The 288,358-nt window shown below is 43.1% G+C and overlaps 3 protein-coding genes across 4 annotated transcripts; 2 read left to right on the forward strand and 1 right to left on the reverse strand.

The window, feature by feature from the left end:
• The first annotated feature begins 18,432 nt into the window (after window positions 1–18,432).
• PPM1M (protein phosphatase, Mg2+/Mn2+ dependent 1M) lies at window positions 18,433–61,730 on the forward strand. 2 transcript variants are annotated; one of them, XM_060239971.1, is made up of 10 exons: window positions 18,433–18,814; window positions 28,733–28,856; window positions 30,386–30,640; window positions 31,142–31,254; window positions 33,527–33,611; window positions 33,925–34,043; window positions 37,436–37,499; window positions 38,524–38,631; window positions 50,742–50,890; window positions 61,097–61,730. In XM_060239971.1, exons 1-10 carry the CDS (start codon window positions 18,582–18,584, stop codon window positions 61,239–61,241), a joined length of 1,395 nt encoding a protein of 464 aa, XP_060095954.1. In that variant the 5' UTR covers window positions 18,433–18,581; the 3' UTR covers window positions 61,242–61,730. The 2 variants fall into 2 exon arrangements, with proteins under 2 accessions (XP_060095954.1, XP_060095955.1); XM_060239972.1 differs by lacking the exon at window positions 38,524–38,631 and having other exon boundaries at window positions 18,483–18,814.
• An 8,919-nt stretch (window positions 61,731–70,649) lies between these two features.
• Window positions 70,650–107,986, reverse strand: WDR82 (WD repeat domain 82). Its single transcript, XM_060239973.1, has 9 exons — window positions 107,522–107,986; window positions 93,876–93,973; window positions 82,339–82,405; window positions 82,018–82,117; window positions 80,992–81,108; window positions 77,486–77,641; window positions 77,043–77,112; window positions 75,500–75,642; window positions 70,650–74,751 (listed from the first exon to the last, which is right to left on the reverse strand). Exons 1-9 carry the CDS (start codon window positions 107,680–107,682, stop codon window positions 74,722–74,724), a joined length of 942 nt encoding a protein of 313 aa, XP_060095956.1. The 5' UTR covers window positions 107,683–107,986; the 3' UTR covers window positions 70,650–74,721.
• A 27-nt stretch (window positions 107,987–108,013) lies between these two features.
• GLYCTK (glycerate kinase) lies at window positions 108,014–136,211 on the forward strand. Its single transcript, XM_060239970.1, has 8 exons — window positions 108,014–108,231; window positions 112,246–112,328; window positions 115,521–115,582; window positions 123,185–123,292; window positions 123,788–124,194; window positions 125,612–125,763; window positions 132,655–132,830; window positions 134,326–136,211. Exons 5-8 carry the CDS (start codon window positions 123,908–123,910, stop codon window positions 135,223–135,225), a joined length of 1,515 nt encoding a protein of 504 aa, XP_060095953.1. The 5' UTR covers window positions 108,014–108,231; window positions 112,246–112,328; window positions 115,521–115,582; window positions 123,185–123,292; window positions 123,788–123,907; the 3' UTR covers window positions 135,226–136,211.
• The last annotated feature ends 152,147 nt before the right edge of the window (window positions 136,212–288,358 follow it).

Genomic DNA, 288,358 nt, shown 5'->3' on the forward strand with positions numbered 1-288,358 from the left:
ACCCCAATGGGACAATGCATCCAGACTGAAGTGTTTTGGGAGATTTCATACAACATTGTTCCCAATTGTTCACCTCCAAGGTTTCATCTGCTTTTATGTTGCCTTTCTCTTCAAACTTGGTTTGATCCATTTTTTTTAAAGACCACAGTCAAACTGTTTCTGCATGCAGTATGGTTAAGGAAGTGCAGAATTTTGAAGGTTCTGCCCATCTTGGCAGTATTTTCTTTGCCCCAGACCCCTATGACTGTCATTTTTTTCCTCCACCAGAGTGCTGTTTTGATTTAAAAAAAAAATACTAGTAGTCATATTGCTGTAGCAGAATAACATTACAACTGTTGCCATGATCTATCAGTTCCTCTGGGTTTCCAGCTTCTATTATTTTTTAAACAAATTCTTCAGTCCTTTTCATTGCCTTCCAATGGTGCAGGGTAAAGTGTAGGGAAAGTGTTAAAGTAAGTGTAGGAAAAATTGCCACTGGATGCTTGGTTGCCAACACAAATGCTTGTGCAATTGCAGCAACCACATGGAGAACTATTCCCATGAGCAAGCAGCTTCAGTCAGATGCAACAAAAAATGTATATTGTGGTATTCATATTAAATGAAGGCAAAATACATGTAACAAGCCAATATAATGTCAATGGACTGCTATCTAGTATTGTAGGAAGCTCAGTGTGCACTCCTACTAAAGGAAAAACTGTTGATTTTATACTCCACATTTTGCTACCCAAAGGAGTCTCGGAGCCACTTATAATCACCTTCCCTTTCTCTCCCAACAACAGACACCCTGTGAGGTAGGTGGGGCTGAGAGAGCTCTGAGAACTGTGACTGACCCAAAGTCATTTAGCTGACTTCACATGGAGGAGTGGGGAATAAAAGTCCATTCTCCAGATTAAAGTTTGTTGCTCTTAACCACTACATCTCAGAAGCACGGTCCTTTACTGCAAGGATCCTTAATTCTGTTGAGCCGGTGGGCAATTTAGAATTTTGAGACATGTTAGTGGGCACCACCACAAATTGGCTGCCATGGGGAGAATCTCAATACTTTATTTAAACATTTATATCCCACTTTTCTGTTAGTTTAAGGTGGATACTGTTTATTTGAAGGTGGTGGGGATCTATCATTTAAATATACCCGAGCTTATATTTCTTATTTATCCAGTTAAAATAAATCAGCTACCATCTGCAGGGGCAGGAGGATCTTATTGAAGCAAATAGTGGGAGTCCATAAGCCTGTGCACAGTGCATTTTATTTGATACATGTGTGTTTGTAGGTTATTCAGGATCCAGTAACTGCTAAGCTGTGCCTCTTCTGCCTTTTGTTTCTAATGTTGGAGGAGCTGTGTGGTGATGATGAAGCTCTAAGTGAATTCATGCCCCAAAATAAGATAAATGGATTCAGACTACAAACTCAGAGAGGTTTGCTATCCTTAAGCTGCAGCTGCCACACAGAATTCATAGGAGGCATCTGGGACTTAGCCCCACCCTGTCATTCCATCACCACCCCTGCAGCCTTTCCATCCTTGCATCACCTTTTGCATACTTCAAAGCTGGATGCAGAAAACAAAACAACCCCTGGGGTCATGCCATGTTGAAGGTCACTAGATTTCTGGAAAACACTCAGTTCACTGTCCTGCTCTCTTGCTGGTAAAGAAAAAAACAACCCGCCACAAATATTTTCCTTGTTAGAAGGGCAAAATGCAGTCTGTCAGGAATGGGATTTGAACCCACGTCTCATTTTAGAGACGAGATCATTGGAGCAAAGCTGTTACTTTAAGTCTGACACCTTAGACCACTCAGCCATCTTGAGAGAGATATCTGAGGCACTTTTCCTCTGATCTTTTGCAGTTAGAATGGAGCCAAACCTTGCCTTTACCCAGCATTGTATACGCTTTGCATCTTTCTACTCACACATACAATTCTCTGAGCAATGATCAACCCCACCCCTTTCTCCTGATGTGGAGAGTCCAATGGCATGTTCCCAAAACAAGCCCCAAAGTGCCGTGGTGGCAGCTGATGCAGCTCCACCCCTTTCTATCCTCAGATATGGAGGGGAGGGGGATTCAAGCCTCCTCCTGCTGCTGGGATGCTTCCTGTCCTTTCTGATCTCTCTGCAGCAGCCTGACAATGAGAGCAGCAGTCTCAAAATTAACTCCTCTTTGGCCAGGAGTTTCTGGGGCTTAAATAGCTGAGTCTTGTCTCTCTTGGCTCACCACCCCCCATCCATTTCTCTATCATGAGGGCTCTAGACCTCACAAGTTTTTCCTCCCTCTCTTAGGCTTAGGTGGGGCAGGGTCTTCTGGCACCCCTTGGAGGCCCAAAAAGCCATGGGCTCTGGGAAGCCCATGAGGACTGCCTGAGAGCTGGTGGAGCATGGGCCCACCAGCCAGCTGATTGGCACAGCCAATCTAGTACATTCTGGGTATGCACCCAACATCTTCATGGTTGGTGTCAGCATGTGTGGGTGACTGGTTGGTCGACTGACCCCTTGGTGGGCACAGCAGCAAGACTGGCCTCCATTAGCAGGGTGAGTGTCATTCACAGGATAGAAACCAGAATGGGATGGGGGACAATTACCAAACACCTGAAGCAATCGCTTGCCAGGAATCCGAGATGGAAGTCTCAGCAAAGGAGATAAAGTTGCCACTGCTGGTAATAGGATTTGGAACCACATACATTCTCAGGAGGAACCAGAACATCTGGGCAGCAGCAGCTTACATTGGTGCTTTAAATCACTCAGCCATCCTGATAGGGGAGCCCTACCCAACTGCTGGCCACCAGCAACTGGAGAAATGTTCCCTTCCCTAAGACTGTCAACAAAAGCATTTTTGCTATGAAAGGGACAGTATGTAAGCTGCCAAAAGTGGGAGCTGAATTTTTGGAGACAAAAATGCTTCTGCGGAGCAAAGCCCCTGTCTTGTGCCTGTTGACCATCACAACAAACATCTATATAGCAGTGCCAAGGTCCCAATAAAAGCCAGAAGAATTCAGAGAAACCCCATTTTTTCCAAGGACTCCCCCCCTCCCGCAATATTTCCAGTAGAAACATTAGAACTGTGACAAAAACCATAACACCTTATTAAGGTTTAGTTGCCATCTAAGTTCTTTTAAGACAATGATTAAGATTACACTCTGTTTTTTGTATTCAAATTAAAAATCTCCGTCCTGAAGAATAATAGGAAAAGATTTTCCATGTTGCAAGAATGGACTGTCTCTTTTCTTTAAACATCTAGGATAGGTACTGCTATCGATATACTGGTTTTAGTTACTTTGCTTTTAATTCTGGGATACCAGTGCAATATCCTGTTCATTGTACCACCTTTCACTCATTTGAGGTGAATATCAATAACTGAGTGAGTTGGCAAAGCATATTGGCTATTACATTATATACTACATTATATACAAGTGCGTTAATTCTCCAGTTTCTCTCACCTGCATGAATGATGATGTTCAGTCATCAGCAATGTTCCCTCTAAGCTGCAGAGTCTTGCAAGCAAAAATTCTACCTTGTGAGCTACTGGTATTCAAGTTGTAAGCTACTGGCATTAAAGTTGTGAACTACTGTATAAATTATCAAAGATTTCAGGTTTATAAATTATAAACTGTATAAATTATTGTTCTCTGGGGCCATTTTTCCTGAGCTAAGACAAAAATGTGTGAACTGGAGGCTAAAAATCTGTGAGCTAGCTCAGGCTAACTCAGCTTAGAGGGAACACTGGTCACCAGTTGTTAAAATATGCTTCTTCAGTTTCATGGACTTCAGCAATATACAGCCTAGGCTGAGATTACCTTGGTATTCTGCTGCCATCTGGTGGATTCATCAAAGTATGTTTGTCTCTCTGTCCTATGATTGTAACAGCAATGTAAACATCTATCCATTACACAGTATTGGAATTAGTGTTCCCTCTTCTTTTGAAGTAAACTTTCTGATAAGCAGAGGGAAATATTTGTCCCTCAGCTCTGTTTTAGCCTAAAAGACTGATAATTCCAGAGGGTAGTCATGTTAGTCTATTGTAGCAAAAAATAAAAAAGTCCAGTGGCACATTTATTCCAGGATGAGCTTTTGTGAGTCCGAGCTCACTTCCTTAGAACCAGTATATAGTCCAAAGATAATCAGTGGGATAGAAAGAACAGGACAGCACTGTTGACCCACTATTCAGTACAGTGCCAGAGAGTAATAAAAGCACACAGTTCACAAAAATGACAGAATCTTGTGTTGGAAAGATGCTCACTGGTCATTGTTTAAAACTGCCATCCCCTAACTTTCTTAGGCCACCACCCCCCTTGGTTCTGTAAACTCATTCCCAATGCTCACTATCCTATCCTATTAAGAACATTACTTAGAACAGCTGTTAGCACAACTCGCTATGGAAGATAATGATAAAATTCAAAACAGTATTTGCACATTTATTCAAAATCCAATCAAAATTTCTTTAGCCTAATCTATTGAACAAAACTGATGAACTTGATCCAGTGATACCAGTTTTTCAAAGTCTGATAGTCATTTAGCAAGACTTTTAGATACCACATTTAGTAACTACTTCACTGGTTCAGTAAATTCTTAATGCAATGGATAGGCTTCATGGTTATACCAGTTTCCCAACATCTAGTTTAAAATCGCTTAGCAAAAGTCTTAAATCACCCTGTTAAGTAATCTGGAGTTGATTTCTTTTCATGGAGAGAAGTTGGATGACCAGTAAAAGCACATTCTACCAAATACGATGTTGCAAATACAAGAAGCTTCTTACCCACTGTCCATAGTGCAGGATAGCAAACAGAAATTTCCTTCTGTAACCAAAACTTAGTGGGATTTCTTAAACTATGGATTCAGCACTTTATAGCTCAGCTAGTTCTTCCTCTACTACCCAAAGATCCTTAAATTGCTCAGATGTATCTTCATGCATTGTATCCAAATGCTCACACAAAAAAAACTTTACATAAAAATTATACCAGAATTTTACTATCACATATGTTAAATACAGGTAGGTAGTTCACCAGGTAAAGTCCAGATCCACTGTCACATAAGTACAGGTAGGTAGTTCAACAAAGAAAATCCAAATCCATCAGCAGCAACAATGTCAGCAAAGCAACCATCCTGAATAGGGTATCTCTAAATAAAGTAGTTTGACTCAGAATCACTCCTAGCGGACTCCTCCAGTGTGGAAGAAAGTGTCCAAGCTTGATGACTGTAGTTTGGGGGGTGTAGTTCCCTTTATCAAGAGCCTGGTATCTTAGTCACATAATAGTGAATAGGTGCATCAATTTCAAAATGGAACAGCAAGCCTTCTCTGCAGAAGTCATAACATAGAAAAAAGTTGTAAACAGCAGGGACAAAGGGCTATGAAATACAGGAAATACAGGTGAGATGTAGGCTGCAGGCCTAAAATCATTTTACTATAAGTCAGGACTGGTCTTAAGAGATTCTGGGGCCCTGGCAGAACTCAAGGAAGAGGTCCCAGAATCATCTGGGAAGAGCTGCCCAAAGGGAGGGAGAAAGGCCAGCAGCCCCTCAGCCTGCTTGTCCAGCAGGGCTGGGTGCCTTCATTGCAGCGCACCTTGAAGCTTGGCCACCTTGGCAGTGCCCCCTCCCTATATTATAATAATAGTAATAATAATAAATTTTATTTATATCCCGCCCTCCCCGCCTGGGCGGCTAACAACAATTCAACATTAACATAAATAGATAAAACATTGAATTTAACAATTAAAATTAAACATATAAAAACCAGTTAGTTAAGTTAAAATACATAGTTTAAGTTACATTATATATATCTGGCAGCAATAAAACTGTTCTGGCGCTGGTTCTGCCAGTTTAGATAATATTATAGATGGCGGTTCTTTGTTCCTAGCAGCTCAGCAGTCGATATTGTTATAAGCTTGTCTAAAAAGGGCGGTCTTGCAGGCCCTGCGGAACTGGTCGAGGCTCCGCAGGGCCCGCACTTCCTCCGGGAGCTGGTTCCACAGTGCAGGAGCCGCAACTGTGCAGTGCAGGAGCCGCAACTATTGTACAAAGCTTGGCTGATTGGGCACCTCTGCCCCACAGAGCTGGTGTGAGCAGGCGTCTCATCCAATGTGAGGCCCATTCAAGGACCTGTGTAGGAAGGAAGAAGAAGAAGAAGATATTGGATTTATATCCCGCCCGCCACTCCAAAGAGTCTCAGAGTGGCTCACAATCTCCTTTACCTTCCTCCCCCACAACAGATACCCTGTGAGGTGGGTGGGGCTGAGAAGGCCCTCACAGCAGCTGCCCTTTCAAGGACAACCTCTGCCAGAGCTATGGCTGACCCAAGGCCATTCCAGCAGGTGCAAGTGGAGGAGTGGAGAATCAAACCCGGTACTCCCAGATAAGAGTCCATGCACTTAACCACTACACCAAACTGGCTCTCCAAGCAAGTGCTTCCTTCCCATCAGGCTCAGGGTGACCAAACACCACCCCACAGCTGCTCATTTCTCCACACACACACTTCCTAAGTCTCAGGCAGTGAGGTGGAATGTCATCTGCCACCTGATTCAGCCACTGGCACAGCAACTTTACAGTATATGGGATTTTGGGGCAGCTGTAGGGTGGTGGCCCTTACCCCGCCCCCTTGCATGAGCCTAGGATAGCTACCCCGCATGCCCCATACCTAAAGAATGCCTCTGCTGGGTGTTAAGTCCCATTGGGTAAAAATGGGAGTTATTTCTTAGTATACCTGATTAGGATTCTTCCCATGGTTAAGAGAAAATTCAAATGTACTCAAGAAAAGTACATTCACCAAATAGTATTAACTGGTAATCTTCCTAATTTTTATAAACTAGTTAATGCCTGTAATGGCAGAGGAATTTTTTTTTAAATGTATGCTAGAATAAAAACCCCTTGTTCACCTTTGAGGTGCCACAGAATTCCTGTTTATTTTTGTCATTTTCTACACTGGGCAAAAGACCCAGTAATACTACCCTTTCAGATGGTTCAATCCACACTGAAAACTGGCCTCACGACTGTCTTGCTCCGGAGTTTTCGCTACCATATACACTTGAAATCCTGGAACAGGAGTGAAGCTGCATTAGCCTCGGTGTTGCTGCTTACTTTCCAAGACCAGAGATCCAGCGGATTTTTAGTGGATTTTATTCTTTCTGTAGCTTTTCTTCATTACCACCAGCAGGTGGCGTTTTCTGCAGCAATCCTCATTGGTCGGTCCTATGTGACGTCCTATGTTATCTGATTGGACTACCAGGAACAATGGGCGGAGGGGGAGGCTAAAGGAAAGGAAAACTCCTGCTGTGAGAGCTGTTAAACATATCAATGGATGGCCAAATTGACACCTAGGCGACAGGTCTACACAAAAAAGCTACTTGGCTTTCAGGTGAAGATGCATTTTTTTTCTTCTGGCACCATCCGAGGGACAAAGGTTTAGGCAGTCTTCGCTTGAAATGAAATTGAGAAGGCAATCCGTTTCTCAGTTCTGCTACCCAAGAATCATGAAGGAAGAATGGTCTCTGAGCCTATGCAGAGTTCCACACTCATGGCATAAGGCATTCCTTTTAGCAAGTACTAGCTCAAGCACTCCCACATGAGGAAGCCCCAGTCCTTTTCCCCAGAAATGTTCTGTCCTTAGCTCATCGCATTTGGGGAACTTGAAAGCCATAATTCTGGGGAACTTCAGAGAATGGCATTCCCTCATGAGCAGGCTTTGTCTGTGAGCCTCCCCTCCCCCCAAGGGAAATCTAACTTTAAAACCTGAATGTCTCCTAGAATAGAGAAACCTTGTTTTGTAAGGTTAACTGGTAACAGAGGCATCTTTTCCCTCAAGTAAATACAGAAAAAGAGAAATAACATTAGACAAGGGCAGTTGTCTCTTGGCTGGAGATCCCCTGGAATCCCAGCAAGGTTTCCAGCCTTTAGTTTTTTCTGCAGGGTGAAGGGAGCTTGATGTAATATCTTTATTTTAACCCTTTAAAATGGCAGAATCAAGAACCTGAGAAAAAGAGGTTGAAAAAGGTTTTGTTAATTCCATACCATACCAAACCTTTAATGGCATAATAGATTCAGATAAAAATACACAGAATATAAAAATTTAAACATTGGAGATAAAATCAAAATAAAACCGAGCTTACAGATACATTCAAACATGGTCAGAATTAAATTTAAGGATGTCAGCCAGAAATTTTGCCACAGCCTCACTAACCACCCCCTCAGTATCACTCAATAAATAATAACAGGGTGGCAGAATAGACAAATCTGGAGAAAAAGAAAGCTTGCCAAATAAATCTTTACGGAGGTTATGGTAAAAAGAACAATCAAGCAATATATGCTGGATTGAGTCAGGGGTATTCGCTCCACAGGAGCAAAGTCTGTCGGCTAAAGGGACTCGCTGATATCTCCCTTGTAAAACTTTGGAGGGAAACGCGTTTAGTCTGGCCAACATAAATGCCCTGCGATGACTTGGAGTGGTTAGGTCTGATAGATAATTGGGCATTTTGCCACAAAAAGCATAAAGACCTAAGGAAGCTGGAGAGCAAGTATAAGGGAGAGTTGGCCGTAATTTCGTTTCCTCCAATTCCCACAGTCTCAGTTTAATACATCTGAAGATATATGACTCTTCAGAGGTAGAAAAATCATCTACCTCTAACCCCAATTGATTGAGTTTAGACAGAAGCACTGCTGTCCAGGACGAAATATATGGGTCTCTTTTCATACAATCAAGAAGGCTGTTGGGATCTGTTCTAAAATGAATTTTGAGCCAGAATTTAAACACTGCAATCCAGGCTTTTGTCTCCACCAAAGACTGACCCACTTCAGAGCAGAGAGCAAAGTAGGACACGCATTTTGGCAAACCAAGAATTTGTCTAAAGAATGAGGCCTGAATGCCCTCCACTTTCCTGGTAAAAGCTGAGATCCATATAGGGATACCATAGAGGATTTGGGCAAGCGTTTTGGCTTTGAATACTTTAATAGCTGCTGGAACTAATTGGTTGCCCCTTGCAAAGAAAAACTGTTTAATTTGAGCAGCTGAACACTTAGCCAAGTTGATGGTGTTGTTACGATGTGAAACCCAGCTTAACTTGTGGTTAAAAGTGATCCCCAAGTATTTAAAATTTTTTGTTTGCTCGATTGTTGAATTGCCAATAAACCATCTCTGTGGGCCCCAGCAATTTGAAAAGACAACTACTTTAGATTTGGTATAATTGATAGTAAGTGAATTACAATTACAGTAGTCATAAAAGGCGTTCAAATACCTTTGCAGGCCCACTCTTGTACAAGAGAGGATGGTAGTGTCATCGGCATAAAGTAATAAGGGGACCGCTCGGCCTGCAAGTTTAGGCGGATGACCATTGATAGGGGTCAAAAATTGTGCCAGGTCAGTTAAAAATAAATTAAAAAGATGTGGGGCCAGCACACAACCTTGTTTTACCCCCTTTAACACTGGGATTTTACTAGTCAAGTCACCGCTAGAAGAAAATTTCACTTGGCAAAAGGTATTAGAATGAAGTTTCCTCAAGAGAAACAGCAAACGAGGGTCCATTCCCAGGTAACCTAGCTTGATCCATAGTTGGGCTCTATCTATTGAATCAAAAGCACCCTTCAAATCGATGAAGGCAGCATATAATTTTTTTGACCCGGTATGCATATATTTTTCAGCAAGGAAGGCCAGAGTGCAGCAGTGATCCATAGCAGATTTGCCTTTGGAGAAGCCAATCTGTTCAGGACCTATGATGTTGCCTAGGCGCATCCAGTCAGTTAATCGGAGTTCTAAATGTTTTGCATACAATTTGCCCACTATAGATAATAAACTAATGGGGCGGAAGTTTTCTGGTAACTCCAACCCCCCCTTTTTGTATATTGGGATAATTATAGAGTCAAGCCAAGAGTCAGGGATGGAGCCATGCAGATCGATAAAAGAGAACAATTTTGCAAGGGGCAAGAGCCACCAATCGGCAAACTTTGTGAATACCTCAGCGGGAAGGCCATCAAGGCCAGGTGCTTTACCCGCTTTTAAATCCTTCAATAACTCACTGATTTCCTCTAGAGTTACTGGAGGCCAGACCGGCATATCAGTAACTGAGGGGTTTGCTAAGATAGGAGGGGATACACATGGGGCAGCAAAAATGTTAGAGAAGTAATCAACCCATGTTTGCTCAGAGATATTTGGGTCAGTAACAGAATTGTTTTTTAGATTACCTGAAATGATTCTCCAGAAGGCCTTATTATCGTTAGATTTTATCGAGTGGTAAAGTTGGTCCCATTTATTCTGAAAGAAAGCTTTCTTTTTGGATGTAGTAAGCTCCAGGTAGGCTGTCTTGTAAGCAATGTAGGCCTTAATTTTTGATTGGTCTTTGGAGTGACAAGCCTCTTTTTTTGTTAATTCAAAACATTCAGGGCAAATGGTTAGGAAATGACCATTTCAACTTTCAAATTGGCTGAATGTAAATCTTTGAAACTCCCAAGCTCATCTTTCTCTGCCACTTATAAAATCGGAAAATATTCATTGCCTCAGCTCTAAGAATTTTACAGTGGTATAGCCTCTGAGCTTGTATGGAGTGCCTAAAGACTAGCCCAAATAAAGCTGGCTAAAGTATTGCAAATGCTCAGCACTCGTGCTCCTCCTCCATCAGGAAGAAATGCTAATCATCCCCCCTCTTGCTCACAAAAGCCCACAGTCGATCTCGGTAGGCTAGATATATGTTTTATTTAAGGGCCAAGTATTAACCTGGGTGCACCTCCTAATTTAAGGTTTGAACAGCTAAGCTAATAGTACTGGGCCAAAGGCTACTTTCTTCAGCACGACCGATGTGAAGGTGACTGACATATTTGTTCATCATGCAGTGTCCCTGAAGGGTCTGGGTAAAAGTCGGATCTACATGGATCTTCATGAATTCATATGATTTCTACATTGAAATGAAATCAAACCACTTTAATTCTATACATCCTGTCTTAGACAATAGGCAGGACTACAGAAATCATGCCTCCACGAATTCGTGGCGCCTCAGGAGTACAAAAACTGAGTTGCAAAGCACGAATCCTCATGAATTCATATGATTTTTATGGTGAAATGAAATCAAACCACCATCATGTTGTAGATCCTCTCTTAGACCATAGGCAGCACCAGAAAAATCATGCCTCCACGAATTCGTGGCACCACAGCACTGAAAAAACATGTTTCCAAACCACGGATCCTCATGGATCCTCATGTTTTTTGCTTTGGGCCACTCCAAGATTACCAGCCAATCACATATCCTGTCCATGGGAAGAGTTTGCACCACAGAAATCATGGATCCACGGCTTCATGGCAGTGCCAGGGACCAAAAACTTGATTTTGGACCATGGATCCTCATGGATCCACATGATTTCTGCTTCGGATCCCCCCAAGCCCTCCATCCAGTCACTTATTACGTCCATGGGTAGAATTTGCACCACAGAAATCGTGGATCCACGGCTTCGTGGCAGCGCCAGGGATCAAAAACTTGCTTTTGGACCACGGATCCTCATGGATCCACGTGATTTCTGCTTCGGATTCCCCCAAGCCCTCCATCCAGTCACTTATCATGTCCATGGGTAGAGTTTCCACCACAGAAATCGTGGATCAACGGCTTCTTGGAAGCGCCAGGGACCAAAAACTACGTTTTGGACCACAGTTCCTCATGGATCCACGTGATTTTTGCTTTGGATCCCCCCAAGCCCTCCATCCAGCCACATATCATGTCCATGGGCAGAGTTTAAAGCACAGAAATCATGGATCCACGGCTTCATGGCAGCCCCCAGGATCAAAAACTTGGTTTTGGACCACGGATCCTCATGGATCCACATGATTTTTGCTTTGAATCCCCCCAAGCTCACCATCCAGTAACATATCCTGTCCATGGGCAGAGTTTCCACCACAGAAATCGTTGCTCCACGGCTTCGTGGCAGCGCCAATGACCAAAAACTTGCTTTTGGACCACGGATCCTCATGGATCCACATGATTTTTGCCTTGGATTCCCCCAAGCTCACCATCCAGTCACATATCATGTCCATGGGCAGAGTTTGCACCCCAGAAATTGTGGAGCCACAGCTTCATGGCAGCACCATGGAACAAAAACTTGATTTTGGACCACGGATCCACATGGATCCACATGATTTTTGCCTTGGATCCCCCCAAACTCACTATCCATCACGTATCATGTCCATGGGTAGAGCTTGCACCACAGAAATCATAGATACACAGCTTCATGGCAGTGCCAGAGACCAAAAACTTGATATTGGACCACGGATCCTCATGAATTTTGCCTCGGATCCCCCCAACCTCACTATCCAATTGCATATCATGTCCATGGGCAGAGCTTCCACCACAAAAATCATGGATCCACGGCTTCATGGCAGCACCATGGAAGAAGAAATTGGTTTTGCACCATGAATCCTCATGAGTTTACACCCAGAAATCATGGATCCTGGGCATCGTGGCAACATCATGGAGCGAAAACATGGCTTTGAAGCACATATCCTCATGGATCCTCATGATATCTGCATTGGATCATCCCAAGCTCACCATCCAATCTCATGTTGCGTCCATGGAAAGAGCTTGCACCACAGATATAACGGATCCATGGCTTCGTGGCAGCACCATGGATCCAAAACATGTTTTTGAGGCACGGATCCTCATGGTTCCTCTTATGAGAAGATAGGAGTCTTGGAAAACAATTTCACAGTAGACCTTTATTCCTGGTTTAGCGGTGTCCCCAAACTGACATTCTACACCAGGGGTGGCCAATGGTAGCTCTCCAGATGTTTTTTTTGCCTACAACTGCCTTCAGCCCCAGCCAGCATGGCTGATGGCTGGGGCTGATGGGAGTTGTAGGCAAAAAACTTCTGGAGAGCTACCGTTGGCCACCCCTGTTCTACACTAAAATCATAGAATTGTATAGAATCATAGAGTTGGAAGGGACCTCCAGGGTCATCTAGTCCAACTCCCTGCACAATGCAGGAAACTCACAAACACCTCCCCCAAAATTCACAGGATCTTCATTGCTGTCAGATGCCCATTTAGCCTCTGTTTAAAAACCTCCAGGGAAGGAGATCCCACCACCTCCCGAGGAAGCCTGTTCCACTGAGGAACCGCTCTAACGGTCAGGAAGTTCTTCCTAATGTTGAGCTGGAAACTCTTTTCATTTAATATCAACCCATTGGTTCTGATCCCACCTTCTGGGGCCACAAAAAACAATTCCACACCATCCGCTATATGACAGCCCTTCTAGTATTGAGGATGGTGATCATATCACCTCTCAGCCGCCTCCTCTCCAGGCTAAACATCCCCAGCTCCTTCAACCTTTCCTCATAGGACTTGGTCTCCATATCCCTCATCATCTCCATTGCCCTCCTCTGGGCATGTTTCCTTATTAACCTTTGGTGCCTCAAACTAAACACAGCAGTCTAGGAGGGTCCTAACCACAGCAGAGTAAAATGACACAATCACTGAACATGATGTGGACACTTGGTTTTTGGTGATACAGCCCAAAATTGTGTTTGCCTTTTGGGCCGCCACATCACACAGCTGACTCATGTTCAGCGTGTGGTCCACGAAGCCCCCTAGATTAGTTTCATACATAGTGCTGCAAAGATAAGTCTCCCCCATGCTATAATGCATATGCAACTAGGTTCAGAAAAAAAATCCTGCAGTTGTTTGAGACTTCGAAAATAAAACCCGGAACTATAAATAGGCCAGCAGTCCACAAAACTGCTTTTATGTAAAACTGTAGCATGATCCTTATATTCTGCCCCCACTTACATCCAGAGAGCTCACGCAAGAGCAGCTGTCATTTCTGTACACTAAAAGCACCAAATCAAAGAATAGGTAGCTGTACTCCAGTCTGAATATCTGTAAGGAAAAGTATGGTCATTTGGTAACATCATCCAATCCTGGTTCAGCTAATGGGAGAGAGATGGATTCATCAGAATATCACACAACAGAGCAGGCCTTGAAATTTCTAGTCTCATTTCAGAAACTGACCTATGAAGCTCTTTTGCCCTCAAGCATAGAAGGCGGAGTGCACAGCTTGCTCTCTCATGGGAAAACCACAGATTATGCAAAATCACTATGTTTTTATTGTAATTAAAAGAAGACTCAATCAGTTTTAATTCTAAGCAGATAAGTGATGTATGGAAAAAAGTCAACCCTTTGCCACTGACCCTGTTTCATTCTCAAGGTGTCCCATCAAGACACATATCACATATGTATGGCAACACTTCTGTCCTCAGTCATATTCGATGAGGGAAAAGGCCCAGCCACACCCCATATTTCACATGTATATGGGAGGACTCGAGGATGGGTTCTCCTTTTGCATCTCATTCCATTAGTCTCCAAAACTACCTTTGTTTGCTGGCTTCGTGTATGTATCACTTTTCTCCCCAATGAAAGCAAAGGGGCTGACATCATTCTCCTGTCCTCCACTTTTATGCTCACAGAAACCCTGCAAGGTGGGTTAGGCAGAGAGTGCATGACTGTCCTGAGGTCACACAGCAAGCTTCCATGGCAGTCAGGATTTGAACCTAGGTTTACTAGATCCTAATGTAATATTCCAACCACTACAACATATTGGCTTTGCATGACCTGGTGAGCCAAGAGTACAGCATGAAGAACAAGGGTGTACGACTTCCCTAAGCCTTTCTGCATCTTTGGAATCATGACACAGCATGGTGGCTGCAACCAATAAAGCAGAAATCACGTGGATCCATAAGGATCCGTGGTCCAAAAGCAATGAGAGCAATGCCGCCACCTTGTGGATAAAGTGAATCAATACAGCCCTTGTGTTGATCACACCCAGACAGTGTGGATTGTTCGAGGATACTCCGGATTTATATAAGCCAGCTTCAGTCCACAGAAAAACTGGCTTAAACATCAATGCAGAATCGGCCACAACAGTGTAACATACTTCCTTCTCTGTGGCTATTCACATGAAGTCATGGGTTTTTTTCAGTTGTCTAATATGCTCCTGAATGTTTCATGTTTACTTAGAAGTAAGCTTTTACTATACCCACTGAATTCAATGGGGTTTACTCCCAAATAAATCTGTATTGGATTATTTTTGTCTACTTTTTTCTTCTTGTGGTTTTGGCTACTGTGACTTCCTTTTTGCTAATAGCAGGTTTCACTACCCAGTTCTTTCTCTCTCAACTGTTATTTTAAGATGATCAAAAAGATGCACATCTGTCCTACAGGAAACAGAAGACAGATTTTCTATTTTAATGGACTAGCAGTATTTTAAGGATTAGAGAAGCTTTAGTGATGCACCAAACTTGCTATCAAGCAAAACTAGCATTTATACTGGCAAGCTGTGGAATCAGTTTGCACCCAGATAGTGCTGCAGAAAGCATTTCTTTGCAAGCAAAATATGTGACAGAAGATCAGCATCTGATCTTTGCACAGCAGGGTGTGGCCAAGGCACAAAACCTGTCTGGGAGATTTAGGAGGAGGCCTTGAGATAGAGCCTTGACTTTCATGCAGAAGGTGTCAGGCCCAATCCCCAGCATTTCCAGTTAAAAGGATTAGGTAGTAGGTACTGTGAGATACCTCAAACCTGAGGCCCTCGAGAACCAGTGCTATTCGGAGTAGACACTACTGACCTTGATAAACCCAAGGTCTGACTCAGTATAAGCAGCTTCCTATGACTTCTATTTCCTCAAGTCTTTCCTTAAATTACTCAAGTGCAGTCAGCAGATAGTACATATAATTGGAAATGAAGAACTTGCGCTGACTCAGACATCAGAGAGGAGCTGAAGGCATCTAGAGGGACAGACCTGAGCAACATCCACACCTTTCTACTGCTCTGGTGCTGTTCCTTTGATGTGTATATTGCTCCTCTCAGGGAACCTTCTTTCCTGCCAAAACCTTACCTCTCTTTCCATCCTCACATTTAGGAATCATGAGAACAAGACATGATTTCCTATATCTCCATCTATCCCAGTTTAGCTACTTAGATCAGAATGCTATCTCTTCTCTATCCTGTCTAGGATGGAGTTCTTTATAATATAGGACTCATATTGGTTTACTAAGATAAAGGCTCCCTGTAAACTTTATTCCCTCAGTAGCAACCTGTGCAAATTCTGATGGGTCATATGCACTCTAAAATTCTATCACCGATGGCCTATGGATGGCTAAACTGTTGTATGGGCACTGTAGTTTTTGGCACTCATGAATAAGAGCCAGAGCACTCACTGACCTGGCTATGGCATAGATCAGAGGTGGCCAAACTGTGGTTCAGGAACCACATGTGGCTCTTTCACACATATTGTGTGGCTCTTAAAGTCACCAATGGCTTGGAGAAGGCATTTCTCTCTTTAAATCACTTCTCCAAACCAAGTCAGCTGGCAGTTTGGAGAATGCATTTAAAGTTAAAGTTGCTTTCTTTCCACCGCTCTTCATCCCCCGATCTATTTTCCTTCCTTCCCTTGTGGCTTATATTAAGCAAGTTTGGCCACCCCTGGCATAGATTATGAAGAAAAAGTTGATATATATATACTATAACAAAAAGCCTGCCAAGAAAACGTGATGGGATGTCATCCCATGGGTCAGTAATGACTCAGTGCTTGCACATTTACCTTCTTTTTCTCTACCCCAAGGATTCTCAAAGTGCCTTACAATTGCCTTCCCTTTCTCTCCCCACAACAGTCACTTTGTGAGGTAGGTGGGCCTGAGAGATCTCTAAAAGAACTGGCCCAAGGTCACCCAGCTGGCTTCAGGGGAGAAGTGAGGAATCAAACCTGGTTCACCAGATCAGAGTCCACCATTCTTAACCACTATATCACACTGCATTCCAAGGCACAGAGGAGCCGCATAAGTGCCAGAACGTAGTTTCAAATGGCAGCATCTCCTTTTTGGATATTGCTTGTGGTGTGGCACAAATGCCTAAAAAGTTTGCCTGCCACTATTATAGCCCATATGAACAACTCAAATCACTTGAGGCTCAAATCACTTTTTAATTCAGAGGGTTCCACCACCGTGCGATCCTTAGCAGGTCTACCTAGAATCCTACTGGCGTCCGTTCACTGGGGCTAACTCTAAGAAAAGTGTTTTTAGGATAGTCCTGTGGCATTTTGTATTCATGCATATTTGTATAAATTAAAAATGCACTGATGCCCGAAAGCTTTCATTTATCACTGTAATAAGTTAAATAATTTACTGATTGGGCCAGGTCACATACAAACCCTTCACTAAGGTGAATAAAAAAAAATTCTCTCTCATGCACACACAGTTTTCTCCCCTTACAGGTCTTACTGCACTTCTGTCTCCAAACTTACCAACACACTCTCTCTGTGCCTCTTGCTTCCACACATTACAGGTTTCTACTGATTCTTTGCAGTCATCCATTACCTCCAGCTTTCTCTACATACCCCAGAGTCCACAGCAGATCCCTTGCTATAACCAACCTGTTGGTGCCAGGCAGGCACAAACAGGTTGCAAATACCCAAACAGCCTGTTGATTAATTGACTGTCTGATTGGAAGTCATGGCCAGAACCAGCAGGTATTTAACAACCTCATACAACACTGAATCAAATCATACTGAAACAGCAGCATCCTTTTCTGTGTATCTTCAAGAGAGAGGGAGATGCTTATGAACAGATGGTATAATCTATCTATAGAAGATGGTGGATAATTAATCCTAATGAAAGAAACCAAGTGTGTAAGAGCATAACCAAATCAGAGTCCACCAGTCTGTTTTCAAAAGTGACCAGTCAGCTAACTTGGGCAAAAAAGCAAATACATCCACTTGTGAATATAGCTAGCTGTGGATGTCCGTCTGAAATTCTAAAAAAAATATTTTCACTACTGTACCAGCCAATGCCAAAGCCTGTGGTAGTGGATTCTGCACGCTAACAAGGTGTGTAAAAGGATATGTGCCTTCGGCATGGGTATCTTGCACCCCAAATTAGTTGTAACATAAGTCACACTAGCCCTGTTCACAAGTTACAGTAAATGCCTGTACAAATGTACAGTATACACTTAGGAGGGGGGTCGTGCATGCCTTGAGTAGTCTTCATGTTACATTCAGAATGTATAGACAACGGAACGTGGGATAGAAACCCCGCATTCATCTGGATACGGCCCCTTCAGTTTCATCAGTAAAGTGGAGGCAAATTGACTCTTTCTTACATGTCTATGCGTTCCTTGTAAGACTGTAAAGACACGGCACAGAAACAGACAGTTCTTCGGAAAGAGGAAGGCCCTTAAGGAGTAGTAATTACAGAAGCACGATTGGGCCAAGGTCTTCCTTAAAATGCAACCCCGCAAAGGGCACCGCTTCTACGAAAGCCTTGTACCCGCTTCTTGTTCCTCCTTCGGTACCAGAAATCAAACGTCTTGTTCTGGTGCCTTGCCAGAAATCAAACTTGAGCGTCTTCTGGGTTTACCAACAGGACGTGCGTAAGAAGAAGCTTGGTCCCAGCAGCGTGCTAATAAGTCACTGGCTCTGCAGTCATTGGTTGTCAGAATTCCTCGATTTGCATCCGCTCTTCTTCGCCCCTCCCACTGGGCTGCTAGTTTCTATAGCTCTGTGCCGGGCTCCTCAGTTGACAGACTGGGAGGGAAGTGCAAGTAGCGAGGCTGGCTTCTGTCTTTCTCTTGACTTCGTTTCATGTCTTCAGACTGGTTTAAAAGGCGTTTCTTGAGCAACAGGAACCCTACAAAGAGAGGGCAAGACGCAGCCCAGGAGCCGCAATGGCAGCAGCGGCTCCCTCAGCTGCCGTACCGGCGCCCCAAATTCTTGCGGGGAGTTTCTTGCAGCGAAGAGAGGCAGTGTGGCAGCAAGAGACCCGTCCGCTCTTCGTCCCGGGACAGGCCTCTCCAGTGGAACACGGGCTATGCTGAGTGAGTGGAGGGTGGGGAGCAGGGGCGGCCTAGCGAGGAGGTTCGTGTCTGCAACTGGGGCAGAGCTGGGGGTGGCCAAACTGGAAGCGCCAGTCCGCTCTGCTGCCTCGCTACTTTGGCTGCTGTCCTTATAGGCGGCTTCTACATGTTGTTGTCGTCATCCTTTCAGAAGCTGCACGTGCTGGAACAAGCAGGTGTCTGGTAGAATCTCGAAACAGGTGTGGGGGGGGGGCGGTTCTTCCAGCATATGCTTTAGTTTACAGGACTGAATCGCACTTCCTCAGGAGCATTATGTGGATTCTCAGTTTGACGTTTGGCAGGCATAGTGTCCTGAACAGAAGTTGAGAATAATAGAGTTAAAAGGCCATTAAATATGGGAGAGCCCTCTGTCTGAAATTATTATGTAAAATTTGTAATGAGATAAAAATGAATTTATAATAGCAGTAATGGGTGACAATCTTCCTGATTTTGATGAGTTAACTGACACATGACCTTCAAGCTCTGAAAAGTGCACTGTTGCTGTTTTTCAGTATCAGGAGAGCTTTTGGACTGAGCCAGGAAACCCATGTTGAAAGCAGAATATAAGTATCTATACAAATAATACTGTCAAAAGAAATGACACCTATACATCTCTTTGTAAATCAACCCTTGGGCCCACAGAAATCGGTGGGATTGACTTCTGAATAACTTGCAACATGATTGGGCTTTGCCCATCTGTAGCTTGAATATAAAACCAGTGGTGGTTAGCTGTGTTTTGCCATTTTTTAAAAAAAAGGTTTCATTCAGCTTGCTGTTCCGTGAACAACATTCACACATGAACAGGCAAAGAGGGACTGAAAGAAGCTCTTAGTACAAACGGAAAAGACACATCATTAGCAAATGCAGACTATTCAGCAAGAAAAACTATTGGCAGGCAACTAGGCTGTGACACCCCATTACTGCCTGGTGCTTTGGATCTCATGTTAGAAATATGATGATGTCTAAGAATTTCTTAGTATAGTTTGAATTGCTGATCTGAAGGTCTGGCTTAAGTTCTTCCTCTGCCCTAATTTATCCAGATGGGTTGCTTTGGTTCATTTCACACACCCCCCCCCCTTTTTGTAACAGATTTAGAACATTATGATGAATTATTAAAATGGGTTGCATTTCAAGAGGATATTTTGTAGCAGTTTTAGTTATTGTTGGGTAAAGTAGGAACATATGTCAAGTATCCCATATAGGCCACAATGGTGTTGAGGACAGCAGATGCTGTGACTCCATTGGCAGTGCCCTAGGCTGCAGTCCTTGGAATGTTAATAGGATTTTCTTCTGAGTAGAACTGCTTAGAATTTGTCTCTAGGAACAGTTAGCAATAAACTAGACAGTTATATATGTGTTGCATTTTAGGGATATATGAGGTATGCATCCTTGTATACAAGAATTCCTGTATACAAGAAGATACTGCAGGGGAAATAAAAGATTTCCTTGTATACAAGAAGATATTGTAGGAGAAACTGTGTACAAGATATTGTAGGGGGAATTTCATGAAGTCACATTATTGATTTTCTGCCTTTTAGTGCTCAGAAGTTGCTTAGTCCTGAACTGAAGAAAACATCCTTGCTTTTAATAGAATCATGGCAGGGAAATGCGGGACAGACAGTTGTGGTTTGCCCTGTTGGCAGTGGTCTTGCGATGACAGAAGCTGTTGGGTAGGGCCTTTAATAGAGAACTAAAACATTATAAACATAGCCATTCCTTGGAACTTCAGTTCCATGTGAATCTAGCCAGAGAATTGAGCATTAATTTTGTTACGTGTTAGAGCACATAGGAAGTCAAGCAAATATATATTTTAGGATGAAGTCTGTCCTGGACACTGGGTAAGCCTCTGTGTATGTTCAATGCTGTCCATTCCTGATCATCTGGCAAGCCTACAATTGTGACCATTATTTGCATGACAAAAAGTGCTTGCATCTGGGTACTGGTGGTGCAGGAGTAGAACTAGTAAGGCGCTTTTACACAACTAGTCATGCTTATTTGTCCTGGGTAATAAATGTTACCCTCCCCTCGGCAGGGAGGGCGGGATATAAATAAAAAAAGCTTAAAATACTGGTCAAGAACAAGTGCTGGTAGTTATGGATTTATTTATTTATAGACTGCCTTTCTCAGTGAGACTTAAGGCAGATATTGGCAGATGTAAATCAGTGCAGTCAATAGAACAAGACCTCTGTTAAGTGAAGTAATAGGACTGGGATTACAGAAATCTGAAAACAAAGCATGAATATTAGATGTGGTATGTTAACAATGCCAAAAACGGAAATACATAGATTAGATTGATAGCGAGAGCAAGGTGATATATACGGCAAACGGGTAATGTATGCTAACCTGATCTTGCTCAATCTTAGAAGTTAAGCAGAGTCAAGCATGGTTAGTGCTTGGATGGGAGACCACCAAGGAAATCCAAGGTTGCTACATGGAGGTAGGCAGTGGCAAGCCACTTATGTTTGGCTCTTGCCTTGAAACACCTACTGGGTTACCGTAAATTGGTATAACTTGATGGCGCTTTCCTCCACTACACACAGTAGTGTAGCCCACAGTTCTGTTCCCTTTAATAAATTGCCTTCTTGACTCATTGCATCATACTCTTGCCCGGTTGCCTAAATATGCTCTCTTGAACAATTCTGTTTTATATAGTTTATGGAATGCCACATAAGTGGGGCTTTCCTGACCTTCTCTGGGAGGCCATTCCACAAGTAAGGCCAAAATAGAGAATGCACTTAAAAATAGTTGATCTTGCACATTTTCAGACCAGTGTCTGCAGAAGGCTGTGCTCAGATGAGCAAAGCTGTCATGGAGGAGCATGGAGGGAGAAGCAGTCCCTCTAATATGAGGGCCAAGGGCCAATACTTTGAGTTGAACCCAGTAACTGATGGACAGCTAATTAAGTGACTGCAGAATGAGTGTAATATGCATGATCCACCTAGCTCCCAATAGTAGCTGATCTGTGGCATTTTCTTCAAGTCTCCAAGTTGTTTTCAAGGGTACACCTATGTAGAAGAAGAAGAATAAGATATTGGATTTATATCCCGCCCTCCACTCCGAAGAGTCTCAGAGCGGCTCACAATCTCCTTTACCTTCCTCCCCCACAACAGACACCCTGTGAGGTGGGTGGGGCTGGAGAGGGCTCCCACAGCAGCTGCCCTTTCAAGGACAACCTCTGCCAGAGCTATGGCTGACCCAAGGCCATCTCAGCAGGTGCAAGTGGAGGAGTGGGGAATCAAACCCGGTTCTCCCAGATAAGAGTCCGCACACATAACCACTACACCAAACTGGCTCTCCACACCAAACTGGTGTAGAATATATTACAGAGGTCAAGTCTTGATGTTACCATGGAGTTCCCAACTAAGGTGGCAATCAGACAGGCAGCTTATCCTGCTGGTGCCAGGAAAGTTAGGGGTAAGGAAGAGAGTCTGATGGCTGCAGCTCACACACTTTAAATCAGGGCAGGAAGAGCCACCACCACCACCACCAGATCAAAGTGCCCATCTGATTGCAACCTGTGTAATTGCTTTTGAGGTTAGAGCCTCAATGGAAAAGAGCAATGTGATTAGCACCCATTCCTTGTGGTGTTTGATTATGCATAATATTTGTGATAATTAAGCTTTCTTGGTAGGACAGCAAATAAGCAGTGTTGTTTCTTTGTCCAGAAGTGTTACAAAATTCCTTTGATTATGGAAATGCTCTCCTTTGTACCAGAGGAATAATCAGTTCACAGATACTGGTGATTCTTATGCTGTTTGATGTTTGCTGTGAGAGCCAGTAATATCAGTGGCATGCCTACAGGATTATAACTGTGTTCCAAACTGACATAATGTGTGAGACCTGTGGGTTATTGATTCTGTAGCCTGTGATTGAGCTACACCAACTGAAGTGGCCTAAATGGAGCCCTGTAAATGTATTGAATATTATGGACTGAATCAAAAGTTTTTGTTCTGCTGTGTATGTGTATGTGGGATGGGAGTGGTGATTTTCCTTATTTTCCTCTCCTCCTTTAGATCCCCAACTTCACCCCTCATGCTGTTTTCTGGGGTCTGTTGTCCCCCGGAGCTGTGTAAGTTGCAGTAGAAGGTGGTAGGGGATAGAAAAGTTGTTTCTCTGGCAGAAGGGGAGGAAATCAGAGGGCATTACTAAGAGAGCATTACTAATAATTTAAAAAATATCCCATGTGATGCTTGTCATATTGCATTCTCTCCTCTTCTGTTTTTAGTATTAAACTCAGAATGTCACGTTAACTCAAAAGAAAGTAGCAATCTCTACTCTATCCAAAATTAGTAATGATGTATAACTGATTTTTTTTTCCAAAGAAGATCCTGCCTTGAATCTAGATATATTGGATTGAAGTTGTCATCCATCCATAGAAAAGGCACTTCCAAAAGCAAAAGAGGGGGTGGCAGTTTTAATCCGTTTTCCAAATTCCACTGGAAATTCCCATGTAATATCCCATGTGATTCCTCAGGTTCCCCTAGGAGTAGTATTTTGGGAGTTTGGTGGTCTGCATTGGAAATAGAAGGCAGGAAAGACCCATTCTGCCAGCAGAGCTGTGCTTGTGGTCTGTTGGATCTGGCCCATGTTAAACAGAAAAAGTCTGAGATAAAGAAAAATAAATAACATATTTAAGGGTACTTATAAAATCTGGAACTCTAGGTGAGATGGAGTAAGGATGTGGTACCCATGTAGTGCCAAACAGTGTTTACTCAGTTTCTTGTAAAGTTTCAGTTGAAAATAATCACGATCTTTCTCCAGAATGCTTGGCAAAGCAATACCTCTTGCTTTCCTCTGATTAGGCCTATTATGTAATAGTGCTTGCCAGTTTGGCAAAGCATCACCAATTTCGTCATAGAGTTAGAAAACTTTTGCTGAGGCAGACTTCCTGCAAAGACCTTAAGAAAAGCTTTAAAAATGTTTGAATTGCAGAAGTGACAGCATGTCCATAACAACAACAGCTTATTACAAAGCCTGTTGCAAGATTTTTGTACTGTGTTTAAAGCAGCTAAGAACTAGAGAGAACAGCATAGCCTGTTTATGGGAAAAATCATAAAGGAACAACATTTCTGTTTCACCCTTTCATGTGAATCGCAACAGTGCCTAGCAAGAGAAATGTCCTATGTTGCTTCATTGTTGAATGAATTTGCATAGATAATTTATAAAGCACCACCAAACTGCCTTTGATATCAGGTCATCTGGCTGCTGCTTAGGTGCTATAGTGCAGTTGTAGTCAAGTGTTGAATTAAGCAAGATTGGAGATACAGCATCTACAGTGCTGACATTCTGTTCTTTTAAGGCCAAACGGCAGAGAATTTTGCTTGAAAGTTACATTTTTGGTGATGATAAAGAAAATGCACATCTATGGAGTGGACTCTTTGGGTGTCATACTAAATACACAAGGCTGTGTCTACACATTTTGCATTCCCACTCTTCCAGCAGGTGTTCAGTGCCCAAGCAAACACCTGCTAAATGAGATGTATTGACACATTCTTTGGCTAAAATCCCTTGCAGGTGGAAACTGTTTTTAATGGTCTGGCTAAAACAGAAAGATTAAACCATTGTCTTGATGTTTTATTTGCTTTAGGAGGTGTATTACAGGAAGTTTTCCCCCTCCCCTGCTGATAACTTAAACCACCCCCAGAATGAAGTAGTCAGCTGAATTAGGAACTCTTGAGCTGTGACTGGGCCGTTAAAACTGGCTAAGCTACTGAAATAAAACAAGTTGGGCCTTGCCAGGCTTATTATAGTTTGTTTATTCATATTTTAGAGAGGGAACAAAAGCTTCCTTGTTCAGGCAACTTGGGACAAATCAAAGGACTAAATTTTCTGGCCCATTCATCTCCCAGAAGTCTCTCCCTGCAACTGATGTTTAGAACAAACTCTTGTGCATTTCTTTTCCCAGTTGTTAAATATAAAATGGAATTTGGAGAATTCTTAGTGTAAATCAGGGCTGCAAGAATGATCAGGTCTTGTGGGTTGTCAAGAGGCAACAGAATCTTATTCCTTCCCTTGCAGACCAGATAGATAGTCCATGATAGTCTTTGAAGCTAACAAGACTTTTCATATACAAAATCCATTGACAACACAGTCTAATCACTTGTCAAAGGACTCATTCAGAGCACTCCCCTTAGGATCCCATTCATGCTAATCCAAACATAAACATAGGATGTTTACCTATATGTTGACTGGTTTCTCTGAGATTGACTCTGCATTAGCCTTTGTCCTGGTCTCGTACTTGGCTGTTGAGATTGTGCGGGGCAGAGAGCAAGCAGGGAACATGCTGCCCTGCTCCAGAAATGCCAATGCAGACTCCGGGAAAAAGAGCCGCCATGAGGAGCCCCATACAGAAGGGAGCTGAATACTAAGTGCAGAATGGGAGTAAACCAACTGAATAAAGTGGGGCTTACTTCTAAGCAGACCTGCTAAGAATTGCTTCCTTAATTCACAATAATTCAATTAAATTACTTTCTAAAGTCAGTTAGAAAATGCCGTCACCACTGAAATAGCACCAAACTAATATTCTGTTTTTAACTGTTTTAACTACTGAATATTTTGTTTTATTGTTGGATGTGTAATTTTAATACTTATTAATTTTAACTGTCAGTTGGGATTTTATGCTGTGAGCCGCCCTGAGCCTGCTTCGGCGGGGTGGGACATAAATAAAATAAATAAATACTAAGATCCCCAAGGTCTCTTGCATTTAGAGATTACATCCTTGTGTATTGCTAGTTCTCTTGCATTTAGAGAGTTCATCCTTGTGTATTGCTATAAAATGTGTTTTTGTTGTATAATATTTCTTATTAGCTGCCTAACAGGGAAATTCATGCACACAAAAACAAAATCTGTGTTATTAGATGTCAAAGCTCTAAGTCAACCCGGAGAGCTGTGTGCAGATTAAATTTGTGTCAGTCACCCTCCTCTGCCAAGGCGTTCTGTTTAATTCAGTGACCCCTACCATTACCTCACTGTTATGGGTACCCTGCATAACTAGACTGCTCTTTGATGGTTGAAGGTTAACCTAATCTGCGAGACAGCATGCATTTCAAAAGAAGGCCTCCTTTTTGAAGAGGAAAGGCTTAGAACAGGGGTGGCCAACGGTAGCTCTCCAGATGTTTTTTGCCTACAACTCCCATCAGCCCTAGCCATTGGCCATGCTGGCTGGAGCTGATGGGAGTTGTAGGCAAAAACATCTGGAGAGCTACCATTGGCCACCCCTGGTTTAGAACATCAGTCATTTCCTGTGTTCACAGAAGTGACTGAGTCAGTGGAGAAAACGACTCACAGGAAATCTGGGTCTAAACTGTCCTCTTTTGATGTCCTGGTGTAGCAGACTGAACTTTGGACCATTTGGCAGAGACATAAAGGAAGATGTTAAAAACACACACTCAATACAGCGCCTATCCAGAAATGTGAGGTTCCTAGAACCTACTTTGGGGCAGGTTGGCTAAAAACCTATATATATATATATATATATATATATATATATATATATATATATATATATATATATATATATATATATTTTTCATTTTGATTACATTTTAGTGAAATGTTTCATTTTAAAATACAGTTGGTTTAAACAGAAAGCTTAAAGCAAATATGTTACAGCTATGAATTATATCTATATATATCAAACACTCTGTTTGCCTTCTGAGGGCATGTATTATAAATGGCACTGTGAGACATTAACAATATGGATTATTGTGGCCAGTAGGTATACTGCAACCCAAGAATTAGGAAGTCACTACAGATGCTACTGCCCAGGAAGTTCCACACTCTTATCTCCCCAGTATCATCCACAGAATCTATGTAGATGACTTTGTAATGTTTTATGCCCTCTGAGTACTTAGATAGTTCTGGCTAGGCCAATCTCATCAGATCTTGGAAACTAAGCAGGGTTGGTCCTAGTTAGTACTTGAATAGGAAACCACCAGGGCAGTTCAGGCTTGCTATGCAATGGCAAACCTCTGTTTGTCTCTAGTCTTGAAAAACCCAGAGGATTAGGGTCACCATAAGCTAGCTGTGACTTGATGATGCTTTACACACACAAGTTCCTAGACTAGACTGGAACATTTTTAGCCCATATGTGATTGGTTACAACAAACTGATACTGTGGTTCCTGCAATCCTCCACAGTAACGGACTGTATTGGATTTTGGTTCAATGTACCACTAGTTTGTTCCAGTAGTGCTTTTCTTATGTTCTTATGATTATGCCTTTTTCTTGCTCTTTGGACTTTTATTTTCATTTTTCCTCCTGCTTCATGAACTGCTAACAACTTTATCCTGAGTTTTGTTCTGAGCAGAGGCAGGTGTGCACAGACTTTAAAGTTAACAGAATATGTGCTGTAGAATATTAGTGTAGGTAGTAGGGTGACATGACTTTTGTGGGCTCTAGACACGTTTGCCTTTGTGGGCCCCTCCTACCATAATAATATCAATATTAAAACTATTTTGATGTAATTTTAAATACTTCATTATATTTTTTCTGTTTTTTTTCCAAAATTAAATAGATTTTTGTGAGCCATACTATTTTTCCCTCTTGATTTTAAAAGAAATTAAAACATTTTTGTGGGCCTCTAAAAGTATCGTGGGCCCTGGGCACTGTGCCTACTCTGCCTATTCATGGATAAGTCATCCCTAGTAGGTAGGCCTGAGAACCTGTCCTTGTTTTTGTGCAAAATTGCACAGTGCTTTTTTTTCTGACTTTTCTACTAATTCAGAGTTTTACCCTTGAAAGACTGAATTCACACACTGGCAAAAAAAACCCTGGTTCCATTGTTCTTTGTTAAATTTTAGTGTGCCAATGAATAAATTGCATCATGCTCAGAACAACTGCAGAACAAATAGAATTGGGTTTGCCCAGGCAAGCCCAATATCATCAGATCTTGGAAGCTAAGCAGGGTCAGTTGTGGCTAGTACTTGTATGGGAAACTGTCCTTGAAATACCCAGTCGGAATGCGGAGTCAGGATTATTCAGCCACCTCCCCGAATATCCTCTAGGTCCCCAGTAGGGAGTCACTCACCAGAGGTCAACATGACCTCCAGGTGCACACACACAAATGCATACAAAATACAAAAATACCAGAAAAATTAAAAAGAAAATATAATTGTACACTTGCAGTACCTTGCATCAAACCTTTAGAATGTGCAAATCAAATGGTTTAATAAAGTCATATGTGGCTCATGTAATTGTGCCTGTATACACTATCCATACACTGTTATCCTCAACATTTTCAGACCTGGATTTCTTATCTTTTTTACAAAGGCTCTGGCAAGAATATTAGAATGTGCAATTTGTTTTAAATTAGGTAGAATTTGAACGCTTTGACATATGCTAGTGTTTTCTATACATGTGTGATTCTTCTCAATCATTTCAGGGGTGATGATTAGATTAATCTTTAATAAAGTTATATTGTGTGATTCTTGGATGGGATACAAGGCTTTCATCAGACACTTGGAATAAATAAGCTTTTGTACTCCCTGGTCAGAAGACTGGTGGTTGTTAAAGAGTGATGGTCATTGTACATACTGTACAGTGGAGTAGTGAGACGCTGTCTCAAACAATGGGAGACTTTTTGTTTCCAGGTGAATGTTTTGAAGTAATACTCCCCCTCCTCTGCCATGAGTTGAGTACTACTCCATCGTACCTAAGCTCTGCAGTGCGTTCAGTTCTCAAATTATGAATACTAATAACTCTGCTAACCAGGTCCAACTCTGAGTGATGAGGGAACAACTGTGCAATGGCATCAAGTGGGGCTTCTCACTAGCCTCCTTCTTTCCTGCCTTCCACAGAGAATGCAAGTAGCAAACTCATTGGACCTAGAGTAATGGGCAGTGTTTCAGTTATATCCTTTATCCCAGTGCTTTGTTCTAACCAGAGCTTCTTGTGCCATCAGAACTATCAATGCACAAAAATCAGAATTCAATGAAGACCAAGCAACATGCTGTCAGATTTCCATCAGGAAGAAGAACTATGACAAAGAAGAGGATCAGGAATGGCTGATTCTGTGCTCTACTGAGGTAAGTTTGGACCTGGTCTCTCAGCCTGTTGATGGCAGGGATTAATTGGAGGCAGGCCTCTGCCTATGAACAAGCCTATTTTGGGTGTCAGATACCTATCTATATTTTGAATCGATAGCTGAGTGCTTTTGCACATGGGCAGAATGAATGTCCCTGACGGGGTCAAGTAAACATCAGAGATTCTGGCTTAGAGGGTGAAGGCAGGGTGACTCTCTATTTACAGACAAGACTGTTCCTGCAGTGGGGTATGTGAGGGGGGTGTAGAGGTAAGAGGACAGGACACACTTTTATTTGCGGTTTCAAATTGCAGGTTATGGGAGGCAAACCAGGCTCCAACACTCTCACAAGAAAGGGCAGTTTCCCCCCTCAAACAGCAAGAGGCAGAGAAAGTGTGGTTCTCCAAAGTGTAGCTTTACTAAGCTACTGACAGCAGCTATCTATGCATGCTTCCCTGGGAGTATGGCACTACAATATTACATTAGTACTCCTTGCTAGCTCTGAAGTCCTCTTCTTAATTGGTTTTCAAAAACTGATACAAATTCTTTTTACCACTGTTGGCATCCCCCCTCCCCCCCGCCATGGGGCTGTTAATTTCTTCATGGTACTCGTGTTGGAGTACAATTCAGGGTCAGTACAAGCTAATCACACAAATAATCAGTGCTTCTTCCTACTATTCTTGTTATATAACTACACATCAATGGCTGAGTTTATTCTAGTAGCATATGCTGACTCTCCCATGAAATGTATTTATGTGAATCATTTTAGATAGCTGTAAGTAAAACAAGAAGGTTCAGAATAAACTTCGAAGTGTGGGGAGGTTTGTACGTCAGATGGTAGGCAGCTGATGCCTTTGTGAACCCAATGCAAGTCCTACATTCACATTCTGCACTGTATTTTGGTCTCTTTGTCAACTTATGTTAATAGGAAAAATGCCTGCCTTTGTTGCGTGAAGGAAATGCTATTAGAAGGTTGTAATAATTTTTTTTTAAATGACTGCACAGTGTAGAATGGCAAAGCCCATTGCTTCCCTGGAAGGACTGCCCAAATCCGGTTTCAGCTTGGGTAGACTTCATATGGGTTTAGAGGTGCCTGTCCCCAGTTCTCCCTTTGCTTTGATGTAACATCTAAACATGGCATTTGCTTTATGTGCCACTTTTTTCTTTGAAAATTGCTCACGGGCAAAAGATTTATCAGGGTGTATGCATGTTTTCTGTCTCTAGAGAATATGGCAGTTCTGTGGGACATGCAGGCCCTGCCCTTCTTTCTGTGTGTTGTGTTGACAGACTTAGCCAAAAATGTATGTAGACACTTGGAAGAATTGCCCTTTACCAATTGAGGTGGCAGAAGTGCACAGAAAGGCCTTGCAGTTTTTAGTTTGGCCACTTTTCCATGGCCATAAGTTGAGCTTCACACCAGAGCAGAAATTTGAAGCTGGATTTCTCATACTATCTGCTGTACCGCAAAATGTCAGTGGGGTATCAAGAAGGAAAGCCCCATATAATGGTAACTCTTTCTGTTTTGCCTTTCAGTATCTGACTGGCTATTACTGGGCACTGTTTGATGGTCATGGTGGTCCAGAAGCAGCAATTATGGCTTCTAACTACCTGCACTATTGCATCAAGCAGAAACTAGAGGATGTGGTGGGAGGCATTACTGAAGACCATCCCCCAATGCACCTCAATGGACAGCGTGTTTGCCAAAGTGACCCACACTTTGTAGAAGAAAAGCAAATCTGGCAGGAAGATATTGTCATTGGGGCATTGGAGCAAGCCTTTCAGGAATGTGTGAGTGACCTCATTTCATTGTTTTCCCAAAGAACATGATGTGCTCAAGATACAATCAATCATGAGCCACATATATGTGTCCAGGCATTATCTGTGTTCATGTACCTGTGAAAAAATAGTGTAGTCCTCTGCCAAGTTGTGTGTGTATTCATGATTCAGCCCATTTTCTCTGCAGTTAAGTGCTGGATGCAAAATTCAGGAATTCATGTTTCCTCTTTACGTATGTATAGTTGTCTTGATCACTACAATATTTGTGTCTATCTTCTCATAATCCACCAGTTCACACTGAAGTTTCTTCATGTGATTGCATATCGAAAACACAGATGTATGAAGAAATGTGAATGGTACTTATTTGTGTAAACCAGCTCTAAGTGTATTGATGACAAGTAACCATCTGACTTGACTGATAATTAAGATTTCTAATGACATTAGTGAAATTAAGCATCACCTTTGCTGAGAAATCTGTCAGCTGCCTTTGATAATCAGATATTTTACCAACAGGATGAAATAATTGGTCAGGAGATGGAAGCTGCCAACCAATCAGGAGGCTGCACAGCCCTAACTGTACTTTATCTTCAGGGAAAGCTTTATGTGGCAAATGCAGGTGACAGCAGGTTAGTCAAAGGTCCATCATTTTGGTTTTAGCAAGACTCTCAAACATCTGTTTGGCAAAAACAAATCAGATACTCAGTTGAAGTCAGAGGGATTTTGCATAGAAGTGATTAATTTTTGTTAATGATTAAAATATTGCATTATACCTCAACAAGCTGTAGTTATGCTACTGATTAAGAGTCCCATATCATGAAAGCAATATTTTGGACTGGGGGGGGTAGTCCTGCTATGCAGATGGAAATGCCTCCCATTCATAGAGATGTCACAGGATCCAAGCACTGTGTATATAATGGAGACATGCATACTAAAATTGTGGATAGGCATGATGAAATGCTCATCTGAAGCTACTTTGTCTTTTTGTTGTATGTGCCTGCACACACAAGTCTAATACTTTCATTTTCATTTCATGTTGGTTTCTAAAATGTCATTTGTGTTCATTTAATGGGTTGTTCATTGGCTTCAATGGTGAAAACGTTTCTGACATAACTTCATTTTCTATCTAAATGGGATGAATTTTTCAGGGATTATTAATGCCATCCAAATGGAGTTGCATTATTCTAAGGCCAGTGACTTCAAAGGAAAAAAGGGCGTAGCCCTGCTTATGATGCACTGTATATCTCTCAGCCAAGAGGTCATCCCTTTCAGGGAGATGGTACAGCCTCAATTTTATAGGCAATTAAAGTCTCACTCACAGAGTAGGTAGGGACAGACATTCTTCACCCTAGAAGACAGTAGCTATTATATAGGTAGCATGGCAGAGAGCTCACAGAAACTCTTCTTTGCCCTGGGTTCTGACTTGGGGCTGCTGTGGCACCTCAGTACACTTATTCAGCTTTTTTTCTCCCTCACCAAAAAGCCAACACTTACTTTTGGCGGTAGACTGCTGCAAAAAGGCCCCTATGACCTATCTCTCTGTCTTCACTGGGCTGAAAGGACTACCAGCCCTGCGCTGCTCATAGACACAACTACCTGTTCTTTGCTTACTATTCAAACCACTAGTTGAAGTATTTGGTAGAGAACAAACAGTGGAGGGAAATGCTCAATGGAAATCAGTTTGAGTGTGTATGCAATGCAGTGAGAAGGAGACCCAGAAAAACTGATTAGTAATGTGTATACCTTTGGACAGTATGAATAGTACAAGAAATATATTTCTGTGGGTTCCATATAACAGTAATGCACAAGATACAGTGGCACAGACTACAGACTTATAAAGCAGAACCAAGACTACAGGGAGAGAAATGCTACACTTTGACATAGTAAGTAGTTGCATAGTAAGCAGATGCTCAGTTGGCAAAGCATCAGAATCTGTAAGTGTGCAGTCTGTATGAGAACAAAGTAAATATTTAGGGTGAGCTGCTGCATATACAGAATCCAGAAAGTCTTTTCTCACTAGCAGCAGCAGCTAGTGTTAACTATAGAAAGGAAGCTCTCTGAGGGCAGGACACAAAACAAACCCCCTCTTCTGTACTGAGATGTTCTGTCTGTCCTAATAGCATTTCATCTCATGTTCATCTGACTTTCTCCTGCTCCCTCTGATTTTAAACTTGCAGCTAGGCAACCGAGTACCAGAAAAATCAGTAGCAACATTATTAGTTTTCATCTGAAACTGACTTCGGCAAATTTGGGAAAAACCTAAGTGAAAAGGGAAAAAAGTGGTGGAGGCCCCAAAGCAACATCTACATGTTTACTGATGTGGGGGGAGAGGCTATGGCTCAGCAGAGCGTCTGCTTGGCATGCAGAAAGTCCTAGGTTCTATCCCCAGCATCTCCAGTTAAAAATATCAGACAGGAGGTGATGTGGAAGACCTCAGTCTGAGTCCCTGGAGAGTTGCTGCTGGTCTGAGATGACAATGCTGACTTTGATGAACCAAGGGTCTGATTCAGTATAAGACATCTTCATGTGTTCGTAAGAAGATGAGAGGTGGCAATAAAGGAGATTTTGTGGGGGGCACAAGGAGGAGAAACAGAGAGTTCTTGATTGGGGTGACAAAACAGTAAGCACATAGGATAGCAGTCAGAGAGAAGGAAGACCAGACCAGGTGGGCAAGGATGGACAGGACTGGAGATCAGAGGGGATGGAGGTCTCCTTGTTTTTGTTTTTCATTAGTTAATAAAGACATCCCTGTGTAACATGACAATGTTCTTGGACTGGCCAAAGAAGCCCCGCCCCGCAGCCAGTGTACATCCACATGTTGCATACTATACCTATTCCCATATCTGAAAAATATGCTGATAGAAGCCCACCTGAAAATAACATCAGTTCTTTTTGGCTCAGGGCGCTTCTTGTTAGAAAACACAGCATTGTTCCTTTAAGTACTGAATTCACTCCTGAGACAGAGAGGCAAAGGATCCAGCACCTGGTAAGAGAATTTTCTGTTTATTTTGTAATGGTTCTTCCCATTCTTTTGCATTTTTCTTATGCATGTTTTCTTATGAGTAGTTATAGGATTTACTTGTATCTTAATTTGTGTATTTCTCCTGATATGTTTTCCAAGTAGATTTTTTGTTTTTATCATAGTTGGGTGGTGGGTTTCCCCTTCTCCTTTGTGCTGTTTTACTCCCCATGCTTAATCATTAGCAGAAACTCTTTTAGTACCATGGAGTACATCAATGACAAAATATTGCCACTTCATTTATGTTATGCAGACCTTACATTTTTCTTTTCGTTCTCAGGCTTTTATATACCCAAAGCTACTAGCTGATGAATTCACCCGGTTTGAGTTTCCGAGGAGACTGAAAGGAGATGATGTGGGTCAGAAAGTTTTGTACCGGGATTACTGTATGCAAGGCTGGTGAGTAAACTGAACCTCCTGATCTTGGTCTAGGGCTGCCTCAGATCAAGAATATTTCAGCATTATTTCAACTGCAAAGCAATTATCTCTCTTGGTTTCAAGTTGTTCCATGTTTTTCCTCAGGAAGTCCCCCACTTTTCCTTGCCTTATTTGCTGCTCCCCATCTACACTGGAAACCATTGTCTTTATTTATTTATTTATTGGATTTATATTCCACCCTCCTCATCGAATCAGGCTCAGGGTGGCTCACAGCAAATAAACCAAAACAATAAAACAACAGATAAACACTAGGGTTTAACGATTAGGACAGATTAAGTAATAGCAAATAAAATAATTTAAAATAATTTTAAAACAGTTCTGGTGCTAATATAGTAGTTCCAATATGTTCAGCAACGTTGGGCATCCTCTTATACTGTTCTTCAGTTGAAGGCGAGTTGAAAGAGTGCTGTTTTACAGGCCTTGCGGAACTGAACAAGGTCCCGCAAGGCCCTTCCAGGAGTTGGTTCCGCCAGTAGGGGGCCGCAATAGAGAAGGCCCTCTCTCTAGTCGATTTCAATCTCGCCTCCCTCAGCCCGGGGATTGACAGTAAATTCTGCGTCCTCTAACCCAGACATATTGTTAGGATGGGAGTTCTGTTGGAGGGGGGCTTAGTGTATTTCTAAGTGCTTGTGCTTTTCTCTGCGCCTCTAGCTATGGGCCTGGTGAAAAGAGCATCTAGAATTCAGGAAGCACTGATAGTAGCTTCTGGGGCATATGGTGGCTGGCTTTGTGCTGTCATCCCTTCTGACTTTCCGCAATATGTATACCACCCAGAGCAAAACTCCATTATGTCAGTCTAAGAAAACAAGTAGCATGTATGTTTCAGTATTATCTGCTTCCACAGGAAAAACAAAGTGTTGGTTCCTAAAGCAAGAAGACTTTTGGCCTTCTTCAGACCTGTTTTAAGACACAGGGCTGTGATGATGTCTGTTGATGAATGAAAGTAGACAAGGCCTCCACAGGTTACATATTTAGGTGTGTTATGTAATGTTTTGGCTTCCATAGGTATCCTTTTTGTGAATGGTGGAGTAGTAGGCACCTGTGTTAGTCGTGTCACAGGAATAATAAACAGGACTGTTAGAACAGTTTAAAGACTAGCAGTTTTTTTATTCTAGCACAATCATACATTGGATGAAGAGGACTCTAGTACACAAAAACCTACACTTGAATAAAAATTTGCTGTCCCTTAAGATGTTAAAAACTCCTGTTTGTTTTTGTGAATGTTTTCTTACCCAGAGAAGTGAATGTGGTTATGCTTTAAAGCAGTGCTGTGTAAAATATCTCTGAGACAAAGACTATGGTCATGATCTCACATAGTTTTATTTTTATTAAAATATTTATTTCTGTTCTGCTTTTCTATTTGATCTAAATAAAAAACATGGCTAGCAGAAAATAAGTGGGGGAGGGGAGATTGCACCAACTGAAACTGACAAAATATAAGAGTTGAAGTGAGGCAGAGCCAATCAGCAAATAACAAGCCTTAGAAACACTGAGAAGATGGCAGCAGCAGATAGACCAAACTTGAACTTACAGAAAAGTCTCTTAAAGAGTATGACCTTAATTTGATGCCTAAACTCTTGCCTAGAAAGAGCAAATGAATTTCTCTTGGAGGAATTTCCAACTCATTAGCACCACTGTTGAAAAGGTGCTTTCACCACTCAGTGAAAATCCAACACTTTATTGAGGATTGGGCATACAGAGAAATATGTTTGAGGAAGATCGTAATGTGTGAATAGATTCAGGTGGGAGCAAATGGTCCTTTTTATCTTGAATCTAGGCCATGATGGACTTCAGTTTAAAGGTTAAAAACAGGCATTTTAAATTGATAAATTTGCAGCTAATGAAATTACAATCAAAATAGATTAATATCCCTGTCACTGGTCCTAGTTAACAGTAGTCTAATCTGGTTGGGGTTAAAGCATGAATTACTAGGTTCAGGCCCATAGCTACAGTGGGGCCCGGGGGGGTCCAGGCCCCACCAATCAACCCCCTGTGTAACTTTTCTGGCCCCACCAGTCAGCCCCCTGTCACTCGTCGACACTCCATTCAAGCAGCACCTGCTGTCACTGCTTTCTCACACTTTGAGTCACTGCCGAATTTTACTGCAATTGAGAGGCCCTCTTCTCCCTGCCCTGGACTTGCTCCTGGAGAGAAAAAGCCCAGGCGGGGGGAGGCAGCCGTGGACCTTGGACAGCAAGTGGTAGCCTTGCCTGTTGCAGCTCAGCTGCCTGTGAGGATGGGCAACCAGCCTGGGCGATCCATGGAGCTGGAGCCAGGTCTGTGGCAGGCAGTGAGGGGGTACTGGGCTAAGCTTGCCAAGCAGATGTCTTGGAGGAGAGGGGCAGATATGAAAGGAGCAGGGGGGAGCAGAGCTGCTGTGACTGCCCAGGAAGGAAAGGAAAGGTCTCCTGTGCAAGCACCAGTCATTTCTGACTCTGGTGCTTTCACAATGTTTTCACGGCAGACTTTTTACGGGGTGGTTTGCCATTGCCTTCCGCAGTCATCTACACTTCCCCCCGCCCAGCAAGCTAGGTACTCATTTTACCAACCTTGGAAGGATGGAAGGCTGAGTCAACCTCGAGCCGGCTACCTGAAAACCCAGCTTCTGCCGGGAATCGAACTCAGGTCGTGACAGAGTTTAGGATTGCAGTACTGCAGCTTTAACACTCTGCGCCACAAGGCCCTTCATGCCCAAGAAGGACAGAGCCCCTTTCTCCAGCGTTTGGGGAGAATGTATTACTTTTGAAAAACATGGCTATTACTATCATGGCTATCATGCTTTACTTGAGAAGCAGAAAAAGTGTTTAGGGCCAAACCAGGTGGCCCCCTGGCCATCCCTCCAACAAAACAAATCCTGCTGTGGGCCCCACCAAACTTTAAATCCTGGCCCCAGCTAGATTGTTGGTCTCCAGGAAAGGGTACAAGTAATGAACCCACCTAATCTGGTAAAATACATTCCTGACCATAGAGGGACAATCCAAGAATATATCCATTCTCTGAGCCTGGGTTTTAAGAGAGTCCAAGCCCCATCTAACACAGACTGTATAGCTATCCACAAATCAACCGTGTTCCCAATCAACAGTATTTCTGGCTTGTACAAACTTCAATTTGCTAAACTAATTCCAGTCCATTACTGATCTTGGATACTCAGTTAGAACCTTCAGAGTCTCCCCAGAATTGTATAGAAAAGAGGTGGGGCTAGATATTGCCAGCATAGTGATGACCATATCCAGAAACTATGTAAGTCAATTTAAACAAATAAACTTAAGTATTCCTGTCTGTGTACTGAACTGTGGCCATCCAGTGACAGAATGACCCACTGGAATGAAGACTCCATGCCCTTTCTGTTTCAGGGGATACAAGACAGTAGAGAAGGAGGATCTTAAGTATCCTCTTATTCATGGACATGGAAAACAGGTAGGTGAACACTCTACAGGCATATATTTACAGTCGCTTGAACCTTGCCATTTTAATCAGCAACACTTGAAACCTTCCTTCAACTTAAGTGGTTCTTCCTTTGAAGAAAGGCTCCTTAGGCTGGTGAAAGGTGTCAAACTTTACTGGGTTTAGTGGTAAGGTACAGACTATTGATTTCTGTAGTGTAGGATTTGTTCTTCTCTGGCCTTCAAAGCACCTTCACAGTTGCAGTTGGACACAAAGCTATCAAACACCTCTCCTCCCCTATTCATAAAAGCAAGCTTTACCACAAATCTGGTATGTTTGTAATGGATAGTGTGGTCAGTGGTCTTGTTCATGTAAGGATTTGCTTATGAAATTCTCTTCATATCTAAATGTTCAAATGTGGGTCTTTCTAGGAATGGTCTTTTCTAAGCAAGTGAACGTATCTTACAGAATTACTGTTCTAGCAATAAGCCACTTGTAAATCTTTTTAGATTTTGAAGACCTACTGCAGGGGAGTCAAACATGCAGTCCATGAAATGGAACTGGCCCACATAGGTCTCAAATCCATCCCAGCAACTGAATGTTGTGGTTTCTAATGTCAGACTTGCATTCAATTATTCTTCATCCTCCTGGATGGAATTGAGACCTAAGTTTCCTGTTTCATTATCAGTGTTGGTATCTCCACACCTACTATCCCTCTGCATATCACCCCTTATTCAATCAAGCCTTCTATTGTAATTCACCTGTTATTGCCATTTGACATCTGGAATCACCTTTATAATGTTTATATCTCCAGTACCTCGTGCTACATTTTATGGCACACATGGCCCAGCCCAACAAAGTGACATTTACGTCAGATCTGTCCCTCATAACAAATGAGTTTGACACCTCTGACCTACTGGGTAATGAGTTTCATTTTGCTGGGGAGGGCAAAAATAGCCATGTAAGTAACAAGCAGCACTGTTTTTACTGGCAGCTTTGAAGTTTGATCCCAATGGTTCAGCTTTTCATATCATATCCTTTTCCCTATTGGTTTTAGGCTCGGTTGCTTGGCACACTGGCTGTGTCACGAGGCCTGGGAGATCATCAATTGAAAGTCATTGAAACAGATGTTGAAGTGAAGCCTTTCCTCTCCTGTATTCCCAAGGTAGGAAATCAGTAGAAGGTAGAGGCTGCTGGATTGGAGTTCAGCTGGGTCACTATTCAAGCATATTGAGTCTGAGCCAAAGAAAAAGTACCTGTTAAGAACAGTTGGATGAGTTAGCTATACAACTGCTGAGTGCTGCTGGAATTAATGCAAGATTGAATATTTGAGGATGCTATATACTAGGTTGGGCATGAGGGGACATCTAATCTGCTCTGGTTGGCAGGAACTTTCTGGGGTCTCAGGTAACAGTCATTCCTAGACCCTGCAATCTGGGATCCCTTGGCAGTAGATATATTAGGGACTGGACCCTGGGATGTTTGGCATACAAAGCTTGTGCTATGTGATTATAACTCCTCAAACTTTCTAGTTTTGGATCCATTGTATATTCTATAGTCAAATATATGGGCCAGTATATTTCTATCCGTATTTTGTGCTCAAAATAAATCATTGCAAATTAATAAATGTGCTCAATTTGTGCATTTATTCAGAGCTTCACATTGATTTGCAGAATTTATCTCCCCTCCCAGCCCTGGCACTGGTATATGAACTGCAGGGTGGTATTTGTGAGTATAGAGTCTGACTGGGTCATGAAGATGGACTAGTAGCCTTACATAATAGAGAAATTTTGTTCCCTCAAGTATTTCTGGAAGACGTTGCCTTCATGTCTGTATTACTTCAAAGACCAAATGCTTCTGAAATGCATTCCATGAATATCCTGAATCTGCCTGGGAAAGTATTCCACTAATGGTGCACCAGCATAGGGTGAAGGCCTCTGATATAACTCTCAGTATTTGGGCAAGTTCATATAGAAGTAATCCTTTCAGAGCCTTGATCCCAAACCATCAAGAGCAGGGGTGTCAAACATGCAGCCCATGGGCTACATCTGGCCTGTGCGTCTGGCGGTATTTGTGAATTTCCTGCAGGGGGTTGGACTAGATGGCCCTGGAGGTCCCTTCCAACTCTATGATTCTATGTGCAGGCTTCCTCTCCATTCCTTGAGCAACTGGCTGATTACTGTTTCCTTCGCCAGTTCAGCTTCTGCTGTATTGTAGCTTGCTTTGCCATACTCTTAATTGCACAGGAGAGATGGATAGCCAAGCTTCTGTTCTCTGCATTGGCTGAACCTCCTCCTGTCTTCCTCCCAGGGGGAATGGGGAATGAGCCAGAGCTTTCTTTCTGGCCCTCAGTCACACAGGAGACAAAGGCAAACCTTTCTTCCCTTCTGTTGGCTGCCCCCTTTGCTTGGCTGCCTCAATTGCCCAGGAGAAATACATAGCACCTTTACGACTAACACAGTTTTATTCAAGGTATGAGTTTCTGTGTGCCTTGCTACAGTGTGTGTGTATTTTGTTGTGCTCATTATGTTGTGAGTGCATGTTTTGTTCTCATTATGCTGTGACTGTCCTGGATGCAACTGGGTTTGCCTCCCCTTTTTCATTGTATTCATGCCCTCATGATCCAGTTTTTCTCAGTAGGAAAACCATGTTTAGATGAGGAATAACAACAGGCCAGTGGCTGTGATAACATACAGTAAATAATGCACTTTCAGTGAACTTTCCAACTGGATTTTGCCAATTCACACAGTAAAATCCAGTTGGAAGGTGCATTGACAGTGGATTGAAAGTGCATTGTGTAGTGTGTGATTGCAGCCAGTGTGTGTCCAGACCAAGGTCACCTGGAACATTTCCTTTGTAGACTGGGAATTTTGAACCTAGACATCTCAGATACTGATACTGACCACTATATATGGCTGTCTTTCTATTCTTGCACTGCCTCATAGGAGCTACAGCTATTTTTCTGGGAAGACTATCGTTTTGTAGACAAATACATAGCCCTCACTCTGTGTCATGAACTATGTTCCCTCTAAGCTGCAGAGTCTTGTGAGCAAAAATTCTATTTTGTGAGCTACTGGCATTAAAGTTTTGAGCTACTGCATAAATTAGTGTGCTCTGGGGTCATTCTTCCTGAGCTAAAACAAAAATCTGTGAGCTGGAGGCTAACAATCTGTGAGCTAGCTCACGCTAACTCAAATTAGAGCAGTGGTGTCAAACATGCAGCCCAGGGGCCAAATCAGGCCCCCAGAGGGCTCCTATCAGGCCCTCGAGCAACTGGCTCTTGTCTGCTTCCTTCTCCCTCTGTCTTGCTTCTTTCTGCATCTCAGCTTGCTTTGCAAGGCTTGCTCAATCGCACAGGAGCTACAAAGCAAAACCTCTGTTTTCTCCATTGGTTGAGGCTCCTCCCCCTTCTATTCCCCTGAGGAGGGAGAGAAAGAGCCAGAGTTTCCTTTGCCCAGTTCCCTGGATCCCATGAGAGAAATACAAAGAAAGCACATTTAAGACCGACGAGTTGCTAATGTTTTAAGCATGTTTTATTTATTTATTTATTTTTAAATTAGTCATGTTTGTCCGTGTCCTTTAAAAAGTTTATATCTTTGCTGCCTAATCTTAAGTAGATATACACATGGCCTTGCCCAACCTGACATGGCCCGGCTCGACAAGGTCTCATGTCAGATTCGGCCCTCATAACAAATTAGTTTGACACCCCTGGCTTAGAGGGAACACTGGTCATAAAGCCTTCACATGTTCTTGATCAGCACACAAAGGAATTTATGTACAAAAGCTTGCAATGCCCAGCCATTTCATGTTTTCCCCTGGGTCAGGCTCAGAGCACTGAGCATGAGATTTCTGTAATTAATCTCAGTAAATCATAAGTATATTTGCAACTTACAGATACACACCTAAACAAGATTGCTACAGCACAGACATTTTGATACAATAACTTAGAGCAAGAAGTGTCAGTTATCAGAGACTGCTAAATAAACAAAATCTTGGAAGAGTGCTGATGTTTTAAGGATGTTTTATTTTAAGTTTTAGAAAATCTTTAATTGTGTTTGTGTATAAAGTTTATATCTCCACTACCTGGCATTACATTTTATGACACACATGGCCTGGCAAAGTCTCATTTAAGTCAGATCTGGCCCTCATAACAAATGACTGTGACACCCCGATCTAGGGCTTTAAATATCAAAAACTAGAACACTTCATTGTTTTGGAATGTACTGATGCTGAGTGGAGATCTCTTAATGCTTCCAATATTAATCTAGTTTCAGAGGGTAGCTGTGCTGATCTGCAGTGGAACTGCTAGATTTGAGTCTAGGTGCACCTTAAAGACCAATAAGATTTATGTGCTTTTGAGAGTCAAAGCTCTCTCTTAAAGGGATATTTGACTCTCAAAAACTCGCACCCCCAAACCCTTGTTAGTCTCTAAAATATAAACCTAGCTTCCATATTTTGAACTAGTGAGTTTCTGAACCAATCTCATTTTGGCATAATATTAACTTCATGGAATTTTTTAAAAAATATCCCACTGTGGTACCCAAAGCAGTTTACAACATCATGGCTTGGAGGCAGGGTACATGAAGACCACCTCCTCCCAAACTGTCCAGCCTGCCAGTTAATAGCTGTATCATAAGCCCTTTTCTCTGTGCCCCTAAGTTCAGGGGTGAGATGTGTGGCAATCAGAGATAGGGCTTGTCCTGTGGTGTCACCTCACCTTTGGAACACCCTTGCCTTTTGAGTCTTGTCTGGTGCCTACGCTGTTCATTATCTACCAGGCCAGAATGTCTGTTTACTCAGGCTTTTAATTGATTGATCTTTGAACATCCTATATATATAAAAGTGCTTTTGTGGTGGCAAAATGGAGCACCCTAATTGGTTGGGACTGTGCTGCATCAACCTTTGGCCTTTCAAGCCATCAAGGTCTGTTGCATTCCATTGACTGAGGGTGAGAGGAGGAGGGAAACAGCCATAGAAAGGCTTATCCCAATTGGCTGAGGGCTCCTAGGTCTTCCTGGTGAGTGTGTAAAAGGAAGAGAAGCAAGCAGAGCCCCTCTGTTTGTTTGGAGCTGCTCTGCTTTTATTTTCCTGTTAGTCTTAAGAAGTTGGTTGAAATGGTTACATTCAGCAGGTGGTTACATTCAGCAGTTTTTGTGAATAAATTGCTGCAGTGAGTAACTTGCCATAGTGAAATCACAAAGGTTTGTGCTTGCAGTTGTGTTTATTTGTCTGCTTTGTGTGTGAGAGAGTGTGTTTCTGTGTTCACTTTCATTTAGTGGAAGTGCAGTCAACTGCTGGGGGCTAAAGAAATTAAGACTATATTCAGGGAAATGCTGTTGTATTTTTATTTGGGAGGGAAGGGAAAGTCTCCTGGCTCCAGCCCCAAAGTCCTCAGGTATTTTCTGAGTTGGACCTGGCAACCCTACAGCCAAGCTTGGTTCTGTCAGCAAAAGGCTGGGGGAGGAGGCCCATTTCAGCTGTTGAGGGGAACTCATTGGGGCTAGTCCTGACAAAGACTGCCAGTTCCAGGTTGGTGGCAAATTCCTGAAGATTTTGTGGTGGCGTCTACGAAAGCCAAACTTTGGGGAGGGGAAAGGCCTCAGCTAAAGATAATTCCATAGAGTCCACTCTCCAACGTAGTTATTTTCTCCAGGGGGAAAGAGAACTGTTGTCTGGAGTTCAGTTGTGATACCAGGAAATCTTCAGCCTCCTCCTGGAGATTTCCTACTCTAGTCCTGGCAGCACCCTCTGGGTGACTTGATGTCACCTAACTGGCATGACTTAACTAGGCAACCCCCCCCCCCCTTTACCACTTTGAAAGAACAGGCTCCATATGGATACCAGCATGCCCGAAGAAAAAGATAAGGACACAGCAAAAATAAGAACACTGCACTTTATAGGCATCAGCTCTTTAAAATCATCGCACTTTACTCAACTGTTTACATCCCCCTGTCCTGATCCCTCACCCCAGCAGATCTAAACTGCCAATTTAATGATAATATTGGTTGTGGTTTTATAGGCTATTTAAATTAGAGGTTGATTATTGGCTAAAGTGAAAGTTTGATTAGTGGCAAGTTAATTAGGGAAGAATTTATTGGGAGGGTTTTTTATAATTAATGAGCTTTTGGAATTAAAAATTGATTGGTGGCAAATTAATTAAGGAAGGATATTTATTGGGAGGGTTTTATAATTAATGAGCTTTTAGATTAAATTAATTTAAATTTTAGCTAATAATTGGGGAAATTTAGATGGGAGTTAATTAAATAGCTATTTAGTAAATTGGCAGATTAGTTTATTTAAATAGATAGATTGGCTGGAAGGAGGGGGGTGGAGGAGAGGGTAGCTTCAACGGTTCCATCGGACTAGGTGGACACTAACAAGAGATGACTGGCCTGGGGATTCCAGTACTCCTGGGGAGGGGAAGATATGACGGTGGGACGAGGCAGAATTACAAGGGAAGGAGATCGAGACATAATAGTGCTCGACCCCCTTCCAGCCTTCGTCCCATCCCGACGGTGACAGGTAGTAGGGCCAGGTTGAATTACTCGCCTCCGTCACTGGTGTTATGCAATGCCAGGTCCATCAATAATAAGACCTCTGTCCTGCGGGAGTTTCTGTCCGAACAGGACATGGACCTGGCTTGCGTGACCGAGACCTGGGTGCGTGAGGGGGAGACGGTAGCTCTCTCCCAGACCATTCCCCCGGGATACTCGGTCTTCCACCAGTCACGGACTAGCGGGCGGGGGGGAGGGGTGGCACTCCTCACACGAGAGGCTTACTCCTTTAGGGCTCTTCCGGCTCCAGAGTTTCCAGGCATAGAATGTGTTGGCCTGATGTGGGATGTTGGGGAGGGGTTGGCGATCTGGCTGGTGTACAGACCGCCTAACGCACCGGCCGGCGCCTTACCATCCCTGGTGGAGGCCGCGGCGGGCTGGGCGTTGGAGCACCCAAGGCTTTTGGTCTTGGGTGACTTCAATGTCCATGCCGATGACGCGGCCTCCAGCCAGGCGATGGACCTGGTGTCATCCATGGCGACACTGGGACTCTCCCAGGTTGTTACAACGCCCACTCATCAGGCGGGACACGTTAGACCTGGTCTTTGCGGCCGGAATATCAGTGACTGATATTGCAATGGAAGCAGTGCCATGGTCAGATCACTTTGCCCTTAAGGCTCTTATGGAGGTGTCACCCAAATCCTGTTTAGGCGGAGAGCGTATTTTAGCTCACCCGCGGAGCCTGATGGACCCGGAACGGTTCCTAACGGCTCTACGGGACACCTGGCCCACTGGCGATTCCCTGGATGATCTGGTAGAGTCCTGGAATGATAGGCTCTCCAGGGCCATCGAGGAGATCGCACCCAAGCACCCTCTGTGCCCCCGCTCGAAGCCGTCGCTTTGGTTTAACCGGGAGCTGCGGCAACAAAAGCGGGGACTCAGACGACTGGAGAGGCAATGGCGGCATACTCGAGACGAAGTGACCCGAACATCTTATAGAGAGAGTTTGAAGGCCTATGAGATGGCAATCAAATCCGCAAAGAAAGCATTCTTTGCGGCTAAGATTGCGTCTGCAACTTCGCGCCCGGCACAACTGTTCGACATAATTAGAGGACTTACTACGCTGCCGCAAGGCAGACCAAATTCTATTGAATTGGAAATAGGCTGTGAGGCTTTCGCGAAATTTTTTGCGGATAAAATCGCGTCACTCCGCCCCGACCCCCCTGCCAGTTTTGAGACAGTTAGCGAAACCGAGGCCCCAAGCCTGTCTTCGGATTATACTCTGGATGGCTTTAGCCCCCTCAGCCTGGAGGAAGTTGACAGGATTCTCTTATCGGCTCGCCCAACAACTTGTAAATTGGACCCATGCCCTTCCTGGCTTATTAAATCCTGTCAGGGGGATCTCAGATATCCTGTACGGGATATCATAAATAGATCCCTGACGGAAGGGCATTTTCCAACGCTGCTCAAAGAGGCTGTGGTCCATCCCCTCCTAAAAAAACCATCTTTAGATCCAGCCCAATTAGCACATTATCGGCCGGTCTCAAATCTGCCCTTTTTGGGCAAACTTATTGAGAGGGCAGTGGCGATGCAGTTACAGACTTTCCTGGAGGACGCTTCCATCCTTGACCCATTTCAGTCCGGCTTTCGCCCGGGACATGGGACGGAGACGGTGTTGGTTGCCCTAGTGGATGACCTTCAACGGCATCTGGATCGGGGTGGCTCGGCGGTGCTGATGCTTTTAGACTGTCGGCTGCGTTCGACACGGTCGACCATCGGCTACTGACGTGTCGCCTCGCCGACGTGGGGATTCAGGGGTTGGCCTTACAGTGGCTTTCCTCTTTCCTGGAAGGTCGGGGACAAAGGGTCGCAATTGTGGGGGAGCTATCCGGTAGGTGCACACTCGATTGTGGTGTGCCCCAGGGGGCGGTTCTCTCCCCGATGTTATTTAACATCTATATGCGGCCTCTTGCCCAGATTGCCCGAAGGTATGGGCTAGGGTGTCACCAGTACGCTGATGACACCCAGCTCTATCTACTGATGGACGGCCAGCCAGTCTGCGCCCCGGAAAACCTAGATCGGGCACTACATGCCGTGGCTGAGTGGCTCAGACTGAGTGGGCTGAGGCTAAATCCTGCGAAGACAGAGGTCCTTTGCTTGGGTCGCCGCGGCCCGGGAGGGGGAATCCCCCTACCAGTTTTTGACGGTGCGCCGCTGACAGCGGCGGACAGGGTCAGGAGCTTGGGGGTGCTATTGGAGCCTTCTCTAAAGATGGAGGCTCAGATAGCAGCCGCTGCCAAGTCCGCGTTTTTTCACCTTAGGCGGGCAAGGCAGCTGGCCCCCTTCCTGAAGCGCGACGACCTAGCAACAGTGATCCATGCTACGGTCACCTCGAGGTTGGACTACTGTAATGCCCTCTACATGGGGCTGCCCCTGTCCCGAACTCGGAAATTGCAGCTGGTGCAGAATGCCGCGGCTTGGCTGTTACTGGGTCTCCCAAAGTGGGGACACATTCGGCCAGGTCTTCGGACCCTGCACTGGCTTCCAGTGATATACCGAGTCCGGTACAAGGTGCTGGTTATTACCTTTAAAGCCCTATATGGCCTGGGACCTGTCTACCTGAAGGACCGTCTCTCCCCACATGTTCCCCAGAGAGTACTGAGGTCGGGAACACAAAATCTCCTTACTATCCCTGGGCCAAAAGAAGCCCGCTTGAAATCCACCAGAGAAAGGGCTTTCTCTGTTATGGCCCCTACATGGTGGAATCAGCTGCCGGAGGTGGTGAGAGCCCTGCGGGACCTTGTTCAGTTCCGCAGGGCCTGTAAGACGACCCTCTTCCGGCTAGGTTACACCTAGCTAAGATGAGAACTCAATGTAGCTTGCCAGACTTCTGTTTTATATATATTTGGATTGTTTATTAGTTTTTAAGGTTTTATCTGTTTTAAATGTTTAACTGTTTACATATTTAAATATTGTTCAATTTTTATGTTCGACTAATTGTTGGAAGCCGCCCTGAGCCACTCATGGGAAGGGCGGGATATAAATCCTAAATAAATAAATAAATTTTTTTAAAAAGGCCTGGCTGCTTGCTCCTGTTCAGAAAATACAGAAAACCCCAAACACTATGATATACTGGCTAACAGCATTTAGTGAAGTATTTTTAAAAGTAATATAAATCCTTTTAAACACATTATAAAGAAGTTCAACTTTACAAGATTGCAAAGAAAAGTCCATCCAATGAGCACCTGGATGTAGGCTCATTTCATCAAAAGTCTTCCTCAGGAGTATTTCTATTTTCTTCAAAGTTATCAGCTTCTTATTACAGTTCAGTGGTAATATTGGGAGTCAGTCAGGCCTTAACATCTTCTGTAAACAGATGCAAAAGACTTCTGAATTTGGCTGGCAAAATGCTCTCTGCAACCTCTTTATTTTCTTCAGAATTTCTCATCCTGGAATAAACCATGGTGATTATAGCGAAATACAGCACAAAGCTGGATGGCAGTGGATAATTTTTAAATGAATAATTAAAAAAATAAATTCTTGATTATTATCAAGAATTTACCTCTCAATCCCACTTAAGTGTTTTATTTCTACTAGGAGCAAGCCGGTCCTAAATTTCTTCCCTAACCAGATGCAAATGCTTTTGCATTATATTTATATTAGAAGCCAGCCATTCCAGAACCAATTTTTCTAACCAGATGCAAAAGCCTTCCGAATTGATGGCAAAATGCTCTTAATGTCACTTAAGTGTTTAATTTAGGAGCAAGCCAGTCCTGAACCGCTTCTCTAACTAGATGCAAAAGCCTTATCAATTTTACTGACAAAATGCTTTCTCTAAAAAGCTTGAAAACTAACTCTACTTAAAGAAAACTATTCTAAGTAACTCCATGCAGCTATGTCTTGGGTATCTCTTTCTTAAAGGTATAAGACATAGTGATACAATAAAGATTCATAAATGGTGTTCCATTAGATCAGGGGTGTCAAACATGCAGCCTACAGGCCCACCAGCAACTGGCCCTCATCTGCTTCTTTCCTCCTTGCCTGCTTCCTTGTCACTATGTTGTGTTTCTCCCCTGTGATCAGCCAGCAAACAAAACAGTCTCTCTTACTCTTTCCTTCTACCCCCTCTTTTCCCAAAGGGAAGAGGAGCCTCAGCCAATGCAGAAGCTTGGCTGTATAGCTCTGCTGGGTGATTAAGTTTGCCAGGTTCAATCAATCACATTGCAGAGCTACTGAGGCAAGCCTCTTTTCTTTCAAGTGGCTGAAGCTCCTCCCCCTCCTTATCTCCTGGGGAAGGATGGAAATAACCAGAGCTTCCTTTGCCCAGTCCCTACCATTGGGAGAAATACAAAGAGCACTTCTAAGACTATTGACGTTTTATTGAAGGTATGAGCTTTTTGCCTTGCTACAGAGAAGAGAGAGAGCATTTTGTTGAGCTTGTTATGGGTGCAACTGGGTTCCCCTCCTCTTTTTCACTGTATTCATGCCCTTCAGTCTTTCTCAACAGGAAAACATGTGAACTATTTAGAAAAGCAATAAAAAGCCAGGATTATACTCAGAGTGTGTGTCCAGCCCAGGTTTACTCAGCAAATTTTCCTGGATTTTTCTTTCACATTTTCCTTTGATTGGTGATCTTGAACTTAGACTTCCCAAATAGCAGGCTGATACTGACCACTGTACATGGCTGTCTATCTGTTCTTGCACTGCTACATAGGAGCTGTAGTTATTTTTCTGGGGAAGACTATAGTTTTGTAGACAAGCACATAGCCCTCAATCTGTGCTGTGGTGCCTTCTCATATTCTTGACCAGCACATGAAGCAACTTATGTACAAAAGCTTACAATGCCCAGCTGCTTCATGTTTTCCTTTGAGTCTTAGGCTCAAAGCATTGGCCATGAGATCTCTGTAATTAATGTCAATAAATCAAAACTAGGGTTGCAGCTTACAGATGTGCACACCTGAAGAACATCTGAACATCATATTCAAGAATGGTACAGCACAGATATTGTCTGCAGTTTTGATGCAATAATTCATAGCAAGAGATGACACTTATCAGAAACCGTAAAACAAAATATTGCAAGTATGCTAATATTTTAAGCATGTTTTATTTTAAGTAAAAAAAAATCTTTAATTGTGTTTGTCTGTGTCCTTTCTAAAGTTTATATGTCTACTACCTGGAGTTACATGTTATGACACACATTGCCTGGCCTGACAAGTCTCATTTATGTCAAATCTGGCTCTCACAGCAAATGAGTTTGATACCCCTGCATTAGATCCTCAAGAAAATAATAAGTTTCTGGTATAATTTAAAATGTTTTAAGTACTTTTAAAATGTTTTAAATATTTCATTTATGTATCATCAGAGCTTTTTTTTGAGCAGGAACACATAGGAGCGCAGTTCTGGCTGGCTTGGTGTCAGGGGTGTGGCCTAACATGCAAATGAGTTCCTGGGGCTTTTTCTACAAAAATGCTATTTGAAACAATGGTGTCAGGGGTGTGGCCTGATAGGCAAATGAGTCTCTGCTGGGTTTTTCTACAAAAAAAGCCCTGTGTATCATTGAAGAGGATGGTGCTGCAGTTATTTAGTAAATGTAAGAAACAGAGCCCAGTTCATCTCTTAAATAAAGTGGAAGTATTAGATATGGTTTCAGCCCACAATAACTTTGACAGCCACTGTGATGTCAGTATTTTGGGGGGTATTTGGGTATAATCAATATTTTGGGGGTATTTTCTCAGCAGAATACAGACATGAGTCTATTTTTGGTTATTTGATGTAGCTGTTCTCAGATAATCCTGAAAATATTTTTTTTCAGCTTGGACGCTGCCAAGTCTGGCATTATCCAGGATAGCCACAGTTAAAGGGCTCTCAGTCCCTTTAAACATCTTTGGATTTAACTCATAGCTTGGAGAAGACTTTTAAAGGGACCATGATCCCTTTATATACCTTTCCTCCCTCCATTGGAAACAATGGAGGATTGGGCTAGTTTGTTGTAGTGGTTAAGTGTGTGGACTCTTATCTGGAAGAACTGGGTTTGATTCCCCACTCCTCCACTTACAGCTGCTGGAATGGCCTTGAGTTAGCCATAGCTATCGCAGGAGGTGTCCTTGAAAGGGCAGCTGCTGTGAGAGCCCTCGGCCCCACCTACCTCACAGGGTGTCTATTGCGGGGGAAGATATAGGAGATTGTAAGCTGCTCTGAATCTCTGATTCAGAGAGAAGGGCGGGGTATAAATCTGCAGTTGTCATCTTCTTCTTCTTCTTTGGGGGCTCATAGAATTCGACCCCCTGGTCCAATCTTTTTGAAACTTGGGGGTTCTTTTGAGGAGCAGCAATAGCAGCTATGCATTAACTTTGGTGCCTCTACCTCATAAAACAGACCCTCTGATTCTTCATTATACCCTATGGGGACCATTGACTATAATAGTCCTCATAGGGTATGGGGGGTAGAAATCAGGATTCCCAAAAAATCCTGAATTCCAATACCATACTGGTATTGGGATTCAGGAATATTGGGACATTCCAATATTTTTCAGGTCAAATACACTCAAACCCAAAAAATCCCCCCAATTTTTTTTTGCACACCCCCTACTGCTGGGTTTGGCCCTATTGGAAAAAGAATGCTGGTGCAGGCGGTCCTTGTGGCCCGATCCAGCATGGCTCATCTTATTGTGGGAGACGCATTCTAAAAGTTTCTTGCCTTTAAACCCCCTATAGAAATTGCAAACACCTGATTTGGGAAGGATGATTAAGAAAAACTCATGTCTATCTGTATTTCTGACTAGGTGGAAAAGTATGACTTGACTGCACAAAATGTTGAGGAAGATGATGTCATCATTATGGCAACTGATGGACTTTGGGATGTTCTGTCCAATGAAGATGTAGCTCAAGTGGCTAGGAGTTTTCTTGAAGACAACAAAACTGACCCACACAGGTATAGCCGCCTTGAGCCCAACTGGGGAGGGGGGGGTATAAATGCAAATAATAATTAAATAAAAATAGTTAGCAGTTCCACTGAATACAGAGAGCAGAGGCTCAGGTCTCTTTTGCACAGTAGACTATGCTAGTTATTGTCCTTATATCACTGTGATGATAAAGTGGAACTAGTTTGCATATTCCAAAAGATAACTTGTAATCCCTACATTCTAACCCATTGGTACTCTTTTCTGTGCCCCCTCTTACTGTGTGTAGAATAATAATAATAATAATAAAATTTTATTTATACCCCACCCTCCCCACCGAGGCAGGCTCAGGGCAGCTTACAGAGTGTGGCAAAAGCCATATTAAACAATTAAACAATTGTACATTTCTGTACCATTTAAAATTTACCATTAAATTTACATAATAAAAATCTAAAATCAATCTAAAATAATCTTATCTTATTGCTAACTCGGTTGTTGATGTTATTGATGGCATGATGTTCATTTCAGGTTTCATCTTGGAAGGCTAGCTGGAAGAGGGCGGTTTTGCACGCCCCACGGAATTGGCTAATGTCCCGTAGGGCCCGCACCTCTTCCGGCAGCTGGTTCCACCACTGGGGTGCTTTTACAGAGAAGGCCTGTTCTCTGGTTATTTTTAGTTTGGCCTCCTTTGGCCCAGGTACTTCCAGAAGATTTTGTGAGCTGGATCGCAGTGCTCTCTGGGGAACATATGGAGAGAGGCGGTCCCTAAGGTAAACAGGTCCTCGGCCATATAGGGCTTTAAAAGTAATAACCAGCACCTTGTAACGAACTCGGTAAATAACTGGCAGCTAATGCAGCTCCCGCAGCCCAGCCCGCACATGTTCCCACCGAGGTAGGCCCAATAGCAGTCTGGCTGCTGCATTCTGCACTAGCTGCAGCTTCCGGGTTCGGCACAGGGGCAGCCCCATGTAGAGGGCATTACAGTAGTCTAGCCTCGAGGTGACCGTTGCATGGATCACTGTTGCCAGGTCATTGCGCTCCAGGAAGGGAGCCAACTGCCTCGCCCGCCTAAGTTGGAAAAAGGCGGATTTGGCAGTGGCTGCTATCTGGGCCTCCATTGTCAAGGAAGACTCCAGTAGCACTCCCAGGCTCCTGACCCTGCGCACTGGTATCAGTGACGCACCGTCAAAAGCTGGAAGGGAGATCCCTCCCTCCGGACCACCACGCCCTAGACAAAGGACCTCTGTCTTCGCTGGATTCAGTTTCAGCCCACTCAACCTGATCCAGTCTGCCACGGCTTGCAGCGCCCGGTCCAGGTTTATAGGAACATCGGCAGCCCGGCCGTCCATCAATAGATAGAGCTGGGTGTCATCCGCGTACTGGTGACAACCCAGCCCATATCTCCGGGCAATCTGGGCAAGGGGGCGCATGTAGATGTTAAATAACATCGGGGAGAGAACTGCTCCCTGAGGCACCCCACAGTTGAGTGAGTGTCTCTGGGACAGCTCCCCCCCAATTGCCACCCTTTGTCCCCGACCCTCCAGGAAAGAGGAAAGCCATTGCAAGGCTAGCCCCTGAATCCCTGCGTCGGCGAGGCGGCGGGCCAGCAGCCGGTGGTCGACCATATCAAACGCGGCCGAAAGGTCTAAAAACAGGTTTCCTACCTGTAACTGATGATCTTCGAGTGGTCATCTGTGCAGTCACACTTGTGGGATTAGGCGCCTGCGCCGATCTCGATCGGTAAACTTCAAAGCTGTGGATTTCCGCGGGTCCGACCCAGCGCGCATGCCCAGGCGCCCTACTGCGCATGCCCACCGGGACGGCCGCGGACATCCCGCCAGTTCCTTCTGGCCGCCGCGTCAGCCCCACGGCGGGACCGGCTGCAGCGGGGAAGGTGGGCGGGTAGTGTGACTGCACAGATGACCACTCGAAGATCATCAGTTACAGGTAGGAAACCTGTTTATCTTCTTCGTGGTCTCTGTGCATCACACTTGTGGGAGATTAGCAAGCTCAAGCCTACCTGGTGGAGGGTCTGCCGGTCCATCACACTGAAACAGACTGCAACACTGCGCGGCCCACCGAGGAAGCTTGTCTGCGTCACAGGTCCAGGGCGTAGTGCGTCACGAAGGTGTGCGCCGAGGACCACGTGGCTGCCCTACAGATGTCCTGCAGGGGAACTCCCTTCATGAAAGCCTCAGAGGTAGCTACTGCTCTTGTTGAGTGGGCACGGAGCGGACCTGGAAGAGGCTGCTTCCGGAGAAGGTAACACAAACGAATTGTCCCTGTAATCCATTTGGACAGACGCTGAGACGAAATGCGCTGCCCTAGAGAGGGCTCCGCATATGACACGAACAACCTAACATCCTTCCTAGAAGGGCCCGTGCGATGTAGGTAAAAGGAGAGCGCCCTCTTAACATCAAGGGCGTGTAACACCCGCTCATAGTCATTGGCTGGAGAGGGAAAGTAGACTGGCAAGTGAATATCAGAATTGAGATGAAACGCAGACACCACCTTGGGAAGGAAGGTGACGTCTGGACGTAACGTAGCCCCTTCGGCTGAGAACACCAAGTAGGGGGAATCGCACCTGAGAGCTGCCAGTTCCCCGACCCGCCTTGCCGAAGTGATTGCCACAAGGAAGGCCATCTTCCACGCCAGGAGGTGGGACGAGCACGTCGCCATCGGCTCGAACGGTTTCCCTGTCAGTGCCTTGAGAACCAAGGGAAGGTCCCAAGCAGGCGCGGGGGCCCTAACCGTAGGGTACAGCCTTGCCATGCCCTTCAGAAAACGCTTAGTGTCCGGGTGTGAGAAAGGTGAATGGCCGTCTATCGGCCCGTGTTCAGCGGAGATTGCAGCTAGGTAGACCCTTACCGAGGAGGGCGCCAAGCCACCGTCCAACAGCGAAACTAGAAAGTCCAGTATCAATGATAAGTCCGCCCTATCGGGCGCCACGGAACGGTCTGCAGCAAATTTGGCAAACCTAGCCCATTTGGTCGCATATGACCGCCTCGTGGAAGATTTCCTGCAGTTCATGATGACGAACTGGGTCCTGTCTGAGAATCTAGGACCAGACGCCAGGCCGTTAGGCGCAGATGGGGAATATCGTGATGCAGGACCTGCCCTCGGTGAGAGAGCAGGAGATCCCGCACCTGAGGAAAACGATGGTACGTCCCCCCCGACAGCCGAAGGACCACAGGGAACCAGGACTGGCGGGGCCACCACGGTGTCACCAGAATCCCTCTCGGGCGTTCCCTCAGGATCTTCTGAACTACCTTGGTGAGGAGCGGTATAGGAGGAAACAGGTAGATTATGTGATGCCTCCATGGCACCAGGAGCCCGTCCCCCAGTGCTAAGGGGTCCGCACCTCCCCTGCAGCAGAACAGGTCGCATTTTGCGTTTTGCCTGGTAGCGAAAACGTCCAGCTCTGGAGTCCCCCAAAGGCGAAAGACTGGGCGCAGGAACTCCCAATTCAGCTCCCACTCGTGCAGTAGAGCTCCGCCCCGACTCAGAAAGTCCGCCTGTGAGTTCATATCTCCCGGGAGGTGGGTTGCCCGCAGAAACACTCCCCGAGAGATGCACAGCTCCCAGACCCGGAGGGCCAGCTGACAGAGCCTCTGGGACACTGTGCCCCCCTGCCGATTGATGTAAGCCATCGCAGTGGTATTGTCCGTCATCACTGCTACTGACCTGCCCTCCAGGAGCGGTAGAAAGGAGCGAAGGGCGTGAAATATGGCCAGCAACTCGAGGAAGTTTATGTGTTGACTGGCGTGGTGGCCCGGCCAGCGGTCCCCCACACACATACCCCCCATGTGGGCACCCCAACCCCACAGGGAGGCATCCGTGGTGAGGGTGCGAGTCGGCTCCGGCTTGTGGAAAGGAGCCCCTTCCGTCAGGCGACTCTTCAAGCCCCACCAAGCCAGGGACGACAGGATCTCTGGCGGAACCGTGAGCAACCGGGAAGGGTGATCCATGTTGCACCTGAAGCTCCGCAGGAACCAGAGCTGTAGGGGCCTCATCCGAAGCCTCGCGAACAAAAGGACAGAGGTCGTCGCCGCCATAAGTCCCAAAAGTCTTTGGAGTGTCCGCGCTGGGACAGTCGGATTCAGACGGATGGAGGACACCAGCTTCACTATGGCGTCCGCCCTGTCTGAGGGGAGGAACGCCCTGCATACGCGCGTATCCAGGATCGCCCCGATGAATTGCACCTTCTGAGAAGGCGTCAGATGAGACTTTTTAAAATTTATCTGGAGCCCCAATTCGTCCACCAAGGTCAAGGTGATAGTGATGTGTCGCAGCAACTGCTCCCTCGACACCGCCACCAGGAGCCAGTCGTCGATGTAAGGAAAAAGCGTCACACCTTGAAGCCGTAGGTGAGCGGCAATGACCACCATGGTCTTGGTGAAAACCCTTGGGGCTGTACAAAGGCCGAATGGTAGGGCTCGGTACTGGAAATGGTCGTCTCCGACCGTGAAGCGTAGATACTTCCGATGCCGAGGGTGGATGGAGATGTGGAAGTATGCGTCTTTCAGATCGAGAGTCGCCATCCAGTCCCCGTCGCTCAGGAGGGGGAGGATGTACGGCAGGGATGTCATTCGGAACTTGTCGCACCTTATGAAGGCGTTCAGGGCCCGCAGGTCCATGATCGGTCGGAGGCCCCCATCCCGCTTGGGGACCACAAAGTAGCGGGAGTAGAACCCCTGACCTTTCTGGTCCCTGGGAACCTTCTGGATGGCATGCTTCTGACAGAGCAACCTGACTTCCTCGCAGAGGGTCGGAGAAGGAGCTGTAGAGACAAACCTCGGGGTATACGGGCGGCGGCAAAATTCTATGCAGTAACCCAGTTTGATTATCGACAAAACCCACCGGTCCGAGGTAACACGGGACCAGGCAGGGAAAAAATTGGCAAGACGGATAGAGTCCAAGTCCTGTGGGCCGGAAACGACTGGAGGAAAGTCAAAGGCCCTGCTTGCCCTGCTTCGCGTCCTTCTGGCGGGCAGGTTGGGTGGAGGATGGGGAGTACTTATGCTTCGACTGGAAAGAAGGTCGAGTGAAAGAGGCCGATTTTGAGCGCCACTGTCTGTCGGGTGACTTGGAATATGGCTTCTTTTGTCAAGTTTTAGGCCACTGACGCCTGGGTGGAGGGCGCTGCCCGGACACCCCCAGGTTTCTGGATGTTTTGATACTTTTATCTAGCTCCTGGAGAACCGAGTCCGTCGTGGAGCTGAACAGTCCTGCCCCATCAAAGGGAAGGTCCTCGACGTACGCCTGTGTGTCGGGTTGAAGTGCCGTGGATCTCAGCCATGCATGTCTGTGCAGGGAGATAGCCGATGTAAGGGCTTTTGCGCACGTGTCTCCTGAGTGTCTGGCAGAGTTTAGCTGCTGCTTTGCCAGTGCCATACCCTCCTTCTGCAGCTTCCGTAATGCGTTACGGCTCTGCTCAGGATGGGATCCCAAGATGGTGGAGACTTGGTCCCAGAGGGCGTATTGGTAACGGCCATAGCATGCAGCGTAGTTGGCTATTTTAACCCCCAGGGAGCCGGCAGAGTATAATCTTCTCCCCATAGCGTCCAGTTTCCTGCCCTCCTTATCTGTCTTTCGCGCCTTGGAAGACGACGATACGACCACGAATTGGGTCTAGGGTGGACGTAAAGGAATTCCGCTGACGCTTCCTGGATCCTGTACATATGATCCAGCCTGCGAGAGGAGACAGGTGTGGAGGAGGGTTTGTCCCAGGAAGCCTTGGCTGTCTGCAGCATGATGTTCGTGAGCGGCAAGGCAATCGCTGTCGAAGTGTCCTGCTGCACTATATCAAAAACCGTGTCAGTCACTGTAGGTTGAGGCTGAACGGTAGAGAGGGAGAGGGTCTGGGCCATTCTCCTTATAAGATCCCTGTAAGATTTAAGGTCTTCAGACGGAGATATGGGCTGCTCCTCCGAAGTCTTTGCAGGCGGTGAGGCTTCACCATCAGAGGTTCCCGATGAGTCTTCCACTGATCTGGAAGATGGCTCGGGGGAGTCGGAAGGTTCAGATCGGTGCCGAGGAGGTTCCTGGAGAACTGGTGTAGACTCCTTGGCTGGTGGAGAACGCTTGGGTTCCTTCTGGACCGGCCTGTCGAGCTCAGGGGGCTTCGATACTGATGCCGACGGCTCGTTGCGTTGCGTCCTATGAGACATTCGAGATCGATATGAAGTCTCAGAGGCTTGGTCCCAGTCCTTCTGTGGTTGTTGGAGCCACGGAAAGGGGTGTTGCATGGAGTAAGCCCCATACAGGTACTGCCATTGTCTCTGGTCCCAGGGGACCTTGGTCAGCAGACGATGTGGTGAGGGATCGTCACTTCTACGGCGAGGGGAACGGCTGCTGGACGATCGGTCCCGACGGGGAGATCGGTGCCGAGCAGGAGAGCTGTCCCGCCGTGGAGATCGGTGTCGAGCGGGAGAGCGGTCCCGACGGGGAGATCGGTGTCGAGCAGGAGAACCTCGGGGCTGGGAGACCGATCCGTCGATTGGACTATTCCTGGTACCGATGCGTTGCGCCGATTCGATCTCCGACTCCGAATCGGAGATGATAAGTTGAGTCGACATCGACGCCAGCTGAGAGCTCGGGCGCTTGACCGGTGACGCGAAGAGCTTCAGCGGCGGAACTATCGGCGCGGTCAGATCGACCGGGGATGCTGGAGAGGACTGAGACTCCGATCGCTTTGACTTCTTAAGCTTCTTTTTCTCCGAGGGCATCCCTTTGTCCTCCTTAGGCCTCTTTATCGGCACCAAGGACTCCGAAGCGGCTACCGAACCGGATCGCTTCCGGGGTTGGTCGGTAACGATGGGCCGCTCAGGATCGACCGGGGTCGATGACGACTGATCCGTCTGGCCGAGCGCGGATTCAGTCTGGTCCGCTCGCGGGGAAAGCGCTCGCTCCATCAGGGCAGCTGCAAGTCGGGCCGCTCTGTTCTTGCGCGTCTGTTTCGAAAATTTTGCACAGTGCGGGCAGGAATCAGGCCTGTGCCGTTCCCCTAAGCACAGCAAACAAAGCGAATGGCCGTCTGGTGGGGCAATCTTGCTCCCACACTCGGAGCAGCGGCGAAAAAATCCCCACCTCCTTTCCATATGAGGGAGGGAATCGAGATGAAGAGAGCGAGAGGGGGGGGTGTCCCTTCCCCGAAGGGCAGGAAAACGAAAAGAAGCCCGCTCTCTCGATAGAAATAAAGGAAAAACCTACGCTATCTAAACTATCTAACTACTATACTAACTATATACAGCTAACTAGAAAAATCCGAAAAAGGATAAAGTTCACCGACCGTAGCAGAGAGATCAACCGATCAGCGCGGCGGTCAGAAGAGAACTGGCGGGATGTCCGCGGCCGTCCCGGTGGGCATGCGCAGTAGGGTGCCTGGGCATGCGCGCTGGGTCGGACCTGCGGAAATCCACAGCTTTGAAGTTTACCGATCGAGATCGGCGCAGGCGCCTAATCCCACAAGTGTGATGCACAGAGACCACGAAGAAGATCAACAGCAATACTGCCGTACCGCCTCGGTCCAGGTGTTGCCGGAGATCATCCATGAGGGCGACCAGAACCGTCTCTGTCCCATGGCCCGGACGGAAGCCGGACTGGAATGGATCCAAAGTGGAAGCATCATCCAGGAAGCTCTGTAACTGCAACGCCACAGCCCTCTCTATAACCTTGCCCAAAAAGGGCAAGTTTGAGACTGGCTGGTAATGAGCCAATTTGGCCGGGTCTGATGTAGCTTTTTTCAAGAGGGGGCGGACCACTGCCTCTTTCAGAGGGGTTGGAAAAGAATCCTCCCAAAGAGATCTATTTATGATGTCCCGTATAGGACATCTCAGCTCCTCCTGGCAAGCTTTAATTAGCCAGGAGGGGCATGGGTCCAGATCACAAGGTGTTGGGCATGCAGTAGAGAGGATCCTGTCAACCTCCTCTAGGTCGAGCGGGTCGAAATGGTCCAGGATCAAACCAGAAGACAGGCACGGAGCCTCAAGTTCACATACTGTATCTAATATGGCGGGGCAGTCATGGCGGAACGACTGGACTTTGTCTGCAAAAAATTTCGCGAATGCCTCACAGCCTATCTCTAATTCCTTAACATTTGGTTTGCCTTGTGGCAATGTAGTAAGGTTCCGAATTATCTTAAATAATTGTGCCGGGCGCGAATTTGCAGACGCAATCTTAGCCGCAAAGTATGTTTTCTTTGTGGCTTTGACTGCCATCTCATATGACCTCATAAACTATAAGATGCTCTAGCCGCTTCATCATGAGTACGCCGCCATTGCCTCTCTAGCCGTCTGAGGCCTTGTTTCAGCTGGCGTAGTTCCGGGGTATACCACGGCGCCAGCCTAGTCCGGGGTCGCAGAGGACGCCGAGGTGCAATCTCGTCAATGGCTGTGGAAAGCCGGCTATGCCAGGTCTCGACCAGGTCATTGAGGGAATCGCCAGAGGGCCAGGGATCCCGCAGAGCCATTTGGAACCATTCCGGGTCCATCTGGCTTCGCGGGCGAGCCATAATGCGCTCGTCGCCTAGACGGGTTTGGCATGGAGCGTCCACACGAGCCCTAAGGGCGAGGTGGTCCGACCATGGCACCGCTTTTGCGATTATATCGTCCACCATAACCCCGGCCGCAAAGATCAGGTCTAACATGTGCCCGGCCTGATGCGTGGGAGATGAACCAGTGAAAAACCTTATCCATTGATAATGATGGTGCTGATTTCCATCTGATGCTACTTGTCCAGTGTTCCCTCTAAGCGGAGCAAATGTGAGCTAGCTCACAGTTTTTTTAGCCCCCAGCTCACACATTTTTGTCTTTGCCCAGAAAAATGGCCTCAGAGAAAACTAATTTATGCAGTAGCTCACAAAGTAGATTTTTTTGCTCACAAGACTCCACAGCTTAGAGGGAACATTGTGGGTAAGAAAAAGATTAACGGCAAAGGTGCCTGAGTTGGATTTTAGCTAAAGCTCAGTTCAGGATCCCAGTGTTGATCTGACTGCTCTACTGGAAATATTCTTATGTAGCTTTTGTAATCACTTTTAAAAGGTTTAGAAAAGGGCTCAGATGAAGGGAGGGAAGGTATGCTAAGGGCTGTACATCTAACCAGCTGAAGGGTTTGGCTTTCTTGACTGTCCTTTGGAGGTTATAACAAACCTGTGAATCGAAAGCCGAATGGGACTCTCAGTGTGAGAGACTGTAAAGAGAGAACAAACTGTCAGGAATGTAGAAGTTTCATATGTAATAAAAATATTGTTTGCCTAAGTATCTTAATTCTGTAAATATTGTATATAAATATTAGTATTTCACATCAACTTCTCCGAAACGTTGGCAGTGGCAGCTTCCTTATTAGTGTGCTTGCAGGCGCTATAAATCAGAATTTAAAAAGAGAGTACTTAGAACTGTTAATTGAGAAGTTCTAAATTATAAAACATCTCAATATTCTAATTGGATACAAATTACAAAAAAACTTATCCACAAATAATAACTAGTCCAAGTGCTGTATAATAGAATACTCTCACATGAATAATTCTCTAAGAGTCTTTAACGAAGTTAGAGTTTCCTCCAAGTTGCAGTAGTTGGACTTATTCCACAGGTTATTCAAAAGTTTGAAATAAACAATAATTTGAGGAAAGATTTGTTGATGGGACCAAAGACTCCCAACAAAGAACGAAGTTCCCCAAAAAGAATATATTCAAACAAGAATGACACATGCTTCCCAGGTAAAGTCTTGTTTGGAGTAGCTTCTTCAAGTCATAAACAATTTCTCAAGGAACCCAAATTATTCATGCGAGTATTCTGTTACACAGCACTTGGACTTTAAATATTTGTGGATTTTTTTTTGTAATTTGTTTGTATCCAGTTGGAATATTAATATGATGTAGTTTAGAACTTCTCTATTAACAGTTCTATGTACTGTCTCTTTAAATCTTGATTTATAGTGCATGCAAGCATGCTAATACAGAAGCTGCCACTGCCAGTTTTCATGAGTGGATGTGAAATACTAATATTTATATACAAAGTTTACAGAATGAAGTTACTTAGGAAAACACATTTGTATTGCATATCAAAATTTTACACTCTTTGTGGTTTCTTCTCAGCATTTGCTCTTTTTACAAACCTATGAATTGAACATCAATGCTTAGCTTTGCACTACTCACTGAGGTCAAACTTCATCTCTCTGTTTTAAGAATTGCGTCATTGTTTTAACATGATAAAAGAGTCATTAATGTCTTGTTTCTGTAGGTTTTCAGAACTGGCCAACTGTTTGGTGTGGAAAGCAAGGGGAAGGAAAGATGGATATTATTGGACTCTGGCCAACAACACTTCTGCTTCCTATGATGATATTTCAGTGTTTGTAATTCCACTGCATAACAAGGATGAAAACTAGGATCTGTTGTTTCTAAGCAAAAAGGACTGCACTGCATTTTGGACAATATAGCTGTTGCTGAGATGGTATTCATAGGTATACAGCACCCAGAAAAACTCACCTTCAAGCAAAGAGGGCAGCACTGGGAAGCGTCATGGACAGTTTCAGATGCCACAACTCATGGCAGCCATCAAGTTTCATCACCTAAAAAACTTTAGTAACAGAAGGCTGTGCTTGAGACGCCACGCCAGTTTTTTTCTGTTGTTGGTTCTGTGTGTCACACAGAAGACAGGACATTTTGATATAATGGCCTGTCATGTAGGTTATGAAAAGGGTACTAATTGTAGTGGAGAATCATGTATATGACTAATGTTCTCCTTAAATCATTTGAAATATTTGCAACTTTCCTCTTCCTTTATTTGCTTGTTATATCCTGCCTTTCTTCTCTCTGGGGAGATAAAGCAGCTTAAAATTTATAATTAAATTTTAAAAAGTTAAAACCTCAGAAAATGCTTACAGCTCAAATCCTATTAATTGCTCTAGGAAAATAAAATGGTTTTACAACAGTGGTGCACTTCTCCAGGAAAGGAATGGGCTTTACTAGATGTCAGGTGAGCTATCTCAGCAGGTGCAACCAGAGGGACCCATGGAGACTGTCCTTCAGCTATACAAGTCCCTGAGCCCTTGACCATAAAATGAACTTGAAGTTACTCTAGAAGCCAATATACTTGTTTTAAAGTATTATTCTCAGCTAGCCTCTGGTGACTTGTGCAATTGCATTCTGAACCAGTTGATGTTTCTGGGTTGTCTTCAATAGCAGTCCAGCCACGTGGCTACAAAAGCAGAAAGGGAACCTCCATGTCCAGAGACAATAAACCTCTGAAAACCAGGTGCTAGGAGGGCTTTTTAGCACCCAAAATGTCAAATTCCTTCCCCAGGGACATTTCTTTGTCACAGTCTTATGTCCACTAGTGAAGTTTTAAAAAATTCTTATCTTTACATCCTGTTTGGGCAACTGTATCCACAGTACTAGGATGCTAGACAAGATAACTCTTAGAGCTAGCTAGGTCAGCAGTCTAAAAAAGGAAAGTTGGTGAATGAAGACGCTTTTGACCACTATATCAACCTGCTTGTCAAATAATAAGGCTGAGGTAATAAGCACAGGCTCTTTTTTTAACTGAAGGTTCTAACTAGCGATGTGCAAAAAAAAAAAAAAAAATCAGAAGTACACGGATTCGGAAGTATATGGGGGAAAGAAATACGGAATCCCGTATATTTCTGAATTCCGTAGTCGGAATAGCCGCATATATGGTAGATGCGTGGCTATTTCCGAATATACGGCCCTATTATACCCTATGGGCCACTGAAATCAATGGCAAATAGGGTATATTTGAAGCTGCCTGCAGGGGACTCTCCCCTACAAACCCTCCAAGTCCCAAAAAGATTGGGCCACGGGGTCCCATTCCAGGGGCACCCAAAGAGGGTACCCCTATTCCACCATTATATCCTATGAGCCATTGAAATCAATGGCAACATAGGGCATAATTAGAGGCTACTGGGGGGCAGGGGGTTTGAGGGAGAGCCCCTAAAACTGCAGGGAACCCGTAGGGGACTCTCCCCTACAAAACCCCCAAGTCCCAAAAAGATTGGGCCAGGGGGTCCCTGTCTTTGGGCTCTCCAAAAGGCCCATTGCCAACAATGCTGGGGAAAGCCCAATTAGCCACTTCCTCCACTATAATTGGGGAAAGTGGCTCTGGCCAGAGAGGAGTTTGAGGGAGAGGCCCCAAAACTGCAGGGCAGCTTCAGGGGACTCCCCAGCATGAAACCCCCCTGGCCCAAAAAGACTGCACCCATCTGTGGGCACCCCAAAAGGAACACTGCTCCCAATGGTGCTTCCAGTGACCCACTTCCTCACTGTAATTGTCGTGGGAAAAGTGGCTCTGGGGAGCAGGAGGTTTTGAGGAGAGCCCCCCCAAACTGCTGTGCAGCTTCAGGGCACTGTCCCACATAAAACCCACAAGGCCAAAAAAAAAAATTGGACCAGGGGGTCCAATTCCTGGGGCACCCAAAGCCAAACCTAACTTCACACCAGATAATCTCTATAGGACCCAAATGTACTACATCCCTCTATCTACTCTATGAACCCTGCAGGCCTGGAACCAATATAAACCCAGTTGCCAATGTCACTGCCACACAAAACACAATCTGCTCAAGGTCTGCTCTGCAGACCTGGCTGCAGCAAACCCAGATGCCAGCTCTCCAGCTCTGCCCCAAACAACACGGGGAGAGCTGGCCAAGCACAACAAGCCTGCTGGTTCTGGGTCTCTCACCCAGGTGCCAGCTTCCCCCCCCAAAAAAAACCAGAAGCAGGAAAAGGGACAACAGGAGAAGGCCAAGAAACTCAACTGTTTAAAAAGTGGCCTTTTAAACAATGAAAATTAGGCCAAACAGCAACCCCCCTCAAGAACCAGAAGAGAAAAGGAACAGCAGCACAACACAGCAGCAACAAATCAAACACAGAATCCTTTTAAAACAGTAAAAAAACCCTTAACTTTTAACAATACAGGAACTTTACTAACCCCTCCCCCCCCCAAAAAAAACCCTTCACCCTAACCCCAAGAAATCCAAGCCACCCAAATCAGGAAAAGTAAAAGGACACTGCACTTTTAAAAGTCCTCTCACTAAAGTAAGATATGGGCAAATTGGCAAAAAAAACCCCCACCCCAGCAGAACCCCTAATCCCAAATAAGCTAGTACCCACCACCCAAATCTGGACAAGTAAAGGGACTCTGAGTCTTAAAAAGTCCTTTTACCAACTAAAATAAAAACAAGAACCCCAAGACTGTCTTACCTTTTAGACGTCTTCTCTACGCCAGGCAAGTCTGGTAAGGCTGAGCAGCAGCAGCTGCCTGAGGCCAAGGGCCAGCACAGCACAATCTCTCTCACACACCAACACAGCAGCAATGGAGGAGTCCAGCCAGGCAGAATCCCTAAAAAGGTTCTTGGCCCTATAGAGAGCAGTTTCAAAAAATAGCACTGCTCTTTGGCCAGACAAAAGAAAAACATTGTTGCTGATGGCTGGAGGATCAGCTACACAAAAGCCCTTCAAAGCATGCATTTGCAATGCATTTTGATCCCAGGGAGGCTATGGGAGAGGCAAGGCTACCAAAGGCGGGAAAGGAGGCAAGCAGCTCCCCTGAGGCTGCAGAAGCCCCTTTCCCGCCTTTTGCATTGACTTCCGTATACTTCTGAATATTTATACGGAAGTATACGGGGAGCTATACTCGACTCCCGCATAATTGGCCCCAATTAGAATCGGCTGTATGCGATTCCGTATACAGCCGAATCAGGGGTGATTTGGCGGTTGATTCGGTTCGGCCGAACTGAATGCACACCCCTAGTTCTAACCCCTTTTCCCAGCACTGTTTTAAAAGCCACAGATCAAGAATGCAAATTGTCAGCATCCACTGGCAAAAATCAGTCAATTAAAAAGATGTCAATGTTTCTGGCACCTTCAGGTGGTACTGTATCTACTCTCAACTTGGGTTTTCAAATCAGCGTGGTCCAGATTTTATCACCAAGTAATCTCTCTAAAACATTCTTAACAAGGTCAAACTGATCAAGTCCCAAACATCAAACTATTGTGCAGGATAAGATTCAAATGATGTGGCTGTAGCAGAGATAAAATGCTTGTCACCACCACTACAATTGTCATTGGCCTGCAAAGGGGTGCTGTAGCACATTAATTCATCTAGAATCATCTTCTAATCCTCTTCGTAGCTTTATAATGATCTAAGGCAGTGGTCCCCAACCTTTTCGGCCCCAGGGCCAGCAGGGTGGGGGCTCCCAATTCAGCCTCCCCCCACCTCCCATGGTGCCGCCTCCTCCATTATCCTCCCCCCTCATTCACCCACCCGCGAAACCTCGCCATCTCTCAAACGTGCAACTTCTCCTAATTTGTTCTACTGCTTCAGACCAACACGGCTGCCCACTTGGATCTATCTTCCTCCCCTCGTTTTCCTCCCCATTTCCTCTGCCCTCCTTCACCCACCCTGCGCAGCCTCTCCCCCCCCCCCGCCCCATTTTCACCATTCTAAGGCCAGGGAAGGGGCTGTGAAAAGCCTCCCAGTCCTACACCCCCCCCCCCGATCAAGGACAGCGTAACTCGCGGCTGCTGCGGTGGTTTTCCCGGCCGATCAGTGGGAGGGGGGTCAGCCTGGGAGGCACTTCACAGCCCCTTCCCTGGCCTTAAAATGGTGAAAACGGGGGGGGGGAGGCAGCACTGCATGTGGGGCAGCGAGGCTGTGTGGCCTATTACAAACAGGCCACGGCCTGGTACCAGTCCCTGGCTTGGGGCTTGGGAACCCCTGATCTAAGGAACTGGAAGGGATAGAGCATAAGGATAGGGCACTAGAAAGTAACCCTAGGGCAGGGGTGGCCAGCGGTAGCTCTCCAGATGTTTGGGTTAAAATTGGGGTTTGGTTTAGGGTTGGGTATGATGTATTTTTAATATCACACTGAATGGTATACTCTTGATGGGGAAAAATTTTGGATGTTTTTCCGTTCTCCATTATAGCCTATGAGATTCATTAGAGTGAATGGGCCTATGGGGTTAGGGTTAGAGTTCAGGACACACTTATGTACGGGTTAAAATTGGTGTTTGGTTTAGGGTTGGGTAAGATGTATTTTTAATATCACACTGAATGGTATACTCTTGATGGGGAAAAATTTTGGATGTTTTTCCCTTCTCCATTATAGCCTATGAGATTCATTAGAGTGAATGGGCCCATAGGGTTAGGGTTAGAGTTCAGGACACACTTATGTACGGGTTAAAATTGGTGTTTGGTTTAGGGTTGGGTAAGATGTATTTTTAATATCACACTGAATGGTATACTCTTGACGGGGAAAAATTTTGGATGTTTTTCCTTTCTCCATTATAGCCTATGAGATTCATTAGAGTGAATGGGCTCATAGGGTAAGGGTTAGGGTTAGGTTTAGAGTTCAGGACACAGTTATGTACGGATTAAAATTGGGGTTTGGTTTAGGGTTGGGTAAGATGTATTTTTAACATCACACTGAATGGTATACTCTTGATGGGGAAGAATTTTGGATGTTTTTCCATTCTCGATAATAGCCTATGAGATTCATAAGAGAGAATGGGCCCATAGGGTTAGGGTTAGAGTTCAGGACACACTTATGTTCGGGTTAAAATTGGGGTTTGGTTTAGGGTTTTGTAAGATGTATTTTTAATATCACACTGAATGGTATACTCTTGATGGGGAAAAATTTTGGATGTTTTTCCTTTCTCCATTATAGCCTATGAGATTCATTAGTGAATGGGCCCATAGGGTAAGGGTTAGGGTTAGGTTTAGAGTTCAGGACACACTTATGTTCGGGTTAAAATTGGGGTTTGGTTTACGGTTGGGTAAGATGTATTTTTAATATCACACTGAATGGTATACTCTTGAAAAGGAAATATTTTGGATGTTTTTCCTTTCTCCATTATAGCCTATGAGATTCATTGGATTGAATGGGCCCATAGGGTTAGGGTTAGAGTTCAGGACACACTTATGTTCGGGTTAAAATTGGGGTTTGGTTTAGGGTTGGGTAAGATGTATTTTTAATATCACACTGAATGGTATACTCTTGATGGGGAAGAATTTTGGATGTTTTTCCATTCCCCATTATAGCCTATGAGATTCATTAGAATGAATGGGCCCATAGGGTAAGAGTTAGTGTTAGGGTTAGAGTTCAGGACACACTTATGTTCCGGTGAAAATTGGGGTTGGGTTTAGGGTTGGGTAAGATGTATTTTTAACATCACACTGAATGGTATACTCTTGATGGGGAAGAATTTTGGATGTTTTTCCACTCTCGATAATAGCCTATGAGATTCATAAGAGAGAATGGGCCCATAGGGTTAGGGTTAGAGTTCAGGACACACTTATGTTCGGGTTAAAATTGGGGTTTGGTTTAGGGTTGGGTAAGATGTATTTTTAATATCACACTGAATGGTATACTCTTGATGGCGAAAAATTTTGGATGTTTTTCCTTTCTCCATTATAGCGTATGAGATTTATTAGAGTGAATGGGCCCATAGGGTAAGAGTTAGTGTTAGGGTTAGAGTTCAGGACACACTTATGTTCCGGTGAAAATTGGGGTTGGGTTTAGGGTTGGGTAAGATGTATTTTTAACATCACACTGAATGGTATACTCTTGATGGGGAAGAATTTTGGATGTTTTTCCATTCTCGATAATAGCCTATGAGATTCATAAGAGAGAATGGGCCCATAGGGTTAGGGTTAGAGTTCAGGACACACTTATGTTCGGGTTAAAATTGGGGTTTGGTTTACGGTTGGGTAAGATGTATTTTTAATATCACACTGAATGGTATACTCTTGAAAAGGAAATATTTTGGATGTTTTTCCTTTCTCCATTATAGTGTATGAGATTTATTAGAGTGAATGGGCCCATAGGGTAAGAGTTAGTGTTAGGGTTAGAGTTCAGGACACACTTATGTTCCGGTGAAAATTGGGGTTTGGTTTAGGGTTGGGTAAGATGTATTTTTAATATCACACTGAATGTTATACTCTTGATGGGGAAAAATTTTGGATGTTTTTCCATTCTCCATTATAGCCTATGAGATTCATTAGAGTGAATGGGCCCATAGGGTAAGGGTTAGAGTTCAGGACACACTTATGTTCAGGTGAAAATTGGGGTTGGGTTTAGGGTTGGGTAAGATGTGTTTTTAATATCACACTGAATGGTATACTCTTGATGGGGAAAAATTTTGGATGTTTTTCCTTTATACATTATAGTCTATGAGATTCATTAGAGTGAATGGGCCCATAGGGTTACGTTTAGGGTTAGATATCAGGACACACTTATGTTCGGGTGAAAGTTGGGGTTGGGTTTAGGGTTGAGTAAGATGTATTTTTAATATCACATTGAATGGTATAGTCTTGATGGGGAATAATTTTGGATATTTTTCCGTTCTCCATTATAGCCTATGAGATTCATTAGAGAGAATGGGCCCATAGAGTTAGGGTTAGGTTTAGAGTTAAAGTTCAGGACACAGTTATGTTCCGGAGAAAATTGTGGTCTTTTTTAGGGTTGGGTAAGATGCATTTTTAATATCTCACTGAAGGGAATATTCTCGATGGGGAATAATTTTGGATGTTTTTCCATTCTCCATTATAGTCTATGAAATTCATTAGAGTGAATGGGTCCATAGGGTTAGGGTTAGAGTTCAGGACACACTTATGTTCAGGTTAATATTGGGGTTTGGTTTAGGGTTGGGAAAGATGTATTTTTCATATCACACTGAATGGTATACTCTTCATGGGGAAAAAATTTGGATTGGATTATAGTGAAAGGCAGCCCACGGCTATGGGGATGGAGTGCCTCCTGTGCTCCAAAGGACCGAAGCAATAAAACGGTCTCCATTAATCCGGCGTTTAAGGGTTAAGTAACCCTGAAGGGTAACTTAACCCTTAAAACGTTGGATCTAAGGAGAAAATTGTAATCCACTCCTTTGAGCGTTTTTGGCACACCCGGGAAAGGCAGCCCACCCCTGCGGTCTTGAGGGCCCTTCTGTGATGCCCACAATCGAAGGAATGCGACGGTCTGCAAAATGCTGTCATTTTCTGTGTTGAGTAATCCTGAAGGTTTCCTACTGAAAGGTATACTGTCGATAGGGAAACATTTTGAAAGTCTCTCCATTCTCCATTATACCCTATGAGATTCATGAGAGTGAATGGGCCCATAGGGTTAGGGTTTATGTCATTGATAGGTTTTGGTTAAAGATTGGGTTAGGTTTAGGTTTGGGTGAGAAGTACCTTTCATATCATAGTGAAAGGTATAATCTTGAGGGGGAGAATTTTTGGGATTTTTTCCCATTCTCTATTATAGCGTATGGTGTTCATTACAGTGAATGGGCTCATAGGGTTAGGGTTAGAGTTCAGGACACAGTTATGTTCGGGTTAGTATTGGGGTTTGGTTTAGGTTTGGGAAAGATGTATTTTTCATATCACACTGAATGGTATACTCTTCATGGGGGAAAAATTTGGATGTTCTTCCATTCTCCATTATAACCTATGGGAATCATTACAGTGAAAGGCAGGCCACGGGTACGGGGATGGAGTGCCTCCTGTGCTCCGAAGGACCGAAGCAATAAAACGGTCTCCAATAATCCGGCGTTTTAAGGGTTAAGTAACCCTGAAGTGTAACTTAACCCTTAAAACGTTGGATCTAAGGAGAAAATTGGAATCCACTCCTTTGAGCGTTTTTGGCACACCCGGAAAAGGCAGCCCACCCCTGCAGTCATGAGGGCCCTTCTGCGACACCCACGATAGAAGGAAAGCGACGTTACCCTGAAGGGTAACTTAACCCTTAAAACGTTGGATTGCAGGAGAAAATTGGAATCCACTGCTTAGAGCGTTTTTGGCACACCCGGGGAAACGCAGCCCATCCCTGCGGTCATGAGGGCCCTTCTGCCATGCCCACGATCGAAGCAATGCGACATTCTGCAAAATGCTGTCATTTTCTGTTGAGTAATCCTGAAAGTTTCGTACTGAAAGGTATACTGTCGATAGGGGAAAATTTTGAAAGTCTCTCCATTCTCCATTATAGCCTATGAGATTCATGAGAGTGAATGGGCCCATAGGGTTCGTGTTAGGGTTTGAGTCATATATATGTGTTGGTTAAAGATTGGGTTAAGTTTAGGTTTGGGTGAGAAGTACCTTTCATATCATAGTGAATGGTATAATCTTGAGGGTGATAATTTTGGGGGGGTTTTCCCATTCTCTTTTATAGCGTATGGTGTTCATTACAGTGAATGGGTGCATAGGGTTAGAGTTAGATTTCAGGACACACTTATGTTTGGGTTAAAATTGGGGTTTGGTTTAGGGTTGGGTGAGAAGTACCTTTCATATCATAGTGAAAGGTGTAATCTTGAGGGGAGAATTTTTGGGATTTTTTCACATACTCTATTATAGCGTATGGTGTTCATTACAGTGAATGGGCCCATAGGGTTAGGGTTAGAGTTCAGGACACACTTATGTTCGGGTTAAAATTGGGGTTTGGTTTAGGGTTGGGAAAGATGTACTTTTCATATCACAGTGAAAGGTATACTCATCATGGGGAAAAAATTTGGATGTTTTTCCATTCTCCATTATAACCTATGGGAATCATTACAGTGAAAGGCAGCCCACGGCTACAGGGATGGAGTGCCTCCTGTGCTCCGAAGGGCCGAAGCAATAAAACTTTGGTTTTAGAGTAGAGAGCCTCCTATAAGCTCTCTACCTACAGGAAATCCATTCCATCCACCCCCTTTAAGGAATATATTTAAAATGAGTACATCTTGGAATATAAAGCAAAATCCCAACCAAAGCTTTTCCCAGAAAAAAAATGAAAGACTTGACACAGACATTTTACTCCACTGCATGGTTAAGAGATTTCAATTTTATATAAAAGCAAGTTATACACACACATTTGAAAAAATTGCTAAGCATAAAAAGGAACAGCTAAGACAAAGTTAAATACTTTAATACCCCATTGATTTCAACAAGGTTAGGTAAGTTTAAATTTCTAAGTACTATGTTATTTATTGACTGTAGGAAATTAATAGGTCATAAGAACATTTGCTGTAATCTGAAAATAAGCTGTATTTTAAGCCTGATCACAGCTTCCGATATAGTCGTCTTTCCCCTCGACCTACTGATAAGTAGAGATAGGCACAGACCTTGTCACAAACCTAAATTTGTCATGAAAATTGCCAGTTTGTCAGTCAAGGGTTGTGCCATCGTGCTGCAACAAACCTCCATGATTTTTATGGGGTTTTTTTTGCAGTTCATATGGCAGACATGCTGGAGCCAATCAATTATCAAAGCAACAGGGTGGGATGGACTTCAGCAGACCTAGAAATACCAAGTTATCCTCCAAAACTTGACAGGCACTGGTTGTACCCAAGCTCACACACATCTGTCACTTTGCAGCAGGCAGAAAGGAAAGGGAACTGGAAGTCATTCCTCAAGTGTAAAAACAGTGGGATTGGGAGTGTTTGGTGCTTACTCAAGGCTCTGAGGCACCTGTCCTGTTCAAACCAAACAGAGGGGCTTAGCTACTGGGTTCCTTGGCTGAGGACCCACACTCCCCCTCAGTGGGATTTTTGAACACCTGCCCCTGACTGTGGCAGCATTTGGTGGACTCAGAGCTCTGAGGTGCCTCCAGCTTGCAGGAGTTCCATACAACACACTCCTGAACCTGTGGCTGTGATTTCCCCAGAGAGCACTTTCCTGAGGGCATCAGCTTGTAGGGGGAGGGCAGGCTGTAACTTGCTGTTCCTAAATCCAATCCTCACCAAACTGGGGAGGGCAGGTAGAGGAGAGGCAGTTGTAGACTGGCTGTGAATTTGGTGCCTCTAGCCTGCGGGGGCTGTTTTACCCCATCACCAATCTCACAAAATGAACTGGTTCGTGTAAGCAGGAAGGTTTGCAGTTGGTGACACCCCATGAACCAGAACGAACCTCCATTTTCCTGGTTTGTACTCATCACTACTGATAAACAATTCAGTAACTTGCTGAGCTCTCCCATCCTGGTACTGCAGAGTCCATATAACTTAATAAGTAGAATGAAATATATTTTAAGGGTTTCCAGTGCTTCATAAGACCTTGGAGACTGCTGACCTTACTCCCCTTCCTGCATTATATCTGAGTACGCTGTAATAGGAAGTCTAACAGTGCAAGACAAACACAATTTAATCTTATTTACAAATTATTTTCATTTACAACACAAAAATACTTATTTTTCCATATGACATTGCTGCTGCAACAACTTAACATCCTTTATATTTAGACAAGGTTATCCACTGAAATTTGCAACCAAGTCTTACATGTTTACTCAGAAGTCTGTTCATGTGCTTACTCCGAAGTAATCTGCATGGTGCTGCAGTCTCAGTTTACAAACCCAAAGAATTTCAGTTGTCAAAGACATTACTAGTAAAATTAGTTTAGTGGTCAGTTTTTCGAATGGCAGAAGCAAACTTCCTATAGTTTTTCTTACAAATCTGTGTTCAAGTGCATTTTGGAACCAGAATTGGGCATTCTCCTCCCACTCCCCAGGATTAGATGTCTTGGATGCCTTTTCAAAAGTAAAACCGGCTCTTGGTGTAAGAAACGAGCAGAAGGCTGCACATTAATAAAGTTCAATACAAGTTGATATTATAATAATAATATAGCAAACGCATTCAAGCTAAAGCCTGGAAAGCTGCTAATATTTATTCCTTTATACATTAAAGGCAAGAACAGTTACAGCTCACCATTTTTGCCTAGGATTGTTTGATCAACATGGGATCAGCTTATCTAGTGAGCTGGTAGAGTATTTATAATCTGTACACCCTACCATCAAGAAATGTTGAAGCCCATAAGAAAGATATTTTATGTTTCCAAAGTCCAAATAGCTTTGTGCATTGGAGGCCCTGCCTCATGTTCCAGATCTTCTTTAACTACAAATTTTATACAAAATTAGCAGTGCTCCATTACATCTAATACTGCAATTTATTTTTTGACTGAAAATGCAAGGCCTACTAAAGTATACTAGAGGCAATGTATAACTTAAAAGATGCATAGTCAGCCTTAGGTGCTCCTGCGTTTTCAAGCAATGCTTTCTTAAAGACATTTTTCACTTGGAAGTCAGATCTCAGCAAAAGATAAGCATATTTCATTTGTTTTACTCCAGATGAATAGCAGTCTACTTGAAATTGCTTTTTGCGCATGATAAGTTAAAAGGTGGTACAGCCAAAGTGATAAGGTGCTAACTGCCCACAGGCAAAAAATGCCACTTCAGCTTAAGGCAACACATTAAAATGAATTGCTCTGAGGATCTCAGCTAAAAACAATCCTGCTCCAGGTCCGGATGTTACATTCAACCATCTTGTCCTTTCTTCTGGACTTGGAATTAGTGTAGCGGAAGGCTGGAGGGAAGGAGCTAGGCAACTTGAGACAAAGCTGCTAAACTGGAGCTCCCTCCCTGGCAGGATCAGGGAACACTCAGCATACAATCTCTACAAAGCAAAAAACTGCTGAACCACTCTATATAATATTAAGCACAGAAATACAAGAGCAGAAAAGCAACTAGTCCAAAGAGATTCCCCATCTCCTCTCTCACCAAGCCTTAGAGACATATTCCTTATACTGGTTAATGCACAGAACTGTTTGGACAATGCAGTACAATGTATAAATAGTACCAGAAAAAATACTTCATTTATCCATAGCTTCTGCCTACAGGAACATGTGGAGAGCCAGGGTATAGCCAAAGAGGCATGGGCTCCTTCAGCAAATACTTGGATTCAATCAGCACAGAGGCCTGAAGGGGAATAAACTCTGCTACATCACAAAGTGTTAAAACTGTTCTTGGCTTGTACAGTAGTTCCCACTATGTCTTAATAAATCTGGTGAAACTGGCAACAGTATAATTAGCCCCAAAGTTATTAATCAGTATTAAAAGCAAATTTAATGACATTGCCGGTTGTCCTGGAAAGGAGACAATGTTTATTATAAGTTTTATCCTTCTATAAGAGGCAGCCAGGGAAGAAAGCAACATCAACTAGAAATTCTGCATTCAAATCTTGATGGGGGGGGGGGGGAGAACCAAGCTAACTTCAACTTCATGACAGAAGAAATCAACCTGCAGCAACAGTTAAACAGGAAGAAAGCTGCTTGAAAGACAGGTAAAGCTGCCAAGACTCATTCCACAATACTGATTTGGTCCAGGGTAACTTTTTAATAACTAAAAGTAAAAAATATGATCCCCCCAGCCCCTATTTACAAAAACGGCAAAAGGTTATACAGAAAGGAGGATACAAGGACAAAATTTCTAGTGAATCTATTTCAGAGCGATTTTTTTTACTTGAAAGACTCCTTTATTGCTTAGAATTGCCCACTGAAACACTTCAGGTGTCCTGTACATCTGAGATGATATTAAGGGCAAATGAAACAGAGCCTCTATTCTATGTAGTCTCTTGGGAGCTCAAAATTCATGGTAGCATCAGCACTAATCCCTTGATGCAGACACAGACTCCTTTCCATGAGGGCAGCCAAAGAAGTTTCTCCCAGAACCTCATAATGGATTAAAAGATTCAACAAGCCAAGGGTTCCAGGAGTTTGCAGCTGATGTATCAGTAGGGTTTCAACTGTGGCAACATTCAATCGGAATATGTTATAGTACCACCGCCAATTAGTTCAGCTCAAATAAGTTCTGCTATAGTTGAGATGCTAGCAAATTTTGAACCCTTGTTTTTGAGCCAGAGTGCACAGATGAAAAATTCCTTTTGAAGAAGAGCAACAAAGAGTCAGGTCTATAGTATAATACAGAGATGTTCTGTAGAAATGCATTCAGTCAAAGTAATGCAGTATCAATACTTTCATAGTGATCTTTGCAAGCATATTGCTGTCTACTGTCCACATGATGTAAAAACTGTCCAAAAGGAGTGATGAATCCAGAACTAGTCATCTATTGTTGGTAACCAAAAGGCCTGAAAGGAAAAAAAAGTGTATGGATGAAGCTAGCATTGTCTAGTATCTGCTACAATAACAATTTTTTTAAAAAAATCAGCTTTCCAAGCTAGCTCAAAACAGTATCCATAAATAATTGAAACATACAAGACAACTAGATACTCAGATCAGACAGAGAAAGGTGTTACAACTAGGAGAGGCAGATTTTTCATGACTGCTCTTTATTGTTTGATTTGCTGCAGTTTTCTGAATTACCCTATACATTATTTTATTCATTTTAACATTTAGTGTTGCCATTGCTTTTATGAACTCATTTTTATTGCTTTTATTCCTGTTATGTCCATCTTGCATTTTGGCTAGATCTCAATTGACATGATGGTTCTGTTCATTTTGGGAGAGGTTGTCCTAAAACTATTAGGAACCCAGGCTATAAAGATGAGGACCACTGGATTCTGCACCAACTGTAGCTTCTGAGTCTTCTTCAAGGGCAGCTCCAGCTGTGCACATTACAGTGATCAAGCCCAAAGTTACAGAAACATGATTCAGTGTGGCACGGTACACACTGTCCAGCAGGGAAGGAGCCACTACACAAAATACTGATGGAAAAAAAAACAGGCACTCGTAGTAACAATGGCAACCTGCCTTTCAAGAAGCAGCACTAAATAAGCCTCAAAACAGTATCATGCTGAATCTGACTCCTACCACCTCTTTGCAATGAAATAACAGGCCTCTTATGAAAGAGTCTATAAGAAGCATAGGTCTCCTTACCATGTTGGAACACGCACTCGCAAAAGTCATAAACTTGGGGTTAAACTGTAAGCAGGTAATGGGACCTGTATGTTTTCCATCCAGCACTGCTACCTTCATTCCACCCTCTGTATTCCAGACATGAATCTTCCCATCTTCAGACCCTGAAGAATGTATTATCCAATATCAGTATCAAACACCAATAGCTCCTGAACCAAACAGATCACATCAAATCAGGAGGAGACAGACTCTAGAACAGGGGTGTCAAACATGTGGCCTGGTGGGCCAGATCAGGTATCCAGAAGGTTCCTATCAGGCCTGCAAGGAACTCACTATCATCAGCTTCTTTCTCCCTCTCTTGCTTCCCTTCTGTGTCACAGCTTGCTTTGCCAGGCTCTCTCAATCACACAAGCACTACAGAGCAAAGCCTATATTTTCTCCATTGGCTGAGGTTTCTAGGCTCTATCAATCGCACAGTAGAGCTACTGAGCCAAGCCACTCTTTCTTCTATTGGCTGAGGATGCCCCCCTCCTTGCCCCCAGGGGAGGGAGAGAAAGAGGGAGAGTTTCCTTTGCCCAGTTCCCTCAATCGCAGGGAGAGATACAAAGCTTTTAAGAGCAATGAAGTTTTGTTCAAGGTCCAAGCTTTTTGCTGAGAGAGAGAGAGAGAGAGAATGAGTGTGTGTGTGTGTGTTTTGTTGGGCTGTTATAACAGGGTTCTCCTGGATGCAACTGGGGTTTCACTATATTCATGCCCTCGTGATCCATTTTTCTCGGTAGGAAAGCAACAGGTTAGTGAGGTGGATTAGGCTGTGTGTGTCCAGACCAAGTTTGCCCAGCACATTTCCTCTGTAGACTGGGGATTTTGAACTCTTCCCTGACTGTAGGCTGATACTGACCACTATACATTGCTGTCTCTCTATTCCTGCACTGCCTCATAGGAGTTGTAGTTATTTCTCTGGAGAAGACTATAGTTTTGTAGACAAACACATGGCCCTCAGTCTGTGACATGGTGTCTTCACATGTTCTTGACCAGCACATGAAGCAGTTTGTGTACAAGAGCTTACAATGCCCAGTCATTTCATGTTTTCTTTTGTGTCTTAGGGTCAAAGCACTAACCATGAGATTTCTGTAATGAATGTCAATAAATCAAAAGTAGGTTTGCAACTTACAGACGCACACCTGAACAGCATACTCAAGATTGCTACAGCAGAGATTGTCTCCAAATTTTGATGCCATAATTCAGAGCAAGAGGTGTCAGTTATCAGAGACTGCTAAATAAAGTGCTATTTAAAGCATGTTTTATTTCAAGTTTTAAAAAATCTTGGTGTTTGTCTATGTCCTTTATAAAGTTTATATCCCTACTACCTGGCACACATGGCCTGGCCTGACAAGATCTCATTTATCTCAAATCTGGTCCTCTTAACAAAAGAGTTCGACACCCCTGATCTAGAAGGTCTACAAGGGTCAAGTCCTGTTTTCTGTAGAAACTATTTTTCATGCAAGGAGTGGCAGTAAAACTAGTGTAACAACACACTCTGTAAGAGGAAATACAGGTCTCTTACCAATCATTACAAACTGAGAATCCGGGGTGAAGGAAGCCTCTAATGTGACAGCTTTACTGTTGTTGTATCCCTGCAAAAAGCAGTAAGATTAAAGGCTACAGAGGTGTGAAAAATGTCAACCCATGCCTGTAGCTAAGAAACAAGAAACCTCTAGATGACTTTCTTCTAAATGCCAGGATTAAAAAGAAGCCTTTCTAGGATCTGAAAATCTGACAGCAAAGTGTGTACATGCAGCACCTTAGAAATGGAACTTCAAGTTTATTAAAGCAAACTGATGTGCTAATATTAAGTGGTTAGCAAAAGTAGTACAGGTAAGTAAATATTTAGGCAGAATAAATGCATACACATGGCCAACAGAATCGATTAGTGTAACATGTTTCACTCTAAATTTGAGGAAAATGCAAAACAAACACAGAACAAAAAGTAAGGAACAGCAGGCTCACCGTAAACGTATTCTGCACAGCTCCTTTAAAGGCATCAATGAGTCGGATAAACCCTCCATTGGTTGATATAAGAAAGAGCTTGCCATCATTGCTGAACTTCAAACCAGTCCATTCACAAGTTCGATCATACTGCATCTTAAAAGTAGCAAATGGACCCTAAAGGGGAAAGGAAATTTATCAATTAAGAACATGCCACACAATCCTTCAGGTCACTCTATATAAAAGTCAGTGTCTACAAAGTACTTGTGCTTCCTGAGAAATTCAGTTGCCTAGGCTGAGTGCAGAGAGGATGCAGACGTAATCCATGAACCTTTCAGGGTCTGGTGAAAACCTATGTTTAGCGAGAACTTGACAGAAAAATTCAGAATCAATAGCTGAGAACAGCCATAAGTGTTTTCATGTGTAACAGCAACTTATATGCTTGTGAAAGGAGTCCTATATCAAACAAGAGGTGGTTTTAATTAACCAAAGCATTTATGAAGGTCTTTTCTTACATGAACTGTCAGAAAAAGAATGTGCATAAAGAAATATGGATTAAATTTATCTAAAGTAAACTGCTTGTTGGAAGAGGCACCAGAATTATTAGGGAGTGCAGAACATGGCCTTAACCCTTCTATGTTCAGAAGATTCTGTTTCAAGCAGATGTTTTCCATTTTCACAAGAGACGGATTCAAAAGACCCAGTGATCATCTCTTTAAAAATAACTGGCATATTTTCCTTTAAACTGGCCATTCAGTTCATGAGGCTCTAAAATATTTTCAAGAGGAAGAAACTAATAAGAAAACTCAAATCACTCAAGGTCCTACATTGAATACTAGAGGTATGCATTCAGCACAAATTGAGCAAAAAAATACTTGAAAAATACTGTCACAGTATTTTTTCTAGTATTTTTAAAGCTGCTTTTAAATTGGAGCTGCATTTTGGCTATCCAAATGGCAAGTCTCAAAAATCCCCAAAATATTCACTGGATAGCCAAACTTAAAAGGCATTTTAAAAGATCATGGTCCCTTTAAATGCCTACTCCAAGCTATGCAGGCTCTGTGGTGAGTGAACTTTGAAGCCATTTAAAGGGCTGCAGTCTTTTTAAATGCCTTTGGAGTTTACTTGCCACAGAGTCACAGAACTTGGAGAAGACATTTAAAGGGACTACAATCCCTTTAAATGCCTTTTCCCCCTTCCATTGGAAACAATGGAGGATGGGGGTACCTTCTTCTGGGGTCCACAGAATTGGACTCCCTAGCCCAAACTTTAAAAGACTTGGGGTGCTTTTTGAGGAGAGGCACCAGCAGCTATGCTGCAAATTTGATGCCTCTCCCCCCAAAAAACAGCCTCCCTACAAAACCCCACACTGATTCTCCATTATACTCTATAGCAGGGGTGGCCAAACCTGCTTAAAATAAGAGCCACACAGAATAAATGCCAGATGTCTGAGAGCCGCAAGACATGAAAATCAGATGTTTGAGAGTCAGAAAGAAGGAAGGAAGAAAGGAAGGAAAATAAATGGGGAGGTGGAGGGAGGAGAGGTGGAAAGAAAGCAACTTTTTAATGCATTCGCCAAGCTGGCCAACAGGATGGTGGGGGCTTTGAGAGCCACGCAATATGTGTGAAAGAGTCACATGTGGCTCCTGAGCCACAGTTTGGCCACACCTGCCCTATAGAGTATAATAGTACCCATAGATTATAATGGAGCTGAAAAATTCAGGTTCCCAGAATATTTACTGAATCATCATACCATACCAGTTTTGGATTTGGAAATATTGGGAAATGCAATTTTTTTTTATTCAATATACCCGAACCTGAAAAATACTGAGGGCGAGGGGGTTTGCACACTCTTGGTGACCACTTGACAGCACAGAACAGCTGGATACTCACTATCTCTTGGAAGGCATCATACAAATATTTTAATTTTATTACTCACTTCCACAGTAAATAACCATACATTGACATGAGATCAGGGGAAGCAACTTCATCTAAGCAAGCACTACAATTTATTATTCTGAACTGGAGATGAAGGCATAGGCTAGGAAAATCTCATCACATGCGAGAGAGAGAGAGAGAGAACGAGAACGAGCACAGATGTGCCAGGGGAAATACTTCATCTTAGCAAGCACTAAAATTTCTTATGTTGAACTGGAGAGATGAAGACACCTAGACCAGGAAAATCTCATCACATGTGTGTGTGTGTGTGTGTGTGTGCGCACACATGCTCCAGCCCAGGATTGGGGTTGAGGAAGGATGCCAGGTAACTGTAGTTACAAATTAGGTTAGGAATCTAATTACTCTTATTTCTTAGAATCTGCACCCTGTACCCATTCAAGAGATGCTGACAGCAATAGTAAAATACAGCTTTTGTTTGCTTAAGGAACAAGAGGACTTACTGATTCCTACCCATGCAACTTGCTTCTCTCGTGTTACCAAATATTCCTGTTTGGTGCTTCTACTAGCATCAAACAGGTGGAAGAGGTGTGATCCAGGAGGTGGTAGTGACTACTAGAGGAAAAAACAAACCCCAAAGCTCTTAAGAGAGATAGAAAGCAGTGAAGGATTCCCTGTAGAAAACGTTGGGTTTCCCTAGGCCTAGGCACAATACCCACCCACCCCACCTCTGCATGTGGTGGTATCTCTCTCTGGTTCACTGCAGGTGTGAAGAGAGAGCAACCCAGGAAAGACTATGGCAGAATTACTACAAACAAAATAGAAAAACAAAAAGGCAAATAAGGTAAAATAAAATGTTTACAGTCACTATTACACATTAAACTAACCTGTGAATGTTCTGTCCGACTCTTAGGGATTAGTTATAATCTAAACAAATGATCCAGTGGTGCCTGCTAGTTATATTTTATGACACATATTTACATTTTTACATGATTTACATTTATAAGCTACCTCTCCAAAGAATGCGCTGAAGGCAGCTCATAAAGTAAAACCTGATAAAAAGCACAGAACTGTATATAGTTAAAGTTAACAAACTATTAAACCCAGCCATTAAACACTCAGGAGACGATAATGACGATCAAAACAATCTTCAGGCTAGAAGGGCACTGTGAAAACAACTTAAGAAAACCAAATCTCTCAGTCAAAAGCCTGTGATTTCAAGAAATGTTTTGCTTTGGTGCGTAAAAAGACACTAAGGCAGTTCCCCCAGGCCATCACTGAAAAAGTCCCATCTCTTGGTTGCCACCATTTCACCTGTACAGACAAGGAAACGTGAAGAATAGCATGCAGGACTACATTGATCTTGAATTGATCCAGCTAAGCATGTTCTATATTTCTAAGCAAGAATGAATACCAAAATCAGTCACCATAGGTCAATTATGGCCAAACTTGAAGGTATTTTATGCGTTCTTACTGTATAAGAGTAACAAAATCTATGGGACAAGGAATTCTGGGGTTTTATTTAAAGGAAATTATGCAAGGATAAAGTCAGACCCACTCTACTATAGGAAAAATATTTCCAGTTTCTTTCGGGATTCTACATAACCCAAAGGCTGTTGAGTGTCACACACCTTGTCAAAAGAGCGAAGATCATAAAGTTTCACCATTTCAGAATTGACACCAGCTGCAAAAATCAGACCCTCTGGATCAAATGAGCACACAGGCTTTCCCTGAGGATGCATCAAACCCTTAAAATTCAGAAAGGAAAAAAACCAAAGGAATTATTCCACATTATTTGTTGATATCACTATCATTTTACTCCTCAAAGAGACAGGCATTGTCACAGAAAGCTGTCTGCCAGAGTCACTTAGTGGTTTGGTTCAGTGACAGATCAGGCCGAAGGCAAAATCAGGAAAACAGCATTCTTTATTCAAATCATGCATGCATGAGGTCAGACCGAGGGCTCATGCCCAAAGGTCAAGTCTGAACAACGGTACAAGGAAGCACACGAGCTTTTATAGCTTGCATTGGTCATACATTGTTCAGGATAATACATCATACAGGAATAGGGTGGAGACCCACACTTGATTGGTGCACCTCCGGCACTTGGTACATGCTTTCCATACATGGCCTTTACCTTTTGTATTCACAACATCTTTAACCACATCATTTCCCATGTAGATGAAGCTAACCATTTCCCGTTTCCTCTGATGTTTTAAGCCCAACCACACAACTTCCCGTGGAAAGCATCTTTATGTTAGCAAGTGTCACTGCCTCACATATTTAAGCGTCTCCAGGAATTTCTTCCAGGTTGCTATATACTTCTAAATTCCATTTCAGCTAGCTCTTGGCAAGCAGCAAAGCATAGCTACCCACAAAGCTACTTCCACTTTACTGTAGGCCACAGCTTCAGCTCTCTTTTGCAAGCAGATAGACAGATTTCACATCACACACTCTTTAAATTCCTTCTCTGCTTTCCCCCTGGCTTTTGTTGTCTCAATCAATTTTCCTTAATCAATTCTTCTGGTCACTAAATTCAGCCTGCCACAGCATGAAAAGTCTGTAACTAGTGCAACCTGCCACTGCCATCTTTCAGTGGATCCAAGAACTACACTCTATTTCACAGCATACCTCACTGATGAAAAAGGAGATCTTACCTGGCAATTAGGAGAACGAAGATCCCAAAGTCTTATAGTTTTATCAAGTGACCCAGAAATAAAGGTATCATCTACTGGAGACATGGACAGAGCAACAACTCTGAAACAGAGATAACATGTTTCAAGAGCATAAAATAAATATGCAAGCAACTGGAGTAACGATACTTTCCTTTTATTCCTACAGACTCAAGAAAGGGTCAAAAATTAGAAAAAAAGAATGTAAGGGGTAAACAAAATTTACTATTGCTCAGTTTTGTCAACCACTGTCTTATTTATCTCTTCCTGTTTGTATAGCACCAAGATTATTGCTACTAATCTTACCTTTTGTTGTGTCCTGGGAAGTATCTGATATATTTATTGTCATGCAGGGAGAGGTATCTGATCGTATCTGCAAGAAAATATCAATAGGCTAAGTACTATCATATAGCAATACTGCATCATGAGGTACTAACTGTTTATGGCAGAAAGAAAGACAGTGAGTGTTTTTAACACATGTTTCCTTGGCCATAAAAAATGAAGCCAAGAAATACAATCTCTTGGTATAGTTTTAGAAAAACCAGACTTAACTGACCTCCAGCTAATAACCCAGCACAAGAATGATTCAGGTTTCAAGTCTATTCTTACTGGCTTAAAAACAATCTGTTAAGAGCCTAGCTTCAGAAGCATAGCTGTGATACAGTGCAGCAGCACTGTTACCCTAAACTGACGCAGAAACTATTCCTATTCAACAACTGCCATAACAAAAACTAGCTATTCTGGGATATCCAGAGACTTAGACTCTGTATCAAGCTCTCAGGCTCAGAACTGTAACATTTCTGGAAATTTTAAAGCCAGGTGAAAAAACCAATGATATAGGGAAAACTGAAATACATGTTCCTATCAAACCTAAATTTATTTTTACTGATTAAATTATGCATTTTAGGACTCAGCATACAAATTTATGCTATATGGGAAATTTATAGAACTTAAAAAGTATCAATGTCTTCATTTTCTATAAGAAAAATTGCAGGTACACTCAACCTTGAGAAATAGTTGTAGACTGCTGCACCCCATGCTACTGTAGCATGCATCTTAATTTTTGCCATTTGATAGGTAGCAAAAAGCAAAGGGAGAAGAGAGAAAGTGTATTATTTGGACAAAAAACTCTCTCACAGTCTCAACACATAGGCCTACCAGCATATTTGGGTATTGTTAAACTTCACATCACTGAAAACAGGGATTTTAAAAATCCAGGTGCCAGCTTGTCAGGACACCTAGAAATTTAATTGTGGTGCCTAGTATTAGCAAACATATAGTCATTAAAATGCAAAACTCTGAAAACTAGGGAAAAGTCTAGCTTCTAAAATTTGGCTCTGAGAACCAAATAATTGCCATGGCCTAATTTTATTGTGTCTAATCACTGCATACATTATAGCATTTGACTGTTGACAAAATTTACAATTAAATAAAAACAATCCTGAAAAATATTACATATATCTACAGTATACATAAGAATGATTTAATATTGTAGATTCTTACATAAAATTTGTCATACTTACATGAGTAAATGTTTTCATTTCATGTATTCCAAGGGGGGGGGAGGTCTTTTTCAGCGTTCTTCTAATATCCCAATTTTCCCATCAAAAAACCACACCCAAAACCTAAGGGATGGGTTAAAGGCCTGGGGAAAAAGCATCCCCCCCCTCCCGTCCCTGGGCCAGACTTATTCATCACAATAAGCTCCAATTTAGATGAGATGTGCTTGCTGATATGTTTGTGCTTCTTTCTTCCCTTTCCTCCCTCATACAGAGTATAATTAAAGATCTTGGTTCGAAACAAACTTCAGGTATGTGTGACATTCAAATTCAGGAGCCAGGGAGGAATCTATCTTTACTCCTCACAATACAGGCTTTGATACCTGGATTAAACCATGGTTTTATAAACTAGGCTCACAGCGAACAGAAATAATTTCAATACACCTAAACTACCTGAATTTGTATGTCACTGGAAATTCTTAACTTCACTTTGGAAGGGTGATGGCAGTGAGCACAGTTACCTGTGTTCATGTCTATTTTGGCTTAATCGGAACCTGCTGTAACATCTAAAAGCAACCAGTATCTGGTTTTAAAGTTATAAATAATCAATGAAAGCAAATGTTCTAAAAACAAACTATATAGGACCGTTTATATGCAAACTGAATACACTGCAACCAATCTGGAAGATTTTATCATGGCATTTTTGTACTAACTATAACGGGGTGCAAAACCTTCAAGAACAGACAAATTAGACATGCTTTGTGGAATTAATAATAATGTCTCAGGCTGCAGAAATTCACTTTTAAATGGGGAACTGCAAATAAGTCAATTGGTTTAGTAGAGAATGGTAATTAGAGTGCTAGAAAAAGAACAGTCCTTTGACCCAAGCAACCATAAGTTAAAAATACCCTAGAGTTAAGACAGAGAAGGAGCAAAATCTTTCTATAATCCTTTAGTTCTACAGAAGGACTCTACTCAAGTAGGGGTTTCCAGTTAATCATTGATGATTATTCTCTGTACAGTCACCAAGAAGCTGGCAGGCACATTTTAAGAACAATTTTGCTGCCAAACATGGATAACTGACATGTAGGTCTGAAAAGTCAATTCTCCCCTTTCCAACAAACACCAATGAGCAGATCATCAATTCTTTACTCCAGAATATGTTACATAACAGATATATTACTAGTTTCTAAGTAGAAACCATTACCTGGCACCATCTAAGGCAGGCGGGAATCTCTTCCTTTTAGCAGACAGAGCTCTGTCCCAGGCAAGGCAGTGGCCTGTACAGTTATCTCCTGTACCGGGTGGTATCATAGACCCTCAAACTGTACAAACTACTACCTCAGTCTGGAATCAGGCAGGCAGAATCAGGCTTCAAACACTTGTGGAATTCTTCACAAAGGACACTGTCATCAGATTCAAACAGCAGTTCAGAAGCACCTAAAAATTCACGTGTACCTACCAGCTGTTGCAAACTGAAAGTTCACTTGGCCTATTTTCCTGTTCCTTTTTCAGATAAAGTATTCTACATGCACATTAACTGCACCCACCTTTCTGGAGAAGCACACAAGTTTGTGCTCCTCAAGGGACTCCAACTTACAATGAAATCGCCTCCAGGGGAATAGCTCAGAACATCATGGTCACTATGAGGCTCTCTAATAATAATAATAATAATAATATTTTATTATCTAAGAAAATTCTAGTCCCAACACATGTAGGACATAATCTTGATCTGGTTCCCTTTGTGCATATGATCTGGTATTGGGGGAGATTTCTACTCTGCCTGTGTTGCAGACTGACCATCACACAGTGAAGTTTAGGCTGAGAGTCAGAATTTCTATGGGGGGGGGCAGAGCGGATGGCTCGCTGATGGATTCCTGATGACTGTTGGGGAGTTTCTGGTTGAGAAGTGTTGTGCCCCTGTCAAACTGTGGTCAATACATGAAACACAAAAATGACCTGGGTGGCTGACATGATCACTACACTACTCTTCTGCAAAATTTGGAAAGTTCCATATTTCAAGCTTGAAATAACGAAGCAGTTTGGTGGACACCACAAATGGAGGAAAACTCAATGTAAATTCGATTAAACACAAGTGAGAGCATGTTGTGCTTCTTCTGGGGCAGCGATGGTGGCAAAGTAAGCTCACTTTTCAGCAGCCATCAGGTCTGCACAATGCTACCTGCAAAGGTTTTTCTATATTGTGAGGGGACTTGTATTTTAAGTCTCAAAGGACGTTGATGTGGAAGATTTGCGAGCTGTGACTCCCTTGCTAAGCCTTTTGAGGATAAAATCACTCATCTGTTGAAATACTGCCCGCCAAATTTACAATAGAGGTCAGTCTCAGGATGAAGGTGATCACAGTTGCTTTGATAAATTTCAGCTGGCAAGGCCTAATGAAGCAGATAAGCTGCTCAAAAGAGTGTGGCCCACCACATCTAGACATGACCCTCATGGCTTACAATTTTGCTGCAAGGGGCTCACCAAATGAGACCAGGTGATTACAGAGATGTGAAATTTTGAAGCCACAGATAAAAATGCCTCCCTACCCCAGCAATTTTGGAAAAAATGGAAATATATGCAATACTTAATTTCCTATCAAATTGGAACAATTTTTACTGATTTATCAATAAGAATCACATTAACTGCAACTTAGCGTTACATTAACCGTAACTGAGCCCGCTTGTGGGGAGAGCAGGATATAAATCTAATAATTTTTTTTAAAAAATTAAAAACAGTGAGCATATATAATTGTACTATTTGGCACATTTATGGAATTTATAAGCATGAATACCCTCATTTTATGTAAGAAAAATGGTAAGTATAGCCACTGCTTGAGAAAGAGTTCTTAACTGCTGCATTCGATGCTACCATAGCACACATATCTTTAATTTTTGCCATTTGAGAAGCAGGAAAAACTAAACATTAAAGGCGGAGGGGGCTTCAAGAGCTACACAATATATGTGAAAGAGCCACAGTTTGGCCACCCCTGTTCTATAGTAAGCAAAAGTTTATTTGGACAAAAACTCTCTCATAGGATCAACGATAAGTAGGACTAGCAGCATATTTGAATATTAAATAAAGCTTTGTAACACTGAAGACACCAAACTCTTTAATAATGTATAACCATTAAAGACAAAGAACATTAATTGTTGCCAAAACTAAAATCTTGTATATGTCTATAGAATGTGGGGTTCTTTTTCAGGGCTCCCCAGAAGTCCTCATATTTTTCATCTTGTACATTTAGAATAGTGAAAGTTTTTTTCTCACTGAAAAGGAAAAAGTATTTCATAGGAGGTTTTTCCCCAGTGCTACTCCAAATTGCCCAATTTTTTCACTGAAAAAATTGCAAGAATTTTTCATGCTATGTATTTTGAATGTGAAAAACCTTGTGGCATAAGAAGCATTTTCATTCACTGTAAGAGAAAATACTTCATATGTGTTTCTTTCCCACCTGCCCCACCTTGTAGGATGGGAATGGGAAAGACACACAGTGTTCCTAATTTTTCTTTTGTTTTCCCAAGGCCATCACATCTCTAGGTATTTATAAATGCCTAATTAAAGAATGGATACTTCCAGTTGCTTTGAAAAATGTGATTGAGAACATCCTCCCAAAAACACAACTCTGGATTCAACCTTGAGTGGTCTGAGACCTGCATATCTATGGGATTGCCTCCTCTGATATGTCCCCAGGAGAGTGTTGCATTCTGCTGAAAACAATCTACTGGTGATCCCTGGTCCCAAAGATATCCAGCTGTCCTGAACCAGAGTCAGAACTTTTTTGGTCCTGGCTCCAACCTGGTGGAACTCTCTGCTGAACACCATCAGGGCCCTATGGGATTTCATGGAATTCCACAGGGCCTGTAAGGCAGATATGTTCTGCCAGGCTTTCGGTTGAGGACAGCAATGGTTTCCATCATGGCTGGTGCCCTCCTCCTTTCTTCCAACTTTTTTTGTTTCTGCCTTCTCCTTACCTTGCCCGCAAGGCAGCAACACAGTCCTGAATGGGCTTAAGATCATTTTATCATTTTAAGAAGATAAGGAATGACTTAGTTATTAATTTTAATTTATTAATTTAATTTTAACAACATTATGTTTGATGCTTTTAAAATTCTGCTGTACATTCCCCAGAGCCCTGTGTTCTCAAGTACTGGGTGATCTATAAAGTATAAACAAACCAGTTTAAACATCTATTGAATAATGTCCATTCTCAAACAAGGTGCTTGATTGTGATAGCCACACAACTTCATGCTGCCTCAAAGGAGAATGATTACTTAGTCATATTTCAATCCAAATCCAGGTTTGGTTTTGAGACCTGATCACCCTGACTTGCAATCTTTGCCAAGACAGTGAGGAGAAGAGGTAGCATTATGAATTGGCTTAATTTTACAGGGAACATTGGTCCCAACATTAATCTAAGAAGCACCATTGTGGAAGAACAGTTTTTTCTTTGCATTCCAAATAATACAAGTAAAGTGATACAGTGATTTACGTTATACCAGTATCTGTTGTAACCTGAGAAATTCCAGCTGCCATTCTTCAATGAGAAGAAACTGAATAATTTAAACTAGATATTGATTCCAGGTTAACTTATCAACTGAGATCTTTAACAGTCTACATGTTTAACTCATGATAGGTAAACACTGCTAACCAACTACCATAGCTTAACAGGCAATTGACTTTTTCTTAGTAAACCAAAAAGTTCTCTAATGCAACCTTGTTCGATATGCAGACTCACATACCCAGGGCTTTTTTTGTAGCAGGAACTCCTTTGCATATTAGGCCACACATCCCTGATGTAGCCAATCCTCCAAAAAGATGATGAAGAAGATATTGGATTTATATCCCGCCCTCCACTCCTAATCTCAGAGTGCCAGAACGGCTCACAATCTCCTTTATCTTCCTCCCCCACAACAGACACCCTGTGAGGTGGGTGGGGCTGAGAGGGCTCTCACAGCTGCTGCCCTTTCAAGGACAACCTCTGCCAGAGCTATGGCTGACCCAAGGCCATGCTAGCAGGTGCAAGTGGAGGAGTGGGGAATCAAATCTGGTTCTCCCAGATAAGAGTCCATGCACTTAACCACTACACCAAACTGGCTCTTATTACAGGGCCAACTGTAAGCTCTTGGAGGACTGGCTACATCAGGGGTGTGTGACCTAATATGTAAAGCAGTTCCTGCTACAAAGAAAGCCCCACACATATCACATAGTCCTGCTCTAGACCACTGAAGTTTAAAGTTTTAAACTCAAGCAATGTTTTGTAAGACAATAACACCCTCCTTGTATATTAATACTGCGTTTTCAATAATCTTGAGTCAATCTCTTGATAAATGACCCCAGAATCTACCCTCTCCCTACTTTTTTATACGTACAACTACCTCAACATTTTCTCATGTTACATGTTTGACCTGATAATAGCCACTGTACTTTTCCTCAAGGAGTAATTCTCTCACCAATGTTGTTTAACATCTATATGCATCCCCTTATCCAGCTGCTGTGTAATTTTGGGCTGGGATGTCAGTATGCTGATGACACCCAACTGCATCTGCTGATGGACAGCTGGCTGGATACTGCCCTAGCAAATCTGGCTGAGGAACTGAAGGCCTTGGTGGGATGGTTGAAACAGAGCTGGCTGAGACTGAACCCAAGATGTTCTGTGGCTGGGTAGGGGAGAAAGGAGTGCCATCTCCTGCCTCTCGACGGTGTGCCTTGAACACCTGTGCAGATTGCCAAGAGCCTGGGTGTGTTTCTGGATGCCTCCTTATCAATGGAGCCCCAGATCACAACTGTTGCCAGTCTGGCATTTTTTCAGCTATTTCAGGCCAGGCAACTGGCCCCCTTCCTGTCTTGCCCTGATCTAGCCACAGTAATCTATGCAATGCCCATTTCCAAGCTAGACTAGAGTAACGCACTCTACACAGGGCTACCCTTGAGGTTGATCTGGAAATTACAACTGGTCCAGAATGCAGCAGCATGGATTCTTAACGGAACCCCAAGTACAGTGCATTGCCAGCTGCACTGGCTTCAAGTTGACCAAATCAAGTTCAAGGTTCTGGTATTAACCTTCAAGACCCTAAATGGTCTGGGACCAATGTACCTTCAGGACTGCATCTCCTGGTATACCCCCAGAAGAGCATTATGCTTGAGAAAAACCTACTGGTTATCCCTGGCCCAAAAAATATCTGGTTGTCCTCAACCAGGCCTAGGCCTTTTATGAATCTAGACCTAGTGGAACTCTTTACCAAATGTCATTCATGTCCTGAGGGACTTAATGCAGTTCTGCAGGATCTGTAAGGCAGAGATGTTCCGCCAGGCCTACGGTTGAGGACAGCAAACATTTCCACCTTGCCTGGGGGTTCTCCCGTTCTCTCCTTTGCATCCCTCAACAGAGTAATGTTGATGTATTTTAATATCATCTGAAATTATTATCTTGTTACTGTTTTAATTATTTAACTTAATTTGAATGTGTGTATTGAAATTTGTTCACTGCCCTGAGCCTTGTTTTCAGGAGATGGTGATCGATAAGTCAAAATTAAAAATAAATACTCAAACTGTAAACAGTAGCAGGTATGAAACAGAATTTTATACACAACTTAAAATTGACAAAACACAGGTCCTTCCTTCAAGCATCTCAACCTGGGATGAGAATTTTGAGAAATATATTAACCAGATACCAACTGTAGGAGACTAGCCCCATTAATAAAAGCTGAAAGCACAATATGATGATTCTATACCCTTACTACATATTCAAATTCACCTTTATGATATGCATAAAACTGGTGTCGTGGTATTTTTTACCAGATCCATACTAGTGCTCATTAACACAAGAGTTTTCAAACGTCACATTCAAGAGAGAAACTGGGAGGGGGAGCACTCCCAAGGCCAAAACAGAAAATTCTGGCAGTTCTACAAAAAGAGCTACCAGAATTTTTCTTCCCTTTCAACAGCAGTTGTGTGAAGGCCCAATCAGGACCACAACATACTTTTTGGGCAAAGTTATAGAGAGGGAAGTGGCAGCACAATTACAGGGGTTCTCGGATGACACTTCCGTGTTAAGAGCCATTTCAATTCGGCTTCCGCCTGGGCCACGGGACAGAGACAGTGCTGTTGCTATTAGATCTGTTGGCTACATTTGATAGTTGACCACCAGCTACTGTCTCGCTGCCTCACCGACACAGGGATTCAGGGGTCTGCCCTTCAATGGCTTACCTCTTTTCTCCAAGGCCAGGAGGCTATAGGAGAGCAGTCTTCTCGGAGGCACCCACTCATATGTGGTGTGCCTCAGGGGGCGGTTCTCTCCCCAATGTTATTTAACATCTATATGTGCCCCTTTGCCCAGATTGTTCAGAGATATGCCGATGACACCCAGCTCTATCTATTGATGGGAGGCCAATCTGGCTGCGCCCCGGAAAATCTGGACCTGGCACTGCAAGCTGAGGTGAAATGGCTCAGGCAGAGTCAACTGAAACTGAATCTATTGAATCCTGTGCCTAGGTAGCGGCATTTAGGAAGAGAGAGATCCCTTTGCTGACCTTTTATGGGTGCCTTTAGCACCAACTTTGAGGGTTAAGAGCTTAGGGGTCTCAACTGACAATGGAGGCCCAAACAGCAGCCAAATCTGCATTTTATCATCTTAGGCGGATAAGGCAGTTGGTTCCATACCTGGAGCGCAGTGACCTGGCAACAGTGATCCATGCAACGGTCACCTCAAGATTAGACTACTGTAACACCCTCTACATAGGGCTGCCCCTGACGCAAACCCAGAAGCTGTAACTGGTGCAAAACACAGCAGCCAGGTTGTTATTGGAGCTACCTCTACAGGAGCACATTCAGCCTGCGCTGGTGACACTGCACTGGTTGCCTACAGCATTCCGGGTTTGCTTCAAGGTGCTGGTTATGACCTTTAAATCAGGGGTATCAAACATGCAGTTCAGGGGTCGAATCAGGCCCTGGAGGGCTCCTATCAGGCCCCCGAGAAACTGGCTGTCATCTGCTTCCTTCTCCCTATATCTTGCTTCCTTCTGCATCACGACTTGCTTTGCAAGGCTTGCTCAATTGCACAGGAGTTACAGAGCAAAGCCTCTATTTTCTCCACTGGCTGAGGCTCCTCCCTTGGGGAGGAAGAGGGGAGGAATAGCTTGCTTTGCCAGGTTCTCTCAACTGCACAGCAGAGCTACTGAGCCAAGCCTTTTCCCCTTCTATTGGCTGAGGCTCCCCTCCAGTCTCCTGGGGAAGGAATGAAAGAGCTGCAGCTTCCTTTGCCCAGTTCCCTGGATCCCATGGGAGAAATACAAAGAAAGCATCTTTAAGACCAATGAGTACTAGCGTTTTAAGCATGCTTTACATTTTTAAAAAATATATATTTGTGTTTGTCCATGTTCTTTATCAAATTTATATCTCTGCTACATAATCTTAAATAGGTACATACATGGCCTGGCCTGACATGGCTCAGCCCAACCTGACATGGCTTGGCCCAACAAGGTCTCATTTATGTCAGATCTGGCCCTCGTAACAAATGAGGGCCAGATCCATACAAATGAGTTCGACACCCCTGCCCTATATGGTCAGGAACTTGCTTACCTCCAGGACCACCTTTCCCCATATGAGCCCCAGAGAGAACTAAGATCAAGTACTCAAAATCTTGTTGCGATCCCTGGGCCAAAAGACACTCAGCTGGCTACCACCAGAACAAGAGCTTTTTCGGTAGCAGCCCCTGCCCTCTGGAAAGCTCTCCCTGAAAATATCAGGGCCCTGCGGGACTTGCCACAATTCAGCAGGGACTGCAAAACAGAACTGTTTAAATTTGTTGTTCAGTCACACAGTCGAGTCCGACTCTGCGACCCCATGGACAAAGTCACACCAGGCCCTCCTGTCTTCCACCATCCTCCGAAGTCTGCTCAAATTCGTATTTGTTACATCAGTAACACTGTCCAGCCATCTCATCTTTTGACGTCCCCTTCTTTTGCCTTCTGTCTTTCCTAGCATCAGGATCTTCTCCAGGGAGTGCTCCCTTCTCATTTGGTGGCCAAAGTATTTGAGCTTCAGCAGCTGACCTTCCAGGGAACAGTCTGGGTTGATTTCCCTTAGGACTGACTGATTTGATCTTCTTGCAGTCCAAGGGACTCTCAAGAGTGTTCTCCAGCACCACATCTCAAAAGCATCTATTCTTCTGCACTCGGCCTTCCTTATGGTCCAGCTCTCACAGCCATACATTACTACTGGGAATATCATCGCTTTGTCTATACGGACTTTTGTTGACAGGCTGATGTCTCTACTTTTTATTGTACTGCCCAGGTTCGCCTTGTTATTTAAATTAGCTTTTAACAACTAACTGGGAATGCAACCACTATACCACAGCATTGAACAACACTACCATATGCAGTGTCAAAAATGAATTAATAATACCAATGGCATCTTGGATTTTAGGACTGAAACTGTATTGTATTGTATGTATATAATGCATTTTAATGATTTTATTGTAATTTATTTGAATAGTATATATCTTTATCTGTTGTGAGCCGCCCTGAGCCCGACAGGGGAGGGCAGGATATAAATATAATAAAATAAATAAATAAACATGAGGGGGAAAAGGTCAGGGAGTCAATCATCTTTGTTCCATGACTTTTTCCTGACTTGAAATTATCTAAATTACAACTCCATGGAGCATTCAGTTCAGGAAAAAAAATGAGGGGGGGGGGTTGCAGAAAAGCAATGCAATCCTCTTGCAACACAGCCCTGCATTACACCTGCGCACAACTTCTACTGAAAGACAAAAAGAGCTGGTCATTATTAACAGAGCTGGCCATCATGTATAGTTTATCCCTCATGCCAGTCTCAAGACAAATTCTGACATAAACATTTTTGCATCTGATGTGAACAACTGGTCTGATAAAAGGCACCACTTTCACATAGTCTGGGTCACTGGTTCTAAACAATTTAGCACAAATTCACTATAACATTTTGTAAGAGAAAAACTAAGGCTGCCATGCTAAATATACTTACCTGGAGGTCACATGGGAAATACCCAAATAAATATTGTAAGGATTGGGACTATGCCAGTAGCAAAGTTAACAGATGATTTCATCTCTTTTAAGAGATACTGAATTGCTGGTGTACTTATTTCACCCTAATCCACTGTTAAGAATTGGTTGAGGAATTTCTTTGAAAGTCACATTTAATACATTAAATCCTAAGAGCAGGAAAACATTCATTTACCACCTAAAAAGCTTTAGTGAATAAATAATTCAGTTTAGTCAAGAGCAATATTTTCCCCAAGCTCCAATAATATTATCTGACCCAGACATAGGACAAGCAGAGATTAGTAATGATGAATATATCACTTACCATCTATTTTATTGGAACTGTACACTACAGTGTTGGCAGCATGTGTGTATCTGATGAGATCCACTCCATACTTTTTACTGTACAATGTTCTCTTTGGTCTGCCAAGAGGAAATACAAGAACCATTATATCATCTGTTCCAACACAGCAACCCTGCCAATGCCAGCCATATCAAAGCCTTCAAAAAAAGAAACTGCATGCCATAAATCAATAAATCAGATAAGTGCTGAAGGAATGCTTTGACTTCAATTACAGAAAAATGAACAGTGAGTAATGCAACAGACTAACAAATCTTTATTAAATCCTGTTTAGGCAAATTAAAGATGCAGGATTAGCAATAGCTCTCACTGAACAAGAAAAAATAACAAAGTCCCAAATTATACCAGAACAGGGAACTTTCAAGAATTGCAGGGGAAGGACATCTCCCTAATTTCTCCCCACGATCAAAATGAGATCAGGAAAGAAAGAAAGAAAGTGGAGATCAGGGTGGGAAAAGAGGGTCAGGCAGCTTCCCCTACAAGGCAGTGAACTGAAGAGGGGTCAGAGCAAAGGGGAAGGAAGCTTGAAGCAGAAAGCTAGTTCCATGTACTCCTGCTCCAAGCATCCCTGCCCATCAGTGCAGAAAAGGGCAACTAGAATGATTGAAGGGTTGGAACACTTTCCCTATGAAGGGTTAAAACTTGGGGCTCTTTAGGTTGGAGAAACGTCGACTGTGGGGTGACATGATAGAAGTTTACAAGATTATGCACGGGATAGAGAAGGTAGAGAAAGAAGTACTTTTCTCCCTTTCTCACAATACAAGAACTTGTGGGCATTCAATGAAATTGCTGAGCAGTCGGGTTAAAACTGATAAAAGGAAGTACTTCTTCACCCAAAGGGTGATTAATATGTGGAATTCACTGCCACAGGAGGTAGTGGCGGCTACAAGCATAGACAGCTTCAAGAGGGGATTGGATAAACATATGGAGCAGAAGTCCATCAGTGGCTATTAGTGGAACTCTCTGTCTGGGGCAGTGATGCTCTGTATTCTTGTGCTTGGGGGGGGGCACAGTGGAAGGGCTTCTAGCCCCACTGGTGGACCTCTTGATGGCACTTGGTTTTTTTGGCCACTGTGTGACACAGGGTGTTGGACTGGATGGGCCATTGGCCTGATCCAACATGGCTTCTCATGTTCTTACCAGCTGATCAGGTAGTCTGGGCTGCTTCCTCAAAGAATTTTGACCTCTGGGAGTGAGTGACCTTCACAAATCCTAAGATCCTGCCAACATTCATCATGGTTAGTGAACCAAAAAGATTCTTAAAAGGACCACAAGGTGTACTGGCCATTTTTCCCCAACAGCCATTGCTATACTATAACCAGCATCCTGATTGTAATATATTGTGGAGAGCCAGTTTGGTGCAGTGGTTGAGTGCCTGGACTCTAATCTGGGAGAACCGGGTTTGATTCCCCACTCCTCCACTTGCAGCTGCTGGAATGGCCTTGAGTCAGCCATAGCTACTGCAGAAGTTGTCCTTGAAAGGGCAGCTGCTGTGAGAGCACTCTCAGTCCCATCCACCTCACAGGGTGTCTGTTGTGGGGGAGGACGGTAAAGGAGATTGTGACCGCTCTGAGACTCTGAGTGGAGGGCGGGATATAAATCCAATATCTTCTTATCTTCTTCCAATTTTAAAAGATTTTAAGACAAACTGAGTGAACATTTGGCACTGATTTTACAATATTTTCATGTGCTACTTTTAACAATCTTTCCTGTAATGGAGCACAACTGCAGAAGATCTGCAGTACCTTAGGGATTAGATTGAATATATCTAAGAATCTACTACTGCTGCCTGGGGAACAGATTTCTGTAAATCTCCTTGCTAAGGCAGGAAGCTCAGTAATGCTGAAACATCCCATAGGCTACTTGCCTGCTTGAAAGCCCAGCCCTGCTACTTCAGTCCAATGAAACCCTGAAAAAACCTGCATTTCACATAGCAGACCCAGAAGCAATGAACAAAATGCATCCTGCTGAGTAGAAAAGACCTAACTATGTATCCTTTGTAGACTGCCTACTCCAAAGCTCAGCGCAACACAGAAATCATAAATCCCTCCTAAAGAATGTGGAAATGGGAAGGGTTGGGATAACCACAAGCAATGCAAAGCTACTGAACCAAACCTATAACTGTGAACCCCTTCTTAGGAAACCTGTATGCAAACCTCTCATTCTAAGCTATCAACATAGTATTTCAGTTTGTAGTAATCATGACAAGATGATCTTCCAATCAGCCTCTTTTTTAAAAAAAAATCAGAGCTGCATATGGCAGGATGAAAGATTATGAGCATCGTTATGAGCATCAGATTTTTCCCTGTGTCTTTTACACTGAAGCCTATCTTTCCAGACATTACACATGATAAATCTTTTAGCTGTCAGATTATACTATTTAAGCAATTAACACTAAAAATGGTATTTTATTTCCAAACATTTTGGATCCTCACCATGAAACAGGTAGTGGTAGCAGAAATTAAAAGAATTTTCTACCTGAAGGACCGTCTCTCCCCATATGAACCCCAGAGAGCACTGAGGTCAGTGTGGAAGAACCAACTGACTATCCCCGGGCCGAAGGAGGCAAAATTAAAGAATACTCGCACATGGGCCTTCTCCACTGCAGCTCCACACCTATGGAACCAGCTCCTGGAGGAAGTGCAGGCCCTGCAGAGCCTTGAACAGTTCCACCAGGCCTGCAAGACCTTCCTCTTTAGGATAGCCTTTACCTGACTGAATGATTGATGGACTCGTCTTAAGTGATTCCGCCATCATACATACTTGCATCTAATAGAATAGCACCAGAAATGTTAATTTTAAATTGGAATGTTTTATGTTGAATGTTGATTTTAAAATTGTTATATAACTGATTGTATAGATTGATTATGTTGTTAGCTGCCCTGAGCCTGCTTCGGTGGGGAGGGTGGGATATAAATAAAATGTTATTATTATTATAACTGAAATGCTGTTCTGTGTCACTTATATTACACCTAGAATCAGGGCCGGCCCTAGAGTGTGCAGCACCCCAGGCAGACGTGCCACGCCCTGGGCTGCCCCTCCCCTCTTTTTTTATTTGCAGCGCCACAACATGGCACCTTGCTTCAGCCCCCCTGCCGCTGCCACTTTTAGCATTTTCTGAGTGTCTTCCGCCCAGAGGATGCTCAGAGAGTGATACAGAAACTGTGTGCTAGCCAGAAGCCCTCACAGGTGGCAAAATTTGGATATTTGCCTATGGTACTGGGCCGGGAGGGCCCAATTTGGCACCCTCCCCAGCCCGGTGCCCTAGGCAGATGCCTAATTTACCTAGGGGGAGGTCTGGCCCTGCCTAGAATGCAAGAATTACTCCCCCACTGGGACATTATACCTCTAACAAACCGTCACAAATCCAGAATAAAAAAGCCAGGTGCACTGGAAATACTATGCACCAATTCCACACTACCATATCTGCATATGGCCTGAGGAAGATACACTTGAAATATGAACTCAAAGCTTTAAAACTTAGATCCAACAAAAGAAAGCCCGGGCAGATGATAGTGTCGGTGATGTTGTTCCATGGTTTGTTCCTCACGCTGCCAAGGCCAAACAATTTAAGCAGTAAGTGTACTGGACTGGCACTCCCTATTGTAAGGTTTTGACAACTGCTGACCCAAAGCATCGTAGTGCGTATGAATATGGCCAAGGTTTATTGGAAACAACAGGAATGATCTTCTGCCGAAAGGCCACTGCCAAGAATGGTTTGAATACAAAAGATGGTGATTATTTATAGGAAACAAAAATTAAGCCCTCCCCAGTGTCCGTTATAGTACCCAGGCTTTGGTGTAAATGCAAGACATCTTGCCTGCGTCTTCAAGGTTAAATGCATTCCCTGTTGGTATTCTAAGTCATTGCTGTAACTACCAGATAAGCCAACTCCCCAGCAATAGCCTCCCTCCTGCGCAGCTTGGAAAATTATGGTTACAAGCAAGCACACAAAGTAGACACTACAATACCTGTTGGGTAGATTTATGAATACATGAAAAATGTAACATACTGTCAGGGATGAGATTCAGCTTTCTTCTGCTAACTGGGTAGCCTTTGGGTAGCATGTCACTCTTCTGATGTGGTAAATAAACTTTTATTATAATGCCATTATCCAACCTTATTACTTTTTGATACTTTACCTTTAATAAGGATGGGCACGGAACACGAAAATGGTGGTTTGTGTTGGTTCATGTGATTGCCTGAACTAGAGGTTCATTTCATTTTCTGATTCGTATAGTTGTCCAAACCAATTCATGAGGTGTAAAACTCACTGTGAGTCTTCAGCAGGCTTTCCTCCACCTACTCGCCAAGTTTGGGAAAGACTGGATTCGAAGTGTCCAAGTTATAGCCCCCCCCCAAAAGCAGGTGCCCCCATGAAAGCTCAGCTTCAGCTCTCAAGACAACTAACTCTTCTTTGTCCATGAGGCAAAGTGGAAGCAGTGGAGTCAGGGTGTATGCTCCCACAGAGCAGAATGGGAGCTCTGTGGCTCCCAAAGCTGCTAATCAAGCTATGGACAACTACAATGAGTATTTCTATGGCTTTCAGAAGTCCATATCCAACATTGCCTAGGAATTGAATGAATCAGCACCAGGCTTTCTGTGAAAACAAACCAAATGATTCTCCAAGGAAAAAAGACAGTTCATTTTCCAGCTCTGGCACGGCATGAGCCAACAAACTGGTTTGAAATTAACCACAAATCAGCCTGCACAAACTGTGATTCATGGATCAGTTCATGACTATTCTTATTTGATAGGCTTACATCTCAAATAATGAACTGTGATTGAGGCAGGTCTGTGCCTCTATAAAATTCTACTTCAGAAATAGGCACCTAGGCACACTGAAAGTTGAAACAGAAATCAATTTTATTAGAATAAACAGGCAGGGAATGGAAAACTATATTTACAAGTGAGTTTAGGTTAGGATTGGTAGAGAGAGGTTTAAAGATATATCCAAAATTGCTTTTTACAACGCTAGAGATATTTAGAGACCATATTTTTCCTTAGTTTACTTTGGCTTGCTGCTGTTAAAGATGTTTCACTGGTTATACTATGATACAGATATTGCTAGAGTGCTTCTTAAGCTTGTTACTGGTTGGACACACAGACATATTATTATGGCTTAAACCTATGTTTATAGGCAAGGGGCTTTCCTAATAACCCCACTTCCTCTGGCCAGATTGTTCTTCTCTTCCCCTTAAAAGCTATACTTGCTGAGGGACCTCTGGAAGAGGCCACGTGATCAAGTCCATTATGGGTTGTGTCGGCTCCACACGATCTAGAGCAGGGGTGTCACACATGCAGCCCGCGGTCCAGATGAGGCCCGCAGAGGGCTCCAATCAGGCTCTCCAGCAACTGGCTGTCATCTGCTTCATTTTCCCTTGCCAGCTTTTTTCGATCGCCATTTTGTGTTTCTCCTCCCGACAGGCCAGAGCAGCAAAGCAACCTTTCCCTCTCCCCCCTCCCTTTTCCCAAAGGGAGGAGGAGGGAGGAGCAGCCTCAGCCAATGAGGGAACTTGGCTCTATAGCTCTGCTGTGTGATTAAGTTTGCCAGGCTCAATTAATTAGGGGAGGGACAGTGGCTCAGTGGTAGAGCACCTGCTTGGGAAGCAGAAGGTCCCAGGTTCAATCCCTGGCATCTCCAAAAAAGGGTCCAGGCAAATAGGTGTGAAAAACCTCAGCTTGAGACCCTGGAGAGCCGCTGCCAGTCTGAGAAGACAATACTGACTTTGATGGACCAAAGGTCTGATTCAGTATAAGGCAGCTTCATATGTTCATATGTAATCATTCTGTAGAGCTACTGAGACAAGCCTCTTTTCCTTCTAATTAATGGCTGAGGCTCCTCCCCTCCTCCTGCCCTGGGGAAGGAGAGAAAGAGCCAGAGCTTCCTTTGCCAGTCCCCGCCATCAGGAGAGCTACAAAGAATGCTTTTAAGACTAGCAACGTTTTAGTGAAAGTATGAGCTTTTTGCCTTGCTAGAGAGAGAGAGAGAGAGTGTGTTTTGTTGGGGTTGTAACTGGATTCCCCTCCTCTTTTTCACTGTACTCATGCCCAAAATATCAGCATTAGGCTGAGAGTGTGTTCCACCCCAGGTTTACCCAGCAAATTTTCCTTATTTTTTCTTTCACATTTTCGTTTGATTGGGGGTCTTGAATTTAGACTTCCCAGGCAGTCAGCTGACACTGACCACTGTACATGGCTGCCTCTCTGTTCTTGTTTTTTTGGGGCGAAGTTGTTTGGTTTTTTTAGTTGTAGTCATTTTTCTGGGGGAAATCACAGTTTTGTAGACAAGCACATAGCCCCCAGTCTGTGCCATGGTGCCTTCACATGTTCTTGACTAGTACTTGAAGCAACTTCTGTACAAAAGCTCACAATGCCCAGCTGCTTCATGTTCCTCTGGGTATCAGGCTCAAAGCATTGACCATGAGATGTCTGTAATGAATATCAATGAATCAAAAGTAGGTTTGCAACTTACAGATGTGCACACCTGAACAGCACATATTCAAGACTGGTACAGCACAGACATTGTCTGCAATTTTTGATGCAATAATTCATAGCAAGAGGTGACATTTATCAGAGACTGTAAAACAAAATATTCCAAGTGTGCTAATATTTTAAGCATGTTTTATTTTAAGCAAAAAAAATTATTTAATTGTGTGTCTGTGCCCGTTATAAAGTTTATATGTCCACTACCTGGCATTACATTTTATGATACACATGGCTCGGCCCGACAAGGTCTCATTTATGTCAAATCCAGTCCTCATAGCAAATGAGTTCGACACCCCTGATCTAGAGGCTGCAGCACCCCAAAGAGTTACTAGATCTGACAGGAATCCCCCTGACTCCTCAGCAGCCATCAGAGTCGTTCTACAGGCTAATTGTGCTTAGACAGAATGGCTGCCACCATCACGACAATGTCTCCTTGGGCTTTCATTTTACAACAGAAAAGACAGAAATAAAAAGGAACATAGACAGACAAAAAAGTAGGTATAGAAAGACAGTGAAACAAAGAATGTAACCAAAGATGCAGTCTAAATCTACCTTGATCTCTCTGCGAGGCAGGAAAGGAAATGGAAGATGGGGGTGGTTCCCACAGAGAAGACAGGGAGAAGTTTGTCCTGCCTCCCTAACTGGATGGTGGGAAACACCCATACAAGATGCTCTCCACCTCAGAGGGAGAATGGCTAATTCTCCACTCAAGCAGTGTTTCTGTTTTTCACACCAGGAGATTTCTTTCCACTCCTGGAATAGATGGGGTTCTGACTCTTTTGTCAGACTCAGTTTCTCCACCCCAAGTCTGTTGGTTGCACAACATACTCCTCTGCTATAGATGGGGCTTAAAAGCCCCTTTTTCTTCAGAGTCTCTTATCAGGAGTTTTCTGTTCACTCTGCTCCCTAGCTCTTTCAACTGGCTGACTCCTTCCCACTTGAATTTTTTAAAATAGCTCCCTGTTCCATTCCACAGTAAGCTGCCTTCACCCAATCAGAATGAGCCCTATGAACTGTCAATCATTTTTCAGCTAGCTCACCCTTTCTCAAGCAGCATTGCTTAAAAGACTGCAATTGCTTGCTGTCAATCACACTAAGTTAGTAAAATTGTTACAGTATTTGAACAATTTTAACAGTGTTAAGTGAAAAAGCCTTAGTGTACATGGATATAACAAAAGAACACAAGTCTGGGGGGGGAGTGCGCAGAAAAGCATGTGGTCAAATGGCTAAATCTTCCCACCCAGCCATTTGACCACAGCTTTAAGGCAAGCCACTCTGAAATTCTGGATAATAGTAGGATGCTAATTAACAGGAACAGCATAAACAGATGTTCCAGAGTTAAAGAACATAATACACACCCACAGATTTTATTTCATTTACACAGACCTCATCTGGCCTCACCCACTTTCTAAACACACTTGGCAGGGACCACAAAAGGTGTTAGCATGAACCAGCTGGGGACCTCAGTACTAGACTCCCACCATAGTAATCCAGACTGTTTCCATTAAGATGATGAAAGAAGCGCAGCTGAGGCAAAGGTCACTATGTGGCTGAGGGAACTTCTCAAAGTAAGGAGAAAGGGCTTTGTAAACTAACCAAAGGCCACCCACCCTCCCAGACTTATAAGAACTGAATGTTCACAGCAGGTAAGAGCCAGGGAAAAGGGACTGGGGGAAGAGAGCTCACTAAAGCTGCTGAGTTTATACAATCTTGGAAGGGGGTTGAGAAGGTAGATTTCCAACACCTTTAATCCCCCCCTTCCAATCTAGCTCTTTAATCTTCATATTAACCATCCAATGTGGAGATTTGAACATGAGCGTCCCAGATCCTAGTTCAACACTAATGCCATATTTATGTTGTGCCTGATCTCCTTAGATTCACAGCAGCTAACAAAGAAACAAGTTGCAAATGCATGAAGTAATTCATTATCAAGACAAAACAGTGCATAAAAGAGTACAATCAGGTATGAAAAGATTTTTCTTTCTGTCCAGTTCTCTTTGTAATACAGCCATTTTCCATGCTTTCTTGAATGCAGAAAGTGAAGCCTTCTACCTGTTCTGGTAAGACATTAAAAAATATTGGTGCTGCAGGGGGAAAAAAAAAGCTTTGCAGCCTGACTGTTGCCAAACAGTTCTGAGAGAGGGCATCATAGGGAGAACACTTTCATGAGTGCCGGTAATAGTGAAAGTATTCAGGAATATGCAGTTCGATAACTGAGGGCCATTGGCCATAAAAGGCTTTAAGGTTAACCAGAACTTTGAACTGGGTCCAGAAGCAAATAAGTAACCAGTTCAGTTGACAGAGCAACATAGTTAATATGTTCCAGGTGAGTGACCCCAGACAGGATCTTGCTGCCACATTTTATACCAGTTTAAGCTTTTAGGTCTTCAAAAGCAACTCCATGTTGAGTGAGTTACACTATTCCAATCTGGAAGTTATCATGGCAGGGATCATGCAGAGTCTAAGGAGCCAGTTTGTGAGCAGGATGTAACTGAAAGAAAGTGCAGCTAGCAACAACAGTGACATTTATTCATCAGCAAAGTTACATCCAAGAACACCCTCAAGCTTGATGTGCTCTACTCAAGAAAACTGAATCGCATCTGAGGCTGGTAAATCTTCCTCTTTTAATGCACTGTTTTGTCTTGATAATGAATTACTTCATGCATTTGCAACTTGTTTGAAGCTGCCTTATACTGAATCAGACCCTTGGTCCATCAAAGTCAGTATTGTCTTCTCAATACTTCTTGTTTCTTTGTTAGCCGCTGTGAATCTAAGGGGATCAGGCACAACATAAATATGGTGTTAGTGTTGAACTAGGATCTGGGACGCTCATGTTCAAATCTCCACATAGTCATGAAAGCTTGCTGCATAACCTTGGGCTAGTCACACAAACTTCACCTAGCCTACCCAATTATTGTGGTCATAGAGGAGGTTACAAGCCACTCTGGGCCCCATTTATGAGGAAAGTGGAGTAAATAAATGCATCCTCTATCATGAAGGGAGGGAGTTTACAAATATGGGCTGCACAATTATCATCCTCAGCAATTTTCTAGAAACTCAAAAACAATATTGGAAATTTAGTTTATCCCTATGATGTATATCTGTCAACTAATCTAAAACTGAAGAGAAAAACATTGTGTTGGTTGTAGGCATGGGTTTTTGTGGATTTTCTTTGGCCTAACACCACCAAAGCTAGACTACTCCAAACAAAGGGACAGAAAAGTAGCTAAAAATACATCAACCCAAACCAACCCCCCCCCCCCCAAACAACAGGAATCAGTATTAAACAGTTCTACAAGTAAATGCAAATCTAATTTGTCAAAGAAGTGACTAGAGTTCAAAAAACATCAGAGCACATATGCTGGTCCAGAGATGTGAGGAAGAAAACTTTACTGTAGTTCATCTTTCTGCAGAGATTTTCTAAAGGTATGTAGTTTTATAAAGTCAACAACAATGTATGGATGCCATTATCAATACAATATCAGGAAACTAGGCATTTCAAAGTGTAATTAATGTTCTTCAGGTGATTATTCCTAGGAATTGTGAGAGAGCATGTGTATGTTTAATATTATTTAATCCACAAATACATAAAACCAACTTATAAACTCACTTGATGGGCTATACAGGTCAAATCAAAATTCTTATCTATGTCTCCTCTACCATAGTGCAAGCAAGCAGTATTGTAATCACCAATCAGACATGAACAAGTAATTCAAGTGATCAGATGTCCCCATAACAGTACTGGGACAAATACCTGAGCGAATGTGAACTGCAGAAGAAGGCCCTGAAGAACTCTACCACACTTTATGTGGGCAATCTGTCCTTTTACACCACAGAGGAACAAATCCATGAGCTCTTTTCCAAGTGTGACAAGCACATTGTCTTGGGGCTTGATAGGGTGAAGAAAACTCCTTGTGGCTTCTTGAGATGAAGAAAACTCCCTGAATCATGCTTGGTAACCTGCAGTTCAAGCTGCCCTTGAAGGCAGGGAACTTCTTCCAGGGTTATGTCCTCATTTGGCAATCACTGAGGCACATAGCCAAGGAATCCAGTAGTTGACAGAATCTCTGGATTAGGACAGGACACACAGTGGTCTGTGGGATTTGAATGGCTCTTTGCTCTCCTTGCTTTTCCAGTGTAGTAATTTTAGTGCTCTAGTTTGTCTATGTTTGAATCCTTTATTTTATTCTTTTTAAACAGATTCCAAAATACTGCATGTCTTGTAATTTCTGCTGCAGCCTGTAACTGCATTGTGTGAAAAGAGAATAAAGAATGAGGATTCTCTCTCTCTCTCAAAAAAAGTATTGGATATGTTTCCCAAGTATTTTTCTGGAAACCTCATTGTTGATAGGTATAATGGGGGGAGGGGTTGCTTCATCTCCCTTACTGTGAAATTATGAAATAAACTAATTCAGGGGTGTTGAACTCATTAGTTATGGGGGCCGGATCTGATATAAATGAGACCGTGTTGGGGCTGGGCCATGTGTGTACCTATTTAAAATTAGGTAGCAGAGATATAAACTTTATAAGGACACACAAACAAAAGTAAAGATTTAAAAAAAATTAAAACATGCTTAAAACATTAGCACTTCTTGGTCATAAAGGTTCTTTCTTTGTATTTTTCCCATGAGATCCAGAGAACTGGGCAAAGGAAGCTCTGGGTCTTTCCTTCCTTCCCTAGGGGGCCAGGAGGGGGAGCAGCCAACAGAAAGGAAAGAGGCTTGGCTCAGTAGCCCTGCTGTGCAATTGAGAAAGCCTAGCAAAGCAAGTTCTGCTCCCCCTTCCTCCCCAGGGGAAGAAGAGCCTTAGCCAATGGGGAAAATAGTTTTGCTCTGAAGCTCCTATATAAGCAAGCCTTGCAAAGCAAGCTGTTATTCAGAAGGAAGCAAGAGAGAGGGAGAAGGAAGGAAATGACAGCCTGTTGCTTGGAGGCCTGATAGGAGCCCTGTGGGGGCCTGATTCGGCCCCTGGGCCGAATGCTTGACACCCCTGTACTAATTTGTTTTAGTAACTCGTACAGGCATCAAATCTGTTATGCTTTCATTTTTTTCTAATGAGTACAATACTTTTAGCAGCCCCGTGGCACAGAGTGGTAAAGCTGCAGTACTGCAGTCCAAATTCTGCTCATGACCTGAGCTGGCTCCTGATGGAAGCTGGGTTCAGGTAGCCAGCTCATGGTTGACTCAGCCTTCCATCCTTCTGAGATTGGTAAAATGAGTACCCAGTTTTCTGGGGGTAAAGTGTAAACAACTGGGGAAGGCAATAGCAAACCACCCCGTAAAAATGTCTGCCATGAAACCTTTGTGAAATCAATGTCACCCCAGAGTCAGAAATGACTGGTGCTTGCACAGATAGTACCTTTACCTTTTTTTTTTACCTTTATAATGCTTTTAAGATGGCGCTAGCACTTCAACAGTAAATTAACCAAATAATATTTTACCAGTCAAATGCCCATTGTCTCAAAATCCACACTGTCACTCAGAAAGGTTTTTAGAATGACAAAGATCACATCTGCAAGTGTGCCTCCTGCAATGACATCTGGAAGTCTTATGCACAACTGGCAGCACAGCACACTAAATCAGCAAACAAGCCAAAGATACAACATAACCTCACTACCCCTATCCCTGGATGCAGACCATGGATAACTCTTGATCCCTGCCATCTAGCAAGAGCACATAGGGGAATGCACACAAGTTGTGTGCAGGAGCATATGCCCTGGGCATGCTGAAGCAAAGTGCAAAAGAGTCAACAACCACTCAGAAAAGATATACAACCAAAATGCAAAAAGAGGATTTTGATTTTTACACAAGTAGGCAACCTACATAGCAACACACACGCAGTCTGGTTTGTCTACTGAGAAATAAGTCACAGTGAGTTCCGTGGGATTTACTGCCAAATCCATGTACGCAGGATATCAGCCTTAGTAAAATAGGCATTTAACAGCAAATCTTTTTTCAAGACAAACCAGTTCATGTGTGAAAATGAAGACATCACATTCATCAGGATGTGGTAATCACTCAATCTCAATATTTTTAATTATTAAAATTGGTTCTGATAAAGTGTTTTCTAGATTAACCTTTACAAAAATATAGAAAGGAGACTGCTCTAAAATAGAAATCTTCACAATTACATTTTGTTCTTTTCAGCACCAGTAACAGCAGGACCATATTGCATTTATGACAACTGTGATCATCAAATTATCCCTGATGTGTCTTAGTGCTATAATATGATATAGGCACTCAAATATGACTGAACAGCCCCAAAACTTTCTAGCTTTCTAATGTAACAATGCTATGTAATATTTTAAAAAACCCAACAGTAACCAATATTATAGACTGATGCCACTAAATACCAGCTGGATACAATTCTACTCCTGAGACCTCTACTGGTAGTTCAAATATGCTACAGCTCTTGCCCCATTTCGGGACATTGCACCCATTTCACTTATTTGAATGCCCATTCCCCATTATTTACCAAACCATTGCTATGTTTTTTAAATTAAAATCATGATAAATGAAAGAAAAGCTAGTACCCACTCAACTTAGCCATAGCTGTTAAGTACTGACAGGGCTTTCCAACATGTTTAACTGTGAAGGCAAATCTTGATTATCACTCTCAACACATGCCAATTCCAACACCCTATAATGTCCTGACAGAAATATGTGCCCTTTTACTAAAATGCATTTTTAAAAACGGTTATGAAAAATAAATGGTACCCAACTCTCCATTCACTCACACACACCCCTCACCTAAAGACAGGGTCTCAACTAGAAAATCTAAAATTCCCCCCTCCCATCTCTTAGTCAGCCAATCCCATCTTCACCATCTGCCTCTGACAGAGACCTACTGATCTTTTTCAGCGTGATGCAGATTGCAGTGTTAGACTAGAATCCGGGAGGCCCAAGTTCAAATTCTCTTTCTGCCACATAGTCTCACTAAGTGACCATGGGGCTCTCTCTTTGCCAAACCTACCTCAAAGGGTTACTGTTGTGAAGATAAAAGAGGCAGGGAGTGCTACTGAGAAAAGCGAGATATAAATGTACAAACAAATCCTAACGACTACAATTTCATCCACAGGGAAGGGCCAGGTTCGCCCTGCCGACGCTCCCCCTTGCACTCACTTGCCCTCCTGGCAGTCGTAGAGCACGATGGAGTCATCGTCGCTGCTGGAGATGAGCGTCTCGCCGTTAGGACTGAAGTCGAAGCAGTTGATCTTGTCCGAGTTCTCGCGAAATACCTTGGCCACGCGGAAGCTCCGCAGCACGTTGTCCGTCAGCTTCATGCTGCCGCTAGGGGAGAGGCGAACCTTAACAAGGGTGAAAGAAAGCACCAGGGAAGCAGAGTCCGCTGCCGCTGAAAGGAGCAGGGAGACCGACAATGGGCGAACGAGTCGTCCGGTTGTGCCCGATTCAAGATACCAAAAGGCGGATCCCGTTCATTGTGTCCGCCATCTTGCTGCTCCAGGGGCGCCGGAGGGAGGGAGGGCCCGACGGCGCGCGGAATTGTGGGGTAGGAAAGGAAATGGGGGGAAGACAGGGAAAGCCGCGGAGGCGACCCAAACGGTGCAGTGTATGACGGGATATGACTTAGGAGGGTCAAAAATGGAGAGCAATGACTTGTGGGATGTAACGCGGCTCCGGCAAACAAGGGAGGACTACAAGTACTGTAGGAATGAAAACTGTACGGACATTGGCCACGGGCTCGCCAAGCGGTGGCGTTAGCGAGTGCTCCCTTCGGTTTTTCGCGCCATAGAGCTGCAGAGCGGGAACGTTCCTCAGCCCGCAGACATCCAATCCCTGCTTAGCGTCGTGGGATTTTGAACGCCTCCCCAGTGCGTAGCGAGTGTCTCGCGACTTGTGGAAGGTGATTTTTCCCAATGCATTCGAGGAATGCTTCATCACTGCAGTGTGAATTGCAGATGCGATTGCACTGTTTTATGAACACTCCTGCTGAATTCAGCGCCATTTAATGTTTGAGTGAACATGAAAAGGAGCAGAGCTTCGTGGGGGGTGGAATTCCCTCTGCTATTATATGATCTTGAACAGAGAGGAAAAGGAACCTGATTTCGTAAGAGAGAGCGCAGTGCTTTGGTTATTAGGGCACATAAAATCTTAGCTGTTTTAAAGAATTTAGGCATTATAAAACAGCAGTTTGTGTTAGCACAAACTGCCTGCTAAGAGCAGTTTGTGCTCTTAGCAGGCAGCACCCTAATTTTCTCAGCCTCGAGATGGTTGTGGGTGGTGATTAGAGGGAAGGTTGACCTAAGGTCTCTATTTAGTGTTCACCCGGCATTCCTCACAGGAAGCTTTAAGCTAAGAAAGCGAAGGGAGCCTGGGAACTGCTCCGCAGTGAGAGACAAAGACGTGTTTAGTTGGCAGCTTTCAGGTAACCAGATTTGTAGATGCCATTGAATTACTGAGGTTGGGGGAAAACCCGAAACAGTTTGAAGACCAAGAGCTTCTCTCAAAATCTTTTGCCACTTCTGTGCAAAAGATTATTAGAATATAGACTACTATAGAAAAAGCTTGCGAACAGGCTGTGTTTAGGCCCATCCTAATACAAGAACGGATGGGGATTCAATCTTAAAAAGTTAAGCAGATTCATAATGGAGCAGTCAGTCCTTTTGCAATCCCAGGCAGTTTATGGATTTATAGATGAAAACAAACGTTTTGAATTGTGCCTTGAAGCCAACTGGTAGTCAGTGAAGCCCCTGAAGCACGCAAAAGATAGTTCCTTCCTGTCTACACCAGTCAAAAATTTTGCAGTTGTGTTTAATCATAGAGATTGATAAAAATGTAGAAGTTGCTGCCAGACAATGTAGTGATGGCCACAGCAGTAAACAACTTTAAAAGGAGATTAGATATATTCATGGAGAATAGGTCTAACAGTGGCTACAGGCCATGACGGGAACCTTCATATTCAGAAGCACTAAACCTCTGAATTCCAGAGCCTGGAGACAGTATCAGGGGAAGGTCTCAGCCTCTAATCTATGCCCTGTTGTTGACCTAGAGGAGCTGATTAGCCACTGCGTGATACAGGATGCTGGACTAGATGGACCACTGGTCTGATCCAGCAGGGCTCTTCTTATTATGAACCAGCTGGAAGTTTCCAAATAGTATTAATTGACAACCTCATAAATGACTTGCTGCTGAAATCTGTTAGGCACTGATGACATGAATGACTAGCTAAACAATATGTTTTGAAAAGGGCCATTGCTGGTGTACCAGTGATCTGTATTTGCCCTGCCTCTGGTTGCAACCTGCCTTACCTCTGAAGGCGGGGGGCACAGAGACCAGTGAGGCAGATTTCAATTTGTGGGCTGGACAATATGTGAGGATACATTCCTTCAAGTCCCCTGGCCCCAAGCCATTTAGGGCTTTAAATATAAGAACCAGCACTTTGAACTGTGCATGGGAGCAAATTGGCAACCAGTGCATATTTTTCAACAAGGGGTGATAAAACTTTCTGCATCCTGCCCCTGGCAATAGCCTGCCCACTGTATTTAGAACCAACTAAAGGTTCTGCAGGGTTTTCAAAGGCAGGCCCATATAAAGTTCTTAATAATAATCTAACTGGAGATGATCAGAGTATGTGGCCAGATCATACTGAGGAACAGCCTTGCATCAGAAGCTAAGTATCCTTCGGAAAAAATTGCTTTGTTGTTGTTCAGTCACACAGTCAAGTCCAACTCTTTGCAACCCCATGGACCAAGTTATGCAAGGCCCTCCTGTCTTCCACCATCCTCTGAAGTCTGCTCAAATTCATGTTGGTTATATCAGTAACACTGTCCAGCCATCGCATCTTTTGCCCAAAGTGGTGATCAGCATTTCCCTGGGCATGTAAGTAAGCACTGATGAAATCCATCCTGCCCTCCTTCTCATGATCTGCCTAAGTTCACAGAATCAGCATTGCTATCAGCTGGTCATCTAGCCTCTTTTTAAAAATCTCCGAAGAAGGAAATCCTACCATCTCCTGAGGAAGCCTGTTCCACTAAAGAACTGCTCTAACTGTCAGGCAGTTCTTCCTAATGTTTTGCTGAAAACTCTTGATTTAATTTCAACCCATTGGTTCTGATCCTGGGGCAACAGAAAACAACTCTGCAGCACCATCCTCTATGACTGCCCTCCCAAGTGGTGCAAATGGTGATATCACCTCTCAGTCATCTCTCCAGGCTAAACATACCCAGCTCCTTCAGCTTTTCCTCACAGGACTTGGTCTCCAGACCCCTCACCATCTTTGTTGCGCTCCTCTGGATGCATTCCACCTTGTCTGTATCCTTAAATTGTGGTGAGAAGAACCAGGCAGTTGGGCAGGTTGGGAAGAAAGATAAAGGGAAACAAAGTCAGCAAGAGGGGAGAAAGGGCCTGAGGATTAGTGGGATTTCCCCTTTCCCTCTACAAGTGTTCTCAAGTTTCCTTTTTGTCTTAAGAACATAAGAAAAGCCATGTTGGATCAGGCCAACGGCCCATCAAGTCCAACACTCTGTGTCACACAGTGGCAAAAAATTTTATATACACACATACACTGTGGCTAATAGCCACTGATGGACCTGTGCTCCATATTTTTATCTAAACCCTTCTTGAAGGTGGCTATACTTGTGGCCGCCACCACCTGTGGCAGTGAATTCCACATGTTAATCACCCTTTGGGTGAAGAAGTACTTCCTTTTATCCGTTTTAACCTGTCTGCTCAGCAATTTCATCGAATGCCCACGAGTTCTTGTATTGTGAGAAAGGGAGAAAAGTACTTCTTTCTCTACTTTCTCCATCCCATGCATTATCTTGTAAACCTCTATCATGTCACCCCGCAGTCGACGTTTCTCCAAGCTAAAGAGTCCCAAGTGTTTCAACCTTTCTTCATAGGAAAAGTGCTCCAGCCCTTTAATCATTCTAGTTGCCCTTCTCTGGACTTTCTCCAATGCTATAATATCCTTTTTGAGGTGTGGCGACCAGAACTGTTTTATCTGTTTTAAATGTTTATTCCCTTATATGTTTAAATATTGCTTAATTTTATGCTGGATCTATTGTTGGAAGCCGCCCTGAGCCACCCGTGGGAAGGGCGGGATATAAATTCTAAATAAATAAATAAATAAACTGCACACAGTACTCCAAATGAGACCGCACCATCGATTTATACAGGGGCATTATGATACTGGCTGATTTGTTTTCAATTCCCTTCCTAATAATTCCCAGCATGGCGTTGGCCTTTTTTATTGCAAATGCACACTGTCTTGACATTTTCAGTGAGTTATCTACCACGACCCCAAGATCTCTCTCTTGGTCAGTCTCTGCCAGTTCACACCCCATCAACTTGTATTTGTAGCTGGGATTCTTGGCCCCAATGTGCATTACTTTGCACTTGGCCACATTGAACCGCATCTGCCACGTTGACGCCCACTCACCCAGCCTCAACAGATCCCTTTGGAGTTCCTCACAATCCTCTCTGGTTCTCACCACCCTGAACAATTTAGTGTCATCCGCAAACTTGGCCACTTCACTGCTCACTCCCAACTCTAAATCATTTATTTCATTTTTGTCTTTCATTTTTGTATATGATTCTATGAAAGGACATAAAGGTTTCCACTCCCCAGAGCTTGTAATCTAAACTTTGAGACAAAGGGGACCACCCTGAGCCTGCTTCGGCGGGGAGGGCGGGATATAAATAAAAAGCATTATTATTATTAAAAGAAGATAAGAATAAGCAGAGTAGACGTGCCAGGAGGCAACCACATATGTTTCTCATTTGTGTATCCTATTAATGCATAGTGTGAGGTGGTGATTAATTTTTCCATGAAGTTAAATACCTGCATGAGGAGAGCTGAGCACTGTACTCTCCTCTGCTTACAGGTCCTTTTCTTTTGGCCCAGTTCCGGTACTAGAAGGGAGCCTGGCTGGAGATGAAAGTGCCAGAAGAAGCAGAATATTGTGAGGTAAGGTGGGGCAAAGTTAATGTCCTCTCTAACACATATCATGTCTATGCAAATTAGACATGCTCTTCCTGGTTTAAGTGTTCTAATTCGTAATTTGCCCTGAACCCCAAGTAGCCACAGTAATACCTGTTGCAGAGAAACTTCCTTTTACAGAATCTGTTGAGTGTTTCACTAATGTTAGAGCCAGGCTTACTCTACAGACCAGAGACATGTAACATAGTGACAAATTCTTAAGAAGAAGCTCAGCAACACCTTAGCAAATGTCTAATTTGCTCATTTTTTAAGTAACAGATTTTGTAGAAATTGCCAGGGGCCTTGGTCCAGTCCCACAGTTCCAAAGATTTTTAAAAAGGGGGTGTGGCAGTTTTTGCCAATTCTCCTGATGCAGCCCACAGAGCCCCCTAAAATTTTGTCCTGGAAGTGGGCAGACCACAACTTAGAATAGGGGTGTTGAACGCATTTATTATTAGGGCCAGATCTGACATAAATGAGACCTTGTCAGGCTGGGCCATGTGTGTTGGAAAATGTAATGCCTTGTAGCAGAGATATAAACTTTATAAACAACACAGACAAACACAATTTAAGATTTTTTGGGGGAAAAGTTAAAATAAAACATTAGCACATGTTGGTTTTAAAGGTGCTTTCTTTGTATCTCCCCTGTGTGATCCAGGGAACTGGGCAAAGCTCTTTCCTTTCTTCCCCATGGGACCAGGAGGGGGAGGAGCTTCAGCCAGTAGAAGGAAGAGAGGCTTGGTTCAGTAGCTCTGCTGTATGATTAAGAGAGTCTGGCAAAGCAAGCTCTCCTTCCTCCCCAAGGGAGGAGCCTCAGCCAATGGAGAAAAATAGAGGTTCTGTTCTGTAGCTCCTGTGTGATTAAGCAAAGCCTTGCAAAGCAAGCTGTTATGCAGAAGGAAGCAAGAGAAAGAGAGAAGGAAGCAGATGACAGCCAGTTGCTTGGTGTCCTGATAGGAACCCTCTGGGGGCCTGATTTGGCCCTCGGGGTACGTGTTTGGCACCCCTGACTTAGAAGGAATAGGGGTCTGCATTGGGAGGGGGAAATCAGAAATTTTGGCCCCCTTCCCAAGGAAACTTTTAGGTCTTCAAAATGTGTGGTTGGATACAGACAAATATTTTTTTTAAATATTGATGCATTTATGAAATTGTAGTTTGTAGGTTTGACCTATCTAGAATGAAATCTTTGCAAGACGTTGGTCCTAGACTATTGTCTGAATATTCTTAATTGACAATCTTTGTTTTGTTCTAAAGCAGACATTTTAATGGCATAATCCTAGGGATGTAGTATAGTGGGATGATGCATGTATTGATTTGGCTGTGTGGACCAGCCATCTTCGCTGAAGTGTGATTTATATTAAGTGCCTGAGAAAGGAGTCCATGCTGCAGAGATAATTTCAGCTTCTCTGAAGACAGGGTAAGGTTTTAGTTCAGTCAGGGACATAAGTCAACTGTCAAGAAGGTTATTTCTTCTACTTTGTTTAGTCTCTGTTCAGACATTTTTTTTTTATAAACTGTGGCTTGTGCAACAAATTCTGTTTAGTCTACCATACATAAGTAATAAATCTTGGTTGGTACATAAATGCTGGTATATTTTTGGCTTCCTTTCTGCCTCCCAGCAAGAAGAATAGGATATCCGCCCATCTCTGCAGCCAAGCAGCTTCAGGGAATGGTGCTTCTCAGCAAACTGAGATTGCAGAAGTCAGATGTTGGATGAACCACAGTATGGACAAACTGTAGTTTTTTTCCCCCATGATCATTTTATTTGAATATCAACAATATGGTTACGATACAACAAAGTAATGCCAAATATAGCAACACAGTAAAACATGGTAATACATGGTAAAGCAATCTCAGAACACTTTGACTGTGTGAGCACTACCAAAATAAACCTGTAGTTAACAAACCAGCCATAAACCCTAGATAGAAATCCCAGTTCATTGGACTGTCTGCATTCAGACATCACAACTAACAGGTGTCTGAGCAAGTCTAGTTTATTGTGATGTCAGAATGCAGCCTGACAACCAGTGTAGTGTTGTGCTTCGTATATTAGATTGGGCTTGGGAACAGGGATGCGCTTTGTCTCCCTTCCTTTTTGCTCTGAGCATGTTCAGTTCATTCTGCAAATCAGACAACATGTATATTTATTTGTGATACCAACTACAAGCTTAACCTGCTTGCAGACAATTTAACTATATATTTCATAGACCCGGAAAATTCATTGATTCATCTTCAAACATTTCTCTTAGAGTTTAGTCAGGTGTCAAGATTCAAAATTAACCAGAGCTTTCCCCACTTAATCTACCTTATAATACAATATACATAATTTTTAAAAAAAAATTATCTGGATTTCTTCAGTATGTCATTACTTAGGAATCAATATCCCACTAAACCCAAAGGATACAATAACATATGGCAACAGAAGTAAAGAACAGAGATCACCAATCTCATTTTGCAATAAAATGGTTTCTGATTTCAGAATTTATAGCATGATGTGAGAACTTCCTTACAAACTCAACTCCAGTAGACTTATTTTTGTTATAATCTGTTGTGTTATAATGAGTGTCTATTGAGAAAAGAAATATAGATTATTTTTGTTAATAATTTGGGACTTCTCAGCTTGTGGCAATAGTTATTTGAGTTTTCCATTATACTTAACTGTTGGCTTCAAATTATACAAAGATATGCAATGCTGTATTCATATTGATGATGACATGATGATGATGTTACGATGTATTGTTGCATTATAGTATTTTTGACTAAAATATAAAATAAAAGGTTAAAAAAAAATTCGGCCTGGGAAGACCTTGGGTACAAATGCTCTGTTGCCATGAGCTCTCATAGCCTAATTTATATTGCATGGTTATGAGGATAAAATGAAGGTGCAGAGAACCATGTATGCCATCTCAGTCTCTTGAAAGAAAGTCAGACTTAAAATGTATTTCTCTTAGTCTCTTAGCAGGTTTGCTTCCATTGGGTACTGTCGGAACCAGTAGGTTGTAGCTTCATCCAGCAGTATTTCCATATGGTTGTGGGTAACATTGTAGTAGAATATGTTTTCCATTCGCATGTTTTTTCATTCCCATAACTTCAGTTGGTTATAGTAAGCGGTATCAGTGCACTTCTGTTTTCTTAAGGTACATGCAATATAGGTTACAACTAACCCATGTAATTTACCAGGTTTCACTCAATTTCCTGGATTGCAGTGTTGTGTTTGGAAGGGATTTTTCAAGTAACAGAAGGTAAGCTGAATCATATGATCAAAACAGTGAAATAAAGATTACAAATCAAGAAGATGGATAAGGTCAAGCTTTATGGAAGTCAAGCAAGTAACAGTATAAACAGAAAAGGGAAGCAAAGACTATTAAGAGGGGTTCTTCAAGGGGTGCCTAGGAGATTCACTGGGGGTTTCAGTTCAGCAGTCTCTTTAAATGCCTCCTATAAACCTTGCCATTAGACCATGCATGAACTTTCCAAAGCCACCTGGGATGTTTGTGGGCAGTCGGTGGTGGTGGGATGTCATGAACCAAGGTTTGCGAACCACAAACTGAGCCGGGTTAATGATGAATTTTGTTTTGTAATTTGGTTCATGCCAATCCACAGTCTACCTTTTAAATTCAATCTCTACTACTAGTCCTGATAGCTGCTATACTAAAGTTGTAAATGAACTCCTCAAAGTTATATTGACTAGATCATTGGTTCCCAACCTTTTTGGTTTGGTGCCGTACAAATTCAAATTTACTTGGTATGGTGACCCATTGATTGATTGTCACATGAATTTTGGATGATAAGTTTCTGACAGCCATTGTTTTCATGCAGTTTAACTGCAGTTTTGCTTATTTTATAACCATTACTTAAGCTTAAAGCAAAGATTTACTTAATGTACCTATTAATATGGACTTTGTTGAAATATTTATTGCACTTACGTAAGTTATTCAGTTTTTAACACAAATTTAAGAGTACAGCTATCTGACTGCAGGTTATAGCTTCATGAGCTATAAAAATTCTAGACACAGAAAATGGATCTTGTTAAAGCTTGAAGGCTATGAGATCTATTTATTCCGTGGCTATTTAAAATTTAATTAAAATATATAGCACCAAGAATTAATGCATCTCTTCCACACCTCTGTCAGAATGTACAACCCCATGCATGTCTACTCAGAAGTGTCTATATTCAATGGGGTTTACTCCCGGGTAAGTGGGCATAGGATTGCTTTGTGAGAAAAGTCTATTGAATTAAGTAAGAAGTATTTCAGAAAAAAAAAACTCACAGAAGCAGAGGGCATTTGGTCTCACATGGGCATACAGAGCTAGGTGCCATCCCTTGCCACCCCATTTATTTATTCTCTAAAGTAGAAACTGAAAAACCAAAACATGGAAAAGAGGTTGGGGTTTACTTGGGTTGCTCCCTATTTAACTGAAAGCTTCAAACTTCAGCCTCCTCTCATAATACTGTTTCATAATTGAAGGATCTCTCCCAGGAAATGCATCTGTTTCTAAACATTAAGCACCTTCTGTTTTCTTCTGAACATCAGCTCAGACCAATACATTCTATCCAGAATCCTCACATGCTGTCTTCTGTTTGTGGCTGGTGTGTGGGAGGGAATGAAGCTGGCATCTTAAGCTTGTGAGATCCAGGGTTGGGGAGCACGTCTGAGAGATCTTTCTTGGACTGAAAAATAATATAGACTTGTATGAGAAGAAGGTACAGGAAGATCATTCTATTCCTTCAGTGCTACTACAGAGATCACAAACCTCACTCAGCAAAATGGCAGCTTTAAACAGCTAACATTGCTAGTTGGTAGCTCATGAATTGGCAGAACAGACTTAGTTAACTATCTTTTAAAAATGAAATGGAGTGTTAGTAGCATGACTGACAGCTACTAAGCGCTCATCCTTGTGGATAGGCACCAAGTGGACCCCATAGCCCTCACTCTGTATTGGCTCTTTCTTTGTAGAAGATTGAAGAGGTAGGGCCAGAAGACGTCTATAAATCATGGCTTCCCCAGCAATCAGAGACAATGAGGCAAGGATAGCTTGGTCCTCATGTTTCTGTCCTGTGGACAGCCAGAGTACGATAATTTCAGCAGTATTGCCTATGACCTGCCTCTCCACCCCCAATATGCACCCAAGAACTTTCACATATACACAGCCCGGGAGCTGCTGTTGATACACCAAACAGGGCTAGAGCAAGCAGCAGCAGCAGCAGCAGCAGCAAAAAAAAAAAAAAGACACATCTAAAGCAGGCTGGAGCAGCAGCATCAGAAACTATCTTGGGAAAGTTCATTCTTTTGGCCATTTGCAGTTCACAGCGAGCGCAGTTCACAAATGACCTTTAAAAAAATGCCTTAGTGACTGCTGAGAAACAGCTAGGTGGCGTTATCATCAAATGAAAGTTGGGGGAAGAATGTGACCAAAGAAAGGAAAAAATGAAGAGAATGATGGAGCCGGCTGCTGTGCTGGGCAAGAAGGTACGTGTGCTGCTGCTTTCAAGGTGCAGCTGCAGCCAAAGCCTCTTAATCACCAGATAGCAGCATTCTTGAACCTCTTGGTACTTTGGAGGATTATACTTAACAGCCTGTGCACTCATTAAATTTCTAAGTGTATGTCTAGGATGTTTAAAGCACATACCCCAAAATGTTGTGTGATAAATGTGTTTGTAAACATTGGAGTTCTGTATTATATAAATCTTAGACGTTTAAATTACTACTATGAGATGTGATTAAAGGATAGACTTCCTTGTTTGTAGTTAAATTTCACTGTGAGCCAGTGGGAATCTGATCCAGAGCTATGGGTCAGACATAGAAGCGGGTCCAGTGTAAGGATCCTAAGATATTCCTTTACTCTCCCCCCTCCCCCTCAATCAGTTGAACTCCACTGATGAAGAAGGCAAGAAACACAATTTCATCCCTTTCCCATCCCCAGTGCAGCCTCCTGATCTGTCTGGCTAGTAGTTCATGTGTTCCCCACCCCCAGGAATAAATTTTCATAGAGTCAGAAATGAGTGTTGGGGGATGACAAAGCTGGAAATATCCATGACCATCAGCACTTCCTTCTGATAGATTACTGAACCTAACCCATGATTCCTGGCTGTCTCAGTTTTTTGGTGACATGGCTGTACAAGTGGTTTTAGAGGTAACATTGACTAAATCTCTATTTCTTCTTGGATTGGTTGTTTCTTTACTAGTAATACATTTAATTTTTGTATTTATTGTTTCCGGTAAAGGGTTAGCTGTTCAATGTGCTTGTGCATTGATTCATATTTATTTAGAATGCCTCTTTGTGGCACCTCTGATGAGTTTGTAAAGGACTCAGAAGACCAACTTTGGTCTCATATATGAGTACTCAGGCCAGTGGGCTGCTGCAGAATCACAAAGAACCTTCCAAAGAAGAACATATTGTGATGATTTATTCAAATTAATATGCAGATTGGAGCCATTATTCATTAATGGCAGCTCATGAAGTTTTCATTTAAAGGAGATTAATCTAAGCCCGTCACAATCCCCAAGCAATCCTGTCACTGAAGAAGCAATTCTCAGCAAATTTCTGCAGAGATTAATGAGGGCTTCTGAACCACTTTCCAAACAGAGGTTCTCAGAAGTTAAAAAACAACAAAACTTCATTGATATATTGGCCTGGCTATCGTCATTGTCATAAGTTGAAATTTTGCTTCAGTTCAGTGCTGATCATAAATTATGTACATTTATGGATCCTGCAATGGCTCTTTCATTGCTCAGGAGGGAACAGCAGTAGACAGAAGCAGGGAAAGCAGCTGCTGCTGTGAGAGACCCCATTCCCATTGTAGCAAATCAACAGTGATGTTCTGGGCCAAGCCACTCTTTTTGTGCCAAACAAGGTCATCACCTTCTCTGTCTAGATCTGCTGGTGGAGGCTGAGCGGTTGGCTTTCCCTTCTTTCCCAGACTGAAGCAGCACACCAAATGCATAAAACTACAATCTAATAACAATAGATTAAACCCATTAATGCAACACACAATCACAGCATGAAGCCAAGCACATAATAATGAAGCCTAAGTAGGTGGAACTGCATGTGTTCATCCCTTGTCCCTTTGCCTCTCTCTTCCCTCCCTCTATGGGCTTTGCTATTGTCAGCATTTAGACTGTAGGCCTTTGGGGCAGGGGCCTGTGTGATGTGCCAGGTACACTGATGGCACTGTAGAATAAACAATAATAATAATGAACCAACCAGCCTCCAAAAATGTCTTTTATAATATGGGGGGAAAGTCTTGCAGTCCTGTGAGCATGACTGAGCATTGTCAGCCACAGAGCAGAAGCAGCTGCTGTAGGGTAGAGTGGAAAACCCACTCTTAGAGATGTACGGTTCTTACAGCCTTCTTTGATGGGGTTTTCAATAACAACAAAACCCCCTCACATTTGAGTGCAAAGAAATGAGTAGGGTGGACTATATAAAGAAAGGTATTTTCTGACGCAAAGATGTCAAACTCCAATGTCCTGTAGGGTCAGATTAAAAAACAGCAGTTGCCAGGGAACTATGCATGTAACCAGTGTTCCCTCTAAGCTGAGTTAGTGTGAGCTAGCTCACAGATTTTTAACCTCCAGCTCACAAATTTTTGTCTTGGCTCAGGAAGGATGACCCCAGAGCACAATAATTTATGCAGTAGCTCACAACTTTAATGCCAATTGCGCACAAAGTAGAATTTTTGCTCACAAGACTCTGCAGCTTAGAGGGAACATTGGATGTAACTTGATTAAACAAAATCAATTCCTCCATAATTTTAACATCAGACCAATAATTCTAGTTCAGTTAGATGCCAAAAGTGGAAAATAAATAGTCACTGCAGCTCTGGAAGTTATCTGTTGTCAAGGTGTCTACAGAAGGCATTATGGATACAGCCAGTCCTGAGGTTGTAAAAGCCTTTGTTGTGTCTTAGAAAGAAGCCTCAGGAGTAATTGGTGCCATTCTTCAAAAGGCAGCCATGAAAAAAATTTTTAGTGGTTGGAGTTGTGGTATATACTAGCACATGAGCACATGAATCCGCCTTATACTGAATCAGACCCTTGGTCCATCAAGGTCGATATTGTCTAATCCAGGGGTCCTCAAACTTTTTAAATAGAGGGCCAGTTCACTGTCCCTCAGACTGTTGGAGGGCTGGACTGCCGTTACTGTACAAGGCCGCGGGCCGTCAGTTCTCCGTCTTCTGCATCTCTCTCCCTTCCCCACACCACACACCCCGGCCTGGGAACTCACCTCACCTTGGTATCACCTCACACTCTGTCTCCGCCGCCTCAGCCCAGTGCCGGAAGTGTGCGTTGCTAACGCGAGTTTAGGTCGAACGTCACTTCCGGTCTGATTTTGCCATAACCCGGCGGGCCGCATAAACGTCCTCAGCGGGCCGCATTTGGCCCGCGGGCCATAGTTTGAGGACCCCTGGTCTAATCAATGCGGCAGCACCCAAGGCACAGCGCGCCTCCCTGACCCTGCTCACTGCACTACTCCTCCCTCCACCCTCACCCCCAGTGAGGGTGAGCTTGGCAGTGGCATTCGCACAGCGCACCCTACCACTGTAGCTCTGCCTCTCATACTGCATCTGTGCTTCCGGAAGCACATACACAGAGCAGGAGGTGGAGCTACGGCAGTCAGTGGGGCGTGCTGTGCGAATGCCGCTGATGCCAAACTCCTAAATTTCTCTCGCTGGGGCGAGGGTGGGAGGGACAGCTGAAATCGGTGCCCTTCCTGTCAGGTGGCGCTCCAGGGAGCTGCCTCAGGTTGCCAAATGAACACACCAGCAATGTGTCTACTCAGACTGGCAGTGGCTATCCAGGGTTTCAGCTCTAACATTTTAACTGGAGTTGCCAGGGATTGAACCTGGGAACTTTCTGCATACAAAGCAGAAGCTTTCCCACTGAGCTGCAGCCCCTCCTCCCAGTGGGTGACATCTGCTGTCTCTGTACAGAAGGGCCTTAAAGGCTGCTCAGTAATGTGTGACAGAGTGTTGTGAGCCACGAGGAAGACTGACATGGCTCTTGGGCCTTGTGTTTGACATAATTTGCATGACCTAGCCCTAGAATGCTTAGGGGTTTATAGGTCAAAATCAATACATCTGTTTGTGTCTTGGGATTGTGCAGGAAGCTAGTGCAGATGAGGCAGCACTGACTATCTTTCTGCTCCTCCTCCATGCTTGCATCTCTCCAGTCTGCTGCATTCTGTCCTCATAGGCTTTTCAGCCATCTTCAAGGGCAGGCCACATGAATCACTTTATAGTAGACAGTCTTGAGGTTGTAAAAGGCAGGATACCCTGTTCTTAGAAGAGGGCAGAGCCTCTGCACCAGATGCATCTGATAAATGTATTTTCTAGCCACGGCTGCAATATGAGACTCTTAGAACAGCACCAGGTCAAGAAGTTCTCCTAGACCAGGGTTGTCTAACTCATTTGTTATGAGGGTTGGATCTGACAGAAATGAGATCTTGTTGGGTCGAGCCATGTCAGGCTGGGCCGTGTGTGCCCCTATTTAAAATAAGGCAGCAGGTAAACTTTATAAAGGACACAGACAAAGATTTTTTAAAAACTTAAAATAAAACATGCTTAAAATATTAGCACTGATTGGTTTTAAAGGTGCTTTCTTTGTATCTCTCCCATGGGATCCAGGGAACTGGGCAAAGGAAGCTCTGGCGCTTTCCTTCCTTCCCCAGGGGGCAAGGAGAGGGAGGCGCCTCAGCCAGTAGAAGGAAGAGAGGCTTGGCTCAGTAACTCTGTTGTGCAATTGAGAGCATGGCAAAGCAAGCTCTCCCTTCCCCCCCAAGGGAGGACCCTCAGCCAATGAAGAAAATAGAGACTTTGCTCTTTAGCTCTGCTGTGCAATTGAGCAAGCCTGGCAGAACAAGCTGTTATGCAGAAGGAAATGAGAGAGGGAGAAGGAACAGATGACAGCCAGTTGCTCAGGGGCCTGATAGGAATCCTCCAAGAGCCTGATTTGGCCCCAGCCGCACATTTGACACCCCTGTCCTAGACTGTAAATCCCCCCTTCTGTTCTGAAAAAAGAAGCCTCACCTATTGCATGCCATTTCTATCTTGCTGGAATGCCTGAACTGTACAGCAAAATGATAAATGCCCACATTCTGCATTAGTTGGTTTAATAGCATTCTCCTACCATGGACTTCAGACACTAGTCTGGGTCTGTTGTAGTAGCTCTGGATTGCCCAATAATGAAAAATAGAGCTGGTGATCATAAACATACCAGCATTGTTGACCTGCTTATTTAAAACATTCAGTATGAAGCATCTGAAGGCACATTTGCATGCAGGCTGAAAACTGTTGAAAGAAACCATTCTTACAATTTTTTAATTTGGTTGGAAAAAACCAAGTATTCTATATTTGGAATTAGCTGACAGGAACAGCATTTGGGGAAGGGGAATCTCTAGGGGTGCTTCTCTTGCCTTTGTGGCTGGTGTGGCTTAGGAGATAACAGTATCTGCCTACCTGCTCAACCTGCTGATTAGCCTGCTGACAGGCAGCGCTATGTCCTTGGAGAAAATCTTTGGTGATAGGATCAAATCTTTTAACGAATAATGGCAGTCCTTATTCCCCTCATCCTCCAGTGCTCCTATTGCTGAACCAAGTGATCCCATTTGGCTCATTATTTTGTAACCCTAACCTCACAAAGCAGTAGCCTTATGGCCTTGGCTGTTTTGCCACCTTCTGGTGTACCATGGTATCCTATACCTTTTTGGGAAACAAGCCAGTTAAGCATGCCTGTAGTTTTCTGATGATTCTGTCTTGTGGACTTCTGGTTTGCCTCATTTCCTTATGGAAGGCAGAGGGTTTTCTGGTAGGCCCTGACCCTTTAATTATTAATCTCCATTAGACTAGCTGAACAAGAAGACCTCTGGACTTTCTTAGGAAGCTGCCAGTGCCATTGCTGGAGGCCAAAGCAAGAAAACAATCTGATGGAGTCAGAGTTTCTGTGAGAGAGGTAAGCTGTGGGGGAGGGGGTGGGGTTAAATGCAATTCTTCACCCTGTTTCTCACAAGGCAGAACAACATGTTATGTCTGCACATTTTAATAGAGTTAATTTTTTTCTTTTGAAAATGCAGCTGCTGGGACTGCTTTTTGAATGGAAATAGTGAGGATGTGGCTCTTGAATCCTTTTCCTTTTGTTGTTTGCCTCCTCGACCATTAAACCCTGGGGTTGCTTTTACCTTCGCTGTGAAAATTTACCAGTATCCATATTTTGCCCCAGAAGGGGTAACAATGTACTTGGAATGGCATTTTCCAGTAGGGGATAAGTTCAGCTGCCCCATTCTTCTATCTAAAAAACAGTTCCAGGAGCTGCATTTGTGAAAGAATTTTTTTTTTTTTTTTAAATGATCATAGTATTAAGTGCTTTTTATTTCATTTATTTATTTAGGCACTTCTGCCCACTCAGATGGTAACATGTAGTTCCACTATTTTCTACCCCTTTTTTCAGGTTTACCATGGCAGGCTAGCCTTTCAGGTCACGGTTTCTGCCTGGAAAGGTTTACCTGTTGTTGGCAAGGCTTGCTGGCAGCCAGCCTTTCGCTCCGCTGGTGAAGCTACTCCTCTCAACATGGCCCTCAAGGAGCATGGGCTACACCTCTTCCGCAGTGCTGTGGGCACTGTCCTTCCAGGTCCCATGCTGAAGAAGGTCCTGGTTCTTGAGACAGGCAGACGCCCCAGGCTTGTGGTTCATGGCCGGTCTTTTGAACTGAGGAAGAACTTGTATCTGGTTGGTTTTGGGAAGGCTGTTCTGGGCATGGCAGCAGTGGCAGAAAGCATCCTCGGAGACCATCTTGTTAGAGGAATAATAAGTGTTCCACAAGGCATTCAGGCAACTCTGCGGCTCAAAGGAATGAGGTGAGGAAGCAGTGCCCTGTTAACTTGGCAGTAAATGCAAACTAAGATGCAAGGAGCAGGAGTTCTGTCAGCCTCTTGCATTATTGCTGACTTGACCTAACTTTAGTATCATTTTTGATTCTGTTGCAGTTTATGCCAGTCTTACATTTCTGCCAAAAGTTGCTGGCATCTAAATCCAACCCTACAGAGAAGTTTTTTAACCAAAAGAACATGAATGGAGCTAAGTACAGCCTTCCTTACAGAGAAGCTCTGAAGGCAGCCAGTGCCATCTGGTGTGTAACTTAGGGCCAAATGAGAATGGAATGTCAATTGGCACAGTCATGCTGCTTTATAAATTAAAAATTATAACTGCAGGGCTCCAAATTGTCAAATTTCTATCCTGTTCTTCCTCTAAGGAGCTCAAGACAATGGGTATAGTTCTCCTCCCTCTGTACTTTCCAAACTTCCTATGCCATTTTCACAGTCTGAATCCCTCCTAGCTGCTATTTGTCTTGTGAATGGGGGGTGGGAGAGGTACTTGTATGGGGCAGATAGAACCCCAGGGGGACAATTTAGATCATTAAATAGTCGTGGCCAACTTGTGCCATGGCACTGACCCAAGCTGGATCAGAGCTGCGTTAAAAACAGCCATGGTCTTCCTATTGCCATATGTAGTTTGACCCTTAATGCCAACTGAAATCTGTCTGATGTTCTGCATTCTGTGGGAGATCCAGGCACCAGCCCACATAGCCCTGGAGCTGAATGCTGTCATCAGGCTTCTGTGTGAGTAAAACCCTGATCCTGTAGAGCTATTGGATTATGTGCAGGCTCAAAGAGCTGCTGGGAGCCAGCTTTCTTCATATTTCTAATATGGGACTTCTTACCTAAGCTAGATGTCTGTGTATGCATTCGTGTCTATGAATAAACATGTACATTCAGTAAGAAAAGTTCAGAAATTTCAACCTATTTTTAATAAATAACTTCTTGAATCAACAGTAACTTCCATGAGTTACTCCTTATCCCTTTTAAGCAGTTCATTAGACTTATTCACAGTAACTAAACAGGGACTCCCCCCCACCCCTGAATCACTGGAGTGTGGTAAAGGTAATCAGGGCCTTGGAAAAAATTCACCATGGTAAATCTTGGGTGGGTGGAGTTTGGAGCACTACCACTTTGGGGGGAGGGAGGCATCAGCTGTCACTGTTGTTTTTGTTTTAGATTTTTCTCTACTAAAACAAAAATAAGCAGAAGTGCCTCGATTAATAAGATTGGGTTTTGAAAAAAAAAATCATGGATGATGTGGCTCAGTGCTCTAATTGGGTCACTTGGCTCCTGCTATGGTTAGCAGTAGAGGAACTCTCATTCTTAAGAACATTCTTCATGGGATTCAGGCAAATTCAAGACCTGCTCACCTTTTCTTAAAAAAAAAACTCTGCAGGGAGATGTTGCTGAAACCCCAGAGTTGCATCCAAGTCGTAGAAGGAGCTCAGCACAACCTTCCTGACAGAGAATCTCTGAAGGCAGCCAGTGCCATTCGGGAATTGGCAGAGGGCCTGACAGCAGAGGACCTTCTTCTAGTGCTGATCTCGGGTAAATGTCTGGGATTTGAGAATGAGGATGAATTTTGCCAGAGGTCCAGCTTTCTTTCCTTCTGTTTGCCTTCTCAAAATCCTTCTTTCCCATTTCCTCCCTTTCCAGCCTGGTTTCTATTTTCCTTTTCTTTGTGCATACAAGAAACTCCTCCATAAACGTGCTGGGCAAACTAGGTCATGTTGTCTGTTTCAGAGAAAGCTGAACTGGAGCATAAAGTGGCTCAGAGTAGTTCCCAATGCGACTCTAATGCTGGTGGCAGCTTCACAGCGTGTGTTTTAGAATGTGCTCTTCTAATAGGCAGTGGCCTGCTATCTGAGATGTGGCTTTTGCTCTCCTGTCCACTGGCTCTCAACATGACATCATTGGTGATGCAGGTAGCGCATGTGTCACCTATTCTCAGTTCTTGTTGCTCATCCATCTCAGAAGAAGCTGCCTTTCTGGATTCCTAGTGTGAGATCAAGTCATCTGACTGGCTGCAGTGAGAAACTGGTTCTTGAACTATTTCCATTTCTGGTCTGATCTAGCACAACATTTTACTGATATTCTTGTGAAAAAGTATTTGTCCCAGTCACTCCCAACCAGGACACGCGCAACAACCCCCCCCCCCTCAGGCAAGCCAAGCAGCCCGCAAACAAGTGCCTCCACACCCCAAGCACCCACCAAAGAGGGAGGTGAACAGGCAAATAAGCCAAAGGCCCATGGCAATGTTCAAACAGCCAAAGAAGAGGCAGTTGCCCATTGAAGAATCAGAGCCAGAGCCAACTTGAGTGGCCAATGGGGACAGGCCCCTTGCTTGGGCAGAGCAGTGCCCTACTCCTGGGTGAGAGCTCAGCTTCACCCAACATGGGTGCCTCAGTCCCAATGTGGAGCAAGCTGGTGTCTTCTGAACTGCATAGCAGAGGGAACCGCCCTGTCAGCCCAGAGCAGGCCCTATGAGCACAGCTGCATCCAGGGCTCTGGCTAGGCATCTTTATATATAAAGGAAGGAGGGGCAAAGCAAAGGAGCCAATGGTGGGAGGGCTAGGGAAGCTGGCAGGTGTATAAAGGGCAGCCTGAGCACAAGAACAAGGAGGAGTTCTTGTGTTGGAAGCTGCTGAAGTCCAGAGAGAGGGACACTGTGAAGCAGAACCCAGCCAGGGAGAAAGTCAGGAGGGTGACTGAAACCTGGCCTCTCCTATTCTCTGGCTACTTTCAGAGGAGGTCTCCTGGGAAGGTGCAGCAACAGGGGATGCCAACGGGAGCTGGGACGTGACAGTATTATAATTGGGAACACTTACTTTAAATATTTCTAACACTGAGCACTTCACTGACCTCACTAACATAGATTTCAAGTTCTGACATAGAATCATATAATAATAGAGTTAGAAGGGACCTCCAGGGTCATCTAGTCCAACCCCTCTTCCCCTCCCCCCCCCTCATACAATGCAGGAAATTCACAAATACCTTCCCCTAAATGCACAGGATCCACATTGCTGTCACATGGTCATCTAGCCTCTGTTTAAAAACCTCCAAGGAAAGAGAGCCCACCACCTCCCAAGGAAGCCTGTTCCACTGAGGAAGATGATATTGGATTTATATCGCACCCTATACTCTGAATCTCAGAGTCTCAGAGCGGTCACAATCTCTTCTACTTTCCCCACCCCCAACAGACACCCTGTGAGGTAGGTGAGGCTGAGAGAGCTTTTTACAGCAGCTGCCCTTTCAAGGACAACTCCTGTGATAGCTATGGCTTACCCAAGGCCATTCCAGCAGGTGCAAGTGGAGGAGTGGGAAATCAAACCCGGTTCTCCCAGATAAGAGTCCACACAGTTAACCATTACACCAAACTGGCTTTCTAGAACCAATGGGTTCAGACTGCTCTAACTGTCAAGAAGTTCTTCCTAATGTTGAGCCGGAAACTCTTCTGATTTAATTTGAACCCATTGGTTCTAGTCCTGCCTTCTGGGGCCACAGAAAACAATTCCACACCATCCTCATGAGACATGTCGTTTTGCCAATTGTGTCTTTGCTATTTATTAACATTTTCCTCTTTTCTGTCTCTCACTCATGTTTTCTTGTCTCATTTTTTCTTGCGAAGTAGTTTGTGATCCCACATCATAAATAATCTCCAGGTTATCAAAGATTTCAGGTTTTCACGGCTGGTAACATTAGGGTTTGTAGAGTCTTTCGGGATCACGTGCCGTGTTCTACTGGAGAAAGTTAATCTCCAGGTTAGATTGTTATTCTGATGTGGTCATTTCCTCAAGCCTCACAAAGCAGTGCTTTTGCTTTTGTTTCTCAAAAGGCTCGCATGTGTCTGGAAGCAGCAAGACAAGCTTTGTCCGGGAGGTGGCAGCACTGACTCAGAAAAATCATAAAAGCAAAGGGCTGGGGATGAATTAGATGTTAGGTACAGTAGGGCTAGAGAAACTAGCCCCATTGTATCTAACATTTGCTCTGATTAGGATGTGAAGCAACTGAACAGGATGTTCTGTATTTTCTTGATTTGGTTATGTAATGATGAGACACATTTTCACAATTTCAAATTGGGTAGATGTCTTACTCAATTATAGCAAAATTCTTATGGCACCTTAATTTAATGCAGCTTGAGCTGAAGCCCATTTCATCAGATCCATGACGTGATGCTTCACTCAGCAGTTATATTTCTTCACAGATGGAAAATAATGTGAAAATTGGAGGCTAAAATAGCAGGAAAAGTAGGAGGCAACGTTTGTCACATTTCTATGCAAAAAGCACAGTGGCCGCTCACAAGAGCTATAACAGATGACAATGTTAACCTACTTATGTGAAGCAGTTTCATACCTGTGGAGGCAAAGAAAGGCAATGCATGGCGGTGTGCTGGCAGAGTAGCCTTTTTTCAAACTAGTTTGCCAGTAAGGACCATAATTGTTGCTAGGAGCAGCATTATATGGTACATAAATGGATGAAGAGGGGTTGCATCTGGGACAGGAACTAGGGGCAGTTGGCCTATGTAACATTCAAAATGCCTTTTATATAAATGGGGACAATTCCACATGCCTGATTATGTTGCAGTAATGTTGCCCAGAGACCATGACCAGCATGTAGCTGTATAGGATGACCTTTCCCACTTACTTCACATAGGGTGCTGAGCCACTGAAGATCTGTGTGGTACAATGCCATCTAGCTGATAGGTTTAGGATTGATAACACAACTCCCAATCTCCATAGCTATGTTCAGCTACTGAAAGTGCTGTTTGGTGGCAATGTCCTTGAGCTTTCTCTTGCCTTTTAGTTCTTTCCATCTACAAAGACTTGAAGACCCTTAAAATCCTGCCACTGCCTGTTCTTTTTTTTAAGAAGCCATTTGCAAAACTCCCATTTTAAAAAAAAATCCCTCTGCTGGCCATATCCCTAGTGATTGATGAAAAGTCATGCGTTTTTCATTTGCTTTGGGTTTGACATGTTTTGAAGATGTTGTTCTCAAATCTCAGAGTGTTTATCCTTTAATGGTGCTGTTGGAATTCATACTGTGCTGCAGAGTTGCCCTCTCCCCTTTTCATAACTCTCTTGATCACATCTCATCCTGTTAGTTGTGATCAGACATCCATTGCCCAGGCTCCACATGTACCCTGTTGCTTGAGCTATTTTCTCTTTCCTTTGTTGACCCTCTCTTTCCCATCCCTCCATGTCACTTGCCATAAGCTTTTAGCTGCAGTTCAGTTCTCTGTTTCTATATTTAGCTTGGAGTGCTAGTGCTTTCTTTTTTTAAAAAAGTGCTTCTCATTATGAATGAGGTCAATAAAACAATGAAGACTGCAAATCCTTCCTCTCTTTTTCTCTCCCCCCCTGGAGCTGTCCTGTTTTCTCCAGTATAGGAGCAGCAAGCTCAGATGAATTGGAGTGTCAGCCTCCCCATCTAACAAACCACCATTTATCATAGAAAAGTCACTGGGTTTGATGTGTGAGAAAGTGGGAGGATCAGTGGTAACTTTCAAAATTATACCCTTTGTCACCCAGTCCTCTTGTGCCATTCTTTAATTCCTTACCTGTCAAATTTTTCACCAGCACTGCCTTTGCCTCCAGTTCTCTGCCCTAACTTTAAGCACACTTGGAAGCCCCCAGTTCCTCCCTAAGCCTCCAAAAGAACTCTCCCCCTCCCCTGCATGCCTCCAGCCTCAGTATCCTCGTCACCTAAATTTGCTTCTCTATATACCATCACCACATCAATTCCCTCTGGGCTGCAAAAAGCACTAAACTGACATTCCCCAGTCAGCTGAGCAACCAGTTTAAAGGCAGTGGGGAAAGAGGCTGTGCTGCCTCTTCCGCCCGCCCGGGACCTAGGCAAGTGAAAGAGGTAGTGCTTGGAGCGAGGCTGCGCTGCCTCTTTCATCCACCTGGATGGGTGAAAGGGGCAGTGTGGTGCCTCTGCCTCACTCTGTGGCCTGGTTGCTAACAGGCCCAGTACTGGTCCACAGCCCGGGGGTTGGGGACCCCTGCTTTAGGGGACTGGAGATGGGGAAGAAACTCTCACCATCCACCATCCTCACCATCTACCAGTCTATTTGTGTTGTCCTCCACTTATTTAGTACACAAGTATGCTCAAACACATCTGTGCCATCTTTGATTAAGCAATATTCAGGTCTTCCTATTAAGTTCAGTCTCTTAATGTGGAACTTCATCATCCCTTTCCTCACCCTCAGAGCCAAAGCCTACTTACTCATTTATGATACTGTGGCAGTCTTCAGTTCATCTCTAAAACAAGCCTGATCATTATAGGGGCTTTCCTTGTCCCCATTTTCCCAAATCTTTTTGCATCACCTCTAGACCTTTACAGTATTCCTTGACCTTTGCCTTGTCCCCCCCCCCTCCCCATAAGATGCCCATAGGGATGAGCAACAGTGAACAATGATTCACTGGGCAGATAAACCTTTTCAATCTGCAGAAAAACAGCAAATCAGGCTATCCAGAATTAGTCCTCCTCGAAAGGTAGTCTCTCAAATAACCCATTATGTTTTGTCCTCTGGGAGTGTCAAAACTCTCCCTTTTTCCTGGTATTGCTGTACATGGTAGATACCTTGCCCCCATACTTTCCGCTTTGGTCCAGGCTGAAGGTTTTTCTTGGTCTCATATTTCACTGTAAACTGCATCAATCTGCCATCTGCATCTGTTTCTCAGTGCTAAACACAGTTCTTACTTTTTCCAATCATATTTTCACCTGGACCACATAGATATCTTTCACAGATAATTTGTAAGTTTTGATTTACTATGGCTAGCCCTTTGGATAGTTCCTGTTTGTTGAGTTGCTAAAACCATTATCTGAGGACCTGTATTCATGTCCCATGATGTGTAGACAGTTTTGATGAGCAACTATAAGGGGGCTAATTTTGATTGGAGTGTGTGGAACTGGACAGGATGGGATTCAACTCTTCCCTTGCCCCTGTTGACACTGGTGCTGTGGACCTCCAGCTAAGCAACAGAGAGAGGAAGGAGGGAGGGATCCCGCCTATTGAAGTTTGGAACAGCACTATGAAACATATTTTATGTATTTTAATTGTTGTTGTTGTATTTTGAATTGTTTCGAACTGACTATTAGCTGCCCTGAGCCCACTTGCGGGGATGACGGGATAGAAAATTAAAGTAATTAATAATAAATAATAATAATAAATAAGTAAAGAGAAGGTATTAGTGTTTTTTACTTCACCGGGTCTAATAGTAGTCCGGGGCACTGGATCCAATCATAGAAAAGGAGAGTGTGTATGTGGGGGGGGGGGGGGGAGAATTTAACCCTTCTTTCCCCAGTATCATGATCCTGATACAAATTAGGCAGTGTGGGAATCCAGGTGTCCATGACTACTTAGTCTGGCACTGTGGTTCTAGCCAAGACCCCAGGGTCAGCAGAGGCCTCGAATGCAGAAAGGAGAAGTAGGTTAACTGCACCTCATTGCTCCTCCTTTCTTCCCAAGTCTCTCCTACACAGCCAGAGCCTCCTTCCTGGCCTGACATTTGGTCATTTATATGGACCAGGCTTGATCTTGCACATGTTCAACAGCCCATCCTGATTTGTCATGCCTGTTCCTAGTTTGCCTGACAGTCCAGCTGGCCTGGTCCAGCCATGGCTGCTTTTGGCCCCTCCTTAAAAGGGCTGTTTAGGGATGTGGAGGAGCTAAGCATCACCTGGCCAGGTAGTGTTGACCTTCATGAAGTTGGGGCAGCCATAAGAGTGGCTGGCAGCCCAAAGGTCAGGGCTGAGGCCACAGCCACCTGCTATAGTGAGGGCAAGTCCAGGAGAAGTACTGCTTCTAGTTTGGCTGTGACATTGATGCATAACTACTCTCTTTCAACACACTTGGAAGACCTGGATTCTTTGCAAGTTGCTTGTGTTAGCAATGTTTACAATCCCAGGTCTGCCCTGAGTCACTGCCATTGAGTATCAGTAATGCATTCACTTATGACACTTGGATGGGCTTCACTTACGACACTCGGTTTTAACTTCTAGGTATGAAAGCATTCCCTGACCTGGACAGCCTCAGCAGGCCAGATCATGGAAACTAAGCAGGGTTTGCCCTGGTTATTATTTGGATGGGAGGCCTCTGAGGAATACAAGGGTCATGACATGGAGGCAGGAAATAGCAAACCACCTCTGAATGTCTCTTGAAAACACCACTGTGTCACCATAAGTCAGCTGTGACTTGGTGAGGTGGGGGAATGAAAGCACTGCTGGCAGTCATTCCAATAAACTGTGTATATAGTTTTTTAACCGAGAACAAAAAACTGCTTCTGTTCATAGGGGAAAGGAAGAGGGAAATGATGGCTGCAAAATCTCTCTCTGGTACCTGTTCTCCTGCTTGTGAATGGCTTTTCGCTGGGTTGTAAGGAGCAGCCCAACCATGTAAAAATGTCCTAGCTGTGACTTTCTTCTGTGTTTTAGGAGGGGGATCTGCACTTTTGCCTGCACCTGTCCAACCAGTCACCCTTGAAGAAAAGGAGACTGTTACCAAGCTCCTTGCTTCCAAGGGAGCCACCATTCAAGAGCTTAACACCATTCGGAAAGCACTGTCTTTGTTAAAAGGTGGGGGGCTGGCACGGGCTGCCTTTCCAGCACAGGTGGGTGTGAATATTTAATCATGACTTCTGTGTATGTTTGAAAGTTTCTCTCTTCATCTCTATTGGGGGAGGAGGGTAGAAATAGACGGTGGTGGATGTAAGAGGGCTGGGCGCTTCCAGCCCTTATCAGTGTCAGTGACTGCAAAACTATAAGAGATGGTGGGATGCATTGGGCAGTCAAGCATTTTTGCCCTGAAAGACCAGCTGACCGCTATGCAGCTCTGCCATCAGGTTTTCCACCTCCAGATTGCAGCAGGTGCGCTGTGCACAGCATGTTCCATGGAAATCCAAAACAGTGCATCCGGAATGAATTATGCAAAATGAGAAAGACAGAGTATTATTCTGATGGCGAGTTCTTACACAATGTGATTACCTTTTTCGTACTTCTGCAAGGACAGAAATATGAGACAGCTTGGATCATGTAGGGAAAAGGAAGGCAGGGTGGACATTGGGGAGTCATTCAGAGTGCAGAAGCATGACAGTCTGTAAATCTGCAGGAGCTAACTCTTTCCCTCTGAACCTCTTAGCAGACATTTCTGCCTGTTTTCAGACTACCACTGCATAACCATGAGGGCCCAGAAGCCGCAGTTTCAAAACTTCAAAAGCAATAGAATCTAGTCTGCTAACTGAACTTACAGTTTTAGCCAAAGAAGCTGAAATTCAGTGCTTTAAAATCCAAACATTATGCATTAACCCCCCCCCCCCAATTTATGCAGAAGGAACAAATTACGTAAATGCAGTGTATACAGAATGTTACTTAATTCACATTTTCCATGGTTTGCATAGTTGTACCATGATGGATGTGAATGTGTGTAATTGTAATTCTTTTGATTTGCTTTTTCATAAGTCTGCATTTATAATTTAGCAAAAAGAAAAGGGGTGGGGACCAGTTCTGTCAGAGAAGCAGCAAAAGGACTGAAAGGGTGTCCACACTCTATAGCAAGCACAGTGGCTGGGTCTGCCCAGTGTTTCCTACAGCAGACACACAGCCAAGGCACACTTGGCACCTGGGTTGCTTAAAATACCTGGGTACCTACCCCTGCCCAACCGAGAATGCTGATTGAGAACCTTTTCACATACTTAAAACATGTCCCCCCCATTTTCAAATGATTCTGTTCATGCTGATTCACATTTGCATATACATCACTCGCAGCATGATCCTGAGCATTTTTTCCCCTAGAAGTCAATCCCACAGAGTTCAAATTGACTTGCTCCCTAGTAATGCTGATTAGGATTGCAAGCCTCCTCCATCATTCTCAGCTGAAAATGCTTCCTCCATTGAAATAGTCATTTCTGAGCTGATGGGGAAAGTACATTCTGTGGTGTTTGATCTGTAATGGCTTTTCCACAAACACAACTCATCACTTGATTGGGTGATTAACGCACAGAGGAGGGCTTGCCCTCAGTTGCAGTTAAGGCATGGATTCCAGACAGGCACTGTTGGAACATTCATGGCAAATCCTTGCACTCCATCAACTGCCTCCTTTGCTTCTAGGTTTTGAGCCTCATCCTCTCCGATATCGCTGGGGATCCTGTGGACCTTATAGCCAGCGGACCCACTGTTGCTAGTCCTCGCAGTATCCAGGATTGCTTTCAGATCCTCGCCAAATACAATCTGACTAGCATCGTTCCAGAGTCGGTGCGAACAGTACTCTCCAGTCCGGGCCCAGAGCATGACCCTCCTAGAGACTTTGCCCACGTCCACAACATCATCATTGGCTCTAACAGACTCGCTTTAGAGGAGGCCAAACGCCAAGCAGAGAATCTGGGCTACCTGACTGTGGTTCTGAGCGATGCAGTGTGCGGGGAGGTCAGCACTGTTGCCTGCCTCTACAGCCTTTTCATTCAGCTTGTTTGCTTGAGAGGTACTGGAAACAGCCGTTTAAAGGGCAAGGTGGGAGAAGCTCTCTCAACTCTTGCAGCAGAGTTGGAGATTCCAGGCTTGGATCTCATGGACATTTTAAATCTTTTGCAAGGATCCCAAGCAGAAAGGCCTGTTTGCTTCCTGGCAGGTGGGGAGACCACAGTGCAGCTTCAAGGAACTGGGAAAGGTGGGAGGAACCAAGAACTGGCTCTGCGAGTGGCCTTAGAACTGCATAGGGCAAAGGCATCTGGGGATGGTGCCTCCCTTGAGAAATACGAAGCTGTGTTCTTGAGTGGAGGCACCGATGGGCAGGATGGGCCAACAGAGGCAGCTGGAGCCTTCTCTAGCCAGGAGCTGGTGGGCATGGCTGAGCAGGAAGGTTTCAACGTGGAGGCTTTTTTGACCAACAATGATTCATACACCTTCTTCACCAGATTCCAAAGTGGGTGTCACCTTCTGATGACAGGCCTGACAGGCACAAATGTCATGGATATCCATGCTGTCTTAATCAGAGTCAGAGGTGCTAAGTGATGGCACCAGAAAGCTGAGAAGGAGGAACATCAACGTTAAAGGCAAATCCAGACTGCACACAGTGGGGAATACTGCCCTCTAGACTGTTAATACCAAGGACATAAAGGAACACTTCTTAATTAGTAGACACTCTATTTTCATTAATTCGGTTGAGACAAAAGATAACCCTAGCAATAGCACCCTGGATGGCCTGCAACTAGTACCAGAATGCATGTTGCAGTAACAGAAATGTCTGTAATTTCAAGCACATCATGACATGTTAGCCTGGTAAAAATGGTATCTTATTCTAACACTGAAGGGCTGTAGCACTTCAGAGATTAACGGGTTCATTGTGATGTCTGCTTTTGTAGACTTCAGCAGATGTGTGAATTCAGAGCTCACCTGAATGCCTCGATAGCTGCAGGGCTTCAGGGTCTTACTGCCACACATCAAGCAGGTGTGCCTTTGCTTTGACTCCTCATATCCATCTAAGATTTGGCTTGCTGTTACTCTGTATATCCATAAAGGCAACAAAGGCATGCTGGTCATACAACCAAAAGAGCTTTCCATTGAGGCATTCACTTCTCTGCTCCTGTCCAGTTAGGGGTATACTGGAAATGTTTTGTGATTAATGTAGTCAGAAGCATTCAAACTTCTTTTCACATATGTTTGTCAAACAAGCAAATTAGGATGATTGCAATGATAAATGCTCATCTTTTAATCATGCAGTGCACAATCCAAAGGGAGTTAGATTTCTTCCTGCCCCAAGAAAGAATCTGAAACTCTAAAATCCAGTTGCTTAAAAAAATTAATTAAATCAAAGTCACCGGTTTACCATACCTATATTACCTTATTGCCTGTGTGAAAGCATAGAGGAAAATATATAAGCTTATTCTTTGATTTTGATATTTTTGAATATAGTATGGCCATGGTGCCATATCATAATGTAACCTTTTGAATACAGTGTGACCATAGTGCCATATTGTAATATAATTCTTTCAGTGAAACAGAATCAGCCCTTCTTTGGATCCCTGTGTGTTCTTATAAATTTTACATCTGTTTAAGTCTGTTGTAGGCCAAACAACTTCTCCAGACATTCATAGCTAAGTGTTAATCATTCTCTGTTGGAAAAGTGGCTTTCCCCCTTCCTCATCACAATGATTCATATGTAAGCTTTTGTCAAATATGAAGTGTAAAATCAAAATATTTCCAGATTTGTTCTAAATCACATGGTCTTATGAGATCATTATATTCCATGAAACTGTCTAACCTGTAGCTTCCCCCACACACACACACTTTTTTTTGCCTGTGCTTTTTTGCACATTTTAGCCCCTCTGGCTATGGATGGAAGTCTTATGTAACTGGAAAAGAACTCCGTTTTTTTGTAAGGGAAAATGCTGTAGATTTAAACATATTGGTTTTGATTCTCACATTGACCATCTCTAAAGCAATATAGTTAGAGTTCATTTTGTGGTGTTCTGTTTTCTGATATGCTTGACTTTGGTTGGTTTATTTTTTTTTGGGGGGGGGCATTTTTCTTAAGTATTTTAATGACTTTTTGCTGGGGGGAGATTCAGAAACTCTGTCCTAAACCCACATATATCTCAACACAGTTGGTTCTGAATAAGATTTATGAAATGGTGAGGCATGAAATGCTCAGTACTCTAATGAAGGTATGCCCTGCCCTAGATAGCCAAGGCCAGTCTGATATCTTCATATCTCAGAAGCTAAGCAGGGGTTGCCATGGTTAGTACTTCGATGGGAGATCACCAAGGAAGTCTAGGGTTGTTATGCAGAAGCAGGCAATGGCAAACCACCTCTCTTGCCTTGAAACCACCCAGGGTGGCTGTAAGTTGGCTGTGACTTGATAGCCAAAAGAAAGAAAAAGAAGGTATACAGACACTTTGTAGCAGTTCACTTCCTGATTATACTAGGTATCTTGATCTACCATTTTTGTAAGGTATGTGGCAATGTGGTGGCAGTTGTCTCCACATGAGGTGTCAGTAGGTGAGCCTTCTGCACATTAAGTCACCCCAGGCTGGGTCTGATAGGGGGAATCTTATTTTGCTCGCCCTGAGAGTCCCTGACAGAAGAGGTTTGATCAGATGTGCTCCAATTCAGTGAGGATATGACCCTTTGATCTTTGAGTCAGTGCTTAACACCACAGCAGAGTGTTATTATCCCTGTGCTGTAGAAAGAATGGTATGAAATATAGGGCAGATGTTTTCACAGAAATATAACCTGACCCTGTGCCCTTTTGCTCACCCTTTGTGATGACATTTTCTTGCTGGCTGATATTTCATGGGAGGATGCACAGTGTAATGCGGATGCTGTGAGCGCTCCATGCATTGCTTTGCAAGCTGGCCAGAAAACAATACAGCCTCAAGTTTGTGACCTTTTTAACTGTATAAAGTCAGAAGTCACTGTCACTCTGATTAACTCCTCTAATCCCAAAGAACAAAAAGTTTGCAGAGTCAACTATCCTGACCTCAAAGTGCTGTGCAGCAAAATGCAGACCATTATTTGAGCATCGCCAGCTAGTTTGCTGAGACAAAGCAAATGAACAAAACCTGTCTCTGATCCTGTTTGTCTCAAAAGGGTCATGTGAACAGGTCATTATCATAGATTTGGGTGGTGCTCAATATACTGTTCTTACTTCAACACCCCTACGTATGGATGATAAATTGGTTTAGAATGAGACACACACTAATCATACATATGTGCTTTAAAATAGTTCCGTTCCAGTTCGGCATGGTGGTGGAAAGTGCGGTCGAGTCACAACTGTCTTATGGCAACCTCATAGGTATTTCAAGGCAAGAAATGTTCAGAGGTGTTTTGCCATTGCCTGCCTCCATGACAACCCTCTCCCATCTAATTACTAGCCAGGGCTGACCTTGCTTAGCTTCCAAGAACCGATGAGATCGGGTTAGCCTAGGCTATTGAAGTTAGGACTCCAGTTCAACTTAGTTCACAGCAAAAATGCTCAAGATCATAGCCTTAGTTACATCAACTTTCCTACTGGTCCAGCTTCAGTAGTGGGCAGTGTTTGCCAGCATCTGTTGTATGCATTTACCATCTCAGAGCTATGAGTTTAAATTCAGGCCCAGTTTAAATTCAGCATTGGTGAGCAAGAAAGGTGTGCCTGCATGACTTTATACATACTCAAGGTCTCATAGCAACGGGGCCGTGATGTGCATCATTAGTGTACCAGTGTAGCACTTGGGATTCAGAGCTCTGCCATGATGACATAGCACATTTATTGGCATGTATCCTGCACCTGAGACTGGAGGAAGTTTCAGCTACCTAAGGAGTTTCCCTCTTAACAAATGGCTTTTCCACTGAAAAAAGGCTCCAAAACTTTGATCAGTGGAGTGACAGGATACATGCCTGTGACAAGTCGGCCCACTTTAAACAAGATGGTACGCAAGTGCAAGATGGCACAGTTGAGTTCCTGCTAGAACTTAACAGTTTAAATTAACAAGTTTAAATTTCGTATTACTACACAAAAGAGTAGCAGTGATTTTCTAGATCATCCCCTTGTCACACTGCTCGGGTGCCCCTTAGACATTCTCCAGCATGGATGAAGGCTGAGTCCCTGGGTCTTTGCAGTGGAATCAGCTCCAGTGTTAATTCCATGGTGCAGACCTAGGCAGTTGGATCATTTAAAACTCCCAGCTGTGCAAGAGTTGGTCATGCAACTCATCCAGCTGGCAGAATGTTTAAGGAGCACCTTAGTTACACACTAGATTACATCTTCCCAGTAGTTTAGCAAAACAAGACACAGTTTTGAGGTACTTTAGCTTCATAGGCGCCAAGCAGATCAAAAAACAATATCCTTTTTAAAAGATATTTATTGGTTAAACCCATAAAATAACATTTTCTTGTTCTGATGAAGTAAAAAAAAACTAAAAAAATTTCTTAAGAAAAGTATTCTTAAAAACAGTATAGAAGGTGGGAAGTATGTCATGTTCATTACTTGTATACTAAAACTGTATTGTATTAGCCACAGCCAGAACATTATTATTACAGGAAAACATGCATATGTACAATATTAAAACTGAACAGAATCACTGGCTGAGCAGGTCTACAATTCTCTATCTGTTACTGAAAATCCAGGATTTATAAATCTTGAAGTTAGACATTTGTTCCTATCTCCCACCCCCAGGAGAGAATCAGCTTATATTATGACACGGGAATTTGGTAAATAGCACAACCAACTGAGGAAACCTGTATGCAGCAGACAAGGTGAGAAGATACATAGGGAAGATGTTCTTTGTATGAAAGAAATGCAAAAAGGTTTAATTGCTGGAGTCTGCCTCTGTGGTTGAATGCATTAAAGGAAAAGGTGACGAGACTGTCAAAAGAAACCTGCGGACACCTGTCGTGAAGGGGTTATCTAGCGGGAAGTATGTTTTCAAACATGTTCTCTGTGGTCAAAATATAGGGAGAGAAACATCAAGTTTTGTTTTCTAAGTTGAAGAAAGATATCCTGGGTTAAGCAGCATAAAGTGTCAGCCTATGTGGTGGGACACCCAAGTTCAAATTCCCAGGATTTTTGGATAATATCACCAGTCCAATGTCTTGATATTCAGGGCTTTATTTTGAGCAGGAATGCATAGGAGTGCAGTTCCAGCGGGCTTGGCCAGGGCTCCAGCTCAAAAAAAAGTCTCTGGCAGAGAGAAGGCACTAGGCAGCCATGAGCTCCCAGACTGTACACTCCATCCTCTCTGCCACCTCCAGCCTCCAACAGGCTTGTGAAGAGAGCGAGAGACATGGAGTCGCCCACAAGTACCCCCTCCCCAAAGAAGCTGGACCTGCCGCTACCTGCTCCGCTGCATGTGGCTCTCTCTAGCTGTTGGGGGGGGGACAAGGACTCTCATTGGGCTGTGTGAGAACACACATCCATGAAATGCAGCTGATGGCACTGCACTGTTCTGTGTCAATACTGAAAAGTAACCTACTGAATGGGTGACATCACTGGTATGTGGCCTAATATGCAAATGAGTTCCTGCTGGGCTTTTTCTACAAAAAAAGCCCTGCTGATATTCCATTGGCAATTAGGCAAGTATCTGCCTTAATTGCCTTCAGGATGTAAGGCACAATTTCATTTAACTTTTTGGTTAATAGTGATGATTGGAAGTTTTAAATTTTTATTGTTAGTCTGATGACTCCCGCTTGGCTTTTAGTGATTTGCTGTGGATTGCCTTCTTCTGTGTTTTGCTATTTTGTGTTGCATCTCCTTTACCAAGAAAGGAAATGGTAGGTGGCAGACATATTTCAGTAAATTAAATAAATACATTTGATGAGTATACTTTCTGCCATATATACACAAGTCTCTTCCCTTGCTGCCAGTGCATTTACCAGCACAGAAGGTGAGACTTATCAAACCCTTGGTATCTTGCAAGTACCTTAATGGTAAAGAAAATGTGAAGGTTTTTGGGGAGGGGGAGGAATTGAGCAAATTTAGAACTCGTGGGGCTTTTTTTGGTGGGGGGGAGATGAAGGGTTGTTTTTAAAATTGCTAAAACCAAGTATTCAAGCTCTGCTAAATCTGCCTCCCAGTAACTATTTCTATGGGCCTAAACCCATCTGTACTATCTGATTGTCTGGCCCCACCATGCTTTCTGCACCCCTCCCCTCAGCAGCGGCCTCATAGAAAGAAAAAAAAAAACAATTTCTTTTATATCTGCAGAGTTGTTCATTAATCCTTGGAGATGCTGCTTGTGCTCAGACAGGTTCACAAAGCCTTTGCAGCAGCATCTACTTCTCCAGGGTAATCCCTGAGCTGTTAAAATAGCATACATCTCACTAACAACGTCCCTGTGTATGTTTTTTTTTTAAAAAAAATTGGAACATTTCACTGATGATTAAAATAAATTCCTCTTGTAAAGGGAAAAAGCTGATAAAAAGGTAAGATGAAAGGATGCTGCTGTTTGAAGCACACTTCTCATCCGTGTTCACTTGGCTCTCTTTCCCCAAAAAGTTTTTTCCCCTCCTATTCCAATCTCCTTTTCTTTAATGAGGCAAAGGCACAGGAATGGGGGAAGTTGGTCAAGGACAACGAGGCCGTAAGAACACTTTTACTTTTCAAACATGCCCAATGTGCCTGACTCCGACCCTCGCTGAAGGGTCATGGGAGATAGAGAGCCCTTTCTGAGAGGAAAATGTCCCTCAGCATATTGTTGCCAGAGTCCTGATGGAGCAGCTGTCAAAGGATGTTTGCTTGGAGGGGGGCAGGCGAGAGGGAGGCCTCTGAACAGATGAACGGCCCTTGCTATCATCACTTGCCAATTAGTAGGAATGACACTGGGGAGACACATGGCCAGGGCCGTCTACACTTCATGCTAACACTAAAATGTAGCAGCTGTGCAAGCCAAATAATGCAGGAAGACAAGCTGAGTTTTGGAACCTGCAGTGAGTCGGCACGCTGACCAAGGTTGCAGAATTCCTCATATTTTACATACCTTCAGTTATTCTTACTGTTTTTGCTTAATTTGTCCTGGCTTTGCCAGTCATGGGGGAGGGGCCTGGCTCCAACCACTGTAGACCCTAATCATCCCCCCATTTCTGACACTGTAGCAGGCATTATTTAATAGAGGTGCACCAAAAATTGTGTGAAAATTGCCAGTGAAAAGTATTCACCAACCAAATTGGTATACCATGAAAGATAATTAAGAGGTCCACATTTTAAATGGGTATATGTACTTTTCAGAGGCAAAGAGTGATTATGGAAGTGCTCCCTAGTTCCTTTGATGCAGCCTTATTTCCTGTCTTTTTAGTGTATCTTTTCAGGCAAAAGGACTTGGTACATTCCTATATGAAAATCTGAGGGGACTCTGAGAGACTTGTTTTTACCCGCCTCAATTGTGTAAGACTTCTGTTCCAAAGCCAGCACTGGGTCTACAGCAGCATAAGTAAAGGCAGAACTATGGTTTGTCTGGTGCATACCTAATGGCAAGGTCACTGTATGGAGAGAGAAATATTTGCCCATAGCAAAGGCCACTTATACTTTTTAAATTTAAGAATAACCGCCATGCACAGTGCACTTATCTAAGTACTGGACACATGAAATGTGATTTCTGTTTTGCCATGATTACACTTGTGGCATTCTGTTAAGCTTCCTGTGGAAAAAGGAAACTAATAGGCCACCAAAGAAGAAGGAATCCTTGTTTGTCACAGTGCAGGCAATGTGGACTGGGAAACCTAAGCTATCTTGGGGTTTTGTCCAATGGAAGCCTCAGTACATGCACCACACATTTGCCATTTGACAGCAGTGGAAAGGAAAGGAAGCCACCAATCCTGTATGTACAACCATTTGTGTAATTGTGGGGAAATGAACACATCACTACCATATACTTAAGTGTACTTAAGTACGTGTGTTTTATTTTTTTTATAACATGTAGGAAAAATGGTGTATGTGAAGGAAGCCCAGGAGGCAGTATATAACCTAGAAACAAAAACAGAAGAAAACGAGATAAAATTCTTGAGTTGTATAAAATGTCCAGCCACAGACACCACTGCAGGAGTTCTGGCAGCATTAATCAGCACTAGTTGATCTTCTTTGTGGTCTCTGCTTCACACTCATGGAATGAAGCGCCAGCGCCGATCCCCGATCGGTAACTCCAGAGTCTGGGATTTTTCGCAGCCCGACACCCGTAGGCATATGCTACAGCCCCAGTGCGCATGCCCACGCGGTGAGCGTGAATATCCCGCCAGTTCCTTCTTTACTGCCGCATTGGATAGACTTGTTCCTCGTCACTCCGGTCGGTAGTTAGTTACTATTTTTCCTTCTCCAAGTTTCTTTTCGTTTTTTTCTTCATTTTTCGTTCCTGTTAAAAAAAAGAGAGAGAGACTGTTAGTTTAGTTGTTGCAACCCTTCGGGGTTTTCCCCCCCACCCTTCTCCCACCATCCCTGTCTATGGAAAAGCGTTGGGGGTTTTTCAAACGATTCCTTAAGTGCGGGAGCAAGATTCCCCCTCCAGATGGACACTCTCTTTGTCTGCTGTGCCTTGGGGAAGGTCATCGGGTGGAATCCTGTCATCACTGGTTGAAATTTTCCAAACAGACGAGGAAAAACCGAGCTGCAAGGCTTTCGGTGGCACTAGTAAAATCGGCTCTCGCGCCGCAGATGTCGACATCAGTGTCCACCACTGCTTCAATGGCCACCCAGGCATAGACATCGGTTCCGGCCTCGTTATCGAGCCAACCGACCCAGGGAGCCGACCGCCCCCACAAGCGTGCGGGCTCAGCATCCCATTCAGAACCATTGACCCCGGCCAAGAAGGCCAAAAGGGCCTGGGACTCTCGCTCTGCTGAGCCCAGGAAACATAAGGAGAAAAAGAGGTGCCAAGACCAGCAGACCCCTTCTCCACCACCGAAGGACCCGGCAATCGTTTCGGGGGAGCCTCCGGAAAAAATCCTTGTTCACTGATTCGACCGAACAGCCCCTCGGGTCCGACGGATGTTCCACACACCTCTCTTTCCGGCTTCGACCAGGAGGTTGACCCTACGGAATGGTCAGCAGACTCGAAGGAGGGCGGCGATCCTAGTTCGGCATCGAACTTGAAAGTTTCGCAGCCAAGGGACCGCTCGACACCGAAGATGCCCTTGATGCTCCAGCCTGAGAGATCTGGGGAGCCTTCGGACCCTTTTAGACATCCTCATCCTTTGCCCAACTGGGACCCTCGACCATGGGCTTATCCGTTTGGGGGCTATCCCTATCATTTACCATATCCTTGGTACCCTCCTCAGAACCCAAACTGGGATCAGTGCTCAGAGGCCTCGCACTACTCCAGAGTCTCAGCACATTCTCCACCAGGTCGCCGAGATTCATCAATGCTGACTTCGACTCCGAAGTTGGTCAGGAAGTCGGCACATTCCAGTGGTCCCGACGTCGAGCAAACCTCCTCGACTAGGATTGCCGTTGACACCCCAGGCTTGCCATCAACCTCCGATGACAATGAGGAGAAGTCAGGCCATCACCAGGAAGGATCGTCATCATCTTCCAATCTCTCCTTCCAAGGATTTGAAAAGGAGCTAATTAAAAGAATGGCGCATTCCTTGTCTCTGCCAGTGGTCCAGCTTCAACCTGTCATTGACGACACAGTCTTTGACATTAATCAGAAGGACACTTCAACAGCTGCAGCCCTTCCCATTACTAAGATCATCTCACAAGCCATTAAAGATCCTTGTTCCAAGCCTGCCTCAACCCTATCTCTTCCAGGATCCAGAAACAGGGCACAGAGTTTCTTTTTAACCATCCACTCCCCAACTCTGTGGTAGTGTTGTCCTCGTCCAAGGCTAAAAAAACCCACGCCTCACCTTCAGATAAAGAGGGGAAGAGGATTGATACTTTTGGCAGACGTTTTTATTCTGCGGGCACGCTTGGAATTAAAATTTCTAATTGCCTGCATGGCGTGATACCAGTATTCCCTCTGGGAACAACTCTCACCGCTGCTAGCCTCTCTGCCTGAGGATAAACGTACTTTGGCCAAAAAGGCCCAGAGGGAGGGGATGCTCCTGGCAAAACAACAGTTGCAGGCTTCAAAACATATAGTGGACACTGCAGCTAAGACGCTGACCTCGGCCATTACGCTGTGTTGTCACTCCTGGCTTCGGGCCACCGCCCTCCAGTTAGACACCAGATCCTGGGTTGAGGATCTTCCCTTTGAAGGTGAGGGTCTCTTCAGCTCCACTATGGATGCAGTTCTACAGGAAATGGACAAGAAAATTAAGACGTCACATAATCTGGGAGTACCTTCATCTTCCTCTCACCCTGGCAAGCCTTGTCCATGGTCCAAGCAATGGCCTAAGAAGCCCTACCACACCAAATCCCCTGAGAGTTCGTGGAAGCCGCACACAGGACAGCATGAGGCCAAGAGTTCCTTTGCTGCAGGAGGGAAAGCGAAGTTTTCTTCTTTCTCCTCTCACATGGGAAAGTCTAAGACTAGCAGGAATTCCAAGCCGGGGCTTTGACTTTGGCATCCTTCCTTCTTCCCCCCCCCCATTGGGGCCCACCCGCCTCCACAGATTTCTGCAAGCATGGCAGCAGATCACCACCGACAAGTGGGTCTTGTCCATCATACAAGAGGGTTATGCGATAGAATTTGTTCAGCCCCCTTCTCATCCCAGATTGGTGATCACACACCTGACAGCTGTTTTACTGGAGGAAGTTCAAAATCTTCTCAGCAAGCAAGCAATAGAGCCTGTTCCTGATCATCTCAAGGGTCAGGGGTTCTACTCCAGGTACTTCACGGTTCCCAAGCGGGACTGTGGACTTCGTCCGATCATGGATCTGAGGGGCCTGAACAAATTCATCGCTTATCAGAAGTTCAGAATGCTGACTCTACAAAGCATCCTTCCACTCATCAACAAGGGAGATTGGATGGCTACCCTGGACTTGAAGGATGCCTATTTCCACATCAGCATCCTCCCCAGTCACAGGAGGTTTCTTCATTTTGCCATTGGGATGCACCATTTCCAATACCAGGTGCTCCCTTTTAGGCTCTCCGAGGCCCTCAGGGTCTTCACAAAGACCATGGTTGTTGTGGTGGCTTACCTTCATCTCCAGAGTATCATCCTTTTTCCCTACACAGACGATTGGTTGGTGGTTGCTGTGTCCGAAGCTTCTCTCAGAGCGCATCTGCAAGTGATTCTCAATCTTTTGAGTGCACTAGGACTTCTGGTGAATGTGAAGAAATCTCACCTGGTTCCAGTGCAAAGAGTTCAGTTTATAGGAGCGATTTTGGACACCACCCAGCACCTAGCGTTTCTTACAGATTCACGAGCGTTGGGTAGCATCTCCCTGGTTCAACTTCTTCAGGCGGTGAGATACGCTTTGGTTCTGCAGGTCCAATGTCTCTTGGGCCTCATGGCGGCTACTACCAATGTTCTGCGTTTCGCGAGGTTGAGGATGCGAATCCTTCAGCTCTGGTTCATCAGGAATTACAATCCGGTGAGAGATCTCCCATCCAAGATTCTGCAAGTTCCTTTGCTGGTGCTAGGCTCTCTGGATTGGTGGAGGTTGAAGTCCAATCTTTGCGGAGGAGCTCCATTTCATCTCTCACTCCCCTCGGTCATGGTAACAACAGATGCCTTGCTGTGGGGATGGGGAGTGCACCTAGGAGATCTTTGCATAGGCGGCCCATGGCCCCCGTCAATGGCTCACCATCACATCAATTTATTGAAGCTTATGGCAGTTCATCTGGCTTTAAGGTTGTTCCTACCTTTAATCAACGGTCAGACTGTAGCTGTGATGTCAGACAACACGACTGCTGTGAGTTATATAAATCATCAAGAGGGCCTGTGTCCAGAAAGGTGTGTGTGTTGGCGATGCAGCTTTGGGAGACCTGCATAGCCTTCCAGACCTTCGTTATAGCCACCCACCTGCCAGGGGAGCTCAATGTTCAGGTGGACTCCCTGAGCAGGGGGAACGTTTCCCATCTCGAATGGGAGATGAATTGGAAATACCTCGAACCTCTGTTCCGAGATTGGGGTCATCCCAGAATAGACGTATTTGCTATGGCAAGCAATCGAAAATGCAAACAATTCTGCTCCAGAGGAGGGTCGGACCCAAGGTCCCTAGGGGATGGTCTTCTACTTCCGTGGGCGGACAAGTTCCTCTATCTGTTTTCACCCTTGCTTCTTCTCACCAGAGCGCTTCACAAATTGGCCCAGGAGTGTCCGGAGTGCATCCTAGTTGCTCTATGGTGGCTGAGACAGAGCTGGTTTCCTGTCTTCCTAGCCATGGCAGGGGGATGTCACCACAAGTTTCTGTTGGAACCGGACCTCTTTTTGGCTCAAGGAGGTCGCCTGTTTCACCACGACATCCCTATGCGGGAAAGTGGTCTAAGTTCCTGTCCTTTCTGCGGGACAAGGGTATCAGTGCACGTTCTGCTGGTCTTGAGTTTGTGTTTGAGTTCTTATTGACTCTTGTTAATGCTGGGCTTAATCATTCCTCGATTCGAGTATATCTGGCTGCCATCTCAGCTCATCACAACCCTGTGGATGGTGCATCGGTTTTCACACACCAGCATACAAAATGTTTTCTGAAGGGTCTTCTACGGCTTCACCCACCGTCTAAGGTTCCTCCTTCTGCTTGGGATCTGCCGTTGGTCCTGGAACAGCTCTCGAGGCAGCCCTTTGAACCCTTGGCTACCTGCCCATTGCATCTTCTCACCTGGAAGACTGCCTTCTTAGTGGCCATCACTACGGCCAGGAGGGCAGGTGAGTTAGTGGCTCTGCGGTGTGATGCTCCGTACATTTCTTTTCAGGATGATGGGGTGTCCTTGGCCCCGGACATCTCGTTCCTCCCTAAGGTGGTGTCTAGTTTTCACCTTAATTTGGAAATGTTTCTGCCTACGTTTTACCTTCTCCTTCTTCTGCAGAAGAAAGACGTCTGCATGCCCTGGATGTTAAGAGGGCGTTGTTTTTTGTGCATCGCACTAAGCCATTTAGAAAGGACCCCAATCTATTTGTCTCCTATGCGGCCCCTAGGTTGGGTTTCAAGATCTCTGCACAGAGGCCTTCTAAGTGGATCATGGAAGCCATTAAACTCTGCTACCTGTTGGCTAAGCATCCCTTGCCAGGGCCGCTCCGTGCACATTCCACTAGGGCTATGGCTACATCCACAGCGTTTCTGAAGGGTGCTTCCTTGGCGGACATCTGTTTGGCTGCAACCTGAGCATCTCCTCATGTCATGTGACATTATGCCCTGGATGTCCGGAAGTGTCACAGAGCACAGCTGGGTACCCTTGTCCTTCAAGCCGCAACTTCTGCATAACTGCCAGCTCCCTCCTCCAGGTAAGCCTAGCTTGCTAGTCTCTCATGAGTGTGAAGCACAGAGACTATGAAGAAGATAAACAGGTTTCATACCTGTAACTGATGATCTTCGAGTGGTCATCTGTGCATTCACACTACCCACCCTCCTTCCCCTCTGCTGCCGGTCATGGTATTCATGATAGGTGGCGGCGGGAAGGAACTGGCGGGATATTCGTGCCCACTGCGTGGGCATGTGCACTGGGGCTGTCACACTTGCCTACCGGTGTCGGGCTGCGAAAAATCCCGGACTTTGGAGTTACCAATTGAGGATCGGCGCTGGCACTTCATCCCATGAGTGTGAATGCACAGATGACCACTCAAAGATCATCAGTTACAGGTAGGAAACCTGTTTTTATTACTGTTGAAGAACATCCCACTAGTGAAATGAAGTGGCAGGAGTTGAAGTTTTCATTTGCCTTCTGTATAATAGGGACTAATAATGCTTTTACAGGACTTCTGCAAATAGGAGAATCATATTAAGAATGGAAAAGCATAAAAATGTCACAGCAAGAGGAAAGCTTAAAATATAGTACAGAAAAAATATAGGAACACCCAGCATTCTTTTGTGTGGGTGGGCATGTGAACAAAGCAGGTCACATTCCCTAACTTGTGTTTAAGGAGGTGAGACTCCCACAGATACAGTTTGCTTTCTCACATCATCGTATCTTCTGTTCTGAACCAGTCCTTCAGTAGAGAGGGGAAGCACAGCCCGAGGACGAATTTCTAGTAAATGTGGATAGAAACTGATAAGTTATAAGCTGAACTTGGCTCCTGAAATTCAAACAGCCACCCAGTGTTCTTACACAGGTGTTTTCCCCTCAGACCACTGATGGTGAAATGATGCCAATGACATGCCAATGCCAATGACATGTACACTCTTCCAACGACCATTTCCATTCAAACAGTATTGCAGGTGTTGGTTGTTCCACCAGGCCTATGGTTGAAGTGGCCACAGTTCCATCTGTATTGGCTTCCCCTTGCTTTGTTGCCTAATTTTTGGTTGTTATAATTCCATCTTTACATCCACAGACACACTTGGAAGTACAGTCTCTTCTGAGATTAGATATACCAAGCTGTGTTAAACTATGCGCTGTCATCTGACTGATGTGTCTTTGACATGACTGAGGATTCTTCTGAAGGTAATGCAGCTTGCACTTTTAGAGATATTTTCTGTGCAGGGCAAGGAATACTACAGTACCCTATTTAAACCAAACAAGAAAGCAAGGCAGTGATTTCAATAGGGTAAACTGCAGTAGCTACACATTTCTCTTAGGACAAGGTGCAGGCAGAAGGAGAAAGAATCAGGATCAGGCAAAGTACTTTTAGAGCTGAGCTCTTTTTTTTTTCTCCTCCTGAAGCTAAGCACTTTTACCCAAACAGTATGAATGGTTAGGGACAAGTAAGTACCTTATTAACAGTGGAAGCTTTTGGCACTGAATTAAGACTCTTGGCTTCTAGCCGTACCCATTGCCATGGCCTCTTAGGAGACATTAATATCCCTGCTCTCCAGCATACCTATTACCACTTCATTAGGGATTAGATAATGATATATGTGGATAGTTTATTATGTGCAAAGGTTGATAAATGGGTAATATTTCACAAGCTGTTAATGGGGACCTTCTTTTATGAAGTGAACATGGGGGAGGGTTTCTCCTGTAAACTCTCACAAACTGTAATTTCCAACAACATGACAGATTTAACACAAGCCCTTTAAAAAGCCCCTCAAACACCCTTTTGGAAACTTGGAAGAAGATGGCATAGCAACAACAATCCTGCTCAGGCATCGGCTGTTGTGCACTTCTCCCCATTGGCTGCATCATGCCAGCTAAATCTGCACAGATGCAAGTATCTGTCATCCACTTTCTCTGTCAGAATAGGTTCAGCAATGAGACACATCACACAATTTTTTAGGAAGACATTTCCCTTGGAAGAGTGGGCTTTGGCCATAAAACTTCAAGGAAGCAATTTAACAAACAAAGGAAAGTTATCACTTTTTCTCACACACACACACGCACAGCACACACTTGAGAATGTCACTCCTTCCCTTCCGTTTATGAGTAATCTCTGGTGGACTTCTCTTCTAGTGATGATGGAGAACTACTTCAGAAAACTGCCTGGAAGCAGGGACTTGAACATACTGCTCCAAACATGTTTCCTGTAGTTAAAGACAAGCTTCTCAAGTTGTACTGGTGAGGATTGTGAGAAGCCATGACTAGAAAGGGCAGCAAACTCTCAAGGTTGCCAACAGAGGCAGCTCTGCTGACTTCAAAATGAGGCTGATGCAAAACTCTCCCATAGCCTGCTACTGGAGGATTCTTTAAAAAGGTGAGCTACTTAGAGCACAGTCAGCTGGAAAAGTAGAATCCTCTGTCGCCAATCCCCAGCGTATTGCATGGCTTCAATCCCTATATGAAATTAGCAATATAATCACATAGGAATAAAAAGCCATAGAAGACAATGAGGCAAATGACATATCTTTGGTACCAAGGAGCAGGTGGGTTCCTCTGGGAAGACATCCATCATTGCACGATCCCTTCACTGCTGGCCCTCGCCCTCTCTCTCTTCTCTCCATAATGAGGGCTGTCACTCCACTGTCTTTATCTTCAGCTCTCACCCTGCATTTTACAATAGAACTGAGCAGAGGCAGGTTGAAGCTGGAACAAAGTTGTCCAATCAGTCATCAGAGGGGCCCTCTATAGGGGACAGCACACCCCATTGTGTGACAGAAATGAAATAAAAGAGTATTTTCTGGAGAGGAAGGATAGCAGAAGGAAAAACAAAAATCTACTGACTCTTGAAACAGGAAAGAAATAAGCCCCGTGCTACATATTGGAACACAGACTTATTTATTCCAAGAAAATTTTGTGTACTTTAATGCCCTTGTGAAATTCCTTTGAGGATGTTTTAACTGTAAAAGATTTTCCCAGTCCAGCTTCTATTTACCTGGCTTCTGTTATCATAGTAGAATATCTTGTTACCTGAAACTTCAAAAACAAATTTTAATGCAGTGTGGCCAAGATGATTTTGTGCTGCCAGAATGTAGTATCAACATATGTCGCTGAAAAGAAGACACACACACAAGCAAACAAAAACTGTCTTTTTGATGTAACAGAGTATGTTAAATATCCTAATGAGGGGGTGTTGATTGCAGAGCTTGATGCAGGCAAGGTAGACCAGTGGTGCCATTTTCACAGATAAGACCATAAAGAATTTAAATGCTTCCTCTTGAGGGGTGTGCGTGCGCAGAATTAATAGTTTCTAGGACTGCCCCATTCTTAAAATGAGATACAGGCATCTCCCTATAGAGAAGCACATACTAAAGAAACTGAAGCCCAGTCCAGAAGATACCAATCCAATTTGAGCAAATGTCAGAAGGCAGGATACAAGCTAGAAGCATAATACAGAGTGGATGAGTAGGAAACACCACTCCACCACAATCTGGTTTAAGGGTTTGTGCATCTTTCCATTCCCCCAGAGTTCTCCATTGACCACTGGGAAGAAAATGATTCCTATAAAGCCAAACAGTTCTTTTTCGTGACTGAGGCTTAATTCAGCTTTATTTGTTTATTACTTATTTAAGATATTTTATGCCTCACAACTCTCTGCAGGCAGGCTCCCAAGGCGGCTTCCAAGTCAATATCAATAAAGTGGATAAAACAAAGCAATAACAAGTGAATGCTGTAAGCCACAGATCAACAGAACAATAAATGCAGCCTTTAAAAGACCTTGTTAAAAGCATGTGGCAACAAAACCCAATAAGAAACAGTGCAGATTTTTTTTCTCCCCCGATCAGACCAACACAAGCAAAGAATTCGGTCTTGTTCCTGGTAAATGGGAACCCTGGGGGAAAGTGTGGAAGGGGAATCAGAGGTTCCATGTGGCAGGAGAGATATTAGTGAAATCTTTGCTCCCATGGCAATGTTAGGAGTTCTCCAAGCCACTGAGAACAGGGAAAATCCTTGCTGCAGTATGTGACACCCAGTGTTTTCCTGCAACTGCTTCCCCCTTGTACTACAGTAAGATGTGAAATTGACTAGACAAGATAGTAGGTATATTTCTGATCTACTGGGTTTTTGTTCTAAGGGAAGGTATACAACAGCTGCTGTTTTATTTGAATTCCCTTAACAACTGAATCCAGGGAACTTAGGCTTGATTTAAATGTGATGCTAGAGGTCTCTCAAGCTAGGCAATTTTAGCATGGTAGCTCAATATGAACATCATGTTTAAATCAGGCCTTCTACTAATTGAGGGCAGATGTGATTTTTTTTAGCCGTGCATAATAAGATGAAAAGCACAAGCCATCACAGAATGGCCTGCCTTCCCTTCAGAGAGTGTGTAAGTATATTAAAGCAAGCAAATTCATACCCATTTTTGCAACCTCTTATATTAAGGAATCCTTAGAATACCTAACTTGGCAGCCCCTTTGGCCTCTGAACTCCGTACCATAAGACATCGTTATTTTAAGTGTGAAAAGGACAACATCCTACTTGGCAGCCTCTACAAATGTTACAAGTCCATGCATATTTTTTACTAGCCCCAATAAATATCTTCAGCACAGCTTAAAAGAAAAAGACAAAAGACAACTTATTCTTGTTTCCTTCCAGGTCTGTCAGTGGAGATTCACATTTGCCAAAGGGAAACAGATAAGCAGCTACCTAGCAAGCCCACCACTCAATAAGGTTCCTTTAATATCAGACAAGGGTTAAATATGCACCTATTGAAAAATTTATTAGCACATGTCCAGGAGATATTGGGAAGGGTACTGTTCTGGAAGAGCTGGCAATATTTGGATTTTGTAGCTCACTCACTGCTGGTTCATATCTGAAAATACTGAAATTGCATGCCTACCTTGTCACTTTAGACTGGAGCTCATTTTAATGACACACGGCAATACAGAACTGGCGCAAGGAAATGGCTTCCTGTTTTTAATCAGGTGCAAAGGAGCTGCTTTATGTGGCTTGATGATAAGACTAGCCTCCCCCTTATAACAAGAGCTGAGGTACTGGAAATGCACTTGAGCAAATCGTCAGGCAGACAGAAAGGCTGCCCGTGCCCCACCTCCCGTAGCAGTGGAAATCTACAGAAAGAAAGAGAGCATCCTTGTTCATCCCTCTGCTATCTACCCACTATGACAGGGTGAAAATGAGAGACCAATTTCCCATCACGCAAGCAGAGCGAGCTGTTCCAGCAAGCTGTCAGCACCTGGTACACTCTCATATCAGACTAAATCCCCTGGCAGCCCATTAGAAGCTGCTCTAGGCTGGCTGCAGGATATCTTGACAGGAAGCCAGACAACAGAGTGAACAAACACAGATATTCTGTTAAGAAGGTGTGTGTGGGAGGAATAAAATCTGGGATCTATTACTCTGTTAAGAGTCCATTTGATGCCTACTTATAGGGCTGCCAAATCTGGAGGGGAGGGGCTCCTATATGAACACAGTTGCATGTGTGTGTACACATATGCACACATGCATACACACGCACACAGAGTTCTGCCTCCATAATCTGTGAAATGCAGGCTTGACTTCTTTCCCTCCTCTGAGCTTGGGCTCCTCATTAGCAAAAGCAGAGGGAGGGCAGGTCATTTTTCCTCCACTTATTAAGATAAGCCTATAGGGGACTCTAGCAGCCTCTGAACGAGCAATCGCTCAGGAGCAGCCAAGACTGCAGTTTGCTCAGCTAACAAAGATGCTGCTGGTGGCTTTGTTGAATTACTCAATTTGATTTGTAGGGCCTAGTCTTGTGCTGATTTAAGACCTAAACTTCCTTGTGCATTGTTTAAGAAAGTGAATGTTCACAGGGATTTATTGCCTCTCCTACTGGGTTGAGCAGTTTCTTGCACCAGGTTTCTAATCGCAGTGCTACATATAATGGCTGCCATAGTAGTATTTATGCACATATATGTATGTACAAACACTAGTGTACACACATCTGGGAAATATGGGTATAACTTCATTGTATCACATAGCACTGCCCTGTAATCTACGACTTAAGAATGCAGCTCAATGTCCTGTACTGATGTGGATACTGTGTTTTTCCATGCTGATCCTTAACATGAGGTACAGTGCAAGGAAAGTTCCTCAGACCAGGGGTGGCCAACAGTAGCTCTCCAGATGTTTTTTCTGCCTCCAACTCCCATCAGCCCCAGCCAGCATGGCCAATGGCTGGGGCTGATGGGAGTTGTAGGCAAAAACCATCTGGAGAGCTACCATTGACCACCCCTGTCCTAGACCAGTTTTTGGATCCTATGACATTGTTCCCCTCACACTTCCCTATGGTTACTACAGAGGCTTTCCTCTGATGTGGTGCTTGCTTCTTCTGCTACTAGCATTTCTGGATATGTTAACAGCTCACTAAAAAAACAATGACCTTGCAAAGCAAGGAAGTGCTAGGGGCAGAGGAAGCAAGCATCACATCAGAGGAAAGAAGTATAAGGGGAACAATGTCATAGGATCCAAGTTCCACTGAAATGACCCGGACCAGTGTAGCAGCGTGCATGCTGTTTCTCCATTCCTTTGAGAAGGCCTAGTAGACTGTGCCTTAAACTGGTTTAATGTCAAACCACAATAAGCTCTAGCTCTCTACCAGGAGCTCTTCATCAGACAAGAGATACTAGCAGTATAGCCCTAAGCAGAGTTAAACCCTTCTAAATCCATTGAAGTGAATGGGTTCAGAAGGGTGGAACTACACTTAGGATTGTACTGTGAATCTTCTCTGCACTACAAACTCTTCTAGTGAGTATGCCATCTTCAACTGAAATATTACAACCACTTAATGTTTCTCCTGTTATGTATTTTCTGTTATCAGTTGTAAGTAATTATGAATTGTTTCTTGGATAGAAATAATTTGAAATATAATGACAACCAGTTACTTTTTAAAAGAAAATTGTCCTGAAAAAGCACCCCATAGGAATGTGATGGATAAAGGTGGTGTGCACTCAAAGAGGGGAAGGTGAACACAGGTGTTTTTCATAAGAGGAAACATAATAAACACATAATTTTAAAACGCCAGGAAACAACTTACAGCTGCAAATGCAAGGTGTTTTTAATGACATCTGTGCTTTGCGATGACAGCAACAAAATATCCTACTGATACACTGCACAAAACATGTTTCAGCTCATCTTTCTGCTGATCTTCTGCATTTCCAGACTATTTGTGACCTTTGTATATTTGGGGTGAAATAACCTCAGGCCAAAAATGCCTCCTTTGTTAACAAGGTCTGTCAAAAGCATGGCCTCTGAAACCTGGGAATCTCTGTGGAGTTTCTGGGGGAGTTGCATCCTGCTTTTCTCCACAGCCTCTTCACCTCTATTCTTGATTTGTCTTAGGGCCAAATGACATGTCACACTGGAGATCTATGACTGGATTCTCCCCCCCATGTGTATTTTAGTATTAAAAAGTAGTTGAGGGGGTCGATTGAGGCTACAGTGCTGGGGAAGGGAGGTTATTCTTCCCACACATTATTTTCCAGATATTAAAAGATGCTCTCCCTGGCTGCTTTCAGCCTGCATAGGGAAAAGTCAGAAACCACCGTCTCCCCCACTTTCCATTGTCAAAAGCAGCTTTGCCAGAGTATTGGGGGGCCATCAACTCAGCCCCCCATCTGCTGTTTGCGGCTAATTTGGACATCAAGGGATCCAGTCACATATCCCTAACATTAACAGCTCCAGCCCCTCATTCTCACCAAACATATGCACAGCAGTGAACATTACATTACTTGGATTTTTCCCCCTCCACTTTAGGAAAGGCAGTACCAACTTCTAATTTTTCTCTAGCATCATGCCTGGGAGGGGCACACAAAATAGTTAGGTGCTAGAAGGCACTTCATAAAGCAATTAGCTGTACCACTTCTGCACAGATAGTAAGCAGGTAACAAAGTTGGTTGCTATGACAGACAGCTGTTCAAATCCTGACACAAAGGGGAAAGTGTCATTTTGACACACTGGAATTTCTGGCTTCAACTGCATTCAAAGTTAGTTTACATCAATGTGATGTGTCTCTGGCTCACTGCCTTGGGAAACCGAAGATAGTGAAGTGCTGTGGACTTGCTGCTGTCCAGGCAACCTGCTGTTTCTTTGATGTCTCTGGACATGCAGCCCTGGCACAGAGTCAACTTGCTCTTGAAAGAGAGGGGAGACACTTGGAGAAAGAGGGGGGGATTTTCCCTGAAGTCCTACTTCTCTCTGCAGAGTAATAAAGCAGGCAAAAAAGGTTCAAAGGGGAAGATAAGGGAAGGGGGAATAGCCTTGCTGAATTTCTCTTTGAAGAGCAACATTCCTTTCAAAGATATATCAAAGACCCAGGAGTTCAAGTACAGGAACAAGGTCTCACATGTAAGCTTGCTGCTGAAGATTCTATCTGCAGGAGGCAGAGGAGAGAACTAGACATTACCAAAAACATGGGGCTGCCCCTAAAAGATCAGTCTAGGGCAGGGGTGGCCAGACTATGACTCAGAAGGCACATGTGACTCTTTCACGCATATTGTGTGGCTCTTGAAGCCCCCCTCATGGAGAAAGCATTTTTCTCTTTAAATCACTGCTCCAAGCCAGGACAGCCAGCAGCTTAGAGAATGTATTTAAAGTTAGTTTCTTTTATTTTGCTCCTCCCTGCCCCAATATATTTGCCTATCTGCCTTCCTTGCAGCTTTCAAACATTTGATGTTCATGTGTTGCAGCTCTAAAACATTTAATGTTTATTCTGTGTGGCTCTTTCATTAAGCAAGTTTGGCCACCCCTGGTCTAGGGCCTAGTTTCCTCCACTCTCCCCTGCAACCTACCATAAAGAAATTTATAACATGACTCCATGCTATGCGTCCCACCTTCTGTAATGGCCAGTGATCAGGAGTGGAGGCAGGAATGTTATTTCACGTGTTATTTCCAAATATCATGGCAAGAAGGAAGGGAGAACTCAATGCTGGACCTTTCCCCCAGCGTACTCTATATTTCTGTCAGTATCTGCCCTGAAGTGTTTGTTATTTTCCACACTAACAACAGTACTCTATATTGTGTGGCTGATACCGTTCAGAAATGCCTGGCTCCATGTACTTGAAAGAGTTCAGGCATTGCAGCCAGCAGAGGCAGGAAAGTTAGTTGTGTGGGAAAAAGAGAGAGCTGAAAGATGGGGGCTGAAGTCACAACAGATCCATCCCAAATGGGAACATGCCATACCGTATAAAGTTGCCTCATACTGAATCAAACCATTAGTTCATCTAACTCAGCACTTTCTGCATATAGCAGTGACTCACCAGGGTCTAAGGATGAGAAAGGTCTTTCCAAATACCTGCTACTCGAGAGGTTTTAACTGGAGATGCGAAAGACTGAACCGGAGACATGTCCGATGCGAACCAAGTGCTCTTCCACTCTTCCGTAGTCCCTTCCCCCTACCACCACAATATGAGTGTTACAAAATCTGCAGATAAATGGTTATCTGCACCAGTTAGAAATCCAGGTAAACAGGTGAGGGTAAGATCTATTTCACCACCAGTCAAGGTAAAGCAGACAGTTAACTATGAGTGTGGTCACACTTGCTAAATAATGTACTTTCAAGGCACTTTCCAACTGGATTTTGCTGTGTGAAATGGCAAAATCCACTTTAAAAGTTCCTGAAGTGGACTGAAACTGCATTATTTAGCATGTGTGACTGAAACCTACATGTTATACTTACCTCATGGGAGTAACCTACATGAGCGCTCTCTGTTGAGAGAGCTGAAAAGGGACAGAAATCATGCTGAGAATGGAGAAGAAACTGCGGGCTACTTTCTTCATTGTTTTACTGCTCTCAGGGGAGATTTTCCCCCCTTGCTCCTCCCTCTCTAAACTCTAGGGCAGGGGTGTCAAACATGTGGTTGGGGGGCCAAATCAGGCCCCCAGAGGGCTTCTATCAGGCCCCCAAGCAACTGGCTGTCATCTGCTTCCTTCTCCCTCTCTCTAGCTTCCTGCTGCATCACAGCTTGCTTTGCCAGGCTAGCTCAATCACACAGGAGCTACAGAGCAAAACCTCTACTTTCTCCATTGGGGAGGAAGGGTGTCTTTGCTAGGCTGTCTCAATTGCACAGCAGAGCTACTGAGCCAAATCACTCTTCCTTTTTTTGGTTGAGGCTTCTTCCCCTTCCTGTACCTTGGGGAAGGAAGGAAAGAGTTAGAGCTTCCTTTGCCCAGTTTCCTGGATCCCATGGGAGAAATACAATGAAACCACCTTTAAGACCAACGAATGCTAATGTTTTAAGGCTTTTTTTTTTAAATTGTGTTTGTCTGTGTCCTTTATAAAATTTATATCTCTGCTACCTAATCATAAATAGGTACACACATGACCCAGCTCAACTCGACATGGCTCAGCCCAACAAGATCTCATTTATGTCAGATTCGGCCCTCATAACAAATGAGTTCGACACCCCTGCTCTAGGGGAAACTAACATTAGAAAAGAGATAAGGGGAGATAACTAACAGATAGAGGAAGGCAGCCCATGGCTCTGACATCACTGTGCACAAGGTTTCTACTCCCTCCTAAAAGCAGGACTCTCACTGGGTGGGGCTGCTCTAGTGTGATGTGCGGAATGTAGCCAGCACCACAGGTGTTACATACATACTCCAACACTTACCACTAAACTGACCAGCTGTCTGTTCACCCCGGGCTGTAGTTCTGCAGATCACACACATTTCATCTGGAAGAACTGATTCCAGTGTAAAATTTCATATGCATATACTGCATCTATATTGCATCTTCCTATATGGCATCAAGGAAGAAACAGTTCTGTCTTCATATGCTCACAAGATTGATCTTGTCTTCAAACAACTGTGAAAATATTAAATTGAAATTAGCAATGTATCTGCATCTGCTATCCAAATCACCACGGTACTCATTTTACAATGCACAAAATTTGGTCCCAGTAAATTCCATGTGGTGCTGACACCAGGCTACTTTTGTGGCACATATGCACCCCCTCTAAGTCTGGGCGATACATCAATGATAACATTTACCTATAGTCAGCAAAAGCTGCTTTTTGTTCAAGACAACTAGAATTCTGCCTCCTGCCAAGCATTACAGAATCAGAGAAACATGAATGCTCAACTTTGTTTCTAGTCCTCACACATGGAGAAACTTCTTAAAATTTGAGAGTTCTACCACTTATTTTCAGAAACAGGTATGATGAATAATATCACACAGAGAGAGGCACATAATAAACCACCTTAAATTGTTAAATGCATTCTGAATTTTATTGTCTATGCCTGAAATCATACCCACTGGTATCCTGACCCTTGCCTTCCTTTGCAGCCTCCTTCTTCACCAGGGAGGCAGCCCTTTCCTGCACAACACTTTCTTCAGACATGAGGTGCTTTCCCACTCATTGTAAGACTCTGGTTCTGCATTAGCAGATGTTCCTAGCACTGGAGGAACGCACTCCACAGCAGAGGGCTGCCCCCATCATAGAAAAGGGCACAATTCAAGTGAAAGCAAGCCTTACAGTCCAACCCATCATTTTAGTGGGGACACTTTAGTTTACAGGTCTTTGTATAAAGCAGCTCTTTGCTGACTCAAAAACTATATAGGTGGTTCCTGCCTGTGCACCCATTATTAGTCTGTTTTTGGATTCTATTCCTAGAGCACATACAGCCGCACTGCTTCATCAGTGCCTTCTATTCACTCTTCAAGTCATTAAAATATTCAGCAGTCTGCAAAACAAAATTTAAAAGTGTAGCTGCAGAGGAAACTTAGAGGCCATGATTTTCAAAGCATCTCACTCTATGCCACTCCTTGTAAAAGTAGGGATACCTAGTTCTCCCAGTTTTGCAGGCTCCTGCCTACTGCTGGCCAGTTAGCCAGCGGGGAAGCCCCCACCTCAAGCCCTGCCCCAACAGCAACCACTGGAGGCCACTCCTCTCCCTCCCCTCCTGTGAGATTTAAAGGGTCCTCCAGCAGTTTGGCAGGAGCGCATTGCCCACTGATCAGCTGGAAGACCTTTTAAATCTTGAGGGAGGGAGAAGGTGGCCACAGGCACACACCCCCACACATACTTTTTGCAAAAAGTGTTTCAATTGACCCTTTAAAAGCTTTTGGCAAGATGCAGGGGTGTGCCAGTCCCCAACATGACATCACTTCTGCATGATGTCATCATGTTAGGGATATCCCCACCCCTCCGGAAACCCCTCTCCCGAAGTTCCCCACTGGGAAGGAGGCAGGACCTGGCAACCCTAGCTAAAGCTCCCATCCCACATGGGTTTTGTCCAGGCAGGTCCCATGAGGCCCTGCATAGCCTTTTTGATGTTCAAAGCCTTCTTGATACACGAGATGCCCCTTCCTCCCTTTTTCACTAGTGGAAAAACTGGTTGGATCCTACCCAATGATCTGTTTAGCCTAGTGAATAGCAGTATTCCAGCTATTGTGAATACTTTTGGTTTAGTGATCTGCTGAACAGAAGAAGGCTCCCTCAGTTAAAAGCTGCTGTCATGAGACAATCCAAAAGGAGCTCAAGCAGAAGGAGAGCAAACTCAGTCACGGTGGCCTATTTGGCATTCACCTTTTGTATTTGCTTGATTTTGGTTTCGTGCATGGTATAATGCATCAGGAAAAGGTGCATATAGCCTTACATAACAATGCATCTGCCTCCCTGAAAACAGGGAGATATAATTCTGAATACCAATAAACATACTTATTGCCTTATAACACAGAACACGTGTTACATAATGTAATAGTTTGTTAGTTCAAAACACATTATTTTCATACCATTTTCCAGCAACAAATATGATTCACCTGACCACTCACTCACCCCCCAACTTAATCAACTAGGAAGTGGAATAGAACAAATAGATTTTACCAAGAGCAGGTTGCAAGTCAGGCTATCAATATTTCACCACAGGCATAAAACTAAAACTTAAACAGACAAGACCATTCAAGCCCGTCAGCCAAGACCAGACTTGTTTAGAGTCCATGAAAACTACAGAAACCAAGTTCAAATCAGGGTTTCAAGTACTGCCATAGGGCAAGCAGGCAAACCCTGGAATAACAATCTTTGTGTTGGCCTAAACTCAAATACCAGAAGGCTAACTTGCAGCATTGTTGAATGGTGGAAGAAAAGCAGTCTGAATAATCACTAGATAACAAAGAATAATCTGGAGCAGGGGTTCCCAAACCCCGGGGCGCAGACCGGTCCAGGTCCACAGCCTGTTTGCAACCAGGCCTCCACTCCCCCATGACACACACACACCCCTCCGCTGCTGCGCCGCCCCTGCCCACGCAGCGCCAACACGCCGCTCCTTCAGGACGAGGCTCAGCTCGCCGCCAGGGCCTGTCCCCTCCCTCCCTTTGCAAAATCCCACTATTCTCCTACCTTTCCTAAACAAAATATTGCAAGACTTTTAAGCATGTTTGTACATCATTTCCTGGTTCCACCCCCAAATTTTAGTGGGCCAAGAAGGAGAAGTGTAAAAATAACCGGGCCACTGTGGGGGGAGGGGAGTTTGGGAAACCCTGGTCTGGAGAGTCAAGACTATGCAACACAAAAAGTGCACAAGAGATATTTACAGGCAAATAAGATCTGTATAATAATGTGCTACATGGCATATAAACTAGAAGGCCATAGATATTAAGTGCATAGATCATTATGTGTGATAACTGTGAAAGTTTTGAAGGATGAATGCGTAGTAAAAAGAACAAAAGCAACTGCCTAAATCCTGAACATTGGCTGACTTGCCACATGAGAATTACAAAAGGAGTAATAAAACAGAAGTTACATTTGCAAAATGTATGAGGCTTTGCAAAAAAAACCCCACCCACTTGAGCAAAAAAAGCCATTAACATTATGGCTAATAATAATGATTGGGGAGGGGGGGATAAGACCAACAGAGAAGCTGCAATACTATGTGCTTCATCTGAGCCAGTTACACTATAGGGTGATCAGGGTAGGACAATAAGCCTGAACCAATGAGAGAGGAGATACACTGTTATTGGGGGGGGAGGGGGAAGAGGTCTGAGAAAGCTCCAGAAGAAGATACCAGCAGAATAACTGGATTATTAAGGGGCTACTGCAGTGTTGAGCTAATCTGTAAAGCCATCATATGCATTATTGATGCATGAAAAACAACAAAAAGGGATATAGCATCAAGGAGCTAAACTGACAAGCTTTATTGATGGAAACAGTAATTATTTATTTTAATATTGCATTTAGATAAGTAACCTAGATAATTCAAGAATGTGTACAACACATGATGCAAGCAGCACTCCTGCCCAATTTTCTGCAGTTGTAACAGGTCAACTGGGCTAATTCCATGCGGAAGTTTCAGGAAATCTAGTCGTCATCAAAATGAAGATTGCCCAATCCATAACAAAATAAAAATTAATTAAAAGCAAGTTACAGAACATTAGAACAATCTGATGACAAATAATAAATAACCCCAATTTTGACTGCTGGCTACATTCATGATGGGGAGGGGTGAAGAGGGCAAAAAAGTGGAAATAATAAAGGGTGCCAGACAAATGGAAACCATTACAGTCCTCAACCAAAAGCCTGGCGGAACATCTCTGCCTTGCAGGCCCTGCAGAATTGCATCACATCCTGCAGGGCCTGGATGGTAGTAGACAGAGAGTTCCACCAGGTTGGGGCCAAGGCTGAAAAGACCCTAGACCCAGTTGAGGACAGCCAGATGTCTTTAGGGCCAGGGACCACCAGCAGGTTGCAATATTAGGAGCACAACGCTGTCCTAGGAACATAACAGAGGAGACGGTCCCTGACCACTCAAGGCCTCATAGGTCAGTACCAAAACCTTGAACTTGACTTGGTATTCAACTGGAAGCCAGTGTAGCTGGCATAGCACAGGATGTATATGTGCCATCCTTGACACTCGCATCAGAACTCACGCCACCGCATTCTAGGCCAACTGAAGTTTGGGGAGGGATGGTGGCTCAATGGTAGAGCATCTGCTTGGTAAGCAGAAGGTCCCAGGTTCAACCCCTGGCATCTCCAACTAAAAAGGGTCCAGACAAGTAGGTGTGAAAAACCTCAGCTTGAGACCCTGGAGAGCCGCTGCCAGTCTAAGTAGACAATACTGACTTTGATGGACCGAGGGTCTGATTCAGTATAAGGCAGCTGCATATGTTCTCATATGTTCTCGGTCAGTCTCAAGGGCAGGCCAGTGTAGAGCAAATTACAGTAGTCCAACCTGGAGGTTACTGTTACATGGATTTCTGTGGTCAGGTTGGCGTGTGACAGGTAAGTAACGGACCAGCTGCTGAGTTTGGTGTAGATGAAAAAATGCCAGCTTGGCAATATGAGTGACCTGGGCCTCCATAGTCAAAGAGGGGTCCAAGATCACTCCCAAGCTCTTGACAGATTGTGCTGGTATCAGCTGCACTCCATCAAGGGCAGGCAATCTATGCCCCAGTTCCAAAGTCCCGCCCCCCCCAGCCACAGAACCTCTGTCTTAGTTGGATTCAACTTAGTTGGATTCAGCTACACTGTTTTAGCCACCCAACCACAGCCTCCAAACCCATGGTCAAACAATGCAGGGCAGCATCCTGGTGGCCATCCAATAACAGATACAGTTGGGTTCCATCAGCGTACTGATGACAACCAAGTCCAAAACTCCTCTCCAGCTACGCAAGGGGACGCATGTAGATTTTAAACAACAATGAGGAAAGAAGGGCCCCCTGAGGGACCCCATGTGTTAAGGGGTATCTAGAGGACTCCTCACCCAGCACAACACTTTGTCCCCGACCTTGGAGAAATGAGGTAAGCCACTTAAAGGGCTAGCCGAATTCCTACCATCAGAGAGGCAGTGAGTAAAAAGATCACAATTGACCATGTCTAATGCTGCCATAAGATCTAGTAACAAAAGCAATGCCAACCCACCTCAATCCAGCTGTCTTAGGAGATTGTCTGTCAAGGCAACCAACACCATCTCCATTCCATAGCCAGGCTGGAAGTCACATTGGAAACCCTGCTGTTCAGTTACTGCCCTCTCAATCACCTTATCCAGAAACAATAAATTTGATACAGAGCAATAATTGGAAGGATCTAAAGGATTCAAAGTTGGTTTATTCAAGAACAGTATGACCATGGCCTCTTTAAGGTCCTCTGGATAAACCCTGGTATGACAATATCCATCAATTGGCCCCGTATCCTCTCATTACCAGCCTTCACCAGCAATGAAGGACATGGGTCAAGAGGGCATGTGGTTGGTCTAATAGCACCCAGGATCCTGTTGACATCAGCATAGTACAGCAGACTGAAGGAGTCAAAAACTGAATCCAAAGTTGGCCATGGGACCCCCAGTTCACTCACTGTATCAATATTGGCAGGCAGGTCATGGAAGAGCAAAAAGACTTTATACACAAAAAAGCTTGCAAATGCCTCACAGCAAATGGCCAAATTCCTACTATTTTGATTCCCATTTGTAAGGGATGTCAGAGACCAAATTACTCTAAATAATTGTGCTGGGAGTGAGCTAGCAGATGCAATGGAAGCAGAGAAGAATGCCTTTTTTGCCACTTTCACTGCCAGCTCATAGGATTTAATAAGCATCCTATAAGCTGTTCTTGCGGCCTCATCACAAACCCGCCGCCAAACTCGCTCAAGTCATCTGAGTTTGTGTTTCATCACCCTGAGTTCAGTGCTGTACCAGGGGGATGATTTACCATGAGAACACAGAGGACGTCAGAGGACTACCTCATCAGTCACTTCAGAGAGACGGAGATTCCAGACCTCTACCAGCTCATCTCATGAGATGCCAGAAGGCATCAGATCCCTCAGAGCATTCTGGAATCCAATAGGATCCATTAGTCTCTGTGGGCAAGCATAAATTAGCTCACTGCCTAGATGGGGAGGCAGGTAAGAACACCCAACCGGGCCTTCAAAACCAAGTGGTCTGACCACAACACTTCCTCCTTTGAAGTCAGATCCATATCATCCAATATGTGGCCAGGTGGATTTATGGGACCTGAAACAAATTGGGTGAGCCCTAGTGCTGCCATGGAAGACACCAGGTCTGAAGCTTGAGCAGAGGCCTCAGCCTCATCAGCATGGATGTTGAAATCCACAAGAATTAATAACCTTGGGAATTCCAAGGCCCAGCTGGCTATGGCCTCCAAAAGTCTCGACAGACTGTCCACTGGTGCGCTAAGCAGTCAGTACACCAGACAGACAGCCAAACTCACCTCAGCATCCCACACCAGACCAACACAATTAATGCTGGAGACCTTTGGGGGGGAAAAGTGGTTTGAAGGAAGAATCCTCCCAGATGAGCAAAGTTACCCTGCCCCCAAGTTCGCCTCCCCTTTTTGTTTCCAAATGACATCCTCCTCCAATTCCTGCACAAATTGTGAACAGCCCTCTGAGAACTCTGCTTTCTAAAAATCTCCCCCAAACTCTGATCTTTCCAGGAGTGCTGTTGTTGTTTTCATGACCAATCAATAGCTGCTCATTATTGTGGAGTAGATCCTCAAACCACCTGTCACAGTTGTGGGTGAAGCTAACAGACTGAATGTGTTAAGGCAACGGTACTCTTGCTGTCAGTCTGCATCTACATATTATTAGAAATTACACTTAAGTCATGATATAGCAATCATTTATCTCCTTGAATTGTCTTGTCCACACAGGAAAATTCACTCATTAATTGTTGCTATAGCGCAACAAGGTCGCACTATCCAACAACATGTGGACCCAACTTTTATAAAATAGCGAAAGCTGCTGTTTCATGCTTTTCTTGTAATTTGATTTTTTTTAAAGAATTGTTCATAAACAATCTTTTTGAACTACAGTTCCCAGTCTTATTATGAGTATCACTGGTATATTTTTGAATAACCGTGACTGATAATTGGATGATCCATTAGCTATAATTAATGCAGTTAATTATTTTCGTCATGAAATGTTACAAAAAGAGCAAGCTAGGCTGCTGCAGTAAAGGCAAGGGGGCAGATTAAAAGAAAAAGTGGATTAGAATAGGGAGGGGGACTTAGATCTTTAAAAATCAAAACATTATTGGTGTGTGAGGCTGTCTCATTAATCCTTATGAAGAGGCTGCCTTTGAATGGTATGGGCAGTAGCCTGGACAAGAAGTCAGTGAGCCTTTTTAAAAAGCATGTTATGATTTTTTTTGTGTAAGAAATATTATATAAATGTATGATTAGTGTTATTAGCCGGGGTTAGGCACAAGAGTAGGTATTAGCAATAATTGCTGTACTGCAGGTTTAAGCGATCTATATGACATTTGCTCTCCACTTTCAAGACGGTTTCCTGGTGCTCTTAAGTTTCTGAGAGCACAAATTGAGTAGTGACTTTACAATTACAGGAAACATGATAGATGCTTTGTGAGAAGTGATATTTTTCTGTGCCTAGTGCCAGAAAATAGAAAGCAAGGACCAGATTCTCTCAAAATTTCAGTTCTGCCTAAGGAAAAGAACTCTTCTTTCCTTGTATTTCAATAGAAAGAAATGGGGTTGGATTGGCAAGGAAAACCATCTGTGCTATGTACAGAATGGAGTGCAAGGGAAGTTGCTTCAAAGGATAGCAACCAACCTTAGCGATGCCACCAACATTACACCTGATTCAATATACGAATTTGTCCAGTTTGCAATGTTTTGCTATGAACTCACTGCCTTTCCTCTTCACTCTAGCTTACAGTACTAGGTAAGATTCTGATCAAGAACTGCAGAACACGTACTCAGCTTTGCAGATGTATGTACAGAAGTTCATTAAGGTTAACCTCTTACTCTGAATGAAGCCCTTGCTGAATACATTGAAACCACATGAAGAACAAAGTATCAGCTTTGTAATATACAAGGGCTGAAGTGCTTTATCACTGGATCTTTATTCCTGATAAAACCCTCTTTGAGTGCTGTGGAAAGGGAAAGAGGAAACAGGGGAGAAGAAAATGAGATGCCCCCACAAGTCCTTGTGGGTACCCCACTTGTTGGGTCTATTCTCCCAATTAGTCATTACAAACATTTTATGGGGTTATTGTTCTTCCCCATTCAAAACAAGTTCTCCTTCATTCTGAGGTGTGTTCTTTGGACAGGGGGTTGAATTTTCTTTTGGCTTTCTTTTTAAAATTAATTTTATTAAACTTAAGTATAAAGTTAAATAATAACAAAATCAACACATAATGAAAAGGAAAAAATATCATTTAGACATTTCAAAAATAGACACAGTTCAAAAGATAAGTGACATAAAAATGAAATGTTATACTTGTTCAAAAAATCATCTTTTGATATAACCTATTTACTGTATTTGGCTTTCTAATTGGTGAAATAGGGTGAATGGCAGGGCACGTGATACCAAACGACAGTTCGCAAGGGTAATAATGAGTATATGTGAAATACTAAAACCAGCAACAGCTATTTTCTTCAGAAAACTGATGCATGTGGAAAGAATTGTATTATCAAAAATGTCTTACTAGCATAGTCTGCATATAGGCAAATCCTGCTCTGGAAAGGATGAGAGACCAGTACTTTTAAACGATAACTGTTTTCACACAGGTATTTTTCTTTACACTTTGGCTTCCAAACCAGCGAGCCTTTTTCTGAGAACCCACATGTCCTCCCGTTCCAATCCTGCTCTAATCATCTTTCCTTGTTGTCAGTATGTTCTTTCCAAAACTGCTTTATGTCAATCTTTATGGGAAGAGTGCAGTCCAAGCATGTTGACTTGCTAGGGAGTTGCATGTTTACAAAGATCATGCCGTACATCAGAGCCACTTTCCTGCCATCCACCCCTCACAACTACCACTTTCCCTGACATGCCACCAAAAGGCTTTCTGAGGGCTTGACATTTTTAACAAAAAACAAACAAATTGTTGTAGCGATATAGCAGAGGGAAATGTAGGGGAAATGGCAGTGGCAGGGGGCTTCCAGCAGAAACTGGACAGAAAACTCCATGTGGAAGCTGAGTTCCCAATACACATGACTTTGCATTGGCAGAGGCAATGGAAGGAACACAAATAATCCTCACTGTATGGAAGCTGTATTAGTGCTGATTTGCAGATGCACTGTACATCTAAAGTACCTACTCTCAGCTGCATGCTTGCTGTGCACATGTTATTCAGTGAAGACCCTTGAAAACTCAGTGTCAATACAATATCCTGCGCCTCCAATGGTGCACAAGTACTGTCAACCAGTGACTATTCCAAGCCACATTGCTCCTGTGTAAAAACAAATAATGTATTGTTGTATCCATTCCAGTTCAATGAAACTGGGTGTGACTGACATTGTGTTCTCTTTTCTTGTCTGTATCAATAAGAGAACCCCACAGTTAAAAACAGCTAAAAATTACTCTTATAGTTCTATGGATATCTGAATGGGAATTGTCCCATTAAAATCAATGGGAGTCCAGCATTAGGAGGCTAAGGGAGTGTTTACTTACCATGTACACTGAAACTGTCCCACTGAAATCAGTGAGATCTCTTTTAATGAACACAGTCAATGTATCTCCTTTTGAAACCCCTCTGAAACTCCTGAATTGTCGTGATGGTGTGAGTGAAAAGGACTGGAGTGCCTATATAGTAATTTGCACAGCTCTGAGTTCAAGTAGTAATCTGGGTGGAGATGAAGCAAGAAGATCTGAAGTGGCTGATGGCAGGATCCTAAAAAGAGTAATCTGCATGGAAGAGAAAATTATGGAAAGAAAATCTGGATTTATCAGTCTTGGACATAAACCAACACAACATACTGAGGATGTTTGAGCTGATACTGTAGAAAAGATATATCAGAATGGATATATTGATGAATTTGGATCATAGCCACATATTAAACTGCATGCTACTCAGCTGTATATGCTCCTCAATATACCACAAAACCACATAAGAAGATAGTTTTAAAAAATCTCAGCTATGAAGCTGAAAAAGCTGCAGTTATAGTTATGATTTTGCAGGAAATGTCCTGCAGCAATATCTTTACTTTTATTGAAGCAGACAAAAAAAATGGGACACTTAGGAATAGTTCAAATGGTTTGGAACTTTAAGGAAATTCTTTTCTAACTTTTAAAAATTTAGCCTGAATATAATTGCAAAGTCAAAATTTAATTCAATGTCGATTCCTGCATCTCTATGCCAGCCAAGCAAACTACACAAGAAAAAAAAATCTACTGTTGGGAAAGTTTTGCTGCTGAATAGCAGCTGCTGGTCACAACAGAGGAAGGAATATACATCATGCTATTATGATGCTGCCCTTTGGTTCCCAACAGCTTGCAGTTCTGCTATATATAGATTTTTTTTAAAGTAATGGGACTATCTGTTCCTGGTGATGAGTGCAGCAGAGTCAGGAGGAACAGAGGCCACAACGCAGTAATACATCTAGTTTTTACATGCACACTCTCAGCTAAGTGACTTTCCCATCTGCCAGAGAAGCCCAGAAAGTATCAGTATGACAGTCATCCCAGTGATAAATGGAAGATTTCATTGCTTCAGGAATATAAATTCCATCTGAATATGCTGAAAACCATGTTGACTTATGTAGTGCTCCAAAACGGCTCTGCTGATGTATTCTTGTAGAGAAATGAGCCCAAGTCTGGATGCCACTATAGAATTCATGGATGTGCAAAGTTATAGGATTCAGTTACTCAGTGGGTAGAACAAATAAGAGCCAGATATAGGCTCCCTGAAGCATGATCACACCTCTCTGCATCACCAATGTGATAAAATGGTATATGGGGGGGGGGGGGAGTAGAAATACTGCTTCTCCAGTTGACACCCTCTCTTTATGAATACCTTTCACCAGTTTTGGAGACCGTCTGGGTCTTGAATGCCTGTTATCCAGTGGAGGTACAGCAATCCCAAACCACAGACCCCAATCTAGAGATATCCATGCATGCCTGCACACTTAACAGATGGTCAGTTCTATCAGCACCAGGAAAATTGGCTGTGCCAACCATCTGCTTGGCACTGAACAGGGAGTTCCCAATCCAGTGTTGAGAGCCACACACTTAAACGTAGCTGAATGTTCTCCAATAAACATTTTTAGTGCAACAAAGAGCCTTTGTTATGCCTAAAAGCTCCCCCCCATAAACACACATTACCTTTTTCCTATGCAATTTGTTGGTTTTGCATCACAATTGGCTGCAGTTTCAGTACAATTTTTTGTTTGCAAAATAGTCCTAATAAAAGTGATTTTGTCACACAGCCAATCAGATTTAGCACTGATGACATCACTGAGGACAAATTAATTCAGAATGAAAATAATATCTCTATTACTAAAAAGAATGGCTGTTTTGAACATAAACATATGGCACCAAAATGAATTAAGGCAGCTGATCAGTACCTTGAAGAGTCCACAATGCAGCAACCTGAATGCCAGGATGGGCAGGTCATGTAAATGTACATCAATCTCTTACAATAAATCCTCCCCAATCACAGAGGAAAAGGAGGACCCCCACATTTCATCTGTTTCATTGTTATTAAAATAACAAAAAAGTATTTTCCAAATTCTTTTTAATTTGTGGGAAAGATTTAAAAATTGAAGTTATATAGGTTCTTTTAGTCATGTATTGGACACAGTCTGCGCAGTGACTGAATTACAGAAAAATTAAAATTAAAATTAACCATCCTCCTTTGGAGGAGACTTTGCCAAAGCTAGTTCTAAAAGCCTATAATTTCGATTTGGTGGGTTTTTTCTTCCTTCATTTGTGGCTGTAAGCAAATAATCAGTGGAAAAGATTCCCACCCCATTCTACTCAGACCATAAAGGGCAAGGGCTAGTCAGAATCATTGTTTCAGATGTAGTGACTAGGTAAACAAATGATTACATTCTTGAGAAAGGAGAATAGGAAACCAGCAAAATGAAGGAAAGTGTAGCTGTACTAATATCGTTGATTTGCTGCTTCTAAATCACAGATAAAGTAGCTGCTGCCTGTTCCTGCTGCTCATTTGGTTTTAACAGGCTTGCAAAGGCTACTGGCACAGAACGAAATGATAGAAGTGTGATAAGAGCAAAGGTCATAATGATTGATAGGCATAATTGTGTTTATCTCGGTGCTTTTGTAGCTACCATCCCCAGCTGTATCTCAGTGCCTTTTATCCAAAAGTTTGTTAAACCCGACACCGTCTTTAAAGAGGAGCAATATCATTATCCATTTGTACATTTTTATATATTTTAGGCCTTTGTGTTTCCATAAATGAGATGACCACTCTGCTTGCTAAAAGAATACAAGATCTTTTCCACACACGTCTCCACCAAAAACTGGTTATTTTGAAAATGTGAGTGACAAGCATTTGCTCTGGAGATGCATGTAGTTAAAAACATGCTTGCCTAAATTTGTCTTTCCTATAAATATTAAACATTCAGATACAAGGTGTGTGGGGGATCCTTACTCATGCTGATGATCACATGAGAACGCCCACTTGGATAACTCATCCAAGTTGCTTCTCAGAGATGCAAGGGCTTCAAAGCCTGGTTCAAAGCAATATGCTAAATTCTGATTTAAGATTTTAAAGCACAATCCTTTGCCTCTTTGCTCTCTACATCCACGGCAGTTGTAGGGAGAGTATGGTGCTAGTGAGTTTGGTAGATTCCACTAGCTGTCTCTTCCTTTGAGAACGCATGCATAGCTGGTCTTGAGGACAAAAGGAGATTGAGGAAGAATCGCACTGCTACAGCACCAACCCTAAATCAGACTTTTCCCTGCAGCCACTGTGGCCGGACATGCCTGTCCCGCATTGGTCTTGTCAGCCACCAGCAAGCCTGCAGCAGACGTGGACTATAGCACCCTTCTTAAATCTTCGTTCGCGAAGCCAAGCCGAGAGAGAGAGAGTATTCTACTCTAAGGTTGCCAAGGCCAATTCAAGAAATATCTGGAGACTTTGGGGGGTGGAGCCAGAAGCAAGCATAACATCTCCAAAGGGAGTTCTGGCCATCACATTTAAAGGGACAGCACACCTTTAAAATGCCTTCCCTCCTTTGGAAATAATGAAGGATAGGGGCACCTTCTTTGGGGACTCATAGAATTGGACCTGCTGGTCCAATCCTTTTGAAACTTGGAGGGTGTTTTGAAGAGAGGCATCAGATGCTATGCTGCAAATGTGGTGCATCTACCTCAAAAAACAGCCTCCCCCCCCCCACAGAGTCCCAGATATCCACGGATCAATTCTCCATAATACCATATTGGGAATCATTCTCCATAGGGAATAATGGTGTGCCCAGCAGACATTTCCCCCCCCACCCCGTTTCTGATTACCTTGAAGTGGGGGGAGGGAATTCAAACTGGGAGATACTCTGCCCCCATCTGGGGATTCGCAACCCTATTCTACTCACAAATTAGGTTTGCCAATCCCCAGTTGGGGTAGGGAATCCCCCAGTTTGGAGGCCTTCTCCCCACTTCAGGGTCATCAGAAAGGGGGGGAATTCTGCTGGGCACTCCATTATACTCTATGGAGACCAATTCCCACAGAGTATAATGAAGGATTGATCTGTGGGTATCTGGGGCTCTGGGGGGGGCTGTTTTTTGAGGTAGAGGCACCAAATTTTCAGCATAGCATCCAGTGCCTCTCCTCAAAACAAACCCCCCTTCCAAAGTTTCAAAAATATTGGATCAGGGGGTCCAATTCTGTGAGTCCCTAAAGAAGGTGCCCCTATCCTTCATTATTTCCAAACGGAGGGAAGGTATTTAAAAGGCATGGGGTCCCTTTAAATGTGATTGCCAGAACTCCCTTTGGAGTTCAATCATGCTTGTCAAACCCTAGCTCCACCCCCAAAGTCCCCAGAGATTTCTTGAGTCAGACCTGGTAGCCTTACATCTGTTGGAGTAAAGGTATGCCTGGGCGCTTGGGACACTATATTTCTCTTTGCAACAGAACCAGAATATATGCACGTTCTCTTCTTATCCCTCTCCTTCTCTAAGCTGGGAGTTTGCCTGACTCCTCTTTCTCTTCCTGTCCCTCTGTCTTCTCTCCTTCTCATAATCTTCTAAGAGGCGATCTCTCTCTGTGGCTGTCTCCTGTGAGAAAACATTCTGACTTCTATTCACCTGCTGCTGAGAAGACAGGGAAAAGTGTTCTTTAAGACTAAGCTTCTATCTCCTCTTCACTAAAAACAGATGTGAACCTACCTCAATAAAAATGACTTGTAATATATTTTCAAAAATAGTTGCCTTGTGTGTTTGCTGCATGTGATCCCACATTTTTCCTAACTGTACAACTTTAGTAGAGTAACTAATAACTAAAGGGAGATTTAATCCTTCAAATCCCATTTGGCATAGCCAACCAAACTCAGGCTCCCTGGCTATTATTAGAATTAGTATTCTAAAAGAAATAAAAAACCTTTAAAAATGCAACCATTTCCCTTTTTTATTTATTTATTTTTTATTTATCTGGGATTTATATCCCGCCCTTCCCACCGAGTGGCTCAGGGCGGCTTACAACATATATAAAACTAACATAAAAATATAAAATTACACTTTAAAATTAACATTTCAAACATTTGTTATAAAGGCTAATAAAAACACAGGGAGCTCCAATTCAATTAGTAAAAATAAGTCAAAGAGCAATGAAAATCCTTTTCTCCTTCCTGTACAGTCCCTATTTGAACTTTTTATTTAACAGTAACAGAGATCCACAGTCTTCATCATCTATTTTATACCTAATTTATACGCATACAAGCCCTACTGAAGTTATTTGGCTGTAATCTAGGAAGGGTAATTAAACAACAAAGGGTTTTTGCATATATCATCTACTGGATTGGGAGGCATGTATTGCACCTTTCTGCACTTTGTCTCTGCACCCAGCATTTTGGACAATGAGCATGACTCATGAAAAGGAAGATGCAGTGGGAACCTTGATTCTAGTCCTCCAGAAGTGCTGCCAAAGAGTTGCTATGACTCAAATGTAATGACAAGTCTGCTGTTATGTGAACAGCCTAGGGAGATCCATGGGCTTGTGTGCTCCCTCACCTCTCCCCGCTCCCCTTCCTCACATGCAGTTTGTCATTACATCTGAACAGCAAGCTATTATTTCCTTTCTTTCTTGCAAACCATGATTCCAAACTCCAGTGTAATCCTTTTGGAATTCTGACTTGCAAGAAAGAGACTATATTAGCTTGTGGTAGGGGCAGGACAAATGATGGCCCAACATGAAAACTGAAGTCTAATAAGATTGCTGCACTTGAGGGAACAGAAAGAAGAGGAACAGAACAGAACACACAAAACCAAGAATCCTCCCCAAGCCCTGGCTCATTCATTAACTGACAAACTGGTTTGTCCTTAAAGTTGAAACATGGGAGTCTGAAATCATCTTCAAAAAAGGCAGACACCCTCTGTTTTTTTTAATTGGCCCAGGTACCCTAGTTTGAGCTAAACAAATCTAAAAAGCTCCCAAAGAAATTCACATTTGAATATTTAAATATATGAATACTACTCTGCCACAAAATTTTGCCGCATTAAACTTCCAATTAGGCTGCCATAGTCAGGGCTGGCGCTACAGATTCAGCAAGGTAGGCCATCACCTGGAGCGCAATCTGTTGGCAGTAGCAGCAGTGTACTCACTCTGCCTCACCTCCGTTGGTGCCTGTCATGATCCTGGACCTAGCCTGCTTAGGAAAAGCCTACATCTCCCAGAATCCCCTATGTCCCTCTGACTGGGTGGCGAGGGTTTTGGAGGGAAACAGGCCCAGAGAGGGGTGGGGCCTGGGAAGAGAATATATAAAGGCCAAGCCTAGGAAGTGGATGTTCTTTTCCTAGGAGGCAGAGCTGAGGAAGAGCTGCTGACAGGGAGAGACCCTCACCCTATATGAGGTAGGGAGAGTAGGCCCAGGTCTGACTGAGACAGTTAGGACAGTAAATTCAGACGTGTTAGGGCATTTGATTATTTTTCTCTTCACCCCTTTTACTGTTTTATGCACCTTGTTTGTTATATTGCATTGATCTTTTAATAAACCTTTCCCCCCCCCTGTTGTTAACTCTGTCTGGTCCTCACGCCCATTAGGTGGTCTAAGCTAAGGGAGGCCTGGAAGGGCTTGGGAGAGTACTCTGGGCCTTCTCAAGGGAGACCCTTAACCCAGAGTGGTGGCAGCAATTGGTAAGACCTCCCGGAGTCTTGACATGGTGGCTGCAGCGGTGGGGTGGACTAGTTTTTGGACCCTGGTGAGGCAAAGTGCCACTTGGCCTTGATAGATTTTTTTCTGCTGCTGGCTTAAGGAAGCCACAGTTTCTGAAGATGCTGGCAAGACCAAGTAAGGTCTGGTAAAGGTGGTGAAAGGGTGCTTTGTTTATCTTCTAGCTCTCGGGTCAACTGGATAGTGAGGCTAGATAGTTAGTGTACGCTCCTCCGGTCTGGGAAAGAGAAGCCAGAGAACACGCCTGTCCCTAGAACAAAGACCCAAACAGGGGCTGTTGGTCTGATGTCTGAGGAGAAAACACTAGACAGAGAGATGGCATCCCTGAGTGAAGAGGCCTTACGTCTTCAACTGCAAATTAAGCAGGCAGACCTTGAGAAGGCAAGGCTGGAGGCAGAGTTAAAGGAGAAAGAGCTGCAAAAGCAAGAGAATGAAGTCAGAATAGAGCTGCAAAAGAGAGAGAAAGCATGCTGAAAGAGGAGAGAGAGAATGCAGCTAAAATGGAACTAGAAAAAATGAAGCTGGCACATGAGATGGAACTTGTAAAAATTGGAAAGGGGCCACTTCCTCCAGATGTTGCTGTGCAGGGAGCTAGACGAAAATACCATTTATACAAGGAAGGGGAGGACATTGAAGCATTCCTGCAAAACTTTGAGCAAGTTTGCATGGACTACAAGCTTCTCCCAGAAGTGTATATGGAGAAGTTGAGACCCCAGCTAAGTGGAATTCTGGCTTCAGTGTCTGGGCTAATGGAAGGTGAAGAGAGGTCAGACTACAAGCTGTTTAAACAGCGAGTGCGTGAGAGGGTGGGGTTCTCCAAAGAAGGAGCCTGCAAGAGGTTCAAGGAAGTGAAACCTGAACCCAAGGAGTCCTACCCGCAGCTGATGTATAGGCTGGAAAAGGCTTGAAGTAGCTGATGCTAAGACTCTAGATGATGTAAAGGCTTTGATTTGCATTGATCAGTTCTTGACTCTCATACCTGAGCACATTTGATGCCCATTGATTGACAAGAGCTCTTCCACCCTCAAAGAAGCTGGACAGTGGGCAGAACACCTGGCTGAAGCATATGGAGGGTGGAGACTCCCTCCAAAGGAAGGCCCAAAGCTCTCTCCTGACCATGGGGCTGAGGAGCAGTCTGAAGTGAAGGAAGAACCGTCCTGGCAACAGCCTTCTAATCTTCCATCTAACCTGATAACATCTCTTTCCTAAAGTGGTCAGCAGGATGCTTCTGTACCAGCCCTCAACAAGAGCTATCCAGAGGTATACTGCCTCTGAACCTGGAAGGTAGTTAGTTGTAATAGCTATCTTTTTGGTGCATTGGGAACTAGTGTGGAGGAGCTTCAGGTAACAGGCCCTCTTCCTAAGGGAACTGCTATGCAGGATTCCATGTTAATGCCCTTCCTTAGTGGGAGCCCCTCCCCACCATGGGAGCCACATTCTCAGAGCTAGAAGTCCAGATGCAGGAAAGGTGGGCCTTCCCACTTAGGCAGTAGAAGAGAGCATCTATAAGCCATTGAAATTGCCTTTGTTTTTCTGAGAGCCACTGTGTCTTCAGCAATTTCTTCCATTAGCACCCCAATCCTTTGAATACTGGTGTGGAAGTACATTTGACAGATTTCAGCAGAACGGACTTCCAAATTAAGGGAGTCTAATAGTGACTTGAAAGCCAGAGCATGGTAAGGACGTAAAACCTCCTAAAACGATGGTACAGGGCAGAGCTAACTTTGAACTCAGTTCTTGTGAAAGACTGGCAGAGTTTTGGAGGGTGGCTTCTGTCCCAAGAACTTGCTTAAAATAATTGGCATTGGTTTCAAATTAGCCTTTCAACAGCCTGTCCAACTTTCTCCCCGCCCCCCATTGATAATGTTTAACTGCACATTTTTAAAAATATAACCTTACATGGTCAATAAGTAAAGGTCAGAGGAAGGGGGGCACAGGTAGGTAGCCTCACCTCAGGTACCAAAAAGTCTGCCACCAGCCCTAGCCATAGTTTTCCTGGACATCTGTTTGTTGCCATGATTCAGACACCAAGAAGCAGTGGTCACTGGCTATTTGTGGCTGGCCTAAAAGCCAAAGGACATCAACCAAACCATTCTACCTGAGTTTTTCAGAAGTCACATCCTTATCGCCGCCTTGAGCCTGCTTTGGCGGGGAGGGTGGGATATAATGGAAATAAATAAATAATCAGTGCACTGGAAAAATAAATCTGTACAACAGAAAATGTACAATTTCAGACTATGTTCCTATGTAGACTGTTCACACTAAAACTGACTTTAAAAGGTCAGAGAGCAGTCACAGCAATTGACAGCAATACATACAGCAATGGAGACAAATGGACATATTTTGGCCATCTTGTATGAATATCTAATAGCCTTTCCTAAATTAAGAATTTCTACTGGCAGGAAACACAGGAACATTTTGGGAGGGGGAATAGGCCAGGCTGTAGCTTCAGGAAAAAAGAAAGTTTTAGGGGGGTCTCCAGCAATGTTCCCTCTAAGCTGTAGACTCTTGTGAGCAAAAATAATAATAATAATAATAATAATAATAATAATAATAATAATAATAATAATAATAATAATAATAATAATAATAATAAATTTTATTTATATCCCGCCCTCCCCACCTCGGCAGGCTCAGGGCGGCTAACAACATTTTATAAAAACATACAATAGTTCTACTTTGTGAGCTGCTGACATTAAAGTTGTTAGCTATTGTCATTAAAGTTGTAAGCTACTGCATAAATTAGTGTGCTCTGAGGTTATCCTTCCTGAGCTAAGACAAAAATGTGTGAGCTGGAGGCTAAAAATCTGTGAGCTAGCTCATAAAAACTCAGCTTAGAGGGAACACTGGTCTCCAGCTACCTATAGTAATCTTACCCACATGGAAACTACTTATTTAGATTGTGATCCAGAGCAGCATATACACCTAACTCCAGATGCACAGGTCATCACTCTATAAAGCCAAAGGTAAATTATTAAAGCATCTGGATGTAAAATACCAACCTGACCTGGATAGCCCAGGCTTGCTTAGTCTTGTCAGATCTCGAAAAGTTTCTTGCTTTGAAACCCTATGGAGTCACCATATGTCAGCTGTAACTTGATGGCAAAAAAAGTAAAACTCCATTAAATATGAATGACTGTTGATGTGGTTTGGTGATGCTCGATCTCATGTACCAGAAAAGTTTCTTCTTCATTCCTGTTACCATTTTCTTCCCACAACATGGTAATTTTTGCAGTTACCAGGACATCCAAATGGAACTGGATTATCTGAACAGGCCCAATGTATGATAGACTCTGCCACTATCCCAACCTGCAAAAATGCCAGTTTAATGTTCAGGTACATAAGAAATGATCACTCTTTATCCAATTCAGACAATCACATTCAAAGTGAATTTCTCTGCACAGTGGCTGCTTCCCAGTCTCTTAGAGAAAAATGCACTTCTCTAAATCTTATTGCTTTCCATATGTAAGCTATGAAGCCACGAGCTATTGCTTCTTTATGTAAAAGAAGATTCAGGAAGCAGACAAGCAGCAAACATAAATACCCTGTTCAGCTGTTTGTTTTATTGTACTTCTCTGGCAGTGAGAACTGAAAGTTCAACTGACCTACAGCAGCAAAGAGATTTTTGGAAGAACAATATTATCCGTTAACTAATATTTTTGACAAAGTACTTTGACTCTCAAAAGCTTATACTCCCAAAATCCCTAGATGGTACTGGACTCTAATCTAGATATTTTTTTCCTGGAATGCCTATATAATTTTTCATCTTGACCTTCATGATTTGTTCTAGCAGATATTAAAATCCTACTTTGTACAAATTAACATATAAAATCATGCCATGAAGCACATTGGATTTTTAAAATAATTCAAAGTATGAATGCAGAAGACAAGTGTAAACTGTTAGTGTCGGCTAAGGCACATGTTTCTTAGAGTACAATCTTACAGAGTTACACGCGTCTTAAGTTCCAGTGACTTCAGTGGGCTTAGAAGGGTTAACTCTGTTTAGCATTGCACTGTGAATAAATTTTCTTCCTGGTTTTGAATTGATGCACTGTAAAGGATTTCCTCCTTTACATTTTCCCATACCAATATGCCCACATAGCATTGCATGCGTGGTTTTCTTTACTTTTCATAATATGATTTCTTGAGTCAAAATTCACTGTTACAGATATTTTTAATACTGATCACAAGCAGTAAAATTTCACATCAGTCTGGAATCCTCCTGTACATATGAAACTGCCTTGTACCAAGTCCTATTGCTGGTCTATCTAATCTAGTATTATTTATTCTGACTGACAAACTATCCAGAGCCTTGGTTGTCTGTGCAATTTCACTTTGATGGATATGGTTAATTGACTGTTTTAATATTGAAACCTCAACATAATCTTCATCCTGTAGGGCAACAGAGGCTGCTTACACATGGAGCCAACTCCCTGTTGTGCCATTACAAAAGGAGAGGCATTTTCACTGGCAACAGAGCATCCAGAAGGGGAGATTCTCCTTGTCTTCTTTAGAATCCCCCAATCTCTGCCATTGACTGCCCCCGCTGCTCTGCTGCTTAAAGGCTTTTTTGCCAGATTAAAAAAAAATAGTATAGCTGTATCATTAAGTATAGTGTTAACACTACAGCAACTATCATTTTTTTAAAGCCTGTTCATGGTAAAAGATGGAATGGTGGGCACAAAGGGATACCATGGGAAATAACACTTAGGTGGGTGGCAAGGGGAGGTCTGAAAATCAACTGATTCCTGTCCACACAATGACCAAACTCATTCCGAGTACCATGTTTTTTGGAAAGACTATGCCAATGCAGATGTGGTGGTGGTGGGGAAACGCAATGAAGAAGGGGAAAATTCAGAAGCTGGACAGTTACACAACGATGCTGTGTAGGAGCTCAGCTGCGGGGAGGAGAAGCGCTGCAGTTTGGGACATAAGGCAGAGCAAATGTCTATGGTGGTAGCAGCCCTGATGACCCTGAATAAACAACCGCAGGGTGGGGGGGGGGAGAACCAAGCATCTGCTGTTAGTGTAGAGCTAAGAGAACTCATTGCACTCACTACAGAAATTCCTTAAGCAGGATGCTGTCTCAGGTTTTCCTCATGTAATATATAATACTAACCAGCTTTACAGGGCTGTTACAAGATAAATTATAAGCAAAGTGATTACACAATATAAATGCTTCATAGTGCTTACACCCAATATAAATGCTCCATATTATTAACTAGTTAACTAGATATGCCTTGAACAATGGAGTATATACACACTCATGAGGTTCTGGCCAACTGATGAAGGAAGGATTTTGAAGGAAGATTGGAAGATAGCACACTGACATTGATTGATTGATTTTAGTTGTTTTAATTATGTAAATTATTATGTATTTTAATTTTTAGACCCTATTGTTAGAATTTCTGTGTTGTGAGCCGCCCTGAGCCCGCCTCGGTGGGGTAGGGCGGGATATAAATCAAATAAAATGAAAATGAAACGAAAATGAAGAATTAACTGTCTGAAAAGTCACAATTTGACTTAACTCTTAATTACTTCCTTGGAAAATGATTTATGGACAGGATCGCTATCTATATAGTGTCCTTCAAATTCTATTCTCAAGGCACATCAGATTAGTTTTAACAGTTGTATTGTGAGAACTGCAGTGTTTCAGGTACTTAACTAGACAATAGGCCAGATTCTGGGTAAAAGTTAAGACTGTTGCAATATAATCAACAAATGTTTATCTTATATAAACTTGTATTTAGGCTTATTTTTGGATTTATTTCTTTAAGCACATATTGACTACTGCCTGAAAGAAGGGATGTATATTGCTAAATCAGAGTGCTGTAAATCTAGTACAAAAATGCAGTGCAAAATGGAGGATCTGCAGAAGAGAAAGAGAGTTGTTGCAAATTACCCCATCCCCTCCATTAGTGGAAAATTTAGTCTGGATCCAACACCTCTTCTTTCTAATGACAATTTCTAGATAAACTGATCTCAGCACTTCTTGAGGGGAACCAGAAATCTATGGAAAGTCTGCTATTACATTTGGTGGCTAGAGAAACAGTTCACTACATTTCAAGAGATCATGACAGTTATAAAAGAGCTGGATCATGCTGTAGATAGTAACTCCATTCCGTCATGTGCACAGGTTACTGAGGAATTGCCTACACAGGATCAAGAAATCAGCCTTAAATCCACAATTGGAAGCAGTCATTTACTACTCCTTGTACAGCCTTGCTTCTCTTGGACTAGAATTTATGTTTTCTGTCCCAGGCACAAGTCTATGCTGTCTTCCTAAAGTGATGGGATATATACACAGTGTATATGAACTCTCGGTAAACCCAAGTTATGATAGTGTAGCTGCTGTCTGTCACTTGGGAATCAACACACAATCTTTTGAGAGATTAATAGGATTTATTTTTCATCCTCTGAGATTCAGTCATTGGGGAGTAATTGGATTTATACTGTAACCCTGAAGGAATATCCCCCGCAGTTTCTTTTGGGATCATAATAGGATTTAAACTGTGTCCCCAGATTTCAGGGAATGAGTTCACAGCCCAGCAGAATTGATCCACAATCTCTGCAGGTCAGTAATACCTTAGATGCTACATAATCAATCTTTCAGACATACATCATCAACTGATCAATCAAAGGCTGAACCAAATATTAGTTACCACATCTCATTACAGTTTACCATGAATAAATGCAGCAAAAGGACAGTTTTCCTTAGCACCTTTTAATTGATATACTGGCTTTTGAATTCCAGAGGGAAGTCATGTCAATCTATTGTAGCAAAAACAAGAGTCCAGTGACACTTTAAAAGACTAAAAAATTAACTGTAGCATAAGCTTTCACAGGCTTGAGCCCACAGCAATAAATTCAGAATTCATTTCATTTCACCTGATAAAATGGGCTCAATCCCACAAAAGTTGATGCTACAATAAATTTGTTAAGTATTTCAGGTACCACATGATTTTTTGTTTGCACTATGAATCAAACCTTAAAGGACTAAGGACATTATTCTATCTTTACACAGGAGTAAGTCCTACCTATGGAACTTACTTTCAAGTAAACATTCAAAGGACAGAACTGCACAGTACATATTTACCAATGCTGTTCACTTGTATAAGAATGCACAGCACTGATTATCAAAATAGTTGTAAGCCTCCATCATCTTTCAGAAACACCAGTGCAAGTTATTGCCTATTTTCAGAATTAAGAGCAAAAACAGAACTCTTGAAGGGCAATAAAATCAATTTGGAATTTTCTTCTCTTTGCCGAATAACAGCAGACTATCCTCTATTCACAATGAGTGATATTAATTGCTATTTTTAGATGACTCTTTGATTTGTAATGCAAAGAAGGAATTAGGGCTCTTTAGGCACTGAAGAAGCATCAAAGACAACTAGATAGGCAGTGGTGTATAATTACTACCAATCTGGATGTAAAGGCAAAACCAAGGTTATTCCCAATAAAAATGTAATTGCATTTAACCATTCAAAGATGATGTCAATCTTAGAGGCAAGAAACAGAAGAACTTTGCTATAATGGATGATTCAAGTGTTTTGAGTTGCTTGGCTTAAAACATACAATTGTACCAGATTAGACAGGAAAACCTCTCTTTTCCACATCCCCTGGGATGTATCTGAAGAAGTGAGCAGTGACTCACAAAAGTTCATATCCTAGCACAAATTTTGTTAGTCTTTAAGGTGCTACACTGGACTCTTACTCTTTTTTACTTTCCATACTGCAGCAGTGCCTCTTTTGAGGTAATTCCTATTGATTCCAAATGCCTCCATGTTTGTTTGGGGTTTTTTTGGCCTGACATCATTAAAATCTTCTACAGAAAGTCCCAGGAGACTGAAATGCTCCCCCATAGGTTTCCTAATGTTAGCATTTTTAATGTCCCTTTTGTAGCCATTTATTTTTTTGTTTGAGACTGACCTATTTGGACTATGTAAATAGTGGACATGCACTGCTGCCATATCACATCAGTATAAATGCAGGTGATTGCATCCTTGGTAGTATGGCAAATATTTTGATTTGGGGGCCTGGTCCAGGAGTTTGCAATTTCACTGACTACTTGTGACTAGCTGCTGCCTGTAAGCAAAGATAGGATGCCAGACCTGTGAGGAAGAAAATTGGGTTGGAGACATTTTAGCAGAAAAGTTTGGATTAACTGTGGCCTGTGGAACATGACTCCTAGTCTTGCTGAACTTCTTCTGTCTTCCTAATGAAAATGGCAATTTTAAGAAAGCCTAAATTTTAGTCTCTGAGACTCTCTAGAGATGGTCTCTGTAAGGAAGACTTGTGCAAATGCAGTTCTATTACAAGACTTTACTATAGGCAACATGTTGTGCACTGTGCTCTGGATAGTATACATAATTAAGCACAGTAGTCTGTTGGTTTCCAGTATAATGTGATGTTTATAGGCCCATCACATAATTGCAGAATGGTACTCTGAAACTGAACCTATTCCATGGACTGAACTAGGTTCAGGCTAATGATAGGGTGGATATTACTAACATCCTGATGGAATTTCTCAAGGATTGCTTCTCAGGTAGAGAAGATGATTTTTAGAACACATCTACAGACAGATTGTTTTAAGCAAGCTATAAAAAACCATGGCATGCTGTGGAGCCATTCAAATACCCATAACATTACAAATAATCTGAAGATAAAGCGTTCTTCAGATCTGAAACAGTTTAGCAAATGCTAGTATCCAGATCTGCTGTGCTATCACCAGCAATAACATTCCTGATCACTTGTCCATCTCTAAGTTGCACTCTGATGTCTAGTGCTTCTACACCTGTGGTAACCAGAATGATATTTATTGAAAAACCATCAATGGGGTATAGTTTCCACAAGATTTCCATTATGTCTTGCAGATAATTAGAAGTGCTAGTGGCACAGGATCTGAGAGCAGAGCCTACTTAACCAGGTAGGTAGTGTCTCCTGCAGGAAGTTGTTCTTTTTGCCAATATCCATGGATCTTGGATAGTGGCCTGTAGAATTGCAATGTTAGATAGCTGTCTTACCGCCTCCCACATCTAACCCCCAGACGTTTGTGCCAACAAAAGCACTGTTTAGGACAGCCCCTTGCACTTAATAGCATTGGAATTGTTGCTGAGGGTGTGGATAGTATCATGTTCCACATGGCTAAGCTTAAGACAAGCAATGACAGAAACACCAGGAAGGTCATCAAGTTCTGTGTAGAATCTTTCTTTAGGAAAAATGGAGAAGATCGTTGTTGGGTGTTTGATAAGCTTATTTCCTTGAGTCACAGAAAAACTTCCAGGTAATTATAGACTACATCAAGTGTGTGGTCAGAGACTCCCTGAATTACGGAATCTTCTTCCTGGCTTAGTGTGCAAGTGCACAGCCTGAAAGTATTGCTGTTGTTTTTCAATTTTTTAAAAACTTTTGTTTTTTAAAAAATTCAGCTACCTTTTCTGGGCGAAGGAAGGAAGGTGGCATGGTACAGCCCAGTCTCATCAGATCTCAGAAGCTAAGCAAGGTCAGTTTTTGGATGTGAGACAACTGAGGAAGACTGTAGAGAATGGCAATGGCAAAACAACCCAGCTTTTCACTTGCCTTGAAAGTCCCTTAACGAAATTGCCATACTAATACAATACCATATTCCCAGGAGAAAATGGCAGCATTGACTTCAATTATATTACATTCCTTCTAAACGCCATCCCCTCCCCAACCCCATGTACCACAGGCTCTACCTCCAAAGAGTGGGCAAACCTAGAACATTTCTGCAGTACCATCTTACCTCATTTTAGCGGCAAGGGAACTCACATCTGATGCTTCAACTTTGCCCCACTCAGTCCACAGTAGGGCTTTTGCCTCAGGATCAGACCCACCCCATGCATTCTGCAATGTATTCAAAAAGCAAGCCACCTCCCGTCATGCACTACCTCAGTAACAGAGCCTACTTTTTTTGTGACAGCACAATTACGTTGCAAGACTGCTGAGATGGCAGGGAGAGCTGCACAGCCAGGAGAGAAGGAAATGGGAAGCCTCTACCCAGGCCATCTCATCTCCCTTTCTCCTGGCCACGCATCCAGGAGAGGGTTATATGGGACGCACAATCCTAACCCCACTTGCTCCTGGCTGTGCAGCCAGGACACAGGGAGGTGGGAAGCATCTTCCCCAGGTGGTCCCAACCCTGCATTCTCCTGGCCTCAGAAGAACAAGCAGTCATGTCCGTATGGCCTGTTTTTTCATATTACAACATTGTGTATAGTAATGGTCTTTTAAAAATTGTGAATGTCTCTGGGACAACCTGCGGAGTGGAGGGTAAGAGGGGTGAACACAAGCCACTGATGATGCAACACAAAATGACAGTGTGGTGATGGTGGTGGGGGGGGATTCAACAAAATTCCTCGCAAGAAAATAGCCAATATAAAATCAGAATTTTAAAAAGGTCATTGAATACAAGGATTCTGAAAACGTGAAGTAAGGGGGCACAACATTTGGATCCACTCCTAGGGAGGCAAAATTGTTTGTGGACATGTTTGCATAGTTTGAATATTTAAGAATGAGGGCTAGAGGTTTGGTCTTTTGCGGAAATGGTCCTATTTATAGTATAATCTTAAACCCTTCTCTGCCCATTGAAGTTAATGGACATCATGGTCCACTGTCCCTTAGCAAGGTGTAACTCTGTTTAGGACTGCACTGTCAATCTATTTTGGGGAGGAAGTGGATATAAATAATTTAATGTTAATGTTTTGTTCTGGAATTTTAATCTAGAGACCCTTGCAAGGAAGCACAGACCAGAGAATTCCAGTCATTTAAATTATTGGGTTCTTATCTGGGAACACCATCAGCAAAATTAAAACTTCAAACAACTTTTTTTGTGTTTTAATTCTCCTAGTCAGACTCATGTGGTGAGCTACTGCTCCCAGAGGAAGAATAACTTAAATCTTTCTTCCCTTGAATTTTTTTGTTGCTTGGATTTTGTTTTTAATAACCTGTAATATGAGAAGGCTAGCCCTTGGGAATGAAGGGATTATTGTCAAATATCTTTTCCTATTTGCTGGCCTTTTAGAGGCTTTATTCATGTTAAAACCTGGAAAAGCTGGAGGATTAGCTGGGAACTGAAGGAGGGATGTGAATCACTGGTTTGGGATTTTCAAGGACTAGAGCTTTGTAAGAAACCTTTTGTGAAGCAGAGTAGGCCTCAAATATCAACCAGCTTCAAATGAATATAATCTGATGGGGAATGTCTACTGAATTCTAATTAGGGTGTTTTTTTTTTCATTAACAAGTTGTGCATTTTTAAAGTAGAGATTCTTACCCAGTCTTTATGCAAATGTTGTACAATATTTTTGCTCTGTTGTTCTGTAAAGCTGGGCATCCAGCCAACTAGAGGAAGCCCCAGCATCTACGGTATGCTTTCCTGCTTCTTCTCTAGTAGTAAGACAGCAGGCCTTCACACAGTATAAGTGGAATGTATCTCCTCACTGTGAGTTCCAAAAATTAAGAAAGCAATAAGACCCATAGAATAATACTCTTTTAGTAGATCTGCTCAGGACTGTTCTTTAACAGTGGAATCCTAAACTATGCCAGCCTCCATGTAATTCCCAGAATTACAAATGACCTTTAGATTACAGAGAGCAGTTCACCTGGAGAAAACAGAAGCTTTGGAGGACCCGACTGAGGTTCCTCCCTTTCCCAAATCCTACCTTCCTCCAGACTCAACCCCCATAATTTCCACGGCTTTTGGCAGAGTTGGCAACTGTATCCTAAGCAGAGTTATGCCTTTCTAAATCCATTGAAGGCAATGGACTGAAAAGGATATAACTTTGTTTAAGACTGCATTATAATTCCCTCAGTAGCCTTCTGGACATCCGATTAGAATTCTTTACCCAACCTTCTACAACAGACTCTGTAGAGCCATCCTGTGGGTTTATACAATAGCCACAATGGATCATCTTCATTCCACTTGCACACTTAGAACTTCTGCACAACTGATTCTCAAGTGTACTTTTAAGAAAAAGAGTGTGCAGTGAGCAATTCATCAAGTTCTATTTTCATTACTCACACACCCATATATAATGTTGCATTTACAGAGTTCCAGAGCAATTTCAACTAATATCTTTAACTACGCTGGCCAGTCCCCAGGTCCTGGTGGGGGATCTCCCGGTTTTGCATGCTCCTTCCCCACCACCAGCCAGCTGACCGGTGGGGGGAAGTCCTGCCTCGACAGCCATGATATGCCTTTCCATCTCAGCATGTTTAGAAACTTCCAAACTGCTTGTTTTGGAAGGGGTGTGTGCGGCTTTAAATCTCAGTGAGGCTAAAGTTGCGGGGTGGGGGAGCAGGTAGAGCCATGTGGCTCTTTCTAGTGAGTGTGTGAGAGAGGAAGAGAGAGAGCACAGTCCCTCTCTGTTTGTTTTGCATTCCTTTCAGAAGTCTTTTGCATATAAAATGGATAGTAATGAGTTACCTAGAACCTGATTATAGGCTGGAGAAAAACTCCACCCACTAGACTGCTCTGCTCAGTACTTTTGTTTTCCTGTGTTAGTCTAAAGAAGTTGGTTGAAATCCAGCAGATTGCTACATCTAGCAACTCCCATGCGTAAATTGCCCCAGTGAGGTCACAAAAATGTAGGCTTGCAAACTGTTTATTTTGGCTGCTTTGTGAGTATGTGTGTGTTCACTTTCATCTAGTGGAAGTGCAACTGCTGGGTTACACTTTTAAGGTGAAAAAGAGGAGGCGTTCTATATTCAGTGGAACTGCACTGCTGTATTTTTTTTAATTTGGAATGGGAAAGTCTCCTGGCTCCACTCCCAAAGTCCTTAAGATACTTCCTGAGTATAGGGTGAAAGTATTGGGATCATGTCCATTGCCTGTGTTCCCAACTGTCATGTATACATCTAAAGATATATGGTGTATACACATAGGCTCTCTTCGTGCAATTAGGAACCCTGCAAAATGCAGATCCTCAATCACATACTGGGCTGTCTTCAGACCATGAAATGAGGTCAGACCCCCCCCCTCCACATAATTCATTGAACATCTGAAAGGAGTTACTGCATCAGCATAAAGTGGGTGGAATCCTGTTAAATAATTGTTGACACATTTATTAAGACCCAGGGACTGCATTGGTGAAGTCAAGTAAGCAATACTTGTGCCTTCCAAAGTTCTTGTGCTACAGTGAGCCTTCTGGATCTCACCCATGGGCATCTACAGAAACTGAGATTTGTGAACTCCATTTCATATTGCTTATATTTTTTCTTTCTAGTCTTGAAGAAAATCAGCCCAGTCATCATGAATACATAATATCCGCCCCAATATCCATTCCTAGAATGTTGGCTGATGAAACCATTATTACATTTCATAAAATGCATTATCTGTAATCTGCACCCCAGCCCCAGGCCTGATATTCTCATGGTGTTCATATACTGTCAGCATATGAAACATCTCTCTCCTTATTCAAGGACTTAACTGGATTATGCCTAAATTTCTAGGTCTAGCAGTTTCTCTCAAACAAAATTGTACTTCCCTTCATTTAAATCAGCTAAGACTTCCACCCACCAAAACTGCCTACAGCCCTTCTTTATGTTTTATCACTTTTACATCTAGTTCCTAACTAGTAACTGGACTCACAGCAGCACACACATGCCAGTGAACTTACTTGGCTTTTTAGATCTATTTATAATAAACAAAATATACAATGCACCACAGCTCCCTTGACTGGCATACAATGAGTCCTTGGAGCTGTGCACTCCTGCTCTGAGAAAACCTGAAATACAGGGCATGGAAGAAACTTGGCTGGCCTAAAAAATGGGAGCCATCTGAGCAAATAAACAATCCAAGCAAACAGAAAATGTTTCCTTTCTCCTCTGTGTGTCTGTGTGTGCACGCGCGAAGGTGTGTGGAGCTGAGATCTGTTGGAAAAGCTAAGGAAGACTTCTAGACCTCTTCCAAGGCATGATCTGAAGATATACAATATAGCAACCTTGCTGAAATAAAGCAGGTCAGGGACTAGCAACTGTTTAGATGGAAGACTTCTTGGGGATCCTACATTGAAACCTACATTTCATATGTGAATTTAGATTGCAGAATGAAGGCGGAAAAAACCACCCGGCTTTCTAAGTGCTTGGCAATGCACTGGATTTGACAACGTAATTCCTACAGTTACAGACTGCAATCATTCATGAACTGACAGATATACAATTTAGAGCTAGGGAGAGAATGCCCAAATAATATGTCCACAACAAATAGATGACCTTAGGGAGATGTAACAAGTACACTTTGCTGACAGTTTACATAGCAGGATTTACTGAACCAAGTGACTGAGAATACAATGGAACTATATCCTAGCGCAGGGCAAAATGCAACTTCCCTCCGTCAGCAGCCACACATACTTGAAAAGATGCTGTTGAGGGCCTTGTGCAGATTGGGGGGAGGGGGCTGGACAACTGGTAATGCCCTACCCCAAAGCAAGCAGAAGCACTTTTGCATATGCAGCAGGGTTTCTGAACCTTGGCCATTGTCTCATATCCTGCCCAGTGATCCTTTCAAACACTTAAATGCAAACCTGCATAATTTTGTCTCCAATTAATAACTTTAGTCCGCATCCCTCAACATGGGACTTAAATTGCCCTGAGCAGCTCCACCCATAGATGCATGCTTTCTATTCCCATAGCTACTAATCAGGCAATGGACTGTCACAGGTCAGCAGAGGGCCTTAGGCAATCCCACCTGCTACCCCTTTTCTTGCTAACAGGAATACAGGAATGGGCCTCCAACAATCTAGGTTCTATCTAGAAGTCTCCCTCCTTCTCGCATTGTGCCCTTCAAATCCTAAGGCTGCTATTCTACAGTAGAGTTTGACATGATGGCTAGCTCTTCTTCACCAGCAAGAAACCAGAAAGTTGAATAGGGTAATGTAGAAGGGCCCCAACTAGTCTTTGATCAGAGCTAGGCTTACCAGATTGCCTGTAGTATTGAGTGATCCCCTGCCACCACTGCTTTCCCCCTACTCTTGCAGTGGGAGAAAATGGGAATGACATTGTGGATACAGTGACATAACTTCCAACTGCCATGATGGCCTAGGAATTTTTCCAGTTGCTAGGGTCCTTATCATATAGATCAAGGAAATTCTTAGAGTGTCATATGATTCAGTGATGACACTTTAGGTTACAAAGCTGTGTTGCATGATGCCTACCCCCATGTCTCTCCTCATGCCTGCCCTCAAAAGCTCCCAAGACTGCCAGGTGCATGCCTCACAACCCTTGTTGGTGTATTGGAGGCTACTCATACCACCTTACATGAACCATGTTAAAAATAAAAACTAAATACTATGGTAAATATGGACTTTAAAAAAATGAAAGAATTTCAGCATATATTAGGAATTTTTGGACTGAAATCAGTGAATGAAAGTGGCCCGTAAAATCCTTACTCTCAACTGATTTTAATGAAATGGTTATAAATATGTTCATCTATATGGAGTATGATGGACAGGATCCAAAGTACCGCAAGCAGAACAACAAAAGATCCTAGCACTTTTCTACAAATATGTATGTAGTACCTTTAGCAAGAGTCCATGCAGTGGAATAGATAGGTTCTACAGCAGTACTTATGCTCTTGCTTGTCCAAAACATGCCACACAATGGGAAGAAAAATGGATTTACTATCACTTCTCTCATTTATCTCTCTAGCATAAGTAAAACAGTCCTCCTGCGGACAGACAATGCCTTTGACATGTGGAAGGGCATCTTTAGATATATTTAGTCTACAGAACACCCCAATAGATGCAGTAATCCATGTGCCGAAATGGCCATAATCAAAAGTGACAGCACTACTGGGGTCAAGGTAAATTTTTCTGATAATTCAACATATTGTTGGATCCCTGGAGAAATTATCTACATGGAAGAGTAGTCTGATTCCCCTTACTGTGATAGACCTCTGACTCCTCTCTCATAGGGTTACCAACCTCAATATGTGGCCTGGAGATCTCCCAGAATTGCAGCTAATTTCCAGATTACAGAAGTCAATTCCCTGGAGAAAATGTCTAATTTGGAGGATAAATTCTATCGCATTATATCCTTCTGAGGTTCCTCCCATTCCCAAACCCTTCTCAAGCTCCAACCTTAAAACTTCAGGAATTTTCCAACCTAGAGTAGACAACCCTGTCTCCAGACTAGAGACAAGTTCCCTTGGAGGAAACAGCCGCTTCAGAGAACAGAAGTCCTATAGAGTGACACTGCATCCCTGCCAAGCTCCCTGTTTTCCTCAATCTCCCCCTCTCCCAGGTACTGCCCTGAAATATTCCAGAATTTCCTAAGCCAAAGTTGGCATTCCTACCCCCTTACTGTGTTCCTGTTCCTCTGGAGCAGCTTTGGAAGAGTCAATTTGGGCTGCAGTGGAACAGGAGAGGTGAGCAATCCACCCTCTGTGGACAGATATCCCTTCAATCAGCAGGAAATACTGCTGGACACAAACCACTGACTTCAGCATGTATGCATGCTGAAAAAGCCCAGCAGGGACTCATTTGCATATTAGGCCACACCCCTGATATCACCATTGTTTCACACAGGGCTTTTTTTTGCATATTGGGCCACATCCTCTGACACTAGGCCAGATGGAACTGCATTCCTGCTCAAAAAAAAAAAAAGCCTTGTATATATGCATTAGTGATAACACATTTACACAACAATCCTTACTCCAGGCTAAACTCACATAAACAGACTTCGCAAATTAATAATGGATGTTAGGGCTTCTAAGAACCTTTGGACTGTTTTGCTCTGTTCTCTCATCCTGGTTCTAAACTGTGCCTTTCTTCTTCAAATTGGAAACCGAAATTTGAAGTTCTGAAATGCAAAAGCTTTGATCCTTGACAAGAACTCAAACGGCAGGTCTTAAGTATCCTGCAATTTCACTCTACATTTAACACATATTATTGTTGATTTCTCAATTAGAGTGCCAACTTGGTCTTCCTAATCCACAGGTTCCAATTAGATTCCAATATAAAAGCTTTAACAACATAAACATACAATAAAATCATGAAACCAAATCACGAAATGAGCACATAATGAATTCTTTTATGTACAGAGACACTTTGAGCAATGTACAATTTAGCAGTTATAAACAGTACACATGACAAATACACTGAACATACTCAAGGAAGGATGCATAATACAATATAGATTAAATAATGGAACAAAGCAAAATAGAGTGCAACAATAATACATTTGTAAAAGAATGAAGACAACTAGTAAAAGGAAAGTGAGGAGAGGAAGATGATAGGGCAATGGGTTTTCCTTTAGATGGAGGCCAGGTGTGGTCTCACACATCTATTTCATATTTTCTAATTCCCATAGTGATCTGCATGTCTTTGCTCACGACAATTTTCATCACTTGAAGGATGAACTTTTTTTAAAAAAATGACACCTGATTTCTTTTTCATTAGTTACTTCTTTCCAAGTTCATGCGATTATCCAATAAACATGCTTTATCTTGCTCACTGCCCATATTCCCCCTTTATTTATTGTAAAATTCTTCTGATCTAATATTGTTTATCAGAATTAATGTTTCCCTTTCTTAATTGGTCTGTTTATTCTTTCTGCTTAATTGCTACTCTTCAGAATTCAGATGACAGAATAAACCCTGATGCCCTTCAACTTCATCCATTAATTATCTAATTAAACAACATTCAGGACTTTTCTTTTTTCCAAATGAAGTAGCTATCCTCTTTTCTAAAAAGCTAGCTCCAAAATAATGTATCCTGACTTTAAGCAGGATACATTATTTTGGATTCTAGAAGGGCCCGGATTCGCGGCTCACCATGCTCCTGGCCTGCCTCCACCCTCCCCTTCTCTGGTTTGGCTGCTCCTCCGAGATGGGCTCAGCCTGGGCCCATCTCGGAGGAGCAGCTGCCGGGGGGGTGTGTGTGGCGCGGCAGCGTTGCGCGCTCCGCTCCGCCTCTGGGTTGGAATGGGGGCGGTGGAGGCGGGCCAGGAGCGTGGCGAGCCGCGGGTCCGGGTCCTAGAAGGGCCCGGATTCGCGGCTCGCAATGCTCCTGGACCACCTCCACCCTCCCCTTCTCTGGTTTGGCTGCTCCTCTGAGATGGGCTCAGCCTGGGCCCATCTCGGAGGAACAGCTGCAGGGAGGGAGGGGGCGGCAGCAGCACGGCAGCGTCGCCCGCTCTGGGATGGGGCGCCCGCCGTTTCCCCCCTCCCCCCGCTTCCGTTTTTGGGGGGAGCGGGGGAAGAGGGTGGAAATCCTGGCATCCCCCGCCAGAGCGGGAGGGTTGGGAAGCCTAAACTGTATAGTGACAATTAACTAACAATTGTATGGTGACAATTAACTAACAATTGTTTAGAGCATTTTTGAGCAATAGCCATAAGTGAAGGTTTTGTGGAGACTATGGTCCCTATTAGTGCCATGCAAGAATCTTATATTTGATATTAAAATTTGTGGAATATCCCCTGTTGAAAAAGAATTGGAAACAGGTGGGGCAGAAGTCAAACAACATTTGGAAATTCACATTTCATTGATGGAAATTTCACTGAAGAAATCACTACATGAAGAAGACGTTCTCATGTTGGACTTTTTCCATATGTATCTACTCTAAGGACTTTATTAGGGACATATGTTTCTTTGTGTTCATGGGTAGTAATACAATTGTTAGTTAATTGTCACTATAACCTTGTGGTTGTGTTTTTGATAACCTCCAGGTGATGGCTGGAGATCTCCTGGAATTACAACTGATCTCCAGCCAACAGAGATTAGTTCACTGGAGTAAATGGCTGCTTTGGAAGTGGACTCTGGAATCATACCCCACTGAAGTCTCTCCCCTCCCCAAACCCTATCCTCCTCAGGCTCCACCCTCAAAATCTCCAGGCATTCCCCAACCCTGGAGCAGGCAACCCTAAGCATAGTATATAATATTTACTTTTAAATATATTATTTATTTATTTCGTTCAATTTCTATCCTGCCCTCTCCACAAGCGGACTCAGGGTGGCTAACAATCAATACTATAATACAATTTAAAACTAATAAAATACAATTTAAAACATTTTAAAACATTTTGTGGTGCTATACAATTTTGGTATGGCGGGATCTTTCTTTTTGCTGTGAGGTGGCAGTTCTTCCTGGTTAGATGCTGAAGGCCTGTCAGAACAATTTGGTTTTGCAGGCCCTGCGGAATTGAGAAAGGTCCCGCAGGGCCCTTATGGCCTCTGGGAGGGCATTCCACATTTCAGGAGCTGCCACTAAGAAGGCCCTAGCCCGTGTGGAACACAGTCTGGCTTCCTTTGGCCCAGGGATGGACAATAGGTTTTGTGTCCCTGAACAGAGTGCTCTCTGGGGAACATGCGGAGAAAGGCGGTCCTGTAGATAGGCAGGCCCCCGACCATAAAGGGCTTTAAAGGTAAAAACAAACACCTTGAAACAGACTCGGAACACAATAGGCAGCCAATGCAGTTCTTTCAGCATTGGCTGAATGTGCTCCCATCTAGAGAGCCTCATTAACAGCTGCACTGCAGTGTTCTGCACTAGCTGTAGTTTCCCAGTCAGGTTCAAAGGTAGCCCCATGTAGAGACCATTATAGTGATCTATTCTCAAGGCGACCGTGGCATGGATCACCATAGCTAAGTTGTCATGTTCCAAAAAAGGGGCCAGCTGCCGTACCCACCAAAGATTTGGTAGTGGCTGCTACCTAGGCCTCCATTGTCAAAGAGGACTCCAGGAACACTCCCAAGCTCTTGACCTTAGGGGCTGATATCAGTGGCACCCCGTCAATAGCCAGCAAAGGGATTTCCCTTCCCGGGCCACCCCGGCTCAGATGGAGAACCTCCGCCTTCATCGGATTCAGCTTCAACTGACTCAGCCTGAGCCAAGCTGCTACAGCTTGAAGGGCCAGGTCTAGATTTTCCAGGGTACAGTCGGAGTGCCCACCCATCAATAGATAGAGCTGGGTGTCATCTGCATATTGGTGACATCCCAGCCTATACCTCCTAACAATCTGGGCAAGGGAATGCATATAGATGTTGAATAACACTGGGGAGAGAACCGCACCCTGTGGCACACTACATGTAAGTGGGTGCCTTTGGGATCATTCTTCCCCTATCACCACCCTTTGTCCCCAATCTTGGAGAAAAGAGGCCAACCATTGCAAGGCGGACCCCTGGATCCCCACATCAACAAGGCGACTCTAGACAGTATCTGATGCTCAACCGTGTCAAATGCAGCTGACAGATCTAATAACAGTACCACTGAGTCACCCCAATCCAGATGTCGTAGGAGGTCATCCATGAGGGCGACCAGAATCGTCTCTGTCCCATGACCTGGCCGAAAGCTGGCCTGGAATGGATCCAGTGCAGAAGTGTCATCCAGGAATCCCTGTAGCTGAATCGCCACCACCCGCTCTATGACCTTACCCAAAAAGGAAGGTTTGACACCGGCCGATAGTTTGCCGATACAGCCGGGTCTGCAGATGGTTTTTTCAAAAATAAATATATTTATACATTCATAATAATCTTTTAAAAGTAAACTATATTCCATCTTTCATGATCCCGGGCCTAGTGAGGCATACATGCCCCAGAGAATCCTTTCCAGGAGTAGCTACAGGGTAGCCTTCCCAACCCCTAGCCCCCAGCTAGGGGTTCCCCTGATTTTGAGGGCCACAATCCGCCACCATGGAGCTGGCCACCAGGAGAGCCCCACCCCTGAAGAGCACTGATGCGCCGCGACATGCCCAGCATGATGAATTCACCTGTAAGTGATGCTATCACATCAGGCACATTGCCAGGGGGATGCTCTATTGCTTAGGAAAAAACTCTAAGATAATCATAGACTTTCTCCTAAGTGATAGAGTATCCCCCCAGCAACATGCCCGGTGCAACAGCATCACTTCCAGGTGACATCATTGCACCATGCGCGCAAAGAGTCCCCCACCCAGAGCCAGGTAGGACCTGGCAAACCTACTACATGGCCTACATCCCTTCTGTCTGTCTGATTGGGTGGAAGCAGTTTTGGAGGGAAAACTTACCCAGAGGGGTGGGACCTGGGAGGAAAGAATAAATAGCTTGAGCTGCAGACAGGGTTGTTCTCTCTGGAGAGGCCTCACAGAGAGAGAAGTGGTTCTCTCTGGAAAAGGCTGAGTTGGAAGCAAGTTGCAGCTGGGGAGAGATCCCTCACCCAAAGAGGGTGGTGAGTCTTTGGCACAGAGGAAGGGAACATCTAGTTAGACACGTCAGGGCTTTTATTTCTTTATACCAACCGTTACTGTTTTCTATATGCACTGTGCACTTAACGTTTTACTACCCACTTGTTGTTCTAGAACACTTATAATAAATTTCTTGTACTGGTGCATTCACACTACACTAAATAATGTGTTTTACATCTGGATTTTTACTGTGTAATAGCAGCAAAAATCTGGATGTAAAACACATTATTTAGTGTAGTGTGAACACACCAGTAGTTAAATTGCCTAGGTCCTCATGTCTCTTTGGTCACAGATAGAAGGTTTTGTTAAGAAGGAAGAGTGGGGTTGGGCCCTCCCATACAGATCCTTACCAAAGTGATGGCAGCCAGTAGAAGGCCCTTCCTGGTCCCCTGCTGTGTGACGCCACCTTTCTTAAAGGAACCTCAAGACAATTTATAAAATAACAGAAAATTATGCCAATACAAGTAAACATCACAAATCCTAACAGGCTCTTGATTCATTAAAAAAGTATCAACTTCTCTGTAACATGGCAGATGCATGAAGTGCCATCTAATTGCATCCAATCTATAACCCTGAAAGGTTTTCAACCCTGTAAGGTTTTCAGCACAAGAGACAATCAGAGGCAGTTTGCTGCTGCTTGCCTCTGCACAGCAACTTTGGACTTCCTTGATGGTCTCCCATCTGAGTACTAACCAGGGGCTGACCTGTTTATCATCTGAGATCTGACAAGATTGGGCTACTCTGGGCCATTCAAGTCAGGGCCTCCATAACAAACTAGCCAGAAAATTCATGCCAAAATAAAATAGCCTTACAAATCCTGTAAAAAAAATCAGGGTCAATTTCATAGAATCCATTTTATAAAGCCTGGGATACCACAGGGGGAAAAACACAATACAAAGTCCAGGTCCACGAGTTCTGCACTGGAAACGCATTTTAGGTTGCCAATCCCCAGGTGCACCCAACAACAAATAATACTGTGATTGAACCAAACTGCCACTCTTATACAATTATGAATACATATTTATATATGATTTTATACTTCATTTATAATATCAAAATTAATATAATATTTCATACAATGAGCCACAAAAATCACAACAATGTAAAGTGTCCCAGAAACTGATTATGCACTTGTCTTGAAAAAGTGTTTACAGCCCCAACTCCATGCTTGAAAGGCAAAAAGTGCTTGTGCTTGTGCTGGTAATATTCAAATGGATGTTTTTCAATGGAGAGAGAAACCCTGTATGCCTCCTCCAACAGAGATACCAGCCTTATTAGAACTCTGTTTCCAAGATGATCTCCTACATAAAATAACATATAGCCACATTGCATCTTATTTCTACATCCAATTAATTATAAATAATTATATATAACTTACCAGTATTCCCTATATCCTCCAACATACCAAGCACTCATTCTTCAGAGATAACAATCTCAACTAAGGAAGTACATTGTATCCTATTTAACTTGCATAGGCTCCTAACTACAATCACCTGCATAATTTTTAAAGTCATATGTCTGCTGGGCACTCCATTATATTCTAAGGGGACCAATTCCCATAGGGTAAAATGGAGAATTGATCTGTGGGTCTCTGGGAGGCTGTTTTTGAAGCAGAGGCAACAAATTTTCATCATATCATCCAGTGCCTCTCCTCAAAACACCCCCCAAGTTTCAAAAAGATTGGACCGGGGTCCAATTCTATGAGTCCCAAAAGAAGGTGCCTCTATCCTTCATTATTTTCGATGAAGGGAAGGCATATAAAAGGCACCTGGTCCTTTAACTGTGATGGCCAGAACTCCCTTCAGAGATCAATTGTGCTTGTCACACCCTTGCTCCCTACTCCACCTCCAAAACCCCCAGATATTTCTTGAGTCAGACCTGGCAACCCTAACCCATTTCCCTAACGGAGTAAATAGCATCCAGGGCCATTTCATCCAGGAAAACAATGTGGGGTGGGAAGGCATAAGCTTATTCTTCCTAACTACCTAGCAGCCTGTCACTAATAACACAGGTCGAGATGCAGGACAGGAACCCAGAAGTGACCGACAGGCTGCTTCAGTGGGCCGCTGCGCCGGCCCCCTGGGTCCCACAATGATGGGACCAATGCCACAGGGACAGGCTCGAAACACTCTATAACCCCTCAAAAGAACAGCAGTCTAGCTCGCTTCCCCCGAGCCCTGCCGCCATAAGCCTCAAGGGGGCTCATTTTGCGGCATCTCCCGGCGGGAGGGTGGCACCCGCACGGGACACATATCAAATGAAAGAGGGGGCGCAGGGCTATCAGAAACAGCCGGCGGAGGGAGTCGGGAGACCACCCCACTGGGGGATCCACACCCCGAAAGTGATGAAGGTGGCGCAGATAGAGCCAACAGAGCAAACAGGACAAAATAAATAGGCTGCATTATGCAGCACAGTTGAGAAAGTGCCTTATCCCATATACTGATGAAGTAAATACAGGATTTGAGAACAAAATTGCACCAGAAGACACAAACACAAAGCTCCCTTACACTGAATCAATGCTTGGGTCCACCAAAGTCAGTATTGTCTACTCCAGGGGTGGCCAGAGTTGCTTAACAAAAGAGCAACACAGAATAAAGGTCAGATGTTTGAGAGCCGCAAGACATGAACATCGGATATTTGAGAGCCACAGAAGGAAGGAAGGAAGGAAGGAAGGAAGGAAGGAAGGAAGGAAGGAAGGAAGGAAGGAAGGAAGGAAGGAAGGAAGGAAGGAAGGAAGGAGGGAGGGAGGGAGGGAGGAGGGAAGGAAGGAAGGAAGGAAGAAAGGAAGAAAGGAAGGAAGGGAAGAGGAAAGGAGGGAAGGAAGGGAGGGAGGGAGGGAGGAGGGAAGGAAGGAAGAAAGGAAGGAAGGGAGGAGGGAAGGAAGAAAGGAAGGAAGGAAAGAAGGAAGGAGGGAGGGAGGGAAGGAGGAAGGAGGGAGGGAGGGAAGGAAGGGAGGAGGGAGGGAGGGAGGGAAGGAGGGAAGAAATGAAGAAAGGAAGGAAGGAGGGAGGGAAGGAAGGGAGGAGGGAGGGAGGGAAGGAAGGAAGGAGGGAGGGAAGGGAGGAGGGAAGGAGGGAAGGAAGAAAGGAAGGGAGGAGGGAGGGAAGGAAGGAGGGAGGGAGGGAAGGAAGGAGGAAGGAAGGAAGGAGGGAGGAAGGAAGGGAGGGAGGGAGGGAAGGGAGGAGGCAGGGAGGGAAGGAAGAAAGGAAGGAGGGAGGGAGGGAGGGAAGGGAGGAGGGAGGGAGGGAGGGAGGGAAGGAAGGGAGGAGGGAAGGAATGAAGGAAGGCCGGCCGCTCCCTCCCGCCAGCTGCCCCTCCCCGCTTTCGGCCCCCTCCCTCCCTGCCTGCCTGCTTACCTTCTTCCAGGGCGGGTGGCGGCCTCCCCTCCGGGCGGGCTGGCCAGGAGGCGCAGCGGCGGCTGGTGCTGCTGGCGGCGGCTGCGGAGGCCGGGGAGGCGGCGGAGAGGCCGGCGCTGAACGCTGGAGGGCCTCCACGACCAGCGCCGGCCTCTCCGCCGCCTCCGCTGGTCTCTGGAGGGCCTCCAGGGACCAGCGCCGGCCTCTCCGCCGCCTCCCCGGCCTCCGCGGCCGCGCCCCGCACACGAGCGGCGAAGGCAGCGAGTGAGGGAGCCAGCGTCTTTGCGCCTGTGCACGGCATTGTGGCGGGCCCCGCGTATGCGCAGAGCCCGCCACACCATTGTGCGCACACGCAGGGACGCTGGCTCCCTCACTCGCCGCCTTCCCCGCACGCGCGGCCCACCAGCTCCCCGCTGGCTAAGCCGGGACTTCTAATGGTCCCGGTTAAGCCAGCCCGGGAGGCGGGAATTGGGGGCCAGAACCGGGACTTTCCCGGGTGACCGGGACAGTCTGGCCACCCTAGGCATTATACCTTTTTGAAGTCCTTCCCCTCCCCAACCCTGCCCCTTCTCAGACTCCACCCCCCAAAACTCCAGTTATTTCCCAACCCAGAGCTAGCAACCCTAAACATCAAGCCTCTAATCTTGTTGGAGAAAAAGAAGCTTCAGCTTTAGTATCTACTCCACATAAGGAATGCTATTCACATCAATCACTCACATTTTAGACTTTGATCTTAGCTCACATTTTCATCTTGCAAAAGTTTCCTCATAGTAGTTTCTAATTTTAACTTAAAAGTTTTCATGTTGCTTTAACAAAAATCAGTCCTAATTTTGTATACTGTCAGTAACAGCATGATGTTCTTCTTGTCCTTTTGAAGGGAACTGGCCAACAATAGTTCAATTAATTAATTAGAAGTTGCCAGTCCAATTAAATAACTCTGGGGATTGATCCATCTTCCAAACCCAAGATCTTCTGCAAATTATGCAAATTCCCCAGTGCAGTCCTCCACCCCACCAAACCCCTGCATTCCTCTTGAGACAACCTGAGTGACAAAGCACAGAAGCATCACCAGTACTAGTAGAAAGTTCCTGCCTTCTTTAATTAAAAACAATTTGTTTTTCTCATGTTCTTTTGGCTGCCAAAGAACTGAGATATGCTGGCAAATAGACACTTTTCTTAATGAAAGCAAGGCTGGCTGAGGAATGCTTTGAATCCAAGACACCTGTGCAGAGTTCTCTTTGTCAAAGCACCTGACAAATGTCAGCAATGTCCCAGCAGTGGCAGGCAGTCAACTCCCCCTCCCTCCTGCCCTGCTTTCCCTTCTCCAACTTATTGATGGCAAATGCAAGCGCTAATCACCAAGCTCCATGCAGCTTGCTAGGACAATGCTTTTCAAGCTAGTCCCTTCAAAATCTAAGCACTGCTTCCACATAAACATCACCATTTTTCAGAACAGTGGGAACCAGTACACCTTCAGTCATAATAAACTATGTCCCCACACCTGTTCAGTCTTGTCAGCCTCTGTTTCACTAGTTGTCACCTTCTGACTGAGTGGTATCTGCACTGCATTGGCAAGTTACCAGATCTGTGCCGCAGAACTTTTAGAGAAAAAACTACCGTTTATAGTCACTATCGTGAACGTATAAATGGATGCCAGCAAAGCTAGCTGAGAACATAGCTTTATTTAATGTTCAGTTTTAAAAATTTCTATCCTGCCTTTCCACCTAATAAAGGCTAAATGTGGCTTACACAAATGATAACTGTGTATAAAATAGATTAACAGTGCAAGGCTGCCAGCCTCAAGGGTCAAATCAAGCAGTTATTTGAGCAAATACAAGCTCCAGATTGCCCCTGTGTTAAAATAGCAGGAATGGGGGTGGGAACTGGCATGCAGATTATGCACAAGGGAGAACCAGCAGGCAAGGACAAGAAGCACTTCCAATGCTCCTATAAGTGTCCTATCTAGGCCACACACAAATTTAAGTTTTCAGTTTTAGTTTTGGAATCCAGTAAGATGAGAAGTAAGAGCTCTGTGGCGCAGAGTGGTAAAGCTGCAGTACTGCAGTCGGAGCCTTCTGCTCATGACCTGAGTTTGATCCCGGCGGAAGCTGGTTCAGGTAGCTGGCTCAAGGTTGACTCAGCCTTCCATCCTTCCGAGGTCGGTAAAATGAGTACACAGCTTGCTGGAGGGAAAGTGTAGATGACTGGGGAAGGCGATGGCAAACCACCCCATAAAAAGTCTGCCGTGAAAACATGAAAGCAACGTCACCCCAGAGTCGAAAACGACTGGTGCTTGCACAGGGGACTATCTTTACCTTTTTAAGATGAGAAAAACAATGAAAATGGTCTCAGAGGTGGCATTTCCAGGGGAGGTGAGAAGAAGAGTTAACACACAATAGCATTACAAGGGGAAATCTGGGTTAGGAACCCCATATACTACCTTTACAATGAGTAGCTTGACTGTCATACTAAGGCTCCATTCATACTACACTAGACAATGCGTTTTACAAGCTATTCTCTCTCAACCTTGTCCTCTATCTGTAGTAACAGACTAATACTGGCTTACCTTACAGGGCAAATGTGATAAAATGTACATGAAGCGCTTTGAACACTGAATGCACTATATAAATATTATCTTAAGATAGTATACTCTGATAGAATATGCAACTGTGGTACAAGGAGTGTAGACATCCTGTATCATATGACCTATGAATTCAATTACTTTTCTGAGCCTAGAAACCTATTAATTCTTCCTTTGCTCCAAAATATAGATCATATGGAGACATTACCTCTTTTACTAGAAGATAATAGCAGATCTATCACTTTTCGCTGCAAAATTTTATGCATCTGTGGTAGATTTTTGCAGCCATTCAATGGGGGCTACCTTTTTCTATATTTTAGTATTTTCTATATTTTAGATCTAACAAGAAGCAGTAAGAGGTAGATATAAATATTATTATTAAAAAGCTTGTGTGATATGAAAATCAAATATTAAATTTTAAAGGAAGTATCCACTAACAAAACTATAACCCTCCTCACAATTCTTAATTTGTCTAAATCTCTGTTCAACACTTGGATTACTTCCCCCCCTCCTCCCCATCTAAGGATGTTGTTTCCTTTGAAATAAAGACTGTTCATATGGATATGCAAAGTGTTTGCACAATGGGGCCATCAGGTGCTATTGTAACATGAATGTCTGCTTTTGGCAGTATATCAGAATTGTTCATTCTACTATCCCTCCTAGGCATTCCCCTGCCATAAAGTATGTATTCTAGACAATGGAATCTTGATCATTTCATTCTTTCCTATCAAGCCATTTCTGCCTCCTGATCTCTTCACCCTGGATGCAGTTTCTAACCCAATGAGATAAAAATTGGCAGTTCTTTCTGGCTTTTGAATTTTTTTTTTTTAAAAAAAAACATTAAGAAAATTCATTAGGAAAAGTTAACCATCCCTCCCTGTCCTGGGTCTAACAAACCTTCAGAGCATAAAAAGGAGCTGGGAGCCTCTGCAGCCTCCAATTAAACCAGCCCTTCTCTATTGTTTGTTTGGCAAAGCACGAGCTGCCTTCATCTTCAAGGACAGGGAACTCAGATCTCATCTGCTAAGCACACACTGTTACCAACATTCTGCAAACAAAATTTTAAAAATGTACATTAATACGTCAACAAAATGCACTTTTTTTACAGTTAGATGAACAATTTCATTTTGTTCTCCAAATTTTGGAAGGTTGTGTTTGGTCAAGAATTATGCAATAGGGATTGAACTCGCTAAGAGATATGGGAAATCAAGAATAAGTTTGGAACAAAAGGGAAACTACGATTGGAACTAAGAGGATTTATCAGCTGCCTTTTTCCAGTTCCTAATGTTGCTAAAGTCAGCAGTTGGGTATTTTTGCTTATGTATGTTTTCAGCAGGCACCATTACACTGTTTTCTACAATCGACAGAAACTTAATTCCCTCTTCCCCTGCAAAAAAGTCTAAATTTTCTTTTACTAATACTGGCTTCAGCATAAATCATTACAATTCCCAGGGCTTAGTATATTCTGCAATCTTACCACATATGCACAACATTCATACAAAAGTCCACTTTTCATGTTTTTTTACAGCAAGTTGTTACTCCTCAAACCTGCCACGTGATGAAGACTGGGTTTTCCAGTGACGTAGGCTTTAATGCCCAATGTGACTCTTTGATCCTCTCTATGATGAACGGAAGCAAAATAAATGATAAAAAGAATCATACATGCTTGATTTGTCTTATTTAAACAAATAATGGAATTTAACTTCAAGTTGACACAAATTTTTAATGCAGATGTTTGATGCAGAATTTTAATACAAGCAAAATATCTTTGCCCAAAATAAACACAGCACCTCATGTTCTGTACTTCATAGCGCCATCATATTTCATATCCTATGTAAAGACTTTCTACCTTTGTCCAGGAGTTCCCCTGCCCAAATGCAAATTAAAAGGAAACAAAGGCAACTCAAACAACTATGGCTCCCTTCCAAGCCATTTGTGTGCAATATACAATTAGTGAGCATGGAACAAGTTGCACATATTCAAGGCACATTTAAGCCATTTTCAGTTGGGATGGTGGAAGGGTACAGAATTGTCACCCCAAAAAATTCAGTTTCCTTTAAAAAAGTTTAAACGCTGACAATTTCCACCATTATTTTGTTTTTCATCAATGGTGCATTCCATGAAATCTTTTAATAGTATTTAATGTATTAATAAATGTAATGAACTGTTATAACGTTTACACTTTTCATATTGGACAAAAGTGACAGGCAACCTCCAAGTGGGGCTTGGAGTATTCCCAGAATTACAGCTGATCTCCAGACTACAAAAAATAAGTTCTAGGTGAAATCTTTTCCCAAATTCCCCTCTCCACAGGCACTGCCCCCAAATCTCCCAAAAGTACCCAGGCCAGAATTGGCAACCCAGTGTCTAAATTTATCTTGTAATTTGAGAATATTCAGATATAAGCTAAAGACCAGTCTGATTTATTTTATGTGATCATGCTGGTGGTGAGTTCTGTAACATAACTTAATTAGCTTTATGGAATTAAACTTCATTTATATTGACTCAAGAAAATTCTGCCTATTCAAAATGTAAATTTGAGGTAGATTACTTAATCCATAGGCCAGGAAAGAATCTGAAGAACAACTTGTAATACATCAAAATTAAGAGTAGGGAGACAGCGAGTCCACTAGATGACAAAACACTCAAAGAAAAGTGGAAAATTATATCTAAATGAACACTTGGAGCATTTGTTTTTGCTCCTAGAGAAATCAAGGGACCTGAACTATTTGTTTTTCAGGCAATTTATTACAAGCACTGTGTCAAATAGAAGTGAGAACAAAAATACTGAGTCCAGGATCCCAGCAACGGTGTAATCCTATGCAGAGCTACTTCAATCTAAGCCCAGTGATTTCAGTTTCACCAATTCTTAACATAACTGAACTTTTGTTTCTTTCTTACTGAGAGATGAATTCAAATAAGGAGGGGGCACTGTCTTTACAAAAGCATGTTCCATACTTTTCTAGAAAGCTTCTTTCTGCCACTAAAAACAGACACAAGCATAGCAGAAGCTGTATTAGAAAGCCTCTTCTTATTACTTCACTGAACACAAGCCCCACCCCACCCCAAAACAGTACATAAACAAGCCCGGCATTATTAACCAAGGCACACTATCACAAATAACTCCTATGGAAATGCCAAGCTATATAAATTCTACCACAGAATACTATAAGTCTGAACATGCAAGGGTAAACAATGGTACAAGCAAAGGATTTTGAAGAGCAGTAGCTTCCACCTACTCTTTCATTGCCACCAACTCACCCTGCCTCTGCTTGTCTCTCCCCACCCCACATACTGTGAGAGTTGGGAAGCCCTATTAAGGAAGCATAATGAACTGATGGTTTTGCCTACAGATTAGCCTTAAACATAGATGTGGTGACTGGCATTTGTAAAAGATCTGCAGATGTACATTCAGACCTACAACCACAGACAAATCACATGTTTGCAGGAGACAAAAAAACCCAAAGCATTTTTCCATCATGTTATGAAGGCTTGTGGGTATTTCTCTAAAGAAGAATTACATACGTGAAGAGGCAGGACCTAAATCTAGTAGGAACTTGTACCCATCCATTCTCCAGAGCTATGAAAGATTTTTCTCCCCCAATGACAGAAATATTATGATAATGAATTTGCAGCTTGGCTTGGACCCTTTGGCACTCCCAGGCCACAGCAGAGTGGGCCTACCCATTTCCCCAGTGGTAGAACCACCTGTTCTGGCATTGCTCTGTGACGCTGTCACATTGGTGCTCAACCAGGCACAGTGCTGCTGGTTTGCTCAGCCAGCACATCTGAGAGATATACTGGCAGACTGCCTCATTGGTTCCCTGTTCCCTTGTAGTCCTCCCCCCCCCTCAAGATTGTTCCAATGCCCCCCCCTTCCAGATTGGTTTGTGCATGAGTATTCATCTAACCGTTACTTCAGTGAAAACTAATGTAAAGTAATCACTTAACTTCTCTACAATATACATATCTTCCTTTTAGCAATCTCTTTGTATCCTTGTAGCTAAAGTTCCAGTCACTCCCCCTTCCTGTCTTTCATATATGTAAAGAAATATGTATTAGAATCATCTTGCTCAAAATTTGTCATATGGCCAATTTATTCCTGATTTGCTAGAGTTTTGCTCCCTTAGATTTCACTCACTGTTGGTCTTTTTGGTGCCCTTGGATTTCTATTTTGTTCAGCTACAAAACAACAGACGTCTAATAACACCTTGAAGGCTGACCCCTCCCCTTGAAGTGGTGCCCAGACACTCTCTGCTGGTTGCTACATGCAGCTTGCATAGGGAACAGGCTGGTAGTTTGTGGTTGCTTTGACATGGGGGGGGGGAGTCTCTGAGTCCTACACTGTCTAACAGCACAGCTAGAATCCCACAAGTTATGCAGCTTGCCAATGAAGAGACCACCAGATAGATGCAAAGAAACTGCTGTCATTGGTACAGCATAGAGCTATTTTTGAGTGGTGTCCTTGCCAAAATGATTAATCTCCAGGGTAGCCCATCAGCTGGACCATTCCCCTGGCTCCAAGGCTTTTGGCTGACCACTAGCATCTCCCATGTGGGGATTGAACCAGGAGTCATGCTATCCCAGTGCCTTTCCACTGAGCCATGCCTGAATCTACCTGGCTGATGGTGATGTCAGGGCTGCAGTCAAGTTCCTACTGCCTGAGGTCATGCCTCCTTTGAACCAGCCCTCTTGGCCCAGTGGTTATGGTGCTGGTCATGGGTGTGGGGACTATGGTTTCAGAAATCTGTGGGGGGGTTAACCTTTTATTTCTGGGTTGTTGTTTTTTTTCAGGTGAAGGGAATGTGTGGCTTACAGAAGGAATGTTTATATGTGGGCAGCATTTCTAATGCCAGTGGGGCCCCTGCCAGGGAGGGGTAGGTGTCCTGTCCATTGCATGGGTGTCCTTCCGCATGGGCTGGTACCTCTGTTGGGGTTGCACTGTTGCTGATGCTTTACTCCCTGTCCACTGGCTGTCTGTGGAGGGCAGAAGGAGTGGCACTGAGGGGCAGTGGCCAGATCAGCTGATGGTAATTGGCTGCCACTTTGTGTGCCACTCACAAGGCTGCTGAGTTTGCTATGGACTCTGGGGTGCTTGCTATGACATCTGTGCTTTGCAAAGGAGTGCAGGTTGTTATTTTCCCTGCTGAACATCCATAGGCAACGGACTACTGGTGCCGCTTTTGTGTTGGCAGATTGTGCTGACAAAGAACTAAGAAACATAGGTGACAAGAAATTAACTTCCAAGGCTAATTAACAAGACAATGGGTCCAGACAGCATGTACCCAAGAATTCTTTGTCAAATATAAAAGTAACAAAATTTGCAACTTGTTTCCAAAACTGGCATTATTAGTCGAAAATAGATAGTAAATATAACATTTTTTAAAAAGGATACTCTGAAAAGGGCAGAATGCAGCCTGGAAATGACAGGTCTGTTAGCATTATCTCTGTACTTAGAAAAACAACATTTCTGTTATGTTTAACAGTTATTAAGCATACAGAAAAATTCTTGGTAAGGAAGAAGTAGCACTGATTTTACTAAGTCAAGCCTCAGACTTTTAGAATTCTTGGGAGAGTCCACAAACATGCCAAACATTTTGTTACTCAGACTTCCAAAAAGGCTTTTGACTGAGTCTCTCACCAAGGTAGATAGATCCCAGTAGGTAGCCATGTTGGTCTGAAGCAACAGAACAAAGCAGTAGACAAGTTCACCTTTAAGACCAACTAAGTTTTATTCAGAATGTAAGCTTGCGTATGCTCTTAAACAGACTTCATCAGACAAAATGGGAATGGCAAGCAGCAATTCTTAATATAACTGGGCAGTGAGTTGGTATGTGGAATCATGGGAATGTTTTTAGCTAAAATACCAACTCAGATAAGAATACCAACTCACTGCCCACTTATATTAAGAATTACTGCTTGACAGTCCCATTTTGTCTGATGAAGTCTGCTTAAGAGCATACTTATTCTTCTAAGTTTTTTTTAAATTAATGCATTTGTGTTCTTTATAAAGTTTATATCTCCACTGCCTGGCATTTACATTTTATGACACACGTGGCCCGACCCAACAAGGTCTCATTTATGTCAGATCTGGCCCTCATAACAAATGAGTTTGACACCCCTTATCTACATCATTCATAAACCATCTATGAGATGCCCCTTAATCAGCTTTGAATCAGAAGAACCTGCTCTCTTGAACTTACCTTCCTGGCCCCACTGATGGACCTCATGATGGCACCTGGTTTTGTGGCCACTGTGTGACACAGAGTGTTGGACTGGATGGGCTACTGGGCTGATCCAACATGGCTTCTCTTATGTTCTTATTCATCTTAGGTTAGGAGCAAATGAGGACTCTACTCTGTTGATTTGTGTTAGCTACCACAAGCCTGCTACAAGAGCTACTACTTGTTTCTCCAAAGGCCTCCTCTTTTCATGCCATCCCCAAGTGGAACAGCCCGGGGGGGGGGGCGAGGCAAGTGCCAAGTGCCATCAATTAGGCTGGCACTCAAGATGAGGCTGGCATAGAATCAGCAGTTCTCTTTCATGATCAATGGTGGATGTGGCAGCTGGCAGAGAGAAGAAAAGGAAACGATGATGCCTGAGAGACAGCTTGCAAGCCTTTTTTTAAATCTGTGCTTTCCAGGACTGCCTATCTCCTCAAGTCAGAAACTAATGCTCTCCTTGTCAGCCTTGGCCTCACACTATTACTGGCCACACAACATGCCAGTATGTCTAAAAAGTCACCGTAGAGCCAAGTTTTAGAGACTTCTTGCAAGCTTGTTTGTGCTGCAACATGAATGAATGTAGGAATGTCTGAGGGAACAAAATATAATCTTAGTCTGACAGAGAGAGAAGCTCTCAAAGCAAAGCTAATGATGGGAATGATAAGTCTTTCAATTAAGGGGGCTGCAGATAGCAGACCACGTCACAATGCAAGAATGTAGCTGCTAAATATATCACAAAGATAAGCAATGCTGAAATTCAGAGTAGTAGGTGTTCCTGAAAGAAAGAGATAAATAACCTGATCTAAATGATACAGAAAATAAAATAATAAGATTTGATTCAGTTCTTTTGTATTTAATTTAAAATGCATATTCCCCTAGAAGTATTGTCCATTCAAATATAAAAGTTGGCTTGTATCAAATATACTACCAACATTTTGTAAGGCAGGTGGCAACCAGGGGCAGGGCTTTTTCACTAGTGGCCCCTCACCTACAGAATGCCTTTCCTTGAACACTTGCCTGGAGTTTACTGCTTATACTACTCCTCTCTTTTAGGTGCCAGGCAAAGGTTTCTCTTTACCCAGGCTTTTGAGGTGTTTATCTTTTACCATCATTTTTATAGTGTGCTTGTAGCCTGAGATCTGTTATTTTTTTAAGCTGCTTAATAATGTATGTTTTTATGCTCTGACTGTGTTTAATTAACAACTTTTAATGTGTTATATTTTATTTTGTAAGCTGCCTCAGGCAGATTCCCTGGAGAGGCGGTAAAACTTTTTAAAATAAATGTTCTAAATAAGCAACATTTCCTCTGGATTTCTCTTGCCCACGGTCTCTTTTGACTCCTCAGAAATTATGCCAGAGGTAACAAACACATGGATAAACAGCCACACCAGTCGAGGCACTTCAGTCATGAGAAGAAAGGGATTAAAACTGCCGCCTCTTCTCCTTTGTCAGAGTGTATTAGACTGCAAAGATAGAGGAATGTAGAGAAAAAGACGTTCCACTGGAAAGTCACTGCATACCAGTCCTTGTCGGGGAAAGCCACAGGAGACTCAGTCTGATAAACCGTGAGAAGTACCATAATGAGGATGCTTCCACTGAGAAAGCCCTGTTCCTTACAGCCACCTTGCTTGTGTCAGCAGGCTGAGGCATTTGGAGCAAAGCCTCTTCCCAGTAACCTAAGAATATAGAAAGGTTTGCATCTACAGATGGGATGTTTAAGTTTACAAGGTATTCATTAGTAAAATTTGCCAGAACAAAAATAAAATAAAAGATGTTAAATGTATAAGAGCTAAAACAGAGTGGCTCAGCAGTGGCTGTTGGCTCTACTTCTCCATGGCGCCATCCCAATCTAATGACCTCCTAAAACTATATGAGCTTCCTCATCAACCAAAATCTCTTGCTGCACTCTGCACCACTGCCTTCCTTCAGAATCAGAGGCTCTAGATCTTTGCAGTGAGGTCAGTTTTTACCATCAATATTATTTATAGAGGACTGTAACTAGATTCAGAGCAGTTTAATGCGTGAACTGCACCAAACAGTTATTGCTAGTTGCTGCAGAGAGCTTAGATAACAGTACTAAGCATATTTTTTTCTTCCTCCTCCAGAAAATATGCAAACAATTTCAAGTTGCTCAAGATTGGGGTGACGATGACTAAGCAAAGGATGCCTAGTTAGGAAACAGAGTAATGTGGTGCTGTAAGAAGGTTTAGCTGCACAGCTCTAAAGCCAGTGTGACTTTGCTGAATGGCTGCAGGGCTCTGTCAGCAATGCATTGGCTGCTCCCCTTTACAGCATTACACAACTAAAAGGAGGTGTTGTTTATGAGCATGGATGGAAAAACAAACTGAACTGCTGATAAGAGCATGACAGGTTGACAGATACCAGGAATGGATTCAGGGTGACAAATGGATCAATATTTTCTTTCTGACAATCCACTACCTCCAACTGCAAGAGAATGTAAATGGCAACAGGATGAAAGGCCAAAGCAAGTGAATCATGATCATAATGTCTCCAGAATGATCAATATGCCAGATCAAGAGGACACTGGGCAGCGGCAGAAGTTTCCAGCCTTCCACAAACCCTCTGTAAACAGTGCTTAAATCCCACCTCATCCACCTTGATGTTGTCCTTTGCTTTTCGTGTCTACCAAAGAGAAACCAAGATTTTTCGTTATAGAAGAAAAACTTTCTCCCCTTTGTTGCATTTATACGGAGAATCAGGGCTTTTTTTGAGCAGGAGCACCCAGGAACGCAGTTCCGGCTGGCATGGCATCAGGGGGTGTGGCCTGATATGCAAATAAGCTTCTGCTGGGCTTTTTCTACAAAAAGCCCTATGCTAAACAATGGTGATGTCAGGGGGTGTGGCCTAATATGAAGATGAGTTCCTGCTAGGCTTTTTCTACAAAAAAGGCCCTGCAGAGAACTAAACAAGTAGGAAAACAATAGACCACTTGCCATTGACACAAATGAGTCCTGTTGAGCAAGATATTGTCTGTATTAATGCTTAGGCAGCATGATGAAAATATGAGAATTGCCAAAGCACAATATTACCCCATCTTGCCAAACCACCATGATTCTTTTCATCTTGCTATCTGCTTCTTCGTCCGGAGCTGTTTAAATTTCCCAAACAATGGAGCTGCTACCATCCTCATCGGAATCAGGGTTTTTTTTAAGCAGGAACACATAGGAACACAGTTCTGGCTGGTTTGGTGTCAGGGGGTGTGGCCTAATTTGAAAATGAGTTCCCACTGGACTTTTTCTACAAAAAAACTCAAAACCCTGTGCAAAACAATAGTGATATCAGGATGGGTCTAATATACAAATGAATTCTTGCTGGGGTTTTTCTACAAAAAAAAGCAGCCCTGGGAAGAATGTCGCACAGAAATAAATCACATTATTAAATTTAAATGTAAAAAAAGACAGTCAGATTCTATTATGCTGCATTGGTTCATTCAGCAGAACACCTGTCAGCCTCCTTCTCCAGTGGAAGAACACTGATCTCAATCTACATCACATAAAGAGCTGCCCTGAACATTTTAAAGAAAGGTTAGTTTTTGAAAGAGAATATTTGTACCTGAACAAAATATTTAGCTATTTGGTGTTTGGGGGAGAGGCAGGGAAGAGAAGAAATTTTATTTGCCAAGTCCCAACCTCTTCCTGCTATACTGCTATGGGGCAGTAGTACCCTACAATAACTCTCAAGGTTTGAACTGAAAATACACCTGAAGTTAAGAAGAAGGATGCCCACAAGCAAGTTTACCCAGCTTTACATTACATGATGCAGGGGTGGATGAGAATACTCAGTCCATTCCATTAGGAGTAATTCTAAGTAACGTTTAAAAAAGAAAAAAGAAATGGAGCAGAGACAAAACATGAGAATATGTTCATATCCTCAGATTAATCCACTAATCTGAAACATCTATCAGATTCCTTTTCTTTCTATATATAACCAGTATTCTCAAAGAATGCATTACCCCAATGTAAATGAGTAAATAAACTGAACAAATATATTATTATTTTAAAAAATTTTATCACCCTTCCCGATAATCGGGCTCAGGGTGGTTTACATCAGACATACAGAAAACAGATCAAAACCAGTATAAAAGAATAAAACATCAGATTCCAAAAAAAACCCCAGCATCAGAAATTCCAATAATGCAACTCTCACTAGTGCAGTACTACCTAAATCCCAGTGGTGCTGCAGTCTTGGGAGGGGGGGGTGGAGTGGGAGTGCCAGGCTGAACCACTGCTCCCCTCAACTGAATACCTGACAGAACATCTCTGCCTTCCAGTCCCTGTGGAAAGACAGTAAGTCCCACAAGGCCCAGGTGGAATTTGATGGAGCCCCGTGGCACAGAGTGGTAAAGCTGCAGTACTGCAGTCTGAACTCTCTGCTCATGACCTGAGTTCAATTCTGGCAGAAGCTGGATTCAGGTAGCCGGCTCCAAGTTGACTCAGCCTTCCATTCTTCTGAGGTCGGTAAAATGAGTACCTAGCTTGCTGGAGGGAAAGTGTAGATGACTGGAGAAGGCAACGGCAAACCGCCCCGTAAAAAAGTCTGCCGTGATACGACGTCACCCCAGAGTCGAAAACGACTGGTGCTTGCACGAGGGACCTTTCCTCCTCCTCCTCCAGGTTGGGGCCAGGACAGAGAAAGCTAGGGCCCTAGTCAAGGATAGCCAGATATCTCTTGGGCTGGAGACCACTAGCAGATGTTCATCTCCAGAGTGCAAGGCTCTCCTAAGGGTATACTAGGAGAGGCAGTTCTGAAAATATGAGGTCCCTGGTCATTAAGGGTGTTATAGATTACACACCAATTGCTGTGATGCGTCTCTGTTCACATTTCAAGAACAGCCAAAAACTGGCATACAATAATCCTGAATTCACCTGTAGGTTGGGGAGTGGGTGTTTATACTATTGCCACCACCAGCTTAACACTTATTTTTGTAGGGAAGATTATAGCATAATAAACCTGGCATCAAAGCCTAAAACTGAAAAGGCAAGGCAGGGGGGAAATGAAAAATGAAAATGCATGGGCATAGAAGTGCACCAAGAGCCAAATCCAATGATAAAAGATTCAAGGCAGCAAAATTGGGAAATACGCTCATTTAATGAAAAGGTTAGCCTTTTCCCACTGAGAAATCTTATGAAAATCTACCCTCACACAACCTGTGACAGTCCTGAGAGATACCTGTTTCGACTGAGAATACTCTCAGTTACAATTTAACAACCATCCCTACAAACTTGGATCTACACAGTCACACTGGAGCTCTAATATTTGGAACAGCAGCTACCTTTACCCCAAATCTCTAACATTGGCATGCCTCTTGAAATCTGTAATCTTGGTCAAAAGGAAACCAGAAGCTACTGAACTGTTGACCCTGTGAAAGCATCTCCGTGAGAAACTTATGCCCTGCAATTTAAGTTTGCGTTCCCAACTTATTCAACTTTCCTGGAGTGACAAAATAAACCCCATGTGGGGGGAGAGGGGATGCCACAGAGCAGTGATGGGTCTGTGGCTAAGCACAATCACACAGGTAGGAGGTCACTAACAGGTTATTGCCCGAGATAAAACATGTTGTCTCTTATGCTGATAACATTCGCCTCCATTTATTTCTTTTTTGTCTGTAACTAATCCAACAGCATGTTAAGATGTCTCACAAAACCTTAATTGGAGAAATTAATTTGAACAGGCTTGGATAGAAATGCTGTCATGCAGACTGAGAAAAAGTTAAGAAGCTGTAAACACAAGGTACCGCGCAGTCTTCTAGTGCACTGGGGGGAAGCGCCTAGAGGGGAAGCCACAGGGATCAGTGCTAAACCTGGTCTTCCTTAACATCTTCATTAACAATTCTGAAGAGGGATTAAACAACAAAGTAAAAAAAAATTCCCAATGAACTTAACTTGAGAAGTTGCAAAATACCAAAGAAGGCATAAAATTCATAGAATAGGGGTATAGAGAGATTAGAAGTATGGAGTAAATACCTTGCTGAGATTCAGCTTGGGAAAAAGTAGGCCAAGAACATTGCAGCAAGATATTGTTTGGACCAAGAGCTTAGCAAGATTCTGGAAAGGATTAGACATTTATACAGGCAATAATATCAGAGAGTTCATTAGACAAAGAAATTCTAAATATATGTACCTCTGTTACATTGTGGGTTATAAAAAATTTCACTGAGGGACAGTCTATGCTTTAATTACCTTATGCATCCTCTGAAGTCTGAGCACATGAAAGATATGGTTATGAATTTAGCTTATGCCTGTCTACTTTATGGGTTCCTACTGTAATTGCTATGCTTGAGAGAAAATCATATGAGATATGTTATTCTTAGATAACCCAGTGAATCTAACATAGTTATATGCAAAGTTAGACAGAAAGTCAAATATGGATTTTTTGTGAAGGTGGTTGTAGGGTTGCCAATCCCCAGGTGGGCAAAAAAGGAAACCAGTGTACTGATTAGTAACAACTGAAATAAACCACTGCGTTATTTATATATTGCAAATAATTGCTCCACAATTTCTTATATCCTATTAATGTATTGTTCACCAAAATTCTTACAAATGTCTATGAATACAGCACAACTCAAAATGCAAATTAATTTCCAAATGCTTTAATGGTACCAAAGTCCACTGTCTGTATCCTTTCGTTGATAGACGTGTACAGTACCAATAAATGTGCTACTTCTTGCTTGGGTATCAGTCTGAAATCCAACAGGTGCAGCAACATGGGTCCTAGGTTCAATCCATGTTTCATTCACCTTTCTACTAGCCACTTTTCTTATGTTCTGGAACCCATGCTTAAGGCAAAAGCTCACATGACACGTTATGTCTCTTCAGTTTGCACAAACGATTCTCCATTCTTTGTGCAAACTGAAGAGACATAACATGTCATGTGAGCACGGGTTGAACATTTGCAAAGCAGATGTGCCTGGAAGAGTTGTGTGGCTGGGTACCAGCAACTGTATTTCTGAACAAATGTATGCAACAGATATCAGTTGTAAGCCTGTCAGTGCTATGTTGAGGGTAACCAAAAAGGCACAGTACAAAGGCAAAAATTGAGAGGAGATACCTGGCTTTTACCAAAACAAATTGCTGCCTGTATCTCTGAAAACTTTCCCCATTTTTAAATGTGATGCATCTTAAAATTCCACTAATTCCTATTAAAAATTAGACTGCTTTTTAATGTTTAATAAATTACTTCTAAATATCTGATCAGCAGCCGAAGTATATAAATCATTATACAGTAGGCTTGCCAATCCCCAGGTCCCAGTGGGGGTTCTTCCGCTTTCCCAGGCTCCTTCCTGCCCCCAGTCAGCTGGCCGGTGGGGGGAAGCCCTGTCCCCACAGGACCATGTGCCTTTTCACCTCCGGAGGCTTCAATCTCCGATTAGAAAGACTTCCTCTTGGGATGGTGTGTCTGTGTTACTTTGAAGAAGTTGGCAGCAACTCGTGAGTAGAGAGGCCAATTCCTTGCCTCAGAGTCACCAGAAACGGGGGGCAGGGGGGAGGAGGAGGGAAACGTCTGCTGAACACTTCATTATTCCCTACGTGGAGATTGATTCTCATAGGGTATAATGGAGAATTGATCTGGAGGTATCGGGGGCTCTGGGGGGGGCTGTTTTATGAGGCAGAGGCACCAAATTTTCAGAATAGTATCTAGCGCCTCTCCCCAAAATACCCCCCAAGTTTCAAAGCGATTGGACCACGGGGTCCAATTTGATGAGCCCCCAAAAAAGGAAGGCATTTAAAAAGGTGTGCTGTCCCTTTAAATATGATGGCCAGAACTCCCTTGGAGTTTAATTATGCTTGTTACACCCTTGCTCTTGGCTCCACCCCAATGTCTCCTGGTTCCACCCCCAAAGTCCCCAGATATTTTTTGAATTAGACTTGGCAACCCTATTATACAGAGACAGGAGTTAATAGGATTGGTGCCAGAATCACATCACCAATGCAAGGGGACAGGCTGTAAGCCACTGGGGAAAAAACCCAGTACATTCCTTCATATCTGGAAACTAAAACGTGTATACTCTTGGATCAGCCCTGAAGCAAGGAGCAGCAACTGCTGTGGTCACAGAGATATTTAGTTAAGACAAGCTACAGAGGAACTTTTATGGAGGTGAAGAAAAGTTAAAGTGGTATAAACCAGTGTTCTCTCTAAGCTTTTTTAGCCTCTGGCTCACATATTTTTGTCTTAGCTGGGAAAAATACCCCAGAGCAAATTGTTTTAAAATTGTATTAATACTTTTAAACTATTTTAAATTGTTTTAACTGCTTAATTGATAATTGATATTGTAATTGCTTGTTACTGTTTTATTGTTTGATGTTATAATGTTGTTAGCGCCCTGAGTCTGCTTCAGCGGGGAGGGCGGGATATAAGTGCGAAAAATAAATAAATAACTAAATTGATGCAGTAGTTCACAACTTTAATACCAGTAGCTCACAAAGTAGAATTTTTGCTCATGAGACTCCACAGCTTAGAGGGAGCATCGGATGTAACCCTTTTCTTGCACCATACAATATGAAGGTGATATTTTAAACTCAATTTATATCCTTAAGGTATCTTTAAAATGTATTCAAATACCAACAATACATGAAGAGACACTTAAAAGAAAAATTTGCAGTGAGGAGGAAATAGATGGAAATAATTTATAAGAAAATAAAGTGCTAACATTTTAAATTTATGCTAAATGGACACACAGCAAAAGAAATACTTGAAGAATGAAAATACAAGGCAGTAGAAACTGCAATATACAAGACAAACATAAAAGTGCTTCCTGATAGTCAGATCTAGTTAAATACGCATTTTACCCTTCAGAAAGATTAAACTCCATTGCTTGGGATTAGCAACAAAAGGGGGGGCGGGAATACAGATAATAGAATGTTAACTGAGCTATAAAGTAAGCATCACATCAGTGAACAGCAGCAGGGAGTCAGGATAGATGTGATCCAGGGATGGTGGCCTTCCATTTCTGTTTCCATTCCTTTTGTGATTCTGTCATTCTAATGCAATACTTTTTACTGCTCTTCCAGCCTTGTGCCTGGCTTGGCTCTGATTGTCTAGCTTTGTATGGCAGGTATGAAATGACTGCCCCCGGGACAGAAAATTTTGCTGAACCATTCATGCTTTAAAACACCAGGCAAGGGAGGCTGGAATGGTTCCAGCCTTGAAAATATCCAACCCAAGCCTTCCCAGGAGAGACTGCCGAATAAATGGATGTCAACATCAAAATCAGGCTGAAACTATCCAAGAGGGAGGGGAAGGGAGAGGAGAAATGGCAAGGTGTCTTTGCCTGAAAAGACAGTTATATCTAGGATTTTGTCACTTTAACAAAATTGCTGCAACTCAACTCATTCAAAATGCAGATGCACTGTACTATAGATGGGCTGACAGAGGCTTAGGGGCACAGAACAACAATGCAAGAGCTTCTCTACAAACCACCCAGCATTAGGGATGATGCCAGCACACGCTGAGATAGGGCAGCTGCCAGGGCCCAGGGCCTCCAAGAAGGTCTGATCCACCGCCATCACCTCCATGGATGGGAAATATTCTGAGACATAAATACTTTCCTTTTGACCCTGCCCTGTGGTGCAGAGTGGTAAAGCAGCAGTACTGTGGTCTGAACTCCCTGCTCATGACCTGAGTTCAATTCCGGCGGAAGCTGGATTCAGGTAGCTGGCCCAAGGCTGACTCAGTCTTCCATCCTTCCGAGGTCAGTAAAATGAGTACCCAGCGGAAAGTGTAAAAGACTGGGGAAGGCAATGGCAAACCACCCCGTAAAAAAACGTTGTGAAAGCAACATCACCCCAGAGTTGGAAACGACTGGTGCTTTCACAGGGGACCTTTCCTTCCTTTTTCCTAATACAATATAGTCATTAACAGACATTCTCACATTTTGACATATTACTGTTTTATTGCTTTTGCATGCTCATGCTTCTCAGATCAAAGGTTTGCTCAATTTGTTAATTTTGCTATTCTGTCATTGAATCTCAAATTTGTACCATTTTGCATTCTAAACCACTCCCTGCTATACTGTCATTGGATCCTAAATTTGTACCAGTTTGCATGCTGAGACACTGACTACCAGCTATGTATGGCTTTGCTCACTGTACCAGATTCCTCGTCTGATGAAGTGTGCTTAGAGAGCACACAATGCTTACGTTCTGAATAAAACTAAGTTGGTCTTAAAGGTGCCACTTGACTCCTATTTTGTTCTACTACTTCAGACCAACATGGCTGACTACTTGGATCTATCTCCATGCCCATGTATCTATCGCCAGCAGACAACCTTCCTTCCACCCACACTTCTGGCCACTTTGTTACCCAGAGCTGTTGGCAGTAAGGCATACCTGTGGTTCATGGAGGCAGGGCAGTGACAAGGCTGGTGGAGAAATAAGCACAGCTGGGTGGAGGAGGGCCTTTAAAAACAGCAACCAAGAAATGCTCTCTTCATCCTGGTTTATACATGCTTCAGAATGAGACAGCAGAACACTAAGGTAATGGAGCAGAGGTTCCTTCCATCAAACAGCAGCAGCTGGGACAAATATTATATTTTGCTGCTCCTCTGCCTTTACATAATAACATGCCATCAGATTCAGGTGGGTAACCATGCAGGTCTGAAGCAATAGAACAAAGTTGGATTCCAGTAGCACCTTTAAGAGTACCAGAGTTTAATTCTGGCTATAAGTTTTCGTGTGCTTATATTTAAAAAACTGGTATTTCAGGAAGGAGGGTATTATTGTGTGTGAAGCGGGGAAGAAGGGAGAATAGGCAGGCTTGCAAGCACCTCTCCTCCACCACAGAGGTCACGTGGAGACCTAGATGGCTATGCAGGGTTCCCCCTTAGTTTCATAGCTCTTGTAGGAGTGTATTTGATTGCTGGATTCGATCTTTGCGTCGGGGGTTACAGTGACCTGAATTACTGCTGATGCAGTGCCATGGTCAGTGCCCTGAAGGCCCACATGGATGTGCCACTATGCCCTGAAGGCCCACATGGATGTGCCACTCCAAATCTGTTTAGGCGACAAGCGTATTTTAGCTCGCCCAAGGAACCTAATGGACCCAATACGGTTCCAGAGGGAACTGCGGGATCCCTGGCCCCCTGGCGACTTGCTCGATGACATGGTTGAGCTATGGCAAAATCAGCTCACCATGGCCATTGATGAGATCGCTCCTCGGCGCCCTCTGCGCCCCCGTGAAAAGATGGCACCGTGGTATAACACGGATTTACGATCGATGAAACGGAGGCTCAGACGACTAGAGAGGCAATGGTGGCGGAATCTTGATGAAGCAACCAGAGCATCTTATAGAGAGTATATGAGATCCTATGAGATGGCAGTCAAGGCCACAAAGAAAATTTACTTTGCGGCCAAGATTGCATCCATGAATTCACACCCAGCACCATTATTAAGTATTATTCCGATTCTTACAACTCTGCCACAAGGCAGACCAAACTATTGGGAATTGGAAATAGACTGAGGCTTTTGCAACATTTTTCACGGATAAAGTCTCATTGCTCCGCCGCAACCTCCCTGCCACAATTGAAACAGTAAGTGAAGTCGAGGCTCCGTGCCTGTTTTCAGGATTGGCTTTAGACAGTTTTACAACACTCAGCTTGGAGGAAGTTGACAGAATCCTCGCAACTGTACGCCCAACAACATGCGATTTGAACCCTTGCCCATCCTGGCTGATTAAAGCTTGCCGGATGGAGCTTCAATATCCTGTACGGGAAATTGTAAATAGGTCCCTCTCGGATGGGCTTTTCCCAACACCTCTTAAAGAGACGATAGTTCATCCCCTGTTGGAAAAAACAACATTAGATCCAGCCAAATTGGCGCACTATCGGCCAGTCTCAAATTTACCCTTTTTGGGTAAAATTATTGAGAGGGCAGTAGCGCTACAGCTGCAGAGCTTCCTGGAGGTTGCTTCCATCCTAGACCCACACCAGTCCGGCTTTCGCCCGGGCCATGGGACGGAGATGGTGCTGGTCGCCTTAGTAGATGATCTCCAGCAACAACTGGATTGAGGCAGGTCAGCAGTACTGTTGCTGTTGGACCTGTCAGCGGCATTCAACATGGTCGACCATCAGTTACTGGTTCACCACCTCGCCGATGTAGGGATTCAGGGGCTGGCCTTACAATGGCTTTCCTCCTTTCTTTGTGATCCGGGACAAAGGGTGGCGATCAGGGGATGATCGTCCCAGAGGCATCCACTTAATTGTGGGGTGCCTCAGGGGGTGGTGCTTTCCCCAATATTGTTTAATAATTCTATGCGCTCCCTTGCCCAGATTGTCAGGAGATTTGGGCTGGGTTGCCATCCGTACGCAGATGACACCCAGCTTTATCTGCTGATGGATGGCCGGCCTGCCTCCGCCCCAGAAAAATTGGCCCTGGCATTACAAGCCGTGGCGGAGTGGCTCAGGCTGAGTAGTCTGAAGCTGAATCCAATGAAGACAGAAGTCCTTTGTTTGAGTCGTGGTGGCCTGGGAAGGGAAATCCCTCTACCAGCCTTTGATGGGGCGCCACTGATATCGGCGCCTAAAGTCAAGAGCTTGGGGGTGCTACTGGAGCCCACATTGGCTATGGAGGCCCAGATAGCAGCCACTGCGAAATCCGCCTTTTTCCATCTTAGGCGGGCACAACAGTCGGCACCCTTCCTAGAGCACAGCAACTTAGCAACAGTGATTCATGCAACGGTCACCTTGAGACTAGGCTACTGTAATGCCCTCTATGTGGGGCTGCCCATGTCTCGAATCCGGAAGCTGCAGCTGGTGCAGAATGCTGCAGCCAGGCTGTTACTGGATCTCTATTTGGGATCATGTGCAGCCGAGGCTGCAGAGACTGCATTGGCTGCCAATAGTGTTCCGGATTCGCTACAAGGTGCTGGTTATTACCTTTAAAGCCCTACATGGCTGAGGACCTGTCTACCTTAGGGACCATCTCTCCCCATACGTTTCCCAGAGGGTACTTAGATCTGGATCACAAAACCTATTAGAAATCCCTGGGCCGAGGGAGGCGAAATTGAAGGCTACCAGAGAACAAGCCTTCTCTATTGCGGCCCCCCACTGGTGGAACCAACTCCCAGATGAGGTTAGAGCCTTGCGGGATCTTGCCCAATTCCGCAAGGTCTGCAAAACAATATTATTTCAAATGGCCTTCAACTAAAGTACAGAGTTGCTCAACATCATGGTATGGAACTTAGCACCAAAACTGTTGTTTTAAAATTGTTTAATACTTTAAATTGCAATTGTTAATTTTAACTGATATTATTGTTAACTGTTTTTACTGCTTTATGGTTTCATTGTTGATATTTAATGTTGTTCGCCGCCCTGAGCCTGCTTCAGCGGGGAGGGCAGGATATAAATGTGAAAAATAAATAAATAATATTTATTAAACTTGGTGTCAAGGCAAAGAGATACCCCGAATGATGAAAATGGTGGTCAGTGATTTATATGGTACATATGTGTTTCCTTCTCCCACTGGTGCCAAAAAATAATTCCCTAATTTCTCCCTATATTGGTTTTATGGGGACTGTTATTCCCATTTTACAACATGACCATGCTAGAATGGTTGTGTTGTAAGATGCATATATGTGTATTCTATCTTTCTGTGCAAAGAAAGTATTAAGAGTTTTAATAAAGATTCATGTGTAATATTTGTTCATGTCTTGCGGCTCCCAAACATCTGATATTTATTCAATGTGGCTCTTACACTAAGCAAGTTTGGCCACCCCTGGTCTAAAGCCTTCTTCATTACTGAACTTTCCATGAAGATTGAGATTGGGGGTGGGGGGAGCAGTATTACCACCTACTTTAAATAAAGCATTTTAAACTATTCTATTTCAGAGAACTTTTAGACAGGATGATTATTCTAGTGAGTTATGTAAAGGATAACAGTAAGACTGAAAAGATTCTGTAAATCTGGGCTAAATAATCTTTGGACATGCTATGAATCTGTGTTTTCTGGTTTTATTGTATCTCTTCTTGTCAGCATTTTATTAGTTGCCTTGAGTTCTTGGTAAAAGGTAGGATATTAACATTTAAACAAATAAACACATAATATAGATTCTACTTCTTCTCTCTGCTTATTGTATTGGCATTCCAGTTACAGAGTTTTTAAACTGGGGAGGATATGAAATGAGATAATCCATGATACTCCAGCTACACAGTTGCAATCCATTTTATTACTTCAGCTAAAGTTGCCAGCCCCTGGAGTTAGGGTTGTCAACCTCCAGGTGGAGCCTGGAGATCTCCCAGAATTTTAACTGGTTTCTGGACATCAGAGATTAGTTCCCTTTAAGGAAATGGCTGCTATGGAGAGCAATTACTCTGGTATTATACCCTGCTGCAGTTCCTTCCCTCCTGAAACCCCACCCCAGGCTCCCAGCTCACAGTTGGCAACCTTACCCAGTGCTTGGGGGCAGCTTCTGGGGAGGAGGAGTGGTGCTGATGCCATGACATCACTCCCAGGCAAGCACCCAAAAGTGATGTTATGGTATCTACAATACTCTAGGAACTCTCCCAGTCTCTACTGTAAAGACTATAGAGCTCTGGAGAAGTTCCTAAGCATTGTGGATGCCATGAAAGCATTGGTAGAAGAAGATGATGATGAAGATATTGGATTTATATCCCGCCCTCTACTCCGAAGAGTCTCAGAGCGGCTCACAATCTCCTTTACCTTCCTCCCCCACAATAGACACCCTGTGAGGTGGGTGGGGCTGGAGAGGGCTCTAACAGCAGCTGCCCTTTCAAGGACAACCTCTGCCAGAGCTATGGCTGACCCAAGGCCATGCCAGCAGGTGCAAGTGGAGGAGTGGGGAAACAAACCCAGTTCTCCCAGATAAGAGTCCGCACACTTAACCACTACACCAAACTGGTGCTCCCCCAGAAGTGGTCTTGGCATCTACCCCACTGTTCCCCCCCGTCTTTCTCCTGCTGCTTCAACAAGCAAGTGTGGAGAAGGCAGCATGGGAACCAGAAAGCACCTTCTGCAGTTCGGCAACTGGCAAGCTTAACTTCAGCATTCTGCCACCTAATTTTTGTGCACAGGTGAACCATGCATGAGAACTGATCTATATATTCTTCAGAATGTGGAGGTAGACTTCTGAGGTCATGCAGCAGACAGTTCCATTTCAGAAGGTTCTCGACGTGATTACTCTCTGCTGTGTTGATGTCCTGTTTGCAGAAAGCTTTTAAAAAGGGGATTTTTAAAAAAAGAAAAGTGATTCATTCATCTGCCATCTGAAGTGGTACATCACATACTATCTCGTCAGAACTTTACAGCCCTATTCACACTTAATTCTGCTACACATGGAGACCAGGCCCACAAGCTTCAGTTTTCTCTTTTACTAACTGAATGCATGCGCAACAATAGACAGCAGAATGAGAATCTGTTCTCACCTGGCTACTGTTTTATACCAGCTTTATCCCTCTGTTATCAGAATTGCCTAATACCTCAATTCCCAGGGTAGGCTCCAGATTTTCAGGGGACCTTGGCCAACACCACTGCAGGGCAGCTGTCAGCCCACCCCTAGTGGCCCCCCTCCTCAGCACTGCTAGATTAGAGTCCAGTAGCTGTTTTACCACAGACCAACACAGCTACCCCCAAAACTCTCCTCAGCACCAATTCCTCTGGGCTGCAACAGCTCCTTCCTTCTTGCCATCTGCTCATTTACCCAGAGAAAAAGTAAGTAAACAAGAAAAGAGGCGGCAGCAGTGAGCAGCATCAGCCTCCACTGCCTGTGCTACTCTGTCTTATCAAGGAGTCTAATCCTCACTACCACCCAGAAGGAGGACAAGTGTACAAGCAGATGGTGGCAGTTAAGCTGTTAAAATAAATAAATAAAATAGTGTATTTGTGTGCCTCTGCAGTAAATGATAATAGTTTTTTAAAAATCAGCCAGAAGGGAAGGTGAACTGAGCCCTCACTCATTGGGATGACTCAGATGACTAGTCATTTCCCAGACTCCAAGAAAAGCTGATCCAAACAAGCACCTCATGAATAAGCTACAATGATGACTAATATACAGTTATCACACATTCAACATTTGATTGCTTTCCCAAGCTTACAAGTATTTTCAATAAAAATAATCAGAATATTCTTCCCAGTCTTAAGAAAGTGAAGGATGGGTAGTGGGAAGGTCTTTAGGCAGCTTGTATAAAGCACTGAAAGAATCTGATAGCTAAAATTCAGAGGGCCATAGCCTCAAGAGATTAGATAGCAGTCAAAGTACAGGTATGATAGCAATAGACATGGCAGTTTTGTGAACATCTGGAAAGGGAGACACTTATCTTTTGTTTATAGCTGAGATAAGGAATAAATAATGTAATTTTTTTTTCTCATGAGAAAACTGCTAGCTTCTGGCATAGCTGTCTAGTTCTTGGCATCATGGAAATAAGAAAGCAGAGAGCAATTAGAACAGGCCATCTTGCTGCTAGGTGGGACTGGTCCTCTGCAATACCTGTTAGTCTATCCATCATTTTTTTTATTGCTGAAACTGTTGGCCATGACAAAAAAAGGGGAGAAAACTTCACTACAATCAATTCAGAAAGATTACTAAGGTGTTTGTTCAGAAGAAATGCTAAAAACATCAGTAAATTGAATAAAATAACCCATCTCATTTCTGATCAAGGGAACAATATATCATACCAGCATCCAAACATTTCTGATGTAGTTTAACTACTGCAGCAACAGCAAAAAATTGACATGGCACATTATACCACAAGGAAAAAGTCTGCTGCAAAGGCCAACAACTAAATGGGTTTAGAATCTGGCTTAAGGACTTTATTTTAACAGTGCGCCACATATAGGACAGCAGGAGTGGTCCTCACCAACTTTACCCCCATGTATAAAAAAAACTTACACAAGATATTTCTAAAGCCATAACCCACTACTGTAAATGGCATAAACCACTATGTAATACTACACACTGGACAGCCAACTTGGTGGCTGGAGATTTCCCAGAGTTACAACTGGTCTCCAGACGACAGAGATCGGTTCCCCTGGAGAAAATGGCTGTTTTGGAAGGTAAAGTCTAGTGCATTAAACCCCTCTGAAGTTTGTCCCTGAACCCTGCCCTCCCCAGGCTCAGCCTCCAAAATCTTCAGGTAATTCCCAACTCAGAGCTCACAACCCTACATATCAACCCCATTCCCAATCCAGTTTCCCACTGAAGTGCTCTTTTGCAGCTCCTGACACTGGTCCCCTACAGCTTGCTGTGGGCGTGTCCATGTTGCCTTGTGTATGTGACCCTCTCCCTGGCAAAACAATTGTTCTTCTCTCACAGGCAATAAAACGTCTGCATTGCATGGAGTCTTCCCATACAATGAGCAGTTGTGTGGGAAAGCCCAAGGTTTTTCTCTGTGTGCTGCCTTCCTACTGGGCTACGGATTTGGCTTCGTGTTTGAATGAAACAGCATGCCATTACTCCCTGCCTAGCTGCCAGGCAAACAGGTGGCTGTCTGCAGGACGTTTGTGCTAGCGTGATCAAGGGATTCAAACCTGCATCTTTAGGGATCGCTGAGGTGTATACCTATGGGTTTCAGTTGTTGCTCTCTTACCAGCTTATCTTGATGGCACTGGGGGTACTGGGGATAGCACTGGCAGTTCTTCTAGCACTGGGGATAGCACTGGCAGTTCTTCTAGCTATGGATCTTCATCGGGTCTGAAATGGGATGGGATCGGTCATTTCATTGTGACATTGATAACACTGCTATATCTGAATGGTGCTTTCCCTGCACATGTGCCATGGAGTCATGAACATCAAGCAATCCTTGATGAGCAACTGCAGAGCTTCCAGAGACACTGTGAGAACGTCTGCCATTTTCTACAGTTTATTGTGCTTCTGACTTCACTGCTAATTGGATATGGAACCTTGACTATGTTACAGTAGAATTACCACACTGTGGCAGCAATAATAACTGCTGGACCATAAAATTGTCTTGAAAGGTTTGTTCATAAAAGCTGAGCTTTGGGAGCATCCTCTCTCCCACTGATAAAATCCCTACTACAATTGTTAAGCTGGTGATTTAAAATATTAGCCCATGCTTTCATGTCAGGTGGAAACAAACCAGTTCTCATTCTAAAATGCACCAGAAACACATATCTAGGCTAGCACTGATTTTTCTCTCTCAACTATTTATTTCAAGGAAGCATGAATAATCCAATCTTGACAGAGCTTAGAAGCAAACGATGGTCAACCCTGGTTAGTATTTGGATGGGAGAACACCAAGAAAGTCCAGGGTTGCTTTGCAATGGAAGGTAATGGCAAACCACCTCTGAATGTCTCTTGCCTTGAAAACCCCAAGGTCCTGGGGCTGCCCTGAGTCAGTTGCAATTTGATGGCACACAGTTATTGTCTATTTTTTTAAACAATCAAACTTTATTTAAAGAACCAACACCAAAATATACCTATCTTTCTTCGTATACCAAACATGTCTATTTATTGACTATTGTGGAGTACCAAGCCAGTTTCAAGGTTTTAGTACTAACTTTAAATGCCTTAAGCGGTCAGTCACCCACATACCTTCGAGACCATCTTTTCTGCTATGTCTCCTGAAGAGTGTTACACTCTGGAGAAAATATCCTAGTGGTGATCCACAGCCCAAAAGAAGTTCAGCTGTCCTCAACCAGAGCCAGGGCTTTTTCTGCCTGGGTCCTAGCTGGTGGAATTTTCTGCAAAACAACATTGTGCCCTGTGGGACCTAATGCAGTTTCACAGGGCTTGCATGGCAGAGATGTTCCACCAGGCTTTTGGTTGAGGACAGCGATTGGGACCCTCCCCCCCTTCCATCTTCTTGTGGGGCAGGGACATAATTAGAATCGACATGTTAAACACTGTCTGAGAATGTCTTTATTTATATTATTCTATTACTTACAAATATTTCTATCATTATGTTGTTCACCTCTGAGCTGTGTGTCCTCAGCTGTAGGACTGTCTATAAATTTGAATTATAAATAAATAAAATATTTCAAATTATTTCTTTAATTGTTGTACTGTTTTGACCTCTATCCAATAAAATTTGGATATATATTTTTACTTATAGTATTTTTTAGGACCGGATAAACTTACCCACCTCCATGATGTTTTTAAGAACTGCAGAACATTTCAGCGATGACTGTTCTGCCTTTCTTCTAGCCATTCACATACCAGTACTTCAAACTGCTTTTAACAGCGGCACATATTAGTGATAATCAGGGGTCATTTTGTAGAAAAATAGGTGGTGGAGCTCATCCAGGGATTGTTATGCAGCTGCACCTACTATTCAATGGACAAAGTGGGAAGGGGGAGGTGGAACTGTCAGAAAGGTTCATGAGCTGTGCTCCTGTGAGCTCCTGCTGAATCCGAGGCCTGGTGATAATGCTGGAGAACATCCACACTAGAAGTATTTGCTAAGAACTGCTGACAATATCCAGGCAGGTATCATGGGGAGGCACATCATGGCAGACACATAATCCTCAGCCAAGTTGTCAATTGGAATAGCAAATACAAAGTTTCAAGAGACAATTTCATTTTACATGGAAATCACCCCTGTGATTCTCTGGTTTGTTCTGCCCCCTCCCCATTTTGGTATGACATTTATTAGACAATCCTTTTGCCAAGAACTACAGGAAATTTATTTGTAATTACCCCAACCTGCTTCTTGACAGCAGGCTACAACACAAGACAAACAGCAAATAGCAATAACTTACATTGTTCTCTTCTTTTCCATTTTAGACTGATTACAGGCTGAAAAAGTGACAAGCCCAAGATCACGCAGCAAGCTTCCACAGCAGAGTGGGGATTCATCCTTGGGTCTCTCTGATCTGACCTACTATACCACACTGACATGGAAGCATATGCAGCACAGGAATCTCCTTTTTCCTAGTGCCTTCAAACCAACCAAGTTTGGAGCTTTGTCTGTTTTAACAATAAAATAAAATTGGGACATCTGATTATAGATCTCCAGACTCATGTACAATTTTGTCTACCAGTTCAATAACTTAAAGGCAGTTTTTAAAGAATGCAGCAATGAAAGTCACATGTACACCATTAATAGTCACTTAATTTGACTGACAAAATTTCATTCCAGCATAAGATTTTGTAATCTAAACACCACTTCAAAAAACGTATACGGAAATAAAATTTTGTTAGTTGTTAAAAAGCCACAAGACTTTTTATTTTTGCTGCAATAGACTAATGGTGATACTTCTCTGGAACTAATTTGACTGCTAACTCTGATGCTGCCAACCAACAGATTGTGCATTGTGTTAGCATTCATGGGGCTTCAGAAAAAAATAAACTTTCACTTAGCATTTGTCTTCCAATTTCCAAGCAGTCAAACAGCCACAGGGAAAATATAAATGGTCTAGAAGCCCCTAATTCAATGCTGTATGTGAAACTGAGGCCTACTGGTACTGTTTCCTGGCCCTTATTAGCCTTTTAGAATTGTCAAAAAATGCTAGCCTCCAGGTGGGGCCTGGAGATATGCCAGAATTACAACTGATCTCCAGACTACAGAGGTCAGTTCCCTTGGAGAAAATTGCTTCTGAGGTCCCACCCCTCCCCAAACCCCATCCCCCCAAAACTCCAGGAATTTCTCAACCCAGAACTGGCAAACCTGGGCCAGATAATAATGTTTTGCAGTGACAGGAGAAGCTACAACTGACAGGATTCCGTCAGGGCTTAGACTGTTAACCAAGTCCTTGTCACTCCCTGGCTCACAAGAATCCACAGGACTCCTTCAGGATAACTTCCTTCCTATCAGTGGGCACAGCCCAAGTCCACCTTGACTCTGTCTCCATACCTTTGCCCCCTATTGTTTCCTAAGACTCACTTGCCCTTCAGACCACAGCCTACTTTGCCCCTCACCTATCCTAGCACTCTTCCCTCCCTACTACCATAGCATTTAGCCCTCCATTAGTCTTAGAGGGTTGGTGTCAGGGGGAAAAAATGGAGGGGAGAATGTTATAATAAGCTGTTTTGGGTTCCCCTTGAGGTGAAATGAGGTGTAAATAACAAATACTCAATTGGACAGTTTTTGCTATCAGGACCAATTTCAGGGATGTCTTAAAAATTGCTAGTGTGTGTTGAAAGAGCTGTTCTACAACACGTTTCAACTTCCTCTCTCTCTAGAAGTTAAATCAGAGAGGATGGGTACAGTGGGCATTGCAGGGGGAAATAGTTGTTGCTAGGAAAATGGGTTAGGGCAATAGCAGGGAATCCTAGCAGATGGAAGGCCATTTGCCAATGTGCTGTACCAGCAACCAGCAGAAACAGGGAAAACATGTAAGCCTGTTCCCACAGGAAAATATCTTAGCTACAGGAGTAATCCTAGATTCTTCAGTAAAATGTTGGAGGCTATGCCTTCCCTGACATTAAGTGCAGTAAAGTTTTTTCACAGCCTTTTTTCTGTCTCCTGCTTGCCTCAGTCCTCTACTTCCTGTGCCCTTTCCTTGAAGCACTTACGTAATGCTAACAAGACAGAGGTGCTCTGGCTTTTAAGAAAGGCAGACCAGGAACTTCAGATCTCTGCTATCTTGGACAGGGTTATAGCTCTCTTGAACAGCCAGGTTAGGGTTGCCAACTGTTTTGTTTTTTACCAGAGTTCTTGCCTTTTTAAGCTTGGGAAGCAGCATGCCCCAGGTGGAATTTTATACTTTTCCATAGGGACAATCTCTATACAAACATTCCCGCACTAGCAGGACTGTTAAGTTTTCTAAGCAACAATCATACAAGCTCAGCTAGTTGGTGTCTGAAGCTGTCATCACCTTAAGTGCGGAACAGCATTTTAACTAACTTATAGCCAAGCTGGATGCTTTTTTATAACTTTTAAACTGTAGCTTTCTGGGTCCCCAATTCCAATTGGGACATGAGCTCAGGTGGAGATTTAACCCTTTCCACCTAAGATATTATCATTCTCTGAACCCCCCCCCCCCCCCCCCACAAAATGCTTTTTACTATGTAGGGAGCTACTGATACCATATGGGCAACTGTTATTTTCCCCCTGTAATGCAAACAACAGTCATAGACAGCAAGATAGTCACATAATGAAAGTTCTATAAGAATAAGGATTAGATCACCCCCTCCCTCTTTGCTCCAGCCCTGACCTCAGCTGAGACAGTGTGAAGCTGCTGTTAAGAGTCTTTAAAAGCTGGTGACCTTTGGTCCTATAATTTGCATATACGTTAGTCTTTTTTGAAACAGAATGACTTATGAACAAAATTTAAGTAATCCATTTTAGAGCTTTGTTTCATTTGTAATGAGCCCAATAATATTATTACCTGTAACAATATTACTGATAACTTTTCTTTCTCTGTTTATCCAACTTCTTTAATGTATTAATCAACAATGCTACAGAAGCCAGCATCACAATGTTCTCTACAAGGCTACTGAACTTGATTTAAAGTCTCATTTAGGTCAGACAATGACAGGTTAAAAAAACCAATAATTGTGCTATGAGTAGAGTCTGTGTCAGCCTTCAGCCATGTAAACTTTTGGAAAAGGAATCAGCCACATTGGGATCACAGTCTCTGCCACCTTCCCACCCTATGGTGGTAAGAAAGCAGGAAGCAATTACACAACACACTAATTATTCATTCATATTACCACCCAATTTCCCCATTATAGAAGAGCTACCATTGTAATTAGGACCTCAGCAGGCTCAGAAGATAGATTCTGTACACCATAGCCATCACCATCATCCATTAAAGTGCTGTGCCTGGATTTCACTACTCGGTGTTGGGAAGGAAAAGATAACCACTGATCTTAAAAAAGAGGGATAAGGATACTGCTTCTTTTTCTTCTTGAATTTTTACTTCAGTTCACAGCAGCATAGTAAAAGCCAGGACTACAGATTTTTTTTTCACCATCAAGTCACAGCTTCCTTATGGCAGCTCATAAGGTTTACAAGGCAAAAAATATTCAAAGGTTGTTTGCCATTGCCTGCCTCTATGTAGTGACCATGGTATTAGGTAGTGGCCCCCCATTCAAATACTAACCTGGGCCAACCCAGCTTAGCTTTCAAGGTCTGAACAGGTTGGGCTATCTAAGTTAGGGTCTACTCAGGGCTTGCCCTGCCACTAGGCAAATTAGGCATTCCCCTAGGGCGCTGGCCTTGGAGGGGCACCAAATTGGACACTGCCAGGTCTTTTTTGGAGCCAGAACACAAGCACTCCAGTTCAAAAAGACCCCTGCAGCCATGGGCTCCTCCTTTCTCCAACCTCTAGGCCCAGGGGCAGAGCTGCCCAGCTTGCCGGCTGGGCCCAGGGGCAGAACTGTGCAGCTGTACAGCTTCCCTGGAGCCCGGCTCACTGTCTGGGCTTGGGGACAGAGCCACAGCACTAGGGATGGTCCTGGGCCTGCCAACTAGCACAGCTTTAATTTAGTGATACTGATCCTAGTTCAATTACCTAAACGAAGTGGAAAGGTTTGATTTTTGAAGGAACTCTACCTCAAACTATTTAGTCTCAAAAATTCAGATCAGGGATATATACTTGGACCAAAGTGAATGAAAATCCCAAACAAATCTTCCCCCCCTTTTAATATAGCAAGTTGCTAAAAATAATGAAAACCTTAAAAATGTACAGTACAAAAATGTTTCAGTGGTTTTTTTGCCCGCTTTTGGTCTACAACTCCTTCAAGATACACTACAGACTAGGGCTGCTAACACTAGCTTGAGAATTTCCTGGACATTTGGGAGTAGTGTGTGGAAGCTCATAAAAGATGTGATGCCATAAAACCTGCAGGCCAAAGGTGCCATTTCCTCCAGGGTAACTGGTCCCTGCAGTCTGGAGATCAGTTGTAATTCCAAGAGAACTCCAGGCCCCATCTATATTTTGGTAACCCTACCAGTGCAGACTCTTGTGTTCCAAGAAGTATAGGATGTAGCTGTTCCACATCCTTTCAGGCCTACCAGCGTCTTCTCCTGCTTGCTGAGAAGGACTTTGTTTAGAACTGTGTTGCTCATGGCACCTACCCCGTCCTTCAATAAAGTGTTCAGGGCCATTTGCCTGGTAGAATTCTGGTTGGTACCTTGAAACAGCCACTGCTGGAGGACAGGTGAGCTGTGAGCCTCTTCTACCGTTGGAAGTCTGAACACATCTTACTTCCATCTCTGCCCTCTTGCTCTCTTCTCACAGCAGATTCATAAGGCCTGACTTAAGGTTTGACACTGATGGGGAAAAACAGCTCATACATGCTTAGGGGTAGTATGGTAAAATGGCTATAGTTATATTCAATACTAGGGTATGCATGCTTCGATGAGAGAGCAAAAAGTGCATACAGTAATTGTGGCTGATGGCAATTATGATCATGGTTCTTTCAGATTCAGCGAGTGAAGTACCAGTGGTTTCAGACCTAGATTCTTCTTTAGTATTCCAAACTCTGTCCATTAGCGTTTGAACCTATTCAGGGCTTAGGGTAATTTATCTATTTTCTCCCTTTTTAAGCACAATATCATAACTTTATTCAGAAATACTCCTCCATACAACACCCCAGGCTTCTGCAACCATCTGACCACCCTTAAACACTTCCTTTGGGTGGGGCCTGATCTTATCTTCCTAGGGCAATCTGCTGCTCCTGCTTTATGCTGCCTGCTCAAGGGCAGCACAAGAGGGACAAAGTTCCGGATATTTGCCAGAAGTGAGGTTGTGCCACTAGTGCTGTGCCTTCCTACCTCTTCATGAAGAACTGGGTATAGCAAATCAAATGGTATAGTAAGGACAGGCCTGCTCAGTGATCAAGTTTCCATTATTAAAATATAAGAATTAATTTATCTGGGTACTTGCCCATCCATAAAGACATGGCTGACAAAGGCCCATCCAGAATAAATCCCAATACCCAGCAACAAGATCTGCACAAATCCTGCAATCACATAATTTCAGTCTAGGGAATGAATGGTTGTGAAGATGGATGCAATCAGTTCCACCTGACATCCATAACCTGATAAATGCCTATGAGAGGCCTGCAGGATTTGACTTGCCATGTAAAGTATGGAAGATTGCTAATAGAATAGGAACAGACTTTGACAACTATGCAGTCCTGTTGCTTAAATGGAGCAAAATACCAGGACCTGAATGTGATTGTGGTGCAGCCCATCAAACTATTTTCCATCTGTCACAGGAATGTGAGTGTCATTGCTTTCCAGGGTGATGTGACAGAGCTCTTTGAACTCTCCTCTGCTGTGACTGAGTGGATTGAAAATTTAGATATTAGCATTTAGGGGCATTGCCCAATTGGTCTGCATACCCATTGTATAAACTTGGTTCCGTATTTTATATTATATGCTTCCTGTGCATAACTCTGCCATATGATAAAAATATCTAGGTAGGGGTCAACTTCTCAAAATAAGATGCCATTTCCACAACAGTATGTCCCAGTATAAAAGGAGCTTTCATATAATCTGTAGGCCATTTCTTCATAGACACAGTCGTAAACTGAGCCAAGGCATCTAAATTGCAAAGTACAGCAAATTCAAGAAAGATCAAATGGGAGAGGAGAGGATAGAAGAACAGAGTGGTACGCAAACAATTCACTTATGCTTCTGTTTGCCTAACAGTTATACACAGAAAGTCAACTCCTCTAATTTACTGGGAGGAGAAACTGCATGTGTCTTTTTTTCCCTCTGAGGATGGATTGGAATTTTACAACATACTTCAGCCTAAAAAATGGGAAGTAATGTCAAATATTAATTGCACTTTTTTTTTGTCTTTGCCTTATGTAACACACAGTACTAGTAGCAATGTATCAACCACCTGCAGAACTAAATTCATAGACTGATACCTTCTCTTTGTCTTTTCCCCTTTCCAAGGGGGAGGGAATCAGTTTTGATTCCTGAAACTACGTGCAGTGGCAGACTTACCTGACTGGGTCTGATTCAGGACCATAGCAATTATTTGCCTTTAAAAATGCTAGAGAGTTTATCCTGCTGGACAATAAAAACAATCTGATGCAGTAACGTCCAAGCACCTGACCAATGCTCTCATTAACAGGGTACAAGCATGAGCTATTAGTTATACTTTAATTAAGAGAGATCATTAAATTAATTATCTCATCAGTTTAAAATGCAAAGTCTAGATATTGATTTTGATGAATACATTAATTACCCAAAAGCTAAATACTAAGCAATTAAGACGAGGTTCCTGACCTTGAAGCAAATTTCACCGCCAAGCTCAGGCAGCAAGGGATATGCCTTTACCTCTTCATCCTTCTGCTCTGCTTGCCTCCCCACATATCCTCTCCTCCAGTTAACTCCCTCTTATTTTGCCCATCATTTTGTACCTCTGCAACACATATAAATTTTTTGTGAACTGCTGGATTTTCAGCACACTGTAAATGTCGAAAAGAAACTTCTTCTTCTACACCCCCCTTCTAGCATAGAAATAAAAATCTGAACCCACTAAAAGTGCATTGCCTTTTGGCACGTTCTTCATTCTCATGTTCAAGAAAAGGAACAGAGCCATGCAGCAGAACCTGTCCTACTTTCACGGGAAAATATCAGATGGAGAATAATCCCTGCAACACAAGATAAGGAATGCTTTTTTTTTTGCCATTGCACTGTAACTATTAATACTAAGAAGAGGAATCATCAGGGCCATTAAGAGCATAAGAGAAGCCATGTTGGATCAGGCCAATGGCCCATCCAGTCCTGTGTCACACAGTAGCCAAAACCCAGGTGCCATCAGGAGGTCCACCAGTGGGGCCATGACTCAAAAAGCCCTCCCACTATTGTCCCCCAAGCACCAAGAATACAGAGCACCACTGCCCCAGACATTGTGTTCCATCTATAACTTATAACTAATAGCCACTGATGGACATCTGCTCCGTATGCTTATCTAATCCCATCCTGAAGGCGTCTATGCTTGTAGCTACCACCATTTTCAGTGGAAGTGATTTCCACATATTAATTACTCCTTGGGTAAAGTACTTCCTTTTAACTGTTCTAAACCTACTGCTCATTAATTTAACCTAGTGCCCACAAGTTCTTGTACTGTGAGAAAGGAAGAAAAGTACTTATTTATCTACCCTCTCTACCCTATGAATAATTCTGTAAACCTCTATCATGTCACCCTTCAGTCATTGTTTCTCCAAGCTAAAGAGCCCTAACTTCTTTAATCTTTCATTCATAGGGAAAGTGCTCCATCCTCTTAATTGTTCTTTTCTGCACTTTTCCCAATGCTGTATCTTTTTTGCAGTGTGGTGACCAGAACTGTACACAAGTATTTCAAATGAGGCCACACCATCAATTTATAGAGGGGCATTAGAGCCCTGAGGCACAGAGTGGTAAAGCTGCAGTACTGCAGTCCTAAGCGCTCTGCTCATGACCTGAGTTCGATCCCTGGCGGAAGCTGGGTTCAGGTAGCCAGCTCGAGGTTGAGTCAGCCTTCCATCCTTCTGAAGTCGGTAAAATGAGTACCCAGCTTGCTGTGGGGGGGGGGGGAGTGTAGATGACTGGGGAAGGCAATGGCAAAACATCCTGTAAAAAGTCTGGCGTGAAAACATTGTGAAAGCAACATCACCCCAGAGTCAGAAAAAACTGGTGCTTGCACAGGGGACTACCTTTACCTTTTTATTAATGATAATGGCTGGTTTGTTTTCAATTCCCTTCCTAATTATCTTCAGTATAGCATTTGCCTTTTTAATTGCCATCACACATTGAGTTGACACATTTTCAGTGAGTTAGCCACCAAGACTCCAAGATCTGGGCAGTTTCCACCAATTCAGTCCCATCAACATATGTTTATAGTTAGGATTTTTGGCCCCAGTGTACATTGCTTTGCATTTGTCCACACTGAATCTCATCAAGCACACCTAAGTGACTGCCTAGAGTAGCAGAAGTTAAGGGCATCAAAACTAGCTCTGTTAGTGCCTCCTAGCATTGCTGGAATCTTCTGTGGCAAGTGTTAGTCCTAGGTGACCCCCCTCAGCCCTAGTGAACAGTGTGTGACAAGCCTGCTCCTCCCCTAGCACCTTCAGTCAGAGTGGTGGGGTCATGGGTGGGCCAGTGTTGTGTGACCCTGTTCCAAGGCCACTTTTGCCTCCCAATCTGCCTGTGTTGGGAGGCATGGAATCATGGCAAGCCACAGCTTGAGCAAGGGTGGTGAGAGAGGGGGCAGCTTCCCTGATTTGTGGTAGAGTGGTCCCCATGATATGGGAAGGCACAAAGTCATTTGCCTAGGATACCAAAAATCTTTGACCTAGCCTTGGAATCATGAGTCACAGGTGAAACACATGAGGTCATTTTGTGCTAAGTATTCAAATTCACATTTAAACAGCATTTTCACAAAGGAGAATCCCACTGACAGGTTCCAGGAATGGCATATTAAATGAGAATGTCAGAAAATAGAGGACACAACAAGAAAGACTGCACTTGGGTGCTAAAGGAAGCTAGAGCAGCCAGAAGTCCTTTTCCTCAAATGGATGAGACAAAAATATGATAGCTTAATCCCTCTACACTGCACGCTGTAGTATAGTATTACTGTTTAGCCTTTGAGCCATCTACATCCATCCCAAACAAGTTTCAAAAGAACATTGTTCTGAATTGGGATGTATATTCCCTAAGAAGTGGACTTCAAATGAGATATTAAATGAAGGGCATTTTAGACTGTATCTGTGCAAGCAGGTTTTTAAAAAAGAATTGGCTCTAGACTTGGCATCCCCCTCTTATAAGCAAGCAGGTTCCAAAGTAATGGTCTGCTTTGTCGTCATTTCTTTTTGTAGACTTTGCCAAAGCTGGGGATGTACTGAGGCTATTCTTTATATGACTAGACACATATTGGGTGGGGAGACCTTCAAAATCCATCCTCAAAGCCTCTTAATCCACAATCCACAAACTCAATTTATGTATTTCAAAAGAATCCCTGAAAGTAATTCAAAAGCCTGAATCTTCACTCTGAACCACAATGTTAACTCTTTGGCTCCTATTTACTTGTCTTGCAACTCAGAACAGTCCAAAATTATACCAGATCCGTGTATCCAGCTCCCCACTGAACTATTAGTCACAGAATTCCCCAGGGAGAGAAAAATGATTAAATCCATTTAAGGCTATGGTACTATTGACATACATTGTCAAAATAAAAATTAGGCTGTGTTTTTATGGCCACAAGTATGCAAGCTGGTTTTATGCTTGCTCTTTACTAAAGCACAATTTATAACAAAAGAGGTGCAGCAGTACACAGCTGATCCACAGATAGAATTACCAGCCTCCAGGTAGGGCCTGGAGATCTCCTGCTTTTACAACTGATCTCCAACTGGCAGAGATCAGCTCCCCTGGAGAAAATGGCTGCTTCAACGGATGGACTTCATGCTACTGTACCATCTGAAGCCCTCCCCTCCCCTCCCCAAACCCCACCCTCTTCCAAATCTACCCCCAAAGTCTCCAGGTATTTTTCAACACAGACCTAGCAACCTTACCACAGAATCTGTGCCACAGGACCATGAAGTCAATGATATCATTGCTTTCCTGAAACCGAACTGTAAAGCATTCATCCTAATTTGAGAAGCTCAAATGAAACCTTAACCCAGGCATGTCAAACATGCGCCCCGGGGGCCGAATCAGGAGGGCTCCTATCAGGCCCTCAAGCAACTGGCTGTCATCTGCTTCCTTCTCCCTCTCTCTTGCTTCCTTTTGCATCATAGCTTGCTTTGCCAGACTTGCTCAATCACACAGGAGCTACAGAGCAAAACCTCTATTTTCTCCATTGGCTGAGGCTCCTCCCATGGGGAGGAAGGCAGAGCTTGCTTTGCCACGCTCTCTTCATCACATAGCAGAGCTACTGAGCCAAGCCTCTCTTCCTTCTATCGGCGGAGGCTCCTCCCCTTCCTGGTCTTCTGGGGAAGAAAGGAAAGAGCCAGAGCATTCTTTGCCCAGTTCCCATGGGAGAAATACAAAGAAAGCACCTTTAAGACCAACAAGTGCTAATGTTTTAAGCATGTTTTAATTTGGTTTTTTAGCAAGTCTTTAATTGCGTTTGTCTGTATAAAGTTTCTATCTCTGCTACCTAATCTTAAATAGGAACACACACAGCCTGGCCTGACATGGCCCGGTCCAACAAGGCCTCATTTATGTCAGATCTGGCCCTCATAACTAATGAGTTTGACACCCCTGCCTTAACCATTCCTTGCATTTCTGAAGTCATTTTAGAGCTACATTCTGGATAGTCCATACAGGGCTTTGGGCACAGAGTTCAAATGAATCGGATTATTCCCTGGTGGACATAAAAATCAAGATATAAGTAGGAGTAATACCACTACAGAGAATAACAGCAGAACGCTTAAATTCAGTCCTTCTGCCTTAAGTAGAATACAATGCAGCTGCTCTCTTTTGCAGTGTCTGCATAAGCATATAGGAACTGACCGTGCATCTTGGGCAGCATTTCTATCAAAGCTGCCCTTTGAAAATGAAGAGGAAGAGCTGCACTCTAATAGAATTTCCCTTCAAAGGTCTTTTGGCTCCTTTTTTATATAAAAACGTACTGTGAATATCAACCTATGAATGCACCAGCCAGGTTGTTTAAAGGACATTAAATCACTCCAGGGGATTAGACCGGGGAGCACTGTCTGCTTCTTTTGAGCAAAGAGCAGTTTGGTTCTGAGGGGGAGACGGGAGGAAGCATTCATGCCTCTCTTTATCCATTCACACCTTTACTTTGTGCAACCTCACTCTGGACTTCTCTCATGTTTTTCCTTCACTACCTCTCTGTGCTTCAATTACAATATTTAATAAAACATAATACACAGCACATAGGTCTTTACAGATTTATTTATTTCATACCCCTGCCTTTCTCCCCAATTCTCCTTTCCTCCACTTTATTCTCACGACAACCCTATGAGATAGGTCAGATTGAGAGTGTGAGTAGCCCAAGGTCACCCAGCAAGTTTTCATGGGGATTTGAACCTGTGTCTCCCAGATATTAGTCTGGCACCACCATACCACACTGGTTCTCAGATTGTGGTTGTGCTCCCCAAACCACTTACTGTTGAGCAGTTACATAAGCTTTAAAGGCAGTACTCTCAAGTGGTTTATGGAAAGCAGCCAGGAGCTCTTATAAGAAGTATTTCTGTAGACTATGGACAAAAGATGCATAGAAAGATATGCTGGCAGTATGATGGTCTGTCTCTCTTACCCTCTTCAACTCTTGTGAATTGCACTGAGATAGGCAGCACTCATAATGTAGTTAATATAAGCCACAAAGGCACAATTTCATTTACTTTTTAAAAATCATTTATATTACCACCTGATGAATAATTTGCCTTTTTAAGATAAGAGATCAATCAGTTCACAGATGGTGGCAAGATTGTGGTTTCTCTTAGTGTCACTTCATGGACAACTTTAAGCCAAAATGAATTTTCTTTTGTTATGTGGATGATTTCTTACAAGATCAACATCAATTCTAAAGGCAAAGGTATTTATGCATTTCAATGACTTGATATACAAATAGTTATTTCCTCTTAATTTATGAATATTTCATGCCTAGTGGCTGACTAGCAGTTCTTCAGAGATTTCAGATAAGCTTGTCAAATAACTGAGATCTCAATTTACATTCGCACAGTTATGAATATAGAATATTGAATCAAGTACTGAGTTCAATGCTGTAAACTTTAGGGGTACCCTTCTCTTTCATACATACCCACGCTACCCCTCTTACACACAAAATACCAAGTGCTCTTTTCCCATCTCTGCTTTCTCTTTCCTTGTTGGGTTTTTTTTTGGGGGGGGGAGGCATAATATGAATGTTTGGAGCTATTGGTGGGGGGGGGGGGGTGGTATGCTGACCTGGGTACACCAAACTGCAGCCTGGCAAATAATGCCCTACCTTCAGTTCCTCACCATAACTATGGTTTATGGTTGATTGGATTTATATCCCGTCCTCCCCGCCAAAGTATCATGCTACTTGATTTTTAAATGGCATACATGAGATCCAAGTCTCCACTCTCCTACAATAATGAGATGTTCAAGATATATAGGTACACACGTATACACAAATAAATGGATATTTCTTTGCCTGATATTCATATCTTTTATATTAAAGGCATGTAAACTCCTGACTTGGCTGGCTAAGACTAACCTTAAGCCAGATGCTTCCAGTTTTGCCCACTGGAAGACTTACAGAATGCTGGAAACTATAGTTAAGTGTGCAAATACAAGCTCTATTGTCTGCTACAATCAAGGGTTGTTTTGAATTGGATAAATTGTTTGCTAAAAGAGGCTATGCTATGGCAATGACTCACAGGTACCCTTTTCTTCTGAGTATAAGTTAGGGTTGCTCCCCAAGGAGTTTTAAAATAAAGATTACATTGTGAGATGGAAAGAAAATATGTTCTGTGTATCAGAACATTGCCAGTACTTTATTACAATGTGCCATCCATGTAATCTATTAAAGTTGTGTTTTGCATTTATGGTGCATCTTTTCTTTTCTCTGAGCATTCATTTTTGTTTTAGTAAGCAGTAAATACTGCAATAATAAGAAGGTCTACTCAAAAGTCAGACCTATATTGAATTAATATGTTGTGAGCCGCCCTGAGCCTGCTTCGGCGGGGAGGGCGGGATATAAAAAAAAATTATTATTATTATTATCATCATCACCATCCTAGGAAAGTGTTTTTATGATGCAGCCTGGGACATTTACTGAAAAACCATTGAACTTCTGCTACGGATAAGCTTAGTGATTAATGCTTCCACATTAGCCTTTTCCCTATTAATGACACAATTAATTCAAGAGAATCCAGATGAAGTTCCTCCCAAATATCCCCATATTTCCTCTACCAGCAACTCATGTTTTAAAAATGCTGGGTTATAGCAATTTTTAGAATATTCATCAAAATAGCAGCGCAAAGCTTCCAGGATGCACTGTCAACCTTGAACTATTTTTCCACCTGTTGTGAAAGACTGGAAGGTTACTTACAGAGAGTAACCCTACCTTTCTGCATTACTGGCCCATTGCCCTACTGCCATTATCGTCATTGTCCTCTTTTCACCTTTCTGCTAGAGAGTAATTGAGTTCTAGGAGATGTCCCTTGTCAATTTCACCTCCGCAATAAGAGATTTCTCTTGACCAGCTGCAATGGGATGGAGGGTGATGGAGCAACATTACGCTTTACTGAGCAACGCAGCACTAGTACATACTTATGAGTCATGGCCTCCTCCCTTTAAATACCCATCCTCAAACAGCCTCTCTTACAGGGCTATCTTAAGGGTACAGACAGCCAAACTACATGCAATGTTGGGAGAGTGTGGGTGTCTGTGAATGGATATATGTAAATCAGCAGCAAAGCTCTACAGTCACAGCACTACAGTAATGAGAAAGGTTTTTTCCTATCCCTCTCTCATTGCTTTAAGCCCTGGCAGGTGGGGGGAAAGACCAGTACATTTTTTCCTTACCAAGGCTCAAAGTGTTTTTTTTCCTTACAAAGGCTCAAAACAGCCAAGGGGGTGGGGGGGGCAGAGAAAAAGTACAAGGGCAGACTTAAATCTCCAACACTGCAGCCTCGATCTATCTCCATCACAGGTGTTTGCTACGATGTTACAAATTGTGGGCTCTAAATTGTGTGCATTTTAGCCATGAGCACCATATCTTTCTACCCTCCTTTCCAAATGGAACTGCCCAGAGCAGCCAGAGGCACTTGTCATTTGATTGATCTTGGGTGTGCTCACAAGAAAAGGAAAGCTGTTGTGGGGTGAGATTCATATTTCTCTTTTCCAAAGGTCTCATCCTGCCTAGCCCTGACTGTAGCCACTGATTTTGGTTCTGTAGCACCTCCTCAGCATGCTCTCAGATGTGGCCAGGCTAAGCCTCAGCAGCTGCACTCCATACAATTTCCCTCAGGAAGGCAAAACAAAGCAAGCCTGCCCAAAAGTTTGCCACTGTTATCAGCAAATTTTCATATGCAACCTTAAAGCTAACATTACTCCAAACCAGCTCAGAAACGGGACATTGTATTCATTCTCTTCTTCTGAAATTTGATTAGTTGAACCGGAAGGAGTTTGTGTACCCAGTTGACAGGAGGGAGTCCTAGGAGCTGAGAGTTGCATAGTCTAAGGATATTAGACTGTGCAATCTCTTCAGGTAATATAATCAAGTTTATGAAGTTTTCAAACATTTTCAAACATCTCCAAATCTGGTTCTATAAAGCTATTGTTTGGCCAGTTCAAAGTTAATGCAGTAAGGATCCTGAACTTTGGTCAACCAGGGACAAAGCATAAAAGTAGGGGGGTTCCCCCTCACAATATTCCTGAATTTTATACTGTAATTCCAAATTAATGGTGACTTGAAAAAAAAAAGCGCAAAATCACACACATGCATTGTCTATCACAGTCTCTGACAGCAGCCACACCTAAATTCTGCATAAAGTTTTCAGAGTACTCCTATTACCTGTTGCAGGTGTGTCTGGTAACACTGGATGGAGACACACACTGTTTTAGAGGTGGTAGGCTGATCTGGAAGTACCCTGACAGGCATCATCCTAAACAGGGTTGCTTCCTTCTAAGCCAACTGACTTAAACGGACCTAAGGGGGCACATCTAGTTAGGATTACACAGTCAGTGTGTAAACCCCAAGCATGTCTTTTCCTGAACTCTAAAAAAACCAGTTTGGTAAGGCTGAACTAAAAACAAGTTGTCTGCAGATTCTCTGTGATGCCATCAAGAAAAGTCTCCATTCCCAGAACAGCTTTGCACATTAATAGAAAGATGTTCAATCAGCCCACCTGAAACACAGAAATGGTTAAAACTAAGATGCATCCCTGTACTTTTGGTTGCAAAGCTGGGAGGAAGTCAGACTGGCCCAGCAGCTCCTTTTTATTGATTTCTCTTCAACTCACAGCAGGGTCTGCCTTCAGACACAGGAAGCTAGCTTCCCAACTAACAGCCATTGATATTCCTGACTTCCAAAAATTTCCCTACCATTTTACTACTATTTTGCCATATGATTTTAAGTGCTATGGACTTTGAAAGCAGCTAACATATATGGGGGTGTTATTTTTAATAAGAGCAGTTACTAATTCCAGTGGTAGTCACTTATACAGATCAGAAATTTTAAACTCTTTGCCAGTCAATTCGAGATGCTTGTACAAGTGCTATGTGAAAAGATAGAACTGAACTCTACTTGGTTTCTTCAAATATAACCACAGTTTTATACTTTAGGCATATCCATGCTTACAGACAAAATCCCTTGAGCATTCAAATGGCAGCTTAGAGGATCAAGCAATCCAAAGCTGGCACAAAGACAAAACAGGTGCAATGGCCTCAGGACCTGACTCCAAGTTCTGGCATAGAGTCTGCTGTCTCCATCCCTGCCACACAAGGGCATTAAAACTGACTTCTCTAGCACAAGTGCTCCAAATACTATAGGCAGCCATGAAGACTACCACAAAACTACACCAAGTAACTTGCAGCAAAAACTTGCAGTGAGGAGCTGCCAGATGGTGGGTCTTGTTTTAAGGATGATGTTGCAAGACACAATGGGAGCTATTGTACCAGAAATGAATGGATGTTACTTAACACTTTAGATGAGCCAAAAAATACTTTAGTAATTTTTTTAGTGAAGATTTTAGTAAAATCTTTTTTAGCCTTTATTTTTACAGAAGTCTTCCTTTGTAGTTTCTACTTATATCTTCAGTTCTGTTAACCTTTTTAAATAGGGAGTTATCAAGGTGCGGCTGCATGAAACAATATCATGACATCTTTTTTCTAGTAATCCCTAATTCTGTCTCCTAATTTTTGGTGGTAGCACAACTGAGGTGTTCATCAAGCTATTCAATACAATGCTAAAACGTTGAATTCCAATGCACCAACAAAAGCTGTACTGCAGGTTAGATTCTTTTTTAAAAACGAAAACAAATGGACATCATTTTTATTTCTCTTGGTATTACTAATTACTGTCATTACTGAATTCAGATTGATAAGAAAAGGCAGACTACAAGTGAAAATAAATAAATACACACACCACTGGGGTATTAATTCTACGGTGATCCAGTGTAACAGTCTCTGGAGTAATGTGACACTACAAAATGGAGGATAAATGCCTTACAATAAGTAGCTTAGGGTTTACCACCTTTTATACTTAGACACACAGAGGTAAATTTTCATCCCCTGCTAATTGCTGCCTTCCAAGTTGCTGTTGAAGGCACAATACAGAATGCACTACAAAATATAGCACCTTCAAAAGAGGCTGGAGGGACTGATAGAACATACAGGTATAGCAACAAACCAAAAACAGTCATAAACCTTACCCTTGCAAGATGAGTCTAGCTTACTCCCGCCTTCAAAGTGACAGAGTACATAGCAGTCCTTCAATGACTTATTTTTTAAAGAATTGATTTTAAAAGAGCTGTGAAACTGTCCTGAGGAGAGAGTGGGTTTGTAACATTACTGGGTTTGGTCGGTCAGCACTATGTACAATTGCCTCCTGCATCTACCTTCCAGAAACAGGTTCCCCCTGCCCCAAGTGTGATCCTGGAGAGAAAGAAAAAGGTTGTTTGGCAGAACACACTGTGGACTTTCCAGATTGCTTAAATGCTGTATGCAGCCTGAATCTGGTTCTCCTGGTTCCTTTCTGCCAGTCTTCTTCAGATGTTCCTGAAGCAATTTCAAAGGTGTGCCTTAAAGAAGTAGAAGAAACAAACCTGGTAACTAAATGGCTTCAAGGTATATGTGAGTATTATCACCTAGCAAACTAAGCAAGCAATGAACCAAGGGGATTTCAAGGGCCCACTGTGAAATTCCATACAAGGAGCCAGCCCTCTATGACAGTCTCTTGAGTACTAGGAAATCAACAGTACACAGGAGACCAGAAGAGAGAATGATTGCTCCTCTATTGTGGCTGGCAACAGCTCTCCACTGTTTTAGGCAGAAAGGAGTCATATCCAACATCTGCTACTTAAGAATGGCAGATTCCAGCATGGAGAACCAGGCCTATTCCCCACTCCTCCACATGAAGCCTGCTGGGTGACCCTGGGCCAGTCAGTTCTCTCAGAACTCTCTCAGCCCCACCAATTTCACAAGGTGTCTGCTGTGGGGAGAGAAAGGGAAGGTGATTGTAAGCTGCTTTGCGACTCCTTAGGGTAGAGAAAAGCAGGGTATAAAAACCAACTTTTTTTCTGCTACTGCATTCTTTAACTGAATGCTATACATTGAAACCTCAGTTGGACCGGGAGGCAAAAAACAGCCCTAGAAGGCTTGCAAACCCCACCCTCGACAAAGGGGGGGGGGACAGACTTGCTATGACTGCCACCCAGGTCTCTCTCACACACACGCACACACACCATCTTTTGCAGAGTAGTGATGGTTCAGGGAGGGGGCTGTTTGTCCACCTTGCAGCAGTAGTAGCTTCCTGTTCAAAAATTGCCAAAAATAGTTTACCTTAAACATGGACCAGCTGGACGAACTATGACAAAAAAAATTTCTTAAATTTTTTTTCTGCTAGAAAATAAAAATTAATTAAATCAAAATGTCAATTTGGAAAAGAACCATTCATGTGGAATGAACCCAAGATGAAGCCTTTCATTTCAAATCAACATCTTAACATAAATGGTCTTTTTGAAGACGGACTTTCTCAAGATGACAGGTAGGGAGATAGATTTAGAGTTTACAACACAGCATTATCTAGCTATCAAAAAGACAGAAGGAAGAGAGCTGCACCAAAATCAGGAAAAAATGGTAAAAGTAAAGCTGGCAAGGTAAAATTGTCATCAGAAAAATTATATGGAAAATTCCTGATGTCTCTTACTGACCTCTCAAGTGAAACTGTTTAACAGGTACGTATCTCCTTCTGGTAGAAAGCCATGTTTGGCAAGACAGTTCCTGAGATGGGCTGCCACATGGATTGATGGACCCAAAGCAAGGGGCCAGGTTCAGAGAAGGGGTATTGTTCTGCAGGCCCTGGAGATGCCCCAAGTTTGTAGAAAAATAAATCCCCCCCCCCCCAAAAAAAAGACCAAACCCAGAAGTGCAGATAAACCTTCTGTGAGTGTGGAGGAAAGAAGCCAGCCGAATGGAGCCATTGGAGAACCCACCACTGATGTCAGTTCCACCATCACCACTTCTCCTCTATAGGCAGGCAGGCGAGAGGGTAGTCAGACAGGGAAAGAGGAACTGGAGCTGCCCACACTCCACCACCATTGCTATCCCCACCACTGCTGCCAATCATCAGCAGGCAAAGGAGAGGGAATGGGAGATACCCTGCCCCTGCTGTACCCCTCTGTTGCCAAGGTGGAAGAGCTACAGCAGGTGGAGAACAGGAGCAGGACATGCGTCATTGAGTAAGCGGATGAATGGGCAGAGAGGGGGAATGGTAGAAGTGTAGCTGGAAGGCTGGCTGGCAAGTGGTTGGCCTGATAGGTGGGTGGAGGGATGGGTGTCTCACCTGCCACAAGCCTTGCAGGTCTCTGCTACTGTTTGTTTATATATGACTTATTAGATGCTGCAAAATGTATCTGTTCAGTGTTAAATTCCCCTGATGAAGAAAAGCAGGATGCATGAGGAACTTTTATGTTAAATTTTCAAATTAAGTTACTATTATATTGGACTGGGTTGATTTGTAGTAATTTTTGCAGCAATACCTAGGCCATATTGGCCTGAAACAGCCATCTTTGTTTCCAAACTTGCATCTGTTAGTAAACTGGCTAGTTAACAGGTACATTAGATAAGAAACTGAACCAGACCACTGATAAGGTTGCCAACAGCCTGAAGAAAAAAAAAATGTCCTGTCCTTTTAATGGCAGCTTAATTGGATGTTATTTACTTCCATGCCACGAAAAGCTCCTCCTGCCCATTTCTACATATTCAGCCTCTGTTAAAGAGACAAGACAATTTTTTCCCTCCAAGTTTTTGTCAACCCTTAACAAACGATGATCCCTTGCTTTAGTGTTTACTGGAAAGAGTGCTCTTGCTTCAGATGCAACCTGAACAGTGCTTACATCTCCCACCAAAACTACTGTAATATAGCCCTTATGTAAATTTGCACTCAAGAGTTAGGCTAAAAAGTGTGAATAGGTTAAAGAAAAAAATTTAATTCCGTTTCTAAGCATTAATACTGGAATGATAGCTAAAAACTAGAAAAGGAAGAGACAGAGGAAAAGTGGAATTATTCTTAGCTTAGTTTTGCAGCACATCAAGGACTGTAGTAACTGCAACATTAATAGTGGTTGTACCCAGGGCTTTTCTTGTAGAAAAAGCCCAGCAGGAACTCATTTGCACATTAGGCCACACCCCCTGACACTAAGCCAACCAGAACTGCGTTCCTGTGCATTCCTGCTCAAAAAAAAGCCCTGGTTGTACCTTTCATACACCATACTGTGCTTTTAAAATGATTGCTAACACTGACTCTATTATTTGATAGTGGCCATTGCTAAACTCCACCCATATCAATAACATAATTGTTTCCATGGACATTAATCTACCTGCAATGGAATAAGGAGGGAAAGGGCTAAGAAAAAGGGACACAAAAATGAGTTTAATGCAACAGATTATTTGGTTGAGCAAGCCCAAGTTATACAAATAAATTGTATGGCAACAGGAGTGGTTGCTGGAAAACACAATGTATTTTTGTATTTTAGCCTCCTATAGGCACATGCATGGGTGCTAGAGCTGAGTACAGGCACACTCAACTCTGAGAAACCCTCGCCTCAAAGGATATACTTGAATTCAATTAAGAACTCTTTTTTTTTGCCCAAAATCTTTGTAGGAATTTGCATGTGCAGATGAAAGGAAAGACAAGATGAACATTATAAAAAGGAGGAGTTTGGAAGAAAGGGCTTGTTGGTGGTCAGGGTCTTATAAGGCAAAGGCAAAAAGTCACTGCTACCAAGAGAAGAGTTATGAAAAGAATGTGGGGTTCTCTCCCACACCCTGAAGTCAGGAATATCTTAAATTTTACTAATTTAGGATTCCAACCATTCTGTCTGAATCCAAAGGAATACTTTTCAGTGAAACCTGTGCCTTCCAATACTAACCATGGGCTATCAGAAAAGCCATTGAAGGAGAATATGTACAATTTTAGTTCCCTTGAAACATTTACATCTCTTATGCTTCAGCATGGCTCCCAGTCTGGCTGGATGTAACATAAAATTCATAAATGGAAAGAGGACCTCCGCAGACAAGGACATCTGTCATATCTGATGATGGAAAGGAGACTGAAACTTGAAGCAGGCAAGCAGGAATGAGTAAATTAGGGATATGCATTTGCTTACTAGTGAACTAAAAATGAAACTCATTTTTGCCTGTTCTATTTCATTTGCCAATGTAAATCAATGGGGAAAGTAGTGATATTCAGTAAATGTTAATATTTGTTATCCTGATGCTTGGCTATCTTTGAGATTTCCAATTGGACTGGGAAAGGGAAGATTCAGGAAATAATGAAGGCAACAGGGAGTCTTTCTAATCATCACAGTCAAGCAAGTCTTTCAACAGAAGGTTTTTCCACCAATCATCAATGCCTTGAGGAGGACTTGATTGTATATAAGGGCAGTCAGCATCCTTTTACTGAACTAGTTCTGTTTTCTTTGAGACCAACTGTTTTCAAATTATTTTTGATGCCCTGCAAATTGTATAGTGACATTTATTCTGTGAAACTGACTTGTCTGAAACCTACACCTGTTTACTATTTGGTGTGTGAATGCTGACATTCATGATCTTGCCTTATTTTTTATTTTATTTATTTTATTTACATTATATTTATATCCCGCCCATTCCATATGGACTCGGCAGCTAACAGCATAAAATAGACAATACACAAAATATTAAAACAATAAAACAATCAGATAAATAACAATGGTGCTACTTCAGGCAGATCATATAATATTTTCTTTCTCACGTGCACAGATCCTGGGCAGTTAGTAATAAAAGTGCTATGGATCCAGATGTGGTGGCAGCCCTCTCTCATTATTCCCTTTCAACTCAGTATTACGTTCTAGCAAAAGTTCACCTTTTAATTTTGTACCTTGGAGTCTTGTTAGCATCAGTCTCTTGCATGTTTCAGGCAACGCATCCAAGTACCGAGTGCCTGCTTACAAATTATTCATACTGACCACATGTCAGTATGCCTGCATGCATGTCACTCCCTGCAATGTACACACACTTAAAAATGATTTCCACCATAATATTATTTCAGTTTTTGTTTTCCACTAAGCAATCACACTTCCTGTTTGAGTAATAAGCAAGGAATTGCTAGCTGAGCATAAAACCAGAATAATCTATGGAAGGAGGGGTACAGCAAACAAGAAAGCAATCTTGTGGGAATTCTTGACAGCAGTCCACCCACCAAAACGGAGGCTTAGCAAGAGCTCTGTAATAGTGAGCAACAGTACTGAGATGCAGCAACAGCACTGTAAGTCTGACATTGCCCCTGAAAAACCTGTCTACTCTGTACTTGTATCTGCTACCCTTGAGTTGCCAACACAAGCCTCTGTGCCTGTTGCTTAACTCTCTGCTTGAGGTGCCCAATGCATTTATGTGTCTGTTCTGTAGTAGGTACTTCCTGCCTTCTTGGGTTGTCCAACGTCTGCCCCTGTCTGCTAATTATGATTTTAATTGCCAGACATTCTGGCAACCCTTTCTCCTTTCTGCTTTGAACCTGGCAGGGAGAATTCTTTAGGTGAATGATATAATCCAAGACAGTTTCATCTTAACTGGATAGAAAACAAAAATAGTTGGAGCCTCATTTTATGCACTTCCCAGTAACAGAAATAGAATGAATGCATTAACAAAAGAGATTAAGAATTGATCACTGCACTGAAAGAGTTGGTCACCAAGCCAAACATAGGGGTAGTGATCTTGGACTTAGTTCTGAACAGGACTTGAGTCCAAGTTCAAAATGTATATGTTGTTGCACCAATTATGAACAGTGACCACAATGTTATTAAGTTCAGCATTCATGTCAATGAGAAATTACCCCTGAAAACCAAAACAGTACACACTTCAAAAGATGGAACTTTATGAAAATTACTAGGAGTAAGGCCTGTTGTGAAGAAAAAATACAATTAGCTCTAGAAAGAGGCATTCTCTCCCCACTTTGATCTGAACAACCTTGTGAGGCTTCTCTATCTCCTTCTCAGGCAACCATCTTGGGGCGAGGCTGAGGGGAGGAGGGAGAGAGGGAGTGAAAGACAGTAAAGGTGGGACAGCCATGCCTTCTGAGGCGGTGCCAGGCTCCCAGGCTATAGCAGCAGCCTTCGGAGGCTGTGTGTGCTGGGAGGCCATCTGTGTGGGCTGCTGATAGCGCCTTTTGTGAGGCTGCAGGAGCTCTACAGTCCTTTCTGCGGCTGGTTGACCGAGAACAGCTGGAGATATGACTGTCTTTGAGGTAAAATTCAACATTCTTGGGCCTGCAGGAGGCGAGGGAGCCAGCCAGTGGGGGGCCAGAGATGGGTGACCAACGTGTGATGGGCCAATAGTATGTTCCCACAGCAACTGCCAGAACTTAGGATGGTTGCATTTTACTGACAGAATCAGCTTTGCTGGCTGGCAAGCCACTTGGGCGGGAGAGAGGAGCAGACTCAACCAATGGCACTCTGATTGATTGTTTGACAGGCCAAATCTTTATATATTGTATTTATGATATTATATAGCACCTGTTATTGTTTTATGATTTTATGTTTCATAGCCATAATGGTTTGTTAGCCACCCTGAGACTGCCTGTGGGGAGGACAGGATATATCCTATCTCTTGATTGATTGTTTGACAGGCCAAAGGCTTGTGTCATACAGTCCCACTGAGCCCTAATGAATCAGGATGCCACCACACCAGGAGAATTATTTATAACAGATGGGACTAGTTAGAAAAAAATGGAAAGGGAACCTCAAGAATGCCCAGTTCCTAGAGGATACTTGCAAGCTATTTAAACACACTAATTGAGACCCAGATAAAATGCATTCCCCAGGTTAGGAAAGGTACCACCAAGCCTAAAAGCATGCCTGTATGGCTAATAACCCAAGTTAAGGAAGTTATAAAAGGCAAAAGGGCTTTTTTCAAAAGTGAAATTCTGCACCAACAGAAGAGAGCATATAATATGGCAAAAGACATTTAAATTAATAATTAGGCATGCAAAAATATGAGGAGCCAATTGCTAAAAACACTAAGACAAATATTTCTTTAAGTATATTCAGAGCAGGCAACCAACCAAAAAATTAGTTGGGCCTTTGGATGGCAAAGGAATAAAAGGATTGCTAAAGGAAGATGGAGAGATGGCAGAGAAGCTCAATGAAGTTCTTGGGGGTTTTGTTCATTGTGGAATGTGTGGGCATGTATGCATGCCTCAGCCACCATTTTCAGAAATGAGAAGATACAAATTCTAGATCAATTGGGAAAATTAAAAACCAGTAAATCTTTAGGTCCTGATGGCATGCATCCAAGTGTTATTAGGGAACTCAAATGTGAGATGGCTGATCTACTGATCCATATATTTAATTATACCTATATGTGTGTAACTATACATATATGTGTGTTTTGTGTAACTATACATACATATATATATATCCTGCCCTTCCCGCACGCAGTCTCAGGGCAGCTAATAAACCATTATGGCCATGAAACATAAAATCATAAAACAATTAATAACAGGTGCTATGTAATATCATAAATACAATATATAAATCATTTAAAAATACATCAATAAGACATCGGCAGTACCATCCAGTGATCTCATAAAATACAGCATTGATAATATTGGAGAAGTGATGGTGGCAAAGACAATCAATTCTGCGGCAACTTGGCAGCTGTCTCCCAAACTTGTCACCATAATCATCAGCCACTGTACCAGAAGACTAGAAAGTAGCAAATGTTAACACTGATTTCTAAAAAGAGATCCAGAGGAGGAGGAAATTAAAGATGAGTTAGCCTAATGTCCCAGGAAACACAGTAGAAACTGTACTCAAAGATAGTATTATTAGGCACATAGCAGAACAGAGCTGCTAAGAGGAAATTAGCATGGCTTCTACAAAGGGACTTTGCAGAAGAAAACCAATTATCTGGAGCTCTTTGAGATAGAAAACAAACGTGTAGCTAACTGACTCCAAACTTGAACTTTCAAAAGGCTTCTGAAAAGGCACACCACTAAGACTCCTGAGTGTAGCAGTCATGGGACAAGAGGACAGATCCTGTTATGGATTTTAAAAATGGTTGCTGTGAGGCAAATTTTCAATGTAGGAAAGTGTAAAGTAATGCATGGTGAAAAAAACCTCCTAACCAAGTATATGCTAACAAGGTCTGACCTTGCTGAGACTGTAAGGGAAACAGACCTTGGAGTCACAGTTAACCCAGTGTGCTGCAGCAGCAATTAAAGTGTCAGCAAAGTGAAAAAGATAAGTGTTATGCTTGGGATTATTAGAAAAGGGACTGAAAATAAAATGACCAATATTATAATGCCCCTGTATAAATCCCGGGAGAGGCCCCATTTGGAATACTGTGAACATTTCTGGCCACTGTATCTCAAAAAGGTCACTGCAAAGCTAGAGAAAGTATAGAGGCAAAACAAGATGTTTAGGGGGTTGGAGCACCTTTCTATAAGGAAAGACCAAAAAGTCTGAGATTTTACAGCTTAGAAAATAGATAACTAAGGGTAGATATGATAAAGGTTTGTAAAATTATGAATGGAGTAAACGAAGCAAGCAACTTTTCTTCCCTCTCCCAAAAACTAGAAATCAAGGACATCCAATGAATCTGGTAGGCAATAGATTTGTGACGGACAAAAGAAAATACTTCCTTGCAATAGGAATGATCAAAATATAGTATTTGCTGCCAGAAGATGCAGTGATGGTCACAGGTTCAGATGACATTAAAAGGGGATTAGACAGATTTATGAAGGATATCTACTAGTATGGTGACTAAAGGGAGTCTTCACATTCAGAGACAATAAATCTCTGAATCCCAGTGCCAGGAAGCAACACGAGGAGAAAGACTCTGCCCCTATACCCTGTTAGCCCTCCAGAGAAACTATTAGCCATTGTGTGAGACAGGATGCTGAACTAGATGGACCACTGGTCTGATCCAGCAAAGCTCTTCTTATGTTAAGTTCACCACTACACAATTCCTCTGGCATGCCTGCCTTTTGGGAAGGCTTCTGTTCCACTCAACTCATACTGCAGTCTTTCAAGTAAAAGCCCTTCTGTTTCATCAACAAAGTGCCTCGAATATTTTCATTACTCCTATATTTATTTTTCATATTTCTGTGTCATTTCTAATTAAAAAGAAACACTCTTCAATTAAAAGGTGGGGGGGAAGGAAATCGAACAGAAATAATGAGATGGCCTTACGGAATACACAAACTTTAAGGTTTTGCCTCATTCTGAGAAGCTTTCATCTATGTAGGGTAAAATCAACCTGTAGCGGCTACAGGACTACTCCTTGTTCAACCAACTGGCTCACCTCACTTCTCCATGCTAACATAACACCTGAAAGCCACATATACTCATTCCTTCCAATGTGTTTCTACCAGACACATGCTATCTTTACCTTCACTTGTAATGTTTAAGGAAGACGACCACTTTTCCAGTATACATTTGTCAGTTTTATAGGTCCCCACAATGTATTACATGATAGCAAGGTGGTCCTGGAGAAGTGGAAGGCAAATGCAATCTAACTGCCCCACTGCATATACAGCCATTGTATTTTGAGTGTTTTGATTTTACCAAAGCAAACTGAAAAATGTCAACGAGCATAGTTGCTGGCCAAGGTCTTTATCCTGTGCTATAAGATGTCATAGTCCAGCTGTATACTGCATTGGTCAGGCTGCAAATGGGAGTACTATGTGCAGTTTTGGGGGCCTTACTTCCAAAAGGATGTGGACAGAATGGAGCAGGCACAGAGAGAGCAATAAAGATGATCAGGAATGTGGAGACCAAGCCTTATGAAGACAGGCTAAGAGACTTTGAAATCTTCAATCTGGAGAGAAGGCTGGGTGGAGGGGGGATATGATCACTCTCTTTAAGTATTTGAAAGGCTATCTCTTGGAGGAGGGCAGGGAGTTGTTCCTGTAGGCAGCAGAGGACTCAATAATGGGTTTAAATTACAGGCGGTAAGGTACCAGCTGGATATTAGGTTGGAGTTTTTTTTAACAGTTAGAGTACTTCAACAGTGAAACTGGCTGCCTAAAGAGGTGGTGAGCTACCCTCACTGGCAGTCTTCAAGCAGAGTCTGGATGAACAATTGTCAGAAATGCTTTCAATTGATCTTGCATTGAGCAGGGGGAGGGGGGGGCATTGGACCAAATGGCCTGCATGGTCCCTTCCAACTCTATGACTCTACTGGTGAGTAATCTGCTACATGCAATATGAAGATGGTAATGCTGAGCTAATATACAGAACTGTTGTAAGGATCAGTGTAAAATAATCAACATGAAAGATGCCCCACTGAACATCTGTGGCTGAATCACACACACTGAATAATGCACTTTTAGTCAACTTTCAGAACACTTTCCAACTGGATTTTACTGTGTTAACTGGCAAAATCCAGTTGGAAAGTGATCTGAAAGTGGACTGAAAGTGCATTAGTGTGTGTGTGATCACAGCCTTAAAGTGTTATACAAATACTTAGTATTGTCTCAGGAACTAAGATGATTCACGCTTTCAAGGTTGTAGGCAGGCAGAATTTTTAAGAGAATAATGCTGGATAAACAGTGTAGTATTCCACAATCTACCAGCCTGCCTATCTGTAACATAGCAGAAAGTATCACCAGCAGTGCAGATAAATCCATTAGGAAAAACTAGAGCAACCTCTGATGCTGGCCATAGATATTGAACATACAGACATAGCAACACAGCCAATTAAGGTAGCAAGTAAAACACAGGGCACGAGCATGGTGTATCGGTTCAAGTGTCAGAGCAGGATCTGGGAGACCCAGGTTCAAATTCCCCTTCTGCCTTTGAAGCTCACTGGGTGTCCTTGGGCCAATCATACGTTCTCAGCCTAACCTATCTCACAGAGTTGTTGTGAGGATAAAATGAAGAAGAGGAGAATATTGTAAGCTACTTTGGATCCCCAGTGGGGAGAAAAACAGAATACTAGACCCTCTCTTGCATATACGTCTGCATGCAAGCACTATGAAGCAACCATAAATAGGCAGAACAAGCAGTGAAAGTTAAAATATTCTTAGAAACAATAAAATAAAAATCAAATCCAGAATGTCAACATAGAATTTTTTTCTGCACTCACTTTAGTATAATATTTTATGCACATTTTACTTTTTGTTACAGTTCTGTTTAATAAGTTATATGCTAGCATTAATAGTTAGCCTTTCTGCTATTTGACAAAGTATACATTTCAGTCCAAAATGCATGCAAAGTTAAAATCTGTGTCAAAATAAAGTTGGAGCTCTTTAAATTTAAAAAACGGTTTTAGCTGATTTTGGTTCTTTGTTATTCTAAAATGGTGTGTTCAGGGCTTTTGACAAGGTTTAACGAATGCAAATACATCCTCTCCGCACATACACTGAGTCTTTGTGATACTGTGAAGGAGGCTGGCTATAAAGGCTAGGAGGGAGTCTGACCTGTCTACATTCTTTAGCCATTTCTCCTCCCCTGTCCTTTATTTTTCTTCTTTGAGCTATCCATGAGTAGAGAACTAGACAGCAGGAGAAAGACACCAGGTATTAGCTTGCACAGACAATGAGATGGTATCTTACAAAAGGCTCCCCACAGCAATGACAGCTCAGCAGCTACACTCCATACAAAGAAAAAACTAGTCTGTGTTTTGCTTTTCATCTTAGACTCAATTCTAGTTAAATCTTTTAAAAGCAGGGACTGGAATACTAGTGCCCTTATAATCTAGGATTGATCCCTCCTTTTCCTCCAGTGAATCCAAACTATTTCAAGAGTGACCTCACTGAATTAAAAAAGAAAGTCTCATTGAAGAAATGCACTGGCTTCAAGGATATTCTCAGTGGCTAGCACACTGTTGCCTCTAAATGGCTAGTAATTAAAAACAGTAATAGTAGAACTAATGTATAATGAATTGGCAGCTATACTGAACACAATATAACTATACAGATAATGGTTACTTTCCCCACCACATACACTAACACTGGCAATCTAGCCTCCTTGATTTAATTTTGAGAAGCCACATCTCATTGTGATGACAGAAGATTCATTAAAAACTTATTGATATTCCCAACCCAGCCTCTGTATCAGATGAAGAGTAATGACAGAATTACTCATTCTTTCCTCAAGTTAAAAACAAAAGGGTTATTATTTTGATCTTCACATTCTATGAAGCTGTGTTCTCTCTCTCTTTTGGAATCGTCTGAAGCCCCCATTCAGTGAAGAAAAATCATTTAACCCTTAAATATTTTATTAAGAATATTTCACCTAAAGCCAGTTCATCATTGCCAATACCAATACCTAGATTTATAATCAGTACATTATACAAATGTTTAGAAGCCTCAAGCAAAACCAGCCTTTGGCACTTTTTTGTACCAAACTGAAACGTGCTTCCCTCTTGAGGGCTAGTATCATCGTCAAATACTTACATCTATAAATCTGTACATGCAGGACAAACACAGATATACATATATTCCATCACAAAAGTATCAGGATATCAGAACAGAGGAGGGAAGGAATCCCAGACCACAAGCACAGACATAACTAAAAGTACCAAACAAAATATTGATACAAATATTTACAAAACTGATTTACAGAGAGCTTGAGGGAAATTAATTAGATATAGAATTTCTAGCTCAAACTTTATCTAAATAGGTGAAACTTGCAGACTTCTGAAGTTAGGCATATCTGTCTCTTAAAATGAAAGACAAGCCTACTCTAACTAGGCCAGCAAAATTATGCTGATATACTTGACATAGAAACACCAATAGAAGCCCCCAGGCAGACATAATGGAAACACTTCAACATGCTCAGACTGAAATGCTGATGCAAACCCAGAAATGCATCCAAAGAAACACAGCAAAGGAGATAAACCAACAACCTGGCACAAGCCACCACAGTACAAGAGATTCCTGGCTCCTCCTTCGTTGTTTTATCTTTGGTAGGTGTTTCTGATGCAGCATCTGCCTTGTGCTCTGTAATACCTAAACTTCACTCTTTGATCATTGCCTTCTAACTGTTGTTGAATAATGACCCACATTTTCTCCTGGGCAAAGAGTCCAAACTAGAAGAGAAGAGATTTGCCACTGGTTCTTGCACTAACCTTTACCAGATTGTTCTCTGGAGAAAATACTTACCACAACTGGCAGGAGAGGGGGCAGAGAGATATTAAGGAAAGCAATTTTTCTGCTGAAACAAAGAAGGCTGGAGGGGAAAAAATGCAATTGAGATACAGAAAGCACTCCTTAGCAAAGAAGGGAGGGGAGTGTCTAAACCAATGTTAGAGAAAGAAAAGAATGTACAGAAGGCTGTAAATGAAAAAGACAAAACTGGGCAATGATAGCTCAGCAGTGGCTATACCTCAAGCAGAAAAGACTCAACCTGAAGTCTGTTAAAATCTGCGGATCCAGTACATTCATTATAGTGAGCTTTCAGCAGCTTCAGTAGTACTGGACAAAGGTAGCCCATAAATTTGTCCATTTAAACAGTATGAATGCACCACTGTACTGAGGTACTGAAAGACCAAAAGCATTTTGTTCACTTTTAACAGAGATAACCCTTAGGATATTCAACACCTGAATTGTTGTGAATTGCATCTCAGCTCTGTGCTCTTCTTAACTATGATATGCTTCTGCAATGCATGGGTCACTAGGAGCCTGACACACAACAGGGAGGAAGAATGGCATCCTTTAGTCTGCATATGCATTAGGACCAGTGTATTACAATGGGAAGATTGCTGGTAGATCACCTAGGCTCCAATCTCTCCTTAGGTAAAAAAAATACACCGGATGACAGTTTGTCAGTCACTACTTCTCAGCTCCCCCTCCCCCCCCCCCCCCCGCTTGCAAACCACTAGTCTGAATTCTTCAGAGGAAAGAAGGGATATAAAAGCAACAGACTAACACAGATTTGCTCTGTAACGTTAACAGGAGTACACAAAGGTACGTAAGTTACAAATGCTTGCTGTGGGTAAATACAGTAATACAGGCTAGTAAAATGGTGTAAAATAGCAATTTTTAACAACTGATTTGCAAAAAATAAAAACGCGAATTTTCCTAATGGGTAAGCAGGTTTCAGCCTTGGTTAAAAACAAAGTCTCAGGCATAAACCTCTCCAAACCTCAGTAAATTCAAAACCTGAATCCACATTTGAAATGGCTCTTTCCCCCAAATCCAGTAACACGGGACAATTTCATCAAAAAGTACTTAGCATGCACAGGGCACCTTCATGGATGGCCCAGTGAAGACACAACCAAACAACTAAAGTTAAACAAAAGATATTCAGAAAGTCTCCCTACACTGAGCAAGGAATAAACAGTCTCACACTCTTAACTAGCGTAATGAACATCACTGAATATTTCTAGAATGACACGGTGACTCGCACTGATGCAGATGTATTGATGAATGCTAAAAATAATATTGTAAACACAGCTTTCCTGCCTTTTATATTAGTATTTTTAAGTGGATTCAGTTTCTAAAGCAGTAAAGTCTGAGGGCATACTTCCAGTTTAAACATCCCCCATATTGTTCTCCCCTTCTCCAGTCAAATACATAGCTTTGGTGACTAATTGTGTTAGCTTTGGTGGATATTTGTGTTCAATAAAATTTGACTCATTCCTCATTTCATTCATAACAACATAAGAGTAGCCAGCTGTACAGGATCAGACCAATGTCTCATCTAGACCAGCATTCTTATTTCCGGCAGTGTGGCCAGTCTGATGCTACCAGATAGACGCTATCAGATGCAACCAGATATACACAAAAGATCGCATTATCTACTGGCTGCAACCACACCTCCCCCCCCCCAAAAAAAAATTATCTGACAAGCATCATTTGTCCAATGATACACCTATCCTCCATAAATTTGTCCAACACCCTTTTAAAGATATCAAAGAAAAATCTCATGGGAGTGCATTTGACAAGCAAGCTATCCATTGTAGGAAGTAGTACTTCCTTCTGAATTTGTCTTGAATCTACTGCCAGTCAATTGCATAAGGATAAGCCAGGTTCTAGTATTACTGGAGAGGGAGAAAAGTTTCCTTATACTTCTACAGAATGGATGCCCACAAGTGAAGGATGTTACTTTAATAATCCAAAATCTGACACTAATGGCCCAGTTCCAGATGCTAAATTACCAATGACTCAGAACTGTGCACTCATTGTCCTCAACTAAATACTGGCTTCTTTCTGCTACTTTTGGGTACATGGAAATGGAAAGTTCGCAGGTGTACAAACAGTTCTCCCTTTCCCCCACCTATACGTAGTGTATGCAAAGCTCTACTGAATCAAAGACAGTGCTACACATGAAGTCCACATACACCTTGACATTTGATCTCTATAATACATAGAATCAGAGATCCTTGAAATGTAGAAGGTAAAATTGATACGGGGTCCACAGCTCTGGAAAGGACCTGTAAAATATTCTAATGTCCTTGCGGGTAGGGAGAAAATATAGATCTGGACAAGTCAGCCATGCTTGTATCTGCTGAAACAGAAGCCAACAAGATGCCCGGAAGTATGCTGAAGGTTATAGGGTAACACTTTGGCACTTATAAGTTGTCTACATGCTACTAGGCTTCAACGAGCCATCTTGGCAAGCTCTGTGTAGAGTCAGTGACAGAACAGCTGGCTTGCAGGAGGCTCAAGTGCTGGGTGTCCTTTGTTCCTCAAGGTCTCTGTTTCAATCCAGTATGAAATCACAAAAGGAATGAGCTCTTCATAATCTTTTTTGGGCCCAAAGTATTTCTCTATTTAGTAAAAATGGAACTGTAGGAAATAGCAGTGAGGTGACCTGATGAGGCAATATCAGATAATTATACCAGGGCACTCTGCTATATTACAAAGTCCACATGACTTTTTGAGAGCCCAAGAATATCTTCAAACTTTGCAACCAATACTCTATACACTTATGTGGTTTCATCAGAATAAAATACACATTTGTTCGACATGGTTCTCTTCATCAATGCATAGAAATGCTCTCAATTGGTATGGGAATGTCAGAGAAGCAATGGTTATAATACCACCATCCCATTATTTATTGCACAGAAATGGAGACGGAATAAGGCTGTGGGGGAGTACCTGTGCCCATGCTTGCACAAACCAAACACCCATGTTCATTTAAATGGATTTAAGAGAGCTGCCCCCCCCTTTCAGGAATGGAATACATTGGGTTAAATAATGAAAGCTTTTGCCTACTACTGAAATACCCAGGAAACTTAAAAATGCTCCCCTCTTCTAGAAAACAAATATATATATGCATTTTAGGCTAGAACTTTATTCCACTCTAAATTTCCATCTGCAGCGACTGTTTTTGCAAGCTAAGATGCGAACAAGCCTCCAAGGAAAGAGGCATTCATGAAGAAGACTGTGACAGACCTTTCTCTACGGTGTTGCTACAATATGGGAGGGCAAGCAATAGATGATGTAAGTACGTGAGAGCAGATGCTCCTCACTGGCGGGGTGTTTTCTTTCTTCAAGATACTTATGAACCACACGCATACAGAACAGAAAGACATGAACACATACAAAGACAGAGAAAGAGAAAGAGGAATGTTAATATTATCAGCAAATGTTCGGAATAATATAAAAATCTTAATACAGAAAGAGGGGGGAAGGAGAATGGGGTTGGGAAAAGAAAATGTGCACAGATTCTGATTTCCATTAGGAGAATTTTAAGTTAAATGCACTCATTTAATATCAGAGTCTGAATGCAAACTGAGATCAGAATAAAGCCCATTGGCAACAAAGCCATTCACAGAACTGTTGAAGAGTTCAGGAGAGAGTGAATGAATGCATCCTCTAATTCTGAAATCCAGATTTGAAGGTTTTGCTTTTAAACAAAAAAAAAATCACAGTACAATTTCTAGTTGATTGCTCTGGAAAGAAGCAGAATTCCATCAAAATAAAGGGAAAGCAGACCACTCAAGGCTACCACCACCCCACACCACCTCCGCTGCTCCCATCCTTTCCCCTCTGAACCTGACAAGGAAACTCACTGGTATCCCTGATGTTCTTGCCACCCCTCTGGAAATACTTTCACAGGCTGTACCTTAAATGCTTCCTGAAGCAAAAGAAACATTCGCTCTTACAAGTTTTCTGCCATACTTTCAAAGTGATGGTCCCTTTTCCAAAACCTTCTAGTATAAGGAAATTCTCTGGGGCCCGGTGGTCTTTCCTTATCCTAACAACCCTCCATACCCCCCTTACTTTTCTTTCTTTCCCGTTCTATCAGGGAGACTGCACTTTCCCCAACAATGCACTACGAGCTCGCCAGCCCCAGCGTCCTTCAGCCTCTGCTGCTCCGCTACCCAGAGTTTCTCAGGAGCATCTTTTCTCCTTGCTATGGTTCAGCTAAGCGCCTCACTCACTCAGACCGCGTTCCGCCTCCCCTCCCCCTTTTCTTATTTTGTCCTCCTCCCTCTTAAAATCTGCCTCAGATCTAATTTAGGCAGCCGCGTCTACTTTCTAGCGTCCGTCCCTATATCCCTCAGGAGGCTCTGCCGAGAGTTCCCCGCAACACAAGGGGTGAGCTCCGGCAGCCCTCTCCTCCCTCCCACCAGCTTTGCATCCAGGAGTTGGGTGCTAAGAAGCAAGGTTTGCCATCAAATAACCGCGACAGGCGTCTGGCGAGGTTGCTCCCGCCAAGCCCGCGCGCAGGGTCTGGGCCGACCAGCCAGCAAGGGAGGAAGAGAGCAAAGTCCTTACCTGGAGCGCCCTCGTGGCCAGCCCGCCGCCGCTGCCGCCGCCGCTGCCTTGTCCTCCGAGGCGGAGGTGAAGAAGGGACCAGCTGCAACCTGCCCGCGTGCTTCTTCCGTCTGCTGCTCCCCCACCCGCCCCCTGCCCAGGCGAGCAGCGGGAGGTGGCGTAGTTGAGAGAACAGCCAGGCTTTTCGTCTCCTCCTCCCCCCCAACTCCTCTTCCCTGGTCTCATTTTGCAGCCTGCAGTGATGAGCGCGCGCGCTCGCTCTCAACTCTACCCTTTTCTCTTTCCCTTCCTTCTCAACCAGAGTCGGGGCTGCTGCTGCAGAGCCGCGGCCAGCAAAGGAACGTTCCGTCCGAGAGAACAAAGCGGCCAGTGGTAGGCACCGCCGGCCCGACAGCCAGCCAATGAGCAGCTGCGAGTGGCATCAAAGGGGAGCTTTACCTGCGCTCCATCCTTGCTAAAGGCTCTGAGGAAGGAAAGGAAGAGAAAGGGCGGAAAATAAAAAGAGCAAGAAGTTTTCCCCCTCAGGAAAGGGGTGAGGAGGAAGCTTCGAAAGCGGCTGATTGCCCATGTAGCAATTCGCAAGTCACAGATTCTGAAGGGGGCTGCGAGGAGCCTTCTCTCCTCCCCCCTTCGCACCTCCTCTCCTCCGCCCTTAAGGCTCTTCTTTCTTTGGCTGACTCAGTCAGGCCAAGGGGAGATTGATATGGTAATAGCACGGAGTGGCCATACTTTCTCATTACTGTGGTAACCGAGGGGGGTAAGGGAGTTCAGGACAAAGGCCGCAAGCGAGGAGAACAAAACCAGCGGTTCGCCCTGGAATGCCTGCTGCCACCCCCGCCCCTCTCCTACCACACCTTCCCCTGTGGGTCCTTAATTAAAAGCGCCTCTTTGCAAACCACAAAGGGAAAGGTCCGCTGCGGGAGGAGAGGAAGAGATGAGGAGGGAGGGGGAATCTTCTCCCTTTGCTCTGCCTTCCCTGAAAGCTTCCTTGACCATAAAACACGTAGTAAATGTCAGTACACACAAGCTCGTTAAAGTTGCCCCACACAGAGTTTTAAAAGGGAGAACTGATATGTACTTGTGTGTCTGAGTGGGTGGGGGTTATCAGAAGCTACACCCCACCCCCATCTAATGGTCAAGGTACTTTACAAAGAGGTTTTGCTCATTGAAAAAATGTTCTCTAGTTAAATCATGACATGAAGGGGAAATGGAGGGGGCTGGAACACCTACCCTGGCTGCCCCTCCTTCAAGGAGCCTTGTGCTAGGAGCCCTACATTGGCAGTGTAAAAATAAATGAGGTTTAAAACTACCTTTTGAGAGCCACAAAAGGATGGGAAGGGGGAGATTCACCTCACTACTCCTCTGATGCATAATACTCATTCACAGGGCCACTTCTGTAACAAGCCTGTAGCTGGTGCCAGGAAAGAACATCCCCAAAACCCTGTGTCCTGGAATGGATGTCCGGGTCACTTCAAACATAATAGAATTCCTACATGCAAGTTACTTACAAGTTCCACATACAGGATGTTCTGCTCAATTACAGGGATATTGTGTGCTGTGTTAGCGCACACTTTTTAGTGTTAGAATGCATGAGGAGTAAATTGGTCTATAGAACTGGCATTAGAAGATACAATCTGAACTCCCACAAGGACATGCTGTGTGTGTGTGGGTATCCCATCCCCCCAATATTGCCTCTTTCCGTCCTTGAAAATCTTAATAGCATCTTGCCTTTTTCTGCCTCCTTTCAATGTACCAGCCAATCTATCTTTATCTCCACCACCAGCCATCTTGAGTTTTCCCTCCTTCCCTATACCTGGCAGCCTCACCCTTGGAAATGCAAATGTTTTGCAGTGCAAGTTGCTATTCCGGGCTTGTTTGTGAGGGGACCTCAGTTTCCCCAGTATCCCTTTCCTCACACTATTTCTTCTTTCCTTCCACGTGGCAACCCCCAAATCCTCACTTTTCCCTGCTTCCTTCTTTCTTGTCTTCTCCTCCCACCCACCAACCTACTTTTTATGTCTCCCCCTCCCCCCAGTCTTTGGCAGCATTTATTATGTATTTAATACATTTATAGCCTGTCTTTATCACACAATGAGCAGCCATTTTCCTCTGGGTCTTAGGCTCAAAGCACTGACCCTGAGATTTCTGTAGTGAATGTCAATAAATCAAAAGTAGGCTTACAACTTAGATGCACACCTGAACAACATTTGAACAGCATGCTCAAGATTGCTACAGCAAAGACATTGTCTGCAGTTTTTGAAGCAATAACTCAAGAGCAAGAAATATCAGTTATCCAAGACTGTTAAAATATTGCAAGAATGCTAATGTTTTATTTTAATTTTTGTAATATATATATATGTGTGTGTGTAATTGTGTTTGTGTCTTGTATAAAGTTTATTATCTGGCATTACATTTTATGACACACATGGCCCGGCCCAGCAAGATCTAATTTATGTCAGATCTGGCCCTCATAACAAATGAGTTTGACATCCCTGCTGTAACTACTATACCACACTGCTTTTTGTGGTGTGGCTGCTTTTGAACTGTAGTAAGCAGCCAGGCCTGAGAGAGTCATGAAAGTCAGGTAGCAGCAAGTCACCCAGAGCCTGGCATTGATGAGTCCTCCCTTAAAGGCCAAAACAACTCTTATCCCTCCCCCTGCCTTTCACTGACAGACACCATGGATAGAAGGTGGATAATATTGTGGTTGCCACTGTAGACATTTTTTAAAGGTACAGGTGCTGTTTGTTATTTTGAGGAGTTTTAACCCCAAATGTGTTTTTAGAGTTCAAATTTTTTTCCCTGCAAACCAGAAAATGTCCTTAAAAGCCCTTAAAAGGGGTTAGGAGTACAATCCCTGAAAAATCCACCACACACACCACAGCTGGAACAGATCCAGATAGTTATTTTACAGTGTTTATAATACTGTGACACAGGGCACTACACTACCTATGGTTAGTACTGATATGTCAAGCCACAATCTGAAATCATGGAGTAAAGTTGATTTATTAGCCACAGTTAATTTTAACTACAGTTTTGTGTGAGATACACATACATCTGGCTTAATCCTGGTCTGTTCCCTTGTGTCAACCTTACTGCAATGCAGGCTGGCATGCCAGCTGGGAAACAAGGGAAAGAGCAAATGCAGGTTTTAAAAGCTTGCAAAAATGGGATGATACTCCACCCAAGTCTTATCCAGCTCACTCAGATATCCTCACATCCCTCAAACTTTTTTTCTCAGAGCAAGTCTAAAAAATAACAAAGTTAATTCTGAACATAATGTGCACAGTGATGAGGCTTACATAATGCCTGGAAAGTTTAGGGTCTCCTGCTAACAGAGTTACATCACCACTAGTGTTATAACACCCATTATTATAAGTGCCTGGTGTTATAACATCTGTTTAGGGAGTATTTCAGGTTGTATACGCATTCTACCTTTTGCAAAGAAGAGTGGATCCTTGTGCACTTTCTGAATCATCTCAGACTGGGAATCAAAGCCTGTGCAGTGCACAGAGCTGTATGTCTCTTGATCAGTTTCTCCCCTGTTGTCCCCCAGTGTCTCTCACTATCAAGGAGACACTGCAGGAAATGAAGTTGCAAATGTGAAGTGCATCTCTATGTACTAGAAATGTGCTCTCTTCTTGCACCACAGTCCACTCACCTTCTTCTGCGTTCACAGATGGATGTGTGTGAGCAGTGTTTTTGTGCTGGTGAGTGTGAGCAACAACAAGACATTGAACAGAGATGGAAATTCCATCTTGCATTGAAATATGTGAAAACAAAGTCTCTGTATCCAGTTAGAGAAATGTGTCATCCATCAGAAGGGACTTAACTACAGTGATTATGTACTCTTGGCATTAATAGGTCTTTCCTAGATCTATCAGTGATAATTACTGCAGTCACTATATTTGGACAATCATGTAATGCTGGTGGGGTTCAATTGCAGAGTTATATTTGGCATCACAGACAGCTTTCATATCTGGGGTACTCTATTAGCTGAACCCCGGTGGAAAAAAAGATAATATTGGTTTAGACTAAAGGGGAGGGACATACATTAATATATGCTTCAGGTGCCAAAGATAAAGGAAGTGTCAAAACACATATAAGGGAGAGGAACCCTCTAACAGCAGCTGTTGTTGTTACTAAAATGCCCAGCTGCTGATTTATAATAATAAACCTCATAAAATGTTACGTGGGTTCTTTTTGGTCAGGGTGTTTACCAGGTCTACTAAGTAAAAGACAAAACTCATAGAAAAACATATAAATTTTATTTACAAGACAAAGGGAAACACAAAATGAGATTATAAAAAGCAATAAAACAAACATACTGTGTACAAAGGAACACTTAAGCAAAACCTCAAGGCAATTTACTTATCTCCCTACACTGGACTGTGTAGTAGTTGGCTAATTCCCTAAACTAATACTAACTGACGCTTTTCTGTTGTCAGGCCCACAGCAGCAGAGAGACATCTTCCAAAGTCCGGTCCTCATTCACCTGGCTGTGTTGTTACCTTCTCCTGGAGGAAATTCCTGGCATCTGGTTTGGAAAAGTAGAAGCTCCTCCTTTTGTGGGCACCCAGCCTGATTTTATCCATGCTGGCTGATTGGTCAGCCAATCACTGACAAGATGTAATTTACAAGCTGTCATCTAGCCTTGACTCTAGATTCTAACTTGTCAAGGCTAGATCTAAACAATCTGTCTCTTGTGGGCTGACTTCACAGGTGTATCTAGTTAGTGACCTGTGACTACTTAAGTGCCTATTAACTTTGACATACTGCTGGTGCAAACTCTGAAAGACTTAAAACACATATAGACATTGAAACTACAAACACTTAGGTGTCTCTCAGTTTCTTGACAAACTGTGAAGCATTTGGAGATATCACTGACACGCTGCGCCCCAGGGCACCATAATCCTCCTTATCTAATGGTGTTTAGATGGCTGCAGGCTCTCCTCTGATTCTGCCTAGCGGCTAAATCTGACCTATATTTCCCAATTTCAGTGTATCAGCAACTTCTCTCCTGCAGATCAAAACACTTTGGCATCTCACACTCTCCCTGATGAGGTCGGAAGCAGAAGCCAAAAAACACAGTACATAAGATACCATGAAGTTTCTCCCTGTTGCCCCTCAGTACCCCAGATACAGCAGCAACAATCACACCTGTTTTAAAACAGTACAATGAACATACATGCCATTTTACAGAGTTTTGTAGGGGAGGAGGCAGGTCTCTGCCCCAAATAACTTACAAAAAAATTAAGTGAGAGAGTGACAAGGCCCAGCAAAGGAGGGTATAAGTAAATTAAGCTCAGGAATGAAGACTAAAAGATTAAGCTTTGTGGAAACAATGAGTTTTGAAGAGATACCTGATGGAAGAGAAAGGAGACAGCAGTATGTATATTTTCGGGGAAAGCATTCTAGCAATCGGGTGCAGCAAGGGAGAGTGAGCAGCAGAAGAGGGTGGGGTAAAGGAAGGAATGTCATGAGCTAGGAAGGATACAATGGACATAAATGGACTGAGACCTAGATACGTGGATATCTTCTTTATGGACATGCAAAAATATTACTGCCACCATTTATTAAAGCAAGGCAAGTGGTCATGTGGAATAAGCCCTCCTCAGTGGTAATGTTTTGTGGGTGGAATTCTCTGGTGGTGCCTTCTTTTATAAAGTTCATATGTTGGAAACTAAAATAACTTTCCCCCCTCACTTTGTTTGATCTTTTCAACTGTATGGCTGATTTTTTTGCTTGTCTGATTCTTTTGGTTTTTGATGCTACTGCTAAATTAATTTCATATTTATGTACATCCTACTATTTGTATCAAGAGCCCCATGGTGCAGAGTGTTAAAGCTGCAGTACTGCAGTCTTAAGCTCTGCTCACAACCTGAGTTCAATCCCAGCAGAAGCTGGGTTTTCAGGTAGCTGGCTCAAGGTTGACTCAGCCTTCCATCCTTTTGAGGTCGGTAAAATGAGTACCCAGCTTGCTGGGGGGAAAGTGTAGATGACTGGGGAAGGCAATGGCAAACACCCGTAAAAAGTCTGCCGTGAAAACGTTGTGAAAGCAACGTCACCCCAGAGTTGGAAACGACTGGTGTTTGCACAGGGGACCTTTCCTTTCCACAATTTGTATCTACTGCAACCATGTGAAGTTTTTTTTTAAAAAAATTAACAGTTGCTGTTCTTTGTACTTAATGCTGCATTTGCTCTTGGCTTTCTTTGTTTTATTGATTGTTGTTACCCTTGTACATGCCTTATGGCTATGAGGCAGTAAACAAATAAAAAACAAATAATGGCAGACAGATTAGGATGTAACAATGTTGTGGCAGGCTTTAAAGGTAAGGGCTATGGACTTGCACTGTATATAAAAGAGAGGCAAATGGGTGCTGGGATACGAGGAGGATCATCATGTGAGTGATGAGAGAGGTGAATGATTTTAGCAGGAGAATATTGGCTGGAATAGGGTTGCCAGGTCTATGTTGGAAAATACCTGGAGACTTTGGGGGTAGATCTGGGAGAAGGTGGGGTTTGGGGAGGGGATGGGATGGGCCTCAGCAGGGTATAATGCCATCAAGTCCACCCTTCAAAGCAGCCATTTTCTCCAGGGGAACTGATCTCTGCCAGCTGGAGATCAGTTGTAAAAGCAGGAGATCTGGAGGCCGCATTTGGAGGCTGGCAGCCCTAGATGAGAAGCCTCAGGGATGACAAGGGAAAGCCAGAGAGGAGACTATTGTAGTAGCCAAGGTGGATAATTAGAGGTGAAATAGTGTCTGTGAAGTGAAATAGCACCTGTTATGGATTCTGGGCATGTTTGGAATACAACTGTTGTGTGTTGAGTTTGCATTAGCTATTTTGTCTGAGCTTAGGCTTTCCAACCCTCCCGCCCTGGCGGGGGACCCCAGGATTTCCAGCCTCTTCCCCCACTCCCCCAAAAAATGGAAGCGGGGGGAGGGGGAAAATGGCGCCAAGGAGCGTGGCGAGCCGCCCCATCTCGGAGCGGGCGACGCCGCTGCGTTGCTGCCGCCTCTTCTCCGCTTCACCGTGGCTGCTCCTCCGAGATGGGCTCACGCTGGGCCCATCTCAGAGGAGCAGCTGGGATGGGGCGAGGAGGGGGCGGCGGCGCGGCGGCATCGCCCGCTCTGCCTCTGAGATGGAGTCAGGGGTGGGGGTAGGGGTGGGCCAGGAGCGTGGCGGGCCACGAGTCTGGGTCCTTCTAGGACCCGGACTCATGGCTTGCTGTGCTCCTGGCCTGCCTCCATCCTCCCCTCCCCTTCTCTGGTTTCGCCTCGGCTGCTCTGTGGCTGCTCCTCCGAGATGGGCTCAGGCTGGGCCCATCTCGGAGGAGCGGCTGCAGTGGGGTGGGGAAGAGGCGGCAGCAGCGCGGCGGCATCGCCCGCTCTGCTCCGCCTCTGGGGTGGAATCGGAGAAGGGGAGGGTGGAGGGAAGGAGTTCAATTGTGCTTGTCACACCCTTGCTCCTAGCTCCACCCCAGTGTCTCCTGGCTCCACCCCCAAAGTCCCCAGATATTCCTGGAATTGGACTTGGCAACCCTATCTGAGCTTGAGACAGGCACCCATTGCTTTCCAGGATCCTGATACCCACATTCCAATTGGCCATTCTCTCAGAACCAGCCAATCGGGATGTGAGGCATTTCTCCAGGAAATGCAAATGAAGGAAACTGGAGAGCAAAATGGGATTGGCTGAGACCTGCCAATAGGGTGTGGTTAAACTGTATATAGTTTGCCGTGTTGCCCAGGGGTTATTTTGTAGAAAAATATGTGGCAGAGCTCATTAGCACAACTCATTAGCATATGCCACCACCACCCCCAGCCAAAAACAATCCGACACAAGAAAGGAGAGCCCTGGGTAAGCAAGGCCTGCTTGGGCTGGCTAGAGATCCAGCCAGCCCAAGCAGGCCTCACTCACCTGGGGCTCTCCTGGGCTGCCCCTCCGTGGCCAGCAAGCCACCTGCTGCCAAAAATCACATAAGAAGTGGAGAAAGGTTGGCACAGGCTTCTCCAGGGGTTAATGAGGCTGCCGGGGCATGGCAAAGCCCCTGGTGGCTGGCTGACTGCCTGCTCTCCTAATCCAGGGATTGTTATGCAGCTGTACCTACTATTCAATGGACAAGGTAGATGGGGAGGAAGAGGGGAAAACATCAGAAAGGTTCAGGAGCTGTGCTCCTGTGAGTTCCTGCTGAATCTGAGGCCTGGTGTTTCCTGTGTTTCCTGTCTGTTCTTGCTAATAAAGAATTGTGTTGAATGAGAGCTGTCTGAACTTGCTATTTAACAACAGCAATCTTGCTAAAGTAAAACAGATCCTTGTTTGGCCAGTCTCTGAATCAGAGACTTCTGGGAACCTATGACCACTAACCTGAGTTCCAAAGGAGAAAAAGTTGGAATATAAATGTCATACAATAAAAAGAAATACCTCACTTATTCAGCCTACTAAGATTAATGGTCTAGGAAGTGCTAAGGAAATCATAGAAATATTAATGATGATGGTGGTTTCAAAGGAGAGTAGTGCAAATGGTGGATCCAGAGGTTTTCAGGTTGTGGCTGCAGTCTTGACGAGGTCATGGTGGTGGTGCAGTAGTGATAAAGAACTGTGTTTTTTTAAAAACTATTTTACTTTAAAAAAAAAATTCTATCTGTATATTTATCCATCCAGGGCTTTTTTTGAATGGGAATGCAGTTGCGGCTGGCTTGGCATCTGGGGGTGTGGCTTAATATGCAAATGAGTTCCTGCTGGGCTTTTTATACCAAAAAAGCCCTGTATTGGAGAAATGCATATTTTGTCATGTGAGAGAATGGACTCACAGAAACACAGAAGGATGTTTTTCAAGCTTCCTGGTTTCCTGCATAGGAAGTCCCAGGTCAGCTTTCCAGGAGAGATAAATGAAGACTCATAAATAATGCTCTCCTACCTGGTTATCTAAAGGTGGACAGCCTGGGAAGCAAACAGGCACACAGGCAGACAGTGCTAATCGGAAAGCAGTGTAATTCTAGCACTGTAGGATCCTTTAAGAAGAAAGGCCAGAAACATCTTAAACATTTCTAGATGGTTCCAGAACCCCAAACCTCTCTCTCTTTTGTACATGCTGTTCATTCCAGCTTTCACCATGTATGTTAGTGTAATGTCAGGTGCCTTCTACAGTGGGTTCTTAGGTATAGATTAGCCTTTAAAGAAACAACTATTGTTCAGGGCCATCTTATACACTCCACAAAATTTATAAAGAGAAAGCTATTTCTTCAGTTGGCACAGTAGAAGAGAATAGACTCAGTCTCATTTAAAAGTGTGTTGTTAATCATTATGCTGAAGTTCCCTTAACCAGTAATTATACCATTCACTCCAATGCAACACAGATTTACTTTATTTATTTATTTATTTTATTTGTTCTTATTTAAATACTCAACCTTTTCCCTAATGGGAACACAAAACTACTTACATCGTTCTCCTCTCCTCTATTTTATGCTGTGCTTACAATAAGACTATGAGGTAAGTTAGGTCATGTGACTGACCTGAGGTCATCCTTCAAGCTTCCATGTCAGACTGGGTATCTGAACTTCACTCTCCCAGACCCTGAATCAAACACTCTAAACCAGGGGTGTCTAACTCATTTGTTATGAGGGCCAGATCTGACATAAATGAGACGTTGGGCTGGGCCATGTGTATCGTAAAGTTTAATGCCAGGTAGCAGAGATATAAACTTTATAAAGGACGTAGACAAACACAATTAATTAAAAAAAAAACACATAAAAGCACTCTTGCATTTTTTTTTTATTTCACAGTCTCTGATAATTATTGCATCAAAATCTGGAGACAATGTCTGTGCTGTAGCAACCTTGAGTATGCTATTCAGGTGTTGTCCAGATGTGTATCTGTAAGCTGCAAACCTACTTTTGATTTATTGACATTCATTACAGAAATCTCATGGTCAATGCTTTAAGCCTAAGACCCAGGGGGAAACATGAAATGGCTGGGCATTGTGAGCTTTTTTACGTAAGTTGTTTAATGTACTGGTCAGCCAATGGAGAAAATAGAGGCTTTGCTCTGTAGTTCTTGCGCATTTGAGCAAGCCTGGCAAAGCAAACTGTGATGCAGAAGGAAAAAAGATGACAGTGAGTTGTTTACAGGCCTGATAAGAACCCTCTGGGAGCCTGATCTCGCTCTCAGGATGTATGTTTGGCATCCTTGCTCTAATCACTACACATCCTCAAAAGACAAGAGAAGTTAACTTATTAAATCTAGCTTCATTGCATCACATGCAATGGGTCCCATGCTCTTTAACTTGTTCATAAATGATTTGGAGTTGAGAGTAAGCAGTGAAGTGGCCAAGTTTGCAGATGGCACTAAATTGTTCAGGGTGGTGAGAACCAGAGAGGATTGTGAGGAACTCCAAAGGGATCCGTTGAGGCTGGGTGAGTGGGCGTCAACGTGGCAGATGAGGTTCAATGTGGCCAAGTGCAAAGTAATGCACATTGGGGCAAAGAATCTCAGCTGCAAATACAAGTTGATGGGGTGTGAACTGGCAGAGACTGACCAAGAGAGAGATCTTAGGGTCGTGGTAGATAACTCACTGAAAATGTCAAGACAGTGTGCGATTGCAATAAAAAAGGACAACGCCATGCTGGGAATTATTAGGAAGGGAATTGAAAACAAATCAGCCAGTATCGTAATGCCTCTGTATAAATCGATGGTGTGGTCTCATTTGGAATATTGTGTGCAATTCTGTTCACCGCACCTCAAAAAGGATATTATAGCATTGGAAAAAGTGCAGAAAAGGGCAATTAGAATGATTAAAGGGTTGGAACACTTTCCCTATGAAGAAAGGTTGAAACGCTTGGGGCTCTTTAGCTTGGAGAAACGTCGACTGCGGGGTGACATGATAGAGGTTTACAAGATTATGCATAGGATGGAGAATGTAGAGAAAGAAGTACCTTTCTCCCTTTCTTACAATACAAGAACTCGTGGGCATTCAATGAAATTGCTGAGCAGTTGGGTTAGAATGGATAAAAGGAGGTACTTCTTCACCCAAAGGGTGATTAATATGTGGAATTCACTGCCACAGGAGGTGGTAGCAGCTACAAGCATAGCCAGCTTCAAGAGGGAAGCAGAGGTCCATCAGTGGCTATTAGCCACAGTGTGTGTGTGTATATAAATTTTTGGCCACTGTATGACACAGAGTGTTGGACTGGATGGGCCATTGGCCTGATCCAACATGGCTTCTCTTATGTTCTTACATGAACACAGGGCTGATCATGTAAAGTTACCACTTGGCTGTTATTTGGTCATGCAATTTCCCCATTTGCTTAGTAGCAGGCTGTAGCAAATTCTTCTAGAAAACTGTTGTTCTATCTTATGCTAGCTATTAGCTTTTTTTTCAGTTCCTAGCCATGCTGACAAGTTGAGACAGCCCTACCTTCAAAACACTCTGCCGGTGTAAGCTTCTGGAAAGCATTAGTGTATAGTATGGTAGACACTGCCAATTATACCTTCTGTGAAAGCTGGGAACATCTGAATTTGGTAATTTAAGTTGTTAGAGAAATCAGGGAAGCAGAAGACATTTTGGACAACAGCTCCAGGTTATTACATATGTATATCACTGGCACAAAAAATGGATAATGACAAAACAAACAAACAAACTAGACATCAGCGATCGGAGGGCAGCGGAGAAAATTGTAATTTTGCTCTAACTGGCTTTAAGGGAACAGGAAAGCTACAGAGCAGGAACTCTGGACTATACAGGAAGCATTTTCAAGTTCATTCTATAATAATGGACAAAGATACAAAACAAATCTGAAATGAGGCACATAAGAGGCTTTTGACTTCAGCCTATTCAGTGGGCACATAATTTCAAACATATATTGGAAATAATGGCATTAGCCACTTAACAGTGTCTTCCTGGAGTAGCTGGGTTTAATTTTGGGTCCCCGAATGTCAAGGGCTATGCTGGGAACATGCTGAGGCATATCACTGAGAGCAATCTCATTTTGACAGGAACTTGCCGTTAAATGAGATCATACTGGAATCTGTTCTAGAGATTAGCAATCATCACACTGTGGACTCTTTAAGGGGGGAAAATTGTCTAAAAGAAGGCAGTGAGAAAATGTAGTATTGGTGTCATTTCTTGTATTTTCATCCTGCCTTTTCTCCCAACAGCTCAGGTCTCTTTGCATATTTCTCTAAGGTAGGTGTATGTTTTGCAACATGTAATCAACACAACAATTTGATGACATAGGTTAAGTGGAAAGATGGAGACTACCTTAAGGTCATGCAGTTCACAATCCTAAAACCATTCTGGAAACTGCTTAAGATGTAAACTAAGCAGCTATGCTGACATTGTACAAGAACAGGCCAGTGTAATGCTCTACTGAAGCCGTGTGGAAATGACAAGGAAGTGTTTTGTGAGTGTACAGTTGCATGTTCACCTTTTGCTGTCATAGCGTCTTTCTATTTTTTTGTCATAACAAACAGCTGCTTCTCCAGCATTATTCCTCCCTCCCTCCACATCCAGAACTAAACCATTGCATGGGAGATTCTGTCTTTGCCAAGTGAAGAAGAAGAATTGCAGATTTATACCCCACCCTTCTCTCTGAATCAGAGACTCAGATTTATACCCTGTGAGGTGGGTGGGGCTGAGAGGGCTCTCACAGCAGCTGCCCTTTCAAGGACAACCTCTGTGAGAGCTATGGCTAACCCAAAGCCATTCCAGCAGGTGCAAGTAGAGGGGTGGGGAATCAAACCCAGTTATCCCAGATAAGAGTCCACACACTTTACAACTACACCAAACTGACTCTCTGAACTACAGAGGGGTTTGAATGATAAGGCTAGAGTGGGTTGCTTCTTTCCCTTTGTGTCCACATGTTAAAAGGGAACCTTTGCAGAAACACATTCAACCACCTATCTATGGATCTCCCAGGGCTAGATTCCTAGTATGTCACAGACCGCCATACAGCAAATGAGAGGTTGCCTGTGTTCCTTCCACTGTTATCTGGTTTGGTGGGAACAGGGTGATGTCAGGGACATGTGCAAGTGATAGTTAAGTCCATATGGCTGAGGAGGGGTGGTGGTCATCAGCATGCCATTCTTTGATTGGTGGGTGTTGGTCGTGTTGGTATAGTCTTAGTGCAGGTGCTATGATCTCAGTTTCTTGGGGGTCTTCTTTAGCATTTCTTTAAAACAGCCTACCAACATCAGAAAGCTTAGGAAGGACCTATTAATGAGTATCATGGATGAGGACAGACTTGACTCTAGATTTTCTTGGCTCAGATCTAAAACTCTATTCACAACACCATATTGGCTCAATATGATAGGAAATGAGCAGGATATAACTACTTTATTGTATAAATGTGAGTGTTGAGTTACTTAGAATGACCGTTATCAGAAAATACAATTATTTGCCTTTTAATTATTTCTAAACTGATGTCTATTGATGATGCAAAGTTCCAGACAGTGACATGCTTAGAAGACCAAAGAAAAGAGGAAATGGCAATAGAAACACAGTTTAGTAGGGCTGGACATTGAGTGTGGAAGGTGGATATGCAAAGACAGTTCATATGGCTCAGTGCAAACTATATCCATCTAGCAAATGAAAGAAATCCAAGACAGATAATCTCAGAGGTCATTCTGATCAAGTCCTGCATGTGTTTTCATATAAAGAATAGTTGGTTTTTTACCCCACCCTTCACTACCCAAAGGAGCCTTGGAATGGCTTACAATGACTTTCCCAACCTGTCCTCTCAACAAACACCCTGCGAGGGACTGAGAGAGCTGTGAGAGAACTTGTGAATGGCCCAAGACCACCCAGATGGCTTTATGTGGAGGAGTGGGGAATCAAACCTGGTTCTTCAGGTTAGAGTCTGCCTTTCTTAACCAATACACCAAACATTGCATTGTATTAGTGTATGAGTCATCATGCTACATAGCAAAGTGATTTGGCCTATCATTCTCATACTGATCTTTCTTTCCCATTCCAGAACATTTGCTCTTCTGGGAGATGGTGATTCTTTCTTGTCATCATCCACGGTAAATGAACATGGGGCACATGAACAAAAGATGTTTCTTGTTAGGCCCTTCCACAGAATGAAAAGCCACAAAGTGAGGTTTGCAACCAAGCTTGTCAATCCTGGTTCCATCCTGTGTTTCCATGTATGATTTATGCGCTTGGCTCATTCATTGCATTTAGATGTGCACCTAAAAATGTTTTAATATCTGCCCAATGTCCCTTGCTTTGGTCAGGTAATTATATTGACTCCAGTTTACTGACCACAATTTTTCTTAGTTATATGAGGCCTGCACTGGCTGTGATACGGCTTTAATGACCAGTTTGCAAATCAACTTTACTTGCTATAATCTCCAAGTACTTGGGTTTATAATTAATAACATTATCTTTGCATAGGTCAAGACACAGTGGAATTTTGACCAGATACCCCTCCCCCACAACTAAGTTGTCAGAGACCTCTTGCCTTATATCATACTGAACTTGGGTGTAAATTCCTAATGCTCAATGAGGTGAAAATATATCAGCTCCACAGGCTAAGAAAGGCCTCTCTTCATCAGTATGAGCCCCGACACCTTTGCATGTCACTTCACCTCAGCAGGTGAGACATTAAATGAACCAAAAGTTTTTAATGAGGCATGGAATTGGAACTAGCTTGTTGGTTCAGTAAATTGTGCACCAACACTGAGGGGAGGTGTGTTTAGATCCTCAGTCTCCACAGCTGGAAGCTTTGGGAGGTCAGGAAGGAATGGAAATACACAGCACTGTTGGTATGGCTAATATAGCCCACCAGGGTGCTGTATGAGCTCAAAGGCTCTTGCCTTTGTGTGAGCAAGCAAAAGGTGGAAAAGATAAAAGCATGGATTGTTGCACCAGTTCTGCCCTCAAGTAGCATCACTGTGGATTTCAGTGGAGCTTCAGTGTGATAAACGTTTTGTTACATCCTGAACAACTTAAGTTCACATGGTTAAAATACAAGCCAAACAGATTTCACAAAAGTAACAGCCTGAATGCCACAAGGTAAGTTTGCTGGGAGTAACCCAAACTGGTTCCTGTTTCAGGCTTGCCATGTGTAAAGCATTTTCCACATGTGTTAGAACCATACACATGTTCTAGGGTAATTATTTAGTTTTGTTAGTCTAAATGGAACCCTTTCTGAAACAATACCCTTAGAAAAATATTAGAGAATCTAAAATAAGATCTTTATTCCTTTAACAAGATGAAATGCTAGAAAAATGAAATACAAAGGAAACCAAGAGCATAAATCAGTGTTTCAATACACTAAGGCAATCTTAGCAATGCTACCATTGGTTGTTGCCTAATTAGAGTCAAATGGGGAGCTTGAGGAAGAAATAAAGGGAGAAAGGAACATCATACACTGCCTGTGCCGAGGAGAAGAGACTGGTGAGCTAAGGGTCTGGGGCAAGAGGACAAAAAGCTGATCAGGGACCGAGAAAGGAAAACTCAAAACGGAAAGCAACTTTGATTCTGGAAATCCAAGGAGAGGATTCAATGTGGGCTTAAAGTTATTTTAAATTATTTGTGTACTTTGTTCAGCTTGAGCTACTGTCACAAAACCTTGCAAAATCTTAGCCCATAAGATATGTAGAAGATGCCTACATTTAAAAAAAAAAACCAAAACAATAAAACCTTGGATTGCACACACAAAAAATAAAAAAGCTTTTTTAGTAATTCCCTCCCTCTTGCATACTGTAGGCCAAAGATATCAGTGCATCTTAGAAGCCATACAAATTTAAAGGGCTGTTTTATTTGTGATGGACTCTTACTTTAATATTGAAGAATAATAAGACTACCAAGATGCACTTCCCTAATTTCTTCCAATTCACCATAGAGGGCTCTACAGACAGGAAGGCAGGCAGGCTGCATCACACACCTTCTCCCTCCCACCCCCACAGAGTAGATGAATAGAAATTCCATAGAGAGAGCACTTCAGGGCTAGAGACCAGGTCAAGCTGCATTTTCATTCAAGTCAGCTGATCCTGTTGCCACGGTTGCTGGTTGTGAACAGTGTTGCCTTTGGATGGACATCTGCTGTCTTGGAACATGACTGAGCCCACCAGCCATTTTACAGAGGAGCTCAGTGAATGAATGTGAACAGCTTTCATTCACCTTTGCCAAGTCTTTAGGCAGTAATTCAGAGCAGAAAACTATGCTGGGTTAAAGAACACAGAAGCCCTAGGCTGGATCATATTCTGGAGACCCAACACCGCTGCTACTTACGTATGACTTCTACTCAGGCACAACTCACCCCATATACAGAACTATGCAAATACCGTTGCTCACACCAATGTTATATGTAGGGAATGTGATATTTAAAAACTGCTTCCACATGTAGAGCTCCAGCATATAGAGTGTTTGAATACTAGAGTTGTATATCCCCTGTGGCAGTTATGCAAACCATGCACATAGTGAGTCTCATTCACATTAAAAGGAGGTTTTAAATATTATGCTCCAAGACATAGTACAGGCACAAGTAAAGGTGGTCCCTTTGGATACAAATGAGTCAAACTCAATTTAAGAAAAAGCACATAAAGTAAAAGATCTGTTGCTTTCTGTGTCAGGATGCCAGAATCACAATCTGTGGAAGAGGAAGATATGGTTGAAGAGTAACTATTACATATTTGTTGTTCTTAAAGGTGCCACCGGACTCAAAATTTTGTATTGCATATTTAAGCATTCTGGATGCATGGGTGCTCCAACAGACTTCATATCAGCTGCAGAGATTCATTTGGTACCTGAATTGGGGGTGGATGTGTCTGGTTTCTTTCTGAGGATATCAAATTATGTATCTCATTTGTATTTGATATTAATACATAAATTAATTGAGGAGAGGAAATGCACACAAAGACAAACTCCCTGCTCTGCTAATTCCACACCCCAAATCTAGAGCTCACTGTAACATAAAATCTACCATGGTTCATACAGGGCATCTCATGTTGGGCAATCTATCTGTATTTAAATTTCCTCACATCTGGTACCATGGCCCTTTCTCTTGAGTAATTCAATAAGGAAACAGTTGCTGTGTATGGAACTTTATGGAATGTTAAAGAAGACTGAAACAGAGACCATTGTAGGACAGCTTCATGGCTTGTTTTTTACTTGTCTAGCTAGTTTTGTAATGCCCAGGCATTTATTTTATCTTAATGGCTCATTAATGACTGCCTAAAATTTAAATAGAATGGAGAACATTAAATATTATGTCTCCACACAGAAGTGATTTATCACATTTACATTCCACCCTTACTCCAGAGAGAGCTCACTGTAACATACTTGAGTCTCCTTACCTCCATATTACCGCAGATAAACCCTGTGAGGCAGCTTAGGATGAGAGAGTGAGTGACCCAAGGTCACCTACCACACATCCAAGGCTGAGCAAGGATAGCCTCTCTACTCTTGGTCTAATACATTAGGTTCTGTATCTCACTGGCTCTCCCAAGTAATTACACTACATTGAGATCTTTTATTTGCCATGTCCAGTGTTGGGGTCACTTGCCAAGGTTCACATCACAGCCCCCCCCCGAAACTGCTGCTGGATAGGGCTTCTCCCCCCCCCAAAAAAAACCCCCAGGTGTCACCTTTTAATAGCATTTTCATTCCATTAATTCATCCATTCCACATTTTCCTTGCAACTTTGGTTTCTTTTCTTTTAAAAAATCACTGACTCTTTAAAAAGCACATAAACATAAAATGAAACATTTGGTCAAATGGGGAAAAAGCAAAAAGCATTTGGCAAAAGTAAAATATTATAAAAATTAAAAAAGAGAGAGGTTAGATAGAGAAAGAAATAGAAAAATATGGATAAGAAACACAAAATTAGAATATATAAAACTCCAGCATGATCAAATTGCTTGGAAGTAAGTTGTGTTCTGTCAGATAAGTAATATATGGAAGCCATTTTAGATTAGATATTGGATTTATATCCCGCCCTCCACTCCGAAGAGTCTCAGAGCGGCTCACAATCTCCTTTACCTTCCTCCCCCAACAGACACCCTGTGAGGTGGATGGGGCTGGAGAGGGCTCTCACAGCAGCTGCCCTTTCAAGGACAACCTCTGCCAGAGCTATGGCTGACCCAAGGCCATTCCAGCAGGTGCAAGTGGAGGAGTGGGGAATCAAACCCCGTTCTCCCAGATAAGAGACCGCACACTTAACCACTACACCAAACTGGCTCTCCAGTTTGTAGCAGAATAGGAAACAGTAGGAGTTGTGTCTCATTGTGTTATTTGGGCTTCTATTTGTTTCTTTTTTCTTTTGGTTTCTTTTTTTTATTTGGAACATTAGCAATACAAAGGATACTATTAGTAACACAAAGAATAATATAAAATATGCATCAATATTGCAACCAATCTAAAACCCTAAGCAAAATTTTCTCCTCTATAATTCGATACTCCATTATTCTCCTGTTCACTGTACATTAATCTATTATCATTTAAAAGTAATTTATCCTTTTTAAAAAATATAAGCTACTGAAACAAAAGATTAGATGACAGAATTTCTCTCTCTTGAAGAAACTGAACTATTGGAAACCAGACTGATTGAAATTTTTTCTGATAAGTAACTAAATTTTATAACCCTGGAGATCTAATTTACCCAACACGAAATGATTCCAAATAGCGTTATACCATTCCTCCAACCTGGACCCTTTTTCCTGTCTCCATTTACATGCAACTTCTATCTTAGCAATTGCTAATAATGTTGACACCATGACTTGTTTTGTTTTTTCTAACTTCTTCATTTGACTTACTTCAAGAAGGATGGTCTCTGGGTTTCTACTGATTTATATTCCAACTATTATTTCTATTTGTGAAAGTACCTCATTCAAAAAAATTTTAATTACTGGGCAACTTCAGAAACAGTGTATACTTGTCCACAGCCCTTCCAACATTTATTTTTAACCCCTTTATAAAATCGAGAAAGTCTCACAGGGATAAAATATCATCTGTGTAATGTTTTAAAAGCATTACATTTAATTGTAGGTATTTTTGGAGATGAAACTTGGTGCTTTCCAAGTATCTTCCCAGTCCTCTGCAGATAATCTACCTTCACAATCCTTCATCCAAGCTTTCATAGCCCTTGCTGGGGTCTTCTTCTGCAGGTCAACCAATAGTTTATACAGTTTAGATAAAAGTCCTTTGTGTTGTTTATCCCGATGTTTTTAAAGAGTATTTGAAATGGAGTCAGTGGCATCTGCCAAGACCTGATTATTCATAGGGTCTCTAACAAATGTCTAATCAGATAATAATTCAACCAGGAAATTTTTTGTTCTATTTTCATCTCTAATTCATCCTTCGCAATAACTTAACCATTTGAAACAAAATCTGCCAGTCTTGTATATCCTTTATGGTACCATTTTCTGAAAGGAGAAACCCCTTGTCCTGGGGGTTGACCAAGGTTGACTGAGATAACAAGCAAACTTAGTGGTCAGTGGTAACAATTCAAACCTATATTTATCCCAAATTCTTAATGAGGCTTTTAAACATTCATTCTGTTGTATTTTGGAGCTTCTATTCTTTGCTAAATTCCAGAATATTTCAGGAATAGTGCCCTGATTTCCATAATGTTCTTCAATATGTTGCCAACGTATATTCTTCAGGGTTAGATAATATAATATATATAAGGGGAGTCAAAAGTGATGCCTCATAATAAACTTGTAAGATAGGAAAATTAAGACCCACCTTGTATACTGGGGTGAGAAAGAATTTTTGAATTGACTCTTGGGGGCTTATAAGACCAGAAATATTTTAGAAGTGAAGCTTGCCATTTACCTATATATTTAAGCGGAATTGTGATGGGGAGAGCTCTGAACATAAATATTTGGGCATAATATAACTTTTTGTTATCATCAATCTGCCTGTGAAAAACCCTTTTTATGTAAAAATTTCATATACTATTTAGAATCTATATATACTGTATCAAAGTTACAATGAATCAGCTTCTTCATCTCTAACCTCGCCGGAATCTCTATACCCAAGTATCTCCACTGTGCTTCACTCCACTGAAATGGATTTTCAATAAGCAGTTGTTCCTGGACTTTTTTGTCCACTTTAATAGGTATGATGAAAGATTTATTAAGATTAATTTTTAAACCTGATAAAGTATAATTTTTTTGGAATATTTTAATTAATGTTGGAATTGAGGTCTTTAAATATGTCAGATATAAAATTAAGTCAACAGCATATAATCCGATTATCTATCCCCCCTATTTTAATGCCAAAATATCTTGATGTTCCCTAATTAATATTGCCAAAGGCTCTATCATTAATGCAAAAATAAAGGACGAGATTGGACAGCCTTGTCGAGTACCTCGGGGCTCTGTGGGGTATTTTTTATAAAATTGCTTGATTAACAATGGGGCCCTTATGCCATTTGAGACCACCCACTTGTCATGTGATGATGGAAAATGCATCCATCTAATTAAGTAATAGAGTGTCCCTCTTTTTATCTTGGCGTCCAGAATTTCTTTCACTTTGTGATGGTTTTGGTTCCCCACTGGGATTGGGGCTGGAGCTTCATCTCGAGGGTGTCACCTTGATCCACCTGGGTCTTTGTGGAGTAAACTAGAATGAAACACAAGATGTACCTTACCAAATATCTTAGGCAAATCTAATTCCACATTTACTTCATTTATTACCTGTTTAATATAGAAAGGTCCCAAAAATTTATAAGCCAGTTTCCTAAAGCAGGGGTAGCCAACGGTAGCTCTCCAGATGTTTTTTGCCTACAACTCCCATCAGCCCCAGCCAGCATGGCCAATGACTGGGGCTGATGGGAGTTGTAAGCAAAAAACATCTGGAGAGCTACCGTTGGCCACCCCTGTTCTAGAGGGCTGGCTTAATGGCAAGTTCTTAGTTGACAGGAAGACAGTGTCCCCAACCTTAAAATCCCAAGTTGGTGAATGATGCTTGTCATAACGTTTTTTGTAAATCTCCCTAGCTGCTTCCAGAATACTTTGAATGGTTTTCCAAGACTCGCTGAGTCTGGTCCACCACTGCTTGAAATTGGAAGGTGGATCAGTTGTTCCCCCCCACCCCGGGAGGAGGGGAAATGGCTTCCTTTCATAGCCGTTCACTACTACCATGGGGGACGCCTTAGTGGAGCTATGCACACTATTGTTATAGCCATACTTTGCAAATAGTAGTAACTCCACCCAATTTGACTGTTGATGATTTATAAAACATTGTAAATACTGCTCCAGAAGGGCATTGGTCTATTATGTCCGTCCGTCTGTAGGTTGTAAGCAGAGCTGATCCCCCCTGCTCTATCTGCATTCGCTTGCAAAATTCCCACCAGAAGTTGGCAATGAATTGTATACTGTGGTCACTAATTTCTTATTGGGGAAGCCGTGTAATTTAACACAGGCTGGAAAACCAGTTGCGCTAATTTCTTAGCAGTGGGAATCATAGTACAGGGTATAGAGTGAGCTTGTTTGGAGAACATGTCTAACACCACTGGTATTACCGTCCTCCCCTGGGAGGGAGGCAGTTCTACAATAAAATCCATGAAAATCACTGATTTTCACCTGCGGTTTCCAGCGGTTGCAGGAGCCCTGGTGGTTCCCCCCCTTTCTCTTGGCCATTATGCAAACCAGGCATGAGGCTGCATATTCCGAAATGTCTTCATATGCAGCCACCAGAATTGTCTATTGACTAAGTGCAATGTCTAGGTAGCCAAAATGTCCCGCTGTTTTGTTATCGTGGCACTGTTGCAGCACATCTTTGCGTAAACGTTTGGGGATGTAGAGTTTATCATCTTTGTACCAGTAGCCATCTTTCCCCCGCAAAACCTCCCTAGGGCATACCTCCACTTCCTTTTTCATCGCCTTTTTCAGCTTCTCCCCCCAGAGTACTGTTGTTGGAGGGTGGAGTTTTTGGGATCGGGTGACAATTGCCCCTCCCAAGTGGGAAGGTGAAATTAGAGAGTCTGTGACCTCCTCCCATTGACTTTTGTGTTGGGGGAGGTGTGAGAGTGCTTCAGCCAGAAAATTGCGGGAGCCCAGGATGTGTTTTAGGGTGAAGTCAAATTTGGAGAAGAACCCCGCCCACTGAATCTGCTTGCCCGTCAACTTCCATTGCCCTGTTAGGACTTTGAGGTTCTTACAGTCTGTCCATATTTTGAACAGGAGCGCCAGGTTTCTAGGGCAGATTTAACAGCGTAGGCTTCCTTATCTCAGACAGACCAATTCCTCTGCTTCAGGGAGAACTTCTTTGATATATAGGCACAGGGACGGGGGCCCCCCTACCTCATAAGTTGCATCAGAATCCCCCCCCCACAGTTACATCGCTTGCATCACATTGGATCACAAAAGGTTTTAGTTTATTGGGGTGGACACCATCGGTTCGCTGGTGAATAGTCTCTTTAGTTGTTCAAATGCTTACTGACATTGGTCGGTCCATAGCAATCTCGCACCGGGTTTTTTAGCTTCCGAACCCTTCCCTCTGGTCTTAAGTAAGTCCGTGAGGGGCAAGATTGTGTGGGAGAACCCCTATATGAAATTTCTGTAGAAATTTGCAAACCTGATAAAAGATTGTAATTGTTTACTAATCTTTGGGGGTTCCCAGTCTAGCACCGCCTGCACTTTGGGGGTTCCCAGTCTGCACTGCCTGGTATGAAGAATAAATAGATGAGGGACTTGACAATACCTTTTGTTAACTCAATAGGGTCACTAAATTGATTGTTAATCTGTAATTTTGCTTTTGGTGAGTCATATAGAGCACTAATAGCTTTCCTAAATTTAGGGCCAAATTGCATCAGTTCCAATAAAGTGTATAAATAAGGGAATTCCACAGTATCAAAAGCCTTTTCCAGGTCAATCGAAATTAAGGTGGCTTCTTTGTTGTGTTGCTGGGAAAAACTAATTATATTTAATAATCGCCAAATATTATCCATTATTAACCCATTAGGAAAAAACCCTGTTTGATTAGGGTCAATATACTGTGGAATAATCTTTTGCGGTCTAATAGCTAGAACTTTTGAAAATATTTTATAGTTGCAATTAAATAGTGATATAGGACAATATGAAGCAGGTAGATTTTTATCTTTATCTTCCTTCAATATGGTAATGATAATAGCTTCATTCCAAGATTTTGGCATTTTCCCACCTTCCATAATATTATTACATAAACGTGTAAAAAATGGCAAAATAGGTTTAGCAAAGGCCTTAAAAAATTCTGATGTTAAACCATCTTGACCTGAGGCCATATTGTTTTTCAAATTTGAAATAACTGTCTGGATTTCTTTGGCAGTTATTGTAGCCTCTAAGAGCTCTATATGTTCAGCAGGTATCATTTTAAAACGCTTATTAGTTTTCAAGAAATTTTTGATATCCTCCACCCTTGGTTTAGTAGATGTATATAATTTAGAATAATAGTCATGGAAACACTCACTTATTTTCTTCATTGTTGTATATAGATGTCCCCTATGTTCTTTGGCTGCTAGAATCTGTCTTGTCTCCTGTTTTCTTTTAACCCCCCAAGTCAAAAGTTTAAGTGTCTTTGGGGTTTTTTGCCACAGTTTTTGCCTTAAAAGCATATTCTTTTGGATTTCCCTTTTTTCTATAGTTTCAAGTGCCTTTCTCTCTGCCAGCAAGGCTCTATAGATTTTTTTTACTACATGTCATCTTATGTTGAAGTTCTAGTTTCTTAATATTTTCCTCTGACAGCTTAATTTTCCCATCTCTAACTTTTTTTAATGTGAATTTGTTGCAATACACTTTCCCCTCAAGACAGCTTTGAAAGCCTCCCATATTATCAACATATTTGGTTCTTCTATATCATTAACCTCAAAAAATTGGGTAATCTCTGTTTCTGGCAGCAGTTTATGTTCTTCTAACAAAATAGAATTGTTAAATTTCCAGTTTCTCTGGTATTAACATATCTGAAATTTTGTGAAGGACCCCTGCACAAATGCATGATCTGTCCTTATCAATGGACCAATATCCATCTGCTTAATATTATGCAAAATAGATTGTGAACACAGCAAATATTCTAGAATAAGAAGAGCATCTATGGGAATAAAAGGTATAGTCATGTTCCGTTCCGTGCATTAACCTCCACAGATCACACAACCTGTATTGTTTCAACAAATCTGCTAACCTGGTTTTTTGTTTGAGATTTATTATTTCTAGAGGTACCAGATCTATCTAACTTTGTATCTATCACCAGATTAAAATCTCCTCCAAGGATTATATGACCCTCTGTGAAGGAGTCAAGTTCTGCTAGCGTCTCTAAAAATTCTTCCTGGGAGGTGTTTGGTGCATATAAAGTAGCAAGAGTGAGAGGCTGACCCTCCAAAGTTCCTTTGAGAAAAAGGTATCTACCCTGCTTATCCAATAATTTGTCATTTAACTGAAAGCTAAGTGTTCCTGCCAACAAGACAGCTACGCCCCTTGCTTTAGATGAGCCCGGGGCAAAAAATTGTTAGGAATACCAAGATAGATTAGCTATTTTTTAATGTCTACTTTTAAGATGCATTTTTTTCCCATGATATAGGAATTCCAAAGCTTGGATCTCCAGTTTGCAAAAGATGAAATTTTCCACTTACCAGCCAAGGCTAGCTACACTGTGGCTAACATGGTAAGTATCAAGTAACAACTAGATGATGGAATATGCACTTGTTCCCAACAGTTAAGGAGGATGACTTCGGGTTTAATGGGAACTGTGTATCCTATCATTTTTTTTAATTTCAGAGACAATTTGATTCCAAAAATGGTGGACTGGTGGACAGGACCACCAGTAGTGGAAATGTGTGCCCTTTGAGCCACAGCCTTTCCAACAAAGACCACCAGGCAAGTTTACAAATTGCTATAGCTTGACTGGGGTAAGATACCAGTGTGTGATTACCTTGTATGAGGTCTAACTGGCATTCAGGGCTTTCAATGCCTTATATACCATGGTCCATATAGAACCCCACTCCCATAAGATTTGTTTCACAAAGTGTATTCCCTTTGGCGTAATAGTGTGTGTGGGGGGGTTGCGTTGTTTAGTTGGATTAAGATCTTGTAAAGTTTACCAATGAGGCCTTTATGGGCATTTATGGGTGTGTAAAGTAATTTCTTGAAGTTAGTAAGACACCATACTGAAGTTTCTGTCCCCAAAACTTTGGAAAACATATCTTGTAGTTGCAAGTAATGGAGCCAGTTCAGTTTAGTTCCTATTTTGGCTTCTAGTGAAGCTTTATCCAGCGGAACATGGTTGCAGGTCAGGTCAATCATGGCAGTCAATTTTTTGCTTCACCAGAATTGAACGTAGGTGGGGTCATTTCCTGGAGCAAACCAAGGTTGACGAAGGAAGGATGTTGCACACACCATCAATGCCAAGAGTTGAGTCCCCAGCCCAATTTAAGAGACTCATTCATTCAGACTGTTATTGGCATAAAAGCAATAATGATTCACAATCAAAAGTAGATACAAAGGCCTGGAGTATAGTAAGAACAATACATAAAACAATCAATTAAAATAGCAGCCAATGATACAAATCAAGAGTAGACATCCAGCAATTAAAATACAGTAGTATGCCTAGATTTAATTGTATAGGTTTCTACTCAGAAATTCACAACACATGTAGTAATGTGAGAATTAACATCTTCTAAAAAGTAGGTTAGAGTTTTCCTTTTAGTAAATACATTGTGTTGGAGGTATTCAGCTAAAAATTGTCTACGTTGTGAGGCCAGGAGAGAACATTCTAAAAGAATATGGGATATAGAATCAAGGACTCCTAATTCACATGGACACAATCTATTTTGGAGAGGTAACTGTCTAAACCTACCAAAGAGAACTGTTGATGGGAAGACATTTAAACGTGCCAGGATATTGATAATGTGACATGAAGGAAAGAGTTGGTGTACTGTCAGTGTATGGTCTGAGATGCAGTGGAGTTCCAAATGATATCACAAAGGGACTGAAATTCTGTATCAACTTGTTCAATCCATCTCCAGTCCATGGGTAGGTCGGGGGTAAGCATATGTATTAGATTGGCAAGACATGCAGAATGGTAATAAAGAGTTAGATCCAGTAGTTCCATCCCAGATGATATGCATGATGAACAGAGAAGCTGACTTGAGGTCTCTTGCCAGCCCATAAAAACACACAGAGGGTTTTTTGCCACAACTTCAGTGTTTTTCTTTAAAGCAGTATGGGTAAGGCCTGAAATAAGTAGAGAAATTTTGGGAACAACATTGACTTGATGAGGTCTAATCTGTCATACTATGTTAGAGAAAGGATGCTTCGAGATTGAATCAAGTCTTTTTTTGTTAACTTTCCATGAA

The sequence above is a fragment of the Heteronotia binoei genome, chromosome 5, assembly GCF_032191835.1.
Source record: "Heteronotia binoei isolate CCM8104 ecotype False Entrance Well chromosome 5, APGP_CSIRO_Hbin_v1, whole genome shotgun sequence".
Classification (NCBI taxonomy): Eukaryota; Metazoa; Chordata; class Lepidosauria; order Squamata; family Gekkonidae; genus Heteronotia; species Heteronotia binoei.

Coding starts and splice junctions, on each gene's coding strand:
- PPM1M (XM_060239971.1), top strand. CDS start 18,582: ATGTCTTCAGACTGGTTTAAAAGGCGTTTCTTGAGCAACAGGAACCCT. Junction 30,641..31,141: donor AGCAAGCCTTTCAGGAATGT/GTGAGTGACCTC, acceptor TTTTACCAACAG/GATGAAATAATTGGTCAGGA. Junction 31,255..33,526: donor GCAAATGCAGGTGACAGCAG/GTTAGTCAAAGG, acceptor TTTTTGGCTCAG/GGCGCTTCTTGTTAGAAAAC.
- WDR82 (XM_060239973.1), bottom strand. CDS start 107,682: ATGAAGCTGACGGACAACGTGCTGCGGAGCTTCCGCGTGGCCAAGGTA. Junction 81,109..82,017: donor TTCGTTCTCCTAATTGCCAG/GTAAGATCTCCT, acceptor CTGAATTTTAAG/GGTTTGATGCATCCTCAGGG. Junction 77,642..80,991: donor ATCTTCGCTCTTTTGACAAG/GTGTGTGACACT, acceptor TTTCCCCTTTAG/GGTCCATTTGCTACTTTTAA.
- GLYCTK (XM_060239970.1), top strand. CDS start 123,908: ATGGCCCTCAAGGAGCATGGGCTACACCTCTTCCGCAGTGCTGTGGGC. Junction 124,195..125,611: donor CTGCGGCTCAAAGGAATGAG/GTGAGGAAGCAG, acceptor AAAACTCTGCAG/GGAGATGTTGCTGAAACCCC. Junction 125,764..132,654: donor TCTTCTAGTGCTGATCTCGG/GTAAATGTCTGG, acceptor TCTGTGTTTTAG/GAGGGGGATCTGCACTTTTG.